We start from the raw sequence: 224,899 nt of genomic DNA, 5'->3' as shown, positions 1-224,899 counted from the left end.
GTACCCATCATCATACGTTCATGTCCGGAAGTATCGCCGTATATTTCGATTATACAGTTCGCAGGACCACTAACCGGAATGCATCCGGAAGCCTGTTTTAAGCGAAGGAGCCACTTTTACCATATATTTTCAATTGTCACTGTGACGCCACAATTAAAGATACGTGACGTCATGGCTAAAAAAAACAATAAAAAGCATGGTTAAACTATAGATAACTAATCTACGTAGGTTAGTTATCTACAGTTAAACAAGGGCCATGTTTTAAACATGTTTCTATTAAATTGATTTTTGTTTTAAATGCAACTCTATCGCCATCATATGGATAGGTTTTGATAACAAACTTGAATGACACCTTAATAACTCTCCGATAGCATCCGAACTCTGTCATAACCGAGCCGGGTGGAGAGTCAACAGTCAACAGTGGTGATATTGAACCAACGAGCACCGCATCTAGTCGATAGGAATGCTATACATAAGACTGCGATGTGGCGTACTGTAAGTTAATCTATGACAACACTATCTACTAGGGATGGTGTGAACTTGAGGTTCACGTTCGCGTTCTGTGTGTGAACCTCGGAAATTTAGAGGTTCGCGTTCACAACAGAACCTTGGTAGGTTCTGCACTGTGAACCTTTTGGTAAATTGTAATTTTCACTCCATTATAAGATCTTTGGCTCAAATTTATTGCATTTGAACTGCGGGCCACTCCATGCATGGTGCTGGCAGCATAAAAAATCAACACTAAACGAGCATGCACCATGCACCTCGACAACCTTAAAAGTTGTACTTGCTTTGTTGCAAAAATTTTCTCGGAATATCCAGCTTTCCGTTTGTGAATATTTGGTGACTCTCTGCTGTGAGCCTGACCCGCAATCGATACACGTAGTCAGTCAACCAATCAATGACATTGATATTGTCTTCTGATGTAAAAAATCGAACGGTCGTACTGGGTCAATCTTGACTTCATATCTTTACTGTATCATTAAAACCAAATCCGTGCGATTAAGGTGCGTGCTACTGCTGCATAACTTGTTGTTAGTGGTATCGGTAGCGAGTATAGAAACCCGTTGTACACTCTGCTCAATATCAATGTAGCAATACTCAGACTCCGAACATATTGTCCGGTCTGGCTAAGACAGTAAAGGCGTAAGCCTATGTTCCCTGGTAAGTCCTCGTCGAAATTGTTGGCAAAGCGACGGAATGTACTGATTTTATGCAATTATTATATCCTTTGATTACCGCGGTTGATACATTTAGCGACCTTTTAAACGCCGATATGTACTTCAGCATTGTGGCATTATGTGGGCCGAATCTTCGCTAGGTATCGTGTACATTAATATAGGGCATATTAGGCTATCCCTTCATTGAAATAAAGGGTTGGAATTAGCAATATGACGTCACGTGACGTCACGAGGTTCACGTTCGTGTTCACACAGAACCTTTCAAAAAGGTTCACGTTCACACGAACCTGAACCTTTCAGAGGTTCACACCATCCCTACTATCTAGAAACTACATTTCGAAGCGTAGAAGAATCGATGTCTGCTTTCGGGTGGAGTTGGCTCAGTTGGTTAATCCTTGTCATTGCGTCTTGTACCGATACAAATACTAACGACGACGAATGATTAATTGATTAATAACACTGCTTGGCGACAAATAAAGCGGCTATTTCTTCTCTCGTCAATAGTATATTTTGATAAATCCAAGACTGCTTGAACGACTTTATAACACTCATTCCATACCGAAAGCACGGACGCCGACGGTAAATATTTCAAGAACAATATTGCAAGTTATAACTAACGATCAATAAATTCCAAAAAAATCATGTCGAAAATATATACTGAGCATAGCGATAAGTAGGGATGGTGCTAACCCTTGAAAGGTGCGAATTCTTTGGAACCCAGACTTTGTCCGTTAGTGAATGCGATCGCGAACTTTCGGCTTCTCATTACATATTCAATCATATGTCCGAAACGCGTTTTATTGTACGTTGTTAGAAACCTAATTACGTTTAACACACGATTTCTAAATGCCGAAATCACAGTCATGGGCCGCGTGTGTATTGCCATTCAATTGTAGGTTGCGTAACGGAGCGCAATCATTATTAAGATGAGATTACCTCGCTTTGCATAGGCATTGGAATGTCCAATTTACCTTGTAAACAGTCAACTACATTCCAACAACGAATCTTTAATACCAAGAGGTAGTCGTAGTAGTAATAGTAAGTAGAAGTAAGTAGAAGTGACGTTGTAAACTTCTACTCAAGCACTGCAGTAGAAGGAGTAATTTTCAAGTAGATAAAACTTGAGTATTCAATGCCTAGTTTGGCGTAAACACGGGAAACTATAAAGTAGAAGTGGAAGTACTCTAAAAATCATAACATTGTACTTGATTAAGTGGTGAAAGTAGGCAATACCTACTTGAGTACTTCGTTATTCACCACCTCTGGAAATACATTACCTGCTGTTTCTATAAACATATGTCATCGGCTAGTATCACAATCTAAAAAAATAGTATGCAATATATGTCTTGTGGGATGAGGCAAGCTGAGTTGGTTTGATTTTCGGTATGATAGTGGATCTATTTCACAATGTCGACACTATATGCATTAACGACCGATAAGACAGTGGTTCTCAAAGTGGGGGGCGCGGCTCGCGTTGGGGGCGTGAAAGCATCTGAAGGGGTCGCGAAAAAAGTTTTTCGCACGCGGCGCGATTCACCTTCATTTCATTGGTGTTGTTCTGTGTATAGTCCTAATCTCATGTTTGAGAATTTCTCATCAACAGTCACAACCTTCTATGCCATCGAACTATCCGTTGGGATTGTTGGAATTCTGGCTGTATCTTGTGATATGACGATAGGGGGCGCGAAATATTTCACTATCAAAAAGTACAACATTTTGTAGTTTTTTCTATCAGAAACGAACATTGAAATGTTTTTCCGAACAGAAATTTCCATATTACGAATCTCTAATCACAGAACACGAACGCGAACCTTGAATTAGCACCATCCCTATCACGGATCACCTATCATATGATATTTTTGATAGAACACAGTAACAATGCGGTATATGTGTCTAGCGGTTGCGCGTTGGCATAACTTAAGTACGAAAAGCAATCGAGGTATAATGCGTAATGTGTATACCGAGGTATAATGTGTAATGTGTATACAACTATACAATATACATGCTCTATATTGGTATAATAGACCACGCTGCTTCGTGATATACAAGCCGATGCAGCTGTACACTGTACAATACACGCGAGATGAGGTAGTAGCGGTTATGCAGTTATTGTTTCTGACTCAATACAAGATATGTTACAACATAATCGAGAGGAAATAGTTAGTAGTAACGCGATTACGTAGCGGACACGAGATTAGGAGTTTGCGGGACCGACGAAGTGCCACCAAGGCGATGTCTATTAGGGTCCCATCTATGCAGCAACGCGTGTTGCAATCTACTATACCCGGGCATGGGTAATGCATCTGGTGGGTATGCGTACGCGTACACGCTGGACAGCGCTGAATCAGACGCACTGGGCGGTAAGGAATCAATATCGGCCGCAAGGTCAGCGAGTATGTGAGGCGAAAATCGGAAAAAGCGGGGACTGGCTTCCTTTGTCGAAGATGAATTCTCGTCTGTGACGCTGGACAGCGTAGTCTCAGCGCTGCTCACTGAGGAATTTGACAGGAGTACGCGCGGGTCGTACAGTGACTGTAAATAGCTCTGTTGTGCATGAGGCGGGTAAGCGTACAGAGTGCCGCTAACCATGTCCTTCCAACCGGTCACCACCGGTTTCCATTCTACGATAGGAGCGAAACGTTGGTACGCTGACAATTGTGTGGGCGGCTCATTGGCGGTTTTCGAGGCGCCTTGTGCGCGATTTTTGTCGGCGTTTTCCGCGTCCTTGTTTGTATCAGAGACCGTCTGATTTGCGTATTCCTCTCGCAGACGCTTGCGTAGCGGTTCGTCGCTTGGGTCTGGTTGGGGAGCGAGGCTGGCGGTTGATTTGGCGCCGTCGTTTTGCCGCGTTTCTTGTTGGGGTATTTCGTACCATTCTTTGCATAGCTCTCTTTTCCATTTTTTAGATCCGCCAAAACCTGGAATAGTGCGACAAATTTTTTTTGAAAACGTTATTTATATTGCACATAGTTTCGCGGCGGAATATTTTGGGCAAGCACGAATTGACAGCACCTGGTGCTAAACTGCTAATTCATTGGTCAGAGCAGACAGTTTTGAAACTCAAGTAGAAATATAAGTGACGTCACAAATTCCTACTCAATTACAAGTAGAACTAGCAATTTGAAAGACATGTTGAAAGTATTTCAAGTGGCAGTACAAAAGGAAGGGTCTGAAGAGTACTCAAGTCAGTATTTTAAAAAGTATAGCTATAATTTCGCATAACGTACTGATGCTTATCTGAGCCAATTAACGAATCATCAGATATACAATTGCATATTGCGACAGTATAAATCCACTACTCTTTCGAGACGTCGATGTCGACGCGCGCGCGCCAAGAACCACCAAATTCTCTATCTGAAAGACGAGCAGATGCACGTTCTACATCTCTAAATTAAATTGTATTTGCGACCAGCAGAAGTCGCGCTCCCGCGTTCACGATAATTCGGGCGATCTTCGCGATGGATGTTTAATCGGCGTATTCCTGTGAATTGGAATTCATTCCTGCGCATAATCGTCACTCTGATAATAGTGCTCTACGAACGTTAATCGGAAATGCAGCAACGCATCCCAAAACGCTGCTAAGATCACCAGTAAAAAGATGCATCATCTGATCCTCTGCCGCCAGAACGAACATCTCTTTAGTCCGGGAATAGTCCATTAGTGTTGTGGTTAATCGGTTCATGGTCGTTGACATATGCCGAGCGAGAGTCTGTGTACTTGTCATTATAACGTCACAACGACAAACTTATTTAGGTATTTCGAATTCGGTTAACCGCATATGTATAGTAAGATGTAGTGTATTGCAAGTTTTATGATAGTCTCGTAATGCTTATGTTAAGGAGCCCAAATACTTCACATTATAATGAATTGTGCGCACTTAAATGTGGCTGGTCAGGTCAGGATGAAGATTTGGAACAGGCGAAGTTTCACAGTAACGCGGCCTCCCGGTTTAACGGGTCCGTGAAAGAGCGCTATCCATCCATGCCTACACCAGTGCACGGGGAAAAACAGCTCGCGGGAAATTTGAAAGCTCACAAACGACTATACTAACCGCGTCTCGCGACTTTGCTGTCCTGGTCTCGGTTGTCCGACATGTCACGCAACTGGTCCCCACCGGCTTCGGTCGGAGAGCTGCCTACTTCCAGCGATATCCCGCCCTCTTCCATCGCGACTTCCGACCTCCGACCGTTCTCGACTCGCTCCGCGCTCGCCTCATCGGTACCACCCACTCTGCCCAGCGAGCGGAGCGCCAGCGCGTGAACTCGTTTCATAAACTCATCCTCCGCGTAGTGAGAACGCGTCGGAGCTTCCAAGCAACAGTCGCCAGCGCTTACTGGCTTTCTTCCGGCACCGGGCGAGGTCGGGGATTTGTCGCTGTGGCTTGAATAGGCAGAGTCACGGCGTTGGTTCTTGCGGTTGTGTTCTCGTATCGTGTGGTTACGCAGCTCTGTCTCGTTGGCGAAGCCCCGGTCGCACTGCACACATGCGTAGTCGAGTGCGCTGGTGAAAAGAAATGGTGGCTGGTGAAAAGCAATGTTGGTGTTTGGTTCATAGGTGTGTAAAGAGGTCAGCGTTGGGCACACAAGTAAGTGCTTAGGTGTGAATTGCATTTGCATGGCGTGTTAGGCGGGCCAGTGACCTAATTAGCACAGCACTGTATTACTGCACTAGGCCTTTATAAGCAATAAAACTTTGAAAATAGAAATAGAATCAAGTCGTAAATTTCTGCTCAAGTACAAGTAGTAGCTGTTCCAAATAAGTAAAAAAGTAAGTCTTCTAGTCCTAGTTTTGCCACAAAAACGGAAAACTGTGAGCTCAAAGTGGGAGTAATCTAATATCATAACTCCTAGAATAAGTGTAAGTACACAAAACCTACTTGAGTACTCCGAAAAAGTAGAAGTACTTAGAAGTACTACCGTCTCTGAGTAGAAGCAGACGTATAACACCGTGAATTACTACTCAATTAAAAGTAGAAGTAGCGATTCCCAAGTGATATCAAAACTACTTCAAGCGTAACTAGAAAATGACGGTCTTAAAAATACTCGATTAAGTAGCCTGAAAAAGTAGACTTGCTCGAAGGGTCGAGTAGTTTTATCAGTTAATCGGGGGTGGCTGCTTTCGAAATCACAGGAAGCATATTCATGACTAACGCAGATCGACTGATGACACAGTTTCGTAATTGTATTCAATTCTGTGATACGAGGGCGATTGTTGTGGCAATTACAATGTCACAAAAGTGATGCAAGCATACCCCGAAACTACAATATATTTTACAACATTCAAAGTGTGAAAAGCACCGTAAGTGGTTTTTGCTGATGAAACTTGGTTAAGCGAAAAAGTGGTTCTCCGATATAGAGCACCTCTGGTTTTATTCTGCAGCGCAACGAAGTTTGCATCACCACGTCATTTAAAATAGTATCGGGAGCCTATCGCGATCTACACAGTCAGCCAATACCGGCCCAATAATAGCCCAATCGTACCGAAATAGTTGGCCTGGATTACGAAAATGCTATGGACTACTTGTCGGATAGCACGATATTGTTGGTGTAGGTGTAAGCGGATGTGAAAGCGATATGTTAAGTCATACGATCGTGGCGTATATACTCAAGGATGAATGATTTTGACCCTGTGTGACTGCATGCAGGATATGCAACACTCGCAAATCTATTCAAGAACTTTTAATTGAAGGAAAAGAAGAACGACAATATGAGCAACATATGGGAATTGATTATTATCGTTATAAGGTCTGGAGCAATCAATTTCCAATATCCGCTTGTGGTAGTACTGTTATTTAGATATGGACAAGTTTTACGGAACCCGACTTACTAATACCAGAGAGAACATCTCTTCTTCTCCGGACTATTTCATTGACGTTGTGTTGATGTTTTCGGTTATTTTATACAATGCAGAACCAAGAAAAGTAAAGAGCGCATGCACTTGCGCTATCGATTTCTTACTATAGCGGCTTCGCGTGAAGGCTAACATCTACCTCTTATGATTGTTCGACCAAAATTACAGCTGGTGATACTCATTCTCAATTTCTGCCTTACTTGCTAAAATTAGTGTCGCGATCTCCACGGGTTCTTGCAATACGTCCAATCTCATTCGATTCCAGCGCGCCCGGAACCCGGACTTTTCCCACAGACCCCGACGCATCCGATGGCTTTCCGCTATCAGACGCTGAAAAAGCATTTTGTAGATACCCCGCCATCTCCCGGCTTTCACAATCCGTACGCAATAGCGCGGACAGAGACGGACACTGCAGCATTTCTTCGGACGGTTGCGGGATGCGTCCAGGCGCCGCGGGGGACACGAAAGGAGGCGTCATTCTGGCCGGTGCCGAGATTGGAGACATGCGAGGTCGGGACAGGCATGCGGATGTCAAGGATACTGGATAAGTGTCACCGTATCCGGACCTTTGTAGATATCCGGCTTGTTGCAGCTGTCAAAGAAATTAAGTTCTTGACACCGTGCATATGGTTAGCTGGAGAGCACGACAGCAGAGATGGTCAAAATCGTCTACGTTGGCTTCTCAAGTATAGAGTTAGAAGTAAGCAGATAACACTCTACTCCACTGCAAGTAGAAGTATAGTTAGATTTCAAAACATATCAAAACTATTTCAAGTGGAAGTAGAAAATGAAGATATGAGCAAGTGCATTTGGTCGATGGGTGGCATACTTTCAGCAGTTGATCCGATATGACTTGACTGAGTACGATCGAAACTGCAACACACATCCTCGCGACCAACAGAATATGAAACATGTCACTGCGAACTCAGTTTCGAAAAGATACCACACATCCAGTTATCGTGATACAGTGTGTGCAAAGTAGTGCTGAGCGGATCGACAAATTCTCTTGTCCTTCTCCGATCATGTTTGTTAAGCACTGGTCCGACTCCTAGGCTGGATTCTAGAAATGACCGTGATCCGGTTCGCAAAACTCCGATAATAATTATCTACTCACAGGATAGTTTTGAATACAAACAGAAAACTAATACTAAAAGATCAAACCTCCCTTATCTGAAGTAATTACACCAACTTGGACTTAGCATGGGGTTTATCTCCATGAACATTTCACTTCAACCGTTGATTCGATGGTGGAAGCGGGCTCTTCTTAGTTAAAAAGGACTGATCCGGTTCAGATCCGACTCCGGCCGTATCAGAAAAAGTACTGATCCGGCTCCGGCCAAAAAGGAGAAAATCCGGCTGGATATCCAATCCGGCTCCGGTCCATGCCCAGCTCTAGTACAAAGTTGTGTCACTCAAAAAATTGATGTAATTGTAAATACATCTCTAATCCAAAATCCAGAGTTTAGCTTTAGCACAAGAGGTTTTGCATAAAAAATGTAAAGTGGAAGCGGAAGTAGTTTATCCTCATAACTGCTTGAGGAAGTAGTGCAAGTAGGCAAAATCTACTTCAGTACTTTGAAAAAGCGGACCAACTTCGTTACTGACCGCCTCTGCACAACACGCATACCTGGCTGGGTCTCGAGTCGCCCAACGAACGACGGCGGTGCATAGCGTGCTCGGCGAGTTCGAGAAGGTGATTCGGCGAGTTTTGCTTTCTCACAAACGGGCGATAAACCGAGTTTGGCATGCTTTTGTTAACGGTCGCTTGTGTGTCGGACTGCGTCGAGCCTTTGGTGTGCGTGAGCTTGTGCTGCTTGAGAGTGAACGCGCGGCGGAAGCACTTGCTGCATATGTCGCATTTGAACGCTTTGATTTTGGTGTGCGTCTTCTCGTGCGATTTCAGGTTGGAGATTTGGCAGAACGCGCGACCGCACGTTTTGCATTTGTACGGTTTCTCTCCTGCGGGAAGAATTTGGATTTATGGTCGACGTGTTATTCGGAACAAAGTACACGTTAGAGACATGAGAGCCATAGGTGGTGATTCTTGGTATCAAGTTTTGCTGTCACACCCTCTCCGATGGGTGAAAACGAGTCAAATACATAAAATGGTTACGGAGATGGGTGCAGTGGGTTCTGTAATCGGTAACATGAGCATCTTCGTAAGAAATGGTGCATTTGACTTGTTTTTACCCACTGGAACGGATGGGAAACCGAAGTTGGGCACTAAAAAGTGCCGTTTATCAGTTTTGCACTCTACGCTATGGTGGAAATCGGCGAAGAGCGCGATTTTCATTTACATTTTATTGCGCGGTAAAGTAAATGGCCGAACTGTTCGGCGACTGTAAACAGTTTAAAATCGAATGATTTACTTAGATAACCTAGGGGCACAGGTGCTTGGTGTGTTATTTGACTAGCAGAGGGAGTATAATTTTTCCAGGTATGACTACTGAATGGAATTGGCTGCATCGCGGCCTACGATATTTAAGTATATCTATATAAGTATCGTAGGCCCCGGCTGCATATTCACGACATCAGTCGGTCAACATCACTGCCGGTATTCAAAAAGTCCTCCCTTGTTTCATAAGGTGTTGAAAATGATGGCTTTATAGTCATAGGTTCATTTGGTAAAACTTCGGAAGTTTTGATGGTCCATGGACATTAGGGTTCTTCAAAAATGACTTTTTTTCTCAAATCGCACTGGCTGCTTGATAAAATTGTTAGGTTACCTAATTTAAGCCTACACACAAAATTTGGTTTAATTCCAACCAGTAGCCGCATTGCCACAGGAGAAGAAAGTTTCTATTTATTATATAAAAGTAAATAACAAAAAATTTGTTCACCCCATGAAAGTGTTAGGTTGTCTATAGAATCGATGTTCACCAAATTTGGTTCAATTCCAAATAGTGGAAGCGGAGTTATCGCCCTCGACAAATTTGGATTATGAATAAAATAGTATCTACAGTGACCATTTCTTTAATTATTTATCATAGTGGTGCCCACCGTAAATACTATTTTATTCAAATTTAAATTTTTCGACGGCAACAACTCCGCTTTTACTGGTTGGAATTCAAACAAATTTGGTGAACATCGTTTCTATAGACAACCTAACACATTCACGGGGTGAACAGAAAATTTTCAAATTTTTTGTTATTTACTTTTATATAATATATAGAAACTTTCTTCTCCTGTAGCAATGCGGCTACTTGTTAGAATTGAACCAAATTTGATGTGTAGGCTTAAATTAGGTAACCTAACAATTTTGATCAAGTAGCCAGTGCGATTTGAGAAAAAAAGTCATTTTTGAAGAGCCCTAATGGACATAAGAGCATGCGACAAAATAGTATGCGACGCTACGGCATGGGGGTAAAATCTAGTGTTAAGGATGGGTATGGTTCAATTAGATTAAGGACTGGGTAAAGGCTAGGTTTGTGGTTAGGATATATATAAGGATTGCTTTCGGGTTTAGGGTGGGGTTAGGGTAAGTTTAGGGATTGTGAACCACACGTCAAAGTGACGCATGATAAAGTGGCGCATGCTGCTCTCTTGTTTCTCATTGTGTCGCATTATCATATGACGGGCCACACATTTTGATTTGCCATGGTACTGCTATTCATAAACGAGCCGTTTGGAATACAAAACTTCAGAATTGAAGTTATTGTTTGTTGAAATTCGTGTAAGCAAGTATACGCCTGTACAGTGTACAACTGTACAGTGTACATGCACAGTGCACATTAACGAATTACTATCCAGTGGTAGTTAAACACCAAAAGAAACTTACGCTTATAAGCATGCAATGGCAAGCCGAATACTCACCTCTTCATCCATATAATTTTTAAAAAAATGGAATTGAATAAAACCGGAAATGGAAATGCAACTGATACCAAATAATTCAGGTAGCAAGGTATTAAATTCATGTTTAAACGAATATACGTTATATATACTTTTTATGTTTCTTGCGATACTTCGGGGTTATGTATTTTCCTTTTTGCTTGTGCATGATCGCTTTATGCTTCTCATACATATCTGTAAGCTGCTGCAGCATGAATATTCATCCATGCATTGGCTAACCAGCAAATATATGTTTATCTAGGCCAGCACAACATCGCTAATCCTCAAGAACGCTGCTCTCGAAATGTCAAATGTCACGCTGAGAGCCGGATTGTTTGTTGTCTTGCGTAACCGCACGAAAATAGCTGCAGCGAAATGATAATCCACACCGTATATGGTTGCGTCCAGTTTTATGTGCTTACACGACCATTGAAACAATTGATCTACATTTCAGTAAATCCCCGTTACGTGCAGATTCGCCTCAAATGCACTCGTGTCAATCAATACGCGCGAACACGACGTCGTATATCATCGCCTGGTTCAGCAAGGTTCATGGATTGGTATGTAATCTACGCATGCATCAACTAATTATATTTTAGCAGCTTATAAATGGCTAGCACGTCAACGCTTTAAATATTCGCTTATAAATATTGTAGTCGGAGCTCCGAAGGGTGGGATCGAGGAGTGTAGCGTACATTAACAAGAAATACTCAAGTCATAACTCTAATGCTATGTTACACGTATGATTGGCGTAACGTACATGAAACCCCGGTATAAACGTAGTATAACGTCAGGGTAGTTTTCCGGATATGAAACAAGAATTAAAACAAAGAAAATATCAGACGATGTCATACAATGATAACAAAACAATACCGCGCCTGGCTATAGTAATGGGAATGACACCTGATATATGGTACATGCACTTTACGCAGCAATTTGATGAGATTTGCGATCAAAAAGTATGTGTCATATGATGAAATACGTTCACCCCCTTGCGGGTTATAGCAGTATAACGTTTTGACATTTTGTTACCCTTGGGACAACAAGTGGCGCCGTTTGCAACTGCGATCTTGGCATTTAATGTGTCGTGAATTATTTTCCCCTGCGGTGTTATAGTTTGTATTTTCTTGACAATTCGCGTGAGTAAATATGTATACGGACCAAGGCTTTTCGGGATACCGATCCAATCTTGTTCAATCAATACTGATCAAATCCGGATCCAAAAAATACTGCTCAAGGTTGAGAAACTATTGGGCAATTCCCTGCACAGACAACCGATGTTCCCACCACTACCTCTCCAAATCTCCTGAAATTTGGTACACGCACAGATGAGCTAATTCCAAACAGGATGAACTTTATTTTATGAAAATTGGACTTGGGGGTCAAAAGTTACGTCACTTTGAAAATTGACAATTTTCTGCTCATTTCGGGTCTGCACTTTCAGGTTTTATCAATGCAATATTCAAGAAGGTGTAGCTAGATGTTAGACGACAGTTGAGATACGGCACTTGGATTTATCTGAAGCTTGTCTGATCGTCTATATTTCTAAGTAAAATTTAATGCCCTGTAGGTTAGGGCCAAAGGTTAAACTGAGGGGGAATTCGGTCAATGGTCTAAAATCAGTCAGGCGTTACACGATTTAGACTGCGGATTGCTCAAAAACATATTAAAATATTTTGGAAAATAGGATCTTAAATGAAAGTTTGCTTCAAGGAGACTTCGTTCATAGCTGTTTGATTTTGGCTATTAGACTGTAAAGTGATGAAATTGCAGTTTCAAGAGCACACTTCATTTGCACATGGAAATGCAGTAGTAGTAGGGTGCGTTCGGACATCGAGTCTGGGGTGTGTGTGGACATCATGTCTGGGATGTGTTCCGACATCATGTCTTGGATGTGTTCGGACTGTGTTGCCCCTCGGACATCGTGTCTGGGGTGGGTTCAGACAGTTTTGCAACTCGGACATCGGGCCGAGGGTGTGTTCGGAATGTGTTGCCATTCGGACATCGTGTCTAGGGCGTGTTCGGACATCATGTCAGGGGTGTGTTGCTACTCGGGCATCGTGTCTGAGGGGGCTCGGACATCATGCCTGGAGTGTATTAGGATTGTGTTGTCAATTGGACATCGTGTCTGGATATTTTTGTGCTGCGCCAGATATGCCCCAGACCTGATATCTGCGCACTATTTTTATCCAGACGTGCTCCGGAGCTGATGCCTGCGCACTAAATACCTTCAGGCATTGTCCGAAACGAATATCTGGACACAGACATGCGTCAGACGTGATGCCCGCGTCCTAAACGACGCGTTTTTGCTGATATCTGCGATAGCTAGGTATATCCACAGTAGTGGTAGCTGAGTATATCCAAATTTACTGTAGTGATAGCTGAGTACATCCCCAGCTATCACTACTGTGGATATACTCAGCTATCACTGCTGTAGATATACCCAGCAATTGCAGATATCAGCAAAAACAGCAAATATAGAGGTCATATATTGGTCAAATGTCGTTTAGGACGCGGGTATCACGTCTGACGCATGTATGTGTCCCTTGAGCCCGCAGATATCAGATTCGGAATATGTCTGGGGGTATTTGGTGCGCAGGTAAGAGCTACGACGCATGTCCACTGTCCAGATTAAAATAGTGGCAGATATCAGGTCTGAGGCATGTTTGGCGCATCACAAACATATCCCAGACACGATGTCTGAGTAACAACACAGTCCGGACACACCACAGGCATGATGTCCGAACACCTTCCAGACACGAAGTCCGAGTGACAGCACAATCCGAATTCCCCCCAGATACGATGTCCGCGTTGCGAAACAGTCCGAACACACCCAAGACATAATATCTGAACACCCCCAAGACACGATGTCCGAGTAGCAAAACAATCCGAACACCTCAGACCTGATATCTGCGCACTATTTTTATCCGGACATGCTCCGGAGCTGATACCTGTGTGCTAAATACCCCCAGGCATGGTCCAAACCGGATATCTGCGCACTTAATAGACATAGACATGCGTCGGACGTGATGCCCGCGTCCTAAACGACGTTTGACCTATGACCTCTATATTTGCGGTTTTTGTTGATATCTGCGATAGCTGAGTATATCCACTGTAGCGATAGCTGAGTATTTCCACATCTGCAGTAGTGTTATCTGTGATAGTTGAGGTGAGTATATCCAGAGTAGTGATAGCTGTGGATATACTCAGCTATCACTACTGTGGATGTGGATATACTCAGCTATCACTACTGTGAATATACCCAGCTCTCGCAGAAATAAGCAAAAACCGCAAATAAAGAGGTCATATATAGGTCACGCGTCGTTTAGTACGCGGGTATCACGTCTGACGTATGTCTGTGTCCACTAAGTGAGCAGATATCCGTTTCGGACAATGCCTGAAGGTATTTAGTACGCAGGCACCAGCTCCGGAGCATGTCTGGATAAGAATTGTGCGCAGATATCAGGTCTGAGGCATATCTGGCGCAGCACAAAAATATCCAGACACGATGTCCAATTGACAACACAATCCTAACACACTCCAGGCATGATGTCCGAGCCCCCTCAGACACGATGCCCGAGTAGCAACACACCCCTGACATGATGTCCGAACGCGCCCTAGACACGATGTCCGAATGGCAACACATTCCGAACACACCCTCGGCCCGATGTCCGAGTTGCAAAACTGTCTGAACCCACCCCAGACACGATGTCCGAGGGGCAAAACAGTACGAACTCACCCCAGACACTACGTTTTAATGGCAACACAGTCCGAACACAACCAAGACATGATGTCGGAACACATCCCAGACATGATGTCCACACACACCCCAGACTCGATGTCCGAACGCACCCTACTACTACTGCATTTCTATGTGCAAATGAAGTGTGCTCTTGAAACTGCAATTTCATCACTTTACAGTCTAATAGCCAAAATCAAACAGCTATGAACGAAGTCTCCTTGAAGCAAACTTTCATTTAAGATCCTATTTTCCAAAATATTTTAATATGTTTTTGAGCAATCCGCAGTCTAAATCGTGTAACGCCTGACTGATTTTAGACCATTGACCAAATTCCCCCTCAATTTAACCTTTGGCCCTAACCTAGCGGGCATTAAATTTTACTTGGAAATATAGACGATCAGACAAGCTTCAGATAAATCCAAGTACCGTATCTCAACTGTCGTCTAACATCTAGCTACACCTTCTTGAATATTGCATTGATAAAACCTGAAAGTGCAGACCTGAAATGAGCAGAAAATTGTCAATTTTCAAAGTGACGTAACTTTTGGCCCCCAAGTCCAATTTTCATAAAATCAAGTTCATCCTGTTTGGAATTAGCTCATCTGTTAGTGTACCAACTTTCAGGAGATTTGGAGAGGTAGTGGTGGGAACATCGGTTGTCTGTGCAGGGAATTGCCCTATTGCATCTTTAGTCTACCTTTTTCTAATTATACCTCAGTAATGTATTGGAGTTTTCGACACCGTGGTGCAATGCAGAAACCAGCCGAGTTCAAGTTCATAAAAAACACGGCCAAGCAAACAAACAGAAAGTCACTTCCATGCAGAGGTGGTCAGTAACGAAGTACTTCTAATTTTTATAGCACTTGAAGTAGATTTTGCCTACTTGCACTAGTTATTAAGTAGTTATGATTTTAGACTACTTGTACTTCTACGTGACAGTTTCAAGTTTTTTAGGCAAAGATAGGCGTAGAATGCCTACTTACTTACTTGTGAACCACCACTCCTTCTTCTAATTGAGTAAAAATTCCGGCGTTATTTCTACTTTTACCTGAATAGCGAGGGTGACTACTTTGACCACCTCTGCTTCCGTGCACTAGAAATTTAGAACCCTGTCCTGATCCGGACGCGGCAACGGGGCGAAAATGTAAACCCTGATCCAATCCTGTATCAGAAAAGTTTGCCAGATTTCTGTCCTTTAAGAATCCAAAATCTTATACAAACAATCCCGTGCATCTCTAAGCGAGATATTGTTCTATTCAACACCATGCAAAGTGCTGATTAGATGGCCGTGCCCGTGCGTCATCATAGGTGAATCGGTTGATTGAATTGTATGTGTGTCTTCGATGGGGAAATGCGACAGAATTGGCTCACGAACAAATAAAGTTCACCTAATAACTAGATAACTCTACGCTTCAGTAACGCAGCTTTAGTCGTCTCCTTTTACATATTTCTCGAAGTGAAGTACTTAACGATACCTACTTCGCGAAGAGCCTGTGGCAAAGAAGCCTTTTTCCCGCTATGGTTCGGTCAATTGGGTCTTCGAAATTTTGTTCGGATCAATAGTTTTCAGCAACGCTGTTCATGCGCAACTAGGCCATTGAAAAGAGTCGCGCGGGTTCATCATGGCAATCGGTGTTTTTATCCGACATAAGAAGGCCCTAGAATAATTCTATTGTGCAAACTCTGTCGAGCTTTGCCCTATATCCCATCGCATCTCTGAAATATTTTCATACGTCAACAGATTGGTGTTGTTACGGTACATATAACAATTCGATATACATTGCTGAATTTGTGCCATACGTCTTTGGACAACATAGAGGGTCATATGAAATGTGGCAATCTTGGAACTAGAAAGAGAGATTTCCCATATAATCTCCAGGTGTTGTTATCAAGCTGCCGAAACTTTCAATAATTTTCGACTATTTCGTAAATACATAGTTAGCAAGTATTGGTTCTAAGAATGTAGTGTACATCACCTGTTCAAGGACTCAAGCAACCACTCCACTATCTATTTACCAACTGAAAATACCATAAGATCGCGATAAAACCAAAGAATATGAAAGATCTAAATAAGTTTGTAAAGTCTATCAATCAAAGACACACCAGGGCTCATTGCTAGCAATGAAAATTGAAGAAAGGTTTTGTAATAAGGCATGCATGCACGATGCACGTGTATTGTACACCAAAAGAGAAGCAGGAAGCTAGCATTAAATGTGCGAGCAAAGAAAATGAAGGTACATATGTCTGGGTCGGCAAGAGCTGCGGACGAAGTCGATATGTCAAAATCCTCACCAGATGATCAAATATAATATGTCACAAGCCTGTCAATTACACGTATTATCTATTTTTTGCGAAAATCACTGCGGAAAGGTTCGTAATTTTTTAAAAATCTGTGCATTGCTCTATTGGCCAATTTGAAACAGATAATCCACCACGCGTGCAGACTTGGACTATGAACTCGTCCGCTGTTGACATAACACTGCCACCTGACGGCAAATAATGTCACAAACCCCTGTTCAGCACTTACCGGTGTGAATGCGAATGTGCTCCTTCAGGTGTTGGGCGAGTCGAAATTTCTTGTTGCAATAATTGCAAACGTATGGTCTTTCGTTAGTGTGGATCATCTGATGCCGATTCAAGTTTTCCAATAGCGTGAATCGTTTCCCGCAGGTTTCGCACATATGCGGGCGGCCCAGGTATTCTTCGGAGTCACCTTGAGGAAATGGATATTATGACCATTGTCAATCAATCATTTTTATTCGTATTCCATCAATTTAAAACATTGCAAGATTGCGATGCAACGAAAATGTAGGAAAGATTTGGCAAAGTCAATCAGTCCAACACCTATACTCTGGCGACAGTCACAATCACAAACAATGACCATGTTTAAATGGGACGCGCACGCGGACAGTTGATCACAAAAGTTGATTCGAATAATCTGTAGTTTAATCAGACATAAAATACTGTAGCAATCTTCGAAACAGCAACAGTATGTTCTCAATCGATAGAGCTTTCAATAAGTCATTGAACATTGAGGATGCAAGTAATTGGCGGCAATGCAACATTTTACAGCAGTTTTGTAAAGACTTCTCACACCAACATCTGCTGGCAGTCCCTTCACTTTACAACATTTGCTCTGAAACTGGCCACAATTTCTACACATTTCGGCCACGATCTCTCTGTAGGTTAAACGATGACAAATTGATACGTGCTTATTCAGCTCGCGGCTACAGAATCTGAGGGAAAACAAGTACGCCGAATGTTGACTGTCAGTTTGTATAGGATTTGTGATCGCAAATGTGTCAATACCTCTGGAATGAAATTCAAGTCAGGCGCCTGCATTTCATGTTTTCATCCCTGACAACGGCTCACATCGTTACATGGCTGTTTCTAACCGTGTGCAAAGTGCAATAGGAATTGAAGTGACAGCCATGTAGCTGTTAATATTCATCCTATAGGCCAAAAATATGCACAAGCTAATCCCGAACCAAGGTGATTAAAACCGATTATACTGCCATTCGTGATTCGGTCAATACGCATGATGTTGTAGATTACACTTGGATAGAGAACAATCTTGCAATATCAACACGAATCTCGGTACATTAGCAATCAAGTTCGTACCTGTTCTCGAGCGTCTATGGGGGTATGTTAGCTTGAAACATGATGATATTTGTGGTAAGTAAAGCTATTGAATTGTATTCATTCCACAGGCCATAGCTGAAAAAGCGTTTCCCCCTAAAATTGTAACTCAAATACCACGATCTCTCCGAATAATCGTGACATCTGCACACATCGGAATCGGGACTGAACAAATATAGTGGGTTCGTACAAAATGGACCGTGATGGCTTATCGAGAGCTCTGCAAAATTATTCACAAGAAGAAGTAATTAATGAACGTCATCTCGGGTCACGACAATCATTAACGATTATAAGATTAGAATATGAAGGAATTTGTTGAAATGAGTCGTTTGCAGTGATATATAATAGGCGGATCTCAGTGAATGCATTGTGTTTCTACGAGGTGTGTTGACAACTAAACGGAAATATACCTTTCCACGTGGGCAATCTTCTTTTGCATGTTAAAACTCCTACAATATAGTAACTATACTATGGACTATAGCAGGGGTGGCCTACCTGCCGCCGCTGCAGAAAATTTGTGCGGCCGTGGACGCGTATTTCAATTAGAATGTGTTGGCGGCCGTCGACATGAAAATTGAATTGGCGAATTTACTCATACATTTTTAGGAGATTTTGATCAATTTTTTTCTTCCTGCTGCGCGCGATTCAACGCGACTTCATTTTTCGGTTATAATATTGCAGCGTCCTTTGCACCCTAAGCACCACAGTACAGATGTAAACAGCAACGAAAAATGATGCGCCCCATATAGAAATACAAACTTGGAATCGTGTCCTCCTCGCGAAAGAAATTTGTTTCTATGGTGCGTTTGGGTGATTTCGATATCTTTCCAATATACCGCCAATCCTGATGGGAGGTCAAGAAATAACAAAGTGACTTATCACAATTGGTCCACCCGTAGATACATCATCATTTATAACTTGCCCTAAATTTTCGAAAACACACCCTCCATCAATTTTACCGGGGAATCTTATCACATTGGCTGAGAAAGGAAAAATGTTTGATAGTAATATGTGAAACTGCGAACTGACAAAATACAGTCGTGAATCTGAAATTTTTTCGCGCTTTGCGCGACCATTAAGAATCTATTCATAACATAACCACTCGCGATTTCGGTGCGTAGCCTATCTAGTAAACCGATATGAATAGATAAGGTTAGTCTGGAGCTCACCTAAAATGGGCATGGACAGTTTAATTTGGTATTTGGCGTCCAGTTTGTTCATTACGAACTATGACCCGGCATGCGGCCGTAGGCTACATGACTACTCGAAATGCTTCCGTGAATAGCAAAAAGGTTGGCCACCCCTGGACTATAGTTAATAAGTATATAGGCTGCCTTGACCAAAAAGTAACAGACTGTTTTCTAATCATTCCATACAGAGAAGAAGTATACCAACGAAAATATCTCCAAGGATTGAATGAGATTTCGGTGGTTATTCATCCTCCTAACTGTCATCGAAAGAATTCTTAAAATTATTAGAAACAGTGACTAATTCTGATGGAGGATTTTTAGTGATAGAAACCATTTGTAACAAGACCTACGTGACATCGCGCATTGCGAATTTGATCGCGATTGGGCAATTTGTAAAAAAAATACGATCTTTTTTTCGTTTGCCCAAATCCCCATAACCATGCTCAATAATCGAGATAAACGTAAAACCCCCACCCAAAACAAAGCCATATGTGACCACCAAGACATGAACCTACATATTAGATTACGCAAGCCGACAATATTCCGATCAAGTTCGACATAAATCCGTATTTCAGCGCGTAGCTCCGCCCGTAATTGGGACGAGAAGAAGTTCTTCGTTTCAATATTTTTGCTATACGGGACCATTTGATCGCATTAGATTTCCTCGCTAATTACACACACAGAAGTCGAAGCACCTCGACCGGATATTTTATTCAAGACTTTAACCTCAAAAGCTATCTGCCATCGAAATCAAATGGCCGAACGCCTCGCCCTCGGGCGTTGGCGCCCGTCGTGTTATTACACAATTTCGGAGAAATGAGCGAATGCGATCACGTGATCGTGCTATTGTCAGTACGCAAGATATTCATTATCAAGCTCACGTCTAATATCTCCTAGGGTCAAGCTGGTTCAAGTGCTACCGAATCGTATTGTCGGTTAAAGATAAACTTGCGGGTTTACAGTACAACTTTGCCATAAATCCTATGTACTTGATGCGCAGCTCAAATTATGTAACCGCACAATGGCACTTTGATACGAGGAGCGAAGACGGTGATTATACCAAATTGAGTTAGATTATTTGGGGTTAGTTTCCTTGGCCCTTGTGTACAGTGTATTTGGAGAACTGTTTCATTGCAGCTCTTAACTTTCATGCAGCATTTGAATCAATGGATTAAAAAATATATTTAATAATTACCCGCTGCGGTATTTTCACAATAATGCGCAACAAAATCAACGGTAATGTTAAAATAAATTCGAAATGGTGCGGTGAATAGACGTTTTCGTAAAGCTATACATACTTCGTAGATTTATAGGAATAACCACGCCAGCTTTTGCGCCGATCAGGCATCGCGTTTAAGCGTTTCGACACAGTTGGCAATCGACCTACATTTTCTTCCTGTTTGTGGTATTGGAAATGCTGTCTCACGTTACAGAGGGAAGCTGGAGTAGATTTTACAATAGGCCAACGCGCCGTCTGAATCATCCTATGTTTCATCTCGTTATTTTTAACGTAATGAAGGCTGGGGGCAATTCGAAAATCATACGAAAACTTTGCAACGCGCGGAAATTATTTTCTCGGCATCCTCTCGCTGGAGCGAATTCACGTCTCGCATTCGCAAAGAAGTATCAGATTACACTGGTTGCCGCGCGAATTCCCGAACGCGGTGCTTGTGAACCGAATAATTTTAAAATGTGAGCCTATAGATTTCGACGCTCACAGCCGAATTTAGTAACAATCTCGCATCTTATCGACAACGTTTGATGTCAATATATCTGATTAAAAATCACGGAAAGGCCACACCTTGCAGAACGCAACCGTGTCGATACAAGATCTAGGCTCTTCCGGTGGATGCCTCGAGTCATTTTAACATCATGAATGCCCCCAAACGACTTTTGCGTTCGGCACAGCTAGGCGTTACGTGGAGGTGTCGGGAATTAGTTCTAACAAAAACTCTGATGCACGTATTATACGAAGCATGCATCCGACGAGGTCACGACGCGACACTGTGTACCACGACGTTTGTTAAGCACCGGGTCAAATGCGGTAAGATATACCGATACGTCGATACCGAAGCCCGACATTAGTTTCTTCGACAATGTTAATTGATTGTGTACGTTTCTATAACTGTAAGCACAATATTATTGACATATATCACAAGGGAGTTAAGAATTCCAATTGAATATGACGGCTGTCAGTGTGGACTGTGGAATGAACTGAGTGGAAAATCGAAATACCACAAATGAAAACTCCAAAAGGTTGTTGCAAAGGTTATTGCAATAATAATTCAGTTTGTCACAATTCTACTGTATTTGATTATGTAAAAATTATTACATCACATAACATGACTCTCAAATAATGATTGCATCTCCCACCAGACCGAATCTACTTTATGTTTGGTCGGCGTCAAAGTGTATTCATCATTTTTCTGCTATCACCTTTTCGTGGTGACGTCATAATCATAAGGATGGGTCATTGTGTCATAAATCTCTAACAGTCCTCGCCTCCTCGGCACTGATTATCTTGGACCAGCATATTTTTGTTTCACTAGAGCAGAGAGCTGATGACATCAGCGGCATAAGTCTGCTGTAATAGTGCACTAAAAAATCCATTATAAAATGGATATGAGCGGGTGAGTAGGATATCGGCCCAGAGCAATTAGCGCGAGTCACATGGTTATTGCAAACCAATGCGTAATTTCTTACCAGTGGTTGCAGTGAAGGACCAGTGCTATGTCGGTCACCAAGTGGAACTAAATTAACTGCACCTCGCGATATGCTCTCTTGCTGTTATCAGAACCAGTGTTACATTGAGTCGAGTTACCGTTGAAATTCGACCAACAATAAATTCAAACACGGTGGCATCACAAAAAAAGCAAATTAATCTGCTTTGTTAAATAAATTGTATAATAAGATGGATTTCAGGAAGGTTTTATCAACTTTTAAGTACATCCACGTTGCAGCAATGCAGAATTGAGCAGCGAACCGACACCAGCATATAATATTCATATCATATTGTGAAGACTCACCTCCCTCAAAGACAGAGTCACTCGCTCTTCTCAATCCAATCTTTTGTGGGTCGTAAGTGTCACTTCTCTCCATCATCCGCGGATTCGTAAGTTGATGGAAGCCTCAGAATTAAGCAGATAATCCGATCTAGCTAAGGGTGTCATCAAAATGAAAACAACAGCACAAGGTTAGAATCATGAACGCGGTGCGTACGCTGCAGTATGTGAGGCTTTCTTAAGCTTTTTCTTGATAGATAGCAACCGATTGCGAAGTCACATTCTGGTAATCGCATAAAACACAACGAATTGCTCCAGCTAATGAACACGGGCCAATGCGACATGATCCACGGTGTCGGCTTCGCATTTTAATCCATTTATTTCACAAGACGTAAACACGAACAAGTACACACTTGACCCGTAATCGAATAGCAGGGAGTCTCTATCATCAGTAGCCTCACTCCCAAGTTATTTGTGCAAAACAGCGACAGAACCGCGGTGTGACACAGTTCCGTGAGTTACCGCCAGGAGTTCGCAAAGCACGCACACTGACCCAGATACACAGGAAGCGGTAATGTTTCACGGCATGCGCGAGTTGTGCGTTGATGATGGGCTTAACGGTAACGTATTCTTTCAATTTCGTTCGGATCCTAGCGATTGCATAGGACTTAGTCTCAATGTGGTTATCATGAAGGTTGTACAGGAGTAAAGCCTGCACAGTGCACAATCTGCACTTGACGATTATCAAGCTGACAAGATACGTTGCCTTTGCCATAACCACGTTTGTTCCGTATATCACTACAGGGATTTTGAACACCATGAAAACCTGGAAAACTGCCCTCATGCTTCCGCGTTGGCACATTGCACAGTTTTGAAACGTTGAATTGGGCGAGTTACAAGGCACAATATCATAATGAGGCAAGCCTTATCACACAAAATTTATCTGCGTTCAGCTGAAGATATTTACGATGCTCCGCATTGCAATATGTAATGTCTCCTTTAATCCGTCGCTGCACTGATCTTGAAAAATCCAAATCTCGCCTTATAAATTAGCTAAAGGAGAGAGCGCGCGCACTTGATTGAACCTCCCTAATGACCCTTCGCAATTACAACGCAGCGGTCAGTAAAGCGCACAACGTAGGCCGCACATTCAAAGAATATTGGGCGTTGCGTACGAGATAGAAGATTTCGTTTGCAACGAGCATTCGAAACATTGAGTTAACATTTGTCACTTGGGTTTTACTCAAAGTTCCCGACATATTGTTGCGTGTTGGTTTGGAAGGATGAATCTCTACAAAAAATTGATTGATCTTGTTTTTCGATATCTATCAGTCCCGACCCCGCCCGTGTAAAGGAACCTAGTTTTAATTATCACAAAGTCACAGCGTTGGCATTGTAACATGAAGGATTATGAACCACTGAGGTATAAATAAATCATATATTGCGACATGAAACATTCAGTAATTACAGAGCGTTTGGCCCTGAAATTTTGTCACGGAAACCGTCTTGCGGTAGCAGTTGAAAAGCAATGCTGCAAGGCAGTATTCAAAAGATTAGCTCTACAAGGGCGCTTCTTCGTTCGTGTTCGTAAACAAATGGTGCTGCCGACTGCAGAGTACTTGCTAAACTTTCAGTAATGGCGAACGCGTCGAATCTGTAACTTGCGAGTTGCGGTGGCCCCACAACTTTTAGTACCTCACAATCACGCCTTACATTACCTCACTTTTTTTCAAGATCTACACTTCTTCTTAATTATTAAAGTATGCGCGCGCTCCCCAACCCTCCAATTAATTCAAAATGAAGACACGCCTCCCCTGCAGATGATAACATATGCATAAATAAACGGCGCACGCATATTCTGTACTGCCAAAAATCAATGTGGCGACAATCCGATCGACGACTAGCCAAGATCAACAACTGTCATAAAAGCGATATCCCATCCATGAATTTTGCAGAGCTATCCGCCATTGGTCACTTGATTAAAGTAGCCGTCAAAAAATCTGACCAACCCAATCCTGAGGTCATTCGCAAGAGCTCGGCTCGTGCTGCAGTTTCCGAGTCCTCGAAAAAGTTCAAGCGGGTGCGTTGTCCGAACGGCCGCGTTTGAACCTACGGCTAAAACACCCGTTGCGCTTTCCTCTCTTCTAAACAAAACGTGCCTTGCGCAGCAACGCGTACGCGCTTCTCTCTCTTCGAAAGGCTGTGGTCATCGCTGGCTGTCATGGAAAGAAGTTACCGGGATTTACGTGTCGCGTTGCTGTGACAGGCGATTTGACAGCGACGATTGCAGGCATGAAATTTGTATCTCAGAATGACAATGATTTAACGCTGGGTAACTACATTCATGACAGGGCAATCCGAGACGTTTTCGCAGATAATTGACAAATTGGGCAGCGGCCATCGGATATAATGTCATCACAACTGCACCATTAATCATGAGCGGTGGCGTTATAGTGAGAATATCACAGCCTTCAATTTTCCTGGTACAGTTGAACTTTGATAGCGTTCCTGCCGTGAGACAATCGCCATCAAACTGACACTAGATTGCGCATTAGACAACCATCCGTTCGTAACTCAGTCAGCGCATGAAATACCGTTGTCCTGTCGCTAGTGGGCGCTGTTCCGAAACAGATATCGGGCAGCGACGCGATAACGTGAATCGGATATCAGACTTGAACGTTACCCTTTGCCTTTATTATCTACTTTCCGACCCGTGGGCGATGATGAATGAGAGACAAAAGGTGCATTCAGCAATACGATTACATTGTGTTACCAAAGTGGCGTCGCATAATCGCAGCGAAGTAGCAACATTAATAGTTCTCAAGTTTCTTGCCTACGCTAGTTGACCGCGAGTATTATACGTGTGGTTGCTATTTGCTATCTGTTACACCAATATACAAAATTACATATTTGTACGGTGGTGGAGTCCTTGGATATAGAATGCAGCTGCAACTGTAACCAGCACGAATATGCGATACATTAAATTCATTTATATTCTTTTGGCGAAATTACATTAACACAACGAAGCAAATCTTGGTTCTTGGTTCGGTTTATTAGCAATTTTTATCAGTTCAATACACCACAAAAATGCGATACAATAAAAAGATAGGAAGGTGTCGAAACGACTTGGAGTAGTCTTTGGAATCAGACCCCCATCTAATGGCAGTAAATGCTTCTGTACTTTTTATTCGTGCTTCAGAATCGGGATATTTGCGCTTTATTATTTCGAACAGCGCCTACCATATCTACTAGGGATGGTGGGAACCTCTGAAAGGTCTGACATATCCAATGTAGACTACTTAGACGTAGCCTACATATCTTTATCAGCTGAAGGATATTGCGCGAAAATTGGTAGGGCCCTAATACATTCTGTGGACCAAGTTCTACCCTTACAAGTCAAAGGCTGGTGTGTGCTCGCTTGTACCGGAACGCATAGAAAAAGTGTCAACAGCGCAGCGTTTCTCTGTGGCGCGTTTGCACATCGCTATTGCCGCGACGTCAGCTGATCCCACTCTCGCCGCTCGGCCGCATCCTTGCTCTTGAGCTAGTCTCTCGTTTCACCAGATAGCATTGTTGCGTCACACTGCCAATCTACTCTACAATGAATAATTGGGGGCTGATTGTGGGGGTTCCAGGGCCGCGAGCGGAATAAAATTTATATTTTCGTAATCAGTGCAGAGTCAGCTTTCGATTGATACCCGATTCATCAAATTTAATGCTCGGCAAGCCGGTCAAAAATCACCGTCAAATTGCCTGTAGCCAAATGAAAACTGTGACGTGTACAATTTCATTGAACCGTGCGATTTGCTTGTGTCGACACCATATAGGACACTATGGTTTGATGACATGGAACGTTATGACTATTGATGAGAGAATTCTCAAATATGAAATTAGGACTATACACAGAGCAATACCTATGAATTGTGGGTAAACCGCGATGCTTTCAATCGGTGATGATATAGTTGTTGACATGCATTCAAGTTATTGCGATATAGGTCGCACCCTATTTTTCGTGGAATCGAGACGGTGTTACGGACAATACCCGATGGCCAATGACGCCACGAACCCGTTGTTTGTTGCGATTGGAATTCATTGAACGGTAGCAACTTCTAAACGAACGTTATATTCGCTATCATCCAGCGATTTACGTTCAATAGAACGTTTGCTAATCCCTCAGCTAGTTGTAATGCCGCTGATAGTTCGGTAAACGATGGCGCGATAGGAATGCCTTCTTACAATAATTACAAAGAGTGTATAATTACCCGTCCTAATATCAAGTGATTGTTACTACGAATTATTAAATACCTGCAACGCGCGACGGTGACGACGGCATTCCAAACGGGAACTGCACGTTGTCGGGTGGGGCGAGTCGAATTATGTCTGTATCTACTCTAGGATGTGATGGAAGATGTATTTTCTGCTTTCATTTGGCCCGCGGGGAAAATAATTGGCCATTGCTGACATAGATGATAACGTATCTTACACAAGCTTTTCGGAATACAACCTGGGGCTGGAAATTGACCACCCGATCGGGAACACAAATCATTTCTGGTAACACGAGCGCAAAACTGTATCGCTCGATGTTCTTTTGTTGACTGTTTTCTTTTGCCCTTTTTTTAATTACAAAGTCGATATGTATATATATATATATATATATTTACCTATTAGACTACTTTGGTGGACAGTCCTGTTTTGAAGCAGTTGGGCGACAGTTATCGCCAACAGAAGGAGACAAACTAGGCGTCTGAAAATAACTCGATTGGTTTTGGAATATCGATTCCGCGCTTTGTCACTGGTGATTTGCGGTTTATATCGCAGCGTTTAGAATATACACGAAATGTCCTCCAACTGCGGTCGCCCTAATTTTTCCCAACTTTTTCAATATCTAATAGACCACTTTAGTGGACATTTGTTACTTAGGGAGACAATTCGCCATTTTGAATTACCAGACCATGACCATTGCTGTTACTGAACTAAGGTGGACATTGACGTCGTATTATATGACAAGGTTCGGGAACCAGTTTCGTCAAAAGAGTCATTTACCAATGACAATCACTTTTGACGTCACTATTTGAAATCCACGACGTCATCCTTGTACGATATCGATGATCGCGATATATAATTCGCCGTTTGTTTGTTTTTTATTCATGGAGTTTTGACTAATTTCGTAGTTTTAGAGTATGCCTATATTCATTTTTTGATTCCGTATTCACCGACTTTTAGCACAGCCCACTCCTAGGCTTTTATAAATCACCGCTTACGCGGATCACAGGATGACGACGAGCCTAGATAAACCTCCAACACTTGGGTAGGAATTCTCGTGTCGTCCTCAGCCGGACTCGAACCAACAACCCATTGGTGTTGCAGCTGTGGATTATACCAATGACCATGCCATTTCACCACGCACATATTTGCGTTTGAAAACTGCTGTGAAAATACGGAACATGTGTCTTTATAAGAAGCTACAGTTGGCCATGCTGCAGATTAGATCACCAGTTTTTTACGGCTAGTATCCAAATCACTATGACATTCGTTGGCCAGCCGTGGCTACTCTGTCGCGATAGCAGATCCAAGTTCTAATTAGGTAATAAATATATTCGGTTTAATATAAGCAGCCCTAATATCCCTCGGAAGTATAACGTCTCATGGACCATACAGTCTACTAGCAGTTATGAGGCAATTTTTCCACTAAGGCACTGTACACTTTGTGATCCAATATTACCGAATAAAGACCACTTTAACATGTCTCTAAACCGATCTCAGACTCTCGCCATGTTATAGCCGCGTCAAATTGTAAGGAGTTACCGTATAAACTTCGCTCCAAATTCATGTTTCTCTTAAAAACCCTACAGCAGATCACATTGAATCTTGATTCGTGATAATCTTGGGCACTTGATAATTGCTAACTTCCATTTGTTTTAAGCCATACGCCAACTTGTTCACTGTTCAGTAATTCGGACCTCGAGCAATACGGCTACGCCCCATGGTGAGCCATGGGTGCATCCTCCAGCCAATGCTGAAAGCGGCCAAAAAATCGTTCGATTCTACCAATGTCAACCTGCTAAATCACACCAAGAAATGAAATAGTTCGAAGCATGCGATCGAAACCAATTTATCAAAACACATTCGCTACAAAATGTTGTGAAGAGAATGCAACGAAAATCATGAAACGAATTGTACATTTAAAATTGCCACCAGGTACTAAACGAAATTGCTCAATCGTAATCTACAGTCGTCAGTGCTAGAGATCACTGACGCTACGTGCTGAAAGTCTGATGTCATAGTCCATGACTATTCGTGCATTTGTGACATCCCCTTATGCAGTGCAGAGCGGCATCTTTTTCTCTCATTGAAGATTTTGGTTTTAACCATTTTTATCCTCTTGCATGTCCGGTAAACCTTTCAGGATGTCACTGCTTTCCACAAATTCTCCAATTTCTTTGTACCCTAAAAAGACACGAGCATATTTCATTAAATCTATAATTTGGGCTACTAGCTGCATATAACTATTGTAAGGTTCAATGGTATTTCAACGACGACGGTCAGAAGAAATCATATAACATCGAAGGTTGGCCTAGCTCGGAAGTAGGATCCAAAGAAATCGATATCTTCACTGCCATGATCAATAACTAATAAATGTATATTACGCGAACACACAGCATCAATTTACATTCCCCCTCGCCATCTCATCCCTGTAAGCGGCGTCTTATAAAAGCCCAGAAGTGGGCCCTGCTAAAAGTCGGCAATTATGGGGGGAATGACCATAGTAGTCGACAAACACCATGAATACCACAAACGAACAAACCCATTCCACTCTACCTGGCAATACAATACAATACGATATTTTTTATCCCCCGCGGGATAAAACACATTCAAAACCTACATATAGCATTATAGCAATTTCGGCTTTTGTGAAAAATCTATCATGCGGTAGCCTAGATGGCAGGTCAGCGATGTACTTGATATACTCGACTATCATAACGAAATTACTATCCTGATCACCGAGTCACACCCTCAAAAATTGGTTCAGTGTAAGATGCAATCACCTGACCTTCAGCCTACCGCATAACTGATTTTTCACGAAAAACAGTATTGGTATGTGTACATTTTGATTGTTTCCTATATGGCAAAATTTCGGATTGTATATCTTCATGATGGCATCTAACATTGTATGAAGATTTAAAGGCTGTGACCCAATAATTAAAGTAGTAAGTACGTTATCAAAGTCGACCATATATTGGCGCGGGCTGATTTACTAGATGCTCGACTTTGACAGCGAAATTACTGCGCTAGTCATAAAGTCATAGTCTTGAAACTTGGTAAGATGACAGCATCAAAATATACCATACGAAATGATGTTCCCCAAATCGATATGAAACATAGTTAAAATCAACGAAGAGCAATAGCGACTTTGCCTTTAATTACTGTTGCAGACGGATCGACAATAACAAAGTCGTCAAAGGTTGGACTAGGTTCTATTACGGACTTGAAAAAATTCTATTGTTTGCGAATAACGGGTTTGATAGAGTATAACCGCATCATACATGGGCTGTATAATTGAGTATTCAAGTGCTCAACTGAGGCGTTGATTTTGAGGTAACATTTTTGATTGATGTGACTGGTCCGCCCCGCGAGCGATTTGAAGGTCTGAATCCGGCCGGCGAAGCAATTCGAGTTTGACACCCCTGGCTCATGGTACACGGTAGTAATAAGGGAGCGAACACATCACGTAATATCCTTGTCAACAAACCGTAAACATATTGCACAATGTACATTGTACGTGGATAACAACGCTATTTGATGAAATATACCATATCATCGATCATCGAAACATTGCGAAACATTACTCCTCATCAAATTGACTCAATTGATAATAGACATAATGATGAATGGTTCGTTTTCAAAACTTGGCGTCAGCATTGGAATTATTTCGGGCTCGAATCAATAATTTAAAACTTTGTATCATTGCTCTGTTCGAATAGTAAATTAACTGAAATGTGGTATAGACATTTGATAGTTGAGTAAAGAGTAGAGATAATACTTCCAGTTTCGACTTCAACATAGATATAGGCCTACTGTAGGCCTGCTTCAAGCGAAACAACTAATATTATGCTACTCGTATAAGAAGCTGTATGATCATATCAGTAAACTGAATCATTCATGATGGTACAGGGAAGAAACATACCAACACTATGCATAATTGTATACGCACATGACACACATTTTACATAAATTACGATGACCGAAACACATGGCGTATAGTCCCTATGTCTCAGAAAGCCCAACGAACGAGCCGTACCTTGATGTATTTGTCAAATGTAAATTTGCGATTATAATTTAATCGAAAGATTGTTATACCACCTTTCTGTTGTCCTTTAATACCCTCTAGACTATTTCCACTTGTTTAATAGATAATTAGGAACCACTGATATATTGAAATACATGCAATCATACGGAATTACATGGTACGTACCTTTGTCAGAAGAGACATATCTTCCGAGCTTTATTGGCTTAGGATCAAATGCTTCGTTGTCGCAGTCAGAGTCGGTTAGTATATCCATCATATAGTCAGACTAGTCAAACCTAATTCTAAACAGATACGTGTATGAATATTCTGCTTGATACCGAAGAGAACGCACCGCCTGAAATCCAGCAAAGCTAACCCAACATTCGCCTGTACTCGGAGACACGTCTAGATCTCGAATTCAAGGCCACTCAATTAGTGAGAGCGTCGCGAGAAAACGTAGTGATATGATCCACAGTTGCGATACCAGCCAGTTGCGGTTTCGAACCTCCTTAATTACCTTGGCGCAGGATGAGATAATCATCATTGTAAACGAGGTATTGCATGCGACATTATGTGATTTATTAGGCTCCAGGCTCCACCTATGTCCGCAGGCCTGTGCTTCAAATCCCGCACTAATCATAAATGTACGTATGTGCTTGTGCACTCGTACTGTACATTTACAAGTAGAAATGTACGTGAGACAATAGCATTTCATTATGATATCTCTAGATATTACCATCCCGGCCACTTACAAAGGATTTGTCTCCGCCAAATTAACTAACGGTTTCGATTCGCCCATATGACTTCCTTTGGTAATAACCCTGCCCGATCAATTATAATTACAATTATCAACATGGCCAAAGCGCCAAACCCTGTATAAACTAATCCCAACCTATCTTCATTTCGAATTACGAACCTCCTTGATTACATTGGCGTTTAATGGGGTCATCATCATTGTAAACGAGGTATTGCATGGCATGCGACGTAATATGATTGAATAGGCTCCAGGCTCCGCCTATGCCTGCAGGCCTGTGCTTCAAGTCCCGCACTGATCATAAATGGACTGTACGTACGTACACTAGGGCTGTTCAAAAATAAAGTAAAATTTCGGATTCCAGCCATTGACTTATTAAATTGTCAGGTTACCCTAAGAACACTGCACACCAAAGTTGGTTCAATTCTAACAAGTAAAGGACTCCGCAGATCAAATTAAAAATTTTAATTTATTAGATGAAATTTTGAAAAAGAATTCAAATTTTTCTGCCAACCCCATGAAATTGTTTAGCTGTCTTCAAAGACGATGCAAACCAAATTTGACTCAATTCCGACCAGTAGAAGCGGAGTTATGGGAGTTTTTCGATTATAATCCTCGGATTATCCTGGATCGGTGGATCATCCGAGAAGTTCACGTTTTTCATAGGCGGGCTTTTCGAGGTTCCGTCTCGGTCGTTCACACCACTGGGCCATACGAGGTACCGCTGCGTTCGTCTTCGGGTCCCGCGTAGACCGATACCCGATACGATCGTATCGGACTTTCAGCCGACTCGGGATCGGCCTTCAAAAAACAGTGTATAGCGCTTTTTTCACAGTTTTTTTAATCACCGATTTCTCGCCAACCGAATATCGTAGCCGGATAAATTTGGTACCGGCAGACGCGTAATTCGATTACGATTCCAACGATACCCGGGAAATGGGGCTGAGACGCGTAGAAAAAAGTTTTCTTCCAAAAACCCGTGATAGTACGCCAATACGGGTTACGCAGTTGGTTTTTCGATCGGTCGGTATCAGAACATAGATCGAAATACCGATCGACAACCGCTGGTCTTAGGGGTTCGACAGAGTTATCCCCGTCTTCCTCTCGTCGAACTGAACGCGATGATATCCGATTCAACGGCTTGGGCACGGGGATGGCCCGGTATTGGTGTCTGAAAAGTCGGTTTTTGTCTCCCAAAGGCTACCGAATTCGCAGAATATACAGATCGATCAGTAGCTTAGGAATAGCCTACTTTTATCACAAAAAATTTAACATGCCGCCTTTCTTACAGAGATAGGCACAATTCACAATGTTGAATTAGGTCGATGACTTTTGTATTGTATACGTACGCGCGACCAATTGCGTGCCATCAACTGGTAAGGTCTCATGTCCGCTGTCACCGAGTGATTGAAAGATTAGTTTCAGCGTATTAGCAGGTTATTGTAAATGGACGTTACTTTGGACGATGGACTAGCAGATGATGTAGAATGATGCAGAAGATGTATTAGCACCTCATGGCCCTAAAGTTTCATGACAAGTATATCAGCATGAATCCTTAACACGAATCTTATATGAAAACTTAAAGACGCAAACATGCGTGATGGAGTTACTTCCCAATCAGTGTTTTCATCGAACGATTCGTTCTGTGTATTGAAGAGTATTCTACATAGCTGCTGAATTCTGCGTACAATAGCGTACAAATTTGGATCGCCACGCTGACTCCTTTTCCATGACAAAAAGTGAGTATTCAGTATAGAATGCATTTCCCTTCTGTTGTAAGTATTATATTTCGTTAACTACGTCACGCGGAAGGGTAAGTACTGGACAGAACAGTCGCCAAACGGAGGCTGCGTCCTGTGATGTTTCCCTCACTAATTCAATTCGTGCCGTGGTAGATTTTCACTGCGTAACGTGCTTTCTGACAGATTATTAAACGTCTATGTGAGTAGCAACGGATTTAGAATCGTCCTTGAAAAGGTGTTCACAGAACTCAATTAGTAAAATGTTGACTTCACGCTCAATATATCTGGGAATAGGCCTACTTTTATCGCGTAACGTTAACTTTATATTGTTTCCCGATTAATTTCAAATAATTCAACTAGCTAGATACTTTCTAAATATTGATAAATCGTATATATACGCTGTGTGAGTGAGCACATAGTTACGATAACATCTGCCTTTTCGTTTCATTGATTCAAAATCAAGTGTGTGGCCTATGATAAAGCTCCATCTTGATGAAGCAACCTATCATGTTGCATTTTTGTTTTGAAATTTACTGGAGTTGTGTATAATCTTCAAACGTATGTACTGTGCATGGAGCTAACAATTTGGCATTAGATCGCTGCCTTGTTTTTCAGCCACTGCAAACAATCGAGACGTCAAGATAGCTGGGAAGACACTTTAATGAATTTGCCGTCAAGCAATTCTGATCAAAGTGCCTGCGGTCTCCCTAGTCTGCCATAATGATCAACGATGATGACGTGACGCTCTGATCACTTAAACATCAGACTGTCAATGTCAATATATGTATTGTTGCCTTGGCTTGAACGGACGGGGCCGTAATTGATAGCCGAATCTGACTGCTTCTTACCGTGTGTTAATATAAGGAAAATAGAATATCTGTACCCATGTTTTAGATCAAGGGTCGGCAACCTACGGCCCGCGGGCCGGATCCGGCCCGCCAAGCGAAATCGTCCGGCCCGCGACGAAATGATTAGTTACCACAAGAATATGATTAGTTACCACAAGAATACGGCCCGCCGTTTCGTAATGAGTTCCAATCTGCAGTGCAGCACTGCTTCGAAAAATGTCAAAATTTATAATGTTTTCTTCCACTTACGGATTATGATTCCGGAACATGTAATTCACGCACCTGCGGGGCTAGTTCACTTTCGGACCAAACTCAGTACAGCGTTACGGAGAAAAATGGTTTTTGGTCCGAAAGTGAACGAGCCCCGTACTGGCCCGGGTTCGTTATATTCCGATTTTAGAATCAGGCTGCTGCGTGAGTCGCAGAATACCACTTTTTAAATGTTAATCACCATAATAGCTCTCAGAGAAACGCAGAGATACCTCAAATGTTACTGGCGGTACTGAACTTGAATATTGCTCTCAGAACCACATTCACCACAGCAGAATCCATCACCTCAAAGATCCCCCGTGTGCCCCCATCAAAAAGTTAACGGCACAATAACAAGCACAAAGAGTAGGCCTATCTATGCAATCCTAAAATATTAAATAAAATACCGCTAATTGTCTGTGTTTTGTATGATTTGATTTTCTCTTGTCACTTTGTTATGACTACCGGAGTACCGGTACAGCTGTTAGCGATCCTTTTTAATATTACATTGTTACGTCATATTTTGCCAATTTGGTTTTCGTATGTCTATATTTCAGTAAGTTCTTCTTTTGTCGCTAACTCCTGACAAGGCGCACGCGAAAAAGCCTTTGAATCAATATGTTCCACTGTAATGAATGCAGACCAAAAGCAATAGTAAAGATAGGCCTACCCCAATAAGCTTTGCTTTGTCACGTATATTTCAAACACAAGAACAACGAAACATATAGCACTTCAACTACAAGAAGCCGTTCGGCATTCCAAGCAATATGCATTCTTCTGAAGTTTTCTGTGTCTTGGGCAAACCCGTCGGTTGCAAGTGTCACTGGCAAAACGGGTACATGCTTTGTTACGTCGAGATGCTTGCACGAGTCTATGAACTAAGAAATGAAATAGCAACGTTCCTTGAAAATACAAACATCGCCGACTCATAATCTTGTCATCGAAAATTGGTGTCTAATCTTGCTTTCGTAGAACATTTAACGTCACATCTAAACAAATTGAATTTGCAACTTCAGGGGGAAACAACTAACTAAGCTCACTTTCCTATACTGGAAGAGAGTATAAACCTAGTACCAGCACCATACATTTGTAACTGTGAAATACCAAATTTAATTAATGAATTTCCATCCGCTTTTCCGACATTCGTTCTGTACAAAATAAATTCTGACTACCCAGTACTCCGGTTAATGTGGGCGCCAATACCATTGCCAGAAAATTTCAAATGGGCCCATTTGAAATGCCATTCAGTTGAATTGAATGACAAATTTCATACAAAGAGCATATCGCTGATTGACTTTGACAAAGAGTACGTTCTTGAAATGGGTCTTCATCCCAGCTTGACCAACAATGCAAAAGAAGTAGCATCGACTTTTGGGGTAGCACGTGCGCATGTGAACAATAGTTTTCAACAATGAAATTCACGAAGAGCAAGCTAAGATCACGTATCCCAACGCACATTCTGAATATGGCCTGATTCTAGCTTCATCTGACTTGTTGCCAGAAGTTGAAAACCTATCACAAAGCAAGCTGCGCCAAGTGTCACATTTATCCTGCGTTGTTGAAGTGTAAATACATGTGTTTTGCTGTTTTTGTGATTTGTATGATTGAGATTGCAGCATTGTAGGGTAATATACCGACGTGACTGTTAACTATAGTATTAAGAAAAATTCCGGTCCGGCCCGCCAAAATGTTGTGCACCTGAAATTTGGCCCGCGACTAGCAAAAGGTTGCCGACCCCTGCTATAGATTAATAATAACCGTGCTTGGTAGTTTTTCCATTCTCTTCTCTGTTCAATATGTCGCAATGCATCTTTAGTACCGCATTGAACATTGTCTGGCTTGAGCGGAAACAATAATTTGAGCTAAATTAGAAATAAAAGTCGGGGGTTCGCTGAGGCTCGCGACGGTCCAAAAGGGGTCCGCAAAGACATGAAAGGTTGAGAATAACTGACAAAAGGTATATGCCTTACGCTCGCAACTGACAGAGCATCTTAAAGCTGTCTTGACACAAGCAAATCAACGACCTATCAGCTCGATATATTGGGTGCGGGAAATACTACAGAATATTTATCATGCTATAACCAATACATATATTTGATGGAGTTGTATTAAGGTAAAGCAGGGATTCTTTTTCACAATATGTATCAGGAGTGTTGAACAACAAAATTTAACGATGGTATAGTGCCCTTTCGCCTTTGCCAAGAGCTAATCAGGGCCCAAATAATAGGAGTCGTCATTAAAATCGTACGATTCGCGGTGTCTACCAAGATCGCAACTAGAACTTATGTCGAGTCATCACAATGGTAGTCAGCATTTTTTATGTCGTCATTTTTTAAAACAGTGTATAAAGTCTTAAAATCCCTATATATACTGGAATGGTCTAAACTGAGTAAATCCTAAACAAAAACTATCATGTATGCAAAGCGGTGTCATTTTATACACGCGAAAAGCGGACGAAAATCCCCCCTATTGATTGTCGACTTAATGCCACTTTTCAAAATACGGGGTTTATACAGGGGTCAAAATGTCGCCATTGTAACTCGAAATTCCTGCTACTTCATGACTTGATTTCTTTTGGAAGGGACAAATGAGGGACTAATAAGCGTGGTCCCAAACGGATTTGCTTAACAGACGATAGCAACCGAGGGAAAAATGTCGCCAAGAATTAGGGGGACACAAAATTGTCTCCCAATTTTTTTCGTCCCCCAACTGCTACAAAAATAAGTGCGATTGTCTCCCAAAGTAGCCTAATAGGTAAATATATATATATATTAGCAGTATACCGGCAAAGATACAGGCAAACAACGATTGGTCGCGCATTAGCTCTCGGGAGCTGTCACCAAAAATGCATGATGTTCATTTTATCGATTTCAACACATATTAAAAGGGAAATCGGCGTGTCGATCACGATGGTCGAAAAAAATTGACGCCACCCTATCATCCATTCCATATTTTATTGACTAAGTGGTAACCAGTCGGATAGCATCCAAAACTGACAGAAAAGTAGGTCGCTTTGCTCATGAGCAGATAACCCGTGTTCGTGCTCTAAGCCCAGTACACCATTCCGTTACGTATGGAGCATAATAATTCATATTTATTGCGAATTGACATGATTCATGGACGTGGACGCATACACCGTTGCATTTCGTGAAAATGGAAGGCGCTTGGATAGAATTAGGTCTCGTAGAATCAGGATATCGGCTAGATCAGTGGTTCCCAACCTTTTTCGACTCATCGCCCCCTTTTCAAACTCCACACCGTTCATCGCCCCCCAAATATTGGGAACCGAAAAATTGGCATACATACTGAAATCACCGGCGAGTTGACTAAGAAAAAGGTCAACTTTTCGGCTCGACCTCGAAATTACACTTTTCCAGTTGAATGTTGGTGAGTTCACTAACTAAAAAGGTTATTTCTCTGACTTGATTCCAGAAGAACTGTAACAGAACTTCGTCTGCCCCCCCCCCCAATACGTTGGTCTTGACCCCCCCTCCATAGGGCGATAAAGCAAACTTCTGCACCCCTCAGACCCAACTCCCCCGATACCTCTTTACCGGTACTTCTTGGCACAAATTGTTGGACTCTTTAGTTAGTCAGCTTATTTCGCGAAAAATTTCAATCATTCATGATTGGATCGGTCAATATGGTCGGGAATTGCATAGATATTGCTTTCAATTTTTTATCTCTCTCTGCTCATGTATTCAGATATACCGGAAAAGCTGAGTGAGGTGTCTTGGAAAATGTAGGGCCCGTAAATAATAATTGAACATATTCGGGTGGACCCGTGGGTATATTGACTTCGTTACGTAATGATATTTCGTGGCCTGTCTGCTATGTCAAAAGATATTCAAATCGCCCATACGTGCTAAACTAAAAGATGCGAACGATTTCAAATTGGTATTTCTGCACTGGCAATTAATTTTTCTCTGCGAGATGGCATTTTTTGTGGGATTCTGATTGCCAGGACAGGAACATTTGGCGCCAGCCATTTAGGCGCCTATGGTAGGGTTACCATATTTTTGTGATCCAAATTCCGGACGCTCTTTAGCGCCAACTAGCGGATTTTAAATGAGTTATGAGCCCATTTCGATAAATTTGACGTCACACCAGCAAAGATTTGTCTATCGACTAGAGGTGGTCACGATCCGGTTCAGGATTATGTGGCTGTGTGTTGTAAGATGTAATCTGGGCCGAAGCCACATTTTTTCACCTCACTCCCGCACAAATAAACACTGATCGGCCCACCGTGCGGTAATCGATGCAACTTCTGGGGGCTTACTATATGCATCTGGTCGTAAATTATATGAATGAATTACAGAAGAGTGCGGAGAACTAATCCTCTTCGATAATCAATATCGATAATGATAATAATTTATCGCTGGGATATTTTTTTATCTGAACAAGACACACAAGGTAGCCTACAATGCGATAAGACACAATGCGTTGTAATGGACAGATAGGCCTATAGTGCCCGACGTCACAGTTCTTTTCGATGTTGACATTTTATGAAGCCGCGGTCCTTTATGGTTCTTTCTATTCCTTGTAAGTGCTTTCTGTCGTCGGATCTTTTTCTGGGCTTTTTACGGCGGGGAAAGAGGAGACCAGATAAGCCTCCGGCGGGAATCGTACCGGAGCCGCCCGGTTAGTGGGCCCATATCGTCACAACTATACGCTATCTCCCTCGCGTATTTTGGAATTATGTCAATAATATTGGTTCTTCCATATATTATTATATAATTTTGATCCTCTCTCCGCCCATATGATCAGAGTTAGCGGTCGAGCTGGTGGAGGATGATGACTTCGAAAATGAAAGTAGCGTCATGATCATGTCACACCGATAAGATTATTTATCAGCCTGCCTGTGCGCACTGCACCACTGAGCTATATAAACACCGCACATCCGGTGGTTTCCAATCTTTTATGTCGCGACTCCATTTCCAACTTGGCGTTGCCCAGCTGATTACTAATTAATGGTCGGCAAATTTGCCCAGATTTATACTCACAGCCTATTTTGGAAGCTGATTACGTTCAACCTCTTCGTAAACCCCAGAATAAAGGCAAACTATCTTTGAATAAAGCATCCAAACGCGGCCTCAACCGACTCTATGAATATACAGTTACCTTGTAATTGCGATTACAATTAGACTTATAATTGCTATTTTTATTTTATATTTTTATTGCAGTTTTTGAGAGGGTGGTAGTCCCGATATTCAAACGAAGATATGTGATACTAAATCGCGCGCAGCGCGAAGAAAAATTTCATGAATATGCCCCAAAACAATCTTGTTTATGTTCATTTACGAAAAAATTATGAGCTTTTTTCAAGCCTTCAAAATTCCGGACATTTGGGCATATTTTGGAAATTCCTCCCGGACGCAGTAAAAACAGTGAAATTCCGGACATGTCCGGGAAATTCCGGACGTATGGCAACCCTAGCCTATGGGCAATTAAATATATATGTATATCAGTGGCGGCTCGTGACAATATCGGGTGGTGGGGCAAGGGCCGCAAGCGACTTGTTATCAATATGACGTCACAGTAGCGTTTTTCAACGTTCATGATGGCCACATGAATTTCCCGTAAACAATGATTTTTAACGTAGGTGCCGCGAGAGGTTTGCCGGTGGCGTGACTTGAAGTGCGGTAACAAATGTTCCAAATGCTCCACCCTACTCTCTGACACTCGTTGCACAACTCTGGATTGGAAGTTCCACCGTGTTGATACGCATCTAGGTAACCGGTGCTTGCATATGTCGCGCAATAGATCAGATCGCTTTGGCGAAACAGAGAAAAAGGAGGAGAACCCTGAAAGATTTGCAAAGAATATCTTGACAGAAGATATTCCTAAGCACATTTTTTTCACTACAAGATTGAGCTGATGCGCGTAGCAATGCAAAAAATGCGCATGCGGGTAAACTTCTTTCATTAAAACTTGTACGCTATGTCGCGATCCGCTCATGACTGCTGCGCCGTCGTAGGTTTGCGCAATAAGTTTCGACTCAACTGAATAGGGCTGTAATGTTTTTTTTAATACGTAAGAAATTCCGACAGCAGTGCGATCGTCAACAGCCACAAAGCTGTGGAATCGTTCGACTGGCATACCAAATTTCGTGAACCGAAAAATCACGACTAGTTGTGACAAACACGTAATGTCAGTTGTTTCGTCAGACTGAATAGATAGAAATTCAGCGTCAACAATCTCGGTAAACAAATGCTGTAGATAGATGTGATATATCGAATCAAGCACATCATTTTGAATAGTCTTTGAGGTACCCTTAGCTACTGTCGCGGTGTCGAGATGTTCGCGCAAAATGCTATCAATGGAAGCCGTGTATTTAATTAGATCCAAAAATACCCCCCTATTGAGAGAGCATTCCTTCTCATCGTGGCCTCGAAGCGGCAATTCATGAACTCCAATAAATTTAATGGCATCAATCACCCGAGAGAGAACATGCCTATTCTTATCTACAAGCTCATTGTGCTTGCAGACTGATACGCGATAACTTTCATTGAGCTGCGACATTACATTTACTCTGCCAAACAATTTATATTTAACTGCACTAGCCATGTGCACTTGGGATTTTTGGTGCGTTTTCAGACGCTCTGACAAATGCTTCAGATCGCGATAACCAATTTTGTTCCAACAAGAGCCACTGCTTCCGGTACCGGCACTGTCGAATAAAAGACAGTAAAAGCAAAACAAGGCGTTTTTATCCTCGCCATAAGTAAGCCATTCATTTTTATCGAAATGCGCTGAAGAAAAGGCACGAGTGCGCTTTCCTCCGGCGTACGATTGGATCAATGGGCAATTTCTAGGCTGATACGGACCTAGTCGCTTTACCTCTAATTTTTGCTCTAAAGGCAGCTGGCTAAACGGCGTACGGAGCAAAGATTCAACACGATTCATGTTCGCACTTGACCTGACTACTTATCTGCAGAAATGGAAATGACTATAAATCGAGAGATTGCGTATGCCTAACTGGAAAGGTCAACGAGTTCGGACACATACGCAATTGTTATCTCATAGATTGGACAAGGAAATGTCATATTGAATCCAAAACATCATTCTGAAGAACTACGGATAGCAGCCTCGGAAATTCGGTCCCGGTACAGCTTGGGAGATTCTGGCCTTGAGGCTGGAGACTGTCACACGACACATACGGCTTACGGTCTATAGCAGGGGTGGGCAAACTTTTGAGCTCGCGGGCCGCATTCAACATCTGAATCCATTCGCGGGCCGCACTATATAAAATTTGGATTATAAACCAAAACGCAATATTGATATTTGATTATATAGTGAGGACATGGAGATAATATACGTGCTTATTTAAAACAAGCTAAACATTGCTTCGATGATATCGTACACGCGTCAGAAACATATAGTGGCGAGATTTCATAGGCTGGCGGACCAATTTGTCAAAACTATAGAGATGAAAGTCGGTGGCTCGATTGTTAGAACAGGATTGAAATTTAAATCTGTGAGCAGCGATCTGTCCACTTTTGGCTCAGTTCCAGGACACACAATGCTGACAGCATCATAACCATGTTGGCTTCAAACACGCTTCTACTATGTATAGAAAATATAAATACCCCAATTCTACGCATACAGACAATGAATCTACCTAAGACACGCCCGAATCGTTTTTTATAAGCACAACACTGAAATAATTGAAAATGGAGTGTCGAATCTGAAATCCCACTCGTGATCCAAATTATATCAATCTCGTTGCAGCTATCCCGCTGTGATATTAAGTATTTACCTTAGGTCAGTGGTTCTCAAACTTTTTAAGATGGTGAAAGATTTTGCGCCATCTTATCGTCATATCACAAAACGCAACCAGGATGCTAGCAAACCCAACGGGTATAGTTTGATGGCATGGAACGTTACGACATGTGGATGAGAGACTAAATACAGAGCAATAACTTTGAATTGGAAGTAAATCGCGCGGAGCGCGAAAAATTTGTTCAGTTCAGCTCAGCTTCGCGCCCCCTTTCAGATGCTTTCACGCCCCCAAGGGGGGCGCGCCCACCAGTTTGAGAACCACTGTCTTAGAATTGTCATGGTGAAATATACGAAGAAAAGTTAATCAAGTCCCTGCATTAATTCGATTTTTAGTACGCATTTTATCAATATTTTTTAAAAGTTTCTTTAGACTCTCGCGGGCCGCACAGAACGGTGTTGCGGGCCGTAGTTTGCCCACCCCTGGTCTATAGTGTCTATATGTCTGCTGCAAAATCGCCTTCGGAAAATATATTACCGAATAAATACGTGGATGAAAGCCGAAAACTTGGTACACTGTTACATGAAATCATCGAGAAGTATAGCCTCATGACCGTTTTCGGTATGGTACACTGTCAAAATTAATACGAACAGATCAACGCCGAATTTTGCGTAATATTTACTGAGGAATAGGCTGATCAAGCGATCAGCTGTTAGCCGCCATCGAAAACGAAACAGCTATCGCGCTTGACAGGGGTTGTAATTGTGAGCAAATGGCCCGAAGGCCACCATTCCACGGTGAAATTGACATTGGAGAATATAAAATAAAACTAAATATTTGAATGCAAACCGAGGATGTTAGTAAACTGTTTCATGATATCATCATCTCATCACCTATCTCAGTATGGAACACAGATACACCGGCTTTTGCGTGAAATCCGCAATGCGTTAGGTAGGCTAAGTGTCAGATCAGCGCACATCTCTACCGTACTCGAACTTAATAACGAAATTGCTGCCCTAATCATTGAGTGTCAACCTTGAGACTTGGCACAGCGTTCGATACTAAAATCAAGACATACCATGTAAAAGTTCATGACGGATCTAGCTAAGGAGCATCGTTAAAATCAATGGAGACCAATACCGGCTTTGCGTGAAATATGTTTGCGATACATGACCGATCAGCACACACTCGACTTTGGAAACGGAATTACTACCCTAAACTTTGAGTAGAAACCCTGAAACTTAGGACAGTGTTAAATACCACCATCACGACATGACATACCAAGTTTCAAGAATTATCATGGTGTGAAACACCATCAAAATCGACCTGTACCAGCAACGGTCGACTCAACGCATATCACGGTATCCGAGTTCAGATATCGATACGATTGTTACATCACACCTTAGGGGCGAGCAAGCATATTTGCCCCGGTTGCTCGGCCATTTTACGAATAGGAGAGAGTAAAGCAACGTTTCTTAATTGTGCGCAGTTTTGAGAGAATAGATAGTGAAAGCTTGTTATGAGCGCTACCGGGGCAAGCCCCGGCTAGGCATTCACAAAGCGAAAACACAGAAGAGAATTCGATTTTCGCGGAGACTTCGCTATGTATGGGCATTTGCAAGCGAAAGCACAAGAAGAACGCGGGTTTCGCTGTGATCTCGATATATATTGAGCGCTGTGCGTCTATAAATGGTTAAATTGTTATTGAACAGAATTTTAGGTGGGGCAATGCCCCAGTTGCCCTATAGGACGAGCCGCCACTGATGTATATCGTATATATATCTAAGTCGGTCAGCCTAAAGGCAGTCCTTTTCCGCCAAGGTTTTCTCGTTCTGCCACTCTTCTCGGAGTCGCATGTTACATGGCCTGAAACTTCATATGTCTTGGTGCGTCATGGTGTGATAATGGCTGACGCCGAGATGCCCATTTCTATAACTCATGCGTATTATTTCTTGAAGGAAGGGTATCCAATAAGCAAGAAATAAGCGACTAGGAAATGGCGCGCAGCGCGAAAATTTTTTGAAAAATTTGCTTAAATTTTTAAAATATTACTCTATAATTAATGTTAATTCACGAAAAAATTATGAGCCCCCTTCGAGCTCGGGCCCCCATCCCAATTGGGGGTTTGGGTGTGGCAGTTACGGTCATGAACGCCAATATAGCCATTTCAACGCGCCATCGCCCCCCTATCGCCCCCTTCGTCCGTTTTCGCCCCCCTATCGCCCCCTTCGCTATTTTCGCCCCCCCTGGACCGACAAATCGCCCCCTGGGGGGCGATATCGCCCACGTTGGGAACCACTGGGCTAGATCAAACCCGCTGAGATCTCTACTATCGCGAAACACAGTGCAATAATATAGGGGTTGTCAACTTGAGCAATCATGGATCGTTGAGTATTTTCATTCTTATCCGGACTTTCAAGGACTTGCTTGGCATAGCTTGTCTCTGTCATGACACTCGAGTCGAGCTCGAGTCGCGATTGGACGTTGACTCGACATGAATCGAATCATTTCACAACGATGACACGACTTTACAAAGGGAAAAATGACTTGACGCGACTTGACTCAATTTGAGTATTGACTCGACTTGTACTCGAGTCATTGCGTATGACTCGACCAAGTCTTATGACGGTAGACATTCCATAAGAAGGCTTCATCTAACTCTCGTTTATCAGCACCGATACTTGAAAATAGGCCCAGAAACTCTCTTTATCTGCTTGACTATATGCATGCTAAAAGTGAGAAAAAGCGTATATATATTACAACCCTGGCTGGCTATAGAGTACTATAGTGCGCAAAACGAACTGTACATCAACAGAGTGTTAAAAGAACGAACATGGTTGGTGATTTTCACCCAAAACGTAAACATTATAAGGAATATTTATTGCAATGCAATGTGACTTCTGCTGTTCAGTTTCTGCAGATACCAGTTCAGATATGCTAGGGTTACCATACGTTCTCTTTTAAGAGTTTGTTTTCCTTTTTTTGAGAGTTTTGGTTAAATATAGGTTAAAATTCGACTGAGATGCAGTAAATCAGCACTTAAGTTACGAGTCACGCTGCTATTTCGGGAGCTTAGACCACAGAGTCGGGGAAAATTTACATTTTTACAGGATTTTACTCCGGTATTGTAAGTCTGAAAATTTTGAAAAAGTGTTCTCCTTTTTTTGGATTTTCAAAATACGGTAACCCTAAGTCTAAGATATATGCGAGGTTGCACCTTGGGAAGTGTTGTTATGTTGTTCGGTCCTAACACAACAGCGTGATACCGATTGGTCGACTGCAAATGAGCTATTGCAAGTTGGAGATAGAATTGGCATTTCAGAAGGGCGGATTTTCGATTTCGAAACCCAACCTCCCCTGCGTATCCATGATAGCCAAGACGTGGTGTGTCATCATAACTAAAATGTATGAGTTTCGTGTGTGTGTAAAGCTCCAGGGAAGCACTGCGACTGATTAAGGGAACCTCTGTGGTTCCGTGGAATACCGGTTAAAACCGCTGACTTAAATGGTATGCCAAAGAACCGACTGAATTACGTTGAACAACACCATGGCATAGCGGATTGCGGTGAGGACGTAACCAAGTATTACAGCAATATTCGAAGCCCCATTTCGTGTGCTCGTCCAGATTATGCGTTTCTGTCTGTATTTGCTAGATCTTGTGTGTATTTGTGTCTCTTGTCTGGAAATACACTTCGACGTCTTTTGACTTGTATATAGGTAGCGGCGTACGATTCTGCGCCAATTTGCTTCGATGCTTTCCTCTTCTTCATTTCATTGTATTGCAACGTCGTGAAGCTTCGAAATAACGGAAAGTCAATTAACGAGACTATCAATGCATGAACGAATGAGTGTACTTTTCAAACTTCCGTTTCTATAATACGTCACAATACATCGGGTCGACTGTCTCTTTCGTTTCGGTATTCGGTAAAAGCTATCATTCATTCCATGCTCTTTTCCTATGCAACACTGTAGAGAACATCGACAGTATTACAGCAATGCCGCTAATATGCGGTAATACAACATATCTCTGAAAACGAATTAATCAATTAGTTTAGCAGATAAACTTTAACGCAACAAGATTGTTTCCGATACATAAGTGTTGGGAGTTTCTATAAGGCTATATCTATAGGCTACTCTCGCTTAAGTCACCAAGGCAGTGATGAAGTGACCCTTGAATTGCGTCCACAAAATCGCCACCGATGGACCTATGGGATTTACATTTCTTGAGTGATGTATTGACGATGGCCTCTCATCAGAGACGAAATTGAAGCCCACGACGTTGTTGACTTTCCGCTCCGCATACACGTTGATAACACTTCACTTGGCTTAAGGTTGAGATTTACGATATTTACTCATGATGGTGCAAATGAGGAAATGTAACTTTTAAGACGCTGTCCAACTTTTATTAAGGTCCTAGATTTTGAAGGAAAGTCTGTTTGATAGTGACGCGTGAATTTAGCAAATGGAATAGCGTAGAATGGAAAACTACGATGTGAGGCGAATTTCTCCGCTGGAACTGGGCGGTAGAGGACATAGGCTATCATGTGGTAGGGAGCCTATGGCTCGCGAGCTATATATGACTCTTTTGGGTATAAGATATGGCTCTTTGCCAAATATTTATTTTCGTACTGAATTAATCAAAATTGCGGCTACTTGTTAGTAAATTTTCATCACGACCAGAATAATTATTCCCGTGGCAGTATAAACAATAAACATGTCTTTGAGAGGTAAAGGCAATGCCGTCTTCAGGTTTAGTTAGGGGCTCGAAATATTTTCAAAATCCTGAAATTAAGTTACTGTCGCGCCAGCGACCAATATCACTTGCGAATTCGATTCGACTCGAAATCCTGGATTGGGCGATACTTTGATTGATCAAAGAGAATAGCAGACCTGGCGACACTAATATCAATATGACAACGCAGTTTTCAAATACACATTTTCTTCCTGATCTACGGCGCGAACTCGAATTACAAACAACGCCATAGCTATCCACGTTCTTGATCGGAAAATATAGCTCTACCAGAGATAAAATAGGCGTGTAGCGCAACGTTATATGTTACCGCCAAATACTATGAGAATTGATAAGTCGATCAGTATTTAGATTTTCGGAATCAGTGCAACAGTTACATTAGATTAATATCAGTTATATTAAATTCTAAGCTATTTACGATGAATTGCGTTATCAATAGCGAGGCTTGGCCCGTCTGTGCCTTACCTCGCGTTTCACGCTTTATTTTCAGACAATAAAATGCAAATTGTGTGAATTTGGGGGAGAAAAATGTTCAAAATCTATACTCATTCATGAACATCAATAGCAAATACCAATAATAAGTGAAGGTTTCAAAATTTTCGTTAACAGCTTAGAGAGGGTAGGCCTGTATATAATGCTGTAGTGACCATGTTTGGATCCACCTACGCATGTGATCATGGATTCTCGCATTTAAAAGGAGCATCACGGCGAACTAGACGTTCTTGTAACTCAAGTTTACGCATGCTCAAGTATGACAACCAGCATCATTAGTTCGAGTTTTCACAGAGAAAATGTGGCGCACACAACGAATCCGATGTATAGTGAGTTCTGATTAGTGCTACCATGACTTCAGGAATTTTCAATTGTGACGTAACAGCTGATGGACATGTATGGCTCTTTGGGAGGGAAAATGAAAAAAAAAATATGTCAATATGGCTCTTCGGACAAAACAAGTTCCCGACCACTGGGCTATACCGAATGTCGAGTTGTAGAGCGATGCAAATTCGAGGTTGAAAGTAGTCAGTCATGCTACGCGCATGAAATCAATCGCGGTTAACTTAACGGATTATACCAAAAAGATAGTGACGCGGTCGCGATTTCATAACACCTGTCTGGTGGACCGTTCTTCAGAGTAAGCGTCGTATGCTGAAAATGGCATGCTGAAAATGGTGAATGGTGATTTTTCATTTTGAGATCAATAAATTCATTCGGGCGGAACTACTTTCGACTGTCCTCGAAAACATCGTCAGCCCGAAAAATTACAACTCACTCTTCACCGCGATTGATAGTTCGAGAACTACGTTGGCTACTACCTTCTACAATCGCTACCGTTCCCCGTCGAACATATCACATTTATCATATATTCGCCAAATCCAATGAATTATCAACTCCGGACCAATTCAATACAACAAAATTCCAACAATGATACTCTATTGTCGATGGTATAATATTTAGCCATTGTATTCTTGAGTTAAACAAACAATATATGACCAGGCCATTGACCAAGCCAACGTATACTTGACGGTACACAGTACAGGTTTAGATACAGGATGACGAGTAGAATAATATAATTAAACAGTGGTGCGAGATATAGCCTTTGGATACACAATCATAAGAGTACTTGACTGCTATTTAGCGTTTATAAAGTTTTCAAGTAGGCCTCAATTAACCAGGTAGCCTGTTCTGTTTATTGATTCCATCTTCGTCGTTATCATGTGAAGAACTTGGCTGCATAGGATATACGAACAAGATCTATAGAAGCTATAGTTTAGTATTCATGGTGTTTTGACAAGTATAAGATTCCTTTAGGCGGTATTCATAATTTCATTCCTGAGCTGCCAATGCTGATTAATAACACGGCATTGACACCGCATATACGGGTCGGTTGACGACGAGGAGACTACATATACCTCCAGCACTTATAGGAAGTGACTCTGGAGACGAACTAGTACGGACTCAAACCTGCAGACCGTCAGCCTGAACTTTACCCTACAATCGTTTCATATTCAAGATGTACTATGCTTTCTGCACAGTTATCTTCCAAAGAATCCACGTGAAAAGGGAAGTCCAGGAACTCATTCCAATACATGCTATCTGTTCCTAATGATATTTCTTCATCCAATGATACTATTGTGATCCCGACTTCGTCTGTTATAGGTTCATATTCAAAACTTACTAGATTGACAGTCTGATCACTATGCCTGATCTACTAAACCCAGAAGAATTGAGCGATGAGCAAATGTCTACTTTTCGACGCCACTTCGACAGCTTTGATTTCAGAAAGGAGGGCTCGATTCTTACTACTGATTTAGGAACGGTTTTAAGAGCATGTGGCCAAGTTCCTACGGAGGCGTGGATTCGTGAGAGAATAAAGGTGGGTAGTTAGAACCCAGCTAGTGGATCTATATGCTACCTATATATGATGGCAACGCCGAGAAAAACGATTCGATCACTCGAAACCTAGTCGAGTAGTGATTGAAACGAGTGTAGGTTAAGCGGAGGCGGTCAGTAACGAAATAGGTACTTCAACTTTTTACGAGTCCTCAAGTCGGGTTTGCCGACTTGACAGTGTACTACTTACCCGGTTAATTTTGTTTATTAACTATACTTCCACTTTTCCTCAACAGTTTTTTTTAAGCAATAAGCTTATTTTTCTACTTTCGATTTTGCAGAAAGTAGTTTGTGAGAGAAATTGTCATGACAACTGGGCGAAATAGGCGATGTATCCATGTAACTGAATATGTTTTCGAAAAAGACGCCTGCTTGCTGTGTCATTAGTCATTTTGCATTAGTCGTGAATAGCGTATACGTCTTGCAAATTCGAAGGTGGCCGCCTCCGAATAATTGCTAAATGTATATGCGAGCCATCGACTAAATTTAATTTCTGAAATTCATCTTCTTCCTCGCCTTGAAGTAGTTTTGACGTGTATTGCCACTTCTATTTGAAACTGAGTAGAAATTTACGGAGTTACCGCTACTTTCTACTTAGATAAAAATGGTCGATAATCTTAATGATCGATAATCTTATAGCTGGCGACTCAAGCGCAAAATGTCAAAATACCTGTCGCAATATGCAGGTTAGTACATCCTACTGATTCTGAGTATCAGCATTATGATCTGGTCAGCGTACTATAGATCACCTCAAATTTCGCTCTTCAAGTCTGAAATTGGCATTGTCACAAACTATCGCATGACATGAGATAAGGCTGTTTGAATTTTTTTATGAACCATGTCATCATACAAGTGCAACTGTATATATATAACTCGATACCTGATGTAAGACTGTGTCTTGTAATTATTTCTGAGAATCATGGATGTATAGGATGAGATTTAAATTTAAGATTTGGTTCCAATAGTTGCCTTCAGCTTCAGCACTTATAGCCCGCTACGTCAATCTACTTCTAAAGGTCCGTTGAGTCGGAAAGTTAAGTATTTCCCGATATTGATAAAAACTGAAAAGCTTACTAGAAGCTCGTTGATATTTAGGATAGGAAAAGGGTTTAAAAATAAAATACGCAGATGCTGGTGACGTCATATTTTGTGATACGATTGTTGATATACAATGTCCTTTCCCATTGTCTACTAGTTGCTGACTATTAGCCTTGACGAGTGTCAGTCGAAAATATTCGGGTTCATTTCAATATGAATACACTATTCAATTGTAAAATGAATTCTGCACTTCCAAGAAGCTCTTCAAATATAGGGTTACCACATTTTGGAATCGGGAAAGGAGGACTCTTTTACCAGATCAGATAAGTTAGTTGATCAAAACTGAAAACAGCCGATTTCGCTATTTTTGCTGTGAAATTTGGTGAGTTGACTAAAACAATAAAAAACGTCGTCACTTTCTTTCGACTTCCGATTTACACACTGTTTACTTTTTTTACTGAAATCGTCACTTTCGATCGGACCAGGAATTTCCCGCTCGAACGTCCGTCTTTTCTATTTAGCGTCATTTATGCCCATTTTTACTTCAATCTGTCCATTATCTTAGCTATAAAAGCTGTAAAGGAGGACGAATTGCCAAAATGGAGGACATTTAGTCGTACCCCTACTCGGAGGACATTTTTAAAAATCTCAAAAAGGTGGACGCATGGCAACCCCATTCAAATATACACAGATGCGCGAGTACGCGTACAATACAGCCAGTAGGACTGGGCACAATAATTCGAGTACTCGAATCTGAATCGAGTATTAATTTTTATGATTAGAGTCGAGTAGTAAAAAACGATTTTTTCGAGTACTGAAATTATACGCTCTGGCCACTGTAAGTTAATTCATCAACAATAATTATAGATTCGATATCATTTTCTACTGTGGAAGCCTTGAAACCTCGATTGGCCGTATCGTAGCATACGAATCATATAGAACAAAGCTACGAACGTTACTGGAAATAACACATTTCCGTAGTCATGATCATCCCACAACATTGTCACAAAGTGCAATGAAATCGGTATGGTCGAAAAAATACCAAAGTATCATTAATGTGACGTAGAACAAGTGTTATATTGTTTGTGGTAGCATAAAAGGTACGTTTTTGAACATTGACATCTTGTATAGTGTTATGACGTCATAATGAGTTATATTAGAACACTCGACTCGAAGCATAATACGTGAGTCAGGTATTCGATTTTGCCCAGCCCTAACAGTCAGTCTTTCTTATTGTATATGACGTCATAATGATCGAGACTCAAATACTCAACCTATCAGACTTGAGTTATAGTCAGGTAATCGATTTTGCAAAGCAGCCCATACCCCATAACGAATGTTCTTTGTAAGCAGGCCCTTTAATTGGTTGTGGATCGTGTGGGTGCTACGGCGCTGTGTCCTGACCCTGACTATATATCGAATGGAGTGTTTCTTAACCGGGGTTCCCGGCAACCCCAGAGTTCCATGAGCCAGTCTCAGTGGTTCCGCTGGAGGACAAGACACGCGCTGCACTCGCACATATGACTCGTGATATAGCGCAGTGGTGATAACTCGCCTGTCTTGACCATGAGCGACTGCGACTGCATATAATTTGGCGCGATTAGCGGTAGTCGAATTGAGAATGTTGTGGTCGTACGTTGTGCGCATCAGTGGCATACCTAGGAGAGGTGTGGGTTCGAAATCCAAACCCCTGGGTTCTGAAAAGATGATTCTATTTCCAACAATCAATTAGCACATTTGCAACTGCAGTCGCGCTGCTGCGTTCCCCTTCACCAGCGAGAGACTGCTGCGGTCACAAGTAGTCACTGCTCCCTAGTCAACTGTCTGATCTTGGCTCCCAATAGTCCCAATGACATATTATTTCGAAACGATGAATAGCACGACTCTGCACTTTGAATACTGTGGTTTGTCGAACTGAAATATTAACAATTAACATGCAAACGATCGATAGATTTAAATACTTAAATAAGAAAATAACATGGATTGGAAAGGCCATTGAACACGAACGAACCAGTCCATACAAACAATAATCGAAAGCAGAGCCATCCAGTTTTTTTGAATGGTTTTTCGAACTAAACGCAAACGTACAACGCTAGTACATAACTGCAACACGTACAGGCGATAGGGGTAAAGCAGCACTGGGCGAAGCAAAGTTTGGAGATATATCGATTCGAAGAAAGTTTTGCGAAATAAATAGATGTGTTTTCCCTCGAGCCGGCGTCGCCCGGCTAGCTCAGTCGGTAGAGCGTTGGACTCTTAATCCAACGGTCGTGGGTTCGAGCCCCACGTTGGGCGCTACTTTTAGACATTTCGGTACGTTTTGAGGCGTAGGCGTAGGTAATATCGGTTTAATCGGTAGCAAGTATAGAAACCCGTTTTACACTCTACTCAATATCAACGTAGCAATACTAAGTCGCCGAGTACATTTTCCGTTAAGGCGTAAGAATATATTCCCTTCCGAGTCCTCGTCGAAATTGTTGACAAATCGACGGAAGATATTGATTTTCATCATCATCATTGGTTTATTAGCAATTTTATGGGATTAATTATTATTATATCATTTGATTGCCCCAGTTGATGCATTTGGCGACGTTTAAAACGTCAAAATATACTTCAGCATTGTGGCATTATGTGGCCACAACTAAGTCGCCGAGTACATTTTCCGTTAAGGCGTAAGAATATATTCCCTTCCGAGTCCTCTTCGAAATTGTTGGCAAATCGACGGAAGATATTGATTTTATGGGATTAAATATTATTATATCATTTGATTGCCCCGGTTGATGCATTTGGCGACGTTTAAAACGTCAATATATACTTCAGCATTGTGGCATTATGTGGCCCGGGTCGTCGCTATAGGTATCGTGGACATTGATATAGGCCAGGGCTGACCAACCTTTTCGGCCCAAGGGCCACATTCGATTGACGAACTTTTGCGCGGGCCACTATCCGCGCGAAGCGCGAAAATTTTTTGAAGTTCATAGGTCAATAATATTATCACTTGACTATATTGCGGGCCTGCTGTATATCGCTGGGCTAAGTTTGCGAGGACTGGGCTATTCGGGGCATGGACATATCGATATCGAAAGCTGTGACCAACATGCGTCAATCATGTCGTGCCTATAGGTTTCACGGTGGACGGTCTTACTTCGAGCGCAAACGCAAGGTAGCATATGTTGAACGACATTTTGTCTTGTAATCGCGAATATAGTTAAACTATAGTTAAACTACGGTCTCTATAGTTAAACTCAATCTGATACATTAGGTGTTCTTCCATTTTCACAAAAGGGCAACAATATTAAAAACAAGAAAACGAGTGACAACATATTGCAATAAGCTTGTAGAAAATTTTTACCTTTGATAAATCTATCGCAAATTATTCTGCTTTATTGTAGTGTACGAAGATGTACCAATATGTGAATGGCTGATGGATCTGTCAATGCGTCGGAACTGATATTTTAGTCATCACATCTCAAGTATTGCGGCCAGACTAATCAAATTTTTGGTTGGCCTTGCAAGCTCAGAATCTGTGCAATCCAGTTTTGATGATATTAAAAATATCGGAAATTACCTCGCGGGCCACTCAAAACCTTCTCGCGGGCCACGGGTTGGCCGGCCCAGATATAGGCTATCACGTCACTGAAATCTGAAATGTAGGGTTGGAATTAGCAACATGACGTCACGTGACGTCATTACGTTCACATTCGTGTTCACACGAACCTGAAGCTTTCAGAGGTTCACACCATCCCCAGCCTATATCATGTAAATAAGTGCAAGCACACTGGATAAAAGAAAGAACAAAGTATAAGCATGCGACAAAAATGAATGCTCCATGTGTCGGTAGGCGAGGTCGACATGTCAGAATGTGGTCTGGTAATCTTGAGGGCTGACTATATTGACTGACTAGCACGCAGGCTACGTAAGAAGCGCATCCATCCTCAATTGGAGGTAGGTATGGAAATACATAACAGCTCCATCAGTAATAGAAGGTATTTGCACTGCACTACACGCTGGCCGTCGCAACTTCGCAATTCATAATACACCGTCAGCTCACTACATCGATAACAATTGTCTCGCTGCGCTGCGATTGTCGGATTGTTAGGCCAATTGTAATCGGTGCGGTAGATTCATTTGTGCCTCGCCATGAATTTATATCAATACCGTAATCGCCACTGGCGGTTCGCCAGATTATATTTTTATTCGATCAAGACGCACGCAATGTACATTGTACAATGCTATACACAGCTTAGTTCAGCAAGTTCGGGCTCGGTAGTCGGTACCGTAAGAGAGGCTTCCAATCGTACAGGTCTTTCGATTACAAGACCCCCGTAAAAATAATAATGGGCCCAAGGAGTTATTCTGAGAAACCAAATATTACGTAGCATAGAAATTACTATATAATGAGCTCACACACCAAATTTTGAGATGCTAGACGCAACAAAAGTGTACCTTCCCCCGTTAATGTACGCGGGAGGTATACAGACACAGACAGCCTTACTAAGTACACGTAATACAGTTCAATGCATTTCAAAACGTTCCAGTAAAACCACACAACCAGTCTTCTCGCCTTCGCGGCCGTTCTGACCCTCACGTTACCGAGGATCTAGTCCAGTGGTTCCCAACATGGGGGCGTGAAAGCTCGGAAGGGGGCGCGAAGAAGCGGTCAACTGAAGAAAAAAATTTACGCCTGTTTCTCTATGTATACACCGAATTTCATATTTTTTAATTCTCTAATGAACAGTTATAGCCTTCCATGCCATCAAAAAATCTGCTGGAGTTGCTAGTATCTCGGTTGGATTTTGTGACATGACGATGAGGGGGGCGCGAAATTTTTCAGTATAATAAAGGGGGCGGGCCTAAAATAAGGTTAGGAACCACTGATCTAGTCAGAGCGTCGAGAGCACACATATCTAATCCTTACGTTGATCACAATCACTTTACATAACGTCGCCAGGCATGCAAACTGTCTCCTGCGAAATGTTTCTCGTCAGCCTTGCGCGTGCGCAACTGCGCGTTATTGAGGATTCGGCGGTATATGCATTAACATACTTACAAAAGCATTGTATTGCCAACATCCATATCTGTCGAAAAATCGAATTGGTGTAGGCTAATTCCAGAGACGGTCAAAGAAGTTGATACTCTAGTACAGTGGCTCTCAAACGGGGGGCGTGAAAGCATCTGGAAGGGAGCGCGAAGCTGCGATCAACTGAAAAAATTATTCGCACTCCGCGCGATTTACCTCCAATTCATAGTTATTGCTCTGTTTATACTCCGAATTTCATATTTGATAATTCTCTCGTCAATAGTCATGACTGTCATGATAAGTCATAACCTTCCCTGCCACGTAACTATCCGTTGGGATTTCCTGCATTCCGATTGCATTTTGTGATATGACGATAAGGGGCGCGAAATTTTTCACTGTCATAAAGGGGACGTGTCTAAAAAAAGTTTGAGAGCCGCTGCTCTAGTAGAAGTAGAAGTAAAAGTATCTCCTCAAGTCGACGTAACGATTTCCAATTCCAAGTAGAATATGAAAAAGTAGAATAGGTTTTCCAAGCCTAGTTTTGCCGAAAACAGAAAGCTGCTAAAAAGGACGATGCGGAAGTAGAATAAAGTCCTAATCACTTTTCAGTAGTGCAATTAGGAAAAGCCTACTTGAGTACTCCGAAAAGTAGAAGTCTTTCGTTATTGACCACCTCCTGTGTAATTTATAGCATTTAATGTAGCCTATGGAAATGCAGTAGGCCTACGTCGCATGACACATTCAGTATTTTTGTTCAGTGATATTAGGGTTCATTTCAATATGAATATTCTATTCTATATTAAAGTTCTGTACCTCCAAGCTCTTCAGTATTTTAATGACCTTGGATCATTGTTTCTTAATCTTCAATTACCGCGACTGGAAGTTTAACCCGACAATTCCCACTTGGCACATTGTTACAAGACATTCATTTGATGTGTATACTGTATATATTTGTATTTATATAGCGGTTCTCGCCTATACGACGTTGAAGACTTTCATAGCTGAATTATTCTAGTTCTGGGGATTTCATTCAGCCTATATATACGCTGAGACGGGCGGTAATACGAAATTTGTGAGCTACTAGATTGGATAATATCCATGGAGCTTGCTCGACGTATTGAACCATGTGGTTTCTAATGTGTCTCGTGTTTTCTTTTCCTTACAGGTTGTTGATCCGGATGGCAAAGGCATCGTGGAATGGGAAGCATTTCTGAGGTTATTGAAGCAATCTTTAGTCAGCGGAAACCCTGATGATGAGCTCTTGGAGTCGTTCAGGCGATTTGATCAGCTGGGAACAGGTATTTGTATAATACTGTAGTTGTAGGCTTATATGTGGTAACTTAGATGTAGGATTGCAAGTGCGTGTGGTGGCCAATCCAGACGTGACCCCTCGTTTAGTCGTTTTAAATAAGCACCAGCAAGGGTTGCATTCAAAACAAATGGTTGTTTAAAACATGTTTTAAACAGTGTTTTAAACAAAGAACTTAAAAAAAAATTGTGTTTTTTCAAGTTGCATAATTATGCCATAATTGTGTAAATACTTTCCAAAACATGCTGTATCAGCCTACGGACGACGATTATAGCCCACCTATACCATATGGGATGGTTGGAACCCTCGATATAGTCTGTTCAACAGCTATAGTACGTAGTAGATATAAATCATTGGTACGGAATGAATGTTCTGATGATCATGATGATGACAGCCGACCGTAAAACTGCTGCAAGACGATGTAGTCCTGGTTAAAGATATATTCTTTGGTCCGTTTAAGACAGTGTTTGGCAACCTTTTTCGTCAAAAGACCTATATTGACCCTTGTAATTCTTAAGGAGCAATATGACAGTATCAATCCACTGTGATGTCACAATTTAAGTCTCGTGACGTTGTGGCTAAAAAAGCAATAAAATATATTTTTAACAATGGCTGTTTTAAACGTGTTTGTTTTAAATTGATTTTTGTTTTAAATGCAACCCTTGTCGACATATGCGAATTAACTGTGACGAAGCAATGTTTACTAATTATAGTGGTTAAGCGCCAGCGTCGCGACAGCAATGGCAGTGGTTCGAATCCCGGTTCGGACCAACTGCTATGTGTCGGAGGTTTCTCTGGGCGCCTCATCGCTGACCTCACTGCAATAGCAGTGTTTCCAAAGCCCAGAGTGAAGGTGAGCCGAGCCAAAAGTCGGCAGCAAAGTACAAGATATGGGCGCATGAAATACGAGCGTGACCGATGGTGAAAGAGAGCGAGAATGGAAGTCGTCCGAAACATTACAAAGACAAAGGACTGAAATAACTGAAATTAATGTCGTGGCGCAAATGACCGTATAGAGGCGATAAGCCAGTGGCGGCTCGTGACAATATCGGGTGGTGGGGCAAGGGATGCACGCGATTTTAATTGTATAAATGACGCCACAATAGTGTATTCCTACGTGAAAATGTGACTTCGTGGTGGTCACACACGGTTTGTATGGGGTATAGACATTAGGCATGGTTAATATAGCTTACGTATTTCAAATTATTCGAAAGAAAATATTAAGTACAGTAGTTGATACCTGCATATTGTAACATTGTATTAGTAGGCCTATTGCGCGCGGCGTGATTTCATAGTTGTTTGTTTGTTTGTTTTATTACATCATTGGCGCTTATCGCTATTATAGTCATTTGCGCCCAGTACATCAATTTCATAAATGTCAGAAGTCTTTGTGCTTTTTGCTCCTGGAACGCGATCTTTAGCTGCCATCTTTCAAGAGTTCGGCTCTCTCTTCGTCTGGGCTTTTCAATGCGCTGTGTTACAGCGGGATCGGCGATGAGGAGCCCAGATAAACCTCCGACACATAGAAACATGGCAAAGCCGTGACTCGAACCACCAACCATTGGTGTCGTGACTGCAGTGTTTTAACCAACTGCGCCACTCGCTTCATAGTTGCAAAAAGTTTAATGACGAGCTCATTGAAATCTGGAATACCCAGAATGAGAGCGTTGAGAATCATGAGCACATCTAACGCATCGAGCCTAATTACTTCAGCAAAGTTGAAAGAAAGCGATTCTTCAACTATAGGAATTGAGGAATAGGCTGATCTAGTCATCAGCTGTTAGCCGTCATCGAAAACGAACTAGCTATCCCGCTTGACAGGGGGTTGTAAGCAAATGGCTTGAAGGCCACAATTTCACGGTGAAATTGATATTGGAGAATATAAAATAAAGTAAATAGAATCTTAGTAAACTGTTTCATGAGATCATCATCTCATCCCCTATCTCAGTATGAAACTCAGTTAAAATTAGCACAGACCAACACTGGCTTTTGCGTGAAATCCGCAATGCGGTAGTTAGGCCTATCTGTCAGATATCTCTACCATACTCGACCTCGATAACGAAATTACAGCCCTAATCATTGAGTGTCAACCTCGGGACTTCGCACAGCTTCGTTACTAAAATCAAGACATACTGTCCAAAAGCTCATCACCGATCTAGATACGGAGTAGGCCTATCGTTAAAATCAATAAAGACCAATACCGGTTTTGCGTAAAATCTGTTAGCGATAAATGACGAGTCAGCTCTCACTCGACTTAGAAATGAAATTACCACCACATATAGTTCGGTGATAAACTTAAAACTTGGTACAGCGTTCGTTATAATATTAAGACTTACTATGCCAAATGTCATCACCGATATCGGTATGGAACATCGTCAAAATCAATGGAGACCAATACCCGCTTTTGAGTAAAATCTGTTTGCGATACAAGACGGATCAGCACACAGTCAACTTTGGAAACGAAATTACTACCCTAAACTTTAAGTAGCAACCCTGAAACTTGGAGCAGTGTTAAATACCACCATCACGACATAACATACCAAGTTTCAAGAATTATTATGTTGCGAAACACCGTCAAAATCGCCTTATACCAGCAAAGGTCGACCCAACGCATAGGACGGTAACATAGTTCAGGTTTATATACCATTGCTACATCACACTGGCAGGGCGACTTGTCAAGTTGCCCCGGTTGCTCGGTAATTAGCAGAGATGAGCGGATTTGAAATTTCTATGTCCTAATCCAATCCAAATCCGAACCTTCAAATCCAAATCCAAATCCTAATCCATAACTTTTTCTTATTCAACTCCATGTCCAATCCTAATCCGATTCCAACTGGAAATTCAGAAAAAATACTAATTTATGCAATGGAGGGATTCGAAAATTTTCTTTCACAACCAACGATTCACTTGATTCAAGATAACTTAGTAACCATAAGTACATTAATAACTGATCTGAATAAAGTTTGTCGCCATTCGCCACACGACATTTCAATCTCCCAGAAAATAGGTAAATCCAATCCAAATCCTAATCCGTTCTGAAAAAAATGTCTAATCCAAATCCAATCCAAATCCGACAAAATTTCACAAATCCTGTTTTTTCAAAACCTAATCCTAATCCATGCTCATCTCTGGTAATTAGATGAATAAGAGAGAGTGGTTCACCGTTTCTTTATTATGAGCGGCTTTGAGAGAACAGACAGTGAACGCTTATTATGAGCGCTACCGGGGCAAGCCCCGGTTAAGCATTTACAAAGCGAAAACACAGAAGATAATTCGATTTTCGTAGAGACTTCGCTATATATGGGCATTTACAAGCGAAAGCACAAAAAGAATGCGATTTTTGCCGTGATTTCGCTATATATTGATTGCTGAGCGTATATAAATAGTAAATCATTGTTATTGAACAGAATTTTAGGTGGGGCAATGCCCCAGTTGCCCTATAGGACGAGCCGCCACTGCGATAAGCACCACTGTGTATGTGCGAATAAAACAAACAAACAAACTAATTATAGTCAGTTCTATATATCCCTGATTATAGTTTACAAGTTACTTATAGTCTATCACATCTCTTACTAAAACTCAAGTATTTTTAGGTCAAATTGATAGTTCCCAATTGAGGGAGATCTTGACGACGTTGGGAGACAGCCTTTCTCCGGAGGAAGCAGATGAGCTGATATCAGACGCCGATCAGCTTGGGACTGGGAAAATAAGTTACGAATCTTTATGCCGGACACTGGTTTACGGACCAGATTGATCGTAAATTTGATAATACTCCAGTACAGAAGAAGAAATATTTGCCGCACGCGTTGCAATGGTAGCGAATGGTTCAAATCTTTGTTCACATTCAAATGCCGTATTTTGGCGAAAAACAATTGTGAATATGACACCCCCATACATAAACCGACAAAATTGATTTTAATAACATGAATTGCACTTGTTCTTGATCATGTATAGGTATAGATTGCTTTTGAAAGACTACATATAATATACACTATTCGAAATCATTATTGTATTTAATCGAAAATTTCCAATTTGGACTCAACTTCCTGTTTGTTAACCAACTACTAGAGGTACTATATGGTATTCACACTCCGATTCATAGCTTTTTGTGGGGTATACTTCAATGTATCTCCAACAAGCGAATGGTGTGTCGACAAATCAATGTTTTGCTTCGAACAATTTATGTTAAATATTTGGGCCGTGGGTCATATGCGCCCCCCCCCCCATACCAATTTCCTGAAATTATATTCTGCATTGTATCAATATTGCCCACTAATTCTACTTGTTTACTTGTTGACGATAAAGAATCGTGATCTTAAAGGGGCATTGCACTATAAAAATAATGTGGTTTCAAATTGAAGGGTAAAACGAAAAAAAATTGGCTGTAGCCGTTTGCTTCAGAACGCCACCGTAATGGAGCTGCAATGTATTGAAATTTACACAAACGCATCACGCTCCAGCAGTCACGCAGAGATCGAACTTTATATAGTTGTCAGCCGATGTTATGAAGGAAATATGTCGTACACGCCAAGATGGAAGATATTGTGTTCAACGGAAGATGTTCAGTCAGGAGATTTATGTCAAAATCAGGCCTAGTCAATTCTATTTCTGTCTTGTGTATTTTCTCTACGACTGTATAGATATAATTCAGTGGTTCCCAGTCGGGGAGTGAGACCTTCGTGAATTTTTTAAACTTTCGTATGTAGAAATTGTGGATATCAAATTGTCGATTACAAATTTTAGGAAAGTGATATTCCAAACTATTAAGATGCATTGTACAGATGCCGGGGACCTGACGTAACTACCTTTTTGAAATCCGACTTCTATAATCATAAAATTTCCTAGTATGCTTGATCAGGGATGGCCAAGTTGCGGCCGTCTAAGAATTAGGGTTGCATTTAAAGCAAAAATCAATATAAAACAACACGTTTAAAAGCCCTTGTTTAAAACATGATTTTTTACTTAAGCAGCTATGACGTCATGAATGTTCAATTGTGACGTCATAGTGGAAGGGCATTGACAAATGAAAATATAGGGTAAAAATAGCTCCTTTGACGAAGTATCTGTACTATTGTTGTTTAACCGACTATTTTGAGGGTTCCAACCATCCCATATCGCTATACGTCGGCTATATCCGGTAGTAATTGTCCGTAGGCTCATAAAGCATGTTTTTGGGAAAGTATTTACACAATTATGGCATAATTTCACAACTTGAAAAAAGTACAATTTTTTTTAAAAAGAGTTTGTTTAAAACAAAACAAAGTTGCCAAGTTTAAAACAAAGTGTTTTAAACGCCGCTTGTTTTAAATGCAACCATAATAAGAATAAACATGCGGCCGTTTGCACGTGTTTTGATTAGCATGTGTTGACCTTGACGGTAGTCAACATGCAATTTGGATTTACGAATTGGATCCTAAGTATTTGAGAGATTTTAATTCAAGAGAAATTCAAATTCAAAAAGAAAATTTTTCTAATCGTTTGGGTGATTCCAATATATTTTCAATTTCTCTACAGCTACACCGACAATCCTGATGGGAGGTCACGAAAAACAACATGCAACAAAGTGATTAACAATGGGCCCACCCTGAGATGCATCATCATTAATTAGGTACCCTAAATTTTCGAATATACCCCCTTCCTCAGGTCTAGCGGCAAATCTTGTGACATCGGCTAACAAAGCATAAATATAGATGGAGTGAATATGTGCAACTACCAATATTGAGGAAATGCCAGAACATTCGAATGCTGAAAAATATGCAGTGTCAGTCAGACAGATATTATTGAAATTCTCATAAGATCAAAACCCCACAAGATTGCGATAAAATGAAATGTTGGTGACTCGCTCTCGCGATATCATGTTCTGCATATTGATAGTAGGCATGTATAGATGTTATGTTCTTGAGCTTGTTTGAACAATAACTCAATACGACGAGGTTGCAATAGCTTCAGATGTTGACGCACCGGGATTCAACCTCTGCGTCAATCGCGCCATTTCTGTCATGACTTTTGCCATTGTTTCATGTAGGCCATCATTGCCTGCTGCTTCTCAAGAATTTTCAATATACTTGCTTCCATGATGTATCTCAGTCGCAGAAATAAATATGAATCCGACTTCTGACACCAATTGTTATGTTCTTGATCTTGTTTGAACAATAACTCAATACGACGAGGTTGCAATATGAAATCAGTATATTATCAGCAGAATAACTTTAAGACAAGCGACACGATCCAGAGTACAGTTAAACGAAAGACCACGAGACAACAGAACACAGGGTATAAAAACGAAGCACGACACACGAGGAAATAATGATTGGCGGTAATTACTAATCCTAGACACATAAGAGAAACGATACCAACGTAAAATGCACGAACATAACAATAGAGAGGTCATAAGATTATACCTGCGTATATTTGACATAAGTGTACAGCAGTTTTTCCCAAAACGTTTTTTAGCTACCGCCCCCTGGACAACAAATTAAGTGCCAGCCCCCCCCCCCCCCCGACACTCCCTCACCACGCCTAAATCATAAAACGAAAGCTGTTCTGCATTTATTGCAGCTAAGAATGAGACGGATGAAGCTGGGGTATTATTATCATCATCCTCGAGATATTGGGTTCGAGTTTTTACTTTTTACTTTTGATAAGAGCAAGCTCATTCTAAAAATCTTCAGTGCCCACGTCCCGTACTGTCAAGTCGGTTTCTGCTGTGAGTCAGAAACTTTGTCACGGCACCAAAAACACGTTCTATCAAATATGAGCGAGGAAGGGCAACGACGAAAAAGTCAATCCGACTCCAGTCAGACTTGGACAACTAGAAATTTTTCAGCTTTTTCGAATTAGATTACAATTAGAATTACAGCTATACAGCTTTTTGCAAATTAGACTAAAATTAGAATTAGAGCTTCATAGCTTTTCCAAATTAGATTAAAATTAGAATTAGAATTACTGAATTCGGAAAAACTTGGAAATTGAATGAAATTGTGAATGAGAAATAAATACAGCCAAAAGTTCAGTTCATATCAAATCACAGTGGAGTCTCATCACCGTGAGAATGATTAACGTCTGTATACCAAGCTTTGCTCGTTTTTCACTATATCAGGGGTCATCAACACGCAGCCCGCGAGGTCATATTTTGCAGCCAGCGATCTGATCTGTGAATTTGGAAGAACGCGAATAATGATCATCACAATTGTTCAATAAAACAAACAAACTAGCTACTATGCCAGCATGGCTATTATGCGATTTCATACACCGTATATAGATATTAATATGGGGACCACGTATCACCTTCGCCAAAATGCAATCAAAAATAAATGAAAATAAGTATAATAATAAGTCTAATTGTAATCGCGATTATAAGAGAACTGTTTATTCCTAGAGTTGATTAAGGCCGCTTGGATGTTTGGTCAAAGACAGTTGTTCTAAACCTGGGGGTCGTTTGCCTTTATTCTGAGCATCGCGAAGATGTTGGACGTCATCAGCTTCTAAAATAGGCAGTGAGTAAGTTTGGCAAGCTGACTTTTTTATTAATCAGCCCATCATTTTTCGAGCTGGACCCCGGAACATTTTCAAATTGGAAATGAGCTCACGGCCATTATAGGTTGGGAACCACCGGCTGTGTAATCTACATTCTACTGGTATATCTTATAGGAATATATGGAAGAACCAATATTATTGGCAGACTTCATTCACAAATTGTAACAAGCAGATGCATATAGTAAACCCGCAAGTAGTTGCATCGATTACCCTATGGTGGGCCCAAGATTACTGCTTTTTTGGGCGGACGGGGGATAATAAAAATGTTGTTTCGGACCTGGTTACACCCCACAACCAGACAACCGCACCGACCGAACGGTTTAACAGCAGTGTTGGGATGACTCGAGTCATGACTTGACTCGAGTCAGACTCGAGTCACCTTTTTCGTATGACTTGACTTGACTCGAGTCACTTTGCTAAAATGACTTGACTTGACTTGACTCGGCGTATCAAAAATGAGGATTGACTCGTGACTCGGAGCAAAATTCACGAGTCAATTTCAAGTCATCAAGTAATCGATGTCGATAAAAGTCACTGTATCTCACGTATGTCGAATTGTTCACGAAACGCTGCTGTAACCCGCGAGAGCGACCAATCATTCAATGATCGTGCGTTTTACTGAGCCTCCATTGTTTTCTCACTCTCACAAATATATTGACCGCAAACGAAGTCGAAGCTTACAGCTTACTTTGTCGTAAACTAGTATAGTAAAGTAATTTGATAGAAAAATGTATATTTCACTTCTCTGTTCTTACCTTAACCAACCTCTTGTGTTATTAAAATTGAATTCGAATATAGTTTACATATAGTCCCCACCAATTGGCGCAGGCTCGTAAATAGGTAATTTATTGCATCCTATCAATTCCTTTCTCTATTCTCTATTTTGGAAGGTGACTATAAACTGAGGGTATGCAATTACTTACGTAGTTTAGTAGTTCTACGTAGCCTATATGTGAGCGATACAGCGTGTATATTTAACTCTATATTCGTTCATCGGTAAAAAAAAACAATGACCACTCAACCTGTATTTCAGACAGCTAGCAAAATGCAATGACGTAATCATGCTTATTAACTTGGAAAAGGCAACTTGACTTGAATTGTGACTTGACTCGTGATTTGACTTGACTTGACTTGACTTGACTCGACTCGACTTGACTCGAGTCACCTCCAAAAATCGAGTGACTTGACTTGACTCGAGTCACCTTCGAAAATCGATTGACTTGACTTGACTCGAGTCAAAATGCGCAATGACTCGAAATGACTCGTGACTCGAAGGTAGTGACTTGATCCCAACACTGTTTAACAGAGCTGTCAAACACACAACCGGTGGACCGGATAAGGTCCACTAGACGATTTCATCCGGCCCGTCAGAAAATCTGTTGTAGACCCAAGCAATCACCAGCGCTCATATTAGAGATGGCCCAATTCAAAATCTATGTTTCACGTCACTCCTGTATACAGTCTACAGGCGAAGCTTCGCTGGTGTGACGTCATGTTGAGTGACACTAATGTGTTCGTACCTTATTGTGAAATCCTCTAGGGGGCCCTGAAGAAGGTCCAGAATTTGATCCACAAAATATAGTAACCTTACCCTAAATTGCCCTGACTGAATCGAATCTGCGCGTTTACTGCGAATTTAGCTGCTCTATTTATCAATCGTTTCAACACTACGCAGCAGTTGCCTTCTAAACCTACTGCACGACCCCCTTTGTTCTCAGCGCCCCCTATCGCCCACTTTTATAGCAAACGCCCCCCCAATCGCTTATTTCATGACCAGCGACCCCTTAACGCTCGCGAACGCCTCCAGGGGCGCTGGCGCCCACTTTGGGAACCACTGCTGTACAGTGTACATTTTTCTCTGCCTTGTTTTTTCGTCGATTGTGTGTATGGTGGTGGTGGGGTTATCTGGGGTTCGAAAATAGGCCAAGGGGGAGGGGGTCACGGAGAATAGTGTTGGACGGGACATGAATGTCATCAGATGTATGGTGGATAATGTTTGTAATAATTTATTAATGCAGTCAACCCTATATTTCATATGAGCGTGTGAAACTGTGCATATGTGCACTGTGCAGGCTACTTTGTGCTTGCTTAGTGCTTAGTGCTTAGGCCTTTAGGCCTATATTGCAAGCTGGTGTATCAACCTTTGATAGACGTTTGACGACTTGACATGACCGCGGTGTGGTCAGTAGGGTTACCATATGTTGGAAATGTGAAAAGAGAACATGTTTTCAAACTTTCATACTTACTGGAGTAAAATCCGGAAAAAATGATAAATTTGCCCCGACCTTGTGGTCGGTTGAAAAAAAGGTCATTTTTCCGACTCGACTCCAGAAATAAACACTTTTTTGAATTCTCCGTTCGATGACTAAAAAAATAGATCACCTTTCCGGCTCAACTCCCGGAATAGCCGCCGGAAGGTTACTTTAGTAATGATTTCCTGTATCTCAGTCGAATTTTAACCTGTATTTAACCAAAATTTTCAAAAAAGAGGAAAAATTATCAAAAAAGAGGACATTTGGGCGTCCTCCGAGGACACTTTCAAAAAAGTTTTTAAAAAAAAGAGGACAGATCTCCTCTTAAAAGCAGACGTATGGTAACCCTAGTAGTCAGTCATGTAGATTTTAACATGAGATTTAACGAGTGACATAGCTTTAAATTAAATGAAGCCGTTCGTCACGTCTGTCAACATCGATGGATGTTAATAATCAACCGATTGAATTACGGTAGGCCGACATCAGCCGTTCAGTGATGATTTAGCATGCGCTATACCTCCGTCGGGGAACTATAAAACTGTGACGGAATCCGAGGACATATGTACTCTGTACAGTACACTGTACAGACTTTTTGTACTGTAGTATAGACTTCCTGAATAGAATGTCCAGACGTCGATTTGATCCCGTGATCTGGATAAAGCCGTCAGAAGTTCGTTATACGACGGAAACCATATCCGATCATTTCAGCAACGACCAATCCTTAGTATCAGTCTATGAAAGGATTTTGAAAAAGAAGCTTAGCGTCGACGACATTCCCACAATTAGGGTCACGTGGAAGAGGGATAACTGGTGGGCATTGGATAACAGACGCCTCTACCTGCTGAAACAGCTCGAAAGCCAGCGTGAATTGGATATCGCGGAAATGAGACAGGTCGATATGACAGACGAGGAATTCGAATGTTACAAGCCAGCACACGAAGGAAAGACTGTGAGGCTGGAGAGTTCTGCGAAAACACACCGTCCGGCTTTTCGTCGAAGACCATTGGACACTTCGTCGAATTCCAACTGGCTATACAACTGCTTCATAGGACTGGTGTCATTTATATGCATAAGTCTGACATTGAAAATAGGCCTGGAATTTTACAGAGTGTTGGACGCTCGTGCGAGGAACCGAAAGTCATGAATGCTGCCGACTAATAAAAACACTTGCCAAATTTTAAATCAACGACCTAGCGCAGCTTGAATTGGAATTCGATCAGTATGGCATGAAAGGTTTACGCAACTGAATGGCGATCGAGTCTGTATGTGCATTGTGCATGTGCAATTGTGCATGTGACACATTTTTCGAGTTCACAAGTAGGTTTTGTATACCTGCACAAAACTTGTTCAAGTGGTTATGTTTTTAGACTAGGATACTTCCTTTCTACCTTACAATTTGGATTTTGAAAAGTAGAAAGTAGTTTTGGAATAAATTTGCATTGGTGTTGAGTGAAATTGCTATACGAACGGCGTGAAATAGCCCCTGTATCACGGTGATTTCTTCTTCAGCAACATGTGCACGGAGAAAGCGTGTGTCGCGTCCAGTTATGTCAACCATCCTTTCGCTAGGAATATGTCTTGCTCGTCCTTTTAACCCTTGGCCTGCAGTAGTTAGTATGATCGGTCGTGAGGTGGGTGGGGTTCTTATGGGCCCGCTCGCACATCGCCTGGAAACTCGTGTTGGCATATCGCACTTTTAGACCCCCCTTCCGCTCACACATCGCCATTGGTTCTTATGGGTGCGCTCGCATGTCGCACTTTCAGGTATAGGCATCTCTCGCACATCGCATGGAAAACTCGCGGTGGCATGTCGCACTTTCAGGTATAGGCATCTCTCGCACATCGCATCGAAAACTCGTGGTGGCATGTCGCCCTTTCGGGTAAAGGCATCTCTCGCACGTCGTACTTTCGCATGTCGTGCTTTCGCGTATAGGCTGTGTTGGTGACTCGCCATGTGTTCTTATGGGTGCGGTCGTGATTCGTACTTTCAGACATCTCTCGCGTGGTGTTGAATAGTCACCAACAATAACCGCACAAACGGAAACGGGGCTTGTAAGAGGATTTACGCAGTGCGACCTATATTTCGAATGATCTGCGTGTGGGATTGTTTCCCGGCCAACCGCTACTATCGAATATTACACTATTCCATTCAGTGCGAAATAGTTTGATCGTAAATTATTATATATGACATCGTAGTTTAGTCGTGTCAAATGACCGATCGTGTTCTCTTTCCTCGCTATTGATTGCTAGCGGAATAATACTTTCGGCTTATTCGCTGTTTCGCGCCTACAGAATAGTCTGCTGTTCACAGTCGCAACTTCATCGCGATAGCACAATTTTCACACCTCGATCAGTAGAACAACACCGCGCTAACCCAGTTGTCGAAACACATAGGTCATACATTTTACGTGAAAATGAAATATTGTATTGTGGTATACAAATATGCAAACTATTCTTTCAATTCGACAAGTCTAGTTAACTGATCGATTTTCAAGCTGCCGACACAGTTTTTAACACGAGTGAGTTGATAATTCTTCCCGGGTACGAGCGAGGCTTTGTTCCATTGATCCAAAACCACCTCGCCAGTATCATCCTTCAATGTAAAACTGTATAATTTCAACTCCTTTCCGGCACCAGAATTGACCATCTTCTCCTCTCGAGAAACACAAGTAGCGGTGATCGAGACGTATTCATCTTTATTTCCGTATACCGATTCACAGGTCAATAATGGGTATTCTTCAGTCGTATGTCTCGATTTTCCATGTAGAGTTACTGACGAAGCCCGACCAAGTAATACAGCAGGTTTTCCAGTAAATTTATCAATTTGAACCCAACCGGATTTGACCATGAGTTTTTTTCGTTTGGTGAATGCTTTCTCAAGGTTCCCGAACAAATCACGATTGAAACACGTGAAAGATATCTCTTCGTTATTGCCATCGATGAATATACCTTTGAGATATTGGCTAACGCCACCTCTTTTGGGTGATGAGACGAATTTGACGCCGACGTGAAAATTTGAAGTTGCTCCGACTTGCATAGTGTTGACGCTGTTCGATGCCATATCGTTTGATAAAGTGGGAGTCATCAACAAACCCGTCGATATTTATAGAATTAGGCACGTGGTATTGAGTGAGTTAACAGTCTTTGTATAATCCTGATGACCCGCGTGAATAGACTTGGATTGAAATAAACTTTACAGGAGTTCTGTAAGAAAGGATGCCGTTCACAAGTGACAAACGACACGAATGAATTTTCTTCTTACCCAGTCAATTATCAATGTACTGTAGTGAGTATTCAAGATGTCTGTTGTTAAATCTCTGTACAATGCAATCGAACGAATGTCACTTTTCATCGCTGCAATGCTTATGACACTAAAAACACCATTCCAGTCGATACCGTATGATCGAATCGAGTTAACCAACGCGGTAAAATCACACTTTCGAACACGGTTCACGTTTTCTCCATGCACATAGAAATCTAGCACTCTGTGGATGAATTTTTCCGTTTCACTCAAGGTGGGGGTTGTTAAGTTATGATAATTCAGAAGGTAATTCTCAATAATCACACTAGTTACCATAACGAGTAACTATCAACTGAAAAAGTAAACCATGACACCGCGGGTGTTAAAATGGTGAAATATACCGCTCGATCACCTAGAAAGAAGAGGTCTGTGTTAGCGTGTGAAAAATTAAATCTATAAATAGCCAACACCCACGAGTCGATTGTTATACTTCGCTGTCACAGATATAAACGTTGGAGCAGTTAGATTAATTATTATACAATGGCCGCGGTTCAGATAGATAATCTTGACAAATTTGGTTATGAACCAAATGCATTCGAATCGCAATTTGAAGAGAACGCGGATATCTTTGATGCAATTAATCCTGGTGATCTGATGACGCCGGATTTAAGAGTTGAATCCGCAGAACGCGACCTTACGGCAACGATCGAAATGCAGTCAAACTATACAGATATAGCGCACCAGGCGTGGCTGAAGTCGGGTCAACTAGCTAGAGAAAGCGCGATTAACGATCTCACGAACTTGGTGACGATACCGTGTGTACCGACCGACGAGACAGCCGTTAGCAACGAATTACCGAATCCCGAGAAACCGTCGACTTCTGGGATGACGATACCGCACCCGCGGGGTCGCTATCGGTGACTGATACTCCTAAATCTGTATCAACCGGCAAGCCAACTCGAAAAAGAACCATATCGACAACGGCGGGCATACCATACCGGCTAAACAGCTTCGTAATGGGAAATCGAAAATTTTGAATCGTACCGAATCCAGACAGAAGGTTGGTAAGAAACCTGTGAAATCTAAAAGCGCGAGTGACGATGATTTTCGCGACGACGTGAAGGGAAAAAAGAAGCAGGAAGAAAAGTTATGTCAATACACAGTTGACAAGATGGTCACCTACCTCCAGACTATTGACGTTGTTAAACCGCATTTAGGTTCAATACTATGCTATGTTGACTCGTTGATAGAGAAAAAAAATTTGACAGTCACAAAGCTCATGACTGACATCAAACGATTGCTCGCTGTCAAGGGTCAGCGTTGGAGTCTCGATGAGATTCAGCCTGAATTGAACACCGCAACCGATGAGTACTTGCATCGACTTCTAGAAATTAGAACGAAATTGAAGTATAGTTTGTGATTGTGCTGTATGATTTTCATTGTTGTGAGTGTGTATTCTCAATTTCTGTTTTCCGTTTCAGGTTTTACATTAGAGCCATAAATAAACAATAGCTTCTGAAAGCGCAACCACTAGCGGCGCTGGTGCTCTTGTAATCTCGAATCAGCGGTTTAGGTCTTTCTCTCCGGGTATAGATAACTAACCTACGGATAGATAGACAACACCCGTCGTCACGCTTGCTTGCTCGGAGGAAAATACTGCTCAACAATCTGAACGCAACGTAATTGCCAATCCCATAGCTGACGACCCGAGCCCTCAAATTGAATAAAGTTGATCTTATCTGAAAGCTACTGTCGCACTGATTCCGAAAATATACACTAAAATCAGATCAGGACGATGAAACCGCCTCGAAATACACCGCAAAGTCTGAAAATCGGCATTGTTCTGAACAATCGCAACCACGCAAGGGGCATTGTTATGGCCATTGTGGTGCGTCGCTGCGATTGTTTAGAACAATGCCGATTTTCAGACTTTGAAAACTATTTCGGGATGGTTCCATTGCCTTGATGCGACTATAAAGTACATTTTCAGAATCAGTGCGACAGTAGCTTTCAAATAAGATTAGATTTATTTAATTTGAGCGTTTGGGTCGCCAGCTGTGGGATTGGCAATTACGTTGCGTTCAGATTGTTGAGCAGTATTTTCCTCCGAGCAAGCAAGCGTGACGACGGGTGTTGTCTATCTATCCGTAGGTTAGTTATCTATACTCCGGGTGTCGAGCAGCGAACAACGTGGCTGACTGTCTGGGTATATTCGATCGCGGATTGCTGGGTAAGGAGTTAATTAGTAAGTTATTCGGTACGATTACTTTGATTTATGAACATAATATGTTATTCGTTCATCCTACAGACAAAACAGGCGTCGGAATTGAAGTAAAGAATTGCATAGGTGAGTTATTACTGTTCGGAGCTAGTGAACATGATGTAATGATTTTGTTGTTGAACAGACAGAGCAAACTCAAGTTGAATGCACGAATCTACTGGTAAGTTATCTGCTAAAACACAACGTTAGTGAGCATAGATTGATGTGTTATTTGTTTTATTAAGCATACAGAGGCGAAGACACCATCAAAGAAACTAGATTGTGAGTAAGACTAGTTTAATGCTCCCCCAAGCGCTGAATTTGACTCTGTGTCGTCGCTTCTACAGATGAGTCGACGACGGGGAAATCACGAGGACGAGAATGAGCCGCCAGAGATTGACAACCAACACCAACAAATTACAGCTCAGAACTGTCAAGTGGTGAAATCGTATGTAGTGAACAGTAGCCGTGTGTATAATATTCGCGACTTGAACAGTATGTGGGCGGGTGTTTTCCAAGCTGGTCAATCGTTGAGTCTGATCAAGCCACAGTTCTATGTATACCCTACCGATGGTATGTTGATTGGCTGCGTCGGTATTAAAATACCCCCAGGCCTCACTCAATCAAGATGTATCTCTACATTTACCCATCGAAAAAATCGACATCGGTACAACGACAATCTGTGTGCTTTTCGCTGTATTGGTCACTCGCTAGGAAAAGATACAAAGGAAATGGCTCAACAATTCACTTCGGTGTATGGTGTCAGTGTGGAAGCTGGCGTAACTCTTGATATGTTGAATGATATCGAGGTCTTGTTTAATGTCGCCATATTCGTGTACACCAAGACCGGGGGTAAAGCTTGTGCACTCCGGCGTAGTACCTATGAAGCGAAAGCTGTTTACTTACATTTAGAGGACCGCCATTTTTGTCTCATTACTAACATGAACCGTTATGTGGAGACCTATAGATGTGCTGTTTGTCAACGATTGTTTAATTTGCAGCATGAATTGACCAGACACAAATGTGTAACGGGTCCCGTTGAAGCGTTCCCGGGCGGTGTGTATACACCTCCTCTGAACATCTTTGAAAAACTTGATCTAGAAGGGGTGTTCGTTCCCCATCAACTTCGTTATTTCAAATACCGTATCGCGTTCAGTATAGAGAGTGTGTATGATACTCACGATACCTCAAAAACTTTGCGAGAGCACCAGAACATCCCCATCTCTGTTAGCATATCGTCTAATGTGGAAGGTTACTTGGAGTCGCATGTAATTGTCTCGAGTGGTGATACAAACGATTTGTGCGCACAAATGTTCGACCATTTTCATGATATTCAAAGTGAATCATTCAGACTGTCACTCACAGAATATCGACCCTACCTGGACATGCTCAGATCGAAAATTACCGAAATGAAAGTGCTCGATCCTTCAAAACACCCAATACCCCTTGAACGTTTACAAGTGGAGTTTATGAGTTATTTACGTCAAATTCCTGTGTTATCATTCAATGGCGGTCGGTATGACTGGAACTGGCTCAAAGCGTACTTGTTTGGTTTTCTCGTTGACGACAATCTTAGTGTACTGAAACGTGGTAACAAATTTCTCTCAATGAGGACCAGCAGACTTCAATTCTTGGACATTGTGAATTACTTGACACCCGATTTCTCGTATGATTCATATTCAGAAGTCTTCAAATGTAGCACCGCTAAAGCTCACTTCCCGCACCAGTTTCTGACTAGTTTGGAAAAGTTGGATAACTCGAGTCTTCCTAGACACGACGAGTTTTACAACCCGCTAAAAGGTTGCAATATATCAACATCAGAATATGAAAACTGTTTGAAGGTTTGGAACGATAACAAAATGACTACTTTACGTGATTATCTCAAATGGTACAACGCAATCGATACTCATTACTTCATTGAGGGGTTAGAAAAACAATTCCAATCTTTCAAAAGTCAATTCAATGTTGATATATTCAAGGATGCGGTCTGCCTGCTCGGGGTTGTATCGAGACATCTTTTTAACAGCATCCCGCGGGATTTCGCAATGTTCAACGACAAACAAAGATCTGTTTTCGCTATTCGGGGATAATTTAGTGGGTGGACCATCGATCATTTTCCATCGACACCCAAAACCAGGTGTAACTCGAATAAAAGAACATTTCTATAAGGAAAATGCACAGATTGCGCAACATATAACAAGTTTGACCAGCGACTCACTCTATCTGTATGCTTTAAGTCGACCAAGTCCAACCGGATTCGCGGTACGTTGGCAACCAATCAACGCCGATTGTACTAAATTCAAACCTGTCAAGACCGCGCCGAAATGCTCAGAGACTGTAACCCAGTGGACGAATTGGTATTCTCATGTTCACAAGGTGCATGTTCACCACGCTTTTAACGGACCTGAAATTCATGTGGGCATGCGCAATTATCGACCTGATGGGTTTTATCGTAATTCGGCCGGACAAGGGATAATCTTATTGTTCCTTAGATGTGATTTTCACGCTCACGATTGCAGATTCGGATGTGATGACCCAGTACGTCGAGAGCGAGGTAAACGCATTCATGATTATTACGAAAGTCTCAATTATCAGGTTGTATGTAAATGGGAATGTGAGTGGAATATTGAGAAGAAGAGAAATCCTGATATTGTGCGATATCTTAATGGTATTCAACCACAATTGACTCGAACCAAGTCTGTCACCGCACAAAAATTGATGGAGATGGTAATGACTGGTACATTCTTTGGTTGTTTGCTGGTTGATATTTGTACTCGACCACATTCGAAAAAGCGATTCGCTGAACTCCGTCCGATATTCAAAAATACCACAGTGTCTCGCGATACCGTGAAAAGTCACATGAATCAGCTTGCTGTAGATCGGAAATCACCCAGTAAACCCACCGACATGTTGGTTGCGTCGTACTGCGGTAAGAAAATCTTGCTAACCTCCGACTTGATCAAATGGTATGTAGATCACGGGTTGGTTATATCCAAAATTCATGAGGCTGTCGAATTCACAAAAAAGACATGTTTTGACAACTTTGCGAAAAATGTCTCAGACTGTCGACGTGCTGGGGATCGCGATCCTAACCTGGAGATTATTGCGCTGACACAAAAACTCGCTGCGAATTCTTGTTATGATCGTGAGTTAATGAATCCGCGTAAATTCGAACAAACTACGTTCTGTGATAAAAGTGAATTGAACGCAAATGTGGAGGATCGTTTTTTCGTCAAGTGTGAACAATTAAACACAGATCTATTTGAAATAACGAAGCACCCTCAAAAGATCGAGCAAGATAACTGCATTCAAGTATCGTTCTGGTAAAATGTCAAATTACGGATGTTGTCATTTTTTTATGATTGTTTATGCAAATATTTTCGCGCCGACTGCTTCATGCTACTTTCGATGGATATCAACTCGTTTTTCATCGCTCATTCAGCCCCACTCGATGACATTCTCATCTTCGAGAAAAGAAACCAATTTTACCGCGATTATGAGAATTGGTTTCCACGGTATTTTTGCGATGAGCATCGAAACGAATTCCTGACTGATCCGATTTCTTTTGACCGCTCGAGACAATGTTGTAAAGATACGCATGCTCATTATCTTCATCAACCTGGTTTGATGGAAGTGAGATACGACGCCGATGCATCTTTCCGTGGTCTCAATCGCTTTCACAGCGACCCAAGAAAAAATTAAGCATGGCATTGAATGTTAATGTGGTGTACTTGTGTATATTTTGTGTGACTTTAATTTATTTGTATATACTACATGTTTGATGTGATTTATTTGTATTGTGTGTTCATGTATCATTTGTTTTCCAGATGGATAACCCTATTACCTATCTAAAGTCTGTCATGTCGTTAGATTTGAATGGTTTATATGTAGAGATGATTACCTTGGAGCGGGAATTACCACAGTTCACGATTCTTGGTTCTACCAAACAACTCCCAACGTCGATGATACCCGATTGATGAAAAGCAGACCACCAAAACTTGTGATCCGTGGTAAGGTCTATAGTTTGGTATAGTAACACTGTTAGATTTTAAAGCGCTATGAACGTATTATGAATCCTCTTATGTGATTTATTATTTTACAGATTGGGATCAGCTGCTTGACGACCTGAAGCGTTCGTAACACTACAACTTCCACTGACGATGAGGAACAGATGAAGATTTCATAACCCGAGGAAAATTGTTAAATCGGACTCTACCGGGGTTATATATTCCACTAGAACAAGATGACTACAACAGTGGATATTCCCAACCTTGTTGATATATAAACACATACACTTTATCGAGTTTTCAATAAACAATAAATGATGGAATTGATCCACCCATTCGCGTGTATTGTGAGTGGTCCTTCGAGAAGTGGGAAGACTACTTTTGTTGCAAAGCTGATCAGGCATGCGACATCCATGATTAAACCAAGTGTATCCAGGGTCGTATATTGTTACAATAATTATCAGGAGGTTTTCAAGACGATGCGTAACGTAGAATTCCACGCGGGTCTAGATATTTTAGAAGAGTTGAAGGTTTGCTCTGAAGACACCTTGATTATAGTGGATGATTTCATGACCGAGACAGCGAAAATTGCAGACTACTTTACAAGATTTTCTCATCATTCGGCAAAGTCAATTTGCTATATCACACAGAACCTGTACCACAAGGGTAAAGGAGCACGTGACTTGAGTCTCTCGAGTTCGTATATGGTGATTTTCAAGAATCCGCGCGACCAACAGCAGATCAGTTTTCTTGGTCGACAAATGTACCCAAACTCTAGATTTTTAACAGAGGCTTATCGTGACGCTGCTAGACAACCTCATAGTTATTTATTCCTTGATCTCACGCAAGAAGCACCTGAAAATCGACGAGTTATGACCAATATATTTCCTGGTGAAACCATGGTGGTTTATAGCCCGATGGTATAAATAGCCAGGCGCAGAGACGACTTTAAACTCAAAATGACCAAGGTACCAGCTCGGACACGGCGGCATATACCCACACTAGAGTTCCTACATAAAAGTAAACCCGAGATACGCAAGCAAATTATATCGGGAGCCAGCAAAGAATTGATCGAGTGTATATGCGATTGTACAAAGAACATTTTAAACGGCAACATCCCTCTTTCAAAGTATAAAAGAAAGCGACTATCAGCTCATAAATGTAGTTTACGTCGACTTGTCAGGAAAGACATTCCCATTCGACATAAAAAACGTATGGTTAACCAGCATGGGGGTATGTTTATGACTCTATTATCAAGCATCCTACCCGTCGTCACTGGTTTACTCGGTAATCTTTTCAAAAAATGACTTCTTTTAAAAAAATCTTCATAAATCCGAGCCCGATCAACGGAGCTGACGTTCAGAAATTGAATTTGGATATCGACAAATGTATGAGCGACATATTACAGATGAACATACCCCAAGAACGAAAATTAGCCTTATATAACGACGCACTAAATCGTTATCAAACAAAACACGACACACTGAATCAACCGATGAAAATCGATATATCAGAACAAAGGAATCTATTTTCGGCTAGTGAGTTGGACGCACTGCGACGCCTGATCAAGGGTGAACCATCAAGGATTCCTATACCATCACCGAGTAGCCAACGAAGCAAAGTAAAGACTCAGCATGCCCCGACGAAAAGCGGTCGTACACCCAAGACCCCGAGACGATACGGATGGGAGCCATACTAAGTATTTCACACCAGGGCTACCCGGTAGTTATCGCGGTGCATACGTATTCTCTAGAGGGCGGAATAGAGCCAAAGTCAAGGAGTTTCTTTCGAGCAAGGACGCGTACACAAAACATTTTCCCTATCGAAAGAAATTTAAGAGACCTAGAGTGATTACGTCCGGTCTCGGTGTTCAGTATCAAACCGATCTCATGCATATGCAAAATCTTTCAAAAGAAAACGATAATTTTAAATATGTGTTGGTGACGATCGATTGTTTCAGCCGATTTTTATATCTGTATCCACTCAAAAACAAAACCTCGCAAGGTATTATTCGCGGATTCAAGGAAATATTTAAGGATCGTATACCTCATGTTATTCAAAGTGATCAAGGTTCTGAGTTTACTAATCGTGCGTTTCAGACTTTCTTAGAAGAGAACAATGTGCGACATTTTCATACAAATAGTGAACTGAAAGCATCGATATGCGAGCGTGGTATTCGTACTGTGAAGCAAGTGTTATACCGTTATTTCACGCATAATAAGACTTTGAATTATGTCAGTGTCCTGTCCGAGATATGCCAGGGGTATAACACTACTTTTCACGTTGCTATAGGGTGTCCTCCAGCGGATGTTGATTATTCAAATCAAGAACAAATTTTCCATAGGTTATACGGCGACATGACCCCTAAAAAACCCAAACTAACTATCGGCACACCCGTCAGGATTTCGAAATCACGTGCTAATTTTGTAAAAAGTGCCTTGGCGAGTTGGACCGAAGAAATCTTTTTCGTATCTCAATGTCGTAAAGGTGACCCTCCTACTTATCAATTGAAAGACTACCATGGTGAAGTTATAGACGGTCGCTTTCAGCGTGAAGAGTTACAACCAATAACTAAAAATAATAATATTTACAATATCGAGAAAATCCTGTCTACTCGCAGGAAAGGAAAGAAAACGCAATATTTTGTAAAATGGTTGGGTTATCCGTCTAAATTTAATTCTTGGGTCTCGGATTTGTATAAATAGACTCTGAAAATGTTGTTCAACCAAACTATGGACTCTGATTCCGTCTCATCTCGCATGGGCCAGGTCTCGAACAGTCTGAAAAACCAGATTGTGTTTATTGTACAGATTTGTATGTTAGTGTGTGTAATCGTGTTTTCATTATATCAAATTTCTGTCGGGGTGGATCGTGAAATATATTTAACGCTACTGTCTTCTTCACTTGGGTATTTATTACCGAATCCATCGCCTTACCGTATATGTTGAAAGAAACAATAAAATGTTGTTGACTCTACCTTCCAATGCGAGTTTGGATAAATTTCCGAATACTAGCACAGATTTTCAAACGGAACTTTACAAAGAATTAGAAATGAGTCGCCATGAGCTGGGATTATGTGAGCTAACCTTCCCCAATGATTTTCAACCGCGAATTGAAGTGACAGCGAAAAGTATCGGTTTTGGATTTGTCGATGCGAATGGATACACCGATCGGTATTATATTCCCGAAGGCTCGTATTACAGCATCGGTGAAATGTTAGAATCGTACGAGAAATATTACATGGGGGACATTTTCATTTTACAAGGATTCGGTGACTTTAGAATCACATTCAGAAGATTAGTCACGAGTAAAAAAAGACACAAGCGAGCTGCATCCATAAATACCGATACCGCAGACTCTAGCGCCAAACACATACCCCATACCACGCATGATTCACCCGAGCCTTACGGACTGATACCACTTGGTTCTGTGTTGGATACAATAACATTTAGACGCGTTGTATCCCGTCGCCGCGGAGTGGTAGAATTTATATTTACACCTGCGATAAAGTTGGAACGGATTGATAAGGTTTATGTGTATTGCGATCTGATACAACCAAGACCGCACGGTAACAAGCTGCAACAACTTTTACGAGTGGTTACTGTAACCGCTAAACCGAATGAAAACCAAATCAACATATTCCCAAAACCATACTTCTTTGCTTTAGCCAGAAACAATTTTAGAACGATACGAATTTATCTACGTGATGCAGCTGGCAACCCCATTAAATTTCGAAAAGCACCAGTGACAGTAACCCTACGCTTCCGTCGTAGAGCTGTTGATTCAATATGAGTTACATCACGTTGTCTGGCACCAAAGGTGAATTCTCGGTGGTGTTGTCGAATGAAATTATTTGTAATGAGCTTGCGTTGGTGGATATGAGTTTTGTCAGTGAATCTCTTGATCGAATTATAATCAATCGTGATCAAGCACTCTGGGAGCTACATAATGAGAAAGATCGAATAGTAGAAGCGTACCTAACACCACTTGGGAATTATGCAAACAACCTCGAGTTGACGCGAAGAATATTATCTGAAAGTTTCAAACACTGTTTCACCGAAAGAATCAACGATGAACTTTTCCGAATTCGTTACTCGAAACGTATCACACTCCACCCCACGGATATATTCACGAATTATTTCAGTGTAGTTGATCAAGTGTCGACACCAGTATGTAATGTCACGTCGATCAAACCTAAACCAACTCAACCCCACCTCAGATATCTTTTTGTGTATATGAATGTACTACGACATCATCCGGTGGGTGATTACATGAGTCAATTGCTTCGTGTGATCCAAGTAAATAACGAGACGTGTATGAGACAAGAAGTTGTATATGAAAAACCGTTTTATTTCCCAGTGTCGATTAACCACGTCCGCGATATAAAAATCACCATCCGGGACCAATACGGTCAGTTAGTACATGATATAGAGGCCACATTGACACTCCACGCACGATGAAAATAGTGACGTTAACCACCTCTATGCTTGGTGTTGATTTTGAACACAGACTACTCACCATCAACAACATCCCGACGAGATATTGTGAATTAGCCCTCATGGAGATCGATTTCACTTTAACCGAACCGGCGATTGGTCAATATTTGTTTGTGTATTGCGATATTATTCACCCTCACTTACTTGGAGATACGTTAGCGCGTTTATTACGAGTTATACCGCTGACACCTGGCGATGTCGCACATAATTGGACAGCGACAAATCCGTATTATTTCCCTGTTTCAAAAGATGTTGTAGATTCTGTATGTCTTTACCTCAGGGATGAGTTTGGCGAATCTATAAATATAATAAGTCGTTCATTGCAAGCTAATTTAACATTAGGAAGCGATTATGAAAGTTGTTTTCACGTGTGATCATCATTCTGTCCATCGTCATTATAACCAGACAGGCGATGGTTATGGATATTTTAGTGGTGGAGTTCAAGCCGGTTCCGGTATCGGGAGTTTGTTTAAATCACTCGGTCGTTTAGTGACACCTATTGCGAAATACGCTGGTGGTCAATTGTTACGAACTGGAGGTGAAATAGCGAGAGATCTATTACGGGGTAACTCGATCAAGTCTAGTGTTGTCAAGAGAAGTAAACAAGCTGGCGGTCGAGTGATTGATAAAATTTTAACCCCCAAGGCTATAAAAAGGAAAAAAACAAAGTCAAAGAACACTTCATCCAAACGTCGTCGTAAACAACAGGATATATTCGACTAAGAACTATGTTGATGCACGCAGGTTCTCGAGAATGTCATAACTCCGGATTAAACATATTTAGTATACCCCACACACAAACCAGTATTGAGGAATCGCAATATGTCGTCGTCAAACCCCATAGTTTAGGTAATGTCATGGAAGTACAATTACCAAGGACGGATCGATATATGGATCTACAAAACACGTTCTTGAGATTACGTTTGAAGCTCACTAAACGCGATGGAACTGATTTAGAAAACGATACACAAGTGGGCCTGGTCAATAACATGTTGGATTCTCTTTTCAAACAAATCGATGTAACTATTTCAAATGAGGTTATCACAAATTCGGATAATTGTCATGCGTACAAAGCTTATATCTCTCGGTTGTTGAATGATACACACGATGCCTCGGAGAGTTTTGTGCAAGGACAAGGTTTTTATAAAGATGTCGCTGGATCTATGGATGTTCTTGGTGCAGCGAATACTGGATATGTTAAACGAAAAGACCTTACAAAAAACAGCACCCCGCTAGAGTTGATCGGAAAAATTCGAATGGGTCTTTTTGAACAGTCTAGATGTATGTTGGATAATGTCGACATGAAATTAAAATTTACACGTAACGAAGATAATTTCTGTCTTCTCGGGGACGCGGAGGATGTACAAATTGTTTTACTCGAAATGGAGGTGTATGTCAAACAGATGAAGATCGCTGAAAGTGTAAGCTTAGCACACAAGTCTGTATTACAGAAGAATACTGCCAAGTACCCCTGGATACGCTTACAAATGTCGACTCATACATTCGCGGCGGGCTTGTCGAAAATTGATAGAGAGTTAGTTAGCGGTACCATGCCAAAGAAGATCGTAATTGGTTTAGTCGAGACCACGACATTTAACGGTGATCGGACCAAAAACCCATTCAACTTTAAACACTTTGATGTTCAAAATCTTTCTTTAAGCGTGGATGGCCGTCAAATTAACGGACGCGAATTTCATTTCGATTTTGATAAACATGGCGGACTCGAAGGTTATATGACACTATTCTCTCAGACAGGTCGCTGGGAATCCGAGGCACCTTTAAATATTTCACGCAAAGATTATGTCAATGGGTACACTCTTTTTGTGTTTGATTTGACGCCCGATAATAGTTTGGGATGTTATCAACTTCATAAGACAGGAACTGTGCATCTGGTTTTGACTACATCGAAGCCTTTACCAACCTCCGTAACCTTGTTATGTTTGAAGGAGTTTCAACATCTTCTACAGTTGAATCAAAAAAGACAAGTCGTCGAAATATGAATACGGCTGAGATCAACGATATTCTCTATAACCACCCTGATACACGAAGTCTATATCTAGGAACTTATCCAGTAGATCAGTTACCGAAGAAACCAATTAGCGGAAAATTCGCTATCGTCATTAATTACGATGAATCGAGTTTGCCTGGATCTCACTGGGTGTGTATATACAGAGATGACGATACACATTTTCATGATTCGCTAGGTTTCGGACCGCTAAAACCTCAGATAATCGAATTCCTGGAGCCGGGTGAATTTTCCGTGACTGGGAAACAGCTACAGAGTAAAACTTCGGATGTGTGTGGAGATCATGCTATTGCATTCTTGATAAAAAGAGCACAAGGATTTTCAGCCACGGAATACTTGAATAATTTTGGGGATGATAAAAAGTGAATGATGCGATTGTGCGTGCTTTTGTGAAGAGTTTGATTTCAGAGTAATAAACGAATGTGTAAATGTGTATACTTGTGATTCTTGTTGCGACTGTGAACAGCAGACTATTCTGTAGGCGCGAAACAGCGAATAAGCCGAAAGTATTATTCCGCTAGCAATCAATAGCGAGGAAAGAGAACACGATCGGTCATTTGACACGACTAAACTACGATATCATATATAATAATTTACGATCAAACTATTTCGCACTGAATGGAATAGTGTAATATTCGATAGTAGCGGTTGGCCGGGAAACAATCCCACACGCAGATCATTCGAAATATAGGTCGCACTGCGTAAATCCTCTTACAAGCCCCGTTTCCGTTTGTGCGGTTATTGTTGGTGACTATTCAACACCACGCGAGAGATGTCTGAAAGTACGAATCACGACCGCACCCATAAGAACACATGGCGAGTCACCAACACAGCCTATACGCGAAAGCACGACATGCGAAAGTACGACGTGCGAGAGATGCCTTTACCCGAAAGGGCGACATGCCACCACGAGTTTTCGATGCGATGTGCGAGAGATGCCTATACCTGAAAGTGCGACATGCCACCGCGAGTTTTCCATGCGATGTGCGAGAGATGCCTATACCTGAAAGTGCGACATGCGAGCGCACCCATAAGAACCAATGGCGATGTGTGAGCGGAAGGGGGGTCTAAAAGTGCGATATGCCAACACGAGTTTCCAGGCGATGTGCGAGCGGGCCCATAAGAACCCCACCCACCTCACGACCGATCATACTAACTACTGCCTGCGAGCCACCTCGCGGCCTCTACAAAAAAATAATCATACTGTCTCGGCAATCCTGCCACAACACTCTGCGTTACAACTAGGGATGATGCGAAATCCTAAAAGGTTCAGGTTCGTGTGAACGCGAATCTTTTTGGAAGGTTCTGTATGAACGCGAACCTTATGACGTCACGTGACGTCATATTATCAATTCCAATCTCGCATTTCAGGCCACATAAGCCACCCACAACGCTGGATTACGCAGGTTACTTGCTGACGTTTAAATATTACCAAATACATCAACTGGAGCAAACAAATGCTATATTAAAATTAATATCTTCAGTCGCTTTGCCAACAATTTCGACGATGACTTACAACGGAACATATAAGCTTAGCCGTAACGGTCAGAACTAGACCGGGCAATGTATTAGGCGTCCGACTATTGCTGCATTGGTTTTGAGCAGAGTGTGAAACGGGTTCCTATACTTGCTACCGATATTACCCCATAAACAAGTTATACAGTAGCCAACACCCAGGGCCGTAACAGTACTTCGTCAGGCCCCCCCCCAAAACGTTGGTCTTGGGCCCCCATATGGTGGTAAACCTAACTTATGGGGGGCTTCGCCCCCCAGACCCCCCGTCAGGCTGTACGCTGTTTACCGCTACATATCATCTACATTGGTAGGCCATTTAGTGTGTTAGCTTTTCTCAGCTGACCGCGCGAAGCGCGAAGAAATTTCTATAGTTTATGAATGAATCGGTCAATATGATCGGGAAGTGCATATATATTGCTATTAATTTTTACCCTTTCTCTGCTCACGTAATCTGATTTACCGGTAGAGCTGAGTGAGGTGTGTTTGAAAAGGTAGGAACCCTCAAAAATAGTTAAACATCTGCGGGTGTATACCCGTTAGTAGTATAGTAGATCGGTCGCGAACTAACGTTTTTTTGCATGGGCTCTTATGGGCGGGGTGGCATGCTAACGCGAAACCGGGGGTGGCATGCTAACGTTTTCGTCTTATGGCGGGGGTGGCATGCTAACGTTTTCGTCTTATGGCGGGGGTGGCATGCTAACGTTTTCGTCTTATGGCGGGGGTGACATGCTAACGTTTTCGTCTTATGGGTGCGGTCGCATGATAACGCGAAACTCGTGGTGGCATGCTAATGTTTTTTGGTATACGTGCGGCGACATGCTAACGACGATAAATGTGTCTGTCATGTATTCTTACGGGATCTGTGGTGATTCACCATGTGTTCTTATGGGCGCGGTCGTGATTCGTACTTTCAGGTATCTCTCGCGTGGTGTTGAATATGTACGAGTCACCAACAATAACCGCACAAACGGAAACGTGGCTTGTTGTGAGGATTTACGCAGTGCGTGCGACAGACGTCGATTCGAATATCAACAATAGTCGCGTTCGCAAACTAACACTTCAAAAAGATGTGAAATATTTGTAAAATCCTACGATCGCTCACAAGATACCACTTCCGGCAAATCGATCTATCACTCAATACACAACCGAAGTTGAATTGTAATTGAATGCGTAAATTTATCACCTCGACATCAAAATTCGAAAACAACAACTTGACGCTTTATGTTCTCACTCTAATTTCATGATAAGTGTAATAAGTGCCGAATAACAGATACATCACCGGCGAGACTTGAATACCAACAAATTGTCACTTATTTCTATTCTAGCCGTAATCCTTTGTGAAGTTAACGCTTATTCAAAAAGGTGTGAAATAGTTTGCAAAACCCCGCGATCACTGACAAGATAATGTCTCGGACATACCCATCTTTCACGACTTGGTGTCATAGCCATACCGATCGCTCACGCGGTGAAATTTTAGTAATCAGTTTGTCACAGAACTAGATTTCACTGGTAAGATTTAATAAATACCGACTATCAGAACCATCAGTGTGGGTAACTTGAATAGCAACAAATTGTCACTTATTTCCGACGAGAAATTCACTAAACCGCAGTACATTGTGTGATTTTGAAAAACAGATGTTTGCGCTTGCGTTTTGATATGTGCGACCCACTAACTACATCCGTTTTGCGAACACGGCTTGTTGTGAGGATTACGCGCGCGCCCTATATTTCGAATGACCTGCGCGCTGAAGTGCGAAATAGTTTGCTAAATCTAGTAATCAGTCGCAAGGTGTTACTTTAGTAATTAGTTTACCATAGAACCGGCGTAGCCGGTGATTCGAATACCGACAAATTTTCACTTCTTTCTGACCCAACCCTAATCCTTGTAATTGAGTGTACGGAAATAGTATTACGTCTCGACATCTCACCATCTTACCATACTCAAAGAGTCAACCACGAAAACATTGTCAAGTAAATCCGTTTGTAACTTACCCAACCAACTCAAACAGTATCAGTATGAAAAACAGCCAAACATACACGAATCCATACAATCACTAAAACCTAAAATCCATAACAAGCTTGGTTGTATTCATACCCCTACACATCTTTTTTTATTCAGCTTGAAAAGTCGTTACTATTCTGTAAGATAGAGGAATTACTACGCGGTATATTCTGCAAGACAAACTAATTACTACTCGGTATATTTTGTAAGACAAAAGTAATTACTTCTCAGTGTCGGCGACTTGAGATTAACATAATATGTTTGAGTATACGAGATTTGAAAGTCTGACCAACGTAGTTGAGAATTCGTTTCTTACAATCGAACAATGGTGTTATATTCAAAGTTATCATGCTGTGAACATAAGATTGACACATTGATTTGACATATGAGATTTGTAATAGTTGATCATTACTTTATTATTAAATTATTTGCGTTAATTAGACCCGGCGTTATGGTAAATGTTATGACAGCAACAAACTTTTCAGTACCAATGTTATTAACACATTAAGCTGTAAAACTATGTATGTCTGAAATGTTCTTGATAGGAAAATTACTCCACCTTGGTAAAAATCACTCTGCGTATTGCGGATATCAGAAAATATTTCCAGTACCCAAGACTAAAGATGAAACGACAATTTCGTTTGCTGATTAACAACCGGTACAATACTTTATCATCATAATCCGCGGTGAGAATTGAAACACTTTCGCGCATTACCCGGTGTCAAGATATCACACTAGGTGAATTGACATACCGCCGCTTGAATAATACCTAATCCGTTCGCACCATTTCACATACTTTGATCGTTACAAAAGTAAATTGTGATATGTTTGTTCGATGCATTCAATTCAACTAGAAGTGTCTGGTACACAACAATCGTAATATCGAAAAAGTACTTGCCACACTGTTCTTTGCTAAACGTGTTTTGCATTGTTGTTCATTTGTAGTATTGATTGTTTTTGAACCCCCAAATCATAATTCCCGACATGAAACCAAGCCGCTGAAAGTCGTTACCATCACGAAGATACAATGTGCACGATGTTTGTCAAATGTGTCCTACCTGGCCAACAGAAAACAATTTTCACTCACTCGAAATGAAACCAATGTGATGGTCTCCATTCGATATTTTGTTTGTGTCAAATATACTTTGCAATGAACACATTTGCGTGGTTGAGCTTTGCCATCATCAAGCTGTCATTTGTATCGTTTAATTAACCGACATTTAGCGATTGGTGAACATACCGAACGATACACAGTCACTTCGAAATACTCCGTTGATCGTAATTTCCATCATCATAATAATCGAAGTACAATTGCTTCGAATCGCTAGAGTGGTTGAGCTTTACATCATCAGACTGCCATCTGTACATCAAGAATACATCCACCTTGTAACTGGGTCGTTTACCTAACCGAGTTGTATGCACAGTTTGATATTTAGCGATTGCAGAACATACCATTTCGAAATACTGCGTTGATCTCAATTCCTTTGTCGTGATAATCGAAGTATATTTGTTTCGATTTCATAAAAACCAACTTTTCTATGACATGATAAATTTTTGAAAAGTTATACTTAGAAGGTTGGTGCATATCGCGAAAAATAATATACCACCCATATTGATATTGCTACTCCATTGATCGGTATTTTCACGCGAGTCGATTTTCAAATGAGTAAAATTTATTACATGAGTTTCTCCGCTTAATGTAAATGAAAACTCAGTCGTCTTTTAACATCACAAAGACATTGATAAAAAGTAAGCAATCAAACACAACACTTTGTACGACACTAGTTATTGTTCCACACATCTCATTTCATACTAAGTGTATACGAAAGATATTCATGATGCACGAAAATATTCGCTCATGCTACAAACCTGTAGAATGATTGGTGGTGCAAGGCCAGCACATTTGTGGTATCCATCCGAGTTTAGTTAACACAAATTTATTACAACAGAGCCACGTAAACTTTCGTGAAAGAAAAGCATACTCACTTTCAGAGGGTTATGTCAATGCCGTAGCAGTAAATCAAAAATATTCCTAACCCTTTGCACACCGGTGACAAATCATACAACAAACATTTTTTGTGAGTCGAATTGTTGTTCAGTGTCAAGTCTACCTGTTGAAAAGTGCATTAAAACAACACAGTCACAATTCAATTAAAACCACGAATCTATTTTCATTTCGTCACATACAGAAAAATAAATTTTCTTTCCCCGACACATACTTGTAACCAATCGCTTTCATTAAACACACAACTCCATAAAAGTATTTACTTTCTACAACATAGACATTCCGATGTAGTCAAGAAATATTAAAACGGACACGACACGACTGAATGTAAGGGGATAGAAGTCTATCGCATCGATTTACATGTGGTCTTCGCTACGGTTTCAAAAAACGAATCATCTATTTTGCATTGGTCGAGACCGAGCGAGCCAGTTACATGTATTCGCGGTAATGATTTTTCTTGTCATATGCGAATGATAGGTTTGCTACTCCGACAAATCAAATCAACAAACAACAACAATCTTCTGACGATCATAATAGCAATTTCATTTGCCACCCCTTCGTAATTGTACACGCACGAAAAGTATATTGTACAACTCGGCAACTACGTTTAACAAGACCAATCACACTACCAGCGTTGAACGCAAGATACCTACCCAAGTCAAAAATATCATACGGGTTTGGACAACTGACGTTTACCTGTGTAAAATTATCATTTTCACTTGGCGATCTATCCTTTCCTAGAGTAACAAACCCTTGTCGTTTACAAATCTATTTTTTTTTTCCTACAACAAAAAACTATTTTCACTTGGAAAAATACTTTTACCTAGAGTAACTAATCATTTTCTTTTAAAAATATATTTTCTCCCTGGGTAACAAACCCTTTTCGTTTGGAAAACTATCATTTACCTGAGTACCAATACCGTTTTCACTTGGCAGTCCGTCGTTTACCTGGCTAAACATATCATTTTCACTTGGAAATCTATTTTTTCCCAGAGTAAGAAACCTTTTTCACTTTGAAATCTATTTTTTCCCTGGGTAACAAACCTTTTTCACTTGGAAATATATTTTTCCCCAGGTAACAAACCTTTTTCGCTTGGAAATATATTTTTCCCTGGGTTACAAACCTTTTTCACTTGGTGGTCCGTCATTTACCTGGATAAAAATATCATTTTCCTTTGGGGGATCTGGCGTTTACCCAGTGTAACAATACATTTTCTCTTGGTCATCTAGCTTTTCCTAGAGTAACAAAACCATTTTCATTTTGAAATCTGACAAACACACCTGACAATTTGATATTTTTGTATATTGTTACAACGGATAGCGACAAAATATACACCAACAACAACTCCAATACATTTTTGTAATCGCATATTCACTTGTGCTGATGCAGCCCATCAATATCATCGGTTACCCGCATGCAATATCCTCTTGTACACCGAAATGCATGTTTTGGAAAATTGGACAATAGGCTTCGATAGTTCTGTGATGTCCGGGTTCGTGCTTTGGATTTTCCAGAGTCAAAATGTCTGAATAAAACACCTCCTCGACGATGGTTGGTATGTGGATAACGGGGTTCGGAAGACGGTTGGATTTATGTCACCCATCGCGATAACAATTCCAGGTCGAGTTTTCCCCCCGCATGTTTACTATATTGTGTCTATATTGGTCAATGTATGTCTCGACATTCAGATTGAAATCGGAAACCCTGATAAAGTATGTAACCGGTTCCGGATATCAACTCTGAATCGATAAACCAATGAACAATATTCAAAGTAAACATGTTACATTCCACGAAAAAATACCATCCAGACATACGTCGCGCTTGTTTGCCCACAACAGTATACGCGTAAATGGAGGTGTGTGACATTGTATGCAATGTGTTGGTATACAAACATCGGGGAGTAAGCCTTCGATCCACAGATATTATCATAGTCGGTAATTTTGATGCAGATCGAATGTCACCCGATAACAATACCAATAAGCCACGAAAAAGTGGTTCTCCGATATAGAGCACCTCTGGTTTTATTCTGCAGCGCAACGAAGTTTGCATCACCACGTCATTTAAAATAGTATCGGGAGCCTATCGCGATCTACACAGTCAGCCAATACCGGCCCAATAATAGCCCAATCGTACCGAAATAGTTGGCCTGGATTACGAAAATGCTATGGACTACTTGTCGGATAGCACGATATTGTTGGTGTAGGTGTAAGCGGATGTGAAAGCGATATGTTAAGTCATACGATCGTGGCGTATATACTCAAGGATGAATGATTTTGACCCTGTGTGACTGCATGCAGGATATGCAACACTCGCAAATCTATTCAAGAACTTTTAATTGAAGGAAAAGAAGAACGACAATATGAGCAACATATGGGAATTGATTATTATCGTTATAAGGTCTGGAGCAATCAATTTCCAATATCCGCTTGTGGTAGTACTGTTATTTAGATATGGACAAGTTTTACGGAACCCGACTTACTAATACCAGAGAGAACATCTCTTCTTCTCCGGACTATTTCATTGACGTTGTGTTGATGTTTTCGGTTATTTTATACAATGCAGAACCAAGAAAAGTAAAGAGCGCATGCACTTGCGCTATCGATTTCTTACTATAGCGGCTTCGCGTGAAGGCTAACATCTACCTCTTATGATTGTTCGACCAAAATTACAGCTGGTGATACTCATTCTCAATTTCTGCCTTACTTGCTAAAATTAGTGTCGCGATCTCCACGGGTTCTTGCAATACGTCCAATCTCATTCGATTCCAGCGCGCCCGGAACCCGGACTTTTCCCACAGACCCCGACGCATCCGATGGCTTTCCGCTATCAGACGCTGAAAAAGCATTTTGTAGATACCCCGCCATCTCCCGGCTTTCACAATCCGTACGCAATAGCGCGGACAGAGACGGACACTGCAGCATTTCTTCGGACGGTTGCGGGATGCGTCCAGGCGCCGCGGGGGACACGAAAGGAGGCGTCATTCTGGCCGGTGCCGAGATTGGAGACATGCGAGGTCGGGACAGGCATGCGGATGTCAAGGATACTGGATAAGTGTCACCGTATCCGGACCTTTGTAGATATCCGGCTTGTTGCAGCTGTCAAAGAAATTAAGTTCTTGACACCGTGCATATGGTTAGCTGGAGAGCACGACAGCAGAGATGGTCAAAATCGTCTACGTTGGCTTCTCAAGTATAGAGTTAGAAGTAAGCAGATAACACTCTACTCCACTGCAAGTAGAAGTATAGTTAGATTTCAAAACATATCAAAACTATTTCAAGTGGAAGTAGAAAATGAAGATATGAGCAAGTGCATTTGGTCGATGGGTGGCATACTTTCAGCAGTTGATCCGATATGACTTGACTGAGTACGATCGAAACTGCAACACACATCCTCGCGACCAACAGAATATGAAACATGTCACTGCGAACTCAGTTTCGAAAAGATACCACACATCCAGTTATCGTGATACAGTGTGTGCAAAGTAGTGCTGAGCGGATCGACAAATTCTCTTGTCCTTCTCCGATCATGTTTGTTAAGCACTGGTCCGACTCCTAGGCTGGATTCTAGAAATGACCGTGATCCGGTTCGCAAAACTCCGATAATAATTATCTACTCACAGGATAGTTTTGAATACAAACAGAAAACTAATACTAAAAGATCAAACCTCCCTTATCTGAAGTAATTACACCAACTTGGACTTAGCATGGGGTTTATCTCCATGAACATTTCACTTCAACCGTTGATTCGATGGTGGAAGCGGGCTCTTCTTAGTTAAAAAGGACTGATCCGGTTCAGATCCGACTCCGGCCGTATCAGAAAAAGTACTGATCCGGCTCCGGCCAAAAAGGAGAAAATCCGGCTGGATATCCAATCCGGCTCCGGTCCATGCCCAGCTCTAGTACAAAGTTGTGTCACTCAAAAAATTGATGTAATTGTAAATACATCTCTAATCCAAAATCCAGAGTTTAGCTTTAGCACAAGAGGTTTTGCATAAAAAATGTAAAGTGGAAGCGGAAGTAGTTTATCCTCATAACTGCTTGAGGAAGTAGTGCAAGTAGGCAAAATCTACTTCAGTACTTTGAAAAAGCGGACCAACTTCGTTACTGACCGCCTCTGCACAACACGCATACCTGGCTGGGTCTCGAGTCGCCCAACGAACGACGGCGGTGCATAGCGTGCTCGGCGAGTTCGAGAAGGTGATTCGGCGAGTTTTGCTTTCTCACAAACGGGCGATAAACCGAGTTTGGCATGCTTTTGTTAACGGTCGCTTGTGTGTCGGACTGCGTCGAGCCTTTGGTGTGCGTGAGCTTGTGCTGCTTGAGAGTGAACGCGCGGCGGAAGCACTTGCTGCATATGTCGCATTTGAACGCTTTGATTTTGGTGTGCGTCTTCTCGTGCGATTTCAGGTTGGAGATTTGGCAGAACGCGCGACCGCACGTTTTGCATTTGTACGGTTTCTCTCCTGCGGGAAGAATTTGGATTTATGGTCGACGTGTTATTCGGAACAAAGTACACGTTAGAGACATGAGAGCCATAGGTGGTGATTCTTGGTATCAAGTTTTGCTGTCACACCCTCTCCGATGGGTGAAAACGAGTCAAATACATAAAATGGTTACGGAGATGGGTGCAGTGGGTTCTGTAATCGGTAACATGAGCATCTTCGTAAGAAATGGTGCATTTGACTTGTTTTTACCCACTGGAACGGATGGGAAACCGAAGTTGGGCACTAAAAAGTGCCGTTTATCAGTTTTGCACTCTACGCTATGGTGGAAATCGGCGAAGAGCGCGATTTTCATTTACATTTTATTGCGCGGTAAAGTAAATGGCCGAACTGTTCGGCGACTGTAAACAGTTTAAAATCGAATGATTTACTTAGATAACCTAGGGGCACAGGTGCTTGGTGTGTTATTTGACTAGCAGAGGGAGTATAATTTTTCCAGGTATGACTACTGAATGGAATTGGCTGCATCGCGGCCTACGATATTTAAGTATATCTATATAAGTATCGTAGGCCCCGGCTGCATATTCACGACATCAGTCGGTCAACATCACTGCCGGTATTCAAAAAGTCCTCCCTTGTTTCATAAGGTGTTGAAAATGATGGCTTTATAGTCATAGGTTCATTTGGTAAAACTTCGGAAGTTTTGATGGTCCATGGACATTAGGGTTCTTCAAAAATGACTTTTTTTCTCAAATCGCACTGGCTGCTTGATAAAATTGTTAGGTTACCTAATTTAAGCCTACACACAAAATTTGGTTTAATTCCAACCAGTAGCCGCATTGCCACAGGAGAAGAAAGTTTCTATTTATTATATAAAAGTAAATAACAAAAAATTTGTTCACCCCATGAAAGTGTTAGGTTGTCTATAGAATCGATGTTCACCAAATTTGGTTCAATTCCAAATAGTGGAAGCGGAGTTATCGCCCTCGACAAATTTGGATTATGAATAAAATAGTATCTACAGTGACCATTTCTTTAATTATTTATCATAGTGGTGCCCACCGTAAATACTATTTTATTCAAATTTAAATTTTTCGACGGCAACAACTCCGCTTTTACTGGTTGGAATTCAAACAAATTTGGTGAACATCGTTTCTATAGACAACCTAACACATTCACGGGGTGAACAGAAAATTTTCAAATTTTTTGTTATTTACTTTTATATAATATATAGAAACTTTCTTCTCCTGTAGCAATGCGGCTACTTGTTAGAATTGAACCAAATTTGATGTGTAGGCTTAAATTAGGTAACCTAACAATTTTGATCAAGTAGCCAGTGCGATTTGAGAAAAAAAGTCATTTTTGAAGAGCCCTAATGGACATAAGAGCATGCGACAAAATAGTATGCGACGCTACGGCATGGGGGTAAAATCTAGTGTTAAGGATGGGTATGGTTCAATTAGATTAAGGACTGGGTAAAGGCTAGGTTTGTGGTTAGGATATATATAAGGATTGCTTTCGGGTTTAGGGTGGGGTTAGGGTAAGTTTAGGGATTGTGAACCACACGTCAAAGTGACGCATGATAAAGTGGCGCATGCTGCTCTCTTGTTTCTCATTGTGTCGCATTATCATATGACGGGCCACACATTTTGATTTGCCATGGTACTGCTATTCATAAACGAGCCGTTTGGAATACAAAACTTCAGAATTGAAGTTATTGTTTGTTGAAATTCGTGTAAGCAAGTATACGCCTGTACAGTGTACAACTGTACAGTGTACATGCACAGTGCACATTAACGAATTACTATCCAGTGGTAGTTAAACACCAAAAGAAACTTACGCTTATAAGCATGCAATGGCAAGCCGAATACTCACCTCTTCATCCATATAATTTTTAAAAAAATGGAATTGAATAAAACCGGAAATGGAAATGCAACTGATACCAAATAATTCAGGTAGCAAGGTATTAAATTCATGTTTAAACGAATATACGTTATATATACTTTTTATGTTTCTTGCGATACTTCGGGGTTATGTATTTTCCTTTTTGCTTGTGCATGATCGCTTTATGCTTCTCATACATATCTGTAAGCTGCTGCAGCATGAATATTCATCCATGCATTGGCTAACCAGCAAATATATGTTTATCTAGGCCAGCACAACATCGCTAATCCTCAAGAACGCTGCTCTCGAAATGTCAAATGTCACGCTGAGAGCCGGATTGTTTGTTGTCTTGCGTAACCGCACGAAAATAGCTGCAGCGAAATGATAATCCACACCGTATATGGTTGCGTCCAGTTTTATGTGCTTACACGACCATTGAAACAATTGATCTACATTTCAGTAAATCCCCGTTACGTGCAGATTCGCCTCAAATGCACTCGTGTCAATCAATACGCGCGAACACGACGTCGTATATCATCGCCTGGTTCAGCAAGGTTCATGGATTGGTATGTAATCTACGCATGCATCAACTAATTATATTTTAGCAGCTTATAAATGGCTAGCACGTCAACGCTTTAAATATTCGCTTATAAATATTGTAGTCGGAGCTCCGAAGGGTGGGATCGAGGAGTGTAGCGTACATTAACAAGAAATACTCAAGTCATAACTCTAATGCTATGTTACACGTATGATTGGCGTAACGTACATGAAACCCCGGTATAAACGTAGTATAACGTCAGGGTAGTTTTCCGGATATGAAACAAGAATTAAAACAAAGAAAATATCAGACGATGTCATACAATGATAACAAAACAATACCGCGCCTGGCTATAGTAATGGGAATGACACCTGATATATGGTACATGCACTTTACGCAGCAATTTGATGAGATTTGCGATCAAAAAGTATGTGTCATATGATGAAATACGTTCACCCCCTTGCGGGTTATAGCAGTATAACGTTTTGACATTTTGTTACCCTTGGGACAACAAGTGGCGCCGTTTGCAACTGCGATCTTGGCATTTAATGTGTCGTGAATTATTTTCCCCTGCGGTGTTATAGTTTGTATTTTCTTGACAATTCGCGTGAGTAAATATGTATACGGACCAAGGCTTTTCGGGATACCGATCCAATCTTGTTCAATCAATACTGATCAAATCCGGATCCAAAAAATACTGCTCAAGGTTGAGAAACTATTGGGCAATTCCCTGCACAGACAACCGATGTTCCCACCACTACCTCTCCAAATCTCCTGAAATTTGGTACACGCACAGATGAGCTAATTCCAAACAGGATGAACTTTATTTTATGAAAATTGGACTTGGGGGTCAAAAGTTACGTCACTTTGAAAATTGACAATTTTCTGCTCATTTCGGGTCTGCACTTTCAGGTTTTATCAATGCAATATTCAAGAAGGTGTAGCTAGATGTTAGACGACAGTTGAGATACGGCACTTGGATTTATCTGAAGCTTGTCTGATCGTCTATATTTCTAAGTAAAATTTAATGCCCTGTAGGTTAGGGCCAAAGGTTAAACTGAGGGGGAATTCGGTCAATGGTCTAAAATCAGTCAGGCGTTACACGATTTAGACTGCGGATTGCTCAAAAACATATTAAAATATTTTGGAAAATAGGATCTTAAATGAAAGTTTGCTTCAAGGAGACTTCGTTCATAGCTGTTTGATTTTGGCTATTAGACTGTAAAGTGATGAAATTGCAGTTTCAAGAGCACACTTCATTTGCACATGGAAATGCAGTAGTAGTAGGGTGCGTTCGGACATCGAGTCTGGGGTGTGTGTGGACATCATGTCTGGGATGTGTTCCGACATCATGTCTTGGATGTGTTCGGACTGTGTTGCCCCTCGGACATCGTGTCTGGGGTGGGTTCAGACAGTTTTGCAACTCGGACATCGGGCCGAGGGTGTGTTCGGAATGTGTTGCCATTCGGACATCGTGTCTAGGGCGTGTTCGGACATCATGTCAGGGGTGTGTTGCTACTCGGGCATCGTGTCTGAGGGGGCTCGGACATCATGCCTGGAGTGTATTAGGATTGTGTTGTCAATTGGACATCGTGTCTGGATATTTTTGTGCTGCGCCAGATATGCCCCAGACCTGATATCTGCGCACTATTTTTATCCAGACGTGCTCCGGAGCTGATGCCTGCGCACTAAATACCTTCAGGCATTGTCCGAAACGAATATCTGGACACAGACATGCGTCAGACGTGATGCCCGCGTCCTAAACGACGCGTTTTTGCTGATATCTGCGATAGCTAGGTATATCCACAGTAGTGGTAGCTGAGTATATCCAAATTTACTGTAGTGATAGCTGAGTACATCCCCAGCTATCACTACTGTGGATATACTCAGCTATCACTGCTGTAGATATACCCAGCAATTGCAGATATCAGCAAAAACAGCAAATATAGAGGTCATATATTGGTCAAATGTCGTTTAGGACGCGGGTATCACGTCTGACGCATGTATGTGTCCCTTGAGCCCGCAGATATCAGATTCGGAATATGTCTGGGGGTATTTGGTGCGCAGGTAAGAGCTACGACGCATGTCCACTGTCCAGATTAAAATAGTGGCAGATATCAGGTCTGAGGCATGTTTGGCGCATCACAAACATATCCCAGACACGATGTCTGAGTAACAACACAGTCCGGACACACCACAGGCATGATGTCCGAACACCTTCCAGACACGAAGTCCGAGTGACAGCACAATCCGAATTCCCCCCAGATACGATGTCCGCGTTGCGAAACAGTCCGAACACACCCAAGACATAATATCTGAACACCCCCAAGACACGATGTCCGAGTAGCAAAACAATCCGAACACCTCAGACCTGATATCTGCGCACTATTTTTATCCGGACATGCTCCGGAGCTGATACCTGTGTGCTAAATACCCCCAGGCATGGTCCAAACCGGATATCTGCGCACTTAATAGACATAGACATGCGTCGGACGTGATGCCCGCGTCCTAAACGACGTTTGACCTATGACCTCTATATTTGCGGTTTTTGTTGATATCTGCGATAGCTGAGTATATCCACTGTAGCGATAGCTGAGTATTTCCACATCTGCAGTAGTGTTATCTGTGATAGTTGAGGTGAGTATATCCAGAGTAGTGATAGCTGTGGATATACTCAGCTATCACTACTGTGGATGTGGATATACTCAGCTATCACTACTGTGAATATACCCAGCTCTCGCAGAAATAAGCAAAAACCGCAAATAAAGAGGTCATATATAGGTCACGCGTCGTTTAGTACGCGGGTATCACGTCTGACGTATGTCTGTGTCCACTAAGTGAGCAGATATCCGTTTCGGACAATGCCTGAAGGTATTTAGTACGCAGGCACCAGCTCCGGAGCATGTCTGGATAAGAATTGTGCGCAGATATCAGGTCTGAGGCATATCTGGCGCAGCACAAAAATATCCAGACACGATGTCCAATTGACAACACAATCCTAACACACTCCAGGCATGATGTCCGAGCCCCCTCAGACACGATGCCCGAGTAGCAACACACCCCTGACATGATGTCCGAACGCGCCCTAGACACGATGTCCGAATGGCAACACATTCCGAACACACCCTCGGCCCGATGTCCGAGTTGCAAAACTGTCTGAACCCACCCCAGACACGATGTCCGAGGGGCAAAACAGTACGAACTCACCCCAGACACTACGTTTTAATGGCAACACAGTCCGAACACAACCAAGACATGATGTCGGAACACATCCCAGACATGATGTCCACACACACCCCAGACTCGATGTCCGAACGCACCCTACTACTACTGCATTTCTATGTGCAAATGAAGTGTGCTCTTGAAACTGCAATTTCATCACTTTACAGTCTAATAGCCAAAATCAAACAGCTATGAACGAAGTCTCCTTGAAGCAAACTTTCATTTAAGATCCTATTTTCCAAAATATTTTAATATGTTTTTGAGCAATCCGCAGTCTAAATCGTGTAACGCCTGACTGATTTTAGACCATTGACCAAATTCCCCCTCAATTTAACCTTTGGCCCTAACCTAGCGGGCATTAAATTTTACTTGGAAATATAGACGATCAGACAAGCTTCAGATAAATCCAAGTACCGTATCTCAACTGTCGTCTAACATCTAGCTACACCTTCTTGAATATTGCATTGATAAAACCTGAAAGTGCAGACCTGAAATGAGCAGAAAATTGTCAATTTTCAAAGTGACGTAACTTTTGGCCCCCAAGTCCAATTTTCATAAAATCAAGTTCATCCTGTTTGGAATTAGCTCATCTGTTAGTGTACCAACTTTCAGGAGATTTGGAGAGGTAGTGGTGGGAACATCGGTTGTCTGTGCAGGGAATTGCCCTATTGCATCTTTAGTCTACCTTTTTCTAATTATACCTCAGTAATGTATTGGAGTTTTCGACACCGTGGTGCAATGCAGAAACCAGCCGAGTTCAAGTTCATAAAAAACACGGCCAAGCAAACAAACAGAAAGTCACTTCCATGCAGAGGTGGTCAGTAACGAAGTACTTCTAATTTTTATAGCACTTGAAGTAGATTTTGCCTACTTGCACTAGTTATTAAGTAGTTATGATTTTAGACTACTTGTACTTCTACGTGACAGTTTCAAGTTTTTTAGGCAAAGATAGGCGTAGAATGCCTACTTACTTACTTGTGAACCACCACTCCTTCTTCTAATTGAGTAAAAATTCCGGCGTTATTTCTACTTTTACCTGAATAGCGAGGGTGACTACTTTGACCACCTCTGCTTCCGTGCACTAGAAATTTAGAACCCTGTCCTGATCCGGACGCGGCAACGGGGCGAAAATGTAAACCCTGATCCAATCCTGTATCAGAAAAGTTTGCCAGATTTCTGTCCTTTAAGAATCCAAAATCTTATACAAACAATCCCGTGCATCTCTAAGCGAGATATTGTTCTATTCAACACCATGCAAAGTGCTGATTAGATGGCCGTGCCCGTGCGTCATCATAGGTGAATCGGTTGATTGAATTGTATGTGTGTCTTCGATGGGGAAATGCGACAGAATTGGCTCACGAACAAATAAAGTTCACCTAATAACTAGATAACTCTACGCTTCAGTAACGCAGCTTTAGTCGTCTCCTTTTACATATTTCTCGAAGTGAAGTACTTAACGATACCTACTTCGCGAAGAGCCTGTGGCAAAGAAGCCTTTTTCCCGCTATGGTTCGGTCAATTGGGTCTTCGAAATTTTGTTCGGATCAATAGTTTTCAGCAACGCTGTTCATGCGCAACTAGGCCATTGAAAAGAGTCGCGCGGGTTCATCATGGCAATCGGTGTTTTTATCCGACATAAGAAGGCCCTAGAATAATTCTATTGTGCAAACTCTGTCGAGCTTTGCCCTATATCCCATCGCATCTCTGAAATATTTTCATACGTCAACAGATTGGTGTTGTTACGGTACATATAACAATTCGATATACATTGCTGAATTTGTGCCATACGTCTTTGGACAACATAGAGGGTCATATGAAATGTGGCAATCTTGGAACTAGAAAGAGAGATTTCCCATATAATCTCCAGGTGTTGTTATCAAGCTGCCGAAACTTTCAATAATTTTCGACTATTTCGTAAATACATAGTTAGCAAGTATTGGTTCTAAGAATGTAGTGTACATCACCTGTTCAAGGACTCAAGCAACCACTCCACTATCTATTTACCAACTGAAAATACCATAAGATCGCGATAAAACCAAAGAATATGAAAGATCTAAATAAGTTTGTAAAGTCTATCAATCAAAGACACACCAGGGCTCATTGCTAGCAATGAAAATTGAAGAAAGGTTTTGTAATAAGGCATGCATGCACGATGCACGTGTATTGTACACCAAAAGAGAAGCAGGAAGCTAGCATTAAATGTGCGAGCAAAGAAAATGAAGGTACATATGTCTGGGTCGGCAAGAGCTGCGGACGAAGTCGATATGTCAAAATCCTCACCAGATGATCAAATATAATATGTCACAAGCCTGTCAATTACACGTATTATCTATTTTTTGCGAAAATCACTGCGGAAAGGTTCGTAATTTTTTAAAAATCTGTGCATTGCTCTATTGGCCAATTTGAAACAGATAATCCACCACGCGTGCAGACTTGGACTATGAACTCGTCCGCTGTTGACATAACACTGCCACCTGACGGCAAATAATGTCACAAACCCCTGTTCAGCACTTACCGGTGTGAATGCGAATGTGCTCCTTCAGGTGTTGGGCGAGTCGAAATTTCTTGTTGCAATAATTGCAAACGTATGGTCTTTCGTTAGTGTGGATCATCTGATGCCGATTCAAGTTTTCCAATAGCGTGAATCGTTTCCCGCAGGTTTCGCACATATGCGGGCGGCCCAGGTATTCTTCGGAGTCACCTTGAGGAAATGGATATTATGACCATTGTCAATCAATCATTTTTATTCGTATTCCATCAATTTAAAACATTGCAAGATTGCGATGCAACGAAAATGTAGGAAAGATTTGGCAAAGTCAATCAGTCCAACACCTATACTCTGGCGACAGTCACAATCACAAACAATGACCATGTTTAAATGGGACGCGCACGCGGACAGTTGATCACAAAAGTTGATTCGAATAATCTGTAGTTTAATCAGACATAAAATACTGTAGCAATCTTCGAAACAGCAACAGTATGTTCTCAATCGATAGAGCTTTCAATAAGTCATTGAACATTGAGGATGCAAGTAATTGGCGGCAATGCAACATTTTACAGCAGTTTTGTAAAGACTTCTCACACCAACATCTGCTGGCAGTCCCTTCACTTTACAACATTTGCTCTGAAACTGGCCACAATTTCTACACATTTCGGCCACGATCTCTCTGTAGGTTAAACGATGACAAATTGATACGTGCTTATTCAGCTCGCGGCTACAGAATCTGAGGGAAAACAAGTACGCCGAATGTTGACTGTCAGTTTGTATAGGATTTGTGATCGCAAATGTGTCAATACCTCTGGAATGAAATTCAAGTCAGGCGCCTGCATTTCATGTTTTCATCCCTGACAACGGCTCACATCGTTACATGGCTGTTTCTAACCGTGTGCAAAGTGCAATAGGAATTGAAGTGACAGCCATGTAGCTGTTAATATTCATCCTATAGGCCAAAAATATGCACAAGCTAATCCCGAACCAAGGTGATTAAAACCGATTATACTGCCATTCGTGATTCGGTCAATACGCATGATGTTGTAGATTACACTTGGATAGAGAACAATCTTGCAATATCAACACGAATCTCGGTACATTAGCAATCAAGTTCGTACCTGTTCTCGAGCGTCTATGGGGGTATGTTAGCTTGAAACATGATGATATTTGTGGTAAGTAAAGCTATTGAATTGTATTCATTCCACAGGCCATAGCTGAAAAAGCGTTTCCCCCTAAAATTGTAACTCAAATACCACGATCTCTCCGAATAATCGTGACATCTGCACACATCGGAATCGGGACTGAACAAATATAGTGGGTTCGTACAAAATGGACCGTGATGGCTTATCGAGAGCTCTGCAAAATTATTCACAAGAAGAAGTAATTAATGAACGTCATCTCGGGTCACGACAATCATTAACGATTATAAGATTAGAATATGAAGGAATTTGTTGAAATGAGTCGTTTGCAGTGATATATAATAGGCGGATCTCAGTGAATGCATTGTGTTTCTACGAGGTGTGTTGACAACTAAACGGAAATATACCTTTCCACGTGGGCAATCTTCTTTTGCATGTTAAAACTCCTACAATATAGTAACTATACTATGGACTATAGCAGGGGTGGCCTACCTGCCGCCGCTGCAGAAAATTTGTGCGGCCGTGGACGCGTATTTCAATTAGAATGTGTTGGCGGCCGTCGACATGAAAATTGAATTGGCGAATTTACTCATACATTTTTAGGAGATTTTGATCAATTTTTTTCTTCCTGCTGCGCGCGATTCAACGCGACTTCATTTTTCGGTTATAATATTGCAGCGTCCTTTGCACCCTAAGCACCACAGTACAGATGTAAACAGCAACGAAAAATGATGCGCCCCATATAGAAATACAAACTTGGAATCGTGTCCTCCTCGCGAAAGAAATTTGTTTCTATGGTGCGTTTGGGTGATTTCGATATCTTTCCAATATACCGCCAATCCTGATGGGAGGTCAAGAAATAACAAAGTGACTTATCACAATTGGTCCACCCGTAGATACATCATCATTTATAACTTGCCCTAAATTTTCGAAAACACACCCTCCATCAATTTTACCGGGGAATCTTATCACATTGGCTGAGAAAGGAAAAATGTTTGATAGTAATATGTGAAACTGCGAACTGACAAAATACAGTCGTGAATCTGAAATTTTTTCGCGCTTTGCGCGACCATTAAGAATCTATTCATAACATAACCACTCGCGATTTCGGTGCGTAGCCTATCTAGTAAACCGATATGAATAGATAAGGTTAGTCTGGAGCTCACCTAAAATGGGCATGGACAGTTTAATTTGGTATTTGGCGTCCAGTTTGTTCATTACGAACTATGACCCGGCATGCGGCCGTAGGCTACATGACTACTCGAAATGCTTCCGTGAATAGCAAAAAGGTTGGCCACCCCTGGACTATAGTTAATAAGTATATAGGCTGCCTTGACCAAAAAGTAACAGACTGTTTTCTAATCATTCCATACAGAGAAGAAGTATACCAACGAAAATATCTCCAAGGATTGAATGAGATTTCGGTGGTTATTCATCCTCCTAACTGTCATCGAAAGAATTCTTAAAATTATTAGAAACAGTGACTAATTCTGATGGAGGATTTTTAGTGATAGAAACCATTTGTAACAAGACCTACGTGACATCGCGCATTGCGAATTTGATCGCGATTGGGCAATTTGTAAAAAAAATACGATCTTTTTTTCGTTTGCCCAAATCCCCATAACCATGCTCAATAATCGAGATAAACGTAAAACCCCCACCCAAAACAAAGCCATATGTGACCACCAAGACATGAACCTACATATTAGATTACGCAAGCCGACAATATTCCGATCAAGTTCGACATAAATCCGTATTTCAGCGCGTAGCTCCGCCCGTAATTGGGACGAGAAGAAGTTCTTCGTTTCAATATTTTTGCTATACGGGACCATTTGATCGCATTAGATTTCCTCGCTAATTACACACACAGAAGTCGAAGCACCTCGACCGGATATTTTATTCAAGACTTTAACCTCAAAAGCTATCTGCCATCGAAATCAAATGGCCGAACGCCTCGCCCTCGGGCGTTGGCGCCCGTCGTGTTATTACACAATTTCGGAGAAATGAGCGAATGCGATCACGTGATCGTGCTATTGTCAGTACGCAAGATATTCATTATCAAGCTCACGTCTAATATCTCCTAGGGTCAAGCTGGTTCAAGTGCTACCGAATCGTATTGTCGGTTAAAGATAAACTTGCGGGTTTACAGTACAACTTTGCCATAAATCCTATGTACTTGATGCGCAGCTCAAATTATGTAACCGCACAATGGCACTTTGATACGAGGAGCGAAGACGGTGATTATACCAAATTGAGTTAGATTATTTGGGGTTAGTTTCCTTGGCCCTTGTGTACAGTGTATTTGGAGAACTGTTTCATTGCAGCTCTTAACTTTCATGCAGCATTTGAATCAATGGATTAAAAAATATATTTAATAATTACCCGCTGCGGTATTTTCACAATAATGCGCAACAAAATCAACGGTAATGTTAAAATAAATTCGAAATGGTGCGGTGAATAGACGTTTTCGTAAAGCTATACATACTTCGTAGATTTATAGGAATAACCACGCCAGCTTTTGCGCCGATCAGGCATCGCGTTTAAGCGTTTCGACACAGTTGGCAATCGACCTACATTTTCTTCCTGTTTGTGGTATTGGAAATGCTGTCTCACGTTACAGAGGGAAGCTGGAGTAGATTTTACAATAGGCCAACGCGCCGTCTGAATCATCCTATGTTTCATCTCGTTATTTTTAACGTAATGAAGGCTGGGGGCAATTCGAAAATCATACGAAAACTTTGCAACGCGCGGAAATTATTTTCTCGGCATCCTCTCGCTGGAGCGAATTCACGTCTCGCATTCGCAAAGAAGTATCAGATTACACTGGTTGCCGCGCGAATTCCCGAACGCGGTGCTTGTGAACCGAATAATTTTAAAATGTGAGCCTATAGATTTCGACGCTCACAGCCGAATTTAGTAACAATCTCGCATCTTATCGACAACGTTTGATGTCAATATATCTGATTAAAAATCACGGAAAGGCCACACCTTGCAGAACGCAACCGTGTCGATACAAGATCTAGGCTCTTCCGGTGGATGCCTCGAGTCATTTTAACATCATGAATGCCCCCAAACGACTTTTGCGTTCGGCACAGCTAGGCGTTACGTGGAGGTGTCGGGAATTAGTTCTAACAAAAACTCTGATGCACGTATTATACGAAGCATGCATCCGACGAGGTCACGACGCGACACTGTGTACCACGACGTTTGTTAAGCACCGGGTCAAATGCGGTAAGATATACCGATACGTCGATACCGAAGCCCGACATTAGTTTCTTCGACAATGTTAATTGATTGTGTACGTTTCTATAACTGTAAGCACAATATTATTGACATATATCACAAGGGAGTTAAGAATTCCAATTGAATATGACGGCTGTCAGTGTGGACTGTGGAATGAACTGAGTGGAAAATCGAAATACCACAAATGAAAACTCCAAAAGGTTGTTGCAAAGGTTATTGCAATAATAATTCAGTTTGTCACAATTCTACTGTATTTGATTATGTAAAAATTATTACATCACATAACATGACTCTCAAATAATGATTGCATCTCCCACCAGACCGAATCTACTTTATGTTTGGTCGGCGTCAAAGTGTATTCATCATTTTTCTGCTATCACCTTTTCGTGGTGACGTCATAATCATAAGGATGGGTCATTGTGTCATAAATCTCTAACAGTCCTCGCCTCCTCGGCACTGATTATCTTGGACCAGCATATTTTTGTTTCACTAGAGCAGAGAGCTGATGACATCAGCGGCATAAGTCTGCTGTAATAGTGCACTAAAAAATCCATTATAAAATGGATATGAGCGGGTGAGTAGGATATCGGCCCAGAGCAATTAGCGCGAGTCACATGGTTATTGCAAACCAATGCGTAATTTCTTACCAGTGGTTGCAGTGAAGGACCAGTGCTATGTCGGTCACCAAGTGGAACTAAATTAACTGCACCTCGCGATATGCTCTCTTGCTGTTATCAGAACCAGTGTTACATTGAGTCGAGTTACCGTTGAAATTCGACCAACAATAAATTCAAACACGGTGGCATCACAAAAAAAGCAAATTAATCTGCTTTGTTAAATAAATTGTATAATAAGATGGATTTCAGGAAGGTTTTATCAACTTTTAAGTACATCCACGTTGCAGCAATGCAGAATTGAGCAGCGAACCGACACCAGCATATAATATTCATATCATATTGTGAAGACTCACCTCCCTCAAAGACAGAGTCACTCGCTCTTCTCAATCCAATCTTTTGTGGGTCGTAAGTGTCACTTCTCTCCATCATCCGCGGATTCGTAAGTTGATGGAAGCCTCAGAATTAAGCAGATAATCCGATCTAGCTAAGGGTGTCATCAAAATGAAAACAACAGCACAAGGTTAGAATCATGAACGCGGTGCGTACGCTGCAGTATGTGAGGCTTTCTTAAGCTTTTTCTTGATAGATAGCAACCGATTGCGAAGTCACATTCTGGTAATCGCATAAAACACAACGAATTGCTCCAGCTAATGAACACGGGCCAATGCGACATGATCCACGGTGTCGGCTTCGCATTTTAATCCATTTATTTCACAAGACGTAAACACGAACAAGTACACACTTGACCCGTAATCGAATAGCAGGGAGTCTCTATCATCAGTAGCCTCACTCCCAAGTTATTTGTGCAAAACAGCGACAGAACCGCGGTGTGACACAGTTCCGTGAGTTACCGCCAGGAGTTCGCAAAGCACGCACACTGACCCAGATACACAGGAAGCGGTAATGTTTCACGGCATGCGCGAGTTGTGCGTTGATGATGGGCTTAACGGTAACGTATTCTTTCAATTTCGTTCGGATCCTAGCGATTGCATAGGACTTAGTCTCAATGTGGTTATCATGAAGGTTGTACAGGAGTAAAGCCTGCACAGTGCACAATCTGCACTTGACGATTATCAAGCTGACAAGATACGTTGCCTTTGCCATAACCACGTTTGTTCCGTATATCACTACAGGGATTTTGAACACCATGAAAACCTGGAAAACTGCCCTCATGCTTCCGCGTTGGCACATTGCACAGTTTTGAAACGTTGAATTGGGCGAGTTACAAGGCACAATATCATAATGAGGCAAGCCTTATCACACAAAATTTATCTGCGTTCAGCTGAAGATATTTACGATGCTCCGCATTGCAATATGTAATGTCTCCTTTAATCCGTCGCTGCACTGATCTTGAAAAATCCAAATCTCGCCTTATAAATTAGCTAAAGGAGAGAGCGCGCGCACTTGATTGAACCTCCCTAATGACCCTTCGCAATTACAACGCAGCGGTCAGTAAAGCGCACAACGTAGGCCGCACATTCAAAGAATATTGGGCGTTGCGTACGAGATAGAAGATTTCGTTTGCAACGAGCATTCGAAACATTGAGTTAACATTTGTCACTTGGGTTTTACTCAAAGTTCCCGACATATTGTTGCGTGTTGGTTTGGAAGGATGAATCTCTACAAAAAATTGATTGATCTTGTTTTTCGATATCTATCAGTCCCGACCCCGCCCGTGTAAAGGAACCTAGTTTTAATTATCACAAAGTCACAGCGTTGGCATTGTAACATGAAGGATTATGAACCACTGAGGTATAAATAAATCATATATTGCGACATGAAACATTCAGTAATTACAGAGCGTTTGGCCCTGAAATTTTGTCACGGAAACCGTCTTGCGGTAGCAGTTGAAAAGCAATGCTGCAAGGCAGTATTCAAAAGATTAGCTCTACAAGGGCGCTTCTTCGTTCGTGTTCGTAAACAAATGGTGCTGCCGACTGCAGAGTACTTGCTAAACTTTCAGTAATGGCGAACGCGTCGAATCTGTAACTTGCGAGTTGCGGTGGCCCCACAACTTTTAGTACCTCACAATCACGCCTTACATTACCTCACTTTTTTTCAAGATCTACACTTCTTCTTAATTATTAAAGTATGCGCGCGCTCCCCAACCCTCCAATTAATTCAAAATGAAGACACGCCTCCCCTGCAGATGATAACATATGCATAAATAAACGGCGCACGCATATTCTGTACTGCCAAAAATCAATGTGGCGACAATCCGATCGACGACTAGCCAAGATCAACAACTGTCATAAAAGCGATATCCCATCCATGAATTTTGCAGAGCTATCCGCCATTGGTCACTTGATTAAAGTAGCCGTCAAAAAATCTGACCAACCCAATCCTGAGGTCATTCGCAAGAGCTCGGCTCGTGCTGCAGTTTCCGAGTCCTCGAAAAAGTTCAAGCGGGTGCGTTGTCCGAACGGCCGCGTTTGAACCTACGGCTAAAACACCCGTTGCGCTTTCCTCTCTTCTAAACAAAACGTGCCTTGCGCAGCAACGCGTACGCGCTTCTCTCTCTTCGAAAGGCTGTGGTCATCGCTGGCTGTCATGGAAAGAAGTTACCGGGATTTACGTGTCGCGTTGCTGTGACAGGCGATTTGACAGCGACGATTGCAGGCATGAAATTTGTATCTCAGAATGACAATGATTTAACGCTGGGTAACTACATTCATGACAGGGCAATCCGAGACGTTTTCGCAGATAATTGACAAATTGGGCAGCGGCCATCGGATATAATGTCATCACAACTGCACCATTAATCATGAGCGGTGGCGTTATAGTGAGAATATCACAGCCTTCAATTTTCCTGGTACAGTTGAACTTTGATAGCGTTCCTGCCGTGAGACAATCGCCATCAAACTGACACTAGATTGCGCATTAGACAACCATCCGTTCGTAACTCAGTCAGCGCATGAAATACCGTTGTCCTGTCGCTAGTGGGCGCTGTTCCGAAACAGATATCGGGCAGCGACGCGATAACGTGAATCGGATATCAGACTTGAACGTTACCCTTTGCCTTTATTATCTACTTTCCGACCCGTGGGCGATGATGAATGAGAGACAAAAGGTGCATTCAGCAATACGATTACATTGTGTTACCAAAGTGGCGTCGCATAATCGCAGCGAAGTAGCAACATTAATAGTTCTCAAGTTTCTTGCCTACGCTAGTTGACCGCGAGTATTATACGTGTGGTTGCTATTTGCTATCTGTTACACCAATATACAAAATTACATATTTGTACGGTGGTGGAGTCCTTGGATATAGAATGCAGCTGCAACTGTAACCAGCACGAATATGCGATACATTAAATTCATTTATATTCTTTTGGCGAAATTACATTAACACAACGAAGCAAATCTTGGTTCTTGGTTCGGTTTATTAGCAATTTTTATCAGTTCAATACACCACAAAAATGCGATACAATAAAAAGATAGGAAGGTGTCGAAACGACTTGGAGTAGTCTTTGGAATCAGACCCCCATCTAATGGCAGTAAATGCTTCTGTACTTTTTATTCGTGCTTCAGAATCGGGATATTTGCGCTTTATTATTTCGAACAGCGCCTACCATATCTACTAGGGATGGTGGGAACCTCTGAAAGGTCTGACATATCCAATGTAGACTACTTAGACGTAGCCTACATATCTTTATCAGCTGAAGGATATTGCGCGAAAATTGGTAGGGCCCTAATACATTCTGTGGACCAAGTTCTACCCTTACAAGTCAAAGGCTGGTGTGTGCTCGCTTGTACCGGAACGCATAGAAAAAGTGTCAACAGCGCAGCGTTTCTCTGTGGCGCGTTTGCACATCGCTATTGCCGCGACGTCAGCTGATCCCACTCTCGCCGCTCGGCCGCATCCTTGCTCTTGAGCTAGTCTCTCGTTTCACCAGATAGCATTGTTGCGTCACACTGCCAATCTACTCTACAATGAATAATTGGGGGCTGATTGTGGGGGTTCCAGGGCCGCGAGCGGAATAAAATTTATATTTTCGTAATCAGTGCAGAGTCAGCTTTCGATTGATACCCGATTCATCAAATTTAATGCTCGGCAAGCCGGTCAAAAATCACCGTCAAATTGCCTGTAGCCAAATGAAAACTGTGACGTGTACAATTTCATTGAACCGTGCGATTTGCTTGTGTCGACACCATATAGGACACTATGGTTTGATGACATGGAACGTTATGACTATTGATGAGAGAATTCTCAAATATGAAATTAGGACTATACACAGAGCAATACCTATGAATTGTGGGTAAACCGCGATGCTTTCAATCGGTGATGATATAGTTGTTGACATGCATTCAAGTTATTGCGATATAGGTCGCACCCTATTTTTCGTGGAATCGAGACGGTGTTACGGACAATACCCGATGGCCAATGACGCCACGAACCCGTTGTTTGTTGCGATTGGAATTCATTGAACGGTAGCAACTTCTAAACGAACGTTATATTCGCTATCATCCAGCGATTTACGTTCAATAGAACGTTTGCTAATCCCTCAGCTAGTTGTAATGCCGCTGATAGTTCGGTAAACGATGGCGCGATAGGAATGCCTTCTTACAATAATTACAAAGAGTGTATAATTACCCGTCCTAATATCAAGTGATTGTTACTACGAATTATTAAATACCTGCAACGCGCGACGGTGACGACGGCATTCCAAACGGGAACTGCACGTTGTCGGGTGGGGCGAGTCGAATTATGTCTGTATCTACTCTAGGATGTGATGGAAGATGTATTTTCTGCTTTCATTTGGCCCGCGGGGAAAATAATTGGCCATTGCTGACATAGATGATAACGTATCTTACACAAGCTTTTCGGAATACAACCTGGGGCTGGAAATTGACCACCCGATCGGGAACACAAATCATTTCTGGTAACACGAGCGCAAAACTGTATCGCTCGATGTTCTTTTGTTGACTGTTTTCTTTTGCCCTTTTTTTAATTACAAAGTCGATATGTATATATATATATATATATATTTACCTATTAGACTACTTTGGTGGACAGTCCTGTTTTGAAGCAGTTGGGCGACAGTTATCGCCAACAGAAGGAGACAAACTAGGCGTCTGAAAATAACTCGATTGGTTTTGGAATATCGATTCCGCGCTTTGTCACTGGTGATTTGCGGTTTATATCGCAGCGTTTAGAATATACACGAAATGTCCTCCAACTGCGGTCGCCCTAATTTTTCCCAACTTTTTCAATATCTAATAGACCACTTTAGTGGACATTTGTTACTTAGGGAGACAATTCGCCATTTTGAATTACCAGACCATGACCATTGCTGTTACTGAACTAAGGTGGACATTGACGTCGTATTATATGACAAGGTTCGGGAACCAGTTTCGTCAAAAGAGTCATTTACCAATGACAATCACTTTTGACGTCACTATTTGAAATCCACGACGTCATCCTTGTACGATATCGATGATCGCGATATATAATTCGCCGTTTGTTTGTTTTTTATTCATGGAGTTTTGACTAATTTCGTAGTTTTAGAGTATGCCTATATTCATTTTTTGATTCCGTATTCACCGACTTTTAGCACAGCCCACTCCTAGGCTTTTATAAATCACCGCTTACGCGGATCACAGGATGACGACGAGCCTAGATAAACCTCCAACACTTGGGTAGGAATTCTCGTGTCGTCCTCAGCCGGACTCGAACCAACAACCCATTGGTGTTGCAGCTGTGGATTATACCAATGACCATGCCATTTCACCACGCACATATTTGCGTTTGAAAACTGCTGTGAAAATACGGAACATGTGTCTTTATAAGAAGCTACAGTTGGCCATGCTGCAGATTAGATCACCAGTTTTTTACGGCTAGTATCCAAATCACTATGACATTCGTTGGCCAGCCGTGGCTACTCTGTCGCGATAGCAGATCCAAGTTCTAATTAGGTAATAAATATATTCGGTTTAATATAAGCAGCCCTAATATCCCTCGGAAGTATAACGTCTCATGGACCATACAGTCTACTAGCAGTTATGAGGCAATTTTTCCACTAAGGCACTGTACACTTTGTGATCCAATATTACCGAATAAAGACCACTTTAACATGTCTCTAAACCGATCTCAGACTCTCGCCATGTTATAGCCGCGTCAAATTGTAAGGAGTTACCGTATAAACTTCGCTCCAAATTCATGTTTCTCTTAAAAACCCTACAGCAGATCACATTGAATCTTGATTCGTGATAATCTTGGGCACTTGATAATTGCTAACTTCCATTTGTTTTAAGCCATACGCCAACTTGTTCACTGTTCAGTAATTCGGACCTCGAGCAATACGGCTACGCCCCATGGTGAGCCATGGGTGCATCCTCCAGCCAATGCTGAAAGCGGCCAAAAAATCGTTCGATTCTACCAATGTCAACCTGCTAAATCACACCAAGAAATGAAATAGTTCGAAGCATGCGATCGAAACCAATTTATCAAAACACATTCGCTACAAAATGTTGTGAAGAGAATGCAACGAAAATCATGAAACGAATTGTACATTTAAAATTGCCACCAGGTACTAAACGAAATTGCTCAATCGTAATCTACAGTCGTCAGTGCTAGAGATCACTGACGCTACGTGCTGAAAGTCTGATGTCATAGTCCATGACTATTCGTGCATTTGTGACATCCCCTTATGCAGTGCAGAGCGGCATCTTTTTCTCTCATTGAAGATTTTGGTTTTAACCATTTTTATCCTCTTGCATGTCCGGTAAACCTTTCAGGATGTCACTGCTTTCCACAAATTCTCCAATTTCTTTGTACCCTAAAAAGACACGAGCATATTTCATTAAATCTATAATTTGGGCTACTAGCTGCATATAACTATTGTAAGGTTCAATGGTATTTCAACGACGACGGTCAGAAGAAATCATATAACATCGAAGGTTGGCCTAGCTCGGAAGTAGGATCCAAAGAAATCGATATCTTCACTGCCATGATCAATAACTAATAAATGTATATTACGCGAACACACAGCATCAATTTACATTCCCCCTCGCCATCTCATCCCTGTAAGCGGCGTCTTATAAAAGCCCAGAAGTGGGCCCTGCTAAAAGTCGGCAATTATGGGGGGAATGACCATAGTAGTCGACAAACACCATGAATACCACAAACGAACAAACCCATTCCACTCTACCTGGCAATACAATACAATACGATATTTTTTATCCCCCGCGGGATAAAACACATTCAAAACCTACATATAGCATTATAGCAATTTCGGCTTTTGTGAAAAATCTATCATGCGGTAGCCTAGATGGCAGGTCAGCGATGTACTTGATATACTCGACTATCATAACGAAATTACTATCCTGATCACCGAGTCACACCCTCAAAAATTGGTTCAGTGTAAGATGCAATCACCTGACCTTCAGCCTACCGCATAACTGATTTTTCACGAAAAACAGTATTGGTATGTGTACATTTTGATTGTTTCCTATATGGCAAAATTTCGGATTGTATATCTTCATGATGGCATCTAACATTGTATGAAGATTTAAAGGCTGTGACCCAATAATTAAAGTAGTAAGTACGTTATCAAAGTCGACCATATATTGGCGCGGGCTGATTTACTAGATGCTCGACTTTGACAGCGAAATTACTGCGCTAGTCATAAAGTCATAGTCTTGAAACTTGGTAAGATGACAGCATCAAAATATACCATACGAAATGATGTTCCCCAAATCGATATGAAACATAGTTAAAATCAACGAAGAGCAATAGCGACTTTGCCTTTAATTACTGTTGCAGACGGATCGACAATAACAAAGTCGTCAAAGGTTGGACTAGGTTCTATTACGGACTTGAAAAAATTCTATTGTTTGCGAATAACGGGTTTGATAGAGTATAACCGCATCATACATGGGCTGTATAATTGAGTATTCAAGTGCTCAACTGAGGCGTTGATTTTGAGGTAACATTTTTGATTGATGTGACTGGTCCGCCCCGCGAGCGATTTGAAGGTCTGAATCCGGCCGGCGAAGCAATTCGAGTTTGACACCCCTGGCTCATGGTACACGGTAGTAATAAGGGAGCGAACACATCACGTAATATCCTTGTCAACAAACCGTAAACATATTGCACAATGTACATTGTACGTGGATAACAACGCTATTTGATGAAATATACCATATCATCGATCATCGAAACATTGCGAAACATTACTCCTCATCAAATTGACTCAATTGATAATAGACATAATGATGAATGGTTCGTTTTCAAAACTTGGCGTCAGCATTGGAATTATTTCGGGCTCGAATCAATAATTTAAAACTTTGTATCATTGCTCTGTTCGAATAGTAAATTAACTGAAATGTGGTATAGACATTTGATAGTTGAGTAAAGAGTAGAGATAATACTTCCAGTTTCGACTTCAACATAGATATAGGCCTACTGTAGGCCTGCTTCAAGCGAAACAACTAATATTATGCTACTCGTATAAGAAGCTGTATGATCATATCAGTAAACTGAATCATTCATGATGGTACAGGGAAGAAACATACCAACACTATGCATAATTGTATACGCACATGACACACATTTTACATAAATTACGATGACCGAAACACATGGCGTATAGTCCCTATGTCTCAGAAAGCCCAACGAACGAGCCGTACCTTGATGTATTTGTCAAATGTAAATTTGCGATTATAATTTAATCGAAAGATTGTTATACCACCTTTCTGTTGTCCTTTAATACCCTCTAGACTATTTCCACTTGTTTAATAGATAATTAGGAACCACTGATATATTGAAATACATGCAATCATACGGAATTACATGGTACGTACCTTTGTCAGAAGAGACATATCTTCCGAGCTTTATTGGCTTAGGATCAAATGCTTCGTTGTCGCAGTCAGAGTCGGTTAGTATATCCATCATATAGTCAGACTAGTCAAACCTAATTCTAAACAGATACGTGTATGAATATTCTGCTTGATACCGAAGAGAACGCACCGCCTGAAATCCAGCAAAGCTAACCCAACATTCGCCTGTACTCGGAGACACGTCTAGATCTCGAATTCAAGGCCACTCAATTAGTGAGAGCGTCGCGAGAAAACGTAGTGATATGATCCACAGTTGCGATACCAGCCAGTTGCGGTTTCGAACCTCCTTAATTACCTTGGCGCAGGATGAGATAATCATCATTGTAAACGAGGTATTGCATGCGACATTATGTGATTTATTAGGCTCCAGGCTCCACCTATGTCCGCAGGCCTGTGCTTCAAATCCCGCACTAATCATAAATGTACGTATGTGCTTGTGCACTCGTACTGTACATTTACAAGTAGAAATGTACGTGAGACAATAGCATTTCATTATGATATCTCTAGATATTACCATCCCGGCCACTTACAAAGGATTTGTCTCCGCCAAATTAACTAACGGTTTCGATTCGCCCATATGACTTCCTTTGGTAATAACCCTGCCCGATCAATTATAATTACAATTATCAACATGGCCAAAGCGCCAAACCCTGTATAAACTAATCCCAACCTATCTTCATTTCGAATTACGAACCTCCTTGATTACATTGGCGTTTAATGGGGTCATCATCATTGTAAACGAGGTATTGCATGGCATGCGACGTAATATGATTGAATAGGCTCCAGGCTCCGCCTATGCCTGCAGGCCTGTGCTTCAAGTCCCGCACTGATCATAAATGGACTGTACGTACGTACACTAGGGCTGTTCAAAAATAAAGTAAAATTTCGGATTCCAGCCATTGACTTATTAAATTGTCAGGTTACCCTAAGAACACTGCACACCAAAGTTGGTTCAATTCTAACAAGTAAAGGACTCCGCAGATCAAATTAAAAATTTTAATTTATTAGATGAAATTTTGAAAAAGAATTCAAATTTTTCTGCCAACCCCATGAAATTGTTTAGCTGTCTTCAAAGACGATGCAAACCAAATTTGACTCAATTCCGACCAGTAGAAGCGGAGTTATGGGAGTTTTTCGATTATAATCCTCGGATTATCCTGGATCGGTGGATCATCCGAGAAGTTCACGTTTTTCATAGGCGGGCTTTTCGAGGTTCCGTCTCGGTCGTTCACACCACTGGGCCATACGAGGTACCGCTGCGTTCGTCTTCGGGTCCCGCGTAGACCGATACCCGATACGATCGTATCGGACTTTCAGCCGACTCGGGATCGGCCTTCAAAAAACAGTGTATAGCGCTTTTTTCACAGTTTTTTTAATCACCGATTTCTCGCCAACCGAATATCGTAGCCGGATAAATTTGGTACCGGCAGACGCGTAATTCGATTACGATTCCAACGATACCCGGGAAATGGGGCTGAGACGCGTAGAAAAAAGTTTTCTTCCAAAAACCCGTGATAGTACGCCAATACGGGTTACGCAGTTGGTTTTTCGATCGGTCGGTATCAGAACATAGATCGAAATACCGATCGACAACCGCTGGTCTTAGGGGTTCGACAGAGTTATCCCCGTCTTCCTCTCGTCGAACTGAACGCGATGATATCCGATTCAACGGCTTGGGCACGGGGATGGCCCGGTATTGGTGTCTGAAAAGTCGGTTTTTGTCTCCCAAAGGCTACCGAATTCGCAGAATATACAGATCGATCAGTAGCTTAGGAATAGCCTACTTTTATCACAAAAAATTTAACATGCCGCCTTTCTTACAGAGATAGGCACAATTCACAATGTTGAATTAGGTCGATGACTTTTGTATTGTATACGTACGCGCGACCAATTGCGTGCCATCAACTGGTAAGGTCTCATGTCCGCTGTCACCGAGTGATTGAAAGATTAGTTTCAGCGTATTAGCAGGTTATTGTAAATGGACGTTACTTTGGACGATGGACTAGCAGATGATGTAGAATGATGCAGAAGATGTATTAGCACCTCATGGCCCTAAAGTTTCATGACAAGTATATCAGCATGAATCCTTAACACGAATCTTATATGAAAACTTAAAGACGCAAACATGCGTGATGGAGTTACTTCCCAATCAGTGTTTTCATCGAACGATTCGTTCTGTGTATTGAAGAGTATTCTACATAGCTGCTGAATTCTGCGTACAATAGCGTACAAATTTGGATCGCCACGCTGACTCCTTTTCCATGACAAAAAGTGAGTATTCAGTATAGAATGCATTTCCCTTCTGTTGTAAGTATTATATTTCGTTAACTACGTCACGCGGAAGGGTAAGTACTGGACAGAACAGTCGCCAAACGGAGGCTGCGTCCTGTGATGTTTCCCTCACTAATTCAATTCGTGCCGTGGTAGATTTTCACTGCGTAACGTGCTTTCTGACAGATTATTAAACGTCTATGTGAGTAGCAACGGATTTAGAATCGTCCTTGAAAAGGTGTTCACAGAACTCAATTAGTAAAATGTTGACTTCACGCTCAATATATCTGGGAATAGGCCTACTTTTATCGCGTAACGTTAACTTTATATTGTTTCCCGATTAATTTCAAATAATTCAACTAGCTAGATACTTTCTAAATATTGATAAATCGTATATATACGCTGTGTGAGTGAGCACATAGTTACGATAACATCTGCCTTTTCGTTTCATTGATTCAAAATCAAGTGTGTGGCCTATGATAAAGCTCCATCTTGATGAAGCAACCTATCATGTTGCATTTTTGTTTTGAAATTTACTGGAGTTGTGTATAATCTTCAAACGTATGTACTGTGCATGGAGCTAACAATTTGGCATTAGATCGCTGCCTTGTTTTTCAGCCACTGCAAACAATCGAGACGTCAAGATAGCTGGGAAGACACTTTAATGAATTTGCCGTCAAGCAATTCTGATCAAAGTGCCTGCGGTCTCCCTAGTCTGCCATAATGATCAACGATGATGACGTGACGCTCTGATCACTTAAACATCAGACTGTCAATGTCAATATATGTATTGTTGCCTTGGCTTGAACGGACGGGGCCGTAATTGATAGCCGAATCTGACTGCTTCTTACCGTGTGTTAATATAAGGAAAATAGAATATCTGTACCCATGTTTTAGATCAAGGGTCGGCAACCTACGGCCCGCGGGCCGGATCCGGCCCGCCAAGCGAAATCGTCCGGCCCGCGACGAAATGATTAGTTACCACAAGAATATGATTAGTTACCACAAGAATACGGCCCGCCGTTTCGTAATGAGTTCCAATCTGCAGTGCAGCACTGCTTCGAAAAATGTCAAAATTTATAATGTTTTCTTCCACTTACGGATTATGATTCCGGAACATGTAATTCACGCACCTGCGGGGCTAGTTCACTTTCGGACCAAACTCAGTACAGCGTTACGGAGAAAAATGGTTTTTGGTCCGAAAGTGAACGAGCCCCGTACTGGCCCGGGTTCGTTATATTCCGATTTTAGAATCAGGCTGCTGCGTGAGTCGCAGAATACCACTTTTTAAATGTTAATCACCATAATAGCTCTCAGAGAAACGCAGAGATACCTCAAATGTTACTGGCGGTACTGAACTTGAATATTGCTCTCAGAACCACATTCACCACAGCAGAATCCATCACCTCAAAGATCCCCCGTGTGCCCCCATCAAAAAGTTAACGGCACAATAACAAGCACAAAGAGTAGGCCTATCTATGCAATCCTAAAATATTAAATAAAATACCGCTAATTGTCTGTGTTTTGTATGATTTGATTTTCTCTTGTCACTTTGTTATGACTACCGGAGTACCGGTACAGCTGTTAGCGATCCTTTTTAATATTACATTGTTACGTCATATTTTGCCAATTTGGTTTTCGTATGTCTATATTTCAGTAAGTTCTTCTTTTGTCGCTAACTCCTGACAAGGCGCACGCGAAAAAGCCTTTGAATCAATATGTTCCACTGTAATGAATGCAGACCAAAAGCAATAGTAAAGATAGGCCTACCCCAATAAGCTTTGCTTTGTCACGTATATTTCAAACACAAGAACAACGAAACATATAGCACTTCAACTACAAGAAGCCGTTCGGCATTCCAAGCAATATGCATTCTTCTGAAGTTTTCTGTGTCTTGGGCAAACCCGTCGGTTGCAAGTGTCACTGGCAAAACGGGTACATGCTTTGTTACGTCGAGATGCTTGCACGAGTCTATGAACTAAGAAATGAAATAGCAACGTTCCTTGAAAATACAAACATCGCCGACTCATAATCTTGTCATCGAAAATTGGTGTCTAATCTTGCTTTCGTAGAACATTTAACGTCACATCTAAACAAATTGAATTTGCAACTTCAGGGGGAAACAACTAACTAAGCTCACTTTCCTATACTGGAAGAGAGTATAAACCTAGTACCAGCACCATACATTTGTAACTGTGAAATACCAAATTTAATTAATGAATTTCCATCCGCTTTTCCGACATTCGTTCTGTACAAAATAAATTCTGACTACCCAGTACTCCGGTTAATGTGGGCGCCAATACCATTGCCAGAAAATTTCAAATGGGCCCATTTGAAATGCCATTCAGTTGAATTGAATGACAAATTTCATACAAAGAGCATATCGCTGATTGACTTTGACAAAGAGTACGTTCTTGAAATGGGTCTTCATCCCAGCTTGACCAACAATGCAAAAGAAGTAGCATCGACTTTTGGGGTAGCACGTGCGCATGTGAACAATAGTTTTCAACAATGAAATTCACGAAGAGCAAGCTAAGATCACGTATCCCAACGCACATTCTGAATATGGCCTGATTCTAGCTTCATCTGACTTGTTGCCAGAAGTTGAAAACCTATCACAAAGCAAGCTGCGCCAAGTGTCACATTTATCCTGCGTTGTTGAAGTGTAAATACATGTGTTTTGCTGTTTTTGTGATTTGTATGATTGAGATTGCAGCATTGTAGGGTAATATACCGACGTGACTGTTAACTATAGTATTAAGAAAAATTCCGGTCCGGCCCGCCAAAATGTTGTGCACCTGAAATTTGGCCCGCGACTAGCAAAAGGTTGCCGACCCCTGCTATAGATTAATAATAACCGTGCTTGGTAGTTTTTCCATTCTCTTCTCTGTTCAATATGTCGCAATGCATCTTTAGTACCGCATTGAACATTGTCTGGCTTGAGCGGAAACAATAATTTGAGCTAAATTAGAAATAAAAGTCGGGGGTTCGCTGAGGCTCGCGACGGTCCAAAAGGGGTCCGCAAAGACATGAAAGGTTGAGAATAACTGACAAAAGGTATATGCCTTACGCTCGCAACTGACAGAGCATCTTAAAGCTGTCTTGACACAAGCAAATCAACGACCTATCAGCTCGATATATTGGGTGCGGGAAATACTACAGAATATTTATCATGCTATAACCAATACATATATTTGATGGAGTTGTATTAAGGTAAAGCAGGGATTCTTTTTCACAATATGTATCAGGAGTGTTGAACAACAAAATTTAACGATGGTATAGTGCCCTTTCGCCTTTGCCAAGAGCTAATCAGGGCCCAAATAATAGGAGTCGTCATTAAAATCGTACGATTCGCGGTGTCTACCAAGATCGCAACTAGAACTTATGTCGAGTCATCACAATGGTAGTCAGCATTTTTTATGTCGTCATTTTTTAAAACAGTGTATAAAGTCTTAAAATCCCTATATATACTGGAATGGTCTAAACTGAGTAAATCCTAAACAAAAACTATCATGTATGCAAAGCGGTGTCATTTTATACACGCGAAAAGCGGACGAAAATCCCCCCTATTGATTGTCGACTTAATGCCACTTTTCAAAATACGGGGTTTATACAGGGGTCAAAATGTCGCCATTGTAACTCGAAATTCCTGCTACTTCATGACTTGATTTCTTTTGGAAGGGACAAATGAGGGACTAATAAGCGTGGTCCCAAACGGATTTGCTTAACAGACGATAGCAACCGAGGGAAAAATGTCGCCAAGAATTAGGGGGACACAAAATTGTCTCCCAATTTTTTTCGTCCCCCAACTGCTACAAAAATAAGTGCGATTGTCTCCCAAAGTAGCCTAATAGGTAAATATATATATATATTAGCAGTATACCGGCAAAGATACAGGCAAACAACGATTGGTCGCGCATTAGCTCTCGGGAGCTGTCACCAAAAATGCATGATGTTCATTTTATCGATTTCAACACATATTAAAAGGGAAATCGGCGTGTCGATCACGATGGTCGAAAAAAATTGACGCCACCCTATCATCCATTCCATATTTTATTGACTAAGTGGTAACCAGTCGGATAGCATCCAAAACTGACAGAAAAGTAGGTCGCTTTGCTCATGAGCAGATAACCCGTGTTCGTGCTCTAAGCCCAGTACACCATTCCGTTACGTATGGAGCATAATAATTCATATTTATTGCGAATTGACATGATTCATGGACGTGGACGCATACACCGTTGCATTTCGTGAAAATGGAAGGCGCTTGGATAGAATTAGGTCTCGTAGAATCAGGATATCGGCTAGATCAGTGGTTCCCAACCTTTTTCGACTCATCGCCCCCTTTTCAAACTCCACACCGTTCATCGCCCCCCAAATATTGGGAACCGAAAAATTGGCATACATACTGAAATCACCGGCGAGTTGACTAAGAAAAAGGTCAACTTTTCGGCTCGACCTCGAAATTACACTTTTCCAGTTGAATGTTGGTGAGTTCACTAACTAAAAAGGTTATTTCTCTGACTTGATTCCAGAAGAACTGTAACAGAACTTCGTCTGCCCCCCCCCCCAATACGTTGGTCTTGACCCCCCCTCCATAGGGCGATAAAGCAAACTTCTGCACCCCTCAGACCCAACTCCCCCGATACCTCTTTACCGGTACTTCTTGGCACAAATTGTTGGACTCTTTAGTTAGTCAGCTTATTTCGCGAAAAATTTCAATCATTCATGATTGGATCGGTCAATATGGTCGGGAATTGCATAGATATTGCTTTCAATTTTTTATCTCTCTCTGCTCATGTATTCAGATATACCGGAAAAGCTGAGTGAGGTGTCTTGGAAAATGTAGGGCCCGTAAATAATAATTGAACATATTCGGGTGGACCCGTGGGTATATTGACTTCGTTACGTAATGATATTTCGTGGCCTGTCTGCTATGTCAAAAGATATTCAAATCGCCCATACGTGCTAAACTAAAAGATGCGAACGATTTCAAATTGGTATTTCTGCACTGGCAATTAATTTTTCTCTGCGAGATGGCATTTTTTGTGGGATTCTGATTGCCAGGACAGGAACATTTGGCGCCAGCCATTTAGGCGCCTATGGTAGGGTTACCATATTTTTGTGATCCAAATTCCGGACGCTCTTTAGCGCCAACTAGCGGATTTTAAATGAGTTATGAGCCCATTTCGATAAATTTGACGTCACACCAGCAAAGATTTGTCTATCGACTAGAGGTGGTCACGATCCGGTTCAGGATTATGTGGCTGTGTGTTGTAAGATGTAATCTGGGCCGAAGCCACATTTTTTCACCTCACTCCCGCACAAATAAACACTGATCGGCCCACCGTGCGGTAATCGATGCAACTTCTGGGGGCTTACTATATGCATCTGGTCGTAAATTATATGAATGAATTACAGAAGAGTGCGGAGAACTAATCCTCTTCGATAATCAATATCGATAATGATAATAATTTATCGCTGGGATATTTTTTTATCTGAACAAGACACACAAGGTAGCCTACAATGCGATAAGACACAATGCGTTGTAATGGACAGATAGGCCTATAGTGCCCGACGTCACAGTTCTTTTCGATGTTGACATTTTATGAAGCCGCGGTCCTTTATGGTTCTTTCTATTCCTTGTAAGTGCTTTCTGTCGTCGGATCTTTTTCTGGGCTTTTTACGGCGGGGAAAGAGGAGACCAGATAAGCCTCCGGCGGGAATCGTACCGGAGCCGCCCGGTTAGTGGGCCCATATCGTCACAACTATACGCTATCTCCCTCGCGTATTTTGGAATTATGTCAATAATATTGGTTCTTCCATATATTATTATATAATTTTGATCCTCTCTCCGCCCATATGATCAGAGTTAGCGGTCGAGCTGGTGGAGGATGATGACTTCGAAAATGAAAGTAGCGTCATGATCATGTCACACCGATAAGATTATTTATCAGCCTGCCTGTGCGCACTGCACCACTGAGCTATATAAACACCGCACATCCGGTGGTTTCCAATCTTTTATGTCGCGACTCCATTTCCAACTTGGCGTTGCCCAGCTGATTACTAATTAATGGTCGGCAAATTTGCCCAGATTTATACTCACAGCCTATTTTGGAAGCTGATTACGTTCAACCTCTTCGTAAACCCCAGAATAAAGGCAAACTATCTTTGAATAAAGCATCCAAACGCGGCCTCAACCGACTCTATGAATATACAGTTACCTTGTAATTGCGATTACAATTAGACTTATAATTGCTATTTTTATTTTATATTTTTATTGCAGTTTTTGAGAGGGTGGTAGTCCCGATATTCAAACGAAGATATGTGATACTAAATCGCGCGCAGCGCGAAGAAAAATTTCATGAATATGCCCCAAAACAATCTTGTTTATGTTCATTTACGAAAAAATTATGAGCTTTTTTCAAGCCTTCAAAATTCCGGACATTTGGGCATATTTTGGAAATTCCTCCCGGACGCAGTAAAAACAGTGAAATTCCGGACATGTCCGGGAAATTCCGGACGTATGGCAACCCTAGCCTATGGGCAATTAAATATATATGTATATCAGTGGCGGCTCGTGACAATATCGGGTGGTGGGGCAAGGGCCGCAAGCGACTTGTTATCAATATGACGTCACAGTAGCGTTTTTCAACGTTCATGATGGCCACATGAATTTCCCGTAAACAATGATTTTTAACGTAGGTGCCGCGAGAGGTTTGCCGGTGGCGTGACTTGAAGTGCGGTAACAAATGTTCCAAATGCTCCACCCTACTCTCTGACACTCGTTGCACAACTCTGGATTGGAAGTTCCACCGTGTTGATACGCATCTAGGTAACCGGTGCTTGCATATGTCGCGCAATAGATCAGATCGCTTTGGCGAAACAGAGAAAAAGGAGGAGAACCCTGAAAGATTTGCAAAGAATATCTTGACAGAAGATATTCCTAAGCACATTTTTTTCACTACAAGATTGAGCTGATGCGCGTAGCAATGCAAAAAATGCGCATGCGGGTAAACTTCTTTCATTAAAACTTGTACGCTATGTCGCGATCCGCTCATGACTGCTGCGCCGTCGTAGGTTTGCGCAATAAGTTTCGACTCAACTGAATAGGGCTGTAATGTTTTTTTTAATACGTAAGAAATTCCGACAGCAGTGCGATCGTCAACAGCCACAAAGCTGTGGAATCGTTCGACTGGCATACCAAATTTCGTGAACCGAAAAATCACGACTAGTTGTGACAAACACGTAATGTCAGTTGTTTCGTCAGACTGAATAGATAGAAATTCAGCGTCAACAATCTCGGTAAACAAATGCTGTAGATAGATGTGATATATCGAATCAAGCACATCATTTTGAATAGTCTTTGAGGTACCCTTAGCTACTGTCGCGGTGTCGAGATGTTCGCGCAAAATGCTATCAATGGAAGCCGTGTATTTAATTAGATCCAAAAATACCCCCCTATTGAGAGAGCATTCCTTCTCATCGTGGCCTCGAAGCGGCAATTCATGAACTCCAATAAATTTAATGGCATCAATCACCCGAGAGAGAACATGCCTATTCTTATCTACAAGCTCATTGTGCTTGCAGACTGATACGCGATAACTTTCATTGAGCTGCGACATTACATTTACTCTGCCAAACAATTTATATTTAACTGCACTAGCCATGTGCACTTGGGATTTTTGGTGCGTTTTCAGACGCTCTGACAAATGCTTCAGATCGCGATAACCAATTTTGTTCCAACAAGAGCCACTGCTTCCGGTACCGGCACTGTCGAATAAAAGACAGTAAAAGCAAAACAAGGCGTTTTTATCCTCGCCATAAGTAAGCCATTCATTTTTATCGAAATGCGCTGAAGAAAAGGCACGAGTGCGCTTTCCTCCGGCGTACGATTGGATCAATGGGCAATTTCTAGGCTGATACGGACCTAGTCGCTTTACCTCTAATTTTTGCTCTAAAGGCAGCTGGCTAAACGGCGTACGGAGCAAAGATTCAACACGATTCATGTTCGCACTTGACCTGACTACTTATCTGCAGAAATGGAAATGACTATAAATCGAGAGATTGCGTATGCCTAACTGGAAAGGTCAACGAGTTCGGACACATACGCAATTGTTATCTCATAGATTGGACAAGGAAATGTCATATTGAATCCAAAACATCATTCTGAAGAACTACGGATAGCAGCCTCGGAAATTCGGTCCCGGTACAGCTTGGGAGATTCTGGCCTTGAGGCTGGAGACTGTCACACGACACATACGGCTTACGGTCTATAGCAGGGGTGGGCAAACTTTTGAGCTCGCGGGCCGCATTCAACATCTGAATCCATTCGCGGGCCGCACTATATAAAATTTGGATTATAAACCAAAACGCAATATTGATATTTGATTATATAGTGAGGACATGGAGATAATATACGTGCTTATTTAAAACAAGCTAAACATTGCTTCGATGATATCGTACACGCGTCAGAAACATATAGTGGCGAGATTTCATAGGCTGGCGGACCAATTTGTCAAAACTATAGAGATGAAAGTCGGTGGCTCGATTGTTAGAACAGGATTGAAATTTAAATCTGTGAGCAGCGATCTGTCCACTTTTGGCTCAGTTCCAGGACACACAATGCTGACAGCATCATAACCATGTTGGCTTCAAACACGCTTCTACTATGTATAGAAAATATAAATACCCCAATTCTACGCATACAGACAATGAATCTACCTAAGACACGCCCGAATCGTTTTTTATAAGCACAACACTGAAATAATTGAAAATGGAGTGTCGAATCTGAAATCCCACTCGTGATCCAAATTATATCAATCTCGTTGCAGCTATCCCGCTGTGATATTAAGTATTTACCTTAGGTCAGTGGTTCTCAAACTTTTTAAGATGGTGAAAGATTTTGCGCCATCTTATCGTCATATCACAAAACGCAACCAGGATGCTAGCAAACCCAACGGGTATAGTTTGATGGCATGGAACGTTACGACATGTGGATGAGAGACTAAATACAGAGCAATAACTTTGAATTGGAAGTAAATCGCGCGGAGCGCGAAAAATTTGTTCAGTTCAGCTCAGCTTCGCGCCCCCTTTCAGATGCTTTCACGCCCCCAAGGGGGGCGCGCCCACCAGTTTGAGAACCACTGTCTTAGAATTGTCATGGTGAAATATACGAAGAAAAGTTAATCAAGTCCCTGCATTAATTCGATTTTTAGTACGCATTTTATCAATATTTTTTAAAAGTTTCTTTAGACTCTCGCGGGCCGCACAGAACGGTGTTGCGGGCCGTAGTTTGCCCACCCCTGGTCTATAGTGTCTATATGTCTGCTGCAAAATCGCCTTCGGAAAATATATTACCGAATAAATACGTGGATGAAAGCCGAAAACTTGGTACACTGTTACATGAAATCATCGAGAAGTATAGCCTCATGACCGTTTTCGGTATGGTACACTGTCAAAATTAATACGAACAGATCAACGCCGAATTTTGCGTAATATTTACTGAGGAATAGGCTGATCAAGCGATCAGCTGTTAGCCGCCATCGAAAACGAAACAGCTATCGCGCTTGACAGGGGTTGTAATTGTGAGCAAATGGCCCGAAGGCCACCATTCCACGGTGAAATTGACATTGGAGAATATAAAATAAAACTAAATATTTGAATGCAAACCGAGGATGTTAGTAAACTGTTTCATGATATCATCATCTCATCACCTATCTCAGTATGGAACACAGATACACCGGCTTTTGCGTGAAATCCGCAATGCGTTAGGTAGGCTAAGTGTCAGATCAGCGCACATCTCTACCGTACTCGAACTTAATAACGAAATTGCTGCCCTAATCATTGAGTGTCAACCTTGAGACTTGGCACAGCGTTCGATACTAAAATCAAGACATACCATGTAAAAGTTCATGACGGATCTAGCTAAGGAGCATCGTTAAAATCAATGGAGACCAATACCGGCTTTGCGTGAAATATGTTTGCGATACATGACCGATCAGCACACACTCGACTTTGGAAACGGAATTACTACCCTAAACTTTGAGTAGAAACCCTGAAACTTAGGACAGTGTTAAATACCACCATCACGACATGACATACCAAGTTTCAAGAATTATCATGGTGTGAAACACCATCAAAATCGACCTGTACCAGCAACGGTCGACTCAACGCATATCACGGTATCCGAGTTCAGATATCGATACGATTGTTACATCACACCTTAGGGGCGAGCAAGCATATTTGCCCCGGTTGCTCGGCCATTTTACGAATAGGAGAGAGTAAAGCAACGTTTCTTAATTGTGCGCAGTTTTGAGAGAATAGATAGTGAAAGCTTGTTATGAGCGCTACCGGGGCAAGCCCCGGCTAGGCATTCACAAAGCGAAAACACAGAAGAGAATTCGATTTTCGCGGAGACTTCGCTATGTATGGGCATTTGCAAGCGAAAGCACAAGAAGAACGCGGGTTTCGCTGTGATCTCGATATATATTGAGCGCTGTGCGTCTATAAATGGTTAAATTGTTATTGAACAGAATTTTAGGTGGGGCAATGCCCCAGTTGCCCTATAGGACGAGCCGCCACTGATGTATATCGTATATATATCTAAGTCGGTCAGCCTAAAGGCAGTCCTTTTCCGCCAAGGTTTTCTCGTTCTGCCACTCTTCTCGGAGTCGCATGTTACATGGCCTGAAACTTCATATGTCTTGGTGCGTCATGGTGTGATAATGGCTGACGCCGAGATGCCCATTTCTATAACTCATGCGTATTATTTCTTGAAGGAAGGGTATCCAATAAGCAAGAAATAAGCGACTAGGAAATGGCGCGCAGCGCGAAAATTTTTTGAAAAATTTGCTTAAATTTTTAAAATATTACTCTATAATTAATGTTAATTCACGAAAAAATTATGAGCCCCCTTCGAGCTCGGGCCCCCATCCCAATTGGGGGTTTGGGTGTGGCAGTTACGGTCATGAACGCCAATATAGCCATTTCAACGCGCCATCGCCCCCCTATCGCCCCCTTCGTCCGTTTTCGCCCCCCTATCGCCCCCTTCGCTATTTTCGCCCCCCCTGGACCGACAAATCGCCCCCTGGGGGGCGATATCGCCCACGTTGGGAACCACTGGGCTAGATCAAACCCGCTGAGATCTCTACTATCGCGAAACACAGTGCAATAATATAGGGGTTGTCAACTTGAGCAATCATGGATCGTTGAGTATTTTCATTCTTATCCGGACTTTCAAGGACTTGCTTGGCATAGCTTGTCTCTGTCATGACACTCGAGTCGAGCTCGAGTCGCGATTGGACGTTGACTCGACATGAATCGAATCATTTCACAACGATGACACGACTTTACAAAGGGAAAAATGACTTGACGCGACTTGACTCAATTTGAGTATTGACTCGACTTGTACTCGAGTCATTGCGTATGACTCGACCAAGTCTTATGACGGTAGACATTCCATAAGAAGGCTTCATCTAACTCTCGTTTATCAGCACCGATACTTGAAAATAGGCCCAGAAACTCTCTTTATCTGCTTGACTATATGCATGCTAAAAGTGAGAAAAAGCGTATATATATTACAACCCTGGCTGGCTATAGAGTACTATAGTGCGCAAAACGAACTGTACATCAACAGAGTGTTAAAAGAACGAACATGGTTGGTGATTTTCACCCAAAACGTAAACATTATAAGGAATATTTATTGCAATGCAATGTGACTTCTGCTGTTCAGTTTCTGCAGATACCAGTTCAGATATGCTAGGGTTACCATACGTTCTCTTTTAAGAGTTTGTTTTCCTTTTTTTGAGAGTTTTGGTTAAATATAGGTTAAAATTCGACTGAGATGCAGTAAATCAGCACTTAAGTTACGAGTCACGCTGCTATTTCGGGAGCTTAGACCACAGAGTCGGGGAAAATTTACATTTTTACAGGATTTTACTCCGGTATTGTAAGTCTGAAAATTTTGAAAAAGTGTTCTCCTTTTTTTGGATTTTCAAAATACGGTAACCCTAAGTCTAAGATATATGCGAGGTTGCACCTTGGGAAGTGTTGTTATGTTGTTCGGTCCTAACACAACAGCGTGATACCGATTGGTCGACTGCAAATGAGCTATTGCAAGTTGGAGATAGAATTGGCATTTCAGAAGGGCGGATTTTCGATTTCGAAACCCAACCTCCCCTGCGTATCCATGATAGCCAAGACGTGGTGTGTCATCATAACTAAAATGTATGAGTTTCGTGTGTGTGTAAAGCTCCAGGGAAGCACTGCGACTGATTAAGGGAACCTCTGTGGTTCCGTGGAATACCGGTTAAAACCGCTGACTTAAATGGTATGCCAAAGAACCGACTGAATTACGTTGAACAACACCATGGCATAGCGGATTGCGGTGAGGACGTAACCAAGTATTACAGCAATATTCGAAGCCCCATTTCGTGTGCTCGTCCAGATTATGCGTTTCTGTCTGTATTTGCTAGATCTTGTGTGTATTTGTGTCTCTTGTCTGGAAATACACTTCGACGTCTTTTGACTTGTATATAGGTAGCGGCGTACGATTCTGCGCCAATTTGCTTCGATGCTTTCCTCTTCTTCATTTCATTGTATTGCAACGTCGTGAAGCTTCGAAATAACGGAAAGTCAATTAACGAGACTATCAATGCATGAACGAATGAGTGTACTTTTCAAACTTCCGTTTCTATAATACGTCACAATACATCGGGTCGACTGTCTCTTTCGTTTCGGTATTCGGTAAAAGCTATCATTCATTCCATGCTCTTTTCCTATGCAACACTGTAGAGAACATCGACAGTATTACAGCAATGCCGCTAATATGCGGTAATACAACATATCTCTGAAAACGAATTAATCAATTAGTTTAGCAGATAAACTTTAACGCAACAAGATTGTTTCCGATACATAAGTGTTGGGAGTTTCTATAAGGCTATATCTATAGGCTACTCTCGCTTAAGTCACCAAGGCAGTGATGAAGTGACCCTTGAATTGCGTCCACAAAATCGCCACCGATGGACCTATGGGATTTACATTTCTTGAGTGATGTATTGACGATGGCCTCTCATCAGAGACGAAATTGAAGCCCACGACGTTGTTGACTTTCCGCTCCGCATACACGTTGATAACACTTCACTTGGCTTAAGGTTGAGATTTACGATATTTACTCATGATGGTGCAAATGAGGAAATGTAACTTTTAAGACGCTGTCCAACTTTTATTAAGGTCCTAGATTTTGAAGGAAAGTCTGTTTGATAGTGACGCGTGAATTTAGCAAATGGAATAGCGTAGAATGGAAAACTACGATGTGAGGCGAATTTCTCCGCTGGAACTGGGCGGTAGAGGACATAGGCTATCATGTGGTAGGGAGCCTATGGCTCGCGAGCTATATATGACTCTTTTGGGTATAAGATATGGCTCTTTGCCAAATATTTATTTTCGTACTGAATTAATCAAAATTGCGGCTACTTGTTAGTAAATTTTCATCACGACCAGAATAATTATTCCCGTGGCAGTATAAACAATAAACATGTCTTTGAGAGGTAAAGGCAATGCCGTCTTCAGGTTTAGTTAGGGGCTCGAAATATTTTCAAAATCCTGAAATTAAGTTACTGTCGCGCCAGCGACCAATATCACTTGCGAATTCGATTCGACTCGAAATCCTGGATTGGGCGATACTTTGATTGATCAAAGAGAATAGCAGACCTGGCGACACTAATATCAATATGACAACGCAGTTTTCAAATACACATTTTCTTCCTGATCTACGGCGCGAACTCGAATTACAAACAACGCCATAGCTATCCACGTTCTTGATCGGAAAATATAGCTCTACCAGAGATAAAATAGGCGTGTAGCGCAACGTTATATGTTACCGCCAAATACTATGAGAATTGATAAGTCGATCAGTATTTAGATTTTCGGAATCAGTGCAACAGTTACATTAGATTAATATCAGTTATATTAAATTCTAAGCTATTTACGATGAATTGCGTTATCAATAGCGAGGCTTGGCCCGTCTGTGCCTTACCTCGCGTTTCACGCTTTATTTTCAGACAATAAAATGCAAATTGTGTGAATTTGGGGGAGAAAAATGTTCAAAATCTATACTCATTCATGAACATCAATAGCAAATACCAATAATAAGTGAAGGTTTCAAAATTTTCGTTAACAGCTTAGAGAGGGTAGGCCTGTATATAATGCTGTAGTGACCATGTTTGGATCCACCTACGCATGTGATCATGGATTCTCGCATTTAAAAGGAGCATCACGGCGAACTAGACGTTCTTGTAACTCAAGTTTACGCATGCTCAAGTATGACAACCAGCATCATTAGTTCGAGTTTTCACAGAGAAAATGTGGCGCACACAACGAATCCGATGTATAGTGAGTTCTGATTAGTGCTACCATGACTTCAGGAATTTTCAATTGTGACGTAACAGCTGATGGACATGTATGGCTCTTTGGGAGGGAAAATGAAAAAAAAAATATGTCAATATGGCTCTTCGGACAAAACAAGTTCCCGACCACTGGGCTATACCGAATGTCGAGTTGTAGAGCGATGCAAATTCGAGGTTGAAAGTAGTCAGTCATGCTACGCGCATGAAATCAATCGCGGTTAACTTAACGGATTATACCAAAAAGATAGTGACGCGGTCGCGATTTCATAACACCTGTCTGGTGGACCGTTCTTCAGAGTAAGCGTCGTATGCTGAAAATGGCATGCTGAAAATGGTGAATGGTGATTTTTCATTTTGAGATCAATAAATTCATTCGGGCGGAACTACTTTCGACTGTCCTCGAAAACATCGTCAGCCCGAAAAATTACAACTCACTCTTCACCGCGATTGATAGTTCGAGAACTACGTTGGCTACTACCTTCTACAATCGCTACCGTTCCCCGTCGAACATATCACATTTATCATATATTCGCCAAATCCAATGAATTATCAACTCCGGACCAATTCAATACAACAAAATTCCAACAATGATACTCTATTGTCGATGGTATAATATTTAGCCATTGTATTCTTGAGTTAAACAAACAATATATGACCAGGCCATTGACCAAGCCAACGTATACTTGACGGTACACAGTACAGGTTTAGATACAGGATGACGAGTAGAATAATATAATTAAACAGTGGTGCGAGATATAGCCTTTGGATACACAATCATAAGAGTACTTGACTGCTATTTAGCGTTTATAAAGTTTTCAAGTAGGCCTCAATTAACCAGGTAGCCTGTTCTGTTTATTGATTCCATCTTCGTCGTTATCATGTGAAGAACTTGGCTGCATAGGATATACGAACAAGATCTATAGAAGCTATAGTTTAGTATTCATGGTGTTTTGACAAGTATAAGATTCCTTTAGGCGGTATTCATAATTTCATTCCTGAGCTGCCAATGCTGATTAATAACACGGCATTGACACCGCATATACGGGTCGGTTGACGACGAGGAGACTACATATACCTCCAGCACTTATAGGAAGTGACTCTGGAGACGAACTAGTACGGACTCAAACCTGCAGACCGTCAGCCTGAACTTTACCCTACAATCGTTTCATATTCAAGATGTACTATGCTTTCTGCACAGTTATCTTCCAAAGAATCCACGTGAAAAGGGAAGTCCAGGAACTCATTCCAATACATGCTATCTGTTCCTAATGATATTTCTTCATCCAATGATACTATTGTGATCCCGACTTCGTCTGTTATAGGTTCATATTCAAAACTTACTAGATTGACAGTCTGATCACTATGCCTGATCTACTAAACCCAGAAGAATTGAGCGATGAGCAAATGTCTACTTTTCGACGCCACTTCGACAGCTTTGATTTCAGAAAGGAGGGCTCGATTCTTACTACTGATTTAGGAACGGTTTTAAGAGCATGTGGCCAAGTTCCTACGGAGGCGTGGATTCGTGAGAGAATAAAGGTGGGTAGTTAGAACCCAGCTAGTGGATCTATATGCTACCTATATATGATGGCAACGCCGAGAAAAACGATTCGATCACTCGAAACCTAGTCGAGTAGTGATTGAAACGAGTGTAGGTTAAGCGGAGGCGGTCAGTAACGAAATAGGTACTTCAACTTTTTACGAGTCCTCAAGTCGGGTTTGCCGACTTGACAGTGTACTACTTACCCGGTTAATTTTGTTTATTAACTATACTTCCACTTTTCCTCAACAGTTTTTTTTAAGCAATAAGCTTATTTTTCTACTTTCGATTTTGCAGAAAGTAGTTTGTGAGAGAAATTGTCATGACAACTGGGCGAAATAGGCGATGTATCCATGTAACTGAATATGTTTTCGAAAAAGACGCCTGCTTGCTGTGTCATTAGTCATTTTGCATTAGTCGTGAATAGCGTATACGTCTTGCAAATTCGAAGGTGGCCGCCTCCGAATAATTGCTAAATGTATATGCGAGCCATCGACTAAATTTAATTTCTGAAATTCATCTTCTTCCTCGCCTTGAAGTAGTTTTGACGTGTATTGCCACTTCTATTTGAAACTGAGTAGAAATTTACGGAGTTACCGCTACTTTCTACTTAGATAAAAATGGTCGATAATCTTAATGATCGATAATCTTATAGCTGGCGACTCAAGCGCAAAATGTCAAAATACCTGTCGCAATATGCAGGTTAGTACATCCTACTGATTCTGAGTATCAGCATTATGATCTGGTCAGCGTACTATAGATCACCTCAAATTTCGCTCTTCAAGTCTGAAATTGGCATTGTCACAAACTATCGCATGACATGAGATAAGGCTGTTTGAATTTTTTTATGAACCATGTCATCATACAAGTGCAACTGTATATATATAACTCGATACCTGATGTAAGACTGTGTCTTGTAATTATTTCTGAGAATCATGGATGTATAGGATGAGATTTAAATTTAAGATTTGGTTCCAATAGTTGCCTTCAGCTTCAGCACTTATAGCCCGCTACGTCAATCTACTTCTAAAGGTCCGTTGAGTCGGAAAGTTAAGTATTTCCCGATATTGATAAAAACTGAAAAGCTTACTAGAAGCTCGTTGATATTTAGGATAGGAAAAGGGTTTAAAAATAAAATACGCAGATGCTGGTGACGTCATATTTTGTGATACGATTGTTGATATACAATGTCCTTTCCCATTGTCTACTAGTTGCTGACTATTAGCCTTGACGAGTGTCAGTCGAAAATATTCGGGTTCATTTCAATATGAATACACTATTCAATTGTAAAATGAATTCTGCACTTCCAAGAAGCTCTTCAAATATAGGGTTACCACATTTTGGAATCGGGAAAGGAGGACTCTTTTACCAGATCAGATAAGTTAGTTGATCAAAACTGAAAACAGCCGATTTCGCTATTTTTGCTGTGAAATTTGGTGAGTTGACTAAAACAATAAAAAACGTCGTCACTTTCTTTCGACTTCCGATTTACACACTGTTTACTTTTTTTACTGAAATCGTCACTTTCGATCGGACCAGGAATTTCCCGCTCGAACGTCCGTCTTTTCTATTTAGCGTCATTTATGCCCATTTTTACTTCAATCTGTCCATTATCTTAGCTATAAAAGCTGTAAAGGAGGACGAATTGCCAAAATGGAGGACATTTAGTCGTACCCCTACTCGGAGGACATTTTTAAAAATCTCAAAAAGGTGGACGCATGGCAACCCCATTCAAATATACACAGATGCGCGAGTACGCGTACAATACAGCCAGTAGGACTGGGCACAATAATTCGAGTACTCGAATCTGAATCGAGTATTAATTTTTATGATTAGAGTCGAGTAGTAAAAAACGATTTTTTCGAGTACTGAAATTATACGCTCTGGCCACTGTAAGTTAATTCATCAACAATAATTATAGATTCGATATCATTTTCTACTGTGGAAGCCTTGAAACCTCGATTGGCCGTATCGTAGCATACGAATCATATAGAACAAAGCTACGAACGTTACTGGAAATAACACATTTCCGTAGTCATGATCATCCCACAACATTGTCACAAAGTGCAATGAAATCGGTATGGTCGAAAAAATACCAAAGTATCATTAATGTGACGTAGAACAAGTGTTATATTGTTTGTGGTAGCATAAAAGGTACGTTTTTGAACATTGACATCTTGTATAGTGTTATGACGTCATAATGAGTTATATTAGAACACTCGACTCGAAGCATAATACGTGAGTCAGGTATTCGATTTTGCCCAGCCCTAACAGTCAGTCTTTCTTATTGTATATGACGTCATAATGATCGAGACTCAAATACTCAACCTATCAGACTTGAGTTATAGTCAGGTAATCGATTTTGCAAAGCAGCCCATACCCCATAACGAATGTTCTTTGTAAGCAGGCCCTTTAATTGGTTGTGGATCGTGTGGGTGCTACGGCGCTGTGTCCTGACCCTGACTATATATCGAATGGAGTGTTTCTTAACCGGGGTTCCCGGCAACCCCAGAGTTCCATGAGCCAGTCTCAGTGGTTCCGCTGGAGGACAAGACACGCGCTGCACTCGCACATATGACTCGTGATATAGCGCAGTGGTGATAACTCGCCTGTCTTGACCATGAGCGACTGCGACTGCATATAATTTGGCGCGATTAGCGGTAGTCGAATTGAGAATGTTGTGGTCGTACGTTGTGCGCATCAGTGGCATACCTAGGAGAGGTGTGGGTTCGAAATCCAAACCCCTGGGTTCTGAAAAGATGATTCTATTTCCAACAATCAATTAGCACATTTGCAACTGCAGTCGCGCTGCTGCGTTCCCCTTCACCAGCGAGAGACTGCTGCGGTCACAAGTAGTCACTGCTCCCTAGTCAACTGTCTGATCTTGGCTCCCAATAGTCCCAATGACATATTATTTCGAAACGATGAATAGCACGACTCTGCACTTTGAATACTGTGGTTTGTCGAACTGAAATATTAACAATTAACATGCAAACGATCGATAGATTTAAATACTTAAATAAGAAAATAACATGGATTGGAAAGGCCATTGAACACGAACGAACCAGTCCATACAAACAATAATCGAAAGCAGAGCCATCCAGTTTTTTTGAATGGTTTTTCGAACTAAACGCAAACGTACAACGCTAGTACATAACTGCAACACGTACAGGCGATAGGGGTAAAGCAGCACTGGGCGAAGCAAAGTTTGGAGATATATCGATTCGAAGAAAGTTTTGCGAAATAAATAGATGTGTTTTCCCTCGAGCCGGCGTCGCCCGGCTAGCTCAGTCGGTAGAGCGTTGGACTCTTAATCCAACGGTCGTGGGTTCGAGCCCCACGTTGGGCGCTACTTTTAGACATTTCGGTACGTTTTGAGGCGTAGGCGTAGGTAATATCGGTTTAATCGGTAGCAAGTATAGAAACCCGTTTTACACTCTACTCAATATCAACGTAGCAATACTAAGTCGCCGAGTACATTTTCCGTTAAGGCGTAAGAATATATTCCCTTCCGAGTCCTCGTCGAAATTGTTGACAAATCGACGGAAGATATTGATTTTCATCATCATCATTGGTTTATTAGCAATTTTATGGGATTAATTATTATTATATCATTTGATTGCCCCAGTTGATGCATTTGGCGACGTTTAAAACGTCAAAATATACTTCAGCATTGTGGCATTATGTGGCCACAACTAAGTCGCCGAGTACATTTTCCGTTAAGGCGTAAGAATATATTCCCTTCCGAGTCCTCTTCGAAATTGTTGGCAAATCGACGGAAGATATTGATTTTATGGGATTAAATATTATTATATCATTTGATTGCCCCGGTTGATGCATTTGGCGACGTTTAAAACGTCAATATATACTTCAGCATTGTGGCATTATGTGGCCCGGGTCGTCGCTATAGGTATCGTGGACATTGATATAGGCCAGGGCTGACCAACCTTTTCGGCCCAAGGGCCACATTCGATTGACGAACTTTTGCGCGGGCCACTATCCGCGCGAAGCGCGAAAATTTTTTGAAGTTCATAGGTCAATAATATTATCACTTGACTATATTGCGGGCCTGCTGTATATCGCTGGGCTAAGTTTGCGAGGACTGGGCTATTCGGGGCATGGACATATCGATATCGAAAGCTGTGACCAACATGCGTCAATCATGTCGTGCCTATAGGTTTCACGGTGGACGGTCTTACTTCGAGCGCAAACGCAAGGTAGCATATGTTGAACGACATTTTGTCTTGTAATCGCGAATATAGTTAAACTATAGTTAAACTACGGTCTCTATAGTTAAACTCAATCTGATACATTAGGTGTTCTTCCATTTTCACAAAAGGGCAACAATATTAAAAACAAGAAAACGAGTGACAACATATTGCAATAAGCTTGTAGAAAATTTTTACCTTTGATAAATCTATCGCAAATTATTCTGCTTTATTGTAGTGTACGAAGATGTACCAATATGTGAATGGCTGATGGATCTGTCAATGCGTCGGAACTGATATTTTAGTCATCACATCTCAAGTATTGCGGCCAGACTAATCAAATTTTTGGTTGGCCTTGCAAGCTCAGAATCTGTGCAATCCAGTTTTGATGATATTAAAAATATCGGAAATTACCTCGCGGGCCACTCAAAACCTTCTCGCGGGCCACGGGTTGGCCGGCCCAGATATAGGCTATCACGTCACTGAAATCTGAAATGTAGGGTTGGAATTAGCAACATGACGTCACGTGACGTCATTACGTTCACATTCGTGTTCACACGAACCTGAAGCTTTCAGAGGTTCACACCATCCCCAGCCTATATCATGTAAATAAGTGCAAGCACACTGGATAAAAGAAAGAACAAAGTATAAGCATGCGACAAAAATGAATGCTCCATGTGTCGGTAGGCGAGGTCGACATGTCAGAATGTGGTCTGGTAATCTTGAGGGCTGACTATATTGACTGACTAGCACGCAGGCTACGTAAGAAGCGCATCCATCCTCAATTGGAGGTAGGTATGGAAATACATAACAGCTCCATCAGTAATAGAAGGTATTTGCACTGCACTACACGCTGGCCGTCGCAACTTCGCAATTCATAATACACCGTCAGCTCACTACATCGATAACAATTGTCTCGCTGCGCTGCGATTGTCGGATTGTTAGGCCAATTGTAATCGGTGCGGTAGATTCATTTGTGCCTCGCCATGAATTTATATCAATACCGTAATCGCCACTGGCGGTTCGCCAGATTATATTTTTATTCGATCAAGACGCACGCAATGTACATTGTACAATGCTATACACAGCTTAGTTCAGCAAGTTCGGGCTCGGTAGTCGGTACCGTAAGAGAGGCTTCCAATCGTACAGGTCTTTCGATTACAAGACCCCCGTAAAAATAATAATGGGCCCAAGGAGTTATTCTGAGAAACCAAATATTACGTAGCATAGAAATTACTATATAATGAGCTCACACACCAAATTTTGAGATGCTAGACGCAACAAAAGTGTACCTTCCCCCGTTAATGTACGCGGGAGGTATACAGACACAGACAGCCTTACTAAGTACACGTAATACAGTTCAATGCATTTCAAAACGTTCCAGTAAAACCACACAACCAGTCTTCTCGCCTTCGCGGCCGTTCTGACCCTCACGTTACCGAGGATCTAGTCCAGTGGTTCCCAACATGGGGGCGTGAAAGCTCGGAAGGGGGCGCGAAGAAGCGGTCAACTGAAGAAAAAAATTTACGCCTGTTTCTCTATGTATACACCGAATTTCATATTTTTTAATTCTCTAATGAACAGTTATAGCCTTCCATGCCATCAAAAAATCTGCTGGAGTTGCTAGTATCTCGGTTGGATTTTGTGACATGACGATGAGGGGGGCGCGAAATTTTTCAGTATAATAAAGGGGGCGGGCCTAAAATAAGGTTAGGAACCACTGATCTAGTCAGAGCGTCGAGAGCACACATATCTAATCCTTACGTTGATCACAATCACTTTACATAACGTCGCCAGGCATGCAAACTGTCTCCTGCGAAATGTTTCTCGTCAGCCTTGCGCGTGCGCAACTGCGCGTTATTGAGGATTCGGCGGTATATGCATTAACATACTTACAAAAGCATTGTATTGCCAACATCCATATCTGTCGAAAAATCGAATTGGTGTAGGCTAATTCCAGAGACGGTCAAAGAAGTTGATACTCTAGTACAGTGGCTCTCAAACGGGGGGCGTGAAAGCATCTGGAAGGGAGCGCGAAGCTGCGATCAACTGAAAAAATTATTCGCACTCCGCGCGATTTACCTCCAATTCATAGTTATTGCTCTGTTTATACTCCGAATTTCATATTTGATAATTCTCTCGTCAATAGTCATGACTGTCATGATAAGTCATAACCTTCCCTGCCACGTAACTATCCGTTGGGATTTCCTGCATTCCGATTGCATTTTGTGATATGACGATAAGGGGCGCGAAATTTTTCACTGTCATAAAGGGGACGTGTCTAAAAAAAGTTTGAGAGCCGCTGCTCTAGTAGAAGTAGAAGTAAAAGTATCTCCTCAAGTCGACGTAACGATTTCCAATTCCAAGTAGAATATGAAAAAGTAGAATAGGTTTTCCAAGCCTAGTTTTGCCGAAAACAGAAAGCTGCTAAAAAGGACGATGCGGAAGTAGAATAAAGTCCTAATCACTTTTCAGTAGTGCAATTAGGAAAAGCCTACTTGAGTACTCCGAAAAGTAGAAGTCTTTCGTTATTGACCACCTCCTGTGTAATTTATAGCATTTAATGTAGCCTATGGAAATGCAGTAGGCCTACGTCGCATGACACATTCAGTATTTTTGTTCAGTGATATTAGGGTTCATTTCAATATGAATATTCTATTCTATATTAAAGTTCTGTACCTCCAAGCTCTTCAGTATTTTAATGACCTTGGATCATTGTTTCTTAATCTTCAATTACCGCGACTGGAAGTTTAACCCGACAATTCCCACTTGGCACATTGTTACAAGACATTCATTTGATGTGTATACTGTATATATTTGTATTTATATAGCGGTTCTCGCCTATACGACGTTGAAGACTTTCATAGCTGAATTATTCTAGTTCTGGGGATTTCATTCAGCCTATATATACGCTGAGACGGGCGGTAATACGAAATTTGTGAGCTACTAGATTGGATAATATCCATGGAGCTTGCTCGACGTATTGAACCATGTGGTTTCTAATGTGTCTCGTGTTTTCTTTTCCTTACAGGTTGTTGATCCGGATGGCAAAGGCATCGTGGAATGGGAAGCATTTCTGAGGTTATTGAAGCAATCTTTAGTCAGCGGAAACCCTGATGATGAGCTCTTGGAGTCGTTCAGGCGATTTGATCAGCTGGGAACAGGTATTTGTATAATACTGTAGTTGTAGGCTTATATGTGGTAACTTAGATGTAGGATTGCAAGTGCGTGTGGTGGCCAATCCAGACGTGACCCCTCGTTTAGTCGTTTTAAATAAGCACCAGCAAGGGTTGCATTCAAAACAAATGGTTGTTTAAAACATGTTTTAAACAGTGTTTTAAACAAAGAACTTAAAAAAAAATTGTGTTTTTTCAAGTTGCATAATTATGCCATAATTGTGTAAATACTTTCCAAAACATGCTGTATCAGCCTACGGACGACGATTATAGCCCACCTATACCATATGGGATGGTTGGAACCCTCGATATAGTCTGTTCAACAGCTATAGTACGTAGTAGATATAAATCATTGGTACGGAATGAATGTTCTGATGATCATGATGATGACAGCCGACCGTAAAACTGCTGCAAGACGATGTAGTCCTGGTTAAAGATATATTCTTTGGTCCGTTTAAGACAGTGTTTGGCAACCTTTTTCGTCAAAAGACCTATATTGACCCTTGTAATTCTTAAGGAGCAATATGACAGTATCAATCCACTGTGATGTCACAATTTAAGTCTCGTGACGTTGTGGCTAAAAAAGCAATAAAATATATTTTTAACAATGGCTGTTTTAAACGTGTTTGTTTTAAATTGATTTTTGTTTTAAATGCAACCCTTGTCGACATATGCGAATTAACTGTGACGAAGCAATGTTTACTAATTATAGTGGTTAAGCGCCAGCGTCGCGACAGCAATGGCAGTGGTTCGAATCCCGGTTCGGACCAACTGCTATGTGTCGGAGGTTTCTCTGGGCGCCTCATCGCTGACCTCACTGCAATAGCAGTGTTTCCAAAGCCCAGAGTGAAGGTGAGCCGAGCCAAAAGTCGGCAGCAAAGTACAAGATATGGGCGCATGAAATACGAGCGTGACCGATGGTGAAAGAGAGCGAGAATGGAAGTCGTCCGAAACATTACAAAGACAAAGGACTGAAATAACTGAAATTAATGTCGTGGCGCAAATGACCGTATAGAGGCGATAAGCCAGTGGCGGCTCGTGACAATATCGGGTGGTGGGGCAAGGGATGCACGCGATTTTAATTGTATAAATGACGCCACAATAGTGTATTCCTACGTGAAAATGTGACTTCGTGGTGGTCACACACGGTTTGTATGGGGTATAGACATTAGGCATGGTTAATATAGCTTACGTATTTCAAATTATTCGAAAGAAAATATTAAGTACAGTAGTTGATACCTGCATATTGTAACATTGTATTAGTAGGCCTATTGCGCGCGGCGTGATTTCATAGTTGTTTGTTTGTTTGTTTTATTACATCATTGGCGCTTATCGCTATTATAGTCATTTGCGCCCAGTACATCAATTTCATAAATGTCAGAAGTCTTTGTGCTTTTTGCTCCTGGAACGCGATCTTTAGCTGCCATCTTTCAAGAGTTCGGCTCTCTCTTCGTCTGGGCTTTTCAATGCGCTGTGTTACAGCGGGATCGGCGATGAGGAGCCCAGATAAACCTCCGACACATAGAAACATGGCAAAGCCGTGACTCGAACCACCAACCATTGGTGTCGTGACTGCAGTGTTTTAACCAACTGCGCCACTCGCTTCATAGTTGCAAAAAGTTTAATGACGAGCTCATTGAAATCTGGAATACCCAGAATGAGAGCGTTGAGAATCATGAGCACATCTAACGCATCGAGCCTAATTACTTCAGCAAAGTTGAAAGAAAGCGATTCTTCAACTATAGGAATTGAGGAATAGGCTGATCTAGTCATCAGCTGTTAGCCGTCATCGAAAACGAACTAGCTATCCCGCTTGACAGGGGGTTGTAAGCAAATGGCTTGAAGGCCACAATTTCACGGTGAAATTGATATTGGAGAATATAAAATAAAGTAAATAGAATCTTAGTAAACTGTTTCATGAGATCATCATCTCATCCCCTATCTCAGTATGAAACTCAGTTAAAATTAGCACAGACCAACACTGGCTTTTGCGTGAAATCCGCAATGCGGTAGTTAGGCCTATCTGTCAGATATCTCTACCATACTCGACCTCGATAACGAAATTACAGCCCTAATCATTGAGTGTCAACCTCGGGACTTCGCACAGCTTCGTTACTAAAATCAAGACATACTGTCCAAAAGCTCATCACCGATCTAGATACGGAGTAGGCCTATCGTTAAAATCAATAAAGACCAATACCGGTTTTGCGTAAAATCTGTTAGCGATAAATGACGAGTCAGCTCTCACTCGACTTAGAAATGAAATTACCACCACATATAGTTCGGTGATAAACTTAAAACTTGGTACAGCGTTCGTTATAATATTAAGACTTACTATGCCAAATGTCATCACCGATATCGGTATGGAACATCGTCAAAATCAATGGAGACCAATACCCGCTTTTGAGTAAAATCTGTTTGCGATACAAGACGGATCAGCACACAGTCAACTTTGGAAACGAAATTACTACCCTAAACTTTAAGTAGCAACCCTGAAACTTGGAGCAGTGTTAAATACCACCATCACGACATAACATACCAAGTTTCAAGAATTATTATGTTGCGAAACACCGTCAAAATCGCCTTATACCAGCAAAGGTCGACCCAACGCATAGGACGGTAACATAGTTCAGGTTTATATACCATTGCTACATCACACTGGCAGGGCGACTTGTCAAGTTGCCCCGGTTGCTCGGTAATTAGCAGAGATGAGCGGATTTGAAATTTCTATGTCCTAATCCAATCCAAATCCGAACCTTCAAATCCAAATCCAAATCCTAATCCATAACTTTTTCTTATTCAACTCCATGTCCAATCCTAATCCGATTCCAACTGGAAATTCAGAAAAAATACTAATTTATGCAATGGAGGGATTCGAAAATTTTCTTTCACAACCAACGATTCACTTGATTCAAGATAACTTAGTAACCATAAGTACATTAATAACTGATCTGAATAAAGTTTGTCGCCATTCGCCACACGACATTTCAATCTCCCAGAAAATAGGTAAATCCAATCCAAATCCTAATCCGTTCTGAAAAAAATGTCTAATCCAAATCCAATCCAAATCCGACAAAATTTCACAAATCCTGTTTTTTCAAAACCTAATCCTAATCCATGCTCATCTCTGGTAATTAGATGAATAAGAGAGAGTGGTTCACCGTTTCTTTATTATGAGCGGCTTTGAGAGAACAGACAGTGAACGCTTATTATGAGCGCTACCGGGGCAAGCCCCGGTTAAGCATTTACAAAGCGAAAACACAGAAGATAATTCGATTTTCGTAGAGACTTCGCTATATATGGGCATTTACAAGCGAAAGCACAAAAAGAATGCGATTTTTGCCGTGATTTCGCTATATATTGATTGCTGAGCGTATATAAATAGTAAATCATTGTTATTGAACAGAATTTTAGGTGGGGCAATGCCCCAGTTGCCCTATAGGACGAGCCGCCACTGCGATAAGCACCACTGTGTATGTGCGAATAAAACAAACAAACAAACTAATTATAGTCAGTTCTATATATCCCTGATTATAGTTTACAAGTTACTTATAGTCTATCACATCTCTTACTAAAACTCAAGTATTTTTAGGTCAAATTGATAGTTCCCAATTGAGGGAGATCTTGACGACGTTGGGAGACAGCCTTTCTCCGGAGGAAGCAGATGAGCTGATATCAGACGCCGATCAGCTTGGGACTGGGAAAATAAGTTACGAATCTTTATGCCGGACACTGGTTTACGGACCAGATTGATCGTAAATTTGATAATACTCCAGTACAGAAGAAGAAATATTTGCCGCACGCGTTGCAATGGTAGCGAATGGTTCAAATCTTTGTTCACATTCAAATGCCGTATTTTGGCGAAAAACAATTGTGAATATGACACCCCCATACATAAACCGACAAAATTGATTTTAATAACATGAATTGCACTTGTTCTTGATCATGTATAGGTATAGATTGCTTTTGAAAGACTACATATAATATACACTATTCGAAATCATTATTGTATTTAATCGAAAATTTCCAATTTGGACTCAACTTCCTGTTTGTTAACCAACTACTAGAGGTACTATATGGTATTCACACTCCGATTCATAGCTTTTTGTGGGGTATACTTCAATGTATCTCCAACAAGCGAATGGTGTGTCGACAAATCAATGTTTTGCTTCGAACAATTTATGTTAAATATTTGGGCCGTGGGTCATATGCGCCCCCCCCCCCATACCAATTTCCTGAAATTATATTCTGCATTGTATCAATATTGCCCACTAATTCTACTTGTTTACTTGTTGACGATAAAGAATCGTGATCTTAAAGGGGCATTGCACTATAAAAATAATGTGGTTTCAAATTGAAGGGTAAAACGAAAAAAAATTGGCTGTAGCCGTTTGCTTCAGAACGCCACCGTAATGGAGCTGCAATGTATTGAAATTTACACAAACGCATCACGCTCCAGCAGTCACGCAGAGATCGAACTTTATATAGTTGTCAGCCGATGTTATGAAGGAAATATGTCGTACACGCCAAGATGGAAGATATTGTGTTCAACGGAAGATGTTCAGTCAGGAGATTTATGTCAAAATCAGGCCTAGTCAATTCTATTTCTGTCTTGTGTATTTTCTCTACGACTGTATAGATATAATTCAGTGGTTCCCAGTCGGGGAGTGAGACCTTCGTGAATTTTTTAAACTTTCGTATGTAGAAATTGTGGATATCAAATTGTCGATTACAAATTTTAGGAAAGTGATATTCCAAACTATTAAGATGCATTGTACAGATGCCGGGGACCTGACGTAACTACCTTTTTGAAATCCGACTTCTATAATCATAAAATTTCCTAGTATGCTTGATCAGGGATGGCCAAGTTGCGGCCGTCTAAGAATTAGGGTTGCATTTAAAGCAAAAATCAATATAAAACAACACGTTTAAAAGCCCTTGTTTAAAACATGATTTTTTACTTAAGCAGCTATGACGTCATGAATGTTCAATTGTGACGTCATAGTGGAAGGGCATTGACAAATGAAAATATAGGGTAAAAATAGCTCCTTTGACGAAGTATCTGTACTATTGTTGTTTAACCGACTATTTTGAGGGTTCCAACCATCCCATATCGCTATACGTCGGCTATATCCGGTAGTAATTGTCCGTAGGCTCATAAAGCATGTTTTTGGGAAAGTATTTACACAATTATGGCATAATTTCACAACTTGAAAAAAGTACAATTTTTTTTAAAAAGAGTTTGTTTAAAACAAAACAAAGTTGCCAAGTTTAAAACAAAGTGTTTTAAACGCCGCTTGTTTTAAATGCAACCATAATAAGAATAAACATGCGGCCGTTTGCACGTGTTTTGATTAGCATGTGTTGACCTTGACGGTAGTCAACATGCAATTTGGATTTACGAATTGGATCCTAAGTATTTGAGAGATTTTAATTCAAGAGAAATTCAAATTCAAAAAGAAAATTTTTCTAATCGTTTGGGTGATTCCAATATATTTTCAATTTCTCTACAGCTACACCGACAATCCTGATGGGAGGTCACGAAAAACAACATGCAACAAAGTGATTAACAATGGGCCCACCCTGAGATGCATCATCATTAATTAGGTACCCTAAATTTTCGAATATACCCCCTTCCTCAGGTCTAGCGGCAAATCTTGTGACATCGGCTAACAAAGCATAAATATAGATGGAGTGAATATGTGCAACTACCAATATTGAGGAAATGCCAGAACATTCGAATGCTGAAAAATATGCAGTGTCAGTCAGACAGATATTATTGAAATTCTCATAAGATCAAAACCCCACAAGATTGCGATAAAATGAAATGTTGGTGACTCGCTCTCGCGATATCATGTTCTGCATATTGATAGTAGGCATGTATAGATGTTATGTTCTTGAGCTTGTTTGAACAATAACTCAATACGACGAGGTTGCAATAGCTTCAGATGTTGACGCACCGGGATTCAACCTCTGCGTCAATCGCGCCATTTCTGTCATGACTTTTGCCATTGTTTCATGTAGGCCATCATTGCCTGCTGCTTCTCAAGAATTTTCAATATACTTGCTTCCATGATGTATCTCAGTCGCAGAAATAAATATGAATCCGACTTCTGACACCAATTGTTATGTTCTTGATCTTGTTTGAACAATAACTCAATACGACGAGGTTGCAATATGAAATCAGTATATTATCAGCAGAATAACTTTAAGACAAGCGACACGATCCAGAGTACAGTTAAACGAAAGACCACGAGACAACAGAACACAGGGTATAAAAACGAAGCACGACACACGAGGAAATAATGATTGGCGGTAATTACTAATCCTAGACACATAAGAGAAACGATACCAACGTAAAATGCACGAACATAACAATAGAGAGGTCATAAGATTATACCTGCGTATATTTGACATAAGTGTACAGCAGTTTTTCCCAAAACGTTTTTTAGCTACCGCCCCCTGGACAACAAATTAAGTGCCAGCCCCCCCCCCCCCCCGACACTCCCTCACCACGCCTAAATCATAAAACGAAAGCTGTTCTGCATTTATTGCAGCTAAGAATGAGACGGATGAAGCTGGGGTATTATTATCATCATCCTCGAGATATTGGGTTCGAGTTTTTACTTTTTACTTTTGATAAGAGCAAGCTCATTCTAAAAATCTTCAGTGCCCACGTCCCGTACTGTCAAGTCGGTTTCTGCTGTGAGTCAGAAACTTTGTCACGGCACCAAAAACACGTTCTATCAAATATGAGCGAGGAAGGGCAACGACGAAAAAGTCAATCCGACTCCAGTCAGACTTGGACAACTAGAAATTTTTCAGCTTTTTCGAATTAGATTACAATTAGAATTACAGCTATACAGCTTTTTGCAAATTAGACTAAAATTAGAATTAGAGCTTCATAGCTTTTCCAAATTAGATTAAAATTAGAATTAGAATTACTGAATTCGGAAAAACTTGGAAATTGAATGAAATTGTGAATGAGAAATAAATACAGCCAAAAGTTCAGTTCATATCAAATCACAGTGGAGTCTCATCACCGTGAGAATGATTAACGTCTGTATACCAAGCTTTGCTCGTTTTTCACTATATCAGGGGTCATCAACACGCAGCCCGCGAGGTCATATTTTGCAGCCAGCGATCTGATCTGTGAATTTGGAAGAACGCGAATAATGATCATCACAATTGTTCAATAAAACAAACAAACTAGCTACTATGCCAGCATGGCTATTATGCGATTTCATACACCGTATATAGATATTAATATGGGGACCACGTATCACCTTCGCCAAAATGCAATCAAAAATAAATGAAAATAAGTATAATAATAAGTCTAATTGTAATCGCGATTATAAGAGAACTGTTTATTCCTAGAGTTGATTAAGGCCGCTTGGATGTTTGGTCAAAGACAGTTGTTCTAAACCTGGGGGTCGTTTGCCTTTATTCTGAGCATCGCGAAGATGTTGGACGTCATCAGCTTCTAAAATAGGCAGTGAGTAAGTTTGGCAAGCTGACTTTTTTATTAATCAGCCCATCATTTTTCGAGCTGGACCCCGGAACATTTTCAAATTGGAAATGAGCTCACGGCCATTATAGGTTGGGAACCACCGGCTGTGTAATCTACATTCTACTGGTATATCTTATAGGAATATATGGAAGAACCAATATTATTGGCAGACTTCATTCACAAATTGTAACAAGCAGATGCATATAGTAAACCCGCAAGTAGTTGCATCGATTACCCTATGGTGGGCCCAAGATTACTGCTTTTTTGGGCGGACGGGGGATAATAAAAATGTTGTTTCGGACCTGGTTACACCCCACAACCAGACAACCGCACCGACCGAACGGTTTAACAGCAGTGTTGGGATGACTCGAGTCATGACTTGACTCGAGTCAGACTCGAGTCACCTTTTTCGTATGACTTGACTTGACTCGAGTCACTTTGCTAAAATGACTTGACTTGACTTGACTCGGCGTATCAAAAATGAGGATTGACTCGTGACTCGGAGCAAAATTCACGAGTCAATTTCAAGTCATCAAGTAATCGATGTCGATAAAAGTCACTGTATCTCACGTATGTCGAATTGTTCACGAAACGCTGCTGTAACCCGCGAGAGCGACCAATCATTCAATGATCGTGCGTTTTACTGAGCCTCCATTGTTTTCTCACTCTCACAAATATATTGACCGCAAACGAAGTCGAAGCTTACAGCTTACTTTGTCGTAAACTAGTATAGTAAAGTAATTTGATAGAAAAATGTATATTTCACTTCTCTGTTCTTACCTTAACCAACCTCTTGTGTTATTAAAATTGAATTCGAATATAGTTTACATATAGTCCCCACCAATTGGCGCAGGCTCGTAAATAGGTAATTTATTGCATCCTATCAATTCCTTTCTCTATTCTCTATTTTGGAAGGTGACTATAAACTGAGGGTATGCAATTACTTACGTAGTTTAGTAGTTCTACGTAGCCTATATGTGAGCGATACAGCGTGTATATTTAACTCTATATTCGTTCATCGGTAAAAAAAAACAATGACCACTCAACCTGTATTTCAGACAGCTAGCAAAATGCAATGACGTAATCATGCTTATTAACTTGGAAAAGGCAACTTGACTTGAATTGTGACTTGACTCGTGATTTGACTTGACTTGACTTGACTTGACTCGACTCGACTTGACTCGAGTCACCTCCAAAAATCGAGTGACTTGACTTGACTCGAGTCACCTTCGAAAATCGATTGACTTGACTTGACTCGAGTCAAAATGCGCAATGACTCGAAATGACTCGTGACTCGAAGGTAGTGACTTGATCCCAACACTGTTTAACAGAGCTGTCAAACACACAACCGGTGGACCGGATAAGGTCCACTAGACGATTTCATCCGGCCCGTCAGAAAATCTGTTGTAGACCCAAGCAATCACCAGCGCTCATATTAGAGATGGCCCAATTCAAAATCTATGTTTCACGTCACTCCTGTATACAGTCTACAGGCGAAGCTTCGCTGGTGTGACGTCATGTTGAGTGACACTAATGTGTTCGTACCTTATTGTGAAATCCTCTAGGGGGCCCTGAAGAAGGTCCAGAATTTGATCCACAAAATATAGTAACCTTACCCTAAATTGCCCTGACTGAATCGAATCTGCGCGTTTACTGCGAATTTAGCTGCTCTATTTATCAATCGTTTCAACACTACGCAGCAGTTGCCTTCTAAACCTACTGCACGACCCCCTTTGTTCTCAGCGCCCCCTATCGCCCACTTTTATAGCAAACGCCCCCCCAATCGCTTATTTCATGACCAGCGACCCCTTAACGCTCGCGAACGCCTCCAGGGGCGCTGGCGCCCACTTTGGGAACCACTGCTGTACAGTGTACATTTTTCTCTGCCTTGTTTTTTCGTCGATTGTGTGTATGGTGGTGGTGGGGTTATCTGGGGTTCGAAAATAGGCCAAGGGGGAGGGGGTCACGGAGAATAGTGTTGGACGGGACATGAATGTCATCAGATGTATGGTGGATAATGTTTGTAATAATTTATTAATGCAGTCAACCCTATATTTCATATGAGCGTGTGAAACTGTGCATATGTGCACTGTGCAGGCTACTTTGTGCTTGCTTAGTGCTTAGTGCTTAGGCCTTTAGGCCTATATTGCAAGCTGGTGTATCAACCTTTGATAGACGTTTGACGACTTGACATGACCGCGGTGTGGTCAGTAGGGTTACCATATGTTGGAAATGTGAAAAGAGAACATGTTTTCAAACTTTCATACTTACTGGAGTAAAATCCGGAAAAAATGATAAATTTGCCCCGACCTTGTGGTCGGTTGAAAAAAAGGTCATTTTTCCGACTCGACTCCAGAAATAAACACTTTTTTGAATTCTCCGTTCGATGACTAAAAAAATAGATCACCTTTCCGGCTCAACTCCCGGAATAGCCGCCGGAAGGTTACTTTAGTAATGATTTCCTGTATCTCAGTCGAATTTTAACCTGTATTTAACCAAAATTTTCAAAAAAGAGGAAAAATTATCAAAAAAGAGGACATTTGGGCGTCCTCCGAGGACACTTTCAAAAAAGTTTTTAAAAAAAAGAGGACAGATCTCCTCTTAAAAGCAGACGTATGGTAACCCTAGTAGTCAGTCATGTAGATTTTAACATGAGATTTAACGAGTGACATAGCTTTAAATTAAATGAAGCCGTTCGTCACGTCTGTCAACATCGATGGATGTTAATAATCAACCGATTGAATTACGGTAGGCCGACATCAGCCGTTCAGTGATGATTTAGCATGCGCTATACCTCCGTCGGGGAACTATAAAACTGTGACGGAATCCGAGGACATATGTACTCTGTACAGTACACTGTACAGACTTTTTGTACTGTAGTATAGACTTCCTGAATAGAATGTCCAGACGTCGATTTGATCCCGTGATCTGGATAAAGCCGTCAGAAGTTCGTTATACGACGGAAACCATATCCGATCATTTCAGCAACGACCAATCCTTAGTATCAGTCTATGAAAGGATTTTGAAAAAGAAGCTTAGCGTCGACGACATTCCCACAATTAGGGTCACGTGGAAGAGGGATAACTGGTGGGCATTGGATAACAGACGCCTCTACCTGCTGAAACAGCTCGAAAGCCAGCGTGAATTGGATATCGCGGAAATGAGACAGGTCGATATGACAGACGAGGAATTCGAATGTTACAAGCCAGCACACGAAGGAAAGACTGTGAGGCTGGAGAGTTCTGCGAAAACACACCGTCCGGCTTTTCGTCGAAGACCATTGGACACTTCGTCGAATTCCAACTGGCTATACAACTGCTTCATAGGACTGGTGTCATTTATATGCATAAGTCTGACATTGAAAATAGGCCTGGAATTTTACAGAGTGTTGGACGCTCGTGCGAGGAACCGAAAGTCATGAATGCTGCCGACTAATAAAAACACTTGCCAAATTTTAAATCAACGACCTAGCGCAGCTTGAATTGGAATTCGATCAGTATGGCATGAAAGGTTTACGCAACTGAATGGCGATCGAGTCTGTATGTGCATTGTGCATGTGCAATTGTGCATGTGACACATTTTTCGAGTTCACAAGTAGGTTTTGTATACCTGCACAAAACTTGTTCAAGTGGTTATGTTTTTAGACTAGGATACTTCCTTTCTACCTTACAATTTGGATTTTGAAAAGTAGAAAGTAGTTTTGGAATAAATTTGCATTGGTGTTGAGTGAAATTGCTATACGAACGGCGTGAAATAGCCCCTGTATCACGGTGATTTCTTCTTCAGCAACATGTGCACGGAGAAAGCGTGTGTCGCGTCCAGTTATGTCAACCATCCTTTCGCTAGGAATATGTCTTGCTCGTCCTTTTAACCCTTGGCCTGCAGTAGTTAGTATGATCGGTCGTGAGGTGGGTGGGGTTCTTATGGGCCCGCTCGCACATCGCCTGGAAACTCGTGTTGGCATATCGCACTTTTAGACCCCCCTTCCGCTCACACATCGCCATTGGTTCTTATGGGTGCGCTCGCATGTCGCACTTTCAGGTATAGGCATCTCTCGCACATCGCATGGAAAACTCGCGGTGGCATGTCGCACTTTCAGGTATAGGCATCTCTCGCACATCGCATCGAAAACTCGTGGTGGCATGTCGCCCTTTCGGGTAAAGGCATCTCTCGCACGTCGTACTTTCGCATGTCGTGCTTTCGCGTATAGGCTGTGTTGGTGACTCGCCATGTGTTCTTATGGGTGCGGTCGTGATTCGTACTTTCAGACATCTCTCGCGTGGTGTTGAATAGTCACCAACAATAACCGCACAAACGGAAACGGGGCTTGTAAGAGGATTTACGCAGTGCGACCTATATTTCGAATGATCTGCGTGTGGGATTGTTTCCCGGCCAACCGCTACTATCGAATATTACACTATTCCATTCAGTGCGAAATAGTTTGATCGTAAATTATTATATATGACATCGTAGTTTAGTCGTGTCAAATGACCGATCGTGTTCTCTTTCCTCGCTATTGATTGCTAGCGGAATAATACTTTCGGCTTATTCGCTGTTTCGCGCCTACAGAATAGTCTGCTGTTCACAGTCGCAACTTCATCGCGATAGCACAATTTTCACACCTCGATCAGTAGAACAACACCGCGCTAACCCAGTTGTCGAAACACATAGGTCATACATTTTACGTGAAAATGAAATATTGTATTGTGGTATACAAATATGCAAACTATTCTTTCAATTCGACAAGTCTAGTTAACTGATCGATTTTCAAGCTGCCGACACAGTTTTTAACACGAGTGAGTTGATAATTCTTCCCGGGTACGAGCGAGGCTTTGTTCCATTGATCCAAAACCACCTCGCCAGTATCATCCTTCAATGTAAAACTGTATAATTTCAACTCCTTTCCGGCACCAGAATTGACCATCTTCTCCTCTCGAGAAACACAAGTAGCGGTGATCGAGACGTATTCATCTTTATTTCCGTATACCGATTCACAGGTCAATAATGGGTATTCTTCAGTCGTATGTCTCGATTTTCCATGTAGAGTTACTGACGAAGCCCGACCAAGTAATACAGCAGGTTTTCCAGTAAATTTATCAATTTGAACCCAACCGGATTTGACCATGAGTTTTTTTCGTTTGGTGAATGCTTTCTCAAGGTTCCCGAACAAATCACGATTGAAACACGTGAAAGATATCTCTTCGTTATTGCCATCGATGAATATACCTTTGAGATATTGGCTAACGCCACCTCTTTTGGGTGATGAGACGAATTTGACGCCGACGTGAAAATTTGAAGTTGCTCCGACTTGCATAGTGTTGACGCTGTTCGATGCCATATCGTTTGATAAAGTGGGAGTCATCAACAAACCCGTCGATATTTATAGAATTAGGCACGTGGTATTGAGTGAGTTAACAGTCTTTGTATAATCCTGATGACCCGCGTGAATAGACTTGGATTGAAATAAACTTTACAGGAGTTCTGTAAGAAAGGATGCCGTTCACAAGTGACAAACGACACGAATGAATTTTCTTCTTACCCAGTCAATTATCAATGTACTGTAGTGAGTATTCAAGATGTCTGTTGTTAAATCTCTGTACAATGCAATCGAACGAATGTCACTTTTCATCGCTGCAATGCTTATGACACTAAAAACACCATTCCAGTCGATACCGTATGATCGAATCGAGTTAACCAACGCGGTAAAATCACACTTTCGAACACGGTTCACGTTTTCTCCATGCACATAGAAATCTAGCACTCTGTGGATGAATTTTTCCGTTTCACTCAAGGTGGGGGTTGTTAAGTTATGATAATTCAGAAGGTAATTCTCAATAATCACACTAGTTACCATAACGAGTAACTATCAACTGAAAAAGTAAACCATGACACCGCGGGTGTTAAAATGGTGAAATATACCGCTCGATCACCTAGAAAGAAGAGGTCTGTGTTAGCGTGTGAAAAATTAAATCTATAAATAGCCAACACCCACGAGTCGATTGTTATACTTCGCTGTCACAGATATAAACGTTGGAGCAGTTAGATTAATTATTATACAATGGCCGCGGTTCAGATAGATAATCTTGACAAATTTGGTTATGAACCAAATGCATTCGAATCGCAATTTGAAGAGAACGCGGATATCTTTGATGCAATTAATCCTGGTGATCTGATGACGCCGGATTTAAGAGTTGAATCCGCAGAACGCGACCTTACGGCAACGATCGAAATGCAGTCAAACTATACAGATATAGCGCACCAGGCGTGGCTGAAGTCGGGTCAACTAGCTAGAGAAAGCGCGATTAACGATCTCACGAACTTGGTGACGATACCGTGTGTACCGACCGACGAGACAGCCGTTAGCAACGAATTACCGAATCCCGAGAAACCGTCGACTTCTGGGATGACGATACCGCACCCGCGGGGTCGCTATCGGTGACTGATACTCCTAAATCTGTATCAACCGGCAAGCCAACTCGAAAAAGAACCATATCGACAACGGCGGGCATACCATACCGGCTAAACAGCTTCGTAATGGGAAATCGAAAATTTTGAATCGTACCGAATCCAGACAGAAGGTTGGTAAGAAACCTGTGAAATCTAAAAGCGCGAGTGACGATGATTTTCGCGACGACGTGAAGGGAAAAAAGAAGCAGGAAGAAAAGTTATGTCAATACACAGTTGACAAGATGGTCACCTACCTCCAGACTATTGACGTTGTTAAACCGCATTTAGGTTCAATACTATGCTATGTTGACTCGTTGATAGAGAAAAAAAATTTGACAGTCACAAAGCTCATGACTGACATCAAACGATTGCTCGCTGTCAAGGGTCAGCGTTGGAGTCTCGATGAGATTCAGCCTGAATTGAACACCGCAACCGATGAGTACTTGCATCGACTTCTAGAAATTAGAACGAAATTGAAGTATAGTTTGTGATTGTGCTGTATGATTTTCATTGTTGTGAGTGTGTATTCTCAATTTCTGTTTTCCGTTTCAGGTTTTACATTAGAGCCATAAATAAACAATAGCTTCTGAAAGCGCAACCACTAGCGGCGCTGGTGCTCTTGTAATCTCGAATCAGCGGTTTAGGTCTTTCTCTCCGGGTATAGATAACTAACCTACGGATAGATAGACAACACCCGTCGTCACGCTTGCTTGCTCGGAGGAAAATACTGCTCAACAATCTGAACGCAACGTAATTGCCAATCCCATAGCTGACGACCCGAGCCCTCAAATTGAATAAAGTTGATCTTATCTGAAAGCTACTGTCGCACTGATTCCGAAAATATACACTAAAATCAGATCAGGACGATGAAACCGCCTCGAAATACACCGCAAAGTCTGAAAATCGGCATTGTTCTGAACAATCGCAACCACGCAAGGGGCATTGTTATGGCCATTGTGGTGCGTCGCTGCGATTGTTTAGAACAATGCCGATTTTCAGACTTTGAAAACTATTTCGGGATGGTTCCATTGCCTTGATGCGACTATAAAGTACATTTTCAGAATCAGTGCGACAGTAGCTTTCAAATAAGATTAGATTTATTTAATTTGAGCGTTTGGGTCGCCAGCTGTGGGATTGGCAATTACGTTGCGTTCAGATTGTTGAGCAGTATTTTCCTCCGAGCAAGCAAGCGTGACGACGGGTGTTGTCTATCTATCCGTAGGTTAGTTATCTATACTCCGGGTGTCGAGCAGCGAACAACGTGGCTGACTGTCTGGGTATATTCGATCGCGGATTGCTGGGTAAGGAGTTAATTAGTAAGTTATTCGGTACGATTACTTTGATTTATGAACATAATATGTTATTCGTTCATCCTACAGACAAAACAGGCGTCGGAATTGAAGTAAAGAATTGCATAGGTGAGTTATTACTGTTCGGAGCTAGTGAACATGATGTAATGATTTTGTTGTTGAACAGACAGAGCAAACTCAAGTTGAATGCACGAATCTACTGGTAAGTTATCTGCTAAAACACAACGTTAGTGAGCATAGATTGATGTGTTATTTGTTTTATTAAGCATACAGAGGCGAAGACACCATCAAAGAAACTAGATTGTGAGTAAGACTAGTTTAATGCTCCCCCAAGCGCTGAATTTGACTCTGTGTCGTCGCTTCTACAGATGAGTCGACGACGGGGAAATCACGAGGACGAGAATGAGCCGCCAGAGATTGACAACCAACACCAACAAATTACAGCTCAGAACTGTCAAGTGGTGAAATCGTATGTAGTGAACAGTAGCCGTGTGTATAATATTCGCGACTTGAACAGTATGTGGGCGGGTGTTTTCCAAGCTGGTCAATCGTTGAGTCTGATCAAGCCACAGTTCTATGTATACCCTACCGATGGTATGTTGATTGGCTGCGTCGGTATTAAAATACCCCCAGGCCTCACTCAATCAAGATGTATCTCTACATTTACCCATCGAAAAAATCGACATCGGTACAACGACAATCTGTGTGCTTTTCGCTGTATTGGTCACTCGCTAGGAAAAGATACAAAGGAAATGGCTCAACAATTCACTTCGGTGTATGGTGTCAGTGTGGAAGCTGGCGTAACTCTTGATATGTTGAATGATATCGAGGTCTTGTTTAATGTCGCCATATTCGTGTACACCAAGACCGGGGGTAAAGCTTGTGCACTCCGGCGTAGTACCTATGAAGCGAAAGCTGTTTACTTACATTTAGAGGACCGCCATTTTTGTCTCATTACTAACATGAACCGTTATGTGGAGACCTATAGATGTGCTGTTTGTCAACGATTGTTTAATTTGCAGCATGAATTGACCAGACACAAATGTGTAACGGGTCCCGTTGAAGCGTTCCCGGGCGGTGTGTATACACCTCCTCTGAACATCTTTGAAAAACTTGATCTAGAAGGGGTGTTCGTTCCCCATCAACTTCGTTATTTCAAATACCGTATCGCGTTCAGTATAGAGAGTGTGTATGATACTCACGATACCTCAAAAACTTTGCGAGAGCACCAGAACATCCCCATCTCTGTTAGCATATCGTCTAATGTGGAAGGTTACTTGGAGTCGCATGTAATTGTCTCGAGTGGTGATACAAACGATTTGTGCGCACAAATGTTCGACCATTTTCATGATATTCAAAGTGAATCATTCAGACTGTCACTCACAGAATATCGACCCTACCTGGACATGCTCAGATCGAAAATTACCGAAATGAAAGTGCTCGATCCTTCAAAACACCCAATACCCCTTGAACGTTTACAAGTGGAGTTTATGAGTTATTTACGTCAAATTCCTGTGTTATCATTCAATGGCGGTCGGTATGACTGGAACTGGCTCAAAGCGTACTTGTTTGGTTTTCTCGTTGACGACAATCTTAGTGTACTGAAACGTGGTAACAAATTTCTCTCAATGAGGACCAGCAGACTTCAATTCTTGGACATTGTGAATTACTTGACACCCGATTTCTCGTATGATTCATATTCAGAAGTCTTCAAATGTAGCACCGCTAAAGCTCACTTCCCGCACCAGTTTCTGACTAGTTTGGAAAAGTTGGATAACTCGAGTCTTCCTAGACACGACGAGTTTTACAACCCGCTAAAAGGTTGCAATATATCAACATCAGAATATGAAAACTGTTTGAAGGTTTGGAACGATAACAAAATGACTACTTTACGTGATTATCTCAAATGGTACAACGCAATCGATACTCATTACTTCATTGAGGGGTTAGAAAAACAATTCCAATCTTTCAAAAGTCAATTCAATGTTGATATATTCAAGGATGCGGTCTGCCTGCTCGGGGTTGTATCGAGACATCTTTTTAACAGCATCCCGCGGGATTTCGCAATGTTCAACGACAAACAAAGATCTGTTTTCGCTATTCGGGGATAATTTAGTGGGTGGACCATCGATCATTTTCCATCGACACCCAAAACCAGGTGTAACTCGAATAAAAGAACATTTCTATAAGGAAAATGCACAGATTGCGCAACATATAACAAGTTTGACCAGCGACTCACTCTATCTGTATGCTTTAAGTCGACCAAGTCCAACCGGATTCGCGGTACGTTGGCAACCAATCAACGCCGATTGTACTAAATTCAAACCTGTCAAGACCGCGCCGAAATGCTCAGAGACTGTAACCCAGTGGACGAATTGGTATTCTCATGTTCACAAGGTGCATGTTCACCACGCTTTTAACGGACCTGAAATTCATGTGGGCATGCGCAATTATCGACCTGATGGGTTTTATCGTAATTCGGCCGGACAAGGGATAATCTTATTGTTCCTTAGATGTGATTTTCACGCTCACGATTGCAGATTCGGATGTGATGACCCAGTACGTCGAGAGCGAGGTAAACGCATTCATGATTATTACGAAAGTCTCAATTATCAGGTTGTATGTAAATGGGAATGTGAGTGGAATATTGAGAAGAAGAGAAATCCTGATATTGTGCGATATCTTAATGGTATTCAACCACAATTGACTCGAACCAAGTCTGTCACCGCACAAAAATTGATGGAGATGGTAATGACTGGTACATTCTTTGGTTGTTTGCTGGTTGATATTTGTACTCGACCACATTCGAAAAAGCGATTCGCTGAACTCCGTCCGATATTCAAAAATACCACAGTGTCTCGCGATACCGTGAAAAGTCACATGAATCAGCTTGCTGTAGATCGGAAATCACCCAGTAAACCCACCGACATGTTGGTTGCGTCGTACTGCGGTAAGAAAATCTTGCTAACCTCCGACTTGATCAAATGGTATGTAGATCACGGGTTGGTTATATCCAAAATTCATGAGGCTGTCGAATTCACAAAAAAGACATGTTTTGACAACTTTGCGAAAAATGTCTCAGACTGTCGACGTGCTGGGGATCGCGATCCTAACCTGGAGATTATTGCGCTGACACAAAAACTCGCTGCGAATTCTTGTTATGATCGTGAGTTAATGAATCCGCGTAAATTCGAACAAACTACGTTCTGTGATAAAAGTGAATTGAACGCAAATGTGGAGGATCGTTTTTTCGTCAAGTGTGAACAATTAAACACAGATCTATTTGAAATAACGAAGCACCCTCAAAAGATCGAGCAAGATAACTGCATTCAAGTATCGTTCTGGTAAAATGTCAAATTACGGATGTTGTCATTTTTTTATGATTGTTTATGCAAATATTTTCGCGCCGACTGCTTCATGCTACTTTCGATGGATATCAACTCGTTTTTCATCGCTCATTCAGCCCCACTCGATGACATTCTCATCTTCGAGAAAAGAAACCAATTTTACCGCGATTATGAGAATTGGTTTCCACGGTATTTTTGCGATGAGCATCGAAACGAATTCCTGACTGATCCGATTTCTTTTGACCGCTCGAGACAATGTTGTAAAGATACGCATGCTCATTATCTTCATCAACCTGGTTTGATGGAAGTGAGATACGACGCCGATGCATCTTTCCGTGGTCTCAATCGCTTTCACAGCGACCCAAGAAAAAATTAAGCATGGCATTGAATGTTAATGTGGTGTACTTGTGTATATTTTGTGTGACTTTAATTTATTTGTATATACTACATGTTTGATGTGATTTATTTGTATTGTGTGTTCATGTATCATTTGTTTTCCAGATGGATAACCCTATTACCTATCTAAAGTCTGTCATGTCGTTAGATTTGAATGGTTTATATGTAGAGATGATTACCTTGGAGCGGGAATTACCACAGTTCACGATTCTTGGTTCTACCAAACAACTCCCAACGTCGATGATACCCGATTGATGAAAAGCAGACCACCAAAACTTGTGATCCGTGGTAAGGTCTATAGTTTGGTATAGTAACACTGTTAGATTTTAAAGCGCTATGAACGTATTATGAATCCTCTTATGTGATTTATTATTTTACAGATTGGGATCAGCTGCTTGACGACCTGAAGCGTTCGTAACACTACAACTTCCACTGACGATGAGGAACAGATGAAGATTTCATAACCCGAGGAAAATTGTTAAATCGGACTCTACCGGGGTTATATATTCCACTAGAACAAGATGACTACAACAGTGGATATTCCCAACCTTGTTGATATATAAACACATACACTTTATCGAGTTTTCAATAAACAATAAATGATGGAATTGATCCACCCATTCGCGTGTATTGTGAGTGGTCCTTCGAGAAGTGGGAAGACTACTTTTGTTGCAAAGCTGATCAGGCATGCGACATCCATGATTAAACCAAGTGTATCCAGGGTCGTATATTGTTACAATAATTATCAGGAGGTTTTCAAGACGATGCGTAACGTAGAATTCCACGCGGGTCTAGATATTTTAGAAGAGTTGAAGGTTTGCTCTGAAGACACCTTGATTATAGTGGATGATTTCATGACCGAGACAGCGAAAATTGCAGACTACTTTACAAGATTTTCTCATCATTCGGCAAAGTCAATTTGCTATATCACACAGAACCTGTACCACAAGGGTAAAGGAGCACGTGACTTGAGTCTCTCGAGTTCGTATATGGTGATTTTCAAGAATCCGCGCGACCAACAGCAGATCAGTTTTCTTGGTCGACAAATGTACCCAAACTCTAGATTTTTAACAGAGGCTTATCGTGACGCTGCTAGACAACCTCATAGTTATTTATTCCTTGATCTCACGCAAGAAGCACCTGAAAATCGACGAGTTATGACCAATATATTTCCTGGTGAAACCATGGTGGTTTATAGCCCGATGGTATAAATAGCCAGGCGCAGAGACGACTTTAAACTCAAAATGACCAAGGTACCAGCTCGGACACGGCGGCATATACCCACACTAGAGTTCCTACATAAAAGTAAACCCGAGATACGCAAGCAAATTATATCGGGAGCCAGCAAAGAATTGATCGAGTGTATATGCGATTGTACAAAGAACATTTTAAACGGCAACATCCCTCTTTCAAAGTATAAAAGAAAGCGACTATCAGCTCATAAATGTAGTTTACGTCGACTTGTCAGGAAAGACATTCCCATTCGACATAAAAAACGTATGGTTAACCAGCATGGGGGTATGTTTATGACTCTATTATCAAGCATCCTACCCGTCGTCACTGGTTTACTCGGTAATCTTTTCAAAAAATGACTTCTTTTAAAAAAATCTTCATAAATCCGAGCCCGATCAACGGAGCTGACGTTCAGAAATTGAATTTGGATATCGACAAATGTATGAGCGACATATTACAGATGAACATACCCCAAGAACGAAAATTAGCCTTATATAACGACGCACTAAATCGTTATCAAACAAAACACGACACACTGAATCAACCGATGAAAATCGATATATCAGAACAAAGGAATCTATTTTCGGCTAGTGAGTTGGACGCACTGCGACGCCTGATCAAGGGTGAACCATCAAGGATTCCTATACCATCACCGAGTAGCCAACGAAGCAAAGTAAAGACTCAGCATGCCCCGACGAAAAGCGGTCGTACACCCAAGACCCCGAGACGATACGGATGGGAGCCATACTAAGTATTTCACACCAGGGCTACCCGGTAGTTATCGCGGTGCATACGTATTCTCTAGAGGGCGGAATAGAGCCAAAGTCAAGGAGTTTCTTTCGAGCAAGGACGCGTACACAAAACATTTTCCCTATCGAAAGAAATTTAAGAGACCTAGAGTGATTACGTCCGGTCTCGGTGTTCAGTATCAAACCGATCTCATGCATATGCAAAATCTTTCAAAAGAAAACGATAATTTTAAATATGTGTTGGTGACGATCGATTGTTTCAGCCGATTTTTATATCTGTATCCACTCAAAAACAAAACCTCGCAAGGTATTATTCGCGGATTCAAGGAAATATTTAAGGATCGTATACCTCATGTTATTCAAAGTGATCAAGGTTCTGAGTTTACTAATCGTGCGTTTCAGACTTTCTTAGAAGAGAACAATGTGCGACATTTTCATACAAATAGTGAACTGAAAGCATCGATATGCGAGCGTGGTATTCGTACTGTGAAGCAAGTGTTATACCGTTATTTCACGCATAATAAGACTTTGAATTATGTCAGTGTCCTGTCCGAGATATGCCAGGGGTATAACACTACTTTTCACGTTGCTATAGGGTGTCCTCCAGCGGATGTTGATTATTCAAATCAAGAACAAATTTTCCATAGGTTATACGGCGACATGACCCCTAAAAAACCCAAACTAACTATCGGCACACCCGTCAGGATTTCGAAATCACGTGCTAATTTTGTAAAAAGTGCCTTGGCGAGTTGGACCGAAGAAATCTTTTTCGTATCTCAATGTCGTAAAGGTGACCCTCCTACTTATCAATTGAAAGACTACCATGGTGAAGTTATAGACGGTCGCTTTCAGCGTGAAGAGTTACAACCAATAACTAAAAATAATAATATTTACAATATCGAGAAAATCCTGTCTACTCGCAGGAAAGGAAAGAAAACGCAATATTTTGTAAAATGGTTGGGTTATCCGTCTAAATTTAATTCTTGGGTCTCGGATTTGTATAAATAGACTCTGAAAATGTTGTTCAACCAAACTATGGACTCTGATTCCGTCTCATCTCGCATGGGCCAGGTCTCGAACAGTCTGAAAAACCAGATTGTGTTTATTGTACAGATTTGTATGTTAGTGTGTGTAATCGTGTTTTCATTATATCAAATTTCTGTCGGGGTGGATCGTGAAATATATTTAACGCTACTGTCTTCTTCACTTGGGTATTTATTACCGAATCCATCGCCTTACCGTATATGTTGAAAGAAACAATAAAATGTTGTTGACTCTACCTTCCAATGCGAGTTTGGATAAATTTCCGAATACTAGCACAGATTTTCAAACGGAACTTTACAAAGAATTAGAAATGAGTCGCCATGAGCTGGGATTATGTGAGCTAACCTTCCCCAATGATTTTCAACCGCGAATTGAAGTGACAGCGAAAAGTATCGGTTTTGGATTTGTCGATGCGAATGGATACACCGATCGGTATTATATTCCCGAAGGCTCGTATTACAGCATCGGTGAAATGTTAGAATCGTACGAGAAATATTACATGGGGGACATTTTCATTTTACAAGGATTCGGTGACTTTAGAATCACATTCAGAAGATTAGTCACGAGTAAAAAAAGACACAAGCGAGCTGCATCCATAAATACCGATACCGCAGACTCTAGCGCCAAACACATACCCCATACCACGCATGATTCACCCGAGCCTTACGGACTGATACCACTTGGTTCTGTGTTGGATACAATAACATTTAGACGCGTTGTATCCCGTCGCCGCGGAGTGGTAGAATTTATATTTACACCTGCGATAAAGTTGGAACGGATTGATAAGGTTTATGTGTATTGCGATCTGATACAACCAAGACCGCACGGTAACAAGCTGCAACAACTTTTACGAGTGGTTACTGTAACCGCTAAACCGAATGAAAACCAAATCAACATATTCCCAAAACCATACTTCTTTGCTTTAGCCAGAAACAATTTTAGAACGATACGAATTTATCTACGTGATGCAGCTGGCAACCCCATTAAATTTCGAAAAGCACCAGTGACAGTAACCCTACGCTTCCGTCGTAGAGCTGTTGATTCAATATGAGTTACATCACGTTGTCTGGCACCAAAGGTGAATTCTCGGTGGTGTTGTCGAATGAAATTATTTGTAATGAGCTTGCGTTGGTGGATATGAGTTTTGTCAGTGAATCTCTTGATCGAATTATAATCAATCGTGATCAAGCACTCTGGGAGCTACATAATGAGAAAGATCGAATAGTAGAAGCGTACCTAACACCACTTGGGAATTATGCAAACAACCTCGAGTTGACGCGAAGAATATTATCTGAAAGTTTCAAACACTGTTTCACCGAAAGAATCAACGATGAACTTTTCCGAATTCGTTACTCGAAACGTATCACACTCCACCCCACGGATATATTCACGAATTATTTCAGTGTAGTTGATCAAGTGTCGACACCAGTATGTAATGTCACGTCGATCAAACCTAAACCAACTCAACCCCACCTCAGATATCTTTTTGTGTATATGAATGTACTACGACATCATCCGGTGGGTGATTACATGAGTCAATTGCTTCGTGTGATCCAAGTAAATAACGAGACGTGTATGAGACAAGAAGTTGTATATGAAAAACCGTTTTATTTCCCAGTGTCGATTAACCACGTCCGCGATATAAAAATCACCATCCGGGACCAATACGGTCAGTTAGTACATGATATAGAGGCCACATTGACACTCCACGCACGATGAAAATAGTGACGTTAACCACCTCTATGCTTGGTGTTGATTTTGAACACAGACTACTCACCATCAACAACATCCCGACGAGATATTGTGAATTAGCCCTCATGGAGATCGATTTCACTTTAACCGAACCGGCGATTGGTCAATATTTGTTTGTGTATTGCGATATTATTCACCCTCACTTACTTGGAGATACGTTAGCGCGTTTATTACGAGTTATACCGCTGACACCTGGCGATGTCGCACATAATTGGACAGCGACAAATCCGTATTATTTCCCTGTTTCAAAAGATGTTGTAGATTCTGTATGTCTTTACCTCAGGGATGAGTTTGGCGAATCTATAAATATAATAAGTCGTTCATTGCAAGCTAATTTAACATTAGGAAGCGATTATGAAAGTTGTTTTCACGTGTGATCATCATTCTGTCCATCGTCATTATAACCAGACAGGCGATGGTTATGGATATTTTAGTGGTGGAGTTCAAGCCGGTTCCGGTATCGGGAGTTTGTTTAAATCACTCGGTCGTTTAGTGACACCTATTGCGAAATACGCTGGTGGTCAATTGTTACGAACTGGAGGTGAAATAGCGAGAGATCTATTACGGGGTAACTCGATCAAGTCTAGTGTTGTCAAGAGAAGTAAACAAGCTGGCGGTCGAGTGATTGATAAAATTTTAACCCCCAAGGCTATAAAAAGGAAAAAAACAAAGTCAAAGAACACTTCATCCAAACGTCGTCGTAAACAACAGGATATATTCGACTAAGAACTATGTTGATGCACGCAGGTTCTCGAGAATGTCATAACTCCGGATTAAACATATTTAGTATACCCCACACACAAACCAGTATTGAGGAATCGCAATATGTCGTCGTCAAACCCCATAGTTTAGGTAATGTCATGGAAGTACAATTACCAAGGACGGATCGATATATGGATCTACAAAACACGTTCTTGAGATTACGTTTGAAGCTCACTAAACGCGATGGAACTGATTTAGAAAACGATACACAAGTGGGCCTGGTCAATAACATGTTGGATTCTCTTTTCAAACAAATCGATGTAACTATTTCAAATGAGGTTATCACAAATTCGGATAATTGTCATGCGTACAAAGCTTATATCTCTCGGTTGTTGAATGATACACACGATGCCTCGGAGAGTTTTGTGCAAGGACAAGGTTTTTATAAAGATGTCGCTGGATCTATGGATGTTCTTGGTGCAGCGAATACTGGATATGTTAAACGAAAAGACCTTACAAAAAACAGCACCCCGCTAGAGTTGATCGGAAAAATTCGAATGGGTCTTTTTGAACAGTCTAGATGTATGTTGGATAATGTCGACATGAAATTAAAATTTACACGTAACGAAGATAATTTCTGTCTTCTCGGGGACGCGGAGGATGTACAAATTGTTTTACTCGAAATGGAGGTGTATGTCAAACAGATGAAGATCGCTGAAAGTGTAAGCTTAGCACACAAGTCTGTATTACAGAAGAATACTGCCAAGTACCCCTGGATACGCTTACAAATGTCGACTCATACATTCGCGGCGGGCTTGTCGAAAATTGATAGAGAGTTAGTTAGCGGTACCATGCCAAAGAAGATCGTAATTGGTTTAGTCGAGACCACGACATTTAACGGTGATCGGACCAAAAACCCATTCAACTTTAAACACTTTGATGTTCAAAATCTTTCTTTAAGCGTGGATGGCCGTCAAATTAACGGACGCGAATTTCATTTCGATTTTGATAAACATGGCGGACTCGAAGGTTATATGACACTATTCTCTCAGACAGGTCGCTGGGAATCCGAGGCACCTTTAAATATTTCACGCAAAGATTATGTCAATGGGTACACTCTTTTTGTGTTTGATTTGACGCCCGATAATAGTTTGGGATGTTATCAACTTCATAAGACAGGAACTGTGCATCTGGTTTTGACTACATCGAAGCCTTTACCAACCTCCGTAACCTTGTTATGTTTGAAGGAGTTTCAACATCTTCTACAGTTGAATCAAAAAAGACAAGTCGTCGAAATATGAATACGGCTGAGATCAACGATATTCTCTATAACCACCCTGATACACGAAGTCTATATCTAGGAACTTATCCAGTAGATCAGTTACCGAAGAAACCAATTAGCGGAAAATTCGCTATCGTCATTAATTACGATGAATCGAGTTTGCCTGGATCTCACTGGGTGTGTATATACAGAGATGACGATACACATTTTCATGATTCGCTAGGTTTCGGACCGCTAAAACCTCAGATAATCGAATTCCTGGAGCCGGGTGAATTTTCCGTGACTGGGAAACAGCTACAGAGTAAAACTTCGGATGTGTGTGGAGATCATGCTATTGCATTCTTGATAAAAAGAGCACAAGGATTTTCAGCCACGGAATACTTGAATAATTTTGGGGATGATAAAAAGTGAATGATGCGATTGTGCGTGCTTTTGTGAAGAGTTTGATTTCAGAGTAATAAACGAATGTGTAAATGTGTATACTTGTGATTCTTGTTGCGACTGTGAACAGCAGACTATTCTGTAGGCGCGAAACAGCGAATAAGCCGAAAGTATTATTCCGCTAGCAATCAATAGCGAGGAAAGAGAACACGATCGGTCATTTGACACGACTAAACTACGATATCATATATAATAATTTACGATCAAACTATTTCGCACTGAATGGAATAGTGTAATATTCGATAGTAGCGGTTGGCCGGGAAACAATCCCACACGCAGATCATTCGAAATATAGGTCGCACTGCGTAAATCCTCTTACAAGCCCCGTTTCCGTTTGTGCGGTTATTGTTGGTGACTATTCAACACCACGCGAGAGATGTCTGAAAGTACGAATCACGACCGCACCCATAAGAACACATGGCGAGTCACCAACACAGCCTATACGCGAAAGCACGACATGCGAAAGTACGACGTGCGAGAGATGCCTTTACCCGAAAGGGCGACATGCCACCACGAGTTTTCGATGCGATGTGCGAGAGATGCCTATACCTGAAAGTGCGACATGCCACCGCGAGTTTTCCATGCGATGTGCGAGAGATGCCTATACCTGAAAGTGCGACATGCGAGCGCACCCATAAGAACCAATGGCGATGTGTGAGCGGAAGGGGGGTCTAAAAGTGCGATATGCCAACACGAGTTTCCAGGCGATGTGCGAGCGGGCCCATAAGAACCCCACCCACCTCACGACCGATCATACTAACTACTGCCTGCGAGCCACCTCGCGGCCTCTACAAAAAAATAATCATACTGTCTCGGCAATCCTGCCACAACACTCTGCGTTACAACTAGGGATGATGCGAAATCCTAAAAGGTTCAGGTTCGTGTGAACGCGAATCTTTTTGGAAGGTTCTGTATGAACGCGAACCTTATGACGTCACGTGACGTCATATTATCAATTCCAATCTCGCATTTCAGGCCACATAAGCCACCCACAACGCTGGATTACGCAGGTTACTTGCTGACGTTTAAATATTACCAAATACATCAACTGGAGCAAACAAATGCTATATTAAAATTAATATCTTCAGTCGCTTTGCCAACAATTTCGACGATGACTTACAACGGAACATATAAGCTTAGCCGTAACGGTCAGAACTAGACCGGGCAATGTATTAGGCGTCCGACTATTGCTGCATTGGTTTTGAGCAGAGTGTGAAACGGGTTCCTATACTTGCTACCGATATTACCCCATAAACAAGTTATACAGTAGCCAACACCCAGGGCCGTAACAGTACTTCGTCAGGCCCCCCCCCAAAACGTTGGTCTTGGGCCCCCATATGGTGGTAAACCTAACTTATGGGGGGCTTCGCCCCCCAGACCCCCCGTCAGGCTGTACGCTGTTTACCGCTACATATCATCTACATTGGTAGGCCATTTAGTGTGTTAGCTTTTCTCAGCTGACCGCGCGAAGCGCGAAGAAATTTCTATAGTTTATGAATGAATCGGTCAATATGATCGGGAAGTGCATATATATTGCTATTAATTTTTACCCTTTCTCTGCTCACGTAATCTGATTTACCGGTAGAGCTGAGTGAGGTGTGTTTGAAAAGGTAGGAACCCTCAAAAATAGTTAAACATCTGCGGGTGTATACCCGTTAGTAGTATAGTAGATCGGTCGCGAACTAACGTTTTTTTGCATGGGCTCTTATGGGCGGGGTGGCATGCTAACGCGAAACCGGGGGTGGCATGCTAACGTTTTCGTCTTATGGCGGGGGTGGCATGCTAACGTTTTCGTCTTATGGCGGGGGTGGCATGCTAACGTTTTCGTCTTATGGCGGGGGTGACATGCTAACGTTTTCGTCTTATGGGTGCGGTCGCATGATAACGCGAAACTCGTGGTGGCATGCTAATGTTTTTTGGTATACGTGCGGCGACATGCTAACGACGATAAATGTGTCTGTCATGTATTCTTACGGGATCTGTGGTGATTCACCATGTGTTCTTATGGGCGCGGTCGTGATTCGTACTTTCAGGTATCTCTCGCGTGGTGTTGAATATGTACGAGTCACCAACAATAACCGCACAAACGGAAACGTGGCTTGTTGTGAGGATTTACGCAGTGCGTGCGACAGACGTCGATTCGAATATCAACAATAGTCGCGTTCGCAAACTAACACTTCAAAAAGATGTGAAATATTTGTAAAATCCTACGATCGCTCACAAGATACCACTTCCGGCAAATCGATCTATCACTCAATACACAACCGAAGTTGAATTGTAATTGAATGCGTAAATTTATCACCTCGACATCAAAATTCGAAAACAACAACTTGACGCTTTATGTTCTCACTCTAATTTCATGATAAGTGTAATAAGTGCCGAATAACAGATACATCACCGGCGAGACTTGAATACCAACAAATTGTCACTTATTTCTATTCTAGCCGTAATCCTTTGTGAAGTTAACGCTTATTCAAAAAGGTGTGAAATAGTTTGCAAAACCCCGCGATCACTGACAAGATAATGTCTCGGACATACCCATCTTTCACGACTTGGTGTCATAGCCATACCGATCGCTCACGCGGTGAAATTTTAGTAATCAGTTTGTCACAGAACTAGATTTCACTGGTAAGATTTAATAAATACCGACTATCAGAACCATCAGTGTGGGTAACTTGAATAGCAACAAATTGTCACTTATTTCCGACGAGAAATTCACTAAACCGCAGTACATTGTGTGATTTTGAAAAACAGATGTTTGCGCTTGCGTTTTGATATGTGCGACCCACTAACTACATCCGTTTTGCGAACACGGCTTGTTGTGAGGATTACGCGCGCGCCCTATATTTCGAATGACCTGCGCGCTGAAGTGCGAAATAGTTTGCTAAATCTAGTAATCAGTCGCAAGGTGTTACTTTAGTAATTAGTTTACCATAGAACCGGCGTAGCCGGTGATTCGAATACCGACAAATTTTCACTTCTTTCTGACCCAACCCTAATCCTTGTAATTGAGTGTACGGAAATAGTATTACGTCTCGACATCTCACCATCTTACCATACTCAAAGAGTCAACCACGAAAACATTGTCAAGTAAATCCGTTTGTAACTTACCCAACCAACTCAAACAGTATCAGTATGAAAAACAGCCAAACATACACGAATCCATACAATCACTAAAACCTAAAATCCATAACAAGCTTGGTTGTATTCATACCCCTACACATCTTTTTTTATTCAGCTTGAAAAGTCGTTACTATTCTGTAAGATAGAGGAATTACTACGCGGTATATTCTGCAAGACAAACTAATTACTACTCGGTATATTTTGTAAGACAAAAGTAATTACTTCTCAGTGTCGGCGACTTGAGATTAACATAATATGTTTGAGTATACGAGATTTGAAAGTCTGACCAACGTAGTTGAGAATTCGTTTCTTACAATCGAACAATGGTGTTATATTCAAAGTTATCATGCTGTGAACATAAGATTGACACATTGATTTGACATATGAGATTTGTAATAGTTGATCATTACTTTATTATTAAATTATTTGCGTTAATTAGACCCGGCGTTATGGTAAATGTTATGACAGCAACAAACTTTTCAGTACCAATGTTATTAACACATTAAGCTGTAAAACTATGTATGTCTGAAATGTTCTTGATAGGAAAATTACTCCACCTTGGTAAAAATCACTCTGCGTATTGCGGATATCAGAAAATATTTCCAGTACCCAAGACTAAAGATGAAACGACAATTTCGTTTGCTGATTAACAACCGGTACAATACTTTATCATCATAATCCGCGGTGAGAATTGAAACACTTTCGCGCATTACCCGGTGTCAAGATATCACACTAGGTGAATTGACATACCGCCGCTTGAATAATACCTAATCCGTTCGCACCATTTCACATACTTTGATCGTTACAAAAGTAAATTGTGATATGTTTGTTCGATGCATTCAATTCAACTAGAAGTGTCTGGTACACAACAATCGTAATATCGAAAAAGTACTTGCCACACTGTTCTTTGCTAAACGTGTTTTGCATTGTTGTTCATTTGTAGTATTGATTGTTTTTGAACCCCCAAATCATAATTCCCGACATGAAACCAAGCCGCTGAAAGTCGTTACCATCACGAAGATACAATGTGCACGATGTTTGTCAAATGTGTCCTACCTGGCCAACAGAAAACAATTTTCACTCACTCGAAATGAAACCAATGTGATGGTCTCCATTCGATATTTTGTTTGTGTCAAATATACTTTGCAATGAACACATTTGCGTGGTTGAGCTTTGCCATCATCAAGCTGTCATTTGTATCGTTTAATTAACCGACATTTAGCGATTGGTGAACATACCGAACGATACACAGTCACTTCGAAATACTCCGTTGATCGTAATTTCCATCATCATAATAATCGAAGTACAATTGCTTCGAATCGCTAGAGTGGTTGAGCTTTACATCATCAGACTGCCATCTGTACATCAAGAATACATCCACCTTGTAACTGGGTCGTTTACCTAACCGAGTTGTATGCACAGTTTGATATTTAGCGATTGCAGAACATACCATTTCGAAATACTGCGTTGATCTCAATTCCTTTGTCGTGATAATCGAAGTATATTTGTTTCGATTTCATAAAAACCAACTTTTCTATGACATGATAAATTTTTGAAAAGTTATACTTAGAAGGTTGGTGCATATCGCGAAAAATAATATACCACCCATATTGATATTGCTACTCCATTGATCGGTATTTTCACGCGAGTCGATTTTCAAATGAGTAAAATTTATTACATGAGTTTCTCCGCTTAATGTAAATGAAAACTCAGTCGTCTTTTAACATCACAAAGACATTGATAAAAAGTAAGCAATCAAACACAACACTTTGTACGACACTAGTTATTGTTCCACACATCTCATTTCATACTAAGTGTATACGAAAGATATTCATGATGCACGAAAATATTCGCTCATGCTACAAACCTGTAGAATGATTGGTGGTGCAAGGCCAGCACATTTGTGGTATCCATCCGAGTTTAGTTAACACAAATTTATTACAACAGAGCCACGTAAACTTTCGTGAAAGAAAAGCATACTCACTTTCAGAGGGTTATGTCAATGCCGTAGCAGTAAATCAAAAATATTCCTAACCCTTTGCACACCGGTGACAAATCATACAACAAACATTTTTTGTGAGTCGAATTGTTGTTCAGTGTCAAGTCTACCTGTTGAAAAGTGCATTAAAACAACACAGTCACAATTCAATTAAAACCACGAATCTATTTTCATTTCGTCACATACAGAAAAATAAATTTTCTTTCCCCGACACATACTTGTAACCAATCGCTTTCATTAAACACACAACTCCATAAAAGTATTTACTTTCTACAACATAGACATTCCGATGTAGTCAAGAAATATTAAAACGGACACGACACGACTGAATGTAAGGGGATAGAAGTCTATCGCATCGATTTACATGTGGTCTTCGCTACGGTTTCAAAAAACGAATCATCTATTTTGCATTGGTCGAGACCGAGCGAGCCAGTTACATGTATTCGCGGTAATGATTTTTCTTGTCATATGCGAATGATAGGTTTGCTACTCCGACAAATCAAATCAACAAACAACAACAATCTTCTGACGATCATAATAGCAATTTCATTTGCCACCCCTTCGTAATTGTACACGCACGAAAAGTATATTGTACAACTCGGCAACTACGTTTAACAAGACCAATCACACTACCAGCGTTGAACGCAAGATACCTACCCAAGTCAAAAATATCATACGGGTTTGGACAACTGACGTTTACCTGTGTAAAATTATCATTTTCACTTGGCGATCTATCCTTTCCTAGAGTAACAAACCCTTGTCGTTTACAAATCTATTTTTTTTTTCCTACAACAAAAAACTATTTTCACTTGGAAAAATACTTTTACCTAGAGTAACTAATCATTTTCTTTTAAAAATATATTTTCTCCCTGGGTAACAAACCCTTTTCGTTTGGAAAACTATCATTTACCTGAGTACCAATACCGTTTTCACTTGGCAGTCCGTCGTTTACCTGGCTAAACATATCATTTTCACTTGGAAATCTATTTTTTCCCAGAGTAAGAAACCTTTTTCACTTTGAAATCTATTTTTTCCCTGGGTAACAAACCTTTTTCACTTGGAAATATATTTTTCCCCAGGTAACAAACCTTTTTCGCTTGGAAATATATTTTTCCCTGGGTTACAAACCTTTTTCACTTGGTGGTCCGTCATTTACCTGGATAAAAATATCATTTTCCTTTGGGGGATCTGGCGTTTACCCAGTGTAACAATACATTTTCTCTTGGTCATCTAGCTTTTCCTAGAGTAACAAAACCATTTTCATTTTGAAATCTGACAAACACACCTGACAATTTGATATTTTTGTATATTGTTACAACGGATAGCGACAAAATATACACCAACAACAACTCCAATACATTTTTGTAATCGCATATTCACTTGTGCTGATGCAGCCCATCAATATCATCGGTTACCCGCATGCAATATCCTCTTGTACACCGAAATGCATGTTTTGGAAAATTGGACAATAGGCTTCGATAGTTCTGTGATGTCCGGGTTCGTGCTTTGGATTTTCCAGAGTCAAAATGTCTGAATAAAACACCTCCTCGACGATGGTTGGTATGTGGATAACGGGGTTCGGAAGACGGTTGGATTTATGTCACCCATCGCGATAACAATTCCAGGTCGAGTTTTCCCCCCGCATGTTTACTATATTGTGTCTATATTGGTCAATGTATGTCTCGACATTCAGATTGAAATCGGAAACCCTGATAAAGTATGTAACCGGTTCCGGATATCAACTCTGAATCGATAAACCAATGAACAATATTCAAAGTAAACATGTTACATTCCACGAAAAAATACCATCCAGACATACGTCGCGCTTGTTTGCCCACAACAGTATACGCGTAAATGGAGGTGTGTGACATTGTATGCAATGTGTTGGTATACAAACATCGGGGAGTAAGCCTTCGATCCACAGATATTATCATAGTCGGTAATTTTGATGCAGATCGAATGTCACCCGATAACAATACCAATAAGCCACATTGCAATGACTCTGAGTCAATCTTAAGCGTGACATACAGACACACAAACACCGAACCGTAACATGGGTTATTCGCACGACGGTGAAAGTGAACTATACAGCATATACCAATAGAGCGTTCACAGTCAAATATGCGAACCATGCACAATCATATACCCAGATTTTTGTTGGATATGTACGAAACCAATAAATCGATACATTTCTGTTCCTTCTACGTCAATAATACAAGCGTCATTCCAATGCATCGCTCGAATGTAAGGTTCGTCGGGTGTAAAATCCATGTCAAATAACACCAAAGTGTGCTTTCCGTGTTTTATTATTTCCACCGACGCTTCGTGTCTGTGTCGTAACACTATGGTGCGGGGAGTTGAAAAACGGCGGATTGTGAAACGGATTGACATGACCAACAGAATCGACGTCAATAGACTTGTGACGATGTCGTTTCAAAATGATACCGATCTCTTGTGGCGACGACCGTTTCGAAATGTCACCGGACGAACTGAATCCTTACGAAAGTGTGTTTTATGATTGCGTGTGAAATCGCGAGGTAGTGTTCTATTGTGGTGTACGATTGCAGTCTTCATTCCACAGAAACACACCTTATTGGATCACAGTATCAGTCCGAGATTTGCACGATATTTATCTGGAGTCGTTATGTGGGAGTAGTGACATCCATGCATCGTGATTTAGTGAAAGACTGATCGCAATCATTTCGAGTTCCCGTGATTCGATAGTTCACCTTGATGAAACGCTGCAGTCTCAGCAGAAAACTTCGGTGTCGACAACACGATGGATATTGACCGATGTATCCAATTGGTCTGGGTGGTCTGTCCGGAGATAGGGCCATGACTATCTTGTAATGTTACAACACGATAACACCATCGAATAAATCAGTGAACGGTGTCGAAATATCGATGTAATAGCGCGGACTCAGAGTCATTGCAATGTGGCTTATTGGTATTGTTATCGGGTGACATTCGATCTGCATCAAAATTACCGACTATGATAATATCTGTGGATCGAAGGCTTACTCCCCGATGTTTGTATACCAACACATTGCATACAATGTCACACACCTCCATTTACGCGTATACTGTTGTGGGCAAACAAGCGCGACGTATGTCTGGATGGTATTTTTTCGTGGAATGTAACATGTTTACTTTGAATATTGTTCATTGGTTTATCGATTCAGAGTTGATATCCGGAACCGGTTACATACTTTATCAGGGTTTCCGATTTCAATCTGAATGTCGAGACATACATTGACCAATATAGACACAATATAGTAAACATGCGGGGGGAAAACTCGACCTGGAATTGTTATCGCGATGGGTGACATAAATCCAACCGTCTTCCGAACCCCGTTATCCACATACCAACCATCGTCGAGGAGGTGTTTTATTCAGACATTTTGACTCTGGAAAATCCAAAGCACGAACCCGGACATCACAGAACTATCGAAGCCTATTGTCCAATTTTCCAAAACATGCATTTCGGTGTACAAGAGGATATTGCATGCGGGTAACCGATGATATTGATGGGCTGCATCAGCACAAGTGAATATGCGATTACAAAAATGTATTGGAGTTGTTGTTGGTGTATATTTTGTCGCTATCCGTTGTAACAATATACAAAAATATCAAATTGTCAGGTGTGTTTGTCAGATTTCAAAATGAAAATGGTTTTGTTACTCTAGGAAAAGCTAGATGACCAAGAGAAAATGTATTGTTACACTGGGTAAACGCCAGATCCCCCAAAGGAAAATGATATTTTTATCCAGGTAAATGACGGACCACCAAGTGAAAAAGGTTTGTAACCCAGGGAAAAATATATTTCCAAGCGAAAAAGGTTTGTTACCTGGGGAAAAATATATTTCCAAGTGAAAAAGGTTTGTTACCCAGGGAAAAAATAGATTTCAAAGTGAAAAAGGTTTCTTACTCTGGGAAAAAATAGATTTCCAAGTGAAAATGATATGTTTAGCCAGGTAAACGACGGACTGCCAAGTGAAAACGGTATTGGTACTCAGGTAAATGATAGTTTTCCAAACGAAAAGGGTTTGTTACCCAGGGAGAAAATATATTTTTAAAAGAAAATGATTAGTTACTCTAGGTAAAAGTATTTTTCCAAGTGAAAATAGTTTTTTGTTGTAGGAAAAAAAAAATAGATTTGTAAACGACAAGGGTTTGTTACTCTAGGAAAGGATAGATCGCCAAGTGAAAATGATAATTTTACACAGGTAAACGTCAGTTGTCCAAACCCGTATGATATTTTTGACTTGGGTAGGTATCTTGCGTTCAACGCTGGTAGTGTGATTGGTCTTGTTAAACGTAGTTGCCGAGTTGTACAATATACTTTTCGTGCGTGTACAATTACGAAGGGGTGGCAAATGAAATTGCTATTATGATCGTCAGAAGATTGTTGTTGTTTGTTGATTTGATTTGTCGGAGTAGCAAACCTATCATTCGCATATGACAAGAAAAATCATTACCGCGAATACATGTAACTGGCTCGCTCGGTCTCGACCAATGCAAAATAGATGATTCGTTTTTTGAAACCGTAGCGAAGACCACATGTAAATCGATGCGATAGACTTCTATCCCCTTACATTCAGTCGTGTCGTGTCCGTTTTAATATTTCTTGACTACATCGGAATGTCTATGTTGTAGAAAGTAAATACTTTTATGGAGTTGTGTGTTTAATGAAAGCGATTGGTTACAAGTATGTGTCGGGGAAAGAAAATTTATTTTTCTGTATGTGACGAAATGAAAATAGATTCGTGGTTTTAATTGAATTGTGACTGTGTTGTTTTAATGCACTTTTCAACAGGTAGACTTGACACTGAACAACAATTCGACTCACAAAAAATGTTTGTTGTATGATTTGTCACCGGTGTGCAAAGGGTTAGGAATATTTTTGATTTACTGCTACGGCATTGACATAACCCTCTGAAAGTGAGTATGCTTTTCTTTCACGAAAGTTTACGTGGCTCTGTTGTAATAAATTTGTGTTAACTAAACTCGGATGGATACCACAAATGTGCTGGCCTTGCACCACCAATCATTCTACAGGTTTGTAGCATGAGCGAATATTTTCGTGCATCATGAATATCTTTCGTATACACTTAGTATGAAATGAGATGTGTGGAACAATAACTAGTGTCGTACAAAGTGTTGTGTTTGATTGCTTACTTTTTATCAATGTCTTTGTGATGTTAAAAGACGACTGAGTTTTCATTTACATTAAGCGGAGAAACTCATGTAATAAATTTTACTCATTTGAAAATCGACTCGCGTGAAAATACCGATCAATGGAGTAGCAATATCAATATGGGTGGTATATTATTTTTCGCGATATGCACCAACCTTCTAAGTATAACTTTTCAAAAATTTATCATGTCATAGAAAAGTTGGTTTTTATGAAATCGAAACAAATATACTTCGATTATCACGACAAAGGAATTGAGATCAACGCAGTATTTCGAAATGGTATGTTCTGCAATCGCTAAATATCAAACTGTGCATACAACTCGGTTAGGTAAACGACCCAGTTACAAGGTGGATGTATTCTTGATGTACAGATGGCAGTCTGATGATGTAAAGCTCAACCACTCTAGCGATTCGAAGCAATTGTACTTCGATTATTATGATGATGGAAATTACGATCAACGGAGTATTTCGAAGTGACTGTGTATCGTTCGGTATGTTCACCAATCGCTAAATGTCGGTTAATTAAACGATACAAATGACAGCTTGATGATGGCAAAGCTCAACCACGCAAATGTGTTCATTGCAAAGTATATTTGACACAAACAAAATATCGAATGGAGACCATCACATTGGTTTCATTTCGAGTGAGTGAAAATTGTTTTCTGTTGGCCAGGTAGGACACATTTGACAAACATCGTGCACATTGTATCTTCGTGATGGTAACGACTTTCAGCGGCTTGGTTTCATGTCGGGAATTATGATTTGGGGGTTCAAAAACAATCAATACTACAAATGAACAACAATGCAAAACACGTTTAGCAAAGAACAGTGTGGCAAGTACTTTTTCGATATTACGATTGTTGTGTACCAGACACTTCTAGTTGAATTGAATGCATCGAACAAACATATCACAATTTACTTTTGTAACGATCAAAGTATGTGAAATGGTGCGAACGGATTAGGTATTATTCAAGCGGCGGTATGTCAATTCACCTAGTGTGATATCTTGACACCGGGTAATGCGCGAAAGTGTTTCAATTCTCACCGCGGATTATGATGATAAAGTATTGTACCGGTTGTTAATCAGCAAACGAAATTGTCGTTTCATCTTTAGTCTTGGGTACTGGAAATATTTTCTGATATCCGCAATACGCAGAGTGATTTTTACCAAGGTGGAGTAATTTTCCTATCAAGAACATTTCAGACATACATAGTTTTACAGCTTAATGTGTTAATAACATTGGTACTGAAAAGTTTGTTGCTGTCATAACATTTACCATAACGCCGGGTCTAATTAACGCAAATAATTTAATAATAAAGTAATGATCAACTATTACAAATCTCATATGTCAAATCAATGTGTCAATCTTATGTTCACAGCATGATAACTTTGAATATAACACCATTGTTCGATTGTAAGAAACGAATTCTCAACTACGTTGGTCAGACTTTCAAATCTCGTATACTCAAACATATTATGTTAATCTCAAGTCGCCGATACTGAGAAGTAATTACTTTTGTCTTACAAAATATACCGAGTAGTAATTAGTTTGTCTTGCAGAATATACCGCGTAGTAATTCCTCTATCTTACAGAATAGTAACGACTTTTCAAGCTGAATAAAAAAAGATGTGTAGGGGTATGAATACAACCAAGCTTGTTATGGATTTTAGGTTTTAGTGATTGTATGGATTCGTGTATGTTTGGCTGTTTTTCATACTGATACTGTTTGAGTTGGTTGGGTAAGTTACAAACGGATTTACTTGACAATGTTTTCGTGGTTGACTCTTTGAGTATGGTAAGATGGTGAGATGTCGAGACGTAATACTATTTCCGTACACTCAATTACAAGGATTAGGGTTGGGTCAGAAAGAAGTGAAAATTTGTCGGTATTCGAATCACCGGCTACGCCGGTTCTATGGTAAACTAATTACTAAAGTAACACCTTGCGACTGATTACTAGATTTAGCAAACTATTTCGCACTTCAGCGCGCAGGTCATTCGAAATATAGGGCGCGCGCGTAATCCTCACAACAAGCCGTGTTCGCAAAACGGATGTAGTTAGTGGGTCGCACATATCAAAACGCAAGCGCAAACATCTGTTTTTCAAAATCACACAATGTACTGCGGTTTAGTGAATTTCTCGTCGGAAATAAGTGACAATTTGTTGCTATTCAAGTTACCCACACTGATGGTTCTGATAGTCGGTATTTATTAAATCTTACCAGTGAAATCTAGTTCTGTGACAAACTGATTACTAAAATTTCACCGCGTGAGCGATCGGTATGGCTATGACACCAAGTCGTGAAAGATGGGTATGTCCGAGACATTATCTTGTCAGTGATCGCGGGGTTTTGCAAACTATTTCACACCTTTTTGAATAAGCGTTAACTTCACAAAGGATTACGGCTAGAATAGAAATAAGTGACAATTTGTTGGTATTCAAGTCTCGCCGGTGATGTATCTGTTATTCGGCACTTATTACACTTATCATGAAATTAGAGTGAGAACATAAAGCGTCAAGTTGTTGTTTTCGAATTTTGATGTCGAGGTGATAAATTTACGCATTCAATTACAATTCAACTTCGGTTGTGTATTGAGTGATAGATCGATTTGCCGGAAGTGGTATCTTGTGAGCGATCGTAGGATTTTACAAATATTTCACATCTTTTTGAAGTGTTAGTTTGCGAACGCGACTATTGTTGATATTCGAATCGACGTCTGTCGCACGCACTGCGTAAATCCTCACAACAAGCCACGTTTCCGTTTGTGCGGTTATTGTTGGTGACTCGTACATATTCAACACCACGCGAGAGATACCTGAAAGTACGAATCACGACCGCGCCCATAAGAACACATGGTGAATCACCACAGATCCCGTAAGAATACATGACAGACACATTTATCGTCGTTAGCATGTCGCCGCACGTATACCAAAAAACATTAGCATGCCACCACGAGTTTCGCGTTATCATGCGACCGCACCCATAAGACGAAAACGTTAGCATGTCACCCCCGCCATAAGACGAAAACGTTAGCATGCCACCCCCGCCATAAGACGAAAACGTTAGCATGCCACCCCCGCCATAAGACGAAAACGTTAGCATGCCACCCCCGGTTTCGCGTTAGCATGCCACCCCGCCCATAAGAGCCCATGCAAAAAAACGTTAGTTCGCGACCGATCTACTATACTACTCCCGTTCACAGGAGCGAAACAGCACTTCGTCAGGGCCCCAAAAAAACTTGAGTCATGGGCTTCCAATTGGTGATAAACCGTCCCCCATCACGTTGTTCACTTTTACCACGAAGTTATAGTGGTACCGTTTCGTGAGCCAAGTCTATGCGCGAAAATTTTCGATAATTCATGATAAATCGGTCAATAACGTCGGGAATTGCATATATATTGCTATAAATTTCTTGTCCTCTCTACTCATATTTACCGGTATAGCTTAGTGAGGTGTCTTCGAAACTTTAGAGCCCGTAAATAATAATTAAACATATTCGGGCGGGCGTACCCGTTGGTATGACTTCGTTACATGATGTTATTTCGTGACCTCCTGTCTGCTATATCAAAAAATAGAATCGCCCAAACGTACTAAACTAAAAGTACACACGATTTCAAATTGGTATTTCTTCATTGTCATATAATTTTTTTCTGCGGGATGGTATTTGTCTTCTAAGGTTCAGGTTGCCATGACATTTGGCGCCAGTCATTCAGGCACCTATGGACAATTAAACCTATGTGTAATTTGTATATATAACGAAGTTTTCGGTCAGTATAAGGGCAAGTTTTCTCGCTGCCGATCGTTCTGGCACACTTCTTGGAGTCGCATATTGCATGGTCCAAGACTTTATACGTCTTGGTTCGTCGTGGCGCGGTAATGGCCAACGCTGATATGCCCATTTCTATAAAATTAGCGTATTTTTTCTTGGGGGAAAAGTACCCAATAATGAAGAAACTTGGCAACTTGAAATCGCGCGCAGCGCGAAAAAATTTTGAAAAGGTTGTACAAATTTTCAAAAAATACTCTATAATTTATGCTAATTCATGAAATAATTTTGGGCCCCTTCGAGCTCGGCCCCCCCATTTGGGGGGTTTGGGGTGCGGCAGTTATATGGCCTTGCCAACACCCCAATCGCACGGATTTGGTTTTTATGATACAATAAATATATCAAATCAAGATGGATCCCGCACGCCTGCTAGATTTTTTAACGTCGTCCAAATATCATATGATCGACCGTTAAGATCATCGCTCTATCAAATATGCCGGACCTGATGTGTGGAACAGTATCCCGCCGGCCATCCGACAGTCGACGAGCATGTCCACATTCAAGTCGAAATACAAGCAATTACTACTAAATAAATACAGTCCATCCTCAAGATTACCGGACCACGACTGACCTATCGATCTCGCTTCCCATGACATGCCGCCCTATTTCTTGTCGCATTCTTCTTCTATACTATCTTCTTTACTTTCATTCAGTGTACATGCCTCCTCTTTACATCGCCTAGGCCAAGGTGGGTGTCAGATTCCATAGACTACTCCTTGTCGCTTCGACATCTTCCTGTCTTTTCATTGTATCGCATTTTTGTGGTGTATTGAACTGATAAAATTGCTAATAAACCAATGATGAACATTAGACAACTTCACTGCTGGGTTGTAACCAAGTCACAACGCTCCGAGTCACAATTCCATCTCACTTTTATAGTTTTGACTCGAGTCAAGTCGAGTCATTTCAATTCACCACCGAGTCAAGTCCGAGTCCAAGTCAGCGAGCAGAGTGCCGAGTCCGAGTCATGGAGTTATGACTCGAGTCTGAGTCCAAGTCATTGTGTTGACTGCTCCGTTTCCAGTCGAAGTCTTGGTAAACCCACTTTTTATAACTCTGTTTGGTGATATCGAATGGTTAGCATTTATAATATACCAATTTTGCTCACTTTTAGCAGTTTATGGTCGCATTTTCAAGTACCAGAACCAACAGACGAAATCCCAACAGTGTGTCGGCTTCGGAATTACAATGAAATGTCGGTCTTGGCCGTCTGAGTCTCGAGTCAATGACTTGGTTCAAGTCATGAGCAATGACTCGAGTCCAAGTCGAGTCAATACACAGATTGACTCGAGTCGAGTCATTTCCGTATTTTTGAATAAATGACTCGAGTCAAGTCGAGTCATCAGAAAATCGTGACTCGAGTCGAGTCATGAGTCATGACTTGAGTCATTACAACCCTGCTTCACGACGTGATTGTTTGAATAAGCATCATTCCCAAATGTAGAGAATTTTGGTCTTTTGATGTTGTGTTATTGTGGGTCAAGCTACTCAAGCTCACAGCAGAGAGTCACTATAAATATCCACTAACGGCAAGCTGAATTTTGTAACAAAGCAAGCGAAATATTTGAGATTGACAAGGTGCATGCTCGTTCAGTGTGGATTTTTTTATGCTGCCAGCGTCATGCATAGAGTTGTCCGAAGTTGAAATGCAAAGAATTTCTACCAATGTTACAAAATGACATAAAAATTGTAATATATGATGAAGGTTCACTGTGCAGAACTGACCAAGGTTCGTTTGTGAACGTGAACCAGGGTTGTAATGACTCGAGTCACGTTTTTCAGATGACTCGAGTCATTTTCTCAAAATACTGAATTACTCGACTCGAGTCAATTTGTGTATTGACTCGACTCATTGCACATGACTCGAACCAAGTCATATGACTTGAGACTCAGACGGCCAAGACCGACGTTTCATTGTAATTTCGAGGAATAGTAAAGTAATCACACTATTGGGATTTCGTCTATTGGTACTGGCACTTGAAAATGCGTCCAGAAACTGCTTAAAATGACGAAAATTAGTATATTATAAATGCGAACCATTCGATATCACCAAACAGAGTTACAAAAAGTGGACTTATCAAGCCTTTAACTGGAAACTGGGCAGTCAACACAATGACTTTGACTCGACCCGAGTCATAATACCATGACTCGGACTTGGCCCTCTGTTTGGTGACTTGGACTCGGTGGTGAATTGAAAATTACTCGACTTGTGTCAAAACTATAAAACGGAGATTGACTTGTGACTCGGAGCATTGCGACTTGGTTACGACCCTGCGTGAACCCCTAAATTTACAAGGTTCCAACGCAGAATGCGAATCTCATGTTCACACCATCCCTAGTTGCTGGACATCCTACAAGCCATGCTGCTTAAATTCCGTGGGTACTAGATGATCGCCGCCAGTCACCACCGAAGACGATTATTTCCCATACCAGCGCCTTCGAATTAATCGAATCTCCACACCACACCATGCGTGTACAAAAATCTGATTTGTCCTGCTCTCAAAGTTGCTGCAGACTGATGACTTAACTGACTAGTCGGCCCAATCCAGCCATGTAGGCCTAAATACAACTTACATAGCCAGGATGGCATCTTTGGCTGACTCTTGTTTCCGCTTTGCCATTTTTCTGCGGTAGCTTTTTGAACGAAACCATCTGTCTATTTGCTATGCTTCGAAAAAGCGTCAAATGATGTTCAACAGATCGTTTGTCATCGCAAGGAACATGAATGCTGAGATTCGAAACTTGTGCACTGATGAAACGGTCCTCATGCAGATTTCCAGCGAGTCCACCGCCACCAAACACACGTAACAACTACGCCGCGACGCGAAAACGCGTCAAAATAGCAAGAAGCAAAATAGCACAACCCGCAAACCAGACACTGGCAGAAAGAGCGACTGAAGAAACAGTACATATAAAAAGTTTCATGAAACAACAGCAAATATACCATTAAAACAGGATTCTCGTGTCAGGTCACGGTGATGAGCGTCGGATACGTTCTCGCAATGCGTCAGAAGGGTTTAGAACGAATTTGGCCCCGGGACATTAGATCGCACCCGTTTTAGGCTAGCTTATTGCACTATTGCTCATCGAAATGCCAGGTGCTGGACCTTGTTCCGATGTAATATACTTCGCACATCGTTGCAAAACCTGTGAAACAACAATTTCGGTTTTAACTTCATCGAACTACGTACATGCAATACCGAGTTACTCTTTGATAAAAAACGTGATTCAGTGATGGAAAATTGTTATTGGTCTAGAGCAGGGGTGGGCAAACTTTTGAGCTCGCGGACCGCATTCAAGGTCTGAATCCATTCGCGGGCTGCACTATATAAAATTGGGATGATCATCCAAAACGCAATATTGGTACTTCATTTTATAGTAAGGACAAGGAGATAATATATATGCTTACTTAAAGCAAACCAGACATTGCTTTGATGATATCGTACATGCGCCAGAAACAGTGATGAGATTTCATAGGCTGATCGACCTCAATAACCAATTTGTCAAAACTATAGAGATGAAAGTCGGCTGTCCCGATCTTAGAACAGGATTGAAATTTAAATCTGTGAGCAGCGATCTGTTCATAGATATGCTAATTCCACTTTTGGTTCTGTTCTAGGACACACAATACTGACAGCATCATAACCAATTAACCATGTTAGCTTCAATCACGCTTCCACTATGTGTAGATAAAATATAAATACCCTAATTCTACGCATACAGAGAACGAATTTACCTAAGACACGCGCGAATAGTTTTACTGAAATAATTAAAACTGGAGTGGTCAATCTGAAATCGCACTCGTGATCCGAAATATGTCAAAGTCGTTTAGGATTTCTGTGATGTTTAAACTGCGTGGGCCTTGAGATCGGGTTGCCGCACCAGAAATTAAACATATAAATAATATAGGAAGTCTTTACCTTAGAACAGTAGTTCTATCTCAGATTTCGTGACCCCCTTAGCTAGCAAACCTAACGGATAGTATAATGGCATGGAAGGTTAAGACTGTGGATGAGAGATTTTCAAATATGAAATTCCCACTAAATACAGAGCAATAAGTATGAACTGGATGGAAATCGTGCGGAGTGCGAAAATATTTTTCAGTTCAGCTTAGCTTCGCGCCCGCCCCCTTCAGATGCCTAACGCCCCCAAAGGGGGCGTGCCCTCCAGTTTGTGAACCAATGCCTTAGAATTATCATGATAAAATACACTAAGAAAAGGTTTAATCAAGTCGCTGCATTAATTCGATTTTTAGTACGCACTTTATCAATATTTTTAATATGTTTCTTTAGACTCTCGCGAGCCGCACAGAATGATGTTGCGGGCCGCATGCGGCCGCGGGCCATAGTTTGCCCACCCCTGGTCTACAGTGATGTACCAGAGAGTGCTGAGCAATGTTCCCTCTATACTGCGCACAAAAAATCCGAAGTGATGACCTATTCTTTTTTGTGTCGTTACGCACTGTTGTCCAAGGGACCGCGCAAACGCGCAGCGAGTTGGTGAGTGCGGGCAGGCTCGTGTAAAATTACAGGGAACATTGATGCTGAGCACCATCTTATGGCATCACAATGAAACTGCACCGAGAACTGTGATATCTTTGCTTGCATTATAGCAATGCTTATACGACTGCAATGATTTTTAATAATCACACTGAGGTTGTCGAAAGCCGGCGTTTCATGTCATGTTTCATGTTCGGTAGTTCTACAACTTGGCGGGAAGAGACAGAGTCACAGTCACAATTTCGAGTCTTGCACGGGCAACAAGTGGGGATTTGATTGGCAAAATCGAATCATAGCAGACTCGAATATCAACAACCGAACTAAAAATAGATTTAGTATTCTTCAGTAACTGGAATAAAATACCACGGATATTTGAATACAAAATATCGGTTTCTTCAACTAAACCCATGCAGTGCTTACACAATTGCATTGCATACGCTTGCGTGCGTCAAGATTCAGGGTCTCTTTGAGCCCGTGACGAGTTCACATGGATTATGGGGTCAGCGAAAACTGCTTCGCACAACGACAAATCACTAAGTAGGTCTACTACTATCAAAGTGATTATTATGAATCGATATTCGAAAGAACGGATTCTATTCCTAATACCAGATTCAAATCCAACACCATCCTAAATGATTAAAATCAAATTTAATATTAAGGAATTGTGTATTCACAACTTAACAAGCACTTACGGACTCCATAGGGTTATTTACATACATTCATTATATATACATATACGATACAAAAATGGTAGGATTCTTGCAATTCTTAAACAAAGAGGAATATCATAAGTAACAACTTACCTTAGAGAATCAAGCATAGGCAGTAAGTTTAGCAAAGCCGTATCAAAAGGATTAGCAAACCACGATTTTATGGGAATGGCGTTTTCTGAAAATAAAAGAAAAAGTTATAGAAATTTCAAGTTTCAAGTACAATCCAACATGAATTCTACAACGCATAGTGAGAAAAAATCTTTAGCATGAAACTTTTCATGGACCAGCATGGGCTTGACCAAGATGAAAATTGGCGGGGGTGAAATGTTTTGAACACTGACGCGAAGTCCTAATAATCAAGTCGACAGCTTGCGGGCTATTGTATGAGACGAGCTATTTAATTCATAGAAACCCAGTGATTCAACACAAGATAGGCCTACTGCATTGCATATATCACAAACCATATGCACAATCAATGCCCAATTGCCCATAGGCATCGATGCGGACGCAGGGTGAAAACCTTGTTACCGCATGCCGAAATAATGACTTTTTATAAAATTGTAAATTTTAGACTGTGAGACCAATCATCATTCAAATCAAACATTGCCGGCTCATGACGTATTTGATTTGTGCAAGGTGAGAGATGAATCTGATGAGTCATCAAAGGTTGTCCGAGTAGAGGATGTCAATAAATACGAATCAGTAATTAGCGAGACGCTTTATAGGTAAAAAAATGCAGTCCATACCTGGAAAGCACTTGTAAGCACCCGGCGAATTATCAATTATGATAACGCTGGAAAGATCAGGATGTACAGTAGATAAGTCTTTTGTAAAGCTTCCAAGTTCTACCTTGCAATGCTGCAACAGTAAAAAATACGGATTCAGCAGAGTAGTAGAGAGAGCAGCTCATTACAATTTCCCATAAAACGTCAGTAATTTATGGCCATATGTTTACGAAAGGCGGTTAAGTTTGGTAAGCAGTTCACATGGTGTGACTCAATCGTTAGTGTCAAAAAATTAAACTAGATCTCCTTTAACGATGCCACATTTTTAAATGGATTGTTCCTCACACCACAGTGTTGGGACAATTGTAGGACAGCAATTATAATTAAGCATTGCATTACGATAAGAATTTCACAAACTGATGGATTTGGTATACAGAGCATACAAGCCGGAATGGAATAGGAGAAAGAGTATTCCAGATGCCAGCATAATGGGTTTGCAATGCTACAATATTCTGGATCTCTAGAATCAAGTAGAATTGGGGGTGGAATTCTATTGCTTTTTGGTATATAGAACAACAATGGTTGATAGTGACTGACATGACCTACCAATACCAACAAATTTTATATGCAATTTCAAGTGCTCACCACAACATACATATGCCTTGAAACAAGCAACAAGCACCATAGCGGATTGGGATCGGACATACTAGTTTTATGCAAAACAGTGTCAACCAAGTTGCAAGGGCAATAAGAGAAATTCATAAACTCATACCTGTCGATAATATCTTCGTTTGAACATCCCTCGATTTTTATCGAGCTTATCGCATACTGCGGCTCCATAAATTTCCATTGAGGCTGTATATACTACAAGTTCATACCAACAACTGACCTGTCACAAAATGTACACTGAGCATCATGGATAAGAAGAACAGAAATCACATTGCATCACACACGTCTACAAACTATAGCTTATACGACTGCTTGGTCAGGAGGACGATGCCGGTGTTTTTCAAACGCTTTTGTGCAGGGAAACAATAAATAAAAAAACAACCATTTTTTTCTGTCATCAATGTGACATCGGGGATTAGTTAAGTTATTCATGCACAAGGATTCTGCACTCTGCAGGATTCACTTTGGAAAAAATCAGTGTCTTATATTTTACTCGATGTGGGCCTAAATATTAAAATAATATAATTTTCCAAAAATAGTAGCCATTTAATCCTTTCAAACATCATTTTTAATGCTTATCAATGTTTTCCCAGGATTCAATACTCCAGTTGAAACTTCAACACATTGAGAGATTGATTGTCCAAACCAGGAATAGGCATAAGCGAGTGGCCAAATTACGTCACAAATGTGACTAGTAAGTAGCAAGTAGAAAATTTCGCACAAAACATTTGGTGATCTTTAGTGGGACACTGGTTGAAAAAAACTCGTCTGATATGCTCCATCATATCAATTACCCTAATTCTACGACTACTTCAACAATCTTTAAAGACAAGTTACATACATAATTTGCAATATCCAAAATATATCGAGAATGGTGTCGCAATCACTCCGAACCAAGCTACCGTATCATGGCCCGGTGAATGAGTTATAAAATTGTATAGTGTATGTACAGCCTGTAGCAAAATTCCATTCCAAGTACAGTCACAGGAAGTTTAACCTGCCCTTGAATTGGAATCTACCGCACAGCCTCAGGAAAAGGCTAGGCAACACAACCGTTGTGAGTTTCTATTAGGGATATGTGCTTGACGTCTGTTCAACATGACAGTTTTGGGTGCAAGGCTGTGAATATCGGTGGAAAAAAAATCAATCACCTAGCGCATATTCATTTAATCCCTATGGAAAATTCGAGGCATCGATGGATTACACACAAGCCACATATGAAAGGATTGATCTTAAATTGCTTGCATTGACGTTGCACATTCAATTCAATCACAGATATTTCACTCGCACACCAACATGAGTACGGTATCTGCACACCGCATTGGTAATGGAGGCTGGGAATTACTGGTATTCACCTCGATGCCAAAGCGTCAGTCATACATGACAAAAACGTTTTTGATCGGTGCGCTAAACATATTTCAATTGTATTATCACCATCGCAAAATGTTCTTTGATCAGAGAAATAAAACACCAACTTAGAAAATGATTTAGAAATTTGTTGAATCTTATTAAAATTGAGAATATAGTAGAACGTTAATAGTCCAACTAACACACAGATCCGCAAAACTACATTCCCAGAGAGCATAAAAAAGTATCTACGCTTCTTACCACTTCCAAAAAGTAGTCCACATGTGGTCTTTTGTGTACAAAAAACCGAACAGGATGTCTATCGATGACAACCTGGAACAACAAAGTAGCCGTTACGTAGTGAATACACTTCTATCAATATTGACATACATTCTTTTGATCGAACAACTACGATAGTTCAAAATTATGAAAAAAAGCGTTACCAGTGTCATGATATTCTCAGAATTCAATTAGAGAGGAAATAACTATTACAATCTAGTAAATAATCACATTTAAATGGAGATATAAATGAGATAAAACATGTTCGTGCAGGTAGGTGCTGACTGTTAATTCTAACCATACTTGTAAATGAACTGATATTGCGATAGCATCATTAATAACCATGTTTTTATGAAGCAATGATCATGCATAATCGAAAGACGCAGACCGATAAACAGCAATGGCAGTTTGTGACAGGGCCAATGTAAATATCTTCAAATTCCAACCGACTCCATGAGCTTGACAACTAGATATGTTCTGCTAATGTTTGAATTATAAAATATGCCTGTCAAACGTTGGATATTGGCCAATTCGAATCAAACATAACTACACACACACCATACATGGATCTAATGACGAAATATAAACTACTGAATTTGAGTTGATCCCTTGGAATATAAAGACACTAAAATAACAAAGTTCAACTGAATCTACGTATGGGCTAGCAAAGCAACCAGATCGACGTATGAGGAATCCGAAATAGACAAGTTTACAGGACTTCATCTGAATTTTGTGTACCACTCAATATGTCATTACACTCTACTTATGATTCAGCCTTAATGCATTTGAAAGCTGCAACAATTTCAAACACAATTCTGGGGTAGCATTATATATGCATTATGATTCAGGCGTAACGTCGTCAACTGCCCAGAATCTATAACTTGGGAGCTATCTTTCTCATGTACGGTAAATCGAATGCATTCAGTAATGTTTAGTAGAAGTGTACATAAACAAAATCTGGCACACATACAAAGATAACCTTCTAGTCCTACTTTATACAAGGACAATGAGAGTCACTGCAAAAGAGAAGAGTAGAGGAAAAGCACAACTGATTTAAATGCTTTTATTCATCCAACAGATCGCAACAATGCAATCAATTTTAACACCATAATCAGAGTAGAAAGTAAAATTAAAGAATTCTGGAATACACAATATCCTCAATGTTTCCAATATCAAACGATAAAAGCTCCGTGAGCACAATTTGGTCATACAATAAGTGGTACGGTACAACAATAATGGGGACTATATGAGGAAAGTAAATATTGTTGTTGTGTACAGTATACAGTCGAATTATACAGCAGTAACAGCACCAACCTTCAATATGAAATCAGGTGAGGTGTCAGGTTTCGCCATTCGATTTATCACTCCGTCATGCCGTGAATGGATGAGTGTTTCATCCAAATCAAGCACAAGAACTTTTTTCTTCACTTGATCTGCATGGAAAAATTATATTCACCAAGAAAATTTTGATGTAAAGATCCTCGACTATGGGCCAAACTGACCCCATGTGGGCATAGTTACTCTATAACGGACAGAGGCAACTTATTGCCGCAGCCAAGATACAGAGACAGTTAGTATTAATTATACTCAAGCACAAAGAAGTCAACTCTCTAGAGTAGACTATTTGTCACCTTGCTGTGATTTCACAAGTGGCCAATTCTTGTGAGAATTCCGAGTTTAAAAAACCATGAAAGAACCATTTTTAGCCTTATCATACTGATGGATAACCATAATAATGACCAAATTTGTTCCGCCAACCTCAGTTTACTATGTTGAGGGATTTACTGGGCAATTAACCGGAAGGGGAAGGTGGTTACGACTCAGCACGGTTGGGATTCAGGTCAGATTATATGGAACTGAGAATCACCAAGTGTGGTCGTAGATTTTTAGGACTATCAGTTAAGTATGAGGGATGAAATGGAAAAGAAACTTACTCAACCGCTGCCTTGTTATTGATGAAAGAGGAATTGTCTTGTATTTTATCGTCTGATGGGCAATTACCTGCAAAATACATACAAATGTAAGTAGGTGGAATTTAGCATTTAAAAGTAAGCAGTTAACTTACTGGGCCATTTATTACCACACATTGAATCACAGTTGATAACTAAATCTTATTGAAGTGATCATCGTCGTAACAACACCACCAGTGCGACTGAACCAAGAAGTGATATTTGTAATATCTATATATATCAAGTCAAATAATGCTCATAGAATACGAAGACCCCAATGAGCAATATTTAGAGTTTAAGTAATGGTTTAAGAAGACGAAATTCAAAATTATATCCAAGTGCTCAACAAAAGTGGAAATATCATAGAATATTAAACCAATTAAGCTTTAGTTCCACATATTAAAAAACAATGTGCTAGTTAATTTTCTGGAACCAACTATATCCGGGTGAAATCAACTAGAGCAGGGGTCTGCAAATATAAATGGTTGTATCCAAATTTGGGTATGCAAGACCTTCCCGTCTGGGTCGTGCAGTATTTTGAATTTAACAGACATAATTATATGTGCATTTCATCATTATAGTAGGCCTAAGAAACTTTCAAATCTGTTTCAACATTTCTGAAATACGAAAATCGAAATTGTACAAAAAGTACAATAAAACAATGTGCTATTGCCGTACCCATTGTGTTGGAACAATTGGACTAGACTCTCATGGGAGTCGAACAGTGTTCAATGAAATAAGATGTTATATACAAATATTGGTAGTGTGTAACAAATTCAAAACAATCTAATGATTCTATGACTCCAAGTCATGGGCCTTTGCTCATAACCTCATTCCTCAATAGGCCTAAGCAGTAATCCCTTGGCCTTCAGTAAACATGAGCTAAATAGAAACAACGCCCTGACATCACAATACATTGCTATAAGAATCGGCAATCCAAAAATACTCTAATGGCAGCATGGGCTGTAGCAATAAGTTATCGCATAGGTTGAAATTACATTAAGAGATAGTGCAGGGATTAAACTAAGCTGTTGTCAGCTATAGAAACTTCTTTGGTGGCCCACTGGAATCTCTGTACGTTTTGCCAAATATAACATGTGAGCAGCAATGATTCTTCAAGTGTAAGTAATTTAATAAAGGAATTAAAAAAATAAAGAATGGTGTGAGCACAGGACACCTATCCCATAAAGGTTTGGTGGTGGATTCAATTGACATTTTTTTAATAACTGATACAGCATTTTTCTATGTATTTCATAGAACCGCTTGCTTGATTAAATTATATACTGATGATCACCAAGGCCAGGCATGGTCATCATTGACTGACCATCCAACAGATCTCCGGTCCAGGGATTACTCAATACTCAACACATTTTCAGGTAATGGGTCTGGTGCTACGTCGTTACTTGACAGAGAAACCCTTACCTTTCTCACATTGCGTTTCGTGAGGAAAAGCAATAAATTCCAAATCCGACATGCTACAGAAAAGAGCGTTTTCAAGAACATGAGACAATATCGCAATGGTATCTGTGTCGAGTTCTGCGACTGGCGACAGCTCTGCATAGAAGGTTCTGGCACAGTTTTGGACGCTGAATCAAGAGTAAGATATTCCCGAGACCTTTTCATGCAATGCATGTATAAAACAGGATGCAGGGCGAAATTATTCCAATCCGCCACCCAAATCCATTCACCAGAAAAATGCAAGTTGAGAATTCAACGTAGTATACCGCTGTCGGGGCACACGAGCAGCAACAAAAGCAGAACCTCCTTTCCTGTCACGGTTCAGTGAGCATTGAGGCGGATTGACCTCAGTCAGGCACAGCAGCGGTTCGGGAAGGGGATGGGTGGGGTGGGGGGAGACGAACCTAATTTCACGTCATTGCAGGGCATCACATACCCCAATCCCCTTCAATAAAATAAACAACTCTAATCCAGACTATAACAGAAGTAGCTTGCTGCACGATGGTTCCAACCCTTGCTATGCTTTGGATTTTGCGGGCTGCGAACACTGAGCTATATAAACGGTTACCAGCGAATTCGGCACTTGATATTGTGACGCAACAATGCCGTCTGGAATAAGTTGTCACAGCTTAGCAGTGGTTGGCTTTGATCGAATGGAAAGAACGTCGTAACCCAACCGCAGTGAGATATGCTTGTCGATTGAAGGATATTATGGTGGGATGTTGGGGTAAGGGTGTCTCAGGATTATGGTTGGGGATATTAGGGAGGGAGATATTAGGGTTGGGGGCAATGTTCCCTCTAATTTTTGACGATTCAGCGCACACTCACCAACTCACTGCGCAGATCCTTGGACAACAGTGCGTAACGATTAATAAAAAAGGTCATTACTTCGGATTTTTTGTGCGCAACATAGATTTTCTGTGCGCAGAGACCGTGTCAGCACTGCGCATTTGCGTGCACAGTGCTGCACGTGCGCAGCTTAAAGGGAACATTGGTTGGGGGTATTAGGAGCGGTATCGCTAATTTTGGGATACCCTTACCCCAACCTTAAGCCTAACTCGCCTCCATCCCTAATATCAACAAATGCCCTGACCTCGGTATAATATTGACACATCACTTGATAACAATATTTTTGCTTTATAAATTCACAATAATAATTCATAATTGATACATTTTAATACAATATTGTTCAAGTGCCGAGATCACCAAGTGCCGAATTCACTGGTAACCCAGCGAACACTTCTCAATGCGATTCATGACAAAATCAGACTTTAACAGCCGTCCATGACTTCTTTCAACCGGTACCGAATCAAGTTCCATTTGTATCTTCCCATACCATGAATGGTTCCGTCATGAGCTTTGTAGGAGCAGGCTTATCTGGACTGGATCGCGTTGCAGGATCGTAAGTGCCGCGCACGCAACCCAAAGGGTGGGCGAGCTCGAAAGGGCTGGGGCCGAAATTAATTCCTAACTCAACATGAAGTAGTGTATTTCGCGGCAGGTTTTTTAAACCAGATCTTTTTTCTTCGAATGATCGTGATTTTAATATGGACGACACACCAGGGGTTACCGGGGGATGGGGGAGGTCAAGACACACACTCAACTCATATGATTTGTGATGATGATGGCACTTCCATTTCATGCATTCAGGCCCGATCGACAGTCGAATTTTGACTAATGTAGTGGTACGTCGTGAGAAGTGGCGTACGCAGGGGAGGCTGGGGTTCGAATCGAAACCCCTTTATTCTAAAATGTCAATTCTATTTCCAATATTTGGAAGCTCATTTGCTTCCAATTGCATCGTATCACAATGTTGCGTTTCGGCCGAACAAGACTAGGACAAGACTACTATAGGAATGGAGTGAACCACTGAAAGGTTCAGGTTCGTGTTAACGCGAACCTTTTTGAAAGGTTCTGTGTGAACACGAATATTGCTAATTCCAACCCTACATTTCAGGGAAGTGATAGTATAGATAACTAAGGTAAACCGAGTGTCGCACCTACGGTTTACCTAAGTTATCTATAGTGACAGCCTATATTAATGTATACGACACCTAGCGACTACTCGGGCCACAAATTGCCACTATGCTGAAGTATGACGTTTTAAACGTCTCCAAATGTATCAACTATGGCAATCAGATGATATAATAATCCCATAAAATCAATATCTTCCGTCGCTTTGCCAACAATTTCGACGATGATTTGCAAGAGAATAAAAGTTTATGCCTTAACGATACAGCCAGACCGGACAATGTATTCGGCGTCTGAGTATTGTCACGTTGATATGGAGCAGAGTGTAAAACGGGTTTCTATACTTGGTACCGATATTACCCCACTAAAAAGCTATAGCCTATACAGCAGTAGCCAAGCCAACATCCCAATCGCGCGGAATTTTCAATAGGAAAATACAGAGCAACAACTATGAATGGGAAGTAGATGGAGCTCAGCTTCGCGCCCATCTTCAGATGCTTTCACCCCCCCCCTCAAGGGGGGGGGGGCGCCCCCAGTTTGAGAACCACTGATACAATTATCATGGTGAAATATACTAAGAAAAAGTTTAATCATGTCCCAGCAATTATTCGATTTTTAGTACGCATTTTATCAAAATTTTTAATCAGTTTCTTTAGACTCTCACGGGCCGCACATAACGGTGTGGAGGGCCGCATGCGGCCCGCGGGTGGTAGTTTGCCCACCCCTGTTCTAAAAGATTGGTTCCAGATACTTAGTGCACCCTACACATTAGCAAACGCAGAATGTCATTTCGAAATAGGTCTACAACGTGGTAAGTAGGCCTACTTTTTTCATATCGTTCCTTAATAATCAAATATACTGCACTACTGGCCTAACATTGTTTTAGATCGTTTAGCGGTTTCCGAACCCACCGCAGTCAGTTTTAATACTTCAAATTTGCCAAGTAGTGGAAATATTTCATTTATGGGTGGATTGGACTCATTTTTATTCGAGAAATCGCCACACAACTTTCGAAAGGTATAGTACCTGCATAATGACCACGTAGCCCCATAGCCACTCGGAAATACCCTACGAATCATTGAGCATCTAGAACAGTGGTTCCCAACCTGGAGCGCGCCCCCCCTTGGGGGGCGTGAAAGCATCTGAGGGGGGCGCGAAGAAGCGTTTAACTGAAAAAACATTTTCCGCTCTGCGCGATTTACCTCCAATTCACGCGTGTTTCTCTATATATAGACCGAATTTCATATTTTTTAATTCTCTCATGAACAGTCATAACCTTCTATGCCATCAATAAATCTGTTGAGGTTTCTAGCATCCCGGTTGGATTTTGTGATATGACGATACGGGGGGCGTGTCTAAAAAAAGGTTGGGAACCACTGATCTAGAAGTTTAGAAAAGCTGTCAGTCCCCTCCAGTTTGAGAATAAGAAGCTTTGTGGACAATACCCAGCCAACGGCCACCAGTAGCTTATCCTTCGAAAATGCCAACTATTTCTTCCGAGATACCAACAGCCTCTATACCAGTGATTACCATAACCAGAAGTCAAACGATTAATTTTGACATAGTTGCAAGACTCAGAGGCATAAGCGTGTAGCAATACTTGCCGCCACGAGCTGGAGTTTCCTTAAGTACATATGTGTAGCCGACTTTACCGACTGAACTCCCACACACATCCTGAAAATGCGATTTACTATTGTAGCAATTCATGCCTGCCGCGAAAATCACTTTTATATATTATTTCAATAAAATTGTTGTTGTACTTGTGAAAATTGTGAGGGATAGACACCATGTGAGGACAAATGCATCATGATATTATAAAAGCTGTCGCCTGTAGCGTTATAGTTTAGCAACTAGCGGACATTTGACGTGTCATATTTCACAAATATACCACAACCAAATCGTGTTTTATCATCATGAATAGGCAATGTGACATAATAGCAGATCTTCCACAGCATGGCAGCGCTTGAAAGTGATGTAACAGTGAGTATAGCTTCAGTTTTTTTGGAGAAATTTTTGAATGTGTTTCACTTTTCAAATCTGAACAAAGATATGGGGGACTTAAATTAGGGTTACCAAATTTATGTGATCCAAATTCCGGACACTCTTTAACGCCAACTACCGGATTTCAAAATGAGTTGTGACGTCACACTAGCAAAGCTTTGCTCACAGACCAGAGGTGGTCACGATCCGGTTCAGCAGTAGCTGTGTGCTGTGTAACCGGGACTGAAACCACATTTTTTCAGCCCCTTCTCGAACAAATAAGCAATGATTTTGAGCCCACCATAGCGAAATCAATGCCTCTGGGGGGGGGGCGGTACTGTATGAATCTCGTATCTATATGCATCTGGTCGTTCAATTTTTTGAATGAATTATGTCAATAATATTGGTTGTTCTATGTATTACTATATGGTTACTAGTCTCCGCCCACATAATCAGAGGTAGCGCTAGAGCTGGTGGAGGATGATGAGTTTGAAAATACAGCGAGCCTAATTGTAGATTGGTAACTCATGTTCAAGTTCATGTCCCACCGATAAGATTGTTCAGCAGCCTTATGCCGGCGCGCACTACGGAGCTTTATAAACACGACACATCCAGTGATTTACAACCTTTTATGGTCGTGACTCCATCTCCAATTTGAAAATGTTCCGCGGCCCAGATCAAAATTCGACGAGCTGATTACTAAAAGAAGTCAGCACCTTTGCCCAGACTTGCTCACGGGCTATTTTGGAAGTTGATTACGTTCAACATATTCGTAAACCCCAGAACAAAAGGCAAACGACCCCCGCGTTTGGAACCACTATCTTTGAATAAAGAATTCAAACGGTGTGAACGATCTCCAGGAATATACCGTTCTCGTATCATTGTGATTACAATTAGCCTTATTCCAGTAATTGAAGGTTGTTTTTATTTATATTTTATTGCAGTTTTGGCGAGGGTGGTAGTCCCCATATTAAAATCAACAAATGTGATAGTAAATCGCGCGGAGAGCGAAGAAAAATATCATGCATCAGCATAAATATTCCCTAAAATAATGTTTTTATGTTGATTTAAGAAAAAAATTATGAGCCTACGTCAAGTCATAAAAATTACGGACATTTGGCTATTTTAGAAATTCCTCCCGGACGCTACTTTGAACGGTGAAATTCCGGACGTATGGCAACCCTAACTTGAATATACTCTACTTGGACAGCGTCGGGCGTAAAAATGGCATCTGCGTTGTGGGATTGTTGTTGGGAGCGGCCAGGATTTTTTCGAAATCAATTACTTTCTATGAATGAAAATTAATTACCGGACCACGACCTAACATCGACCTCGCCTTCCGCCACATGCCACCCCATTTTGCCGCTTGCGTCTTATATTCTCTGCATTACTTTTCATTCAGTGTGCATGCCTCTTATTTACTTCGCCTAGGCTAAGGTGGGTGTCTGATCTTAATGGCTAATCAAAGTTGTTTCGACACCTTCCTATCTTTTCATTGTATCGCAGTCTTGTGATGTTTTGAAACGATGAAAATAATAATAAACCTGATTGATTGATTAATGTTGTTAAAATATATGCATCGCGATTCCTGGCTTGCGAAAACGTATTTCATGATTCCGCGGAAACTTAGGATTTGATGGAACATTCGGCGACATTCCAATGAGCTTGTAACGTACGTTCATATTTAAAAGGTCATCTCGTATTCTCTCGAATGCCTGCACAGCACGTGCCGGATCAATATAATCATCGGCATTATTTCCTTTGAAGCATAGCGGGAGATCAGCACGGCTTATACAACTACTTCGTAAATAATCAGAAATTTGCTTCCGTCTTCGGTAGCATATATCATATTAAGACTTGAATTGAGATCTAAAGTTTCTAACCATCGATCAGACTGCGATACTATAGAAATTAAACATGGAACGGCAACGACCGATTTTGCAGCTTCGTTCCGCTTCGCAGAGGCTGGAGAGGAGAATTGTTTTGCGTAAGCGACTGTAGGATTTCTGGCAATCCAAAAGCTATCTTCCCGAGCGCAGAAATTATTGAATCAGGTCTTGATCGAAAGCTACTGTTGCACCGATTCCGAAAATATAAATTTAAATAATGATCAGGCACTGATCCACCTAGAATCTGACCTCCAAGTCTGAAATATCGGCATTGTTCAGAACAATCGGCTAACCGCAACACAATGACCATAACAATGACCCGTTGCGACTCTCCGATTGTTCGAACAATGCCGATATTTCGACTTGGAGGACGGATTCTAGGTGGATCAGTGCCTGATCAATATTTCAATTTATATTTTCGGAATCGGTGCAACATTGGCTTTCGATCAAGACCATATTCATTAATTTCTGTGCTCGGGAAGATAGCTTTTGGATTGCCAGAAATCCTACAGTCGCTTACGCAAAACCACTCTTCACTCCAGCCTCGGCGAAGCGGAACGAAGCTGCAAAATCGGTCGTTGCCGTTCCATGTTTAATTTCTATAGCGATACATTTGTCAGCATGTTCATTGTTCACCTTTGAGTTGCGAGGATCACATATTGCAGCTACCTGTATTCGATCCAGTGCGCTAGTTTCAGAATTCTCATCCAATCCAACTCTTGTTACCGTTACTAGGCCCGGAGTTGAAAAAACTCCTATCCCCGTAGAGATATATCAACGTATACCGTATGATGAACAAATTTTCAGTTATAGTGCCAGATCTATATTCCATTGCAATTCAAAGTAACGATGTGGTGTGGTCGGTGATCGCGTATAGTGGTACCTCCCACAACTGCAGCACCTATGGGTTGCGATTAGGGATGGTGCGAACCCCTGAAAGTTTCTATGTGAACGCGAACGTGAACACAAACCTATGACGATGCGTGACGTCATATTGCTAATTTCAACCCTATATTTACGTAAACTGATATATTAATGTAAAAGATACTTAGCGAAGACTCGGGTCACATTATGCCACAATACCGCAGTAAAACCTGACTTTTTATGCATCATGAAATGGATCAACTGGAAAATGACAAGTATAATATTTCCATAAAATAAATATTTGACGTCGCTTTACCAACAATTCCGACAGAGACTTGTAAGTTTATATAAGCGTGGCGCCTTGACGTTCTGGTTAGATCGGACCTATTGTTGTTGTTGTTGTGCATTGAATTATGGTGCTTAGCAGCAATGGCCTTGTGCACCAAGTCGATTCTTACATTCATATTGATCAGAGTGAAATGCCGGTTTCTATAGTTGCTACAGATATTACCTCAAAATTAAGTTATATAGTTGCCAACACCCAAATAATACAATAAACATTAAACACGTCAAATTAAGTTAGATCCCATACGCCTGCTATATTTTTCACACTTGAAACCGATGCATTCTTGATATCAATTTCGTTGCGAGCCAAGCTCACAGCAGATAGTCACTAAATATTCACAAACGGAAAGCTGAATATTTCGAGCAAACTTCTAAGTTCAATGTAGAACCTACCAAGGTTCGTTTGCGAACGGGAATCTCCAACGGTTCACACACTGAACGCGAACGTGAACGCAATCCCTATATCGTTGCTAGTTCTAGTCCGACTGAGGTCGACTCCGTAATTCCTACCTAAATATTGAAGGTTAAACTAAGTTCCTCCTCGTCATGTGATCAGTATATACGGTGTTTTACAAAAGCTTCAAAATAAGGAACATCAGCATGACCATGGAAATCGAAAGAGCAGAAGTGTCAGTAGTTTATTTCCAAAATTAAAAGAAGAAGTCAGCTGGTCACATTATACAGTCATGTATAGGTTCATATGGTATAATTATAAATAGGCTATATGTCGTAAAAAGTGCAATGTAGTAACATGTATAACAATGTGTGTGAATGTTATAGGCTATGCATTAGGGATGGTGTGAACGTGGGGTTCACGTTCGCGTTCTGTGTGTGAACCTCGGAAATTTAGAGGTTAGCACTGTGAACCTTTTTCATATATTACAATTTTCACTTCATTATAACATCTTTCGTTAAAATTTATTGCATTTCAACTGCGGGTCACTCTATGCATGGCGCTGGCAGTATACACAAAATCAACACTAAACTAGCATGCACCTTGACAATCTCAAAAGTTTTACTTGCTTTGTTACAAAAGTTTGCTCGAAATATCCAGCTTACCGTTTGTAAATATTTATAGGGACTCTCTGCTGTGAGCTTGATCCGCAATCCCACAACATCTTGAGCGAAATGTGTAGTCAGCGAATGATGCTTATCCAACCAATCAATGAGATTGATATCGTTTTCTGATGTAAAAGATATAGCAGGTGTACGGGGTCAATCTTGACTTCATATTTTACTGTATCATTAAAACCAAATCCGTGCCATTGAGGTGCTGGCTACTGATGTATAACTTGTTAATGGGGTAATATCGGCAGCAAGTATAGAAATCCGTTTTACTCTCTACTTAATATCAATGTAGCAATACTCAGACGCTGAATACATTGTCCTGTCTGTAGACCAGTGGATCCCAACCTTTTTCCACCCACGTACCATTTTGAGGTTTTATGCAGTGCTCGCGTACCACCTATATAAGTTACGTTTCCGCCATTTATGACATCATACTCACGTAATTGACCTATGCGAGGTGTATTAACAAATTCTATTAAACTAGGCCAGGGATGTCAAACATACGGCCCGCCACACAATTTTATCCGGCCTGCATAGCAATTCTGAGTACATTGAAAAAAGATTATATTATCCATCACATCCACAGTAATGAGCCAAATTACAAAGTCCGCGTTGAAAGTTAAATATCTTGTATTAATCACAACGCATACACAGGGATAACGCCAGATTATGACTAAAGCAGGGGTGGCCAACCTTTTTGCCATTCACGGCCACATTTCGACTACTCGCATAGCCTACGGCCGCATTCCGGGGCATAGTTGTAATGCACGAGCTGGACGCCAAATACCCAGGTTAAAGTGTCTATATGTCCATTTCTGGTGAACTCCGGACTAATCTATTTAATGGTAGGCTTACTATGCGCACCAAAATCGCGAGTGGTCACTGGTAATGTTAAGGAAGGAAGCGCGAAAAAAACAGATTCTCCAATGAATTTCGTCATTGATATTAGTAGTTTTACATATTACCATAAAACATTTATCCTTTTTCATCCCGTGTGAGTAGTTAGTATGATCGGTCGCGAATCGCCATTGTGGCTTATGGGCCCGCTGGCACGGTGCCTCGAAACTCGTGTTGGCACGGTGACCCTTTTGACCCCCCCTTCCGCTCGCACGGTGCCATTGTGTCTTATGGGGCCTCTCACACGGTAACCCTTTTCGGTATAGGGATCGCTCACACGGTGCCTCGAAAACTGGTGGTGACATGGTTACCTTTTCAGGTATAGGCATCTCTCACACGGTGACTCTTCTAGGTATAGCCATCTCTCTCACGGTGCCTCGAAAACTCGTGTTGGCGGGTCGTACTTGTAGGTATGGGCATCTCTCACATGGTGACTCTTAAGGTGTAGGTTGTGTTGATGAAGTGGTGTTGAATATCAAGTATAGTAAACAGCGACGCCATTACTTATTATGTCTATCCCGAATTATTATATATGACCGATTCCAGGTAATCCCAACGTTTGCGGTGAATGCGACTTCGATATATCGTTATTCTTATGGGTGCGGCGATGATTCGTACTTTCGTTGATAGAATGCTAGCGGCATGTCGTACTTTCACCAAAAAGGGTGTGAAATAGTTTGCTAAATCTAGGAATCAGTCGCTTGGTAATTAGTTTACCACGGAACCGGCGTAGACGGTGATACCAACAATAGCCGCGTTCACATATTAACACTCCAAATAGGTGTGAAATAGTTTGCAAACCCTGCGTTCGCTGACAAGATAATGTCTCAGACATACGCGACTTGATGTTACAGGCATATCGATCGCTCACGCGGTGAAATTTTCGTAAGCAGTTTGGCACAGAGCTTGATTTCACTCGTACGATTTAATAAGTAACGAATAACAGACCGCCAGTGTCGGTAACTTGAATAGCGACAAATTGTCACTTATTTCCGCTCTAACCCTAATCCTTTGTGAAGTGAACGCTTATTCAAAAGGGTGTGATATCATTTTAAAATCCTACGACACTCACAGGGTAATGCTTCAGACAAAGCGATCCCTCATGCCCGCTCACAAGGTAATATTTCCGTAATTAGTTTGTCACAGAGTCGTCGCAGACGGTGATTCGTAAACCAACAATTTGACACTTTCTGGTATGGTCGCTATATGTTTTTGACACTTTGTCCGTGTTTGACTTTAGTTGTATGATAAGAATCATGCGAATATTCAAGCAATGTATCAATTGAATGAAATGAAACTTACTACACAGCTCAAGTTGATTCGTATTTGAATGTGTTGATCCGGTACAATTCTAATTAATTTGAGAAATCTTTTTAACGTGATCTTTTGATTCGACCGTAACCTGAATATTACTGACGCCGACTTTCAGTCACATTGAATTATTCACACATTCCACGCCGCTGTTTTAACAGTTATAGAATCAATACCAACTATCTCTAACCCGATAATATTCAATCATTTTGGTAATTTACCAACTTTAAATCCATTCGCGGATGTACTAAAGGTAAATCCAAATAATCCAAAATGAAATATTTTGACTTTGGCGTAGTGTGAATTGAGAAAGGATTGACAAACATGACTACCAACTTTCCCACAGCCCCATATTGATATTATACGCACATTGATTTGAAAAAAAGTAATGGAACATTGCAACTCTATTCGCGATCCGACTTTTCGTTTGTCAAAGCGACATTTTAACATCTTACCATACTCAAAAGAATTATTTACAACATTAACAAGTGTTCAAAATCTAGTTTTCACTTACTTGATTATATCACTGCAACTCACGAATTTGAATTAATTCATCCTGGTTGTATTCGTATGATCGGTCTTTTTTATTCAATTGTAAAGGTCGTTACTATTCTGAAGACAAAGTAAGTTATTTACTAATCGACACATAAATGACTTGACATAAACATATTATATTTTGAGTATACGAGATTTGAATGTCTGAAAAATAACTGAGAAATAATTTATCACAATAAAATACGTATATTACAGCGTAAAAGATGTTTGAATGTCAGCAACTCTGTACGGTTATAGTTACTACCACTAATTTACCCGACCAACTCGTCATGATCATTCCTGAAATCAACACAAATATGACCACTGACTTGAGTTAACCACAAAACAGCATCAAGTTTTAAATCCACTCGTAGCTTACGGATTATTTGAATGCTGGTTATGTTTTGTTGTAATTGAGTTAACGAAATAGTATTACGTCTCGACATCTTACCATCTTACCATATTCAAAGAATCAACCACGAAACATTGTCAAGTAAATCCGTTAACCGACCAACTCAAACAGTATCAATACGAAAAACAACCAAACATACACGAATCCATACAATCGCTAAAACCTAAAATCCATAGCAAACTCGGTTGTATTCATATCCCAACGCATCTTTTTTATTCAACTTGAAAAGTTGTCACTATTCTGTAAGATAGAGGAATTACTACGCGATATATTCTGCAAGACAAACTAATTATTACTCGGTATATTTTGTAAGACAAAGTAAATACTACTCGGTGTGCGGTTTGGGATTAACATAATATGTTTGAGTAAACGAGATTTGTCAGTCTAACCGTCGTAGTTGAGAATTCATTTCTTACAATCGAACGCCGGTGCTACATTGAAAGTTATCATGTTGTAAACATCCTTATTGACACATTGATTTGACATATGTAATAGTTGATCATGACTTGATTATTAAATTATTTGCGTTAATTAGATCTGCATTGTGGTAAATGTTATGACAGCAACAAACTTTTCAGAAACATTGTTATTAACATATTGATTTGTAAAACTATGCGTGTCTGAAATGTTTTTGATTTGAAAGATATTCCGTGTTTGTACAAATCACTTTACGTATTACGGATATCAGAAAATATTTTTACAAATGCAGTTGTTTCCAGTAACCAACACTAAAGATGGCACAACAATTTCGTTATCCAAACATTGAACACCCGATGCAAAATGCTTTATTGGTCAAATTCGTGACGGCTATAATTGAAACGACTACGTATAGAGTCAGTATATTACAATTTCATGTCGTTACTATTGAATCCAGCAATTGATACAATTTGTTGTCGGAGTTGTGACAGTGCATTGAAACATACACAACTTACAGAGTGTGAAAATATCACTTTGGGTATCGAGTACCGTTTGAAGCGTGCGATCAATACATAATTCCGTTCGCACTCTCTAAGACGTTGTGAAGTCTACAGATTTACACTTCAAGACTTTGATCAACACATATGCAATTTGGAATATCTTTACTGGATGCATCCTATTCGACTAGACTTGAGTAATACACAAAACTCATAGCATTAACAAAATCGCAATAGGCGCTACACTGAAATCTACGAAATGTTTTTCTATTGTTGTTAGTGATCATAAATTATCATTTGAATAAGTAATTGTAATCATAAAACCAAACTTGCGAAAGTCATTACCATAACAAAAGAATATTGTAGGTTGCTTGCTAAATGTATGCCGGAAATATTTGTAGAACGCTCACGACCAAAGAAATTGGAAATTTTCCCATTGTCATTCGTCAAAGTAAATGTCGTCACAATAATCAGTCACTAAAAGACCATATACTTGTATGTGATTGAATCGCCGACAATTAACTCGGTAAATCAAACCCCTGAGAAATTTCACTCAGTCATTGGATAGGAAACAGCGTCGCTTAATCGGCGTGAGTCGTTTTTTTCTAAATACTAATCATATCTGTCCAGCCAAGAACAATTTTCACTCACTTGGGTAACAAAACCAGTGTCCAATATCAATACAAGATATTTTCGTCACACAAAAATAATCAACTTCACTCGATATTCCCGTACTACGAAACTGTACAAAGGTTACATGCTTTTGTGTGACATGGAATTAATACCGATCGAAGTAACCGTATTGGAGATAACTTTTAAACAAACACACTCTACGTGGTTAACATTCTCGTCGATTCTATTGCGATTAATGTATACTTCATGTGATCTGGATTCATTTCGATATGGCTGAACATTCAACCTCGACGGATACGAATTGTCACACACTCAAGTAATATCATACCAAATAGTTATTTACAAGACACAGAAAATTTGTTTTGGTCGTTTCGATTTTATTACTGGAGATACTCATCACTTCGCTTAATACAATCTAGATTTAAACTCCATCGAACCTTTGGTGTCTATCGTTTTGCTGGATACGAATTATGTAAGTCTAAGAGTACACAATTTTCACTATCTTGGGTTATGAACTCAGTGTGTTAGCGATCATTCAATATTTTGTAGTATCAACTAGCTACCTCGTAGGATACGAATGATCATCCTCACAACTCTTACAAAAGTACGAAGGATATTTACATCACACAAAGTAATCGACTTTACTCGATATCCTCACACTACGAAACTGAATGATTGGTTTGACTCTACAAACTGTTCTGATGTCACAAGAACTTTTTCATACGAATGGTTACGTATCTAAATATTCAAATAATCCAACACACGACTATAGTACTTACAGAAATATCATAGTTCTTGTAACAAAGTTGTATAAGTATAATGTTTATCGTAAGTCCTACATAGCCATGATATCCGTCCGAGTTTGACTTTTAGAAAACATTATACCGACTTCGCGACATCTTTCAAAATTAAAACCACGGTGACTGCTTCAGAGACCTACCAATGATATTGCAGTAATACAGTTACTTTCACAAAAGAGTATGTATTCGACTTACTTACCACAAATCTAACGCACAAAACAATCTACTTTACTAGCGAGAAGCGCCGAGCCTCACATCCAAACAACTAGAAAGTTGAACTATATTAAAAAACGTCGCTAACCTTTGTGCACCAGCTGTAAATCACACAAGCAACATGTTTCAAGATTCTGGTTATTGAAAAACGTGAAAGTGTTTCTCCTGCGCCAAGTCGTTATGTTGACGAAAGCGTATATTGTAATACCATGATCGATTTTTATTCGTTGGTCACAAACTGTCACTACTCTAAATAATTCTTTTTCACTCAAACACAAAAGCATACTTGTCGCCAATCGTTTTCATCAAGCACGAGTTCAAGAAACCTGCTACGACATGAATTGTTATTTTGATGTTGTGTAAATAGGTAATAATTTATTTTAGTAACACTACATCAACATCATCGAGTTGTGCGAATAGATTTACATGTGGTTTTAATCGAAGTACACAGCACGGTCTAATGTAGATTCATCTCTATTGTACAGCAACTCGGTAATCGAAATGCATTAACATTTAAACAACGATCTTGGTTCGTCACGCGAAAAATATCTTTACCGTCGCAACACTCTGATACTCTGCACAAGATGTGTAAATCCTTTTCACACTCATAATAATACACTAACGGGATACCGATGTCAAGCAACAACGTTTAACAACATCACTGACACTGAACATACGATACCTACCCAAGTAAAAATATCATTTTCACCAGGAGGTCAGTCGTTACTTGTGTACAATTACCATTTTCCCTTGGGAGTTTAGCGTTACCCGAGTAACAAAACCATTTTCACTTGGAAATATATTTTTTCCCTGGGTAACAAACCCTTTTTCACTTGGAAATCTATTTTTGCCCTGGATAACAAACCTTTTTCACTTGGAAATATATTTTTTCTCTTGGTAACAAACCTTTTTCACTTGGAAATATATTTTTTCTCTGGGTAACAAACCTTTTTCACTTGGGAATATATTTTTTTCCCCGATCAACAAACCTTTTTCACTTGGAAATATATTTTTTCCCCGAGCAACAAACCATTTTCACTGAGCAACAAACCCTTTTCTCCCCAGGCAACAAACCCTTTTCGTTTGGAAAACTATCATTTACCTGAGTACCAATACCATTTTCGTTTTGAAAACTGACAACTACACCGATCAATTTGATATTTTTTGTATATTGTTACAGCAGACAGTGACAAAATATACACCAACAACGACTCCGATACATTTGTGTAATCAAATATTCACTTGCTCTGATGCATCCCATCAAAATCATTGGTTACTCACATACAATAACAATGTGCTGTTGTACATCGACATGTATGTTTTCGGAATTGGCGAATAAAGGGGTTTCTGATATATCCGTGATGTCCGGGTTCGTGCTTTGGATTTTCCAGAGTCAAAATGTCTGAATAAAACACCTCCTTGACGATGGTTGGTATGTGGATAACGGTGTTCGGAAAACGGTTGGATTTATGTCACCCATCGCGATAACAACTCCAGGTCGAGTTTTCCTCCCACATGTTTACTATATTGTGTCTTTATTGGTCAATGTATGTCTCGACGTTCAGTTTGAAATCGGAAACCCTGATAAAGTACGTAACCGGATCCGGATATCAACTGTGAATCGATAAACCAATGAACAATATTCAAAGTAAACATGTTACACCCTGTGTTTCCACGAAAAAATACCATCCAGACATACGTCGCGCTTGTTTGCCCACACCAGTATACGCGCAAATGGAGGTGTGTGACATTGCATGCAATGTGTTGGTATACAAACATCGATCCACAGACATTATCATAGCCGGTAGTTTTGATGTAGATCGAATGTCACCTGATAACAATGTCATACCAATAAGCCACATTGCAATGACTCTGAGTCAATCTGAAGCATGACATACAGACACACTAACACGGAACCGTAACATGGGTTATTCGCACGACGGTGAAAGTGAACTGTACAACATATACCAATTGGGCGTTCACAGTCGAATATGCGAACCATGCACAATCATATACCCAGGTTTTTGCTGGATATGTACGAAACCAATAAATCGATACATTTCTTTTCTCTGGACATCAATAATACAATCGCCATTCAAATGCATCGCTCGAATGTGAGGTTCGTCGGGTGTAAAATCCATGTCAAATAACACCAAAGTGTGCCTTCGTGTTTTATTATTTCCACCGACGCTTCTTGTCTGTGTCGTAACACTATGGTGCAGGGACTCGAAAAACGATGGATTGCGAAACGGATTGACATGACCAACAGAATCGACGTCAATAGCTTTGTGACGATACCGTTTCAAAATGCTCCGATATGACGAGACCAACCCCGATCTCTTGTGGTGACGACCGTTTCGAAATGTCACCGGACGAGCTAGACCCTTACGAAAGTGTGTTTTATGATTGCGTGTGAAATCACGAGGTAGTGTTCTATTGTGGTGTACGATTGCAGTCTTCATTCCACAGAAACATACCTTATTGGATCACAATATCAGTCCGACATTTGCACGATATTTATCTGGAGTCGTTATGTGGGAGTAGCGACATCCATTGATCGTGACTGAAAGACTGATCGCAATCATTTCGAGCACCGTACTTCGATAGTTCACCTAGATCAAACGCTGTAGTCTCAGCAGAAAACTTCGGTGTCGACAACACGACGGATATTGACCGATGTATCCAATTGGTCTGGGTGATCTGTCCGGAGATAGGGCCATGACTATCTTGTAATGTTACAACACGATAACACCATCGAGTAAATCAGTGAACGGTGTCGAAATATCGATGTAATAGCGCGGACTCAGAGTCATTGCAATGTGGCTTATTGGTATGACATTGTTATCAGGTGACATTCGATCTACATCAAAACTACCGGCTATGATAATGTCTGTGGATCGATGTTTGTATACCAACACATTGCATGCAATGTCACACACCTCCATTTGCGCGTATACTGGTGTGGGCAAACAAGCGCGACGTATGTCTGGATGGTATTTTTTCGTGGAAACACAGGGTGTAACATGTTTACTTTGAATATTGTTCATTGGTTTATCGATTCACAGTTGATATCCGGATCCGGTTACGTACTTTATCAGGGTTTCCGATTTCAAACTGAACGTCGAGACATACATTGACCAATAAAGACACAATATAGTAAACATGTGGGAGGAAAACTCGACCTGGAGTTGTTATCGCGATGGGTGACATAAATCCAACCGTTTTCCGAACACCGTTATCCACATACCAACCATCGTCAAGGAGGTGTTTTATTCAGACATTTTGACTCTGGAAAATCCAAAGCACGAACCCGGACATCACGGATATATCAGAAACCCCTTTATTCGCCAATTCCGAAAACATACATGTCGATGTACAACAGCACATTGTTATTGTATGTGAGTAACCAATGATTTTGATGGGATGCATCAGAGCAAGTGAATATTTGATTACACAAATGTATCGGAGTCGTTGTTGGTGTATATTTTGTCACTGTCTGCTGTAACAATATACAAAAAATATCAAATTGATCGTTGTAGTTGTCAGTTTTCAAAACGAAAATGGTATTGGTACTCAGGTAAATGATAGTTTTCCAAACGAAAAGGGTTTGTTGCCTGGGGAGAAAAGGGTTTGTTGCTCAGTGAAAATGGTTTGTTGCTCGGGGAAAAAATATATTTCCAAGTGAAAAAGGTTTGTTGATCGGGGAAAAAAATATATTCCCAAGTGAAAAAGGTTTGTTACCCAGAGAAAAAATATATTTCCAAGTGAAAAAGGTTTGTTACCAAGAGAAAAAATATATTTCCAAGTGAAAAAGGTTTGTTATCCAGGGCAAAAATAGATTTCCAAGTGAAAAAGGGTTTGTTACCCAGGGAAAAAATATATTTCCAAGTGAAAATGGTTTTGTTACTCGGGTAACGCTAAACTCCCAAGGGAAAATGGTAATTGTACACAAGTAACGACTGACCTCCTGGTGAAAATGATATTTTTACTTGGGTAGGTATCGTATGTTCAGTGTCAGTGATGTTGTTAAACGTTGTTGCTTGACATCGGTATCCCGTTAGTGTATTATTATGAGTGTGAAAAGGATTTACACATCTTGTGCAGAGTATCAGAGTGTTGCGACGGTAAAGATATTTTTCGCGTGACGAACCAAGATCGTTGTTTAAATGTTAATGCATTTCGATTACCGAGTTGCTGTACAATAGAGATGAATCTACATTAGACCGTGCTGTGTACTTCGATTAAAACCACATGTAAATCTATTCGCACAACTCGATGATGTTGATGTAGTGTTACTAAAATAAATTATTACCTATTTACACAACATCAAAATAACAATTCATGTCGTAGCAGGTTTCTTGAACTCGTGCTTGATGAAAACGATTGGCGACAAGTATGCTTTTGTGTTTGAGTGAAAAAGAATTATTTAGAGTAGTGACAGTTTGTGACCAACGAATAAAAATCGATCATGGTATTACAATATACGCTTTCGTCAACATAACGACTTGGCGCAGGAGAAACACTTTCACGTTTTTCAATAACCAGAATCTTGAAACATGTTGCTTGTGTGATTTACAGCTGGTGCACAAAGGTTAGCGACGTTTTTTAATATAGTTCAACTTTCTAGTTGTTTGGATGTGAGGCTCGGCGCTTCTCGCTAGTAAAGTAGATTGTTTTGTGCGTTAGATTTGTGGTAAGTAAGTCGAATACATACTCTTTTGTGAAAGTAACTGTATTACTGCAATATCATTGGTAGGTCTCTGAAGCAGTCACCGTGGTTTTAATTTTGAAAGATGTCGCGAAGTCGGTATAATGTTTTCTAAAAGTCAAACTCGGACGGATATCATGGCTATGTAGGACTTACGATAAACATTATACTTATACAACTTTGTTACAAGAACTATGATATTTCTGTAAGTACTATAGTCGTGTGTTGGATTATTTGAATATTTAGATACGTAACCATTCGTATGAAAAAGTTCTTGTGACATCAGAACAGTTTGTAGAGTCAAACCAATCATTCAGTTTCGTAGTGTGAGGATATCGAGTAAAGTCGATTACTTTGTGTGATGTAAATATCCTTCGTACTTTTGTAAGAGTTGTGAGGATGATCATTCGTATCCTACGAGGTAGCTAGTTGATACTACAAAATATTGAATGATCGCTAACACACTGAGTTCATAACCCAAGATAGTGAAAATTGTGTACTCTTAGACTTACATAATTCGTATCCAGCAAAACGATAGACACCAAAGGTTCGATGGAGTTTAAATCTAGATTGTATTAAGCGAAGTGATGAGTATCTCCAGTAATAAAATCGAAACGACCAAAACAAATTTTCTGTGTCTTGTAAATAACTATTTGGTATGATATTACTTGAGTGTGTGACAATTCGTATCCGTCGAGGTTGAATGTTCAGCCATATCGAAATGAATCCAGATCACATGAAGTATACATTAATCGCAATAGAATCGACGAGAATGTTAACCACGTAGAGTGTGTTTGTTTAAAAGTTATCTCCAATACGGTTACTTCGATCGGTATTAATTCCATGTCACACAAAAGCATGTAACCTTTGTACAGTTTCGTAGTACGGGAATATCGAGTGAAGTTGATTATTTTTGTGTGACGAAAATATCTTGTATTGATATTGGACACTGGTTTTGTTACCCAAGTGAGTGAAAATTGTTCTTGGCTGGACAGATATGATTAGTATTTAGAAAAAAACGACTCACGCCGATTAAGCGACGCTGTTTCCTATCCAATGACTGAGTGAAATTTCTCAGGGGTTTGATTTACCGAGTTAATTGTCGGCGATTCAATCACATACAAGTATATGGTCTTTTAGTGACTGATTATTGTGACGACATTTACTTTGACGAATGACAATGGGAAAATTTCCAATTTCTTTGGTCGTGAGCGTTCTACAAATATTTCCGGCATACATTTAGCAAGCAACCTACAATATTCTTTTGTTATGGTAATGACTTTCGCAAGTTTGGTTTTATGATTACAATTACTTATTCAAATGATAATTTATGATCACTAACAACAATAGAAAAACATTTCGTAGATTTCAGTGTAGCGCCTATTGCGATTTTGTTAATGCTATGAGTTTTGTGTATTACTCAAGTCTAGTCGAATAGGATGCATCCAGTAAAGATATTCCAAATTGCATATGTGTTGATCAAAGTCTTGAAGTGTAAATCTGTAGACTTCACAACGTCTTAGAGAGTGCGAACGGAATTATGTATTGATCGCACGCTTCAAACGGTACTCGATACCCAAAGTGATATTTTCACACTCTGTAAGTTGTGTATGTTTCAATGCACTGTCACAACTCCGACAACAAATTGTATCAATTGCTGGATTCAATAGTAACGACATGAAATTGTAATATACTGACTCTATACGTAGTCGTTTCAATTATAGCCGTCACGAATTTGACCAATAAAGCATTTTGCATCGGGTGTTCAATGTTTGGATAACGAAATTGTTGTGCCATCTTTAGTGTTGGTTACTGGAAACAACTGCATTTGTAAAAATATTTTCTGATATCCGTAATACGTAAAGTGATTTGTACAAACACGGAATATCTTTCAAATCAAAAACATTTCAGACACGCATAGTTTTACAAATCAATATGTTAATAACAATGTTTCTGAAAAGTTTGTTGCTGTCATAACATTTACCACAATGCAGATCTAATTAACGCAAATAATTTAATAATCAAGTCATGATCAACTATTACATATGTCAAATCAATGTGTCAATAAGGATGTTTACAACATGATAACTTTCAATGTAGCACCGGCGTTCGATTGTAAGAAATGAATTCTCAACTACGACGGTTAGACTGACAAATCTCGTTTACTCAAACATATTATGTTAATCCCAAACCGCACACCGAGTAGTATTTACTTTGTCTTACAAAATATACCGAGTAATAATTAGTTTGTCTTGCAGAATATATCGCGTAGTAATTCCTCTATCTTACAGAATAGTGACAACTTTTCAAGTTGAATAAAAAAGATGCGTTGGGATATGAATACAACCGAGTTTGCTATGGATTTTAGGTTTTAGCGATTGTATGGATTCGTGTATGTTTGGTTGTTTTTCGTATTGATACTGTTTGAGTTGGTCGGTTAACGGATTTACTTGACAATGTTTCGTGGTTGATTCTTTGAATATGGTAAGATGGTAAGATGTCGAGACGTAATACTATTTCGTTAACTCAATTACAACAAAACATAACCAGCATTCAAATAATCCGTAAGCTACGAGTGGATTTAAAACTTGATGCTGTTTTGTGGTTAACTCAAGTCAGTGGTCATATTTGTGTTGATTTCAGGAATGATCATGACGAGTTGGTCGGGTAAATTAGTGGTAGTAACTATAACCGTACAGAGTTGCTGACATTCAAACATCTTTTACGCTGTAATATACGTATTTTATTGTGATAAATTATTTCTCAGTTATTTTTCAGACATTCAAATCTCGTATACTCAAAATATAATATGTTTATGTCAAGTCATTTATGTGTCGATTAGTAAATAACTTACTTTGTCTTCAGAATAGTAACGACCTTTACAATTGAATAAAAAAGACCGATCATACGAATACAACCAGGATGAATTAATTCAAATTCGTGAGTTGCAGTGATATAATCAAGTAAGTGAAAACTAGATTTTGAACACTTGTTAATGTTGTAAATAATTCTTTTGAGTATGGTAAGATGTTAAAATGTCGCTTTGACAAACGAAAAGTCGGATCGCGAATAGAGTTGCAATGTTCCATTACTTTTTTTCAAATCAATGTGCGTATAATATCAATATGGGGCTGTGGGAAAGTTGGTAGTCATGTTTGTCAATCCTTTCTCAATTCACACTACGCCAAAGTCAAAATATTTCATTTTGGATTATTTGGATTTACCTTTAGTACATCCGCGAATGGATTTAAAGTTGGTAAATTACCAAAATGATTGAATATTATCGGGTTAGAGATAGTTGGTATTGATTCTATAACTGTTAAAACAGCGGCGTGGAATGTGTGAATAATTCAATGTGACTGAAAGTCGGCGTCAGTAATATTCAGGTTACGGTCGAATCAAAAGATCACGTTAAAAAGATTTCTCAAATTAATTAGAATTGTACCGGATCAACACATTCAAATACGAATCAACTTGAGCTGTGTAGTAAGTTTCATTTCATTCAATTGATACATTGCTTGAATATTCGCATGATTCTTATCATACAACTAAAGTCAAACACGGACAAAGTGTCAAAAACATATAGCGACCATACCAGAAAGTGTCAAATTGTTGGTTTACGAATCACCGTCTGCGACGACTCTGTGACAAACTAATTACGGAAATATTACCTTGTGAGCGGGCATGAGGGATCGCTTTGTCTGAAGCATTACCCTGTGAGTGTCGTAGGATTTTAAAATGATATCACACCCTTTTGAATAAGCGTTCACTTCACAAAGGATTAGGGTTAGAGCGGAAATAAGTGACAATTTGTCGCTATTCAAGTTACCGACACTGGCGGTCTGTTATTCGTTACTTATTAAATCGTACGAGTGAAATCAAGCTCTGTGCCAAACTGCTTACGAAAATTTCACCGCGTGAGCGATCGATATGCCTGTAACATCAAGTCGCGTATGTCTGAGACATTATCTTGTCAGCGAACGCAGGGTTTGCAAACTATTTCACACCTATTTGGAGTGTTAATATGTGAACGCGGCTATTGTTGGTATCACCGTCTACGCCGGTTCCGTGGTAAACTAATTACCAAGCGACTGATTCCTAGATTTAGCAAACTATTTCACACCCTTTTTGGTGAAAGTACGACATGCCGCTAGCATTCTATCAACGAAAGTACGAATCATCGCCGCACCCATAAGAATAACGATATATCGAAGTCGCATTCACCGCAAACGTTGGGATTACCTGGAATCGGTCATATATAATAATTCGGGATAGACATAATAAGTAATGGCGTCGCTGTTTACTATACTTGATATTCAACACCACTTCATCAACACAACCTACACCTTAAGAGTCACCATGTGAGAGATGCCCATACCTACAAGTACGACCCGCCAACACGAGTTTTCGAGGCACCGTGAGAGAGATGGCTATACCTAGAAGAGTCACCGTGTGAGAGATGCCTATACCTGAAAAGGTAACCATGTCACCACCAGTTTTCGAGGCACCGTGTGAGCGATCCCTATACCGAAAAGGGTTACCGTGTGAGAGGCCCCATAAGACACAATGGCACCGTGCGAGCGGAAGGGGGGGTCAAAAGGGTCACCGTGCCAACACGAGTTTCGAGGCACCGTGCCAGCGGGCCCATAAGCCACAATGGCGATTCGCGACCGATCATACTAACTACTCGTGTGATCAGATTCGCTGGTATAGAGTTGATGTAGAGGTGTTTTCGATAATGTAACGCAAGTTCTAAATTATGATGCATCTTCGGGTGTGCCAATTGGTATTAGTCACTTTGTAGCAAGCTGTTATTTCTTGACCTCCCATCAGGATTGTTAGTATAGTGAGGAGCACACGATTCCGAGCTGATATTTTCATGTGAGGCGCATCATTTTCCATCGATGTTCGCATCTGTATTGTGGGGCTCTGATTCTAAAGGGTGCTACTATATTAAAATCGAAAAATGTGGTTGCATTGAATCGCGCCCTGCGCGAAGAAAATTTCAAGAATAATTAAAATCTTTCAAGAAATCGGGAGTCAATTCGTAAATTCGAATTGCATGTCGACGTCCGCCAACACATACTAATTGAATTGCGTGTCTACGGCCGCACAAATTCCATCTTACGGCCGCAGGTTGGCTACCCCTGGACTAAAGCAAAGGGAACACTGAAATATGTCTACTTGTATCGCCGGTAATGCTTTGGTATTCAACCGGACAAGCATCGTATTTTCGCCAATTTCATTGCTCGCAAATAATGGTGTTGCGACTCGCTAGAATGAAACCCCTACGATCCATGCTTGATCATAAAGTATTCCTGCGAGAAGCAATGGCACGAGGCAACATTTCGGATTCCGTTGACTGGTCCGGCCCGCGAGCGATTTCATGACTTCGATCCGGCCCGCGATGCAATTTCAGTTTGACACCCCTGAACTATAGGCATTATCACCCAGGGTTGATGGGATGTATGGAATTGTTTTTTCACCACCAGTCACAAGAAGAACAACATAATGAAATAACAAAACACATTCAAAAGTCAATTTATTTAAATGCGATGTCTGCATTTGTTTATTTTCCACTATAGCTTGTCGATGCGTGGTATGGTATACGTTTGCTTACAGCGCATCCAAAGTCATGTATGGGCGCAACAAGTCGGTTTCGTTTCTTCGACTTGATAGTCATCAGGGATGAAAATCCTCGCTCGCATTCCCACTTATAAAGGAAAATTAGCAGCTGGGGAATAGCGTGAGACGACGGCTTCAAAAAACTCAAAATCTACCCCACGCCTGAACTAATCACTCCCTTCGGTCGAAAAAAACAGAATCTACTCGCGTACCACCTGGAAGACCTTCGCGTACCACTAGTGGTACATGCACGTACCACAGGTTGGGAATCACTGCTGTAGGCCGTTAAGGATTAAGCTTAAATTCCCTGGTAAGTCTTCGTCGAAATTGTTAGCTAAGCGACGGAGGATATTGATTTTATGTGATTATTATATTCTTTGATTGCCTCAGTTGATACATTTAGCGACGTTTAAAACGCCAATATGTACTTCAGCATTGTGGCATTATGTAGCCCGAGTCGTCGCTAGGTATAGGCCTAGTGTACTGTACACACTCTGTCACATTAATGTAGGCTATCGCATCATTGAAAGATAGGATTGGAATTAGCAATATGACGTCCCGTGACGTCATCAGGTTCACGTTCGCGTTCACACAGAACTTTTCAAAAAGGTTCGCGTTCACAGTTCACACGAACCTGAACTTTTCAGAGGTTCACACCATCCCTAATATGCATATCTTGATTTAACGTATTTACTGCTGTCAATCAATTTAAAGAGGGACTTTTATCTAGTGCAGTGATTTCAATCTGGGGGTCGCGAAGGTATACTGACCTTTTTTAGCAATCGTCTTTCTAAATTTATAGAGGTGGGCCTTGGGAATTTTCAAATCGGAAATTGGGCCGTGTCCGTGAAAAGTTTGGGAGTGACTGAGCTAGTGAAACGTCATTTAGATTGCGTCTCACACCAAAACCAAAGTATAATCTTTACTTTTTGAAATCATTTTTACCCGTCATATCACATTTTCTGTTTGTTATAGGTTTATACCGATACATAAGCCCGTAACTATACTTGATTACATCATGACATCCTAAACAGATATCTATAATATGACGTGGCTACACTGGTCGACTGCGGAAATCAACAAAACGCGTTTTCGGCGTGAGTCCGGGATAATGAATTTATTGACTCTGACATTTTCGGGGGCAAAACGCATTTGAGTGACTTATGAAAATGAAGATCGATAGAGCCATCTCATTTCTAGCATGTCTTGTTGCATGAAACAGTCCTTTTACCACGTGAATTCATGCTAATAGTAGGATTGGTATTGACGTTTGTGTATCGGATGACTATAGGATTTGAAAAAGGGTTTACGATATGAAACTGCTGCTACGAAAACAACCGATTTAGGTATCTGCAAAAACACATTCCGTGATTGTGATCCTTGCTGTGGATAACGCATGTTTCCAATGAAGATTTGTGTTATTGATTGAATGATTTGATTGTTCCGATATGTTCAGATAGACTGGGGGAGGACATGGTAAATTGGATTTCTCTATACAAATGACTGGCAGGAATTCCGTAAATTTGTTGACGGACACCGCCAGTTTGAATTTGAATATATATGCGTCGCGTATCAACAAGAAATATCAGCACTTAACCGTATCTCGATAAGGAAGTGCCGGCACGTAAACGGTAATTTACCCCGTAATTCAGAATTTTCGTCATAGATGTGACGTATTTTGATCACGAATGTGCGTGATATAACATACACCTTTTGACACGTGCGTACAGACCAGAATTTTTGCGTGAAACTTGCATATCTTGCTATATGGTGATCCGGCCACTGTCGGTGTCATTAACCAGCGTTGGAACAAAACAATTTCAAAGAGTATAACACGATCACATTCATTCTGTAAATTTCTCGAAGAAGTGATTCGTATCATTGACACCTCTCGATTTTGTTGTCTTTCAGTAGCTTCCATCGTCTTCCTAAATTCGAGGCATGATTACTCCATCACTCGTTTGATATGAATCGTAAGAAGGGGAATGGAGTTATGGGCAAGATCGCTAGTTTCCTGTGGCTATCGTACTATGGTGGACGTTAGGGTGAGGAGAGCCCTTATATGGGGGTGGTGGATTGGCTTTACCACCTATACTTACACCCATAATCACCCTCATACCACCCGCATCATATCTCATATGATCATTACTAAAAGCATATATGCCGCAGTCGGTTACCAGAGAGTCATGGAGTATATGGTCATCGTCCAGTCCACTCCTATGCGTTTGAGATAGCCTATGATAAGTGATAAGTCTGTTCACATTCTTGGTGTATCGACTTAGTCAACAGAAGTATGCCTTCTCGTATTAATTGCTTGCCATTTTATTCAATATTTCTGTATTTCTCGTTGAGTGTGCGTTTTCAATAATTATGGTGCGGATGCATATAATTATGGTGCGGATGCATGCAATCGATGGCTTTATATTTAGTATTTCGCCATTATAACGTATATAGACGAGCGATAGATAGACGGCCATAACACCGCTGCCCTGACCAATGTGATTCACATTTCCCAGTACACCCCACGCCGGAAGTTAGGCAACTAATATTGATATTGATACCTTCGGTACATCGACCATACGCTATGCTTGATCCGCACTCCGCACTCCGCAGTCAGCCCTTGAAAAGCTACACAATTTTGTTCGATGTTCATGTTCAATGTTGATGTTCATCGATAGGCCAGATGCTGGCAAATCAGCTGTTTCTTGCCATTGTTGCAGTCCCTCGAAGGTTAAATGGACACAATTCGATACTGTTATTTAACTGTCCGCAAATTCGGTAGATTAAATGATCTTTTGTGATGTAACATTTAATGTACTCAGTCTTTCAAGTCAACAGCTGCTGCGTGTACCGTTTATTCTGAAGAGCCCAGTGATATCTAGCCTGTGAAGAGCCCTACACTTGGAGATTATCGGGATTAGTTAGATCCCTATTGCAAACGACCCTTACCGGGTGTGTACTGTGTATACTCTGCTGCGGATCAGTACTCTGTTTGGATTCAACTTTTTGATTTTACGCTGAGATGAAATTGGCAACGATCTTGTAGCTTGCTATAGTTATTTGACTGTGAGCCTATTATAGCCTACATTTACGCCATTGTTGAGATTAAATGATCCGAATTTGTCATCGTAATAACGTTATTTTCCATTACTCTTTCGCATTAATGAGAGCGTAAACATATTTTAGAATTGGTGATATAATCGCAGCGTCGTTTCTGCTAAATTGCAACTACAATATCCCCGTAGGCGCAAAAGCTCTACGATAATAAACTTCTTGGTATCGCCGTTGAAATCTTGACTGGATTAGGTCAGGGAAATTACGAGCGCATCGTCTTAATTTAAAGTATTATCTTTTTGAAATGACAAGAACCACCCCGCTTGATAAAGCGAGATCAATAGACTTATGTGTAAGACTTCGCTCACGTGACTGGATGTTTTCATTATAAATCTTGGTTTTAGGGTTATAAATGCACCAAAATGTTGTGGGAAAATAATTTGAGACATTGCCATCTGTTAGATGTGCAATGTGCATGTTCCTTAGTGGCTGGTATAGTCTACAGCAGGGGTGTAACATATACGGCCCGCGAGATCATTTCATCCGACCTGCGAAGCAATTCTGTGTGCATTGTAAAATGCTATTATTATTTAAACATCTGTAACAAATGTTGCGATCTTTTTATAGAAAATACTTCCACTAAAGAATCCCTCAAGAAAGCAAATATGGACCATATTCATAGGCCACATCATAACCACCTGAGTGTGATTAAACGATGAACGGGTGGGCATGTCAAAAAAGGAAAGGATGTCGAAATTCCAAGATGATTCGAAGCACGAAATATTTGTTTACTGGAGTCAGGGGTCAACCCGTCCGTTTAGTTTGTGGCGAGCAGGTCGCCGTGGAGTATAATTTAAGTCGGTATGACAAAATAAAACACCAATACAGACATTCGTCTAAGAGAGGGAGAATTTCGGAAGCACTTCTAGTTTCCATCAACAACAGAGACTATTTCACCAAGCTTCACACTGCTCGCGAGGCAGCGATCAAAACAAGCTAATGCTTGTAGTATCCTAAATACATTGTAATGTCTTATTAAAAAAGTCTCTGTGGGTTAAAAAGACTTTGAAATGTATCATGTTTACCATTCTTTTGACCTATGGCAGCAAATAAATATTATGTTTTGTTGATTAACCGTCCCTTTCTCAATACAATTAATACGCTGCAGAATATAGTTAACAATTTTGACTCTGCCCGCCAACGTATATTCTGCTTTTCATTTCGGCCTTGGGGAAAAATAGTTACCCACCCCTGGTCTATACTTTTCGGTAAAAACACGCATAAATAAAACACATAAGAATCTTGGCGTTGTATCATCATATTGCTGCACCTACCATTGGCATCAAGACACCAAATTTGTCTCGTGGGCGGATCGGCTCATACTAGCGGGATATCACAGTCATCTTACAACAGGGTTACCATACGTCCCCTTTGAAAGTGTTCTCGGAGGACGCCCAAATGTCCTCTTTTTTGAGATTTTGTCCTCTTTTTTTTAGAATTTTGGTTGAATATAGGCTAAAATTCGACTGAGAAACAGTAAATAAGCACTGAAGTAACTCTCCGGAAGCTATTTCGAAATCTGAGCCGGAAAGTTGACATTTTTTTCAACGGAGAATTCAACAAAAGAGTGAATTTCTGGAGACGAGTCGGAAAATGACCTTTCTGTAGTCAGCCAACCACAAAGTCGGGAAAAATTTACCATTTTTCCGGATTTTACTCCAGTATTGTAAGTCTAAAAAATTTTCAAAAAGTGTCCTCTTTTCAGATTTCCAAAATATGGCAGTCTAACCCTATCCTATACAACATATGTTCGGGATTGCCGTTGTACGAATATCGGAGGCATCACAAAGTCTTCAGCACCCCTCTTCCGTGTATGCTCTGCCATACGCAGAAGTCGTGCGAAACTTTATTTCGCACGACTTTATTTTATTTACATTTATTTTTCCGTAAATCTGACATCGATTCAACAGAATGAGTGCGTTTCATGTTGATGGTGAATGTTCCATGTCCGGAGACGATCATATTTAGTCGGCAAGGGACATTCTGTCGGCTATTCTTCGCAGTATTTGGTATGACTACCATATATTATAGTTTATTTATTATATTTTTGCATCACAAGGCATAATTTCTCTTTAAAACCTAAATGCATGGAAGGACCACGATATTGCGTAAGAGTATAGGATTTTCAATACTCGACGAGAGAGATGTGAACCGGGTCATTTCTCGATGGCGATTATTTGCCAAGCTATTGTAATTACATGTAATTATCTTAAATGAGAAAAACTATAGCTATACATCGTGGATCGCCATTGGAGGACTGGATTCTTAGTAAGTGATTTTCAATTTTACACTATAAAACCTATACTCCTTGCTTACGCAACCAATTGTCATTACATATGATTTGAGAGGTGAAACCTTTCTGGAAAGCTGACTAGACACACAGATAACATGGTGCGCGCGATGGCCCTGCATATATAGGATTTCAAGTAGATGCCCGGCCCACCATCACATTTTGAGACTGCATGGGCACAATGATTCGAGTATACTCGGATCTGAATCGAGTAATTATTCTAATGATTTGAATCGAGTAGTTAGAGTCGATTTTTCCGAGTACTGAAGTTCCATGCTATAACTAAGAGTTATTTATCAACGAAAATGATAGTTTTAATTGTATTTTCGACTGTGGAACCCTTAAAACTTCGATTAGTCATATCGCAGCATACAAAATATGTATTACAAAGCATTAGTGGAAATGACATGGTATATATGTGATGACGTGAACACCCCACAGCTTTACTACACAGCGAAATAAAATAGGCTTGCCCGAAAAAATATCAAATTGGTTGTATGTGGTGTGAGCTGGCATTATCTTCTTTGTGGTCGCATGAAAGATGCATGGTTGAACTTTCATATCTTTCATACTGGTGTGACGTCATAACGCGCGAGACTCGACTCGACACGAAGCCTAATACTGGATTCTGAGTCGAATCACTCAGATACTCGATCTTGCCCAGCCCCAAGCGAGAGTTGTCAATAACATTCGTGCTTTAATATTACCTGGTATTGGCATTGCATTACTTGATATTGCATTTGGAAATGACTATGAGCAATGAGCAATGAGCATGCATGATTACGAGTAGTTCTGGGCATTTACTTACCCGGGGAACACTTACGCTATTCTCCAAGCCTTCGCAGAACCCCAGATTTTCGCTGAGTTATAAAAACAAAAATCTATCACACTACAAGTCTAACTACACATGTAATGCATTACTATATATGACTGGTGCACTGTGAATCAACTGAGAATAATACCATAAAATATAATTTCCACTCAAATCTAAAATATAACTAATATTTATTTCAAATCAGTGTGACTCCCACTGTTCACTTTTAGATACCAGTTCAGAAATGCGAGGCTTCACCTTGAAAAGTCTCATCGTATTGTTTGGTCGAAACGCAAAAGCGTGGTACAAATTGCTTGATTACAAATAAGCCATATAACATGCGACTCCAAGAAGTGTGCCAGAACGATCGGCAGCGAGAAAACCTTGGTCGAAAAGGTCTATGCCCTTATGCTGATCGAAGACTTCGTTATATATACAAAATACATATAGGTTTAATTGTCCATAGGCGCCTAAATGACTGGCGCCGAATGTTGCTGTCTTTGCAATCTGAACCTCACAAGACAATATCATCCTGCTGAGAAAAATTTTATGCCAGTGAAGAATACCAATTTGAAATCGTGTGCGTCTCTTAGTTTAGAAGCTCACGTTTGGGCGATTCTATGTTTTTTGTTATAGCAGACTTGGAAGTCCTGAAATAACATCATGTAACGAAGTCATATCAACGGGTCCGCCCGCCGAAGATGTTTGATTATTATTTACGAGCCCTCCCGTTTTCAAGACACTTCACTCAGCTCTACCGGTGAATCTAATTACGTGAGTAGAGAGAACAATAAATTGATAGCATAATATATATGCAATCGCCGACCTGATTGACCGATTTTATCATAAATTATCGAAAATTTTCGCGCTTCGCGCTGCCTCACAATGCAGTACGGATGATTTCGTGACAAACGCGAACAGCGTGATGGGGGGGTCGTTTTACACTCTATGAGAGCCCAAGACCCAAGTTTTTGGGGGCCTGACGAGGTACTGTTTCGTTCCTGCCAATGGGTATACGCCCGAAGATGTTTAATTATTATTGAGTCGTCCTACCTTTTGTAACACACCTCACTCAGCTCTACCGGCAAATCTGATTACGTGAGCAGAGAGAAGATAAAAATAGATAACAATATATATGCAATTTCCGATCTTACTGACCGATTCAATCATAAATTCTAGAAATTTTCCGCGCTTCGCGCGCTTAGGCGACAAAAGCTGATTCACTAAACAAACTCCCAACAATATGAAAAATAGCAGTAAACAGCGTATCGCCGGAGGGGGGTCTGGGGGGCTTGGCCCCCCAGAAGTTCGGCCTATAACCCTATGGGGGGCCCAAGACCAAAGTTTTGGGGGGAGCCTGACGAAGTGCTGTTACGGCCCTGGTGGTAATCATTGTGTTTGTCGACTACAATGGTCATTTACACCAAGCTGATATTTCGTATTTTTGATTCCGTAACTGCCGACATGTAGCACGGCACACTTCTAGGCTTGTAAGACACCGCTTAGGCCAGTGGTTGCCAACTCAAAACGGGTCTCAGGCCACTTTTCAAATTTTGTAGAGGACGCAGGCCGCATGAATTCAATATCGCGATTAATTAGGCCACATAGTTGAACAACGACACTATCTCGTCACGTATTCAACCATAATGAATTGACATATTTGTAAATTTGGGGTACTGGACTTATAGAACGCCTTGAAATCCTAATTAAGGATTGCACTGTGTGTTGATTGATCAGAGAGAACCAGACATGGCGGCGCCTGTATGACAACGCTATTCTCCACATTGTCTTCGTCATTATCGGCGAGAAGTGGCTTTGAAGTGACATTGCTGTCGTTAAAATACATTCATTAAATACGATTTAATCCTTGTATAAATGGGTGAATAATGTATCGAATCAGCAATCCGGCCCGCCAAGTACTTAATTTTCCTATATCCGGCCCGCCGACTGTAGAAGTTGCCCGCCCCTGATTTAAGTGGTTTATGCCTGTAAACCTAGTTTCAGCTTCAAGTTTAAATCTGCCCAAAGCTTGAAACATGCATCGCTCAACTTCTTCAACAACACTGAGGCAAGCATCTTCTGATTGTTCGCCAGGCGTTCTTATTTTTCCGCGAACTCTCCGAACAATCGGCCTGGACGGCTATTTCGGAGTGGTTCCATTATCATGTAAACATATTAATTCGTGTTTTTGGAATCAGCGCGACACTAGCTTTCAATTGAGACCTGTTTGATTAAATTTTAGCTTACGGGACGCCAGCTATAGGACTACCAATTACGTTTCTTTTAGCCGGCCGTGTACAGTGTACACTGTGCCGAGCGAGATAGTGTAATCGTGATGCGTACGGCTTATTGATCGGTAGGTCGTGGCTCGTGGGTTCGATCCCTGGCCGGGTCAGACCAAAGACTCGAAAACTGGTATCAGCGGTTATCCCGACAGGCGCTCAGCAATTACGGAGGAGAAAAAACGGGGGTGCAGACTAGATGACCTTCCTATGAAGTCCGTATCGCATCTCCGTCGCCTAAACATCTCGGTTGTGCAGGCGAAAAATATTGCCATCTCTCTTACTCTCTCTCTCTCTCTCTCTCACACACGCTGTGCAGCCTCATTTTGCCGCCCCCTTGG

General features: G+C 41.0%; 6 protein-coding genes, 5 long non-coding RNA genes and 2 other non-coding genes across 15 annotated transcripts; 7 read left to right on the top strand and 6 right to left on the bottom strand.

Annotated features, from left to right (window-relative positions):
* Positions 1-1,666: 1,666 nt before the first annotated feature.
* LOC145434097 (uncharacterized) lies at positions 1,667-24,968 on the bottom strand. Its single transcript, XM_080311394.1, has 6 exons — positions 22,457-24,968; positions 17,129-17,314; positions 8,659-8,990; positions 7,232-7,623; positions 5,233-5,681; positions 1,667-4,099 (listed from the first exon to the last, which is right to left on the bottom strand). Exons 1-6 carry the CDS (start codon positions 22,530-22,532, stop codon positions 3,357-3,359), a joined length of 2,178 nt encoding a protein of 725 aa, XP_080167520.1. The 5' UTR covers positions 22,533-24,968; the 3' UTR covers positions 1,667-3,356.
* Positions 24,969-28,145: 3,177 nt separating this feature from the next.
* LOC145434100 (uncharacterized) lies at positions 28,146-31,488 on the bottom strand. The gene is made up of 2 exons (XR_013913269.1): positions 30,906-31,488; positions 28,146-28,879 (listed from the first exon to the last, which is right to left on the bottom strand). It is a non-coding gene; the product is annotated as an uncharacterized LOC145434100 (long non-coding RNA).
* A 1,137-nt stretch (positions 31,489-32,625) lies between these two features.
* LOC145434102 (uncharacterized) lies at positions 32,626-34,101 on the top strand. Its single transcript, XR_013913271.1, has 2 exons — positions 32,626-33,212; positions 33,831-34,101. It is a non-coding gene; the product is annotated as an uncharacterized LOC145434102 (long non-coding RNA).
* An 891-nt stretch (positions 34,102-34,992) lies between these two features.
* LOC145434101 (uncharacterized) lies at positions 34,993-118,152 on the bottom strand. The gene is made up of 2 exons (XR_013913270.1): positions 117,868-118,152; positions 34,993-35,190 (listed from the first exon to the last, which is right to left on the bottom strand). It is a non-coding gene; the product is annotated as an uncharacterized LOC145434101 (long non-coding RNA).
* LOC145434099 (uncharacterized) lies at positions 48,915-60,860 on the top strand. 2 transcript variants are annotated; one of them, XM_080311396.1, is made up of 3 exons: positions 48,915-49,156; positions 56,397-56,529; positions 60,134-60,860. In XM_080311396.1, the coding sequence occupies exons 1-3, from the start codon at positions 48,980-48,982 to the stop codon at positions 60,292-60,294; spliced, it is 471 nt and encodes a 156-aa protein (XP_080167522.1). In that variant the 5' UTR covers positions 48,915-48,979; the 3' UTR covers positions 60,295-60,860. The 2 variants fall into 2 exon arrangements, with proteins under 2 accessions (XP_080167522.1, XP_080167523.1); XM_080311397.1 differs by lacking the exon at positions 48,915-49,156 and adding an exon at positions 52,997-53,374.
* On the top strand, positions 52,434-52,506 carry Trnak-cuu (transfer RNA lysine (anticodon CUU)). Its single transcript has one exon. It is a non-coding gene; the product is annotated as a tRNA-Lys (tRNA).
* Positions 90,426-108,329, bottom strand: LOC145434098 (uncharacterized). Its single transcript, XM_080311395.1, has 4 exons — positions 105,810-108,329; positions 100,482-100,667; positions 92,012-92,343; positions 90,426-90,976 (listed from the first exon to the last, which is right to left on the bottom strand). The coding sequence occupies exons 1-4, from the start codon at positions 105,883-105,885 to the stop codon at positions 90,581-90,583; spliced, it is 990 nt and encodes a 329-aa protein (XP_080167521.1). The 5' UTR covers positions 105,886-108,329; the 3' UTR covers positions 90,426-90,580.
* Positions 111,499-114,839, bottom strand: LOC145434095 (uncharacterized). Its single transcript, XR_013913268.1, has 2 exons — positions 114,259-114,839; positions 111,499-112,232 (listed from the first exon to the last, which is right to left on the bottom strand). It is a non-coding gene; the product is annotated as an uncharacterized LOC145434095 (long non-coding RNA).
* LOC145434094 (uncharacterized) lies at positions 115,979-117,454 on the top strand. The gene is made up of 2 exons (XR_013913267.1): positions 115,979-116,565; positions 117,184-117,454. It is a non-coding gene; the product is annotated as an uncharacterized LOC145434094 (long non-coding RNA).
* A 14,115-nt stretch (positions 118,153-132,267) lies between the features above and the next one.
* LOC145434093 (uncharacterized) lies at positions 132,268-144,213 on the top strand. Of its 2 annotated transcripts, none has more exons than XM_080311390.1 (3): positions 132,268-132,509; positions 139,750-139,882; positions 143,487-144,213. In XM_080311390.1, the coding sequence occupies exons 1-3, from the start codon at positions 132,333-132,335 to the stop codon at positions 143,645-143,647; spliced, it is 471 nt and encodes a 156-aa protein (XP_080167516.1). In that variant the 5' UTR covers positions 132,268-132,332; the 3' UTR covers positions 143,648-144,213. The 2 variants fall into 2 exon arrangements, with proteins under 2 accessions (XP_080167516.1, XP_080167517.1); XM_080311391.1 differs by lacking the exon at positions 132,268-132,509 and adding an exon at positions 136,350-136,727.
* Positions 135,787-135,859, top strand: Trnak-cuu (transfer RNA lysine (anticodon CUU)). The gene has a single exon. It is a non-coding gene; the product is annotated as a tRNA-Lys (tRNA).
* Positions 144,214-150,171: 5,958 nt separating the features above from the next.
* Positions 150,172-150,863, top strand: LOC145456629 (uncharacterized). The gene has a single exon (XM_080334737.1). It carries the CDS (start codon positions 150,304-150,306, stop codon positions 150,823-150,825), a length of 522 nt encoding a protein of 173 aa, XP_080190863.1. The 5' UTR covers positions 150,172-150,303; the 3' UTR covers positions 150,826-150,863.
* Positions 150,864-182,946: 32,083 nt separating this feature from the next.
* LOC145434092 (CTD nuclear envelope phosphatase 1A-like) lies at positions 182,947-192,421 on the bottom strand. The gene is made up of 8 exons (XM_080311389.1): positions 191,859-192,421; positions 190,422-190,488; positions 189,802-189,920; positions 188,470-188,541; positions 186,965-187,081; positions 186,214-186,325; positions 185,558-185,642; positions 182,947-183,402 (listed from the first exon to the last, which is right to left on the bottom strand). The coding sequence occupies exons 1-8, from the start codon at positions 192,066-192,068 to the stop codon at positions 183,339-183,341; spliced, it is 846 nt and encodes a 281-aa protein (XP_080167515.1). The 5' UTR covers positions 192,069-192,421; the 3' UTR covers positions 182,947-183,338.
* Between the last annotated feature and the right edge of the window lie 32,478 nt (positions 192,422-224,899).

Source organism: Botryllus schlosseri, chromosome 2, assembly GCF_051294905.1.
Source record: "Botryllus schlosseri isolate E-star chromosome 2, Bs_hap1, whole genome shotgun sequence".
In the NCBI taxonomy this organism is placed as follows: domain Eukaryota; kingdom Metazoa; phylum Chordata; class Ascidiacea; order Stolidobranchia; family Styelidae; genus Botryllus; species Botryllus schlosseri.
Note: the sequence above shows the minus strand (reverse complement) of the source record. Positions and strands in the feature narration are given on the sequence as shown.

Coding starts and splice junctions, on each gene's coding strand:
- LOC145434097 (XM_080311394.1), bottom strand. CDS start 22,532: ATGATGGAGAGAAGTGACACTTACGACCCACAAAAGATTGGATTGAGA. Junction 5,682..7,231: donor CGCGACACTAATTTTAGCAA/GTAAGGCAGAAA, acceptor TCTTTTCACCAG/CGCACTCGACTACGCATGTG. Junction 4,100..5,232: donor CAGCAAAGTCGCGAGACGCG/GTTAGTATAGTC, acceptor GCACTATTCCAG/GTTTTGGCGGATCTAAAAAA.
- LOC145434093 (XM_080311390.1), top strand. CDS start 132,333: ATGCCTGATCTACTAAACCCAGAAGAATTGAGCGATGAGCAAATGTCT. Junction 132,510..139,749: donor GGATTCGTGAGAGAATAAAG/GTGGGTAGTTAG, acceptor TTTTCCTTACAG/GTTGTTGATCCGGATGGCAA. Junction 139,883..143,486: donor ATTTGATCAGCTGGGAACAG/GTATTTGTATAA, acceptor AAGTATTTTTAG/GTCAAATTGATAGTTCCCAA.
- LOC145434092 (XM_080311389.1), bottom strand. CDS start 192,068: ATGCATTGCATGAAAAGGTCTCGGGAATATCTTACTCTTGATTCAGCG. Junction 188,542..189,801: donor CACCTGATTTCATATTGAAG/GTTGGTGCTGTT, acceptor TTGTTGTTCCAG/GTTGTCATCGATAGACATCC. Junction 183,403..185,557: donor CCTATGCTTGATTCTCTAAG/GTAAGTTGTTAC, acceptor GTTGTTTCACAG/GTTTTGCAACGATGTGCGAA.
- LOC145456629 (XM_080334737.1), top strand. CDS start 150,304: ATGTCCAGACGTCGATTTGATCCCGTGATCTGGATAAAGCCGTCAGAA.
- LOC145434098 (XM_080311395.1), bottom strand. CDS start 105,885: ATGATGGAGAGAAGTGACACTTACGACCCACAAAAGATTGGATTGAGA. Junction 92,344..100,481: donor GCACATTCGCATTCACACCG/GTAAGTGCTGAA, acceptor TTCTTCCCGCAG/GAGAGAAACCGTACAAATGC. Junction 90,977..92,011: donor GCGACTCGAGACCCAGCCAG/GTATGCGTGTTG, acceptor TTTCTTTGACAG/CTGCAACAAGCCGGATATCT.
- LOC145434099 (XM_080311396.1), top strand. CDS start 48,980: ATGCCTGATCTACTAAACCCAGAAGAATTGAGCGATGAGCAAATGTCT. Junction 49,157..56,396: donor GGATTCGTGAGAGAATAAAG/GTGGGTAGTTAG, acceptor TTTTCCTTACAG/GTTGTTGATCCGGATGGCAA. Junction 56,530..60,133: donor ATTTGATCAGCTGGGAACAG/GTATTTGTATAA, acceptor AAGTATTTTTAG/GTCAAATTGATAGTTCCCAA.